This window comes from Bubalus kerabau, chromosome 10, assembly GCF_029407905.1.
Source record: "Bubalus kerabau isolate K-KA32 ecotype Philippines breed swamp buffalo chromosome 10, PCC_UOA_SB_1v2, whole genome shotgun sequence".
Lineage (NCBI taxonomy): Eukaryota > Metazoa > Chordata > Mammalia > Artiodactyla > Bovidae > Bubalus > Bubalus kerabau.
The window spans coordinates 71,980,668-72,250,384 of NC_073633.1; the positions used below are offsets into that span (position 1 = coordinate 71,980,668).

A 269,717-nucleotide genomic window follows, 5' to 3' on the forward strand; every position below is an offset into this window, starting at 1 on the left:
AAAATCACTACAGATGGTGACTGCAGCCATGAAATTAAAAGACGCTTACTCCTTGGAAGGAAAGTTATGACCAACCTAGATAGCATGTTCAAAAGCAGAGACATTACTTTGCCAACAAAGGTTCGTCTAGTCAAGGCTTTTTTTTCCTGTGGTTTTTCCTGTGGTCAGGTATGGATGTGAGAGTTGGACTGTGAAGAAGGCTGAGTGCCGAAGAATTGAGGCTTTTGAACTGTGGTGTTGGAGAAGACTCTTGAGAGTCCCTTGGACTGCAAGGAGATCCAACCAGTCCATTCTGAAGGTGATCAGCCCTGGGATTTCTTTGGAAGGAATGATGCTAAAGCTGAAACTCCAGTACTTTGGCCACCTCATGTGAAGAGTTGACTCATTGGAAAAGACTCTGATGCTGGGAGGGATTGGGGGCAGGAGGAGAAGGGGACGACAGAGGATGAGATGGCTGGATGGCATCACTGACTCGATGGACGTGAGTCTGAGTGAACTCAGTTGGTGATGGACAGGGAGGCCTGGCGTGCTGCGATTCATGGGGTCGCAAAGAGTTGGACACGACTGAGCAACTGATCTGATCTGATCTGATCTGAATGTAAGTTTCCATGTTACTCTTCCATATATTTCACTCTTTCTTCCCCTCTCCCTGTGTCCATAAGTCTGTTCTCAATGTCTGTTTCTCCATTGCTGCCTTACAAATAAATTCATCAACCCGTTATCAGACCCAGCATTTCCCAAACCATATCCCAGGCAACACTGTACTACAAGACCTATGAAGAATGTGTTCTGGGCTCCAGGAACCCGACCTGCCATTACTGTACTCTCCAGAAGAGCACAATGAACGCTAGCATAACAAAGGCTCTGAGAAATTTTGTGATAAAATTTAAATGTGTAACCAGGCAGTTTCTCATAAACTTTCTAACTAGGGACATTTCAAGGATGTGGAAAATGTGGGATTAATCAATATTTAATGTATCCTATGCAACAGTAGTATCTGGTTAAGAGAAGGTTGGTGCCAGCAGTCTTGGAATGTTCTCATGACAGAGAGGTTGCTTTAAAGAATATTGGAGAAGGGGAGTCTGATCTTTGTTTAGATTATAGAAATATGACCTTAGATGTGTACATTACAAAATTTCAGCTATTTAGGGATTGTTAGGGAGTTTGGGATTGATATGTACACTGCTCTGTTTAAAATGGATAACCAACAAGGACTTACTGCATAGCACAGAGAACACTGCTCCATGTTGATGGGAGGGGAGTTTGGTTGAGAATGGATACATGCATATGTATGGCTGACTCCCTTTGCTGTCTACCTGAAACTATCACAACATTGTTAATCAGTTACGTGCGTGTTAAGTAGTGTGTGCCTGTTAGTCGCTTCAGTAGTTTCCGACTCTTTTCGACCCTATAGACCACAGCCTGCCAGGCTCCTCTGTCCGTGGGCACTTCTCCAGGCAAGGGAAACTGGAGTGGGTTACTATGCCCTCCTCCAGGGGATCTTCCCAACCCAAGGAATCAAACCCAAGTCTCATGTCTCCTGTATTGACAAGTGGGTTCTTTACTACTAGCAGCCCTGGGAAGCCCGTTAATCAGCTATGTTGTTGTTCAGTCACCCAGTCGTGTCTGACTCTTTGCCACCCCATGGACTGACTGTAGCACGCAGGCCTCTTGGTCCCTCACCATCTCCCAAAGTTTGCCCAAATTCATATCCATTGCATCAGTGATGCCATTCAGCCATCTCATCATCTGATGCCCTCTTTTCCTTCTGCCCTCAATCTTTCCCAGCATCCAGTGAGTCCACTGTTTTCATCAGATGACCGAAATACTGGAGTTTCAGCTTTAGCATCCATCCTTCCAATGAGTATTGAGGGTTGATTTCCCTTGAGATTGACTAGTTTGGTCTCCTTGCTGTCCAAGGGACTCTCTGGAGTCTTCTCCAGTACCACTGTTCAAAAGCATCAATTCTTCCGCTCTCTGCCTTCTTTATGGTCCAGGTCTCACAACCTTACCTGACCACTGGGAAGATCATAGCCTTGACTGATACAGACCTTTGTCGGCAGAGTGAGTCCCTGCTTTACAACACACCGTCTAGATTTGTCATAGCTTTCCTACCAAGAAGCAAACGTCTTCTGATTTCAAGGCTGCAGTCACCATCCACAGTGATTTTAGAGCCCAAGAAGAGTAAATCTGTCTCTACTTCCACTTTTCCCCCTTCTCTTTGCCATGAAGTAATAGAGCCAGATGCCACGATCTTAGTTTTTTAAAATTTAGTTTTAAGCCAGCTCTTTCATTCTCCTCCTTCATCCTCATCAATCATCTATACTCTCATACAAATAAAAAATGATCAGCTATATTCCAGTACAAAATAAATGTAGAAAAAAATGTCAGCTGTTAGGTTAGTAAAAAAGTAATTGCTGTTTTGCATTGTTGAACGCTGCCATTTGATATTGGAATGCATTCTTAAACAAATGTGGTTATACATCATTTTAATGTCCATTTCTCGCTTTATGTTTTCTTTTGCTAATGACATACCTGCTGTTTATCTTATGTTTATTTTAGACTATAGAAATAATGTTAGACAAAAAGCAGATTTGAGCAATTTTTTTTATTGGAGTTCAAAATGAGTCATAAAGCAGCGGAGAAAACTCGAGACATCTACAATGCATTTGGCCCGGGAACTGCTAATGAGATGAACGTACAGGGCAGTGGTGGTTCAAGAAGTTTTGTAAAGGACACAGACTTGAAGATGAGGAGTGTAGTGGCTGTCCATTGGAAGTTGACAAGGACCAATTGAAAGCAATCATCAAAGCTGACTTTCTTACAGTACACGAGAACTTGCCAAAGAACTCAACATGGACCATTCTATGGTCACTAGGCATTTAAAGAAATTGGAAAGGTGAAAAACCTCGATAAGTGGGTGCCTCATGAGCTGACCACAAATTAAAAATAATAATAATAATTTTAAGTTGTCAAATAAGTTGTCTTCTCTTATTCTACATGACAACAATGAACCATTTCTTGATCAAATTGTGACATGCAATGAAAAGTGGATTCTGTACAATAATCTGCAATGACCAGCTCAGTGGTTGGACCGAGAAAACGCTCCAAAGCTCTTCCCAAAGCCAAACTTGCACCAAAGAAAGGTCATGGTCACTGGTGGTCTGCTGCTGCTCTGATCCACTACAGCTTTCTGAATCCTAGTGAAACCATGACACCTGAGAAGTATGCTCAGCAGATCGATGAGATGCACCAAAAACTGCAATGCCTGTAGCTGTCACTGGTCCAATTCTTCCAAGAAAGGGCCCAATTCTTCTCCACGACAATGCCCGACTTGCACAATCAGTGCTTCGGAACTGGGCTATGAAGTTTTTCTTCATCTGCCATATTCACTTGACTTCTCACCAACTTGACTCCCAGTTCTTAAGGCACGTTTTTGCAGGGAAAATGCTTCCACAACCAGTAGGAGGCAGAAAATGCTTTCCAAGATTTCCTCGAATCCTGAAGCACAGAGTTCTACACTATAGGAGTAAACAAACTTATTTCTCACTGGCAAACTGTGTTGTTCTTATTTTAATTAATAAAATTGTGTCTGAGCCTAGTTATGATGATTTAAAATTCATGGTCTGAAACTGCAATTACTTTTGTGCCAAGCTCATATTTAAAACTGTGGACATGTTTCAAGTGCATTTTCAGTTCAAAAAGATACTGGCAATTCTTAAATCAACAACAAAGATCAGAATTAGGATTTGACTACTTCTGGAACAAATAATTTTTGCTTTCTTTCCTCTCATGATAATCTAGGGCAATTTATCCCTCTAAAAGATCTAAGCTCCTACTTTCGTAATCCTAACCTATACAAAGCCAATAAATAGGAGTAGTTTACAACACTTATATTTAACCTTTTGACTATATTTATTTGCAAATTTACCTATGATGTAAGATATTTTACTGTAAAAAAACTATAGTTTAATATTTCACACATTTGCTTATTTTTAAAAAGTGTGAACCCATCTGCATTTGTGTTTGAAATTGTGGTTCAATTGAATTTGTGTTTTATTTAAGTGCCAGGTAGTAAGTTTGGATTATACTCTTTAGAAATCAGTCAAAAAGACAATTTACCTGACTGTACGCCCTACAAACTAGAGTTCACCTTTCTTATCAAACTCCATTCTAGAGAAAGCTGTCTCAAAAGTTGTCTTCATGCAACATTAATCAGTCTTAAAAAGGAATAACATTCTGATACATGCCATAATATGTTTGAAGCTTGAAAACATTATACTAAGTGAAATAAGCCAGACATAAAAGGACAATATTTTATGAGTCCACTTATGAGGTACCTAGAATAGACAAATTCATAGAAATGGTGGTGCGCAGAGACCGAGGGCAGGAAGGAATGAAGATTTATTGTTTAACAGGTACAGAAATTCAGTTTGGTGAGATGAAAAAGACCTGGAAATGGATACTTTAAGATGGATGTACAAACAATGCGAGTGTACTTCATGTGATGCAATTTTACGCTTAAGACTGGTTAAAAGTGTAAACTTTATGTTATATATATTTTACCAAAAATTTTAAAAAGCTTTTCCTCGTGGATTCAACAAGTCCATCCAATTCATATTCGTATTTGACTCCTGAAGAGTAACTAATCACATCTGTTATGGCTTTTGGGTAAAGTGACGTGAAATGAAAACTGCTCAGTCATATCCGACTCTTTGCAACCCCAGGGACTGTAGCCTGCCAGGCTCCTCTGTCCATGGAATTCTCCAGGCCAGAATACTGGAGTGAGTAGCCTTTTCCTTCTCCCAGGGATCCTCCCAACCTAGGGATCAAACCCAGGTCTCCCACATTGCAGGCGGATTCTTTACAGTATGAGCCACCAGGGAATGGCCTTTGGGTAGTGGCATTCCTTTTTTGTTTTTTAATTCAAGAAAATTTAATTGAAGGATAATTGCTTTACAATACTATGTTGGTTTCTGCTGTACAACAATGCAAATCAGTCATAATTATATACGTATCTCCTCCCTCTTGAGCCTCCCTCTCCCCTCCTATCCCAACTTTATAGGTCATCATGGATAGTTTTCCTACCACTGGGTTTAAGAAGTCTTTTTTTTTTTTTTTTCTGGAAAAAATCCTCTAAATTGAGGGACTGAAGAAAATCTGAATACTATATTGAGAGTGGTAAGAACTTCAGTGAAAAGCAAAAGCAGATTCCTCAAGAGTCTCACTGCTTTACCACTGGCTGGTCTGGCCAGGTTTACTCTGGGCCAGTCAACAGCCCAGGTTGGATGGCATCAGCGACTCGATGGACATGAGTTTGAGCAAGCTTCGGGAGTTGGTGATAGACAAGGAAGACTGGTGTGCTACAGTCCATGTGGTCGAAAAGAATCAGACATGACTGAGCAACTTAACTGAACTGAGTCAGCAGCCATGATCCTGGTGCCGGTATAAAACAGTGTTAGGGATATAGGAAATTGGTGCTGGCCATTAGCTCTCTACCCTGGGCTAACAGAATACTGGCTTTCTCTCTGAATGTGTGCCCCTGCCAACACTGAGATATTTCTGAACTCCTTCTAATGAGATCTGAACTCAAGTTTAGTCTCCCTAAGCCACGGCTCCTGGGCCTCACCCAGTTTGCCTTTCACTGTTGCTATCTTAGCAGACCTGACTCCTGATTTAGCCTTCCCACATTCCATCTGTCACCAGTTCTGCAGTTTCTTCCTCCACATCACTCTCTTCATCCCCTCGAATCCTAATTCAAGCCCTGGCAATCCTCTCCTAGGCCTTATTACAGGGCTTTTGAGAGGACACGTTTTTGAAGAATGAAAAAGCCTGTTTATGAGGCAGACCCAAGATGTAAATTAGCCAAATTAACATACTCTGTGCCTACAAAGAAGGAAAACTATATTATATATAAAAATATATATCAAGTACCTATTATGTACAAAGTAACGTGCCAGTTACTTTCAGACCTCCTAACAAGTTTATGAGAGCAGGTGTTATAATTATTTTTAAATAATATTCTCAATACAGAAACTACTTGACTGGAGCTGTGCTTACTCTTCAGGAAGCACACTAGATCCTAGTGGCAAATATTACAGAGATAGAGTTCTATCTGAGGCAGATGCCAGCTTGGCTCACTTTCAATCAGTCTTCAGATTTCCTCACTCCTGGGTACTTCTGTTCAGTCACCCAAGTCTAATATTTTCATAGTCAAATCCTTCTCTACATCTTGGCCAGCATAGCTTATTCTTGCCTCCATGCTCATCAGTTCTGCACCTTTCTGAGTACAGTGTACAGAGAAGTATCTGGGCTTGTCTCCTGGGCTTCCCTCCCTGCCAGCCATGTTTCTAGTTCATCTATTAATAAAATCCCACTTCTCCTATGTTCCTGCCTAATCATCTATTCTCTGGAAGTTAGAATTTGCACTAAACTCCTTTTCCAAGTCATGTGGGTATTTAGTCATTGTTAGCCACTTCTTAATCTTCCCAGGTGGTGCTAGTGGTAAAGAATCTGCCTGCCAATGCAGGGAATGTAAGAGACACGGGTTTGATCCCTGGGTCAGGAATATCCCCTAAAGGAGGAAATGACAATCCACTCTATTATTCTCACTTGGAAAATCCCATGGACAAAAGAGCCTGGAGGGCTACAGTCCATGAGGTCGGCAAGGAATCGGACTGAGTGTCCAATTCAATGACTGAGTGTCTGAGCACAGCCACTTCTTCAGTAAAGTTCAGTTCAGTCGCTCAGTCGTGTCCGACTCCTTGCGACCCCATGAATTGCAGCACGCTAGGCCTCGCTGTCCATCACAAACTTCCGGAGTTCACTCAGACTCACGTCCATAGAGTCAGTGATGCCATCCAGCCATCTCATCCTCTGTCGTTCCCTTCTCCTCCTGCCCCCAACCCCTCCCAGAATCAGTGTCTTTATCCATAAAAACTGGGTAGAGGTTCGAATAGGAAAAATCTGTATTTAAGACAAAAATATATATTTAACTGAGAGTATTGGTTTCCTTCCTTCAGTGTGACTTCATTCTGTGAGAAAGTGAAGCAGCCTCCCTGGGTTTCATCTCCACTCTGGGTTTCATATCCACTACTAGGGGAAAGGCCCAGAGGCAAGGGAAGGCACAAGTATTGTGAACCCACAAAAACAAGGCAGGTTGGCAACTCATTGACGCTCCTTTTTGTATTTTTCAAAAAATAGCCAAAAAATTAGCTAAATCTTTACTTGGGTCAAAGGCTGCTGTAAGCAGTACACTTTTCCAGTAGGTGGCAGTATTTTCTTTCTTCAGTTTAAATAGACTTCAATTCGCCTCACTATTTGTTTTTTAGTTTTACTATTGAGTTAGTAAACTGCAGGTGACAATAATTAATGAAAGTGACTTTTCCCACTTTCTTTAAAAAAAAAAAAAAACCACTCTCGGAGGCTTCCGGAAGCCCCAGGTGGGTAATTTCTGTTTTGGTTGCAGTTGATAGCAAGGTGTATACTGAGATAGCCTGTGCTGGAAACCTTTTCCCCATTTTCTGATAGCGATTATTACTAAGTACTAGCTAGTGATAATAACATTTTGGAGAAAATACTTCAAGATTTCCTGCTTCTGTAATAATAAGACAAAACAAAATTAAAACATTGACTCTAGAATTCTTGTTTTGGGGGTAAAATATTCATTAAATTATGCAGATACCTTTCCTGGCTGGCTAATAATGAGCTTAAGAAAATTATTCACATACCCTATTTTAATGGTAACACCTAAATTTCTGCAGCTCCACAGACCTTTCAATACCCCAGCAGATGGTTAGGTGCTGTCACGTGTCTCACAGGAACTAAATGGTGCAGAAACTAGGTTTGAGGGAGGAAGAAAGAAATGATTGAAAATCCAAGGACATATGCTGGAGTTAAAGAAGGAAGTATTAAATCCGTGGATAATATCTCAGATACTTTATCTTCAAAACTACTGTATTAGCGAGAGTAAAGAGGCTGGATTTGAAGCATGCGTTTCACAAATGTCTCAGAAGTACTCATAAAGAATGCCACAGGTTGCTGGAGAAATGTTCGAGGGCTCTGTGTTTTCACTTAAAACATGGGGGAATAGTCTGGATTTGGTCACCAAGTCCTCTTGTGCATATTCAATTAATATCAGAAGGCACCGAGATTTTTAGGTTTTAGGGTATTTTTAACCAGTTCTCTACTTTGGCGATCAGCCGAGGCCACTTTCCCAGACCTCCCTGTGCTGCCTGGCCTCAGCGCTGCACCCCCCACCCCACAATTCCACTCCACCCCCTGGCGCGGGCGGCGAGGACCTCTGAAGCCCCCTGCCCGGCCCAGGCCTCGCGCACTCTGCAGGGCCAGGTGAAGGCTGCCCGGCCCTGCGACAACGCAGACGCGCTGACAGGTGGCCTCGCCCGCCTCCTTGCCGCCCGCGGCGGAGCTCCTCTCCGCTCCAGGCCCGCAGCCGGAGCCGCAGCCGCAGCCAGGGCGCCAGGCAGAGTTTCCCGGCGGGCCCCCAAAGTCGGGCAGCTTCCCCAGGGGAGAGCGAGGCCCCAAAGGGGCCGGGGCCGCCCACAAGAGCAAAGGACATCTGAGATCCGACCCGGGCGAGGGGTGAGCAGCCCGGGAACTTCTCGCGCTCACAGGACATGGGCTGCACGGAGCCTCGTGCCCAGGCACTTTCCAGCCCTACCAACGACCCCTCGGCCTCCTCCGCCCTTTGCTTCTGCGACCCCCGGAATCCGTCCACACCCCCAGCGTCCTTGACCCTAGGTCTCTGCCCACCCCCGGGCCCCAGTAGGGCCGAGGGGTCACCGGAGTCCGCGCACCACATTCACAAGGACGACCAGCCGGTGGCAGCACCGCCCCCGCTCAAGCACCCTCCGGGTCCCCTCCCGTCCGCACTCCGGCTGCTCAAGCGCCCTAGCCCCTCCAGAACAGGCAGGCAGCAGAGGGCAGGAATTTACTTGGATCCCTCCCCTTCCCCAAACTTCTTCCCTCTCCGCCCCGCCGTTCCTCCAACCCGACCCCTCTGCGCCATCTGGCTCCTCCCTCCGCTCCCCTCCCCTTTTCTGGTCCCCACTTAGGAATCCACCTCCCCCCACCCCCGCCGCCGGCCGGGTCCGGGGATCCTCCCCCGACTCCCCCCGCGTGCCGCCGCCGCCGCCGCCCGGGTTCCTCTCCCCCCGCTTGGGCGCTCCCTGCCAAGCCCATGATGTAATGGTGTATGTTAATCAGTAGCATGTGGGGAGCTCCGGCTCGGGCGGCTCAGTCCTCCGCGAGCCTACACTGGAGGCAGCAGGAGCGGCGGCGGCCCGATCCCGCAGTGCCACACTCTCTCCGCGCCGCCCGCCCCGACGGCATGGCCCGCAGCCCGCCCTCCGGGCGCCCCCAACCTCGCTGAGAGCCACAGCCGCCCCGGACCCGCGCGTGGGGCCCCGAGCCGCCGGGATGAGCCGCTCCGAGGTGAGCGCACTCTGTCCTAAACCCCAGGCCCGGGGGCCCGCGGTCTCTGGGTCCGCTTCCCGGGGGCTTTCCCCCGCCTCCGCTCGAGAAGTTCTGGGAACCGGGAAACGGGGGTGCTGAGAGCGAGCCGCCCCTCGAGGGCTGGCCGAGTCGCTGGGCTCTCTCTACTTCGCCGCTGGCAGCCACCCGGACAGGGTTAGGACTGGGGGAGCCCTCGAAACCGAACTTTTCTTCTTCGCGGTCGTTCGGGGGCGTGTGCCGGCGGCACTGAGCCGCAGTCCCCACGGAACCGCCCTGCCCGCTGGGGGAGGCAGTGCTGTGGGCGCCGACTGTCTCCGCGCTAGGCGTGCGCCAGTGGCCGTGCCGACTTCGGCCTGGGACGCGCGGGCCAGGCGCTGGGCCGACCGGACCCGCCCGTAGGCGGCGGGAGCTGGGGCAGGATGCCTACAGCACACACTCGAGTACACACGCACGCACACATCTGATCGCTCAGGGCGAAGCGGACCCTCAGAGACCTCCCGGGTGGGCTGGAGTCGAGCGGCGCGCGCGAGCCGAGGCTCCGGCTGCGCCTCTGCCCGCTGGGCGCTGAGCTCTGGGTGGGGAGAGTTTATTTTTGTCTCGAGCTGCTGCCGCGGCTGCTCACGGCCTAAATCCAGAGGGGCGCCTGGCGGTGGAGATGCTGGCTGTTGCTGTAGATGGAGCTGCAGCCGTTCGGCTGCTTCTCTGAGAGGAGGAGGAGGGAGAGGTGGCGGAGGAGGAGGAGGGAGAGGAGGAGGAGGAAGGAACTCGGGCTGCCGCGCCTCCGCCTCTGCTTTGCATTAGCCCCCACCCCCACCCCCGCGCCCCTTCGCAGCCGCAGTGCAAGTTTTCTGCGCGAGGAAGATCTGTTGCTGGTGCGGGCGTTTGCAGGCACAGCCCCCGAGGCCACCCCGGGCGGGGTGTGTGGGGAGCACTAGCCATTCGCAGCGGCAGCAACAGGAAGCCGTGCGGTCTTCCTCACGCACCTGGGAAGGAGGCTTCTTGCCTTTCCCAGAACGAGAATAGCTCCTCTTCGGCATCCGGGTGCGGAGGGGGCGGCCGGAATTTGGGGGACTAAGACCCCGCGGCGCGCCCCCCTCCGCCCCCTCAGATGCACTCGCTTCCCCGGCGCACTCCCTCGCTGGCCGAGGTCTCACTGCAGCCTTTTCTCTCCTTCCAGTGGTGATCGCCACTCGGGAATGCGGGTGTGAAGGGTCCGAGCTGCTGCCCAGCAGGGAAGAGACCCCGGGACGCCGGAAATCACCATCCCGAAGCTGCGAGAAGAGGGGAGGGGGAAAGAGAGCCTTCTTCATTCAGTTTGTGTGCCTTGTGGGGAAATTTTTTTTTAATCTTTATTTTTTTAAAAAAGAAATATTTCCGTGCTACTGTCTGTCATCATCTCTGGGGAAATCAGCCAGAACCACCAGAACGTAACTGAAACCAGACGAGAGAGGCAGGAGCCGAGGCAGTACCTGCAGCGTCCGGGCACCAGAGCCACCTTGGAACGGGAACGCGTCTCCGGCGGCCGCGGGGCTGCGGCTCCGCCAAACTTTGGGGCGGGCGGGGCGGGCTGGGGCGCCCCGGGGGCTTTGTAGACAGAGGGCCGCCCCCTAACCATGATGTTTCGCGACCAGGTCGGGGTGCTGGCGGGCTGGTTTAAGGGCTGGAACGAGTGCGAGCAGACCGTTGCGCTGCTGTCGCTGCTCAAGCGCGTGAGCCAGACCCAGGCCCGCTTCCTCCAGCTTTGCCTGGAGCACTCGCTGGCCGACTGCGCCGAGCTGCACGTCCTCGAAGGCGAGGCCAACAGTCCGGGTAAGTGCTCGGCCGCCGCCGCCGTCCCGCGGTCCCGGTTCCCCTCCCCACCCCCAACCGCCGCTGCCCAGCCTCGGGCCTGGCCCCGCCCCAGATCGCCGGTCCTTGGGGACCGAACCACCGCGGCCCCCGGGTCCTTGGCATCTCCCCCGCAAGCCGCCCGCGCCCCAGGCCGTGCCGCCCACTTACCTCCGCTGGCAGCTTCGGGGGTTTTTTTTGCCCACTGTCAACTCCTTCAGTTCATTCCGTGTGGTAGCTACGGTAGCATGAATGATTGATTTTTCTCTCATGCAGTTTCCTGGGAAATAATTAAGTCAGGTCACGTAGAGTCTGGATTTTCTGGGCTTTTTTTTCTTTCCTCCTTTTGGGCAACGTGGCTCTCTGGATTTCAGCAACACATGAAGAAGCCTGAGACTGCCCTTCAGAAGCTGAGCTTTGATTAGGCTATATGAGGAACATATGAAAACCCAATTTTACATTCATTTTTTTTCCCTCCACCGATATTCCAATTTTAGAGCTCTGTTTTCAGAATAATTTGTAGGTGATGCTACAGACTAATGATATTTGCATTTCATATACTACGTGGTTATACTTAACTATCACGACTTTGTTTATATTGATACGCATCTTATAGAAAGGGTCTTAGAGGGAGCAGGCATGAATCAGTGTCTAACGGTTTTGTCAGGAAACTTTACTGAACATAACAGAATTGTTTCCTGTTACCCTGCTATTGTATTTACAGACACCTCAACTAGTATAGAAAGTGAATATACTGAGATATATTCAGCAGTTTGCTATTTGCTAGCATGGGTGGTGACAGACTGGAATTATATCCGGGGCTGGGGGTAGGGGGTGAGGGTGGGGGTTGGGGAAAGGTCTGTTGGTTGTAATTTGGGATGGGGAAATTCTTTAGTTCGTGCTGCAGCAGGAGGGTGAACAGAGCCCCCAGTGTTTATGCAGAGAAAAGAATGCAGGGTCCTCTTCCAGCTGTTCCATGTTAGAGCCGCCAGCCTGCAAGACTCAGCAGAGGTCTGGGCTGCCATTTGATGACAAGGTCCAGTTCAGGGCAGCAGGGCCTGGGAGACACCAAAGTGAGTGTGCTGGCGGGCCGCAAGAGGGAGGCTGGTCTGCTGCTCACTCCTCCTCCCTGGTGTGGTGCTCACAATGCTGGACGCACTAGGATGGGATGTTTCCATATATAGAATCATAGGCTGGCAGTGACCACTGGAAATCTTCACAGGCCTTTTCCTGACCAGACAGGACTGCACCCAAAGGATCCAGTGCTGCCTAGTATGGTGGGCCATTCCGAGGGAAAGCCCACAAGGCCCCAGGGGATTCAGCCTGACCCTAATAGCCCACCCTGGGTGTTACTCACAAGGGTGGCCATGGCAGGGCCCCCTTCCCCTTCAGTTCTGTCTTTATACATAGCTGGAGGACCAGCCTCCTTCATAAGGGTGTGGAAACATAACTAGGATAACTGATGACCTACTCTCTTTACTCCCATTCTCAATGTGACAGGGTAGCCTGGATCACCTGCTTGGTTTTGCTTTCTCAGGTTTGATGAACAAGGTTATAAAAACTTTAAGTACAATTTAAGTACAGTAATTTATGTTGAATGCTTGACCTCAGTGCTTGTAGGGACTGTTTAAAATAATGATATTAACCTTTAGGTTACTCACACGTTTGAGCAACCATTTTTCCCTTTGAGTAAAAGAGAAGACTTTTCCCTAGTATAGCAGCCATCAGTTTAGTAAGTGAAGTCAATAGATGTGTGAAATTAAAAAGAAATTTCTTAGCCTAGGTATCTAATAATGTAATAAACTGAGAAAAAATTGAACTTCTGTGAGTTTAAAAAAATCATTTGGTAATTTTTCCCCTACATTTTTTTTTTAACCATATTTACTTGTGTTAGCTACCTACCTGTTCATGATGCTAAACGCTGTAAATATATGAAACCGTAACTATTATGTAAGATAGGGAGCATTTTCCAGCTTCTGGATTAATCTTTCAACCTGAATATTTTGCTTCCTTGGAAACTTTGCATTTGTTTTGTTGTTTGGCAAGTACAGAAATTCATTAGTGAGGTCATGTGATAGTTTGGTTGACATCTGCATTAGGAAGGGGGATCATAAAGAGCAATAAGATTTGTCACAGAATGCCTGAGTCTGGAGCACAGCTCTCAAGTATCTGGAACCTAGCCGAGAACCAAGAAAGGGGCAAATATGCCTACTCAGCAACCGAAATAGATGGCATCAAGTCTGGGAGAATACTTCAGATCCTTTTTCGGAACTTACTCTTATTTTAAATAACAGTCCTAACTTTTTTTTTTTCTTATTTGACAAATGATCCATAGCACATACACGGTAGCACAGTTTAGAATGGGGTGAGGGGCTGCTGTAACCAACAGTGAAAACTGACCCCTGACAGTTTGACAACTAGGAAATAGAAAAATTATAACTTTAAATATAAGAACTGGGAGCAAAAGCCCTAAAGGTTTGGGAATATTAGGGTAGGGATTCTCAACTGGCCTTTCAGACATTACTTTGCAATTAGCTAAGTCCATAATTGCTATTTACCATTAATGAGAGTGAAGGACCAAAAAAATGACCAAAAAAGATACATTTTTAAATACATTCTTCGGGAAGGAAGGGAAATCTGCCATAAACACTGGAAATATTAACACTCAAGGTAATTAACCTCCAAAGCTCTTTTGGTATGTAAAGCTATTACCCATTCAGAAAACTAGGCTGTTAGAATGACTCATTCTTTGGCTGGCTGATTTTTCCTATACCAAAATCCTCATATATCACTTACCTTATTTTGTAATTATGAGTTAAACAAACACATATTTCTTCTGGTGTTGAGAGATTTTAAAACGTGGTAAATGAGAATGAAATTCATATCTGGGGCTTGATGTCAGTATAACAGAATTAGTGTACACTTGGCTTTGTTTTCTCCAGGACCAACTTTGAATAGGGAGATAATCCTTCACATTAAACATGGTTTATTTGAAATCTGTGGAATGTATTTTGATACTAACTTTCTGTTCTTTTAAATTTAGTGTTTATTGAGATTCTAGAGGTTCACTGGTTCATCCTTTGCCTCAGGTTCATAGTCATCAGAGATCCAAAAACATCCTTTAGTTAGTCCTTATGGATGTGTGGTTCACTCCGGATTTAGTCAGTGGTTACTGGTCATGATCAGCTCTCTGAGATAGAAGGTTGTTTCTAGAGCCCTCATAACCTCAGATACATGTCCTTCAGCCACCAGCCTAGGTTACATGTTAGCATTGTGATTTCTGCACAGTCTTAGTATGTAGATGACTGTTTCCAATGCTAAAATGTCATTTGATACCTAAAAATGGAACCTGTTGACTTGACTTGCAGTTCTTCAAAGAAAAATAGATTCTGTGGCACTGGTGTATGACTTTTGTCATTTGAACTTGAAATGTATTTTCCAGTGGAAATAGTGTAATAAATGGAGATTCACAAGTGAATCCACAGACTTACTAACTAACAAAGCAGTTCATATTTTCTGGAGAAATTGCATGTTTGTAATAAATAAATGGCAAAAGGATTGTTACTGTATTTATAAATAAATACAAGAGAAAAGATTACCTGAAATGGTAATGTTGGAGATAAAGCTAATTGTGGTGAATGAAAAGGACTTGTGGGTGTATTTATTCTCTTTAGAGGATAAAGATGTTAATTCTATGATTTTTTTATGATTTTTGGTTTCCGTAGTAGAGGTATGCTGCATCTGAGTTGATTTTTTTAAGTCAAAATTGAGTAAAAGGAAGCAAAAGAGTATGGGCTTTCCTGATGATATTTCCTGGATAAGATCTTATTTGTCATTCTTTTGCTTTTTCATTCAACAAACATTTACTGACTGCCTACTACTTTCCTGGCCTTGTGTCATGCAGTGGGAATGCAAAGGTAACTTGCTGTATTCCAGTGCCTGGTCCAAGGATACCCAGTGTTGAGTAAATGACTAATACTGTATCACAGGTGCAGAGGCATAGCAATAAAAAGGGTGGTGGGGTGGGGATTCTGGAAACATTATGAACATACAGGTAATTGCCTGAGGGAATCAGGGAAAACCCCACTGAAGAGGATATAGCTTGAGCTGAATTTAGAAGGGTGAATAGGAGTTGGTTTAATATATAAAGAGGATTGTAGAGAGCAGGCATGAAGCTGTTTTCCAAGCAGAAGAGATACCATTCATAGAAATGTTGTCTTATGAAAGGGCCTGGTTGTGTGCAAGAAATAATGAGTTCTTAGTGATTGGAAGGCTGTACAATGCTGGGCTATAAGAGACAGAAGTTAAAACAGAAGTGATGTTTGTGCAGGACTTTGCAAACTAAGGAATTTGATTTAATCCTGCAGAGATGATAGAGAACCCAAGAAGACTTTTAGGCAGAGGTGTCCTGAGAATGAGGAAAGAGGAAGAGAGTTAAAAGATGAAAGAGGGGTTTGTGTGTGTGTGTGTGTACACTTTTGGGAAAGCTTTCTAAGGTGTGCATGATTTTCTGAAAGGCGAACATGGGAGAAGTGAGGCAGATTTCATTCTGGCTTCATGGTGGTGTCATCAGCTCGAGGCAGCTTCGTTGCCCTCAGCATTGCTGTACTGGGGAGAAGGAAGGGTTGAGATAGTGAGGAAAAGAAGGTATTATCAGGTGGCCATTTATTTATATCCATAGGAGGGAATATGTCTAGAGGATTCCTAGAGTATGAATGTTGAAATCAATCAGACTAGGCTGGTCAATTAATTTCTGAGTCTTTGTTGTAGTTCAGTCACTAAGTCATATCTGACTTTGTGACCCCATGGACTGCAACATGCCAGACTTCCTTGTCCTTCACTATCTCCTGGAGTTTGCTCAAATTCATGTCCGTTGAATTGGTGACACTAACTATCTCATCCTCTGCCACCTGGTTCTCTTTTTGCCTTCAATCTTTCCCAGCATCAGGGTCTTTTCCAGTGAGTCAGTCAGGTGGCCAAAGTAGTAGAGCTTCAGTTTCAGCATCAGTCCTTCCAATGAATTTCAGGATTGATTTCCTTTAGGATTGATTGGTTTGATCTCCTTGCTGCTTAAGGGACTCTCAAGAGTCTTTTCCAGCACCACAGTTCAAAAGCATCAATTCTGCATTGTTCACCCTTCTTATGGTTTGACTCTTACATCCATACATGTCTACTGGAAAAACCATAGCTTGTCTGTAGAAGGGAGCTAACAAAACTTTGTTATTGTCTGGAAGCTACCTGTTAACAATTCAGTGAAGACCTATTCTTTCCCCCAGGTTTAAATTTTCCTGTATTAATATGGAATTTATATAAATAATGTTTTCCTAAATAAGACATCTTTTATTTAAAGGATTATCTGGATGAGATCAAAGATGATTTGGAACCCTGAAAAGATACATCTACTTTGTTCTACTTCCTATATTTTAGATGGCGCTAGTGGTACAGAACCTACCTGCCAGTGTAGGAGATGCAAGAGATGCGGGTTCAATCCCTGGGTTGGGAAGACCCTTTGGAGAAGGGAATGGCTACCCGCTCCAGTATTCCTGCCTGGAGAATCCCATGGACAGAGGAGCCTGGCAGGCTACAGTCCATGGGGTCTCAAAGAGTTGAACACGACTGAAGTGACTTAGCACACAGCACTTTGTTCCACCTCCTATATTTTAGCTGTATTGTTCTATTCTGTATCATTATTGTTGTTCAGTCACGAAGTTGTATCTGACTGTTTGGGACCTGAAGCATGCCAGGCTTCCCTGTCCTTCACTATTTCCACAGTTGTGCTCAAACTCATGTCCATTGATTCAGTGATGCCATCCAACCATCTCATTCTTTGTTGCTCGCTTCTCCTCTGGCTCTCAATCTTTCCCAGCATCAGGTTGGGTCCTAAAAAAGACACCACTGAAATCAATTTTCCCAAATAACTTGTCAACACTTTTCCCTTTTCGTTGGTGAACATGAAAACGAGAAATCATTTTGTGGAATGAAATGTATAGGGACTTTATATCTGAAACACGTTTTACTTTGAGTGTTGTAATTTTCTTTCCATTGGTCTGGGATGACAGGGAGTGGGTCACACACATTTGTGATCTTGTGAATAAGTTGGATTTGGTTGTTTAGCTTGGATGCTCAAAGGCTTCAGCAGATGAGTGTGTGTTATAAACAGGTCCCATCAAAGCAACTAGAAGGCAGAAAAACTTAACAGCAGTCAAATCGGTTTGTTTATGTTTAAATAAACAAATGAGAGTGAAATGAGTGTCAGAAGCTCTGAGAAGTAACTGAAAACTCCCCAGTATATCCTGCAGAAGCTTAATTCTAATATGAATTGACAACACTAGAGAAGAAAAAATACCTCTCTTCCTTGACCTGAGGAGAAATTTGGAGGTTTTCATCCATGAGGGAAGTGCCTTAATGTAGTTCATTTGCTAGGAAAGCTGTCGTGCTCATAAAATCCTTTTTTTCTTTTAAACATATAATTACTTTGAGTTTTTAGCCTTTTCCTTCCTTTCTATCTTTTCTAATCACTCCTTCCAAGTCTGAGTTCATCCGAGTCACATAGATTAAGATGCAGAATCAGACGTCTCCTCTGAGCTATTTTTTGCTTCTGTGGAAGCCGCCTGAGGCAGGAATCTCCTAAGGAAAGCAGAACTTTGAGAAGAGAAGCCAAGCTTTCTCTTGGGTTAACCAGTCAGGGTGTGGGCCTTGCCCTGAAGCCTGCACCCCAAGAGCCAGCTCGGAGCACAGAGGAACCTGCTGCTTTTATGTAGGAGCATTTTACTCCTTGGGCTTCCCTGGTGGCTCAGATGGTAAAGAATCTACCTGCAATGAAGGAGACCTGAGTTCGATCCCAGGGTTGCAAAGATCCCCTGGAGAAAGGAATGGCAACCCATTCCCATAGTCTTGCCTGGAGAATTCCATAGACAGAGGAGCTGGGCAGACTACAGTCCATGGGGTCATAAAGAGTCGACTGAGCAACTAACACTTCACTTTCATTTCACTCCTTAGGACTCCTAAGCTAGTTCTAGGGTTTTGTTCTCACCAAGGTACCATCATTTTAATACAGTTTTCCTTGCCTTGGTTTACCAGGGGGATAAAGGCAATCAAATGATTCAGTGATTTCTTTTATACTATAGATTAAACTGTTAAATGGTACCTGGAGAAGAGTATCTGATAAGAAACTGTGGGACCAAGTTCCTCAGTACACATAATTCACCAAGTCTTGCAGCCAAGTGCTGGGAGCTGTGTCCAGAGGTGAAATAGGTGTGATGGTTCCCCTCAGGGATCTTAAACAATGTATAATATATACAGATGATCCCTGACTTATGGTGGTTTGAATTAGACAGTTTTTTGACTTTATGACGCAAAAAGCGATGTGCATTCTATAGAACTCATTCTTGGAATTTTGTATTTTGATCTTCTCCCAGGCTAGTGATCTTTCTATGTTCCTCTCTGGCGATGCCGGGCAGTGGCAGCCCCCAGTCAGCCACACGATCACCAGAGAAAACAACCAATAGACTTACAACCATTCTGGACCCATTCTGGTTTTCACTTTCAGTACAGTATTCAAGAAATTACATGAGATATTTTCAACATTTTATTGTAAAATAGGCTTTGTGTTGAATGATTTTGCCTAATTGTAGGCTAATGTAAGTGTTTGAGCACATTTAAGTGGGCAAAGCTAAGCTAGGTGGGTTAAGTGTAATGAATGCCTTTTCAGCTCCTGATGGGTGTATCAGGAGGCAGTCCCATTATAAGCTGAGAAAGATCTGTATTTATAATGACTAGACCATAAAGAGTTGCTAAATTCTGTGTTTCCAATGAGAGAACAAAACTGGACTCTAGTGAAGGGGAGGGAACAGGATGGGTTGGGTCATCCAAGAAGTAACGGATAAAAGACGCAAACTTGAATCGGTTATTTGGAACAAGTAGCTTTGGAGCTTATGAGCTTCTTGCCTTTTTAGTACCTTTAATGAGCGTTTCGTTAAGAAAACCACACATATAGGAGGTGTCTGCTGGGCATATAAGGGGCAGGCTTCCTGAGCCTTTGAAGGATGAGTTGGAGTACATTAGAAAGAGGGGAGCCTGGTGCATATTGTCCATCAGGAATATCTTCTTTAATGGAAGAAGGAGCAATGCAAACACTCCTCAGATTTCTAACATATTTAAAGGAAGAAAATAGTACATCAGCTCACCCCAAATATTTATCCCCAAAATTACCCGTAAAATTATAAGACTTAGTTTTGTTGGCTTCTTTCAGTAGAATACTTTAATATGTTACTTTGATCAGAACTAGCATTAAGAAGAAGCATCTTAAACACTTACAGGAAAAGATTAAAAGTGTCTTAAGCCAGTTTTCAAAATGTAATGTGCATACAGATTGCCTGGGGATCTTGTTAAACTGAAAATTCTTATTGAGGAGGTCTGTAAGGGGGCCTGAGCGCCTGCATTTCTAGTAAACTCGCAGGTGATACTGCTGCCGCAGGTCTCTACCACACTTTGAGTAGAAAGATCATTGTCTATTAGAGGTGAAAGATAATTTAGAGGTAATTGGTACATTGGCTTTCAAGTTTTATGGATGAGTATCACGAATTTTTATTTGCACATGAAAATTTATGTGAAACCTTATGGGAAGTCGATGGTTTCTGCCTCCCAAACCCCATCTCCACCCCCAACACTAACTTTTCAAGGAGCAGTTTGACATCTCTGATTTCCCCAAGCTCAGAGACAGTCAGCCTGAATTGAGTCTGAGAGTGAGGAAGGCAGAGCTGGGCTCTGTTGTAGCATTTCCCGAGCTTCTTGGCCATAACCCTGCTGGAATTTCCAGGCATTCTAATGGTCAGTGTCTCATGGAAAATGAGGCATCAGGAAAGATTCATTTTTTGCTGATGCTATGGACTCTAAAGTTGAGCTGGAAAGAGCAGGAGTGTTAATCCCAGAGACCGGATGGGAGAGATCTCTTCCTACTTCCCCAGTATGCTCCTGTGAAGCGCAATCATCGGAATTTCTGAACCAGCTTATCCTGATCTGTCAGTAGAATTCAAGTGTTTGTGTGTGCAGCATAAATACATATAGAATATGGATTTTCATTGTGTACATTTCTATCTGAGTTAGTATGTGCACCAAATATGTGATTTAAATACATGCCTAGAATGGCAATGTAAAAACCATTTTTGGATTTCTGAAGTTGTAAAGGAATAAGAGGGGAATCATCAGAAGCCTCCATAAATAATGATGTCTCTGAGAAGGAGAAATGGAGGAAAAAAGCAAATTCTGTACCTTGTAAGGATACGTGAGGTCAGCGGTGATTTTGTGGGAGATACCAGAAGAATATCTGGAACTTAATGTATGAACATTTGGATGAGGAAATAGGAAGCAGCCTGGTTTTCCTAAGAATAGGAAGACTGGGTCATGGAGAATTCATGTCATTTCCCTTTTGATGGGAGATAGGAAAGGAAGAGAGATAACATTTTTATTTACGGAGAGACTTCTGTATTCTGAGCAGATTACAGGAATTCTGGTAGGTATCCCGTATCTAAGTATCAGCATAGCCTTTGACAAAGCCCCTTACTTCTTGATGAGTAAAATGGAGACCTGGGGGCTAGATAAGAGGCTAATTGTGTGCCCTTAGAGTGATCTCCGATGTTGGCCTTATGGGAGGTCTTTGGTGCTGTGCCCTGGGGCTCACTTGTCCTGCATCATTATTCCTGTTGACTCTGACAGCCTGGAGTCCCCAAGAAAGCAGAGTCCAAGACAGTGGCTGGCATGCAGGTAGTTTATTTTGGGCAGTGATCCTGGGGAACAGGTGTGGGGCTGGGGAGAAGAGAAACAAGGAAGGAGGGGAAGCTGGCACAAGCCTATGTGATCAAGCCAGTCACTGTCGTGAGCTCTGGGGACCTTCTGAGGAGCCAGGCAGTCTGTGCCTCAGAAGGGACAGACACGGTGTGTATTTTATCAATGGGCTCCTCTCTCCTTGGTCAAGAGCTGCCCCAGGGCACTAAGTCCTTGCATTTCCAGATTTGTACATGTGCAAGTGCTGGCCTTCCCCACAGTGTCCCAGCTATGGTGTCGGAGGATCCCCAAGGTGGAGAGCTGGAGAGAAGTGGTTTGACGGAGGTGGCGTGCTGTCAGCTTACAACTGCTGGAAGCTGGTGGCCACAGCAAGGACGGGGATGTAAAAACTGAGCTGAGAAGGTGTAGTTATTATATATGTGGGTGGACCCAGAGGGGTGGCTCAGGCCTTGATGACAGAATCATGATTCAAGGCATTAGGATATAACACGAGGGCTATAACACTTCTAAGTAAGATGGGCTCCTATTTCTTGAGCACCTGCTCTGTGCCAGGCACCTTATTGAATTCTTTGCATACATTATCGCATTTATTCATCCCAGCAACCCTTTGAGATGAGGTGGAAACTGTCATTTTTATGTTCTTCAGGAAGAAACAAACAGTTCGGCTTCAGAACTCCTCCATGTGCTTCTCCTCTGCAGGGACGCAGTATGTATTTCTTTAGAAAGAATGCGTGGCTTCTTAGTGACCTCCAGAGTCGCTTCTAACCTTAATATTCTATGACTTATGTGAATCAGGAATAAAGAAAAGCAAACTTATCTAGAGCTGAGGAGAAACAGAGAGAGAGAGAGAATATGAGTAAATGAATGAAGTAGTGAATGAGCGAGAGTGGTCTTAAAAGTCTTCTTCAAGTGATTTCCAGTGTATTCCTCCTGGGTTACAGATTTGTGGTGCTTTGTTTAGAAAATACAAAGTAGAGGGATTTTCTGTTCTTTTTTATAGTAGGCATTGAGGTGAGGCTAAGTCACTGTGAAGACTAGGGTCACCATAATTAAAAAGAGATGTAATGAACCCAATTCAGTCTCGTTTCTTTTGGGTCACACAGTAACAGTGATAAGTTCTGAGTGTGTCCGTCCTTTATTAGCAAAGTAAATCGTAAATGCAGCCTATGTCTCCAAATCTTTTTTGTTCTCTGTAGTTCTAAAAGTGACTAGAGGGGAGTTTCCTGGTGGCCTAGTGGTTAGGGTTCTAGGCTTTCAGTGCTTTGGCCCTGATTCAATCTGTGGTCAGGGAACTGAGATCCTGCAAGCCACGTGACACTGTCTAAATAAATAAAAAGTGACAATAGGATATTCTTTTTATGGTAAGAATATCGTCCATATCTTTGATGAGATATCTTTTATCTCCCTCCCCCTTTTTTGTATCTGTCAGGCACTGTGCGGATAGCTACATACACACACAGATTATTGAATAGATGAATGATATAAAGATGCAGAACTAATGATTGTGAAAATTAAATGCAATCTATTGTAATAATTAGGTAATGTGCTTATTATTACTGAGAGTCCAGCACATAGTAAGTGCTTAATAACTGGTTTCTTTTGTTTTTATTGGAGTATAATTGTTTACAATGTTGTGTTAGTTTCTGCTGTACAGCAAAGTGAACCAGCTATGTGTGTACACCCCCCATCCCACCCCTCTAGGTCATCACAAAGCACCGACTGAGCTCTGGCTTAATAACTGGTTTCTGAATTATTATTATTTTGTGTATACATATGTATATAAAGCAAGGTAGCATATACTTTGTAGATAATACAAAGTAGCCCGGGGACGGGGGAGCCTGGTGGGCTGCCATCTATGGGATCGCATAGAGTCGGACACGACTGAAGTGACTTAGCAGTAGCAGCAGCATAATACTATGTATATAATACAAAGTAATATAATACTGTGTATCTAATAAAAAGTAGATTTTGTCTCCATTTTACAGGTGAGGAAACTTAAAATATGCTGAGATCACCAAGGTGTTTGTAATCTAAAAGCCCATGTTTAATGCTTGCCACTGTACGAATGCTGCAGATCTTTTCCAGTTCTTGGATAAATAAAATGTTGGTGTTTAAAAGAAAAGTACTTAAGGATATTTAATGGTAGTTCTAGTAACATTTTATAAATTCAGTCTTGGAAGAATTCTTTTCCGCTTGCCCATTTTAATGTTGCTCTTATTTATCACGTTTTAATCCTATGTAGCTTGATATGGCTCAGCTTCTTTTTTCCTCTGGCATTAAAAAAAAAAATTAAGTAAAAGGCATTGATTCAAACATTTCCCTTCCTATTAGGAAGATTCATGGGACGGGAGGCTTTTACTGCCTCTGTCTGAACAGGCAGGACTTGGGGAAGGAAACAGGCTCGGCAAGCTGCAGAGAGGAAAGGATGAGGAATGTGTTATCTAATAGCTCGTGACATTCTTGACTTTGACAAACTAGCAATTGATGAGTTGGGTCAGGATCTCCTTAGGATTTGGAATTGGGTGAAGCACCAACTTGAGGGCTGTAAATTAAAACAAGCTCTCCCGTTATTTGTAAATGGTAGACATTTTCTGAAGATTAGTTTAGGAAAACATATGCTATAGTTGGTCTAAGAGTGAGTTCTACTTATTTCATTTTCTAGCAGCATAAAATTAAGGAGGTGGAAGAGACCTTATCTACTCCAGCCCCTCTGTTGAAGATTTGATAAGACTGAGGTCAGTTAAGGGTACTGCTTTGTAGGGAAGGGCTGTTGTTCCACCCAGTTGCTTCCTAACCATCTATGACCTAGACCTCGGTTTCCCGCAACTTTCCCACAACTGAGTTGGCCACCATGGACACCGCATTGAATGACTGTGCTGGGCACGGGAGATGTTCTGTTTATTTGATTGTCAAAGACATTGGTCATTGGGATGGTCTCCTTCCTCAAAGTTGTTTCCCGACTCCGCTCTTTTTTGTTTCTTTACTCACCATAAAGCACAGATTTGTTTTCATTGGAGAATGATTAGCATTCATATTTTGAAATGGCAGAGAATTATAGTGTAGGAAGGTTTGGCTTTATTTTGGCATGTTTTTATCACAGTTCTGGTAATGTCCTCTTGGTTTATGCAGGATCTGACTCAGCCACTGGCGTTACCCTAAATCCCAGCAGAGAACTGGATGTCATTTCATGACTGCCCCACTACTTGTAGGAGGGATTTCATTCACTGGTTGTTGGAGCAGTTCCTTTGCACGAAGGTGTGGTGGAGCAGCCGAGACTTGTCCTGAGGATGTCTCCTGACCCCTCAGGGCTCACTGGCACCCTGCAGACACCTCTTTTACAGCACTTGTCTCAAGTCTTTGTCATTGTTCACCCTCCAGACTAGTCTGTATCTTAGTAACTTTAGTCCTCCAGCACCAAATATTGGCTTCCCTGTGGCTCAGATGGTAAAGAATCTGCCCGCAATGCAGGAGACCCAGGTTCCATCCCTGGGTCAGGAAGATCCCCTGGAGAAGGAAATGGCAAACCACTCCAGTATTCTGGCCTGGAGAATCCCATGGACGGAGAAGCCTGGCGGACTACAGTCCATAGGGTTGCAAAGAGTCGGACACGACTGAGCAACTTCACTTCACCGAATATTGTGCCCGGACTTAAGTGGTTTTGGTACATTTTTGTTGAAAAAATGGATAAGTAAATACAAAGAAATTTAACTCATAGCCCTTGTCCATATGGGGCTTACATCTTGGATGTGAGAAAAATCTAATTGCATAAAAGTTGAATAGTAAAACAGAGCAAGGTGATAATCCTAGTGCTGTTACCAAGAGATACAGGAAAAAGGCCAGATAAGAGAAATAGATGCAGTTACTTTTCAGTCCCTTAACAGAAGACATAGGGTAGTATCTTGGTATCATCACTTAGAAATGTATCACTGTGTAAAAATGGTTTAAACTCTCTGAGCCTTAGTTTCTTCATCTGTGAAATGGAGTTACCTCTACAAGAGTCACAGGGCTATTACAAGTAAAGTGGGATCGTGTATGTGTAAAGTACTTTGTAAGCTGCATCCTGTTATAGAAATGCCAGGTGATGTTATTCTGAAATGACCAATTGAAGCAATAGGATAAAAAATTCAGAGTGTATAGTACAGGGAGCTCAACTTAGAGCTCTGTTCTGTGACAACTTAGAGGGTTGGAATGGGGTGGGGTTGGAAGGGAGGTTCAGAGGGAGGGGACATATATATACTTATGGCTGATTCACATTGTTGTATGGCAGAAACCAACACAACACTGAAAGCAATTATCCTCCAATTAAAAATAAATTTAAAAATACTATATGTAAAAGAAATTCAGGAAGATAGGAGTTTAAAAGATCCAGGAAAATATAACATTGGGTTCTTTTTCAGAATTTTTGCTTGTTAGCAAGAGCTGAAATAATCACATGGTTCTCTTAATGAATACCAGACACCTCTGGGCCTGGATCAAGGCCTGGATGTGATGGTTCAATTGGGACTTGTAGCTGATGGCCCAGAGTCCCCACAGGTTAGCCTGGCTGTAGCTTGTCAAAGTTCAATTTGTGTCCACTTTCATCCGTTTAATTGATTAGATCATTGAGTGCATTCTCTTCCAGTATGAAGGACTTCAGATGTCAGTGTTCCAAAAGAATTTCTTTTGGAGGAACCTATATATTATGCCGTATGGTGACTGCTATATTTCTGCCTGCAGATATTCTGGTGTGAGTGTTCATGGAGCCACTGAAACATGCCACAAGGGTTTTGTACATTAATTGGCAGGTCTGAATTCTTTAAAAATGTGTGATAATTAACTTTTTGTTTAAGTTTTATTATTAAAGAGATAATTTTGGGGGGAAAAGTTATTATCCAGCTTAAAACTATGCAGGAGGAAACCTTTGAGTCTTTTTGCATATCTCAACCAAACAAGCAAATAATTATGCTCTGCTTTTTATTCTTTAATGTTATCTTCACCTTTACCTTTCATTGAACAAATGTTAGTTGGAAACGAACAGTCTTTTACCATTGTCCTCGTTTGTTGGTTTTTTTTTAAACAAAACTTCCCTATTCTCACATTTTTCTTTCACTGGCAGAATGAGCTGTGTTAGCAAATTTTCCAGATTATTGTGGTATTTGCAGAGTACAGCTAAAATATTGAAATTGTGAGCTGTGAAATCAAAGTTGGACCTTGTGTGTGATTCTGATATCAAGGTGCTGATACATTACACAGAAATCACCATGGTGCAGTAGTTTTGGTAGGAATAATCTGGACAAGAATTGCTGTTGCTACTGGTTTTCTTTAAGATACTCCGGCATTTTCATTGAGAGAGAAAGGTTCCTAGAATTAAAATAGGAAATGCTGGGGTGTTTTGTTGAACTCCACAGGAGGTAAAATGGCTAGTGGTGTTCAGGAGCTGCTCAGTTCTTGGACAGAGCAGACTGTGTGTGTGTGTGTGTAGACAAATCAGGAGATGCCTTCCCATCTCTGGTGCTCCCATACCGTCTCTGCACATGACCATCTCGGCATTTAGCACACTGGCTTACAATTACTATATTAGCTGAGGAGTGGTTCCAGAATAAGGGAAGCTACAGAGATGACAACGAAATGCACATGGAGTTTTGGATTGGATCCTGGATTGGGGAAAAATATTGCCATGAGGGATAGTATTGGGACAATTGATGAAATTTAAATATAGGCTCTAGTTAATTGTGAATGAGTTGAGTAAGTGAAAAATTGCTCAGTCATGTCCGATTCTTTGAGACCTCATGGACTGTAGGCTGCCAGGCTCTTCTGTCCATGGAATTCTCCAGGCAAGAATACTGAAGTGGGTGGGTAGCTATTCCCCTCTCCAGAGGTTCTTCCTGACCCAGAGATTAAACCTGGGTCTTCTGCATTGCAGGCAGATTCTTTACTGTCTGAGCCACCTGGGAAGCCCCTGTTTACTATAGGGGATAATATTATATTACTTTTAGATCTTCTTAATATTATCCTTATGGTTTGATCACATCAGAAAATATCCTTATTATTAAGAGATGCATACTGATGTCTTCAGGGGTGAAGGGACATGATGTCTGCAACTTATTCTCAAGTGATTGTCATGTGTAAGGTGACACAGATTAAGAATTGGTGTATCAGTGAAATGGACCTTCTCTAGTGGCTCAGGTGGTACAGAATCTGCCTGTAATGTGGGAGACCTGGGTTCGATCCCTGGGTTGGGAACATCCCCTGGAGAAGGGAATGGCAACCCACTCCAGTATTCTTTTCTGGAAAATTCCATGGATGGAGGAGCCTGGTGAGCTACAGTCCATGGGGTCACAAAGAGTCGGACACTACTGAGTGACTTCACTTTCTGGTGAAATGTATGCAAGAACGCCTTTCTTAAAATAAAAAGCTCAACACATTTACCTTTTTTGTTCTTGGTATCCTGCAGCACTGAAACACTGGCTCCAGGAAGGCAGGGCCTTTTTTTTTTTTTTTATCACCCTCGTGTAGGTTGCCAGATAAAATACAGGATGCCCAGTTAATTTTGAATTGCAAATGCACTATGAATAATGGGACATACTTATATCACTTATACAAAAACAAACCTGTTTTGATATATCTGCAATTCAGAGTTAAGTGGAGTACCTGTATTTTTATTTGCTGATGTTGGCAACCCTGTCCCAGGAGCAGCAGGGTAGGTGCATCCGGGTGACGACCTACCGTTACAGGGAATGAATGGCGTGGCTTTTTAGAACCCTGATCTGAAGTCTCCTATTAGATAAAATCCATCATGTCTGAGCACAGAACTGGGACTTTGCTGGTTCTTGGACTTGATCTCCTCCTCGTCCTGCTCCTTTGATGGGTCTTTTCTCTTTGAGCTGATGCACAGCTTTCTCCATTTCTCTGTAGTTGGTGGAGTCAGCTGGGTTACATTTTATGTTACCTACATGACACTCCTGACAGCTTTAAGATCTTCTTCTAACATATTTGAGTAGAATGGATACTGGAATCTGTTTTGACAATTGTTGAAAACCTAGGCGGTTGCTATAGCACACTGGTATTATTCAGTGAACCTTTGAAAAAGATGTGCACCCTGTTCAGGCAAATAGTATTTTATAGAATTTAAATGATATTGATGTTCACAGTCAAATTTTCAAATATAATGCTCCTAGGGATTATACATGTAGTAATCCCTAGGAGCATTATATTTCCATATATATATTCCATTAATTTTCCTCACCAATGCAGTGATAGTACATGCAGTGATCTCTATTACCAGTGCCTTTTAAAATGCAGGTGTAGAGTCTTTAAAATACCGTGAGTCTATTGCCAGCTGTCCCATTGATAACCTTCCCTTGAAAAGTGACCTTTGAGCAGTTTCATGAAGAATGAATATTTATAGTATTTTCTTGCTGAGCTGCTAAAAGAGGGGTCTATGCAAGTAACAGGTGGCTTCAGTTGGCCTGCGTTCACTGAAATGTGATTCAAATAAAGCATTGCATTATTTTACCATTGGAATTGTGATTATGTGCTAGAGTGACTTCATTTTTGGCAAATTTCATGTGAGTGTTGAGGTTTGGGTTTAGGGTGGGTGTCTTGCATGTTCAGGAACAGGAGAGCTTTATAGATGAGACACAGCAGCTGAGGGATGAGACATCCAGGATCTTCTTTATGCAGCAGAGGAATTTTTACCAGTGTAGCTGTTGTTCTTCTGGGCTTTAGTTTTAAGGGCAACTGTTCAGATGAACATTTTAGACCTAAGTGTTCTTTCCTCTTCGGAGAGGGTTCTATCAAATAATTATCAGTGAAGTGCTTAGCACATAGTAGGCACTCACAGTAAAATTTGTTCAATAGAATGAATTAGATAATTTTGTTTGGGATTTTATTTTACTTTTAATATGATTTAATTACTTGAAATAGAAGATCTTTCTGTTACTGCCCTTTACCCAATTGCTTGGCAACACAATTGTTAACATGTTTTCTGATTAAAATAAATGTTCCCATCTAAGTTTATACTAGATAAGATTATAATATAAAGAATTAGAGGCATTAAATGGGTGAAATGGAATTTGTCACAAAAGCTATTTCTGAGAAGTCTGTTTTATTAAGCATACTTTCTTCTGTGTCTGAAAAGATTTATCATATTGTGCAAATCAGGTCCTAGCAAACTGAGTAGAAGAGTTTTTTAAAAAGCCAACGTTGTTTTATAAGAAGAATTACATTTCTATGGGAGAAAAATTGAAAAAGAGAGATCACATAAATAACCCCTGTAATCTTATTTCTCATTTTATTGAATATATTTAAGAGTCTTCTTCCCTACCATTAATACACAAGTACATTTTTTTACACACATACACAAAATTAGAACTATATGAACATATTATAGTGGTAGGTATGTGTTTATATACTGTCTGTTTCAACTGTCTTTTAAAACTTAATACATCATTCATATTTTAACGCATCACCATTTATTATTTTTCTTACAAAAGTATTTTTAATGATTATGTTGCCTTTCATGGTATAGCTGTGCCGTGATTTCCATGATTCATTAAATCAAAGCCTTACTCTTGGTCATTTAGGTTATTTCCAGTTTTTTTACAATGTTGTGATAAATAAGCTTTAAAGCATGGTTATTACTTTGGGATCCATGCCCAGAAGTGCAAGTTCTGGGTTACACATCCTTATATCTCCATTTGTAGTATATTAATAATCATATTGTCCTTCTCACAGTTTGGGCAAATGACTGTTTTTGTGAACATTTAAGTATTTAGCTCATCTACATTCTTTCCTTGCTGGGAGAAATATCAGTAACCTCAGATATGCAGATGACACCACCTTTACGGCAGAGAGTGAAGAGGAACTAAAAAGCCTCTTGATGAAAGTGAAAGAGGAGAGTGAAAAAGTTGGCCTAAAGCTCAACATTCAGAAAACGAAGATCATGGCATCTGGTCCCATCACTTCATGGCAAATAGATGGGGAAACAGTGGAAGCAGTGTCAGACTTTATTTTTCTGGGCTCCAAAATTACTGCAGATGGTGATTGCAGCCATGAAATTAAAAGACACTTACTCCTTGGAAGGAAAGTTATGACCAACCTAGATAGCATATTCAAAAGCAGAGACATTACTTTGCCAACAAAGGTCTGTCTAGTCAAGGCTATGGTTTTTCCAGTGGTCATGTATGGATGTGAGAGTTGGACTGTGAAGAAAGCTGAGCACCAAAGAATTGATGCTTTTGAACTGTGGTGTTGGAGAAGACTCTTGAGAGTCCCTTGGACTGCAAGGAGACCCAACCAGTCCATTCTAAAGGAGATCAGTCCTGGGTGTTCTTTGGAAGGAATGATGCTAAAGCTGAAACTCCAGTACTTTGGCCACCTCATGCAAAGAGTTGACTCATTGAAAAAGACTCTGATGCTGGGAGGGATTGGAGGCAGGAGGAGAAGGGGATGACAGAGGATGAGATGGCTGAATGGCATCACCAGCTCGATGGACATGAGTTTGAGTAGACTCCAGGAGTTGGTGATGGACAGGGAGGCCTGGCGTGCTGTGATTCATGGGGTCGCAAAGAGTCGGACACAACTGAGTGACTGAACTGAACTGAACATTCTTTCCTACAATGGTTATTTTTAAAAACAAGGAAAAGAAACCTTTGGTAGGTTCTTACTTTGTAATATATTTCTTTGATGATATTTTCTTTCTATGTTTATGATCCAGCTGTAGTTTTTCTTCTTTTTTTTCTGTCTTTCCATAGGGATATTTGTTTTTGCTTACTAATATATGATCCCTCTTTACCACATATTTTTTCCTTCCCATTTCTGTATAATATGATTTGATGTTCAGAAGTTTTAGATTTTGATCCGTTCAGTCTGTTGGTAGGAAAAGGATTTTTGAGAGTAAGTGATATTTCTGTCAAAAGTATATTTTCTCCCCTGTATGGTATCATTTAGTTTTTCAAAAAGAAGGAACAGGTAACCACTTAGTCTTAGTTTAACCCCTTTAGAAATGTTTTAAGTTATTAAAACATACATAAGTTATGCTATTCTAAGAATCAAGACATGTCTGCATTTGCATTGTTTGAATAGTATACCCAAAACTCAATTAGTGCTTTCATCCTAGAAAGTTCTCATTTTGGAGTTTGGTCTACTTTCTATCAGGACACATTGGAGGTGGGACAAGAGTTAAAGTGGATAAGTGATTCATTGTGTGTGAAATTTTCTGAAGACGGAGTAATTTACGTACTCATCTAGCAGGAATGCCCAGACACGGAGATGGAAACAATGACTGCGATAGGCCTGTCACAGCTGGTGATTTTCTGATTCATAGACACCTACTGGGTCAAAAAGCCTCAGCTTTTCACTCCGGGGATGGAATTTTGTAACCGTATGTGGTATGAATACTTTGTTTTGATTTTTTCATGTTGATATTTTTCTGGTCCATTCTGCATCAGACTTCTGTGACCAATGTAAGTAGCAAGACTCAACTGTATGTGAAATTATTTCAGAAGCCAAGCAGTATTTTTTTTCTTTTCTTATAAATGTATTATTTCCCCAGCTTTATTAAAATAGGCTTGACATATAACATTGTGCAAATTTAAGGTATGCAACATAATGGTTTGATATATGTATGTATTGCAAAATGCTTACCACAGTAAGGTTAGTTATATATATCACTTCACATAGCCAAGCAATAATAACGTCAGAGTCAATGATGCTCAATGTGGGGAGTATGCGTGTCCTTCCAGAAGGTGATAAGGTGACTTGTGGCATTCATTCCTTCACTAATTTTATTTTGTGCCTATTCAAAACTACATTTGGTATGAAGGCATACCTGTGGTGTTGGAAATTGATATTCCACAGTATACATGGCATAGTGTGTGTGTGTGTGTGTGTGTGTGTGTGTGTGTTAGTCACTCAGTTGTGTCCAACTCTTTGCAACACCATGGACTGTAGCTCACCAGGCTCTTCTATCCATGGAATTACCCAGGCAAGAATACTGGAGTGGGTTGCCACTCCCTTCTCCAGGGGATCGTCCCAACCCAGGGATCAAACCCAGGTTTCCCGCACTGGGGGCAAATTCTTTACCATCTGAGCTACCAGGGAAGCCTACATGGCATAGCCTTTTCCTTAATTTGAAAGCAAAGTCCATTGCTTTAATTTGTTTTAATCATGATAGCTTAACTTTAATTTTCAAATAAGTAGAAATTCCCTCTTTGCCTCAATGTCCATGTAGCTCATTTCTTCATGTCCTTCGGGTCTCTGCTCATATGTCTCCTCAGAGAAATTTTCCTAACCACCTTCTCTTTAAGTCCTTTACCCTGGTTTCTTTTATTCACCGTGTTCATCGCTATATGACGTATTACATTATGTATCTGTTTATCATCCAAACACCCCAGTAGAATGTAAAGTCCATGGGAGAAGGATGTTGTCAGTTCTGTTGACTGCTCGTCCCCCACTGTATCAGAAACGGAGCATGGAATATAGCAGGCACACAATAAATATTTGTTGAATGAATTAATTCACTGATGATTTGCATGCCTGTGATGTGCTAGCGCTATAAGTGGTGATAAGTGCTATGAAGAGAAATAAAGCAGGATAAAGAGACAGAGAGATCCTAAAAATGTCTATCTTAAAAGGGTCTCAGTTACAAAAGGTAAGAAGATGCTGATTAGACAGCCTTATCTTCCCTTTTCTTTCTTCCAAGTGTCTTTGAGTCGCCCCTCCCAACTGTGTCATGGCCCCTCTGGCAGTTGTGCTGAGTCTTTCTAAGGCGTGACTTTACATTCTTTTCATGCCTCACTTCAAGTTGACCTTCCCACTTGAGTGAAAATCCAAAAGTGGTCAGCTCTTGAGTTTGTATTTCCCAGACCCCCAGGTAACAGTCTTCCCAGCAGCTTGCTCCTTTCAGAAGTAGCCATAGGCTCCCTTAGGGTTTGAGATAAAGTCAAATGTTAGTAAGTGTTCAAGGGTTCTTTTATTTAGTTTTCATTTTTTTTTTGTTCTAATAATCATGTGATTCTGAACTTGCTATTTGAGAGACATATCATAGAAAGACTTGCAAGTGTTAAAAATGAGAGTTCCTTATCTCAGGCTGGAGAAGGCAATGGCACCCCACTCCAGTACTCTTGCCTGGAAAATCCCATGGGCGGAGGAGCCTGGTAGGCTGCAGTCCATGGGGTTGCTAAGAGTCGGACATGACTGAGTGACTTCACTTTCACTTTTCACTTTCATGCATTGGAGAAGGGAATGGCAACCCACTCCAGTGTTCTTGCCTGGAGAATCCCAGGGACGGCGGAGCCTGGTGGGCTGCCATCTACGGGGTCACACAGAGTGAGACACGACTGAAGTGACTTAGCATAGCATAGCATAGCATAGCATATCTCAGGCCTGTCCTTTTCCCAGTTGCTTCTGTTGCTTGTTATTCGACCTTCCAAGATCTCAGCTAGTATCTCTCAAAGGCAAACTGGTATGGCCCAGAGAGGATGTATGAAGGCTGTTCTTTGGTTATCGCCATGAGTGGATTTTAGCACCCATGATAGGATTACCCAGCATCCTACAAGGCATGAGACAGGAGACAGCTGTGCCCATGGGAAAAATGTCCTGTCCAGGTGACCCCAGCATAAATGCTCATTCTTTTCCAGTCCTTTTCGGCAAGAGTAGTTGTGGCCTCTGGGGGCGGTTTAGAACCCTGTGAAATGTTGTTTTTCAGAGTTAAGGGGTGATTTGCAACTGACATTTTTTTTAAATGCCTATTTTTATTCACTTATTTATTTGGCTGCAGGACATTTAGTTGTGGCATGTGGGATCTCGTTTCCTGACTAGGGAGTGAACCTGGGCCCCCTGCATTGGGAGGACAGTCTTAGCCACTGGACTACCGGGGAAGTCCCTTGCTACTGAGATTTAATGGGCATGGCCAAAGAGGCTAGAAATCCTGCAACGCATGGGGCAAATGACCACCTTGGAGAATTTCCCTTCTTCCTGCTTGACTTTCTAGTGTCCACCAGATAACAGGGAAGTGAAAACCCTATTGATAATGATCAGAGCCTGTGACCAACTTTATAAACAAAAAGTACTCTTTGCACAGCTTGGCTGGAAGTGTGTATTTTGTTTTCTTCTGGACTTTACCAAGAGTCACCTTCCGCATTGGCACCATTTCTTGTGGTTTGTAACTGGCTGTCAGTTGATGTGCATAGCTATTGTTGTATTCATAGAGATAGAGGCGAGGATCTGACTGCTTCATTTTGTCTTCTGGAGATATGGTGTCTGAAAATGTACCTATTGTGATGTATATTATACCATTATAAATTATTTTCCTTTTATTTCTCCTTTATATTGCAGCTAGGTCATAATGCTGATTTATTTGAAGTGCCTGTGGATTAGGTTATATTACCTGTGATTTTCATTACCAGATTGTAAAGGGGGCATGGAGCCTGATGAGGTTGAAAACCTTCACTTAAACCTGACAGCAGTTATATTTCTTACTACTCTTCTACATGAACACTGTTTCAGGCAAATTCGTTTGCTCTGCATCCTGCATTTTCTTTCCCTTCACATGCGCCTCCAACTATACCTTCTCCTCCAGATTCCTTCCATCACCCCCTCTATAAACCCCACTCACCCATCAGAGCACAGTTCCCTAGGCGGCCTCCTGGAGTCATCATTCCTCAACTACCAGAGCTGGATGACTTTCTGTTTTTTTCAACTACTGTAGCCCTTGTAAGAACTCCTCACTCAACACTTGTCTGCAGCCTGGTGACATTAGGTGTCTTTTTATGTTTTAAGTTATCTCCTCGAATAGCTTGCAAGCTGCAGACAGTCCACTTGACTTCGTCTTTTTGTCTCATGCAGTGTCTAAGATGCTTACTGCTTCGACAGCTCTTGATCTCAGGTTGCACTCTCTTGTCCTCTTTCCCTTCCCAAATATGAATTCTTTCCTATCTGTCATTTTGCTAATGACAAAAGTAAAGCATGTTCATTGTTAAGACATTTATGGAAAAGTAGAAGAAGAAGATAACCATCATTACAGATCTCCCACCCAGAACCACTCGCTACCCATCATTTTAGAGCATTTCCTTTCAAGCTGTCTTCTCTGTGTATATCTGTGTTTCTAACAAAATTAGAATCTCGTACTTTGTATGGTGTGTATTGGATCCCCCTGCTTATTTCACTTCGTGTTATATCACGAGCATTTTCCTTTGTCACTGGTCTTAGAAAACATATAAAATAGGTTTTACGGAAAATTTCAGACATACAAAAAATAGAACCGTATAATAAATCTTAGATACCCAACATTCAGCTTCAATCATGATCAACATTCTGCCATTCTGAATACGTGCTTTTAAATGGATGCATACCATTTCATTGTTTGGATGATGCATAATTTATTCAACCATTTCTCTGTTATTGTAAATTTAGATGATTTCTGGTTTTCTGTAATTACAGATGCTTATGTTTTTGTTCTTCTTGTCATAATTATTATTCTTGCTTCCTGCTTAATCTAATTAATTTTTTCATGATTAAGTAACTCTAATTAGTTTTGTATTCTGGGATTTTTATTGTATTTCATGTCTGTGTCTGGTTTCACTGTCATTTTTCTTTTTTCCATCCATCAAGTATTTCTTGTTCTAACCAAAATGAGTCTCAAGTGAGTTACAGTAATAAATTATGTTTCTCTATTCACTTTTTTAGAGAAAAAAACTCCTGAAAACTGGCAATGTTAAAAAATGGAATTTACTTTCTAGATAATTTAAGAGGCAGTCGTAAGAAGGAAGGAGAAAATGGTTTCAGAAGAAACAATAGCCAGAAATTATATTGCTCAATGGAAATTTATTTTACAAATACTTAATTTTGCTTAATTTTGACTGGAAAATGGCCCCCCTCTTATAGGGTGAAATAGTGACCATCTGTCTAAACTAAAGGGCACTTGAACCAGTATGTACAAGTGTTTGTATCCAGCTGATTTAAATTTGTATTTTAACAAGTATATTTGGTATTAATGAAACCCAGCATCTTAATCTTTTTATTAAACCTTTTATTTTGTATTGGAGTATAACCAATTAACAATGTTGTGATAGTTTAGGTTGACAGCAGAGGACTCAGCATACACATACATGTATCCATTCTCACCCAGCATCTTGAAACTGAGGGGATGCACAGGCAGCTTCTCTTTAAAAAGATACTTTCTCAGGCAGTGGAGAGAGATGGTTTTCTTAACTCTGGCCCATTGCGAACTGTGGGAGAATGAGTAAGTGGGAAAGAACTGGATGGGTGGTAGGATTACTAGTTCCCTGAGAAAATGAAGGCAGGATTACTGTTGCCCTATTTCTAATGGATTTTCTTCTGCAATATCTGCTGAAATTTCTAGACCAGATCATAGTCAAGAAGATGATTCATGTGCTCCCCTACTCTAAAAAATGTCTGTTTCTTTCATTACAAAGTAAAATATGGTTGCTATAAAACAAAAAAGTAGATTTTCAGATTTTTATAATAGATATGTATAACATAGCAAACAAAAGTCTCCCATAACCCATACCCTTTGCCACTGGATGGCCCTTGTCAGCAGTGCAGTGCGTGCTTGTCTTGTTCTCCCCATGCCCATATTAGCACATATTATCTGCATTATGTAGGGCTTCCCTGGTGGCTCAGTGGTAGAGAATCCACCTGCCAATGCAGGAGACATGGGTTTGATCCTTGGGTTGGGAAGATCCTCTGGAGAAAGAAATGGCAACCCACTCCAGTTGTCTTGCCTGGAAAATCCCATGGAGCCTTGAGGGCTACAATCCTTGGGGGTCACAAAGAGTCGGACATGACTTAGTGACTAAACAACAACAGCCCCTGCATAATGTACAGAACAAAAATGCTACCTTTTAAAATGCTTGTGCTAATTAGATAACCAGTAACTGTCCAGACCTGTCCAGAAATATAGAGACCGCATATTGTTTTTCCTGGTGAGAAGTAAGATGCTAAGTACAAATAACAGGACAGAACTTGTCAGGTGTGGAAACTATAGCAGAAGGGAAAGCTTAAGAAAAGAAAGGCGTTAAGAGCCCAGTATTATTATTCAGAGGTTAGATTTTTATCACTGAATCAGATTTAATTGGTGGTTGTACTTTTTCCCTTGGGAACACATTAAAACAGTCACTATGACAAGATGACTAAATCATGAATGAATTTAAAATATTAAACTAGTCTCAGTCATACTAGCATATCAGCAACTTGTTGGAGTTTCATTTTTGCATTGCAATTTAAATGATAGGAGTAAACATTGCCAGCATTAGGACTTTCAATTTTGAGAACAATGCAAATAATGCATCTCACAAGGTCTATTTCCAGTTGGGCCAACCATGAATGATTATATCGTAACTCTAACAGGTACTTAAATAATGAAGACGGTAGAATTCTTTGTATGTAAAGTCTTACTTTGTTCATTGCTTTAAAAAAAGGCTGCCCTGTGCTATGAGCTATACTCAGTAGTAGAAACACATAAGACTTGGCCCTCTTGAACTCTCTGGTATCTTGTATATGTATTCCTATCCATCTGGAATGCCTTCCTCCCTTGCATCTGTGAGCATCTCCCTCATCCTTCATGTCCCAACACAAAGGTCACCTCTGATGTCCAGCCTTTCCAGCTCTGCTGACTAACTTCACGGATCCCTCAGTGATGCTCTCATGTTTGGACATGTCTCTACTAAAGCATTATCTCATGGCCTTGTAAACACACAATAACGTTGCTATTGAGTTCTTAGAGGTCAGGTACCTCATATCTCACAGCCTTAGTGGAATGGGTACATAGTTGGTACTAAATGTATTAATACATAGATATCATCTTATGTGGGCATTTCAGGAAAATATTAGAAAAAGATCTTTGCCCCTGTAGAGCATATATGACTTCCAAATTTTATTTTTAGTGGGAGGATATCGTTTTTTGCCTTTCATGTTACCTGTGGCAGAGTGGGACTGCTCATCTAAGGATTTTAGTAATTCAGAACTGTGATTTAGAAATTAGACTTAGTGTAAGGTTAGAGAATTAATATCTTTTCAGACTAGCAACAAATGGAGTCACAGCAGCTTCACCTCTTTTCTCTACAAAACTAGACTTAAAGTCTGGAAGGGAGGAATGTTGGTCTTATCAGTTTAATATCCTAAGTACATCATGGTATGTGATACGGGAAGATGTGCCAGTCAGGTCCTGACAGGAAAGAGATTGGTTCCTTCAAAAGGAGTAACGTAGAAAATAAAGGGATTCCTAACGAAATCTAGGCAGGGATCAGGGACATCAACAAAGCATCCTAGAGTTAAACACAGAGAGCCATACCACTGCATAGTCCTAAGAAGACAAGTAAAGGGAGAATCTCCTGTAACCCTATAAAAGAGATTTAGTTGTAGGAAAAGGCTGCCTAACAGGAGCTGTGGCCTTTCAGGGGAGATTGCACTCACTGTCAATGCAGCCCAGTGGAGCAGGATCTGGGGCAATAAACACCCCAACCTTTCTCTCTTGCCTCCCTTTGGTTTCTGGCTGACCATTCTACTGGATGACCCAAGTGAACCCCAGAGATCAGGGAGCCAAGGGATGCGGTGTGAGGAAGGTAGCCTCCTGGGCCACAGAGGTTAAGAAGAAAGGTAAGAAGCAAAGGTAAGAAGAAGGGAGATGGATTTGGAGGGGCAAATGGAGACAATCCAGACCTTAAAGAGAATGGAGGTCTCAAGTTATGAAAAGTAGCCTTTCCTGTTCATAGCATTCTTGTGTTCATTTGAAGGGTTAACTGGTGTTCCTTATTTCTTAGGATTTTATTGCTTGCAGACTAACCTCTAAATCAGCTGTTGTGAAAGGGAGCCCCACGCAGAAGTGTTTCGTTTGGGTCACAGTATTAAAAAATCTTTATTGACTTTTGGGAGATTCACATCAAAATCTGAGCTTCGAGCTTTTGGCAAGTGGACTATTTGGGCACACTGAAGATGCATTCCTACATGGAACCCATCTGCTAAGCTTTGTAACAGCTGCCCTTTTAGACAGGGAGGAACTCTTCACTTTGCCTTAATTCCCACCACTCCCTATGGTGGTCTTAAACCCACATGGCTTCTGCCTGGTCCCTGTAGACATTTGAGTTCGTGACCCTGGCTTCCACAAAGCAGTGTAGAGGAGGAAGGACAGATAAGTCACACTTAATCTGCAAAGAGAATGAACTCTGTCTTGGAAGACACATTTCTGTACCAAGGAAATAAAGAAACAGGGAGACTAATCTTTTCCCTAGGGACAGTCTGAGTGTTTGTTGGACTAACTGGGGGAAAGTTTTGCAAAGATAAGTCCAATTTTATCCTTTTAGGTCAGTCTCTAAGTTTACTTTTAAACTTTTAGTTCTTTCCCCGAAAACAATGGTCGTTGGAGGGCATGTGTTCCCAGCTCAATCCCTTGTTGCAGGGCAAGGGCATGCTAGGGAAAGAGGAAGGCTAAGGGAAACCCAGGAGACTCCAAATCAGAGGGAAGATGAGGAGACTCTGGAAACAGAGAGAGGAGCCGTTTTGCCCTTTTGGTCCATTCTTTTCTCCAAATTGCTGCTTTGTCCCTTTGTACCTCCTGGGGCCCAAATGAATGGACTCAAGATTTCCCGTCTCCTTAAGCCTAGAGTTTGTCTAAGTTATTGTTTTAAATTGTACTAAAATATAGGTAACCTAGGACTTCCCTGGTGGCTCAGATGGTAAAGAATCTGTCTGCAATGCAGGAGATGGGTTCAATCCCTGGGTCAGGAAGATCCCCTGGAGAAAGGAATGCCCACCCACTCTAGTATTCTTGCCTGGAGAATTGCGTGAACAGAGGAGCCTGGCAGGTTATACTTCATGGGGTCGCAAAGAGTTGGACGTGACTGAGCAACTAACACTTTACTTATACATAACATAAAATTTACCAGTTTAGCCCTTTTTAAGTGTATAGTTCTGTGGAATTAAGTACATTCACATTGTTGTGCAGCCATCACCACCAGCCCTCTTCAGAATTCTTCATCTTTCCCAGAGGGAAACTGTACATTAAACACTAACTCCCTATTCCCTCCTCCCCCAGTCAACCAGCCTCCTAATTTCTGTCTCTATAAATGTGACTACTCTAGGTGCCTTGTGTAAGTGGAATTACAGTATTTGTTCTTTTCTGTCTGGCTTATTTAGCACAATATTTTCAAGATGTATGCGTGTATGGGAATTTCCTTCTTTTTAAAGGCTGAACAACATTCCATGTTGTCCGCGTGCCACAGTTGATTTATCCACCCATCTGCTGATGGACATTTATGTTGTCTCTGCCTTTTGGCTATTATGAATAATGCTGCTATGAACATAGGTGTACAAATATCTGTTCAAATCCATGCTATTGGTCATTTTTAAAAATTACATAAGTAATCCGTGTAAAACCCACACAAACTGTAGAAAGCTTGGAAGATACAGTAAAATATACAAAAGCAGGAGGGACCCTAGCATCAAGGATGATGATGTTGATGACGTCATGTGTGTGACCCTCCCTGTGGGCAAGGCATACTGCTAACTAAGTGCCTTACCTGTTTCTTCCTCATAATAGGCCTCTGAGACAGTCGTGATTGCTCTTCTCATTACAAATGAGAAAAGTGAAGAACAAGGAAGAGTAAAATGCTTAAGATTATAACAGAAAAGGGCACATCCAGGATTCAAACTCAGGCAGTTTGGTTCTGGAATGTGAACATGAAGTCGCTCAGTTGTGTCCGACTCTTTGTGACCCCATGGGCTGTAGCCTACCAGGCTCCTCTGTCCATGGGATTTTCCAGGCAATAGTACTGGAGTGGATTGCCATTTCCTTCTCCAAGGGATCTTCCCAACCCAGGGATCCCAACCCGGGTTTCCTGCATTGTAGACAGAAGCTTTACCGTCTAAGTCACCAGGGAACTCCTTACCTAATGTAACTATTATGTTATCCTGTCCACCAAGGCTCATCCCAATATAGACACAGACTTCAAAAGTTTTCCTCTGCAAATATATACGTATATGCCTGGAAAATCCCACGGGCAGAGGAGCCTGGCGGGCTACAGTCTATGGTGTTGCAAAAAAATTGGACATGATTTAGCGACTAAACAACAATGTGTGTATACACAATGAGGTAATACTGTATACATCCTATTTTATAATTAGCTTTCTGTATTTGGTAATAAAAGCAAACATCAACATCTTTAATAGCTTTGTAATGACCAATCTTATGAAGATATCATGATTGTTAAATATTGTTATGATAGAAAAAAAAATCTTGTTTTTTCCCAGTTTTTCACTATACTGTGCTGTATGTTCTTTACACACATATTTTCAAACACTGATCCTAGTCTTTTCATTTTTTTTCCTAATCTTTTTATTAGGAAAAGTAGGCTTGCTGTGTCAAAAGTCATTTTTTGTCTCACTCTCTTTGTAAAAGTTGCCTTATTATCCTGATTTTAAAAGGAATGCAAGCTCATGGCAAAAAATAAGTAAGTCAAGACAAGAAAATAAACTACTTGTAGTTTAGTAATATATACAACACTGTCAGGAATATATTGTTACACTTTTATGCACTTACCCTGATTTCTTTAGCATAAATTCCTAGAAGAGGAATTGCTGAAGTAATGCACATTTACGTTTTTGATAAAAGTGAAAGGGAAGTGGCTTAGTCGTGTCCGACTCTTAGCGACCCCATGGACTACGGCCCACCAGGCCCTCCGTCCATGGGATTTTCCAGGCAAGAGTACTGCAGTGGGGTGCCATTGCCTTCTCCAGCTGGGCATAACAGCGGCTGGGCATATTTACTTGGAGCTGGTATACTTGGTGACAGCCTTAGTGAAGAAGGACGGCAAGAAGCGCAAGTGCAGCCGCAAGGAGAGCTACTCCGTGTACGTTTTTGATAGACATTCCCAAATAGTACACTTATTAAGACCTTTAATTTCTTTTGTCACCTTGACCTGTATAACTGCAGTGATAGCCACTATTCGAAGAAGTGAAGACTCGGATATGGATGTACATAACCCAACATAAATGTTTGTTACATGTTTATGTTACATGTTTATGACAAGAACACACTACACTTTTATTTTGTTGTTGAGGATTTTAAGTCAAAATTTATATTTAGAAACAAATATTCACAGTAACAAATTTTTTAAATAAAATTGTCACCTAGGAATATACCTTAAGATCCCATTGCACTCTTCATTTATTAGCACCATCATTAATCTCAGCACCATAAATTATCTTTTGTAAACTATAGGTAGGATAACTGGAGCCCATAATTTTTTAAATGTTTAACCTTTACGTTTTACAGATTCTTAGAAGTAAAATTTATATGCAATAAAATTCACCCATTTTTAAGTGTACAATTCAATGATTTTTAGCAGATTTACAGAGTTTTGCAAACATCACCACAATCTAATTTTAGAAGATTTTCATCACCCTGTGGAAGATTCTCTGTGCCCACCCTTAAATCCAGGCAACTACTGATCTACTCTCTCTATTGTCCTATTTTTAATATAAGTAGCTTTTAATATAAATGGAATCCTACAATATGTGGTCTTGCTTGTTTCATGTAGCATGTTTTCAGGGTTCATCCATGTCGTAGCAAGTATCCATTCTTTTTTTTTAATGGCTGAATAATATCTCGTTGTATGGAAATGTCACCTCTTATTTATCCATTCATCAATTGATGTGGAGCCCACAAATTTTGCATAAAAATTTTTTCTTTGGTTTTTATGAGAAGATTAAAAAAAAAAAAACTATAGTGCTTGAGTTGTATCAAGAGAAATGGGCTCCAATTTCTATGAGAAAAGATTTAGCATTAGAAGAACTGAGTTCTAATTCTGGACCAGGTATTTTTCTGTCTATATGATCTTCGACAGGTTACTTGGCTTGTCTTAACCTTCTCATCTATTCAGTGGGAAAATGCCATACCTGAGTCACAGTATTATCGTAAGAATTACAGAAGATCATACCTAGGTAAAAATATAGAGTACTTTTAAACTACAAAACAGTGTACAAATATACTGATAGCATCAGAAGCAACAGTAATACTATTTCTAAATTTTCCAGCTAGAGTTACTTCTGAGTGTGTGTGCACTCGGGTGCCCAGTTGCGTCTGACTCTGTGATCCCACAGAGTGTAGCCTGCCACGCTCCTCTGTCCCTGGAATTTCCCAGGCAAGAATACTGGAGTGGGTTGCCACTTCCTTCTTCAGGAGATCTTCCCTACCCAGGGATCTAACCCACGTTTCTTGGGTCTCCTGCATTGGCAGGTGGATTCTTTACCAATGTGCCATCTGGGAAGCCCAGAGGTACTCCTGATTAGTCCTTATATTACAGATTAATTAGTTGGGTGGACATCCCTTCAAAACTCTGTGCCTCTTTTCTTCTTAAAATACTGGGGTTTCTCCATTCAGAATACAAACTTCAGGAGAATTTATGGATTTGTAGTCTTGGATCTCGGAGAGAAGAGACATGTACTCCCGCGTACTCCCAGATCATTAATCCTACTTTTAATTCTACTCCAAACCTTGTACCGCACCATTTCCTAATGCCAGACTGGAGTGAGTAATAACAACCTTTTGGCAGATCAGATTTCAATTTTAAAATCCAGGAAGCAAGCCATGTCCTGGCCTTTCTTCTTTTTAAATTATAGCTAAATGGCCCTTTTCTGTTTTTTAGGCAAGGGATGCCTGGTTTCTGCTAGACCAAAGGGAAGCCAGACCCCTCCTCTGTACACATGACTGTCATAAACCCAGGTAGTCTGGCTAGGCAGCTGAATCCTTATGAAATAATATTGTAGCATTAAGTGCCCACACCTGAAATCAGGATCTTTGGAAGACATTTTCCTGGATGTTGTTGTTTTTATGGGTTTTGTTTTTCTGTTTGTTCCTAAAAAATATCTTTATTAAGTTCATCCAGTATTTCCTTTGACCCAGCCACATGGAATCTGGTGACCTCTCAATAGGATGTAATTTCTCTCAGAATTTGTTATTCTGCTGCTGCTGTGGTGTTTTGTGATTGAGTTAGCCACCAGAGAACCCCTGCCCTTTACTTTCTAGACTTACATAATTTCTGTCTGTTGCCTGGAACTTTGTACTGGTATCTCTCATGTAACTGGTTTAGCATGTGAAACTTACTAAAAGCATGCTACTGACAAATAATATGGGTCTTGCCTGTAAGAGTTATTGTAGAGTCCCTTCCCTGGCAAGATTTCAAGACAGGGTCCTTCATCTTTCTAACAGAACATCAGCCATCAATACCCACACACTGCACTTGAAATGTTCATCAGCAACCTCAACCAGAGACATTGCTTTGCTGACAAAGGTCCATATAGTCCAAACTATGGTTTTTCAGTAGACATGTACAGATGCAAGAGTTGGATCATAAAGAAAGCTGAGCACCAAAGAATTGATGCTTTGGAATTCTGGTTCTGAAGAAGACTCTTGAGAGTCCTTTGGACAGCAAGGCGATCAAACCAATCAATCCTAAAGTAAATCAACCCTGAATATTCATTGGAAGGACTGATGTGGAAGTTGAATCTCCAATACTTTGGCCACCTGATGCAAAGATCCAACTCATTGGAAAAGACCTTGATGCTGGGAAAGATTGAGGGCTAGAGGAGAAGGGGTTGACAGAGGAGAAGATGGTTGGATGGCATCAGTGATTCAATGACATGAGTTTGAGCAAACTCTGGGAGATAGTGAAGGACAGGCGAGCCTGGCGTGCTGCAGTCCATGGAGTTGTGAAGAGTCAGACACAACTTAGCAACAAACCTTAACCCTTCCTTGAGGAGACGGTCTGTAGGGCAGGCTGGTCATCAGTTCTTCCGATTCTCCAGGAGCTACCATTTTACCATATTAGCACCAGAGTCCAGCTTGCCTAGAGTACACTAGCTGTGCCCAGATCTGGGTTTCAGCATCTGGATTTTGGCTTCTACCAACAGTTCAAGGAGGAAATGGCCACCTGGCTTCAGCTGCAGTCACCCTTCCTTGTTTCTTAGCTCATTTTATGAAGGCACTACACCATAAATTCTTCTTTGAGATCAGCAGTAGAAAATGGACCATCTCTCCTAACAAATCCTTCTGCTTCCCCATTTATGAAATTGAGAATTCCTAACCTATCATGTTTCCTCGTTAGCGGCAGTTTCCTAAGCTGAGAGCCAAAATTAGTGCTTCATTACAATAACTCTCATCTCTCTTTCCTGGTAGTTATCTCCCCTTTCTTCCATGTGGATTAGCTCTTCTTTTCTTTACCTCAGTTATCCTGTCCATGTGTTTCTTTTAAGCCATTTAAAATCCTTCATGGAAGTAGGTAGATTTCAGATTATAAATAAAATGGCATCCCTTGTATTATTGTCATGGTCACAGTATTGATTTGTCTCTGGTGTTAGTCTCCATTAGTCTCCTGCTTCCCTCTGAACTTTTTTATCTCTGTCTATTCATTCACATTTGGATGGCGATGAAAAACAGGCACAGGGCAAAAAAGGAATACAATCCTCAACTGAAGCTGGGTGACATTTTGATAGTCTAGAGTATAAAATTATAAAGACTACTGTGCAAATATTTTTATTTTCATATAAGTCAAACAGCCATCACTTGTCTTAGGTACTGTATAAGGGTTAGAATAATTGATTAGTGGACTTTGTTGAGGTTAACTGGTGGATGTCATGGCCCAGGGCTCCCCTAGAGCCTTCAGTGTTAAAATCTATAAAGCATTTTTTTTTAAGTTGAATCTCATGTCTGGTATAGAGTTGCTGTTTTTTGTTTTTGTTTTTATTTATTTTAATTGGGGGCTAATTACTTTACAATATTGTAGTGGTTTTTGCCATACATTGACATGAATCAGCCATGGGTGTACATGTGTCCCCCATCCTGAACCCCGCCTCCCATTTCTCTCCCCATCCCATCCTTCAGGGTCATCCCAGTGCACCAGCCCTGAGCGCCCTGTCTCATGCATCGAAGCTGGACTGGCGATCTATTCCACATATGATAATGTACATGTTTCAATGCTATTCTCTCAAATCATCCCACCCTCGCCTTCTCCCACAGAGTCCAAAAGTCTGTTCTTTATCTCTGTGTCTCTTTTGCTGTTAGAGTTGCTGTTCTAAGCAGAAACAGGCCAATGACTTGGAGAAAAAACTCAGACATTCTTACCTGACTTTCCGTAGACCTAATATGGGCGCTGGGGTTATAAGGCTACAGTCTGCCTTGAGTAACTTAAAGACTTTAGAGTAAGATGTTGGCTGTAGGTCATCGGAACAAGGAGAGAACTCCAAAGGCATCTGGCAATAACAGTGGAGAGAGTATCAAGGAAAACAATATAGAAACAAATTGCAAAGCAAGACAGATAGCAGGGTCCTGGGATCCAGGTATTACCAGAAACTTCTCTGTCAGTCTTGGCTGGACCCAGGAAGGCATGTGGTTTAGAAGGGGGATGTGGTCATAGCTTAGCTAAGCATGGAATCAGCAACCCCTTTACTTGGAACATCTTTCCAGGTCTGATCCATTCCCTTAGAATTAAGTCGAAAATTGCTGTTCAACGGGGAAGCACATCCCTCTACTGCTGTATTATTTTAAATCTAGGATAATGTATTTGCCTATTGCTAGAAGATGCCCCCCTCACCGTCCCTTTTAAACCAGAATGGCACCAACAGTGGCTTCAGGGATCAAGAAACTTCCCTTTGAGCCTACTCTAGTGAAGTCTCATCTGGTTATATGAAACAGAAATCAGCGTGAGCTGGCTGGAAGAAATGGGGCATTATTGCAAGCATCCAAACAGATTCTCTTTAATACTTCAGTACTCTAATACTTCAATACTTTGGCCGCCTAATGCAAAGAGCTGACTCATTGGGAAAGACCTTGATGCTGGGAAAGATTGAAGGCAAAAGGAGAAGGGGGTGACAGAGGATGAGATGATTAGATAGCATCACCAACTCAATTTGAGCAAACCCCAACAGATAGTGAAGGACAGGGAAGCCTGGTGTGTACAGTCCATGGGGTCGCAAAGTGTCAGACACAACTGAGTGACTCAACAAATAGGTTCTCTTGGAATGACATGAGACTCCCATGAACAGGAACCTTTCCAGCCTCAGAGGAGCTAGAAATGAGATGGTTTGGGCTCTTGAGACAGCTACTTCTGGATTTCTCTCTCAGTTCATCCTGTGAGTCCAAACGCCTAGGTCCTTGTTACTTCAAGTGCAGGCCGGGGACCAACAGTATGGACATCACCTGTGATCTTGACAGAAATGCACCTCTCTCCATATGAACATGCATTTTAACAAGACCCCCAGGTGATTCTTTTGCCCATTAGAGTTTGAGGAACACTTCAGTAGGTCCCTGGCTACTCACAGAGTAGTTTCCTTCCACTGAATGCTCACACTGATGTCGTCATCCCGGATGAGGGGGTGGGCAGGGCCATGTGGCAGGTGTGAACACCACTGGGGCTGTGGGAGAGAGAGGCCAGGCCAGGTGCATCGTATCCAGTGCCCAAGACTCGGGCTTTCCTTTATCTTGTATCATCTCTGTCAGAGCCATGGTGGTTCCCAATTGCTAAAACAAACTTGATAGAGTAATCTTGTGATTTATTTAAAAAGAAATAAAACTGGTTGTAGTGCCATTACTACTTTAAAATGTTATTGTTTTATTTATCTTACGTTCATTAGCCCAAAGATAATTGAACCTGAAAACACTATGGAATTAGTTGCATGAATGTGACTTTCATTAGCCCAAAGATAATTGAACCTGAGAACACTATGGAATGAGTTGTATGAATGTGAGTTTTGAATTCTGACGTAAATGAGCTCTCTGGTAATTTCACAATAGCTACCTTTTGCTTCGAGTTAGTGGAAACCAATCAGTACTGGTGTTTACAAAGCTCATGGTGCCCAGCTCTCTGGAGTTCAGGGTACATAGCTTGGCTCCCATCATACCCATTAGCCTGTTAAATTGATTTTTTTTTTTAATGGTTGTATGGACATTTGCCCTGTGGCCAACTGTATGCTTGAGCACTTGAGTCCTGTTTGAGTATGACTCTATGAGTAAGGAGTGAGACCATTCAAGGACTGGTGTATGTGGATCTGTCATTCCCAGGGACACTTAGGATTCTTTTACAATTTGGTACATAGAAGGCATCTTTTAAAAATGGAGATCTTTTCTACTTCCATTATTTTATTTTAAAGGATTATTTTGTTTTACATCTTAAAGTTTTATTTTAATTTTTTAATGCAAATTTTAAGAGCCTTTTAAGATTTGCAGGAAAATCGAGGGGAAGGTACAAAGATTTCTGTAGGCCCCCTGCCCATGTATACTATTATTATTATTATTGGCCATGCCATGCAGCATGTGAGATCTTAGTTCCCTGACCAGGGACCAAATCCACACTCCTTGTATTGGAAGCATGGAGTTTTAACCACTGGATTGTCAGGGAAGTCTCCACTGCTATTATTTTTTGAGTGCTTTATTCCCTCAGCCTAACCCTTGCTGACCAGTTGTTTAAGATATGATTAGCAGTTTGCTCCTTGCTTGGCTGTCCCAATTTTTGATATTCCAAGTTGCTAATTTATCCCTCTTTTAGTAACTGTTCCAGTAAGAATGGTGGATTTCCATAATGCCTTTTAAATAGAATATGTCTTTTTAAGGCCCATTGTACATTTCTTTCTGAACTTCTTGAAGACACATAAATCTGTATCTTCACTGAGACAATTCAGCTGATGGGACAGAGTCAAGAAGGAAAGGAAGAACCAGGGGTGGTGGCAGGTAGCAACTTTAGGTCACTCTTCTGATTACAAAGTGAGCTTCTAGTGCTAAGAAAACTCCCAGTTCTCTGAAAATATACTAAACTATTAATAAAAGTCATTTTTTCTTAAAAAAGAACCCCCCAGTTCTGAGTATGGAGTTGACAGTGTGTCTGCACATTCCTTTCTTTGGAAGGAACGATGCTAAAGCTGAAACTCCAGTACTTTGCCCACCTCATGTGAAGAGTTGACTCATTGGAAAAGACTCTGATGCTGGGAGGGATTGGGGGCAGGAGGAGAAGGGGACGACAGAGGATGAGATGGCTGGATGGCATCACTGACTTGATAGACGTGAGTCTCAGTGAACTCCGGGAGTTGGTGATGGACAGGGAGGCCTGGCGTGCTGCGATTCATGGGGTCACCAAGAGTCGCACACGCTGAGTGACTGAACTGGACTGAGCGACTGAACTGAACTGAACTGCACAAGGTGGAATTTTATTTTGGGAATGTTGCTGGAAACCCTTTAAATTAGGTGGTCTTCAGTCTCTTGTAGTCTGAAATTTTATGAACTCTCACATTCATAAACATTGTTTATCCATCTGAAATGAAGAGGAAAAGGGCTCCCTGCCTTAAATTTGTATTCTAATGTATATTTTTAAAAGTTTGAGTTTCTGTTGCACTTTCAATCTTGTTTTAAATCATGAAAATCTATCACTCAGACAAAAGAGTATATCATATTTATGTACCATTAAAGATTAGTAGCCCCCGAAATGATTAAATAACCACCCCTACTCCTCAACTGAGGAACAGACTATCACCAGCTTCTTTGGAGCTGTCTCTGCTAATGTGTGTTTCTAGGCCGCTTTACTGTGTCAGACCTGTGCACTGCAGTGTCTCATTTGTGAGCAGTAATGTCTTTTGGTACCAGGTGACAGGGGTTCAGCCATTTTTACTTCATGCCCAGACTTTTCAGGTTTGCAGACTTTTCCTGATTTTGGACTTAAGAACAGTTAAATTTTACCACTTAGAAACTGATCTTTAACAAGCTAAAGTATCCTGCTGAAAAATAATAGCATTGTTGTGATTTTAATTTTCCTGCTCACGTGACCATTACAGCAGTGGGGGCTTCCCTGATCACAGGATGAGTGTCTTTCAGCTTGAGATTCTGCTGCAAAGAAAGCGAGGAGCTGGGGTGCTGAAAATGCACCCAGGCTTTGGAGTCAGTGGAAGACTGGGAGAGGCTATCTAATGGACACTCTCTTTAACTCATCAACATTAAATCCAGATGACGGGCGTTGCTTCATAGATGCGTGCTAGGGGCATTGAAATCTACACTTTTATTTGTGATGTGGTTTTTCTGTTGCCATCTGTAATTCCAAGGAGGCACGATTGGATGCATGCATTTAAAAAATATGTGCTTTGGTGAAAAGCAGAGTTTTGAAAAAAGGAGAGTGAAGGACACTGTATAGCCATTACATTGCATCACTTAAAAGAAGAAGGGAAATCTATTAGTGATATAAATGCCTCATAGCACAATTCTCAGGAGGCCCCATGGAATGCCCAACCTGCTGCAGGTTTGGGCCCCTGGCCAAAGGCGCTGGTTCTTTTTTAGAAATGACCAGAGCTGACACTGAGTGCTTGCTATGTGACAGGCATCGTGTTCAGCACTGTGTTTACATGTATCATTTCACAACAACTCTGTTGAGTAGGTGCCATTATAAATGAGGAAACTGAGGACCAGGGAGGCTGTGGCCCCTGTCAGGGCTGCATTACTTTAATCCGTGTCTGCTGGAGTCTTGAAGAGAGAGTGTTGCACGGAGATTCCAAGGATCAGTTCTGGGCAGACATTCAATGGCATTCAGTCACTTACTATAAATAGCTCTGTGACCTTGGGCAAGTTCACTTAACTGCTGTGTGCCTCAGTTTCCTCTACTGTAAATCAAGGATGATAACCTTTCCTTCCTCCTAGGGTGGTGCATAAGTTTAAGAAATAAAGACGGCAAAGCTCTTGGTCCAGTGTCTGGCATAAAGTTCATGCTTAGGGAAGAACAGCTAATTTGCAGAATGTAGGGAGTTCATGCTGAGCATTTCTGGAAGCCTGAGATTGCTCAGATATTTTAATATTTTAGAAAAGTATTCACTTTTTATTATAAGTAATAATGTTTATAATAGAGTAGTTAGAAACTATGTAGAAATAAAACAGGGAAAAAAACCTTATACCACTATCCAAACAAAATTTCAGTTAATATTATGCTGTTTTCTTCTGTGCTATTTTTAATATCATTGTGATCATAATCATATTCTATAAAGAGTTTTTTACCCTTTTATGCTTATGATAGCATAATGCTGATATGACTATTATCACTGTAATATCTTTAAAAATACAATTTTAATGGGTATATAATTTCTATACTGCTCCATTGCTTGGTATATGACTACTATAATTAATTTTTTCATAAAAATCTTTGTGAATAATCGGTATTTTCCTAAAATAACTATACGTGAATAAAAATGGTTAAAAATAGATTGGGTCATTAAGCACACACACACACATATATATATAACTTTAAAAATCTATTTTTCACAATAATCACTTTCCACTATGACTCTACATGTAGACTTTTAAGAAATTCATGTCTTTAAAACATCCTTATTAAATAGTTAAAAAGAGGTTATCCTCGTTCTTCTGACTCTCTGGTAGAGAAAGACTAGAGCTTAACTAAGAATAAAACAATAATGAACTCATTTTGGTATTCATTAGGTGTCCATTTTTACATTAGGACTGTTCTGAGTGCTAGGAGGGGGAGGAAATGGTAAACCTAAGTTCTGGTGTGTGGTGTTTGTGTGTTCACACATGCTTTTGCAACACTGCTTCCATGCCTCGGGCAGGCTCACATGTAGTTTCCAGTAGTGAGAGCTCAAGATCAGAGAGCACCTTGCAACCCTGGTTGCCCGTCACCGATTCATATGACATTTCTGTTTACAAGCTGTTTGCAGAATGTTGCTTGGTGCTGCTTAATCTGTGGCCTGTGCCCGCTTCTGACATGTCCCTTTGTGGGAGGCAGAGCTGAACCCTGGCAGGGAGCATGCACCCTGCACCAGCATGAGGCTGCTTCTCTGAGGCAGAACAGTAACCTTGGGAAGATGAAGGGCATGGGTCCTGATTGGTCTCCGTGTTCTAGAAATCACCACTAGACCATCAGCATTCATTCAGTGCGTTTCTTGGGGGTCTTCTGTGAAACGCCTTTTCATAATGTCTGTTTGAAAGGCTTAGTTTTCTAAGTCCACAGAGATCAGTGACTCAGAAAGTTCTTAATTCAGCAAGCTGCATGGTACCAGGAACCATGTTTTTGATTCCTCCCCGTTCCCCTGCCCCAACCTTGTAGTCCTTTAGTTTGGTGCCTGAAGAGAATCTATGATTGGGTTTCTTCTTCACTGTGGAAACCCTGCAGAAATAAGGGTGGTCAGCACATCTTCACATATGTGCCAACGCTGTCTTTGGTGCTACCCAAGGAGCGAGAGCACCCGAGTCTACTTTAGGGGGAAGTTCCTCCCTGGGCTGTATATTTCTTCTTTCCTAGTGGGGTGTGGGGGCCAGAGGGTAACCTGGCCATTGGAGATGCCACAGGGTCTGAGGGAGTGACTCTTACCCAAGCTGAGTAACCACTGGAGTCGTAAGAACAAAAGACTTGGACAGAACAAGATATAAAGGAGAAGCAGGAGTTTATTGATATCTTGGTTCTTTACCGTGCTCAGTCATGTCCAACTCTGCAACTCCATGGACTGTAACCCGCCAGACGACTGTCCATGGAATTTTCCAGGCAAGAATACTGGAGTGAGTTGCCATTTCCTTTTCCAGGGGATCTTCACAACCCAGGGATCAAACCTGTGTCTTGTGCAGCTCCTGCGTTGGCAGGCAGCTTCTTTACCACTGTGCCACCTGGGAAGCCCACGGTATCAAGGTTATCAGGTTGGAAAGTGGTGTCAGTGATGCAAATAGGGAATCAACCTAAGATCAAGGAATGGAGCAGAGCCTGGGTTACGTCATCTTGGTAGATAATTCTGATGGGCAGGCGGAGAGAGCTCAGAGAGCTCCATGTCAGAGGGAAGCTCTTCATGGGGATGTGCATTCATGGGAAGTAGAAATTATTTCCATTTAGGAAGAAGGCTGGTTCATTCTTTGAGGAGAGAGTAGAGTACTGAGCAATATCTGTAGTAGGAGATGGCAAGAAGTGTATCAGAAGAAAGAGGGGTCACGAAGTTAGGAGAAGTGGCATGGCATCCTGCAAGCCAGGCAAGGAGAAGGACTCTCTATTCATAGCATCAAAATGACAGATGTGAAGAGAGCAAACAATTTGATGAAGACTTGAATCTGAGTCCTTGACTTTGCCATTTACTGTGTGGCCTTAATCAAGTTACTAAAGCTTTCTGGACTTGAATTTCTCACCAGCTAATTGGGGATGACTCTCTATACCTGACCAAGTTATAGCATGGATCAGGAGAGATAATGTATCAGAAAGAACTTAGTTTACTGAAGTATCACATATGAAACTTAGAAAATCTGCAGTGAGTCTCACTGTTTAAATCCAGATCCTTGTCTGTTATGATAGCTATTAATTTTTGCTTGTTGTTGCTGTTGAGTTGCTCAGTTATGTACAGCTCTTTGAAACCCCATGGACCGCAGCACGCCAGGCTCCCCTGTTCTTCACCATTTCCTAGAGTTTGCTCAAACTCATGTCCATTGAGTTGGTGATGCCATCCAACCATCTCATCCTGTCACCCCCTTTTCCTCTTGCCTTCAATCTTATCCAGCATCAGGGTCTTTTCCAATGAGTTGGCTCTTCGCATCAGATAGCCAAAGTATTGGAGCTTCAGCTTCAGTGTCAGTCTTTCCAGTGAATATTCAGGACTGATTTCCTTTCGGATTGACTGGTTTGATTTCCTTTCAGTCCAAGGGAGTCTCAAGAGTCTTCTCCAACACCACAGCTCGAAAGCATCAATTCTTCGGCACTCAGCCTTTTTCATTGTCCAGCTCTCACATCCACACATGACAACTGGGAAAACCATAGCTTTGACTATACAGACCTTTATATGCAAAGTAATGTCGCTGCTTTATAATACACTGTCTAGGTTTGTCATTGCTTTTCTTCCAAGGAGCAAACGTCTTTTAATTTTATGGCTGCAGTCACCATCCACAGTGATTTTGGAGCCCAAGAAAATTAATTCTCACTGTTTCCATTGTTTTCCCATCTATTTGCCATGAAGTGGCACCAGATGCCATGATCTTAGTTTTTTGAATGTTCAGTTTTAAGTCAGGTTTTTCACTCTCCTCTTTCAGCTTCATCAAGAGGCTCTTTAATTCCTCTTTGCTTTCTGCCGTAAGGGTGGTGTCATCTGCATATCTGAGGTTATTGATAATAATTTTTGTTACACCCTTCCTAATTTTAAAGATTTGCATTGCACATGTCTTTATCATGTGTTATGTGTTCTCAGATATGTATTGAAAAGAACCAGGACATAAATAGTGGAAAATAGCTTTCCTCTGTATCCCACTAGCAAATATTGGAAAACGCTAAACTAAGCCCAATTAGAGCAGAGAGTATATCTCTTTTATTCAGCACTGGACTTGCTGTGCCTGGCATATCATGGGTGTCGAGTGAATACTTGTTGAATGAAAGAACAAATGAATGTCTTGCCAAATTCTTTGAGCTGAATTTTGCTAGCTGGAGGAAGGGCGACCCAACTTTGTCTTTTTAGTGGGAGATGAAGGCTGTGATTTTATTAGGTTAAAACGTGGAAAGAATTGCTAGTCACAGAGTCATTGATTTAAAGGTAGAAAAGACAGCAGGAGAAGCAAGGTCTATTATTACTACTTTTTTAAAGGTGAGGTGCCTGTACCCAAGGATATGGCTGGATAGTCAGGAACAGAAGAGAGGCTGATGAAGGTAAAATTTTCATTTTATTCTTGGTACCTGTGGGAAGCAAAATAATGGCCTCCCAAAGATGTCTACAACCTAATCCCAGGAACTTGTGAAAGTGTTATATTATATGGCAAACATGCAGAGGGATTTGAGGTTCTTAATTTACCCTAAAATTATTTTGGATTATCCAAATGGGCTTCCTGTAATCACAAGGGCCCTTAAGTGAAAGTGAGAGGCAGAACAGTTAAGGCCAGAGAAATGTGAGGGGAGAAAGACTTGATCAGCCATTGGTGATTTTGAGGATGGAAGGGGCCATGAACCAAGGAGTGTGGGCAGCCTCTGAAAGTCGGAAAATGCAAGGACACAGATTCTCCCCGAGAGCCTCCACAAGAAACACAGCCCTGTTGACACCTTGATTTTAGCCCAGTGAGACCTGTTTTGGACTTCTGACCTCCAGGACTATAAGATAATAAATATATGGTTTTCTTAAGCCACTGGGTTCATGGTGATTTGTTATGGCAGCTGACAGGAAACTAACACAGTTCCAGGATGGTCACCAAAGGCAGGCTCTGTCTGCTTTTGTTGGTTTGCCTCTAGAGAATAATTTACTTTTTGGCATCCAAATGGTTTTATGAAAGGCTAATTTATGCATCTGGAGAGGAAAGTGCATTTAATAGGACACAGGTTTGAAAGAAATAGCTATTAATTGACTAGAGTTAATCATCACGGTTTCCTCTTGGCCACATTGGCACTTCTTTTTTCTGCCACATAATTATTCTGAGTGGACCTTTCTCGCTATCAAAGAAAGTGAGGTTTTGTTAAGTCCTTCCTGAGTTAGACTGACAGCAAAAGTTAGACTCATTCAGAATATCTTGTTGGATTGTTTAAATTTGCTTGTGGGATCCTGCATTGTTTAGTCTTTGAAATAAAAGTAAAATCACCATCTCTGTGTGATTTTTATTTTTTCCCTCAGTAAGGAATTTGTTTACTTTCTGAAAAAGGGAGCCTATTGTGGCCTCTGAAAACTTCTCTTGTTGGCACTGCTGATTTTAAGTTGCAGTATCTCAGGTGATTCAACTATGGATGCTGTATTTCTGACTCTCAGCTAGTTAGTGAATTCCTGTTGTTTTTCCACCCTTCTACAACCTGATGTTTATTTTCACTGTAAATATGAAACATCCCTTTCTAGGTCCAGAATACTTTCATTCAGTTCTGAATATTTAATAAAAGTTTCAAAAGGAAGCAGGAGTTTTTGGAGCATTTTCGCTTCCAAACAAGCTCGGGCTTATTTCTTCAAATGAGAATGAAACTGAAATGTGGCCGAATCAGCATCTTCATTTGAAATGATGAGAATGTATTTCTACAAAAATATAAACTGAACTTTAAAATGTAAAGAAGGAACAAAGTCATCTATAGAAAAGCAAGTCCAGGCCTCAGAGCTCACAGAGTACCCATTATAATCATCCCAGAAAAGCGTTTTCTTTACCAGAGAACTTACCGGCTAGCTCAGCCTGGCACTGCAACAGGCTGACGCTAGCTCTTACTATTCTCTCCACTGGGTGTCTGAAACGTATTTATTTATTTTTTTAGCACATTTTTCTGACCTTTGGTTCTCTGCCTCTACAGCTGGATATTGCTTACAGCTAAATATTTTCTGTGGTAAAGTTAATTTCTGAAGCTTTCAAATTTTTTTTTTTTTTGAGCCAAGTTGCATGTAATACTCAGTCTCTGTTGACAAAATGTTACTACTATAAAAGTCCATTCTGGTTTTTTTTTTAAGTCAGACAGTTCAATTCTCCTGTGAAATAGCTGATAATCAATGATATAATTGTTTGGCTCTGACACAATCTCCTGAAAGCTTAGCTCTAGAGCATTTTTTAGGGATGAGTGTGGAAAAAATAAACTATGAAAAGGACTTTTAGGCAGATGGAAAAAGAGGAAGCTTTGATTCTCTCTTTCTCTCTCTGAATGCAGATATGCCCAAATCTTTAGAAATAAATTAAGAAACTGATACAGCCCATGATAGGCTTAAATTTTTTCAGAGGTTTCACCTAATAATAATGATTAAAATCCAGCATGATGATAACTAAAATTTATAGCACATTTAATTTGTATATAATATCATATTAATTGTGATTACTCAAGGTTCTATGTAATAATGGCATGGAAATATAGTAATAGTTTAGGCAAAATGAAGCCTTTACCTTTTGGCTGGAGATATGGATCTTAAAGGAAAAAAATCTAAAGAATTCAAAGAAGTCATGAGGAAAAATTAATAATGTCACTTCCCCTTTTATTCATAAAGCCTCATTTATTAATAGCAATAGCATCAATAATAATGGGCATATTCCTTCTCTGCCCTACAAATGGCCTTCCTAGTTTTCACAGAGCCCTCCATCCTGCTCAGTGAGTGTGCAATGCTCAAAATACTGGTCGCCTTCCAGGGTAGGCAGAAATACCCTGGGTAGCTCCAGGTCCCACTTGATCAACCTTCATGTAGAGATCAGCATCCAGAAGGCATTGGAACAAACTCTTCCTTGTGTTAGGCTTTTCCTCTCTGGTTTTGGCCCCTGGCTTCCTATCAGGTATCCTATCCGATCAAGAAAACCTGACATACTAGATTCCAGCAACATACCCAGTTTGATGGGAAATAAACCAGCGAGAGCTGTTGTTATTGCTAATAATTATAGTGTCAACAGATCTCCTCAGTTTGGCCGGAAACCCCTAGATGGGCTTTCCGCTGATCAACCCCAGATGTGCAGACCCCTTGCTGAGGTCAGCTGGGTAGGTTGTTGTGGGTTCCTTGCACCACTGGAACAGGGCTTCTGTTGGTTTCCAAATTGCACCTCTGCATAGCACAGAATTTGAATTATTACTTAAAAAGTTGGTTACTTATGTTTGGAAAATAACAACTGTAAATTTACATGAAAAAAAAATTTTATTCAAAGAAAAGCCTTTCCACTAGGTTGCATTTAGCTGGCCAGTTTCTTCTAATTTTCCATTTCTTTTAGCTTGTTGCTTACTGTCCATATTTTCGTGATAGGCTAGCATCATTTTTGTATTCACTTGTATATGACAGACTAATCTGCATGTATCCCAGTCTTCTTTGAGTCATTAGAAGCTCTTTCCTGCTCCATGGAATTTGGGCTATTAATTTTACCTCTTATTTAAAAATCTTATCTTTCTTTGAATGTAAATGTCTTCATTTCCCCTAAAGTCTATTCAGGCAGCTCTAATTGCTATTTCTTCAGTCTAGGGTCATCTTCATTAGATTAATTACTGTGGAAGCTTGTTTCCTAAATGCGCTAATAGCATGAAAATGACTTATTTTCATGTACTGTGTCACGCTGTGGTAAGATACAGACAAAACGAAAAATTTGTAGAAGATTGAAAAATATCAGGTTTCTTGAATGGCCCATTTGAGGAAGCTGCATCCACTCAGCTACCTGGTGTCAGGACTTGAATGTGAGGGGCTAAAACCAGTGTGGAGGTTGGAGTGGGCACTGCCTGAGACTGTCGGCAGTGGAAAGAGCCACAGTCCTCCTAAAGAGGAAAAGCCAAGGAAAGCAAATATACCCACCACTTGTAGTTATAACAACAAAAGCAGGATTCACACAGGGGCAGAAGGCTTGACTCGGCAGCTCCGTGGAGATTAGAGGGAGATGGGAGCAGGTTGGGGTGAAATGAAGCAGGTAGCAGACATAGCTATGACCAGGATCAAAACTGGGGTTCCCAGTTTGCCTCTGTTGGTTGTAGGTTGTGGTATGTGCCTACTTGGCTGGTGTAATGTCTGTGGCTGGTTCCGAACAGTCATGATGCAATAAAGAAGTCTTTACAATGTGCCCAAGTGTTCCTACATATTGTTGAGAATGTCACCCTGTCTGAGATGTGTGGGCCATTATAGTACAATGACTATTGCTGGGTTCTAGCTGGGGCTCTAGCCTTCCAGCACCAACTTTGCAGTTTCCACGTCCACATGATGGTGGACCAGGGGGCGACTGATTTGTTTGCACTTGATCTCTCTTCCACACCTTGTTTCTTAAGTTTCATATAGTATCTCCCTCACTTTACCAGTTGTACATCAGAAAAGACGATTTGTATCTTTAAAGCAGAGGTTTTCAAAGTGTGGTCTAGGGAACCCCAACGTGCCTAAAACCTTTTCAGAGAATCTGCAAAGTCAGGCACATTTTCACAATAATACTATGACATTATTTGCCTTATTTGCTCCTCTTATCTCATGACTATTTAGAGTACAAGTTCATCAACAGAGATTCAGATTCCATGTTGCAAGTAACCCTTCAAGACATGACCAGCTGTTAACGTTTTAGTGTTTGTCAAAGAAGAGTATCACAGTTATGCGAAAAGGCTATTAGAATATTCCTTCTTTTTCCAACTGTATTTCTGTGAAGCTAAATATTCTTCATATACTTTAACTGAACACATCCCAGCAGAACGAATGCAGAAGGAGATATGAAAATCGAGCTGACTTCAGTTAAGACAGACATCAAAGAGATTTGCAAAAATGTAAAGACTGGCTTTTCTCACTGAAGTTTTTTCTGTAAATCAGTCCCTTTTTCATTAAAATATTTATTTTAATGTGTAATGGGCTTATTTATTTTAAAATAAATTAATGAATAAATATTTTAAAAGTTTATTCATTTAAATTTGCCATATAGTTAAACTGGATAATCTACATAAACACAAGTTCTGTGTGGTTTTTCTATAATTTTTAAGATCCTAAAATGGATCCTAAGACTAAGAACTTTGAGAACCACAGCTCTAAAGTGTGCATTTTATGGATAATGCAAAAATTTGGTTGTTAAATGACATAAATAAATGTATACAATCATATCAGATATTGCTAACAGAAGTGACTTTTAAAAGGCTCTTGGTCTGGGTCTCTCTTGTCCTCTGTACCAATGATTAGCATTTTTCCCTCTTCATTCTTCCACTTACACACCAATTGAATCCACTTAGCTGTAAAATGTGATGTAAACCTTGTATAAATACGTGGGAAACATTTAGTTACTATTTATTATCTTTTCATAAAAATGTTTCTAGTTGCCAGCAATACTTTAATAAAAGCAAGCAGTTTCTGCCCTTTTTGCCTGAGGGACTCAGAGCTTTACAACAAAATTTCATTGATTTTCAGTTATTTACGCATTACAATAAAAGCCAGAAAACAGCCTCCTAAGAGGAAGACTGGAGAAGCCACTTTATTTGTCTCAAATTAAAAAGAGAGAGAGCTTGTGAAATGGGAAGTGGCTGTGTGATTGTCTCATTAAGTCCTGGAGTCAGAGGTGAGGCCAGGGTTGGGACCTGGTTCTCCTGGGTTCAGCTCAGACATGTCAGAATGTACATTATTACTGTCATCTCTCTTTGGTTTTCTGCCCAGTGTGTGTTCAATAAATTAACTACCAATAAAGTAAGTTAGATGCCACCTCTAGTGCAGAAGGAGATGGACCAGAAGTCAACAGCCCTGACTGTTTCTCTTGGCTTCTCAGGAGGTCACCTTACAACCTCGAACGAGTCAACCCAACCTCCCTTGTGCTCTGGGTCGTCTGTCCAATAAGGATTTAACTGCGTGGAGAGGGTGGAGGTGGCTTTATAATGCAATTTTCTGGTACTCTGTCTCATTGAGTGCTTACAGCAAGCCTCTTAAGTAACCTGGACAGGTATCAATACTTTTCACTTTAGAGTTGAGGAAAAACCTGAGATTATGTGACTAGTAGGTGATGGCACTTAATTCTGTTCTTTTTCCTAACAATACAAAAACATGAACCAGTCTCTTGGCCCTTGAGAAATACCTGTTCAGAGCACGAGAGAGGTATTTGACTTCTCAAGTTGGAACTCTGAATTATTTCATATAGAAATATTATTACCTGTGGTTCTTAAGAATTTCTGGAACATCCTGGAGTATGTAGATTTATGAGTGGACTGAGGACCCTAATCACCTCATTGTTTCTTGAAAAAGGTGCTCCAAGTTCTAAACAACCTGTATATAAATGAGCTTTTAGAATATAAAGCATTCTGTAGCTAGGTACTATCTGTTCTCTATTTTAATATTTATCACTTTTATTTTGTGACTTATTTGAAATCACAATATGGTATTACTAATCAGAATATTTTATATGAAAGTGATAATTTTAAAAGTATACTATTTTAAAAAGCTTTATTATATTACATATAATATATATAATTATATAATATATAACACATAATAATTACAGGAGGCTCTCCTACCTCCATAGAAGGCAGCTTTAATTATATAATAGAAGTAAGTGGGGGAAAAAATTCTCATCAGAAATTTCCTGTGTAAAAATAAAATTTCATTGTACCCCATCCTCTTTCAAATAAAATTTACTTATATTTATAGATGGCTATGGGCTTCCCATGTGACTCAGTGGTAAAAATTCCACCTGCCCACGCAGGAGACACAGGAGATGCAGGTTTGATCTCTGGGCAGGCAAGATCCTCTGGAGGAAGAATTGGCAACCTCTAGTATTCTTGCCTGGATAATCCCATGGACAGAGGAGCCTGGCGGGCTACAGTCCAGAGGGTCACAAAGAGTCAGACATGGCTGAGCCACTGAGCATGCACACACGCCAAAGGTGACTATACAATTTATGGTATATCCCATGAGATTCTGTATAAACCACACATTATTTCTAGAGAAAAGAAGTGCCATTAAATAGCTGCCTCTTTTTAAATGTATCCAGTATAAAGAATGAGAATATAAACCTTCCCTTTTAGGGAAAGATTATAAATTACCTTGCTCCCTCCACTCATATACATTTTATATCTCTCTTAATTGTTCTCTTTAGAACTACTCAGAGTTGTGCCACACTTTTTTACAGTCTGGGGAAATAATTTTTCCATAACTCTATTGACTTATGTGGCAAGGTCTAGTTTTTGTTTTTGAGTCTTAGAACTTAAGTCTTTCATGAAGAGGTACATGTCCTAGAAAGATCGCGTGCTAATATATTGCTCTTCTTGTCCCATTAGAAGACTGTCCACCCAGTTAGAGCTTTGTGTCATTGTGTGAAGCTGCATATGTCTTGGTGATTGTGTCAATATTCCTTAAAGTGTAAGATCTGAGTGTGGGAATGTTCTGGTTGAGGTCTCAAGACTTGTTGGTTGAGGCAAGGTGGTATCTCAAGTCGTCCAGAACAAATTGCTCCATCTTAGATAACCAGATATAGTCAGCATAATCTCTCTCATTGGCTTATTCCAGAATTAAGTAATAGGAAAATTTGACTATTATGAATTCCTTTGGTTCAACTAAAGTTTTACAGAATTAAACTTACTATTGTTAATTTATTATTGCTAAATTGATATAATTATTTTGTTTGACAGATTCAAAACCTTTTAATGCCTGGCTTGTCACAAACCTTGTTTATTTTTCCTGAAGTAGCAATGCACACTTCAAGAATTCTGAGTTTTCAAAAAAAAGTGAAATTTTATTTTATAAGGTAGCAATAAAGAAATAATGCTCTTTAACTGAGAAAGGAGAATTTTAAATGTGAGTCAGTGAAAGCTGAAGCCAAAACTGGAATTTGTTTCCAGTCAATTTACCCTTGAGTAAAATTTGTCTTTGATTTACTTATGTGTCAAACAAGTTATTCAAAACCCTGGTAACAAAATACATATTTACAAACCAAAGAATTTTTAAAGCTACTGAAATGATATAGTTAATAAAGTGGAAGTGTGTAAATATGGTACCATTCTTTGCAATTCTCTGAGGATAAAGGAGGGAAGATGAAAAGGTCATTCATTTCCTTGAGATAATATATTCCATTGGCTATTTCTTTCCATGGATATTTCTTTCTTAACTGTACATGAAAAGATTGTGGTTCCCCAAACACAATCAGCTCTTTCAACCAAAGAGGAATACAACTGCATTAAAATATATAAATAATCATTAAGTTATAAGAACATGCAAGTAGGAATTACTATATCAGTAATTTTATTGAAAGCAATAAAGCATTTCTTCAAAGACATGAGCTCAGGCTTGGTTTGTTAAAATTATTTGAGGAAGAACCTCACAATTCAGAGACAAGTGATGTAGGAAGATAATTTAGGTGTAGCCCGTTCCCTGGTGGCTTCACATTTTGTTCTTTTTTGAAGTTGAGAGAATGAGCAAAACGTCTGGTATCCCATACTGCACGTCATCATCCTGATGAGCCATTAGCTTTCCTGACTAGTGTTAAGACGTCTTCCTACTTCTTTTCCCTTCAGAGCTGTAACTACTACTACTTGCACAGTATCTGTAGAATTAATGTTGTTGTTAAATATTTAGTCTCTAAGTCGTGTCCGACTCTGTGACCCCATGGACTGTAGCCCGCTAGACTCCTCTGTCCACAGGATTCCCAGGTGAGAATGCTGGAGTGGATTGCCATTTTCTTCTCCAGTAGAATTAACAGTCAGGCACGAATAATGATAACTTTAAACTGGACCTGGATCACCATTCAATACGTGTACCCCAAACGATTCTTTTCTCTGTAACTCACAACTATGCGTCACTTAGAAATGTCTTGGAAGTTGGGTTCCTGATTTTAAGCACTATGTAAACTATGTTTTCACAAATTTATTGATGACTACATTGTGTGGGAAAGACTCCAAGCCTTCTTGACATCAAGATAGATGACACCTTTTAGGCCTGGCCCTGAGTTACTAACGGAGATTGGTATACAAGGATTTGTTCTTTCAAGAGTCATTCCATTCGTTATCCTGCTTTTTTTCAAGGGTTTGCAATCGATTATGCTTCCAAAATATTAGTCTTTTGTTGACAAGCATCAGAAGAATAAACAATTTGACGCTTTCAATTTGGATGAAGTGGCTTTTGGTGCAACTCAGAATAAACTTGGCCCAAAGCTGTATGGTATCAATGATGTACTTTATTTCCAATGATGTCCTAGAGCCAGCTCACATCAGCTTCCATGAGATGACTGAGAATATCTCTTCCCAACTGGGTGACATCACCTAGGGAGTCTGAAATCAACCATGTTGGTAGTCTTTGTACCAAGGAAATTACTACATGCTCTATATTTTCACTTTCCGCCCACAGAGAATCAGTTGTTAAAACATCTACTAACATAATACTGCTTCAAGAGATAGTAAAATATCTACCAAGAGTCAGTCACAATGGAAATATCAAATAAGGCCTTTGACATTGAGGAATCGTAGAGTTAGCCAAACCATCTCCACCTAAGCATTTATCAAATTTATCTCCCTTCAAACTTGAAAATGATCAAGAGACTTTAAGCCTATGTTAGGATAGATAAATATGTCTTCAAATATATTTTTAAATGTTAAATTGATTTAATAGATTCTTCTGGGGGCAGGTCTTTGTCCAGTTTGGAGAGAACCAGGTAGTTACTAAGGTATATTTTCTCAGGGCTGCTAATCTTGCCTGGTACTCACAGAAGCTGGCCAGTCACTAAGATGCTTTCATTTCCTTTTTACCCCCTTTGTTTGTTTTATTTTTAACCTAACACTTTCCTTTGGAAAATGACTTACAGATGTCTTGGGCAGAAAAGAAAAATGTTTTGTTTTATTTCACTATTTATTGGCTCTCTATAAAGCAATGTACTTTTTCCTGAGGCTAACTATATAATAGGGTTAGCATTCTATTAAAAAAGTCATGTCTTTTTTAAATGCTGAAAAAATATAGTTTTCATATAGAAAGATAATATATTTTGAGAATAGGTTTGTAGAATCATTTCCAATGTGACTGAATACAACTGCCTTCAAATCTGTTAACCGTGATTTAAAATACCATGAATTATAAATGGAAAAATTGCTAAGAATGATAATCCACTTATTGATATAATTAACGGGTAATTGTTTCAAGTCAAAATATTAATTAGCCAAGATCAGTTTCTGGTATTCAGATATAGTTGTTACCAAGATGTTGAAAATGATAACAGCTTTCTTCCCATTGTACTCTACTTTATATTTAAAATTCTTTAATGACTTGAAGGCAGGAGGGATAATCTTGAGCTCCTGCTTTTGCATTTACATTTTTCTTTTCTGGCTACGTCTGTAAGACGCATCCCAGCACTTACTGCATTTGACATAACAGGTGTTCTTTCCCTATGGAACATATACTTGGAGAAATGATGTGAACAAATTTAATATAGAACTCGTTAGGAAATTGGGAAGGAGATCATACTTGTGGCTCTGTGCTCAGTCGCTCAGACGTGTCTGACTCTTTGTGACCCCATGGACTGTAGCCCTCCAGGCTCCTCTGTCCATGAGATTTTCCTGGCAAGAATACTGGAGTGGGTTGCCATTTCCTACTCCAGGGAATCTTTTCGGCCCAGGGATCTAACCCATGTCTCTTGCATCTCCTGAATTGGTAGACAGATTCTTTACCACTAGCGCCACCTGGACCCTTTTTGTTTTAGGAGAAGACAAAACAAAGGTAGGAAAGTTAATTACTTTTGAAAAAGTCCTGTTCTCCTTTGGACTTCGGAGATAGTTGTCTTTTTTCATTAATCTCAGAAGAACTATCATCTGGATGACCTTAAACTTAGCCACGCTAACCTCCGACAACGTCTCCTTTTTTCAGCCTCAGCCGTGATATGAGGTGATGCATACCAGGAGACTGGGGTGAGCACCTCTTGCTCCAGGCATCCAGCTAATACAGATGACTTGGGTGGGTACCATATATACTCCAGGCCAGTGTGGAGAGCCTCATCTCACGAGGTTTGCATTATTATAATGCTCACTTTTCAGATGTTGAAATGAAGGGTTTGGGAGTTGAACTCATCCTGGGAGTCATAGTTAGCAGCTATAAAACCCAAACTCATGTGCAAAGAGATCTCATATCAGTGCCCATCCCAAAGGGTTGTTCTGAGGATTAAAATAAATGAAAACTGCTGAGAATAGTGCCTGAAACAAGAATAGGCACTGGTTAAATCTTAGCTGCTATCAACTTTCATCATCATCATCATCATCATCATCATCATCAAAACTTTGTCAACCTGATCCCCAAACTGAAGCTAACAGTCCTGCCTAACGTGCCAGGCGAATAGAATAGTAGTGGCATTCTCTCCACTATGGTGGCTGTGGTCTACCCAGGGGATACCCAGATGAGTCAGTGGATGATGTGGTACAGGTTTATATGCTGTTAGCCCTCCCTTCCCAGTTTAGGAACAGCTTTTCTCCCTATAAGGTGGAGTAATTTTGACTGTTTTTATGTCTGAGCCTTTGTATTAAAAAAAAAAAACAAAACTGGAATTAAACCAGATAGGAAAGAAGTCTTAAGGAATATAAGCTAAAGCTCTGGAAATTTTATGAGCAACTTAGGGCTTCTCTGGTGGCTCAGTGGTGAAGAATCCACCTGCAATGCAAGAGACCCAGGTTCGATTCCTGGGTCAGAAAGATTCCCCTGGAGTAGGAAATGGCAACCCATTCCAGTATTCTTGCCTGGAGAATCTCATGAACAGAGGAGACTGGCGGGCTACAGTCCACGGGGTTGCAAAGAGTTGGACACGACTGAGCAACTAAGCACACACACACACACAGACATAATTTAAAAATTGATCCTGGGGGGTGGAATCATTGTTCCATCTCTTTTTCCTTATGTACGACTGAAGTTTCGTATCAGATTAAGTGACAGAAGGAGAAAGGAAGAGCTGAATCTGAGAGCTGTTTTGATGGCGTGACCTCTAGGGGAAGGTTTGGTGCATTTCAACTCCAAGATTTCCTGTTTGAATTTTTTAAATAGCAACTCTGGAATCCAGATGGCACAACCACAGAATAGCCTCCCCCTGCTAACACTCACCAACACAGAGAGTCCAAGAAGGACAAGCAAGACCTTCAGGGTTAAAAGTGCTTGAAGACGGTTCAATTTGTGTTTATTTTCAGACCTCCTGTTTGAGGGACAGAAGCATCTCTAGATTCTGAATCAGATCCTTTCTTTCTAGTTTCCTCTACCCCAAAAAACCCCAGAACAAAAAACCAATCTATTCCCTAAAATGTGCAGAGCATCAATGCTTTCAAATACATTGTCTAAGAGAAAAAAGGGGAAGTCTTGTGATTTTGAAAGTGTCCAAGTACAATCAGACTCATTTTTTATATGCCAGTGAAGCAGAGGAGAACAATTTTTTGGAGGGAATTCTGCAGCAATTAATATTTTAAGAATTGTTTTTGTTCATTCATTTAGTTCTTCTGTGTTACTCATAATATATGAAATTTAGGAATAGAATAATGAGTATTTTCTTCATGCCGGTTTTCCTCTGGAGGAAGGGAAGCATTTCATTGATTTTTCATGTATAAACATGTGCGATCTGTGTACAGTCTTTGTGATTTTTGACTTAGAAAACTGATATTCCTTAATGGGAATAGCTTTATGATAGAGACACTAGGCTACAGCTTGTTAATGGGGGAAAAAGCCCCCTTTTTACATTAATATTCTGTTGTTTTTATTTAAATTAGAAATGAATCATTTAGGGTTTGTTACATCAATTCTGATGTTTTACTGAGAAGGTAATTGTTATAATGTCTCTCTTCCATTTTGCATTCTCATTATCTAGTCCTCAGAGAAAATTTTTCTCAAATAACCAGGCAACTAGTGGAGGCACTGTTCAGGGCCTATCAAGGGAGGCGGGATGTAGGATTATAATGGGCCTCTGATGTACACTTGTGATGTTATCGTCAAATGAGCTTATACATACAGTTGTACTTTGTGCAAAGGCTTTGGCTTGATAAATGTGAATACTTACAATGTGCCACAATTTGAGTGATTCTGCCTTGGCAAAAAGGAACCTCAAAAAGTGGAAGCAGCTCCGGCCTCTGCAGACAGGGCTTTGTTGATTTGCTCCTGAGTGTCAGCAGCTGAGATTCAGGCTGTGGGAAGGCTCCTGACCTCGGACCAACTTCTAGGCCAGTGGGTCTCAGCCTTGGCTGCCCCCAGGATCATTCCAGAGCTTTCGGGATTACCAATTCATGGTCTCAGTCCCCGAGACTCCAATTCCATTGGTCTGTCATGCAGCCTGGGTACTGAGATTTTTTGCTCCTCAAAGTGGGCTTCATAGATAAGCAGTACCTGCATCACCCGGGAGCTTGTTACAAATCAGAATCTCCAGCCCTACCCCAGCACTACTGACTCAGAGCCCGCTTTCCAGGTGTGGACCGCCAAGTCTGAGAAGCATGTTTTTCCGCCTCCCACCCCAGGCTGATGGGCCTGAATGTCACCTGAAAATGAAAGTGATTTGGTTCAGTAGCTGAATCATGAATTGATCCAGAAATGTTAGAACCCGTTGGAATAGTGTCTAGATTTTATTGTTTTGAAAACAGAAATATCACTGCTGCTGATCATCACCATAAAGGCAGAGTACAGTTAGAATCATGGGGAGTGACGTGACTCTACTGAGCCTGAGGACTCTGCCCAGTTAAGTGAAGATATGCCAAGATGTTGCCCTGGGGGAACCACACTCCTAGGTCTAGTCCTTGGTCTGATTTGTCAACATACCTGGAGGAGATCCATCTCTAGGGGCAGCAGACTCAAATCTCCAAACTCATGAGAATAGAGAGTGAAAACCAGCCATAGAGAATTTACAGTGACAAATATGGCTGCCACAGGGCAGTACTTTTCCTCTTTGCAAGCACATAAAAAGGCAGGTCACACCAGACAGTGGCTTGTGAACAGGGGATTGGGTGGAGGATTCCGTTCCAAGTTTGGTTGTTTCCTGTCTCCTCCACTAGACTGACAGCCATGTAAGGACAGACTTGTTCTTTCCCCTGCTCTCCCCTCGGCTCCCAGGAGAGCCCCAGCCTTGTATGGTTTCTGCCAATGCCTCCCCAGTGACTTTCCCTGTGCTCCCATACCATTGCTGGCCAACTTCTTTTCTTTTGAGGTCTTGATGGCCTGGTTGCCCTTTAGTCCCGTTAGGTGTCTTTGCTGGCCTATACACCTGTCCCAAATATCACTTCTATGTTTTGTCTCTCAGAAGCTATCTTACTTCTGTTTCTAGCTTCTCGGCAGGACCTTGAAGTAGTCCTTTGTACTTTACAAATTGTTTTTAATATCATAAAGCCCATTTCCATTTTTAAAGCTCCTGAGCAGGTGGGAGAGCATTTACATTCACAGCTAAGTCCGTATCAGTGAATTTTCAAGCGTGGGCAGGGACCCCACATCTGTGGATGTCACTGATAACTGTGGTGACAATTCTGTTAAGAAATAGCTTGATCATTCGTGAAAAGGGAGGAAATGTGTAAAAGATGATTCCAAATTATTAATCATTCATTGGACACTGGGAAAATGATGGCTGATTTCATGGGTGGAAATAGAGAACTCAAGATAGGGTCTATTTTGGTGGGGGAGAAGGATGAGCTTGTTTCAGACTTGCTGAATTTGAGTTAAGGGAGGCTATCAATGTAGAAATGCCATGAACACAGTTGGAGATGACATATGGGAGGTCCCCGTTATTACTGCCTTGCCTCCTTTAAATCTCTGGGCCTGGAATATTCTCATTCTTTCCACTCTTCCTGAAATGCTGGAAGGAAATGGACTATGGTTATCCAGGGCCCTTCTCCTGTAAGTTTACAACCAGGAAAAATAGGAGGAGGATATTTTTGTTTTCATAAGAATCTAGCTTGAAGAGACAAGTCTAATGGACCTGGTTTGATTTCATCCAGTCCTGTTTCATTTCTGTTATATTTTCTCCAATCACACAATAACTTACACATCATTGTGCAATGTGAGAAGGAAAAAGACATCAAACCTTACTGAATGACCCTGGACTTCTCTTCTAGAACCACTTGCATTGACTCATTACACACACCCTCACTGAGCCAGGGATCCCAGGCATTACCGATTTAAGGCCTGTTGGAGACCACCTGCTTGGACATCTATTTCCATGCTAGCAGGAAGTTTCAGAAACAACCAGTTTAACTGAGTGCAAATGATGTGCTCACTGAGATTTGGTAAAAAGCCTACAGTTGAGACCTAGAAAGTAAATGCTATTTTCCTTCTGAGTCACTTGTGACTTTTAATAGACTGAGAACTGACAGAACTGCCAAGAAAGCAAATAGTTTTATTCATATGACTGTACAATTATCCTCAATTACTAAGTTCAGTTGATGAGCATCACAATTACTTCATAATATCCAGGACAACCTGGGAAAAGAGATTTTGTTTGTGGAGGAATGTGACCAAAAATGACTAAAACTTGAAGGATACAGAAAGATAGGCGGCATTTTTTTCTTTCAAAGCATCAGAAAAATAATTACAACTTTTCAGAGTGCATTCCAAACGTAAGGATTTTGTTGACTAACAGAAGTCTTTGGAACACGTATCTAAAGTTGAGAGCAATCGTCAGTCAGTTTGTTCTCTAGGATGAGATGGGTTTGGGTCCCCATCCTTTGAACACGACAGTACTGCCACAAAAAGGCCAATCATTTCTTTCTTAACACACTGCATTTTTCAGTGGGTGGATTCTTTTGTTCCTCCTTCCCCAGCCATCTATCCCTCGAGGAGGGCAGGGGGGAAAGCTTTAGGCAACCTGAAGAAACTGCCAATGATAGTGTTTTGCTAATCCTATAAATATTTCTGTAAACTTGACTCCAGTGAGACATAATTTCGGCAATTGGAATAATGGGCTTTCCTGCTGTTGCAGCCATCCAGAGTGCAAGCGCTCTGACTTGCTGAACAATTACTCCCACGTTCTTCCTCCCGACACTGCCATTAGTCTTCTCTACTCTAGGTGTGAGGTTGTATGGGAAGTAACGTAAACACTGCCATTCTGTAATTAGCTGCCCCAGAGTTCAGCAATGAAAATAGCAAGAACACGTTTCTTTCCAGCACCTGGAAAAGCCGATGTGATTTGTTTGTGAACCCAGGTGGAGCTTGTTTATTGACAAACTGTTGCTCTTCTGATCACCAGGTGATGTTTACACAATGAGATGGTAAATCCCTTCACACCTCTTTAAAAAAAAATCCATTCCCATATTTGCATGTGTTCTTAGAAAAAGGACCCCATAGTTAAGTGGTTGCCAGTTTGAAATGTAAAGAACTCAAGAAGCACTTAAGGAATAGAGCTTTATAGTAAAATAATTTAAAACATAAATTCTCCGATTTCCCCTGTGCAGCTTTGTTTATTGGGCCAGTTTAGCTCATGACTAATAGTCTCCCTGGCCTTCCTTTCCCTATTTTCTTTACTGATTCATCTCTATATATTGTACTTTTAAATGATCCCACTCCAATTTGATATCTCTTTGACTTCTGCTTAAAAACTTCTAGTTGTTTCTGAAGTATGCTAAGCAAAGTCTGTTTCAAACAATACCAAGGTTTGGTATTGTCATACTGGATAGCAGCTCTACTGATAGGTGTGTGTATACGTGTATGTGTGTGTGTGTTGTGTGTGTGTGTGTGTGTGTGTGTGTGTGTGTGTGTGTGAGTTGCTTTGTCCTTTTAGACCCAAGTTCCGGGAAGTCAGGATAGTAGTAACTCTGCTTTAATTAACATCCTCTTTTAACACCTGATGCAGGGTCATTAACACATTAAATGTTAGAGTTTATCTCCTTTCCATCAGAATTTCAGTTTCCACAGGATACTATATTTCTTTCATGCTAATCTATGTTTTAATGGCCTCTAAATTGTCAATTGAGAGGATAATTAGTTCTAATTTAGCGTTAATGCCATGAACATAGAGTAAGAAGCTAATTGACATGGCAGGCTACCAACTAGAATTTTATGAACTAAAACTTATCTCTTGCACAACAGTGAGTGAACTCATTATGCAAGTGCCATTTAGGAAGAAAAACTACTTTGCCTGCGGGTGTTCTGTACCTTGTGGATGAATCACTAATGGCTTGGCGAGGGCTTTGATGGTCTAAATAGAACAGTTTACCTTTAAACCAACTTTGCAGAAGTTAGTCTAAAAACCTATAGGCATATTTGGTTGGCACATTTTTGCTTTCAGTTGCATTTTTGTACCTACTAGATATAAGGAATTCCTATGGAAGCTGAACTTTGTACCAAGCAGGAGAACATCCAGTAAACCTAGAATCTAGATTCTAGTAGAATTAACAACACATTCACTGAGCAGTGACTATTTTGCAAAACGATTTCATGTATGTGACATCATTAGATCTTCAATTTGAATTATTGAGGTCAAGGCAGGTATTTTTATACCCATTTTATAGTTAAAACAACCAAGGTTCAGGGAGTTGAAATAACTTGTCTGTAATTATGTGGCTGGTTAAGTGATAGAGCCAAACCAAGGACTTGAATCTGTGACTTCTGTTCCAGAGTGTTTTATTCCTGATCACATCCTACTTTTCTCATCAGTTTAACCATACGATCTTCTTGTGTAATTTTAAGCAATTGCCATTTCCTTAAAAATTCACAAAAATTACATAATTACAACCAAGCAAACTCATCATCTTTTTACGTGCTCACTCCCAGACCCCTGAGTTATCAGTACTGACTCTGTCCTCACTCAAAAAAACCCAAAAACTGTCTTAGAAAAGGAGGTAAAAATGATAGAAAGTAAAGAAAATCATGTTGAGGGGTGCTTCTGGCTTTTTTTTTTTTTTATTTAAAGAAAAATTTAACTGCTGCCCAAGATGTCAGTTCTCAGTTTAACCCAGAGTAGTTTTTCAAAGATGAAGCCTTTTAGTTACATTTGCTGCCTTCTGGCTGGTCTTAGCCTGCGCTAGTCTACCAGAATTTTCTTTGGTCGAGTTTAGATTATTTGGCACTTGCCTATCTGGTACACAATCCCTGGTTTGTGTTCAGGTGTTTTTCTTTTGACTGCGATTTACCTTTTCCATGCTTTACTATTCCTTAGAAGCTCCACCAAAATGTAGCCAGGAAAACAAAGACAGGAAAATCTAGCAAGTCAGCTCTGCTGTATGTGAGAGGCTCTGTCATGCTGTGGGCAGCGTAGAAGTCACTGGAAGATGAAGTCTCAGGGTTCCAAGTCTGTTTCTTTCATCTTTCTCTGCCCTCCTCCAGTTGCTCTTAACCGCTGGGAGATGAATTCTATTTGTGTCCTTCTGTTAGTTTATTTGTAAACTGCAGGTCAAAAAGTAATATTATATATAAAATCCAGACTGGACAATTAGTTGTTTCATGCAGAGGGAGAGCTTTAAAGGAAATCAGCTGACTTCCTGACTTGCTGAATGAAGTGTGAGTTTTAGTTTCTATCCTGTTAGGAAATGACATGTGAATAGAATACTTGTATGAACAGGCTTTTATTTTTGTCAATGACTGGAAACTTGTAAAATAAAAAAAGGAAAGAGAAGTCTGTTTATTTTAGCATATCAAGATTTGTTTCTGGGAAACAAAGGCAGAGATGGCAGTTTCTGAATCCTTTGGTGGTCTCCTTTCTGAAATTCCGTTTCTTCTCTCCTTCTGCCCAGGGTTGTTGGGTTGCCATAGCAACATGACTCCTCCCACAACCTGTAAGATTAACTGGATACAGATTTAGCAGCCAAGTGAGCCCAAGATCAAAATCCAAATTTAGGACACTAATCACAGAAAGTGGGAAGTCTGAGGCCAAGGACCACTCTGCATCCCTCCATGAGCAGCACGTGGCATGATGGGTGTTGCTTCCTGATAGCATCCGTGGCACTGCTCAGAGACCCCAGTGGCCATGGTGTGCTCATCTGCCACACTGCAGATGGGATCGCATCCAAGGTGAGAGTTGGATAAGTGTGTGGAGCAGGAGTGTTTAGTGCAGTGGTGTAACCCTATCTCAAACACTAGAACTGTGAAAGTCACGCGTGAGATTCTTGGGCAAGGAATGATGGAGAAAGGCAGTGAGTAGGTGCTGCAAAAATAAAGGCCCTCTATGCCCAGGAATGCTTTCTAAGGGATTCTTAAGTGGTGATAACCGTAACAACAATTGCTCACATTGATGGAGCACTTGTGCTGTGCTTAGTCGCTCAGTCGTGTCCGACCTGTTGCAACCCCATGAACTGCAGCCCGCCAAGCTCCTCTGCCCATGGGGATTCTCCAGGCAAGAATACTGGACTGGGTTGCCATTTCCTTCTCCAGGGGATCTCCCTGACCCAGGAATGGAACTGGGGTCTTCTGCGTTGCAGGTGACTCTTTACCAGTTGAGCTACCAGGGAAGCCCATATTTAAATGATATCATACAGTACTTGTCTGGCTTACTTCACTTAGTATGATAATCTCTATGTCCATCCATGTGGCCACAAACGGCATTATTTCACTGTTTGTTTTTTTTTTTTTTAATGGCTGAGTAGTGTTACATTGTGTGTGTGTGTGTGTGTATTTTGTGTGTGTGTATCTCAATATACACACACTTATATACACACACACCACATCTTCATTATCCATTCATCTGTCGATGAACATTTAGGTTGCTTCCACGTCTTGTTAAAAAATGGGCAGAGGATCTAAACAGACATTTCTCTAAAGAAAACATACAGATGGCAGATAGTTGCATGATGCTCCACATCATTATAATGATTATCAGAGAAATGCAAATCAAAACTACAATGAGATACTACCTCACACTAGTCAGAATAACCATCATCAAAATGTCCGCAAACAATAAATGCTAGAGGGCGTGTGGAGAAAAGGGAACCCTCCTGCAGTGTTGGTGGGAATGTAAATTGATGCAGACACCATGGGAAACAGTATGGAGGTTCCTTAAAAAAATAAAAATAGAGTTGCTGTATGATCTAGCAATCCCACTCCTGGGCATGTATCTGGAGAAAACCCTAAATTAGAAAAGATACATTCACCTCAGTGTTCACAACAGCACTATTTACAATAGCCAAGACATGGAAACAACTAAATGTCCATCGACAGATGAATGGATAAAGATGTGATGTGTGTGTGTATATATATATATACATACTGGGAGTTGAAGTCTTAACTCCCAGTGGCTATGAATGTGACCTTATTTGGAAATGAGGTCTTTGCAAATGTAATCAAGTTAAGATGAGGTCATTAAGGTGGGCTCTATTCCAATATGACTGGTGTCCTTATCAGGAGGGAAAATGCCAAGTGAAGAGAGACACACAGGGTGAATGCCATGTGGACAGAGGTGGAGATTGAAGTAATTGCGGCTGCAAGCCAGAGAACACCAAGGAAGGATTGACTGCTACCATCAGAAACTGGGAAGAAACAGGGAGGCCTCTACCCAGAGTCTCAGAGGGAGTGTGGCCCTGCTGACACACTGATTTCAAACTTCTACCCTCTAGGACTGGAAAAGAGTAAATTTATGTAATTTAAGCCACTCAGTTCGTTACTGCCACCTCGGGAAGCTAATACAAATATGTTCTTACTGTACCAGGTTCAGTCGATACAGAGGCACAGAGTGATGCAGTAATATTCCCATTATGCTTCATCTCCCCGTTCCCATCTTAAGGACAACTGGTAATAACAGTTTGGTGGCTCAAATGGTAAAGAATCTGGCTTCAGTGCAGGAGAGCTGGGTTCGATCCCTGGGTCAGGAAAATCCCCTGGAGAAGGGCATGGCAACCCACTCCAGTATTCTTGCCTGGAGAATTCCATGGACAGAGGAGCCTGGTGAGCTACAGCCCATGGAGTCGCAAAGAGTTAGACAGGACTTAGTGAGTGAGCATGCACACACGCGATGACAATTTGTCTCCTTTCTATGCGTGGATGTGTGCATTCATTTTTATATAACGGGACTGTATTATGTGCATTTTACTGAAACTTTTTCTTTTTAAAGCCTACATGTGTATCTTAGAGATCTCTTTAAGTCTTTAGCTTTTTAAAAAATTGTAAAATACATATAGCATAAAGTTAACCATTTTTGAGTGTGCGGTTCACCGGCGTTGAGTACGTTCACATTGTTGTGGTGTCATCACCAGCCCCCTGCAGCGTTCGTTTCACTGTAAAGCTGAGACTCTGTCTCTATTGAACAAAAAGTCCCCATGTCCCCCCAGTCTCTAGCCCTGGGTAACTACTGCTCTACTTTCTGACTTTATGAATTTGACTACTCTAGGTACCTCAAACAAGTGGAATGATACAGTATTTGTCTTTTTGTGTCTGGCTTACTTCACTTGACATATCCTCAGGTTTCATCCGTGTGTAGCATGCGTCAGAATTTCCTTCCTTTTAAGACTGATTAATATTCCGTTTATATGTTTACATTTCATTTATTCATTCATCTGTCAGTAGACTCTTAGGTTGCTTCTGCCTTTTGGCTGTTGTGAATAATGCTGCGGTGGACATGGGGGTACAAATATCTGAGATCCTGCTTTCAATTCTTTTGGGTATATACCCAGAACTGGAATGGCTAGATCATATGGTAATTCTATTTTTAATTTTTTGAAGACTTGCCATACTGTTTTCCATAGCAGCTGCATCATTTTACATCCCCACCAGCAGTCTACAAGGATTCCAATATCTTCACATCCTTGCCAACACTTGGGTTTTGTTTTTTTTAATAGTAGCTGTCTTAATGGATATGAGATGATATCTCATTGTAGTTTTGATTTGCATTTTCCTAATGATTAGTGATACTGGACTTATTTTCCTGTGCTTATTAGTCATTTGCATATCTTTGAAGAAAAGTCTATTCAAGTCTTTGCCCATTTTTTTTGGTAATTGGGTGGTTTATTTAAGGAGCTCCTGTAGATGGACATTAAGGTTGTTACCAGTGTTTTGTTTTGTTTTTTTAATTAGAAGCAGCACAGAAATATATAATCCTGCAATATATATCACTTCACATGTGTACAAGTTTATATTTAGAATGAATTCTTAGAAGTAGAATTGCTAGGTCAAATAGCTCTGTATATGCCTTGAGGTATTGATTGATTTAGCCAGCTGGCTGTCTGAAGAGGTTTACCACAATCCATAGTCCTAGCTAGAATGTATAAGGGAAAGTGTGGGAGAGAGGGATGGATTACTTCAGACTGAGTGATCAAGGAAGGTGATTCCGTGGATGTGACGTTGAGATTAAGTCCTAGATGCTAAGACAGAGCCAGCCCTGTAAGATCTAGGGTCACAACAGCTGAGGTTAAGCTATAAGGCAGAAGTGAGCTTCGTGTGTTCCAAGGCATGAAATCAGACCACTGTGGCTTAAAGCTGGTGAGTGAAAAAGAGGGTGCTATGCTGTGAGTTGGCCTGGAAGGCAGGGTTCATATAGGCCCTACTCAGGAGCATGCTCTAGATGAATGGAAGCCAGAAGAAGGAATAACTTGTGATGAGATTGCTCTGGGCGTGAGGTTGAAAATAGTTGAGGGCAGATGGAGGGATGCAGGAGATTAATTAGGAGCTACTGCAGTGACCCATGTGAGAAGGAGCATGGTGCCTGCGTGCCTGGGGTGGTGGTAGAGATGGGAGCAGTGGAGCCTGCAGGATTTGCTAATGGATTGGACACAAAGAACTAAGGAGCTGGTTTGTGGGCAGAAGAGAGAAAGACAGAGAGAGAAGCCTCAGGATGATGGTGGCCTCTTGGTTCTGTTACTCACTAGAGGCATGACTTGGGGCAATAATTTCACTTCTCTGTGCTTCATTGTTCTTTATAAAATAAGAGTAATTTCAGCATTCTCACATGATGGTTCTGAATAAATGACTTAATATGTGTAAAATGCTTTTAGTTTGGGACATGTTGAATTTGAGACGTTTATTATATCTCCAAGTCCAATGTTGAATAAGCAGTTGAATGTACAAGTCTAGAATTCAAGAGAGTGATTAGTTGTGGAAGTTTAAATTTGATTAAATTTGGAAGTTGCTTGCCTTAAGTATCAGCTATGGGGCATGAGATTGTATGAGATTTCCGAGGGAGAGGGAGAAGATAGGGGAGAGACAGGGACTAAGAACTGAGTCATTTTAATATCAAGAGTCAAAGAGTAGTGTAGGAACTAGCCAAGGAGAATGAACTGGAGCCAACAGTGAGGTTGGCTGAAAGCTAGGAGAGAATGGAATCCTAGAATTCAAATGAAGAAGGATCATTAAGGAGGAGAGACTGTCCAAAGCTTCTCATGAGTCGAGTGAGTGTTTTACCTCCTCCCACACGGAGAAGAGATCTGACCATCAGTCCTCTGTGTCTGCACAGAGGAGAGTGGAAGGAGGGAGGCTTAGTGGATGCAAAGCTGTCAGTGGCATCCTCAGAAGATAAGGGAAGTCTCTTCCTCCCGCAGTCCTGGCTCAGAAGATAAGGGAAGTCTCTTCCTCCCGCAGTCCTGGCCCCTCAAGAAGAAGAGAAATGAGCAGAGTTGGAAGGTAGCCTTGTTAAGGACATAGGATGACTTCTTGACCCTTTTTTTGACACTGGTTGTCTGAAGTAGGTTCTAAATGGCCTTTAAGGATTTCCAGCAGATGAAATTTCTTTTCCTTTTGTTTGATGTGCCACTGAGGATCTCTTGAATTCTTGAAATTTTTATTAAGAATTCCTCGTATACCAATAAACAATGCCCAGACTCAATAGCCTCTGCTGACACATTGTGATTATGTTTAAGGAAGAAGACCTTCCTTAAACATAATCTTCCTTGGGCAGCAAAACAGCTCAGTTATTGCAGAGTCCCCGTGTTGGTTGCTTTTTGCCAAATGGTCACCATTCATACATCCTTCCTTCCTGGAAGGGATATAAATCCCCAAGCTATTTTTGCTCCAAGGAGATTATGGCACAACATATGGAGTCTTCACTCTCCAGGAGCAGAAGCAGAGTCTTGTCTTTGCTTGAGCAGGCCACTTGGTGAATGCCACAGGTTTAGGGCAACTGTCATCCTCGTGATTCATGGGTGACTGTATCACGGACCGCAGCACGGAGCAGCTGGTCTGAGGAGCATTCTAACCTGATGTTTCCCACAGTGTTGTTCATGGCATTTGCCCCATTTGTCTTACTGAGATGGCTTGATTAATCCTACCCAAATTTCTGTGTACATTAATATTTTACCTCGAACCTATGCAATAGCATTTTAGAATATTGACATTCTGAAGGTGACTATTTGGGGATGGGTATTATAAACTTTTGGGGCTTCCCAGGTGGCTCAGTGGTAAAGAATCTGCCTGCCAATGCAGGAGATACAGGAGACGTGGGTTCAATCCCTGGGTTGGAAAGATTCCCCTGGATTATGAAATGGCAACCCATTCTAGTATTCTTGCCTGGGAAATCCCATGGACAGAAGTGGGCTACAGTCTGTAGGATTGCAAAGAGTTGGACATGACTGGGCATGCTTGCACATTCAGTTATAAGCTTTTATGGATAGTCCCTCTTAACACAAATGTGAATAAATGTGAAAGAAAAAGAGAAGTTATAGTAAATTATCAAAAAGACTGTTAAATTTCCTGATTTAAAAGCAAATTCGTCTATAAGTCAAAAATTTCTACCAACAAGGACCTACTATATAGCATAGGGAACTATCCTTAATATTTTGTAATAACATATAAGGGAAAAGCATCTGAAAAAGAATATATATATGTGTGTGTGTGTGTATATATATAGTGTATATATATATAAAAGCACACACACACTTTGTGCTGTGCTGTACACCTGAAGCTAACACAACATTGTCAGTCAACTATACTTCAATAAAAATCATCAACAACAGAAAAGCTCAGTTTTCCTTACTATTCTTTGAGCAGTCAGAAAGGTTTCTCTAGGAGATTAAGCTGAAGAATTGACACTTTTGAACTGTGGTGGTGGAGAAGATTCTTGAGAGTCACTTGGACCACAAGGAGATCAAACCAGTCAATCCTAAAGGAAATCAACCCTGAATATTCATTGGAAGGACTGATGCTGAAGCTGAATCTCCAATACTTTGGCCACCTGATATGAAGAGCCGACTCATTGGAAAAGACCCAGATGCTGGGAAAATTTGAGGGTAAGAGGAGAAGGGGACAACAGAGGATGAGATGGTTGGATGACATCATTGACTTAATGGATGTGAGTTTGAACAAACTCTGGGAAATAGTGATGGACCAAGAAGCCTGGCATGCTGCAGTCCATGGGGTTGCAAAGAGTTGGACACGACTTAGCAACTGAACAGCAACAAGGAGATTAGGCTAGTCACTTATTGTTTCAGATTAGAGGATACTTTAAGTTATAATAGAATCCTGAAATTAATTTCTATTATCATGAAAACTATTTATAATAATTCCTAGCCAAACTAGAAATTGAAGAGTTAGTTTTATTTTCTGGATCCAGTGTCTACTGATGTTACGGCGGATAGACATGTAGCCAATTCTATTATAAATGCTATTGTTGAAAAAACATCCTTCTCTATATTAGAAGGGTTGCTTTTACCTTTTTGCATTTACTATTTGTTTAAATCTGACCAAGTTGAGGTTTATTAACCTTAGGGCACAGAATCCCATTTCTCTCTAAACGTCTGAGCGAGGCACACACACTAGAGGAAGGGGCATGGCTTAGCAGCTCTGTGGACTGTGCCAGCTGGTACTTATTGACCCCAGCAATGACTTCAATCTGTCTAAGCCTCTGTTTCTTCATCTCTGTTATGGGGGAAATAACCTGCATCACAGAGGTATTGTGAGAATTGGATTAAATATTTCACGAGAAGCTCTTAGCACGTTGCCTGGTGTGTGGGGGCGTGGAATACATGGCAGCTATTATTACTGTTGTCGCTGTGATCTCCTCTACCCTGCAGTCTTGAAGCTGCAAGACAAGAAACACTGTGGTTGAGCCTTGGTGAAATATCTCAGCATCTTTGTTTCTTACGTGCGTCACGTGCTTGTCTAAAGCATCTTGCTGTCCTCTCGCTCTACCTTCTCTTCCAGTGGAGGCATCAGGGTCGGGAGTGAGGGGACAGAGTAGGGAACCAGCCTTGCACGTGCGGGCCAGTCGTCACGGCCGCTGCACTCTGGGTCATGTGAAGCAGCAGCTGCCAAGGTGGCCTGTTGGGGGGGAGGGCGTCAGTGGTTCCCTCCTTCCCGCTCAGATAGCTCCTCTCCCTCTCAGACTCTGTCCGCACTTCTCTGCAGAGCCTGCTTCCCCACGTTCAATCCTGCGGTTTTTAGGTTGTTTCTCCTTTGCTTTGGGATTGCCAAGAGGCCAGCTCATATCACAGTACATCCATTTCCTCAGGATGCCAGTCGTGCCTGCTACTTGCCTGTGTTGATTAAATGTTTTGAATGTCAAGCTGGCGTTGATTAGAACATACACACACACACACACACACGTACATCTTACATGCTACCAGTTTCTAGTTCTAAAACATCTAGATCCTCCTTGATGAGAATCTAACATGAAGAGATCTAACATGCTGCTATTGACAAACTTCCCCTTTAAAAGTGCTGAATCCTTGTGATTGTGTTTATTTTCATAGGATCTGTTTGGCCAAAAAGTCTGCATAAATTAGCTAATTAGAGCAAAGTACTTGTGTTTGATTTAAAAAAATAATCATAAACTTTGCATTTTGTTTTCCGTGTACCTTCAGGTCACCACATGCAGACCTGTTACCCCAAGCAAATCAAGGCAGAGGATGGCTTCTGTTTCCTTCCCCCAACTAAGCAAGACCACGTACCCTTTCCTTAGACATATTTTCTCTTCCCTATTCTTCTTTTCTTCCTTCCTCTCTATCTTTGTCTGCCTCTCTGTGTCTCCTTCTGTCTCTCTTTCTCATAACAATATATGGCAGTTTTTGTGCCATGGATTTCCACCTTTTACTCTGGTTTGTAAATTTGTTTCATGACCATAACGATCTGGAGCTAATCCCCGAAATCTCTTATCTCTGTTTGGGATGTAAGAGGTCCCAATTGACACAGAATCAATTATTTATTGATTTAGAAGGAGAAAAAAATAGAAAACAGCAAAGGCATTGTCAGGATTTGTAGATCTCATTTTGGTTGATGGGCTCTAAGACAAGTCTGTTTGGGGACTCACCACGAGGGAAACTGTTCCCAGCAGAAGGGGCTTCTTTTCTGAATTTAGACTCTTCCAGGGGGTCGTTTGATTGTGAAGAAGCTGGCGGTTTTGTCTGCAGACTTTCTGGTTTCATTAGCAGTCTGGTGGTGACAGCTAGCTCTAGCTGTTTCCTCTTGTCGTTGCTCACAGGAATGGTGCTGAATACTCAGAGGTGGCACAAGGCTTTGGGATGGCAGCAGCTTCATCAGTGTGCCCTCAGTTGTCACAGTGGCAGGTCGTGGCTCCGAGAATAACACTGCTGATTAGTGTGCCTGATGCACTGGGCAGGCTGTGGGGGAAATGCCACGGTCTAATCTCTGTTGATTTCCCAACAATTACATTCTCTTTGCTTCCTACTGGCCTTCGCCTTCCAGGCAGACTACGTTTTGTCTTCCATTATAAAGAATTTCATTTTGGTCTTTCCCACTAGGGTTCTCCCAGGTTGTTTTCAGTGTCCGTAACTTCATTCTACCCCTGCTCTTGAACTTCACCACTCTGTGTTTCAACCTTTCAGTCCTGATGAATAAAAGTCTGCTTTTACTGCCTGATGCCTTTCTCCTTTCATCCAACAGTCTATTGAAAAGAAATGTACATGCTCAGAGGGAATTGCACTGTATGATGAATTAAAATGGGGATAGTAGTTACTTCTTGGGGCTTCCCAAGTGGCGCAGTGATAAAGAATCCGCCTGCCAATGCAGGAGATGCAGAAGACATGGGTTTGTTTGATCCCTGGGTGGCGAGGATCCCCTGAAGTAGGAAATGGCAACCCACTCCAGTATTCTTGCCTGGAAAATTTATGGATCGAGGAACTTGGCAGGCTATATAGTCCATGGAGTCGCGAAGACTTGAACATGTTGAGCATGTGCATATCTGCACACACACACACACACATACACACACACACAGAGTTACTTCCTAGGGTTATTGTTAGATTGAACAAGGTAAAACATAGAAAGTGCTCAGAATAGTTTTAGATACCTGGCCTTCACTCAGTAAGGGCATCATCATTGCCACCTCTTTCTTCATCACCAGCATCACCAATAATTCTGGGTCTATAGGCAGAGACCACTTGTAATTTTGATATTATGATTATGTGTGGCCCTGCATATCACAGCAGGTCTCCTCTGAAACTCATTTCATGTGGTACCAGTTTTCCCTTCTTTTATTTTGGATTTTCAAGGACTAGTCTTCTTATAGGAGAAGGCGATGGCACCCACTCCAGTACTCTTGCCTGGAAAATCCCATGGACGGAGGAGCCTGGTAGGCTACAGTCCATGGGGTCCTGAAGAGTCGGACACAACTGAGCGACTTCACTTTCACTTTTCACTTTCACGCAGTGGAGAAGGAAATGGCAACCCACTCCAGTGTTCTTGCCTGGAGAATCCCAGAGATGGCAGAGCCTGGTGGGCTGCCCTCTATGGGGTCGCACAGAGTCGGACACGACTGAAGCGACTTAGCAGCAGCAGCAGCAGTCTTCTTATTCTTTCTTTTCTGTACTGTTTTACCTCGCTTATTTACTTACTACATCAGATTTGACAAACCATATTATAAATTAAACTGAATTAATCTGTAGAACAACATAGTGTGATGGCACATTCCCCTCTCCATTTTGCATATGATAACATTTCGGATCAGAGAGAGTACATGTGTTGCTTACCATAACTAGCCAATAAAAGGCATCTCCAAGATGCAAACCCAATTCTTCTGACTCCAAGTCCAGTGTAGTTCCCATGAGGAGCCCTTTTTGTGTGTGTGTGGAGGAGCAATAACATTTAATTTTCTAACCTAGACTTTAACTAAGACATCAATAAATTTTGAGTTCTTGGATGGTAGATATTAGTTCTAAATGCATATTAATTTATAAAATAAGATATTAATTTCTAGAATGCATAAATCTAGTCTTTTCCTAGCACTATGGCTTGAGCTACTTACAAGGTTTATTTTCTGATGTCTCACAGCAGGTAGAAGACTAAATGAGGCTTTGTCTAGGCTGTAAGAGTAGTCTTCAGTTCAGTTGCTAAGTCATGTCCGACTCTTTGTGACCCCATGGACATGGACTACAGCATGACAGCCTTCCCTGTCCATCTCCAACTCCCAGAACTTTCTCAAACTCATGTCCATCGAGTCCGTGATGCCATCCAAGTATCTCATCCTCTGTCGTCCCCTTCTCCTCCCGCCTTCAATCTTTCCCAGCATCAGGGTCTTTTCTAATGAGTCAGTTCTTCGCATCAGGTAGACAAAGTATTGAAGTTTCAGCTTCAGCATCAGTCCTTGCAATGAATATTCAGGACTGATTTCCTTTAGGATGGATCTCCTTGCAGTCCAAGGGACTCTCAAGAGTCTTCTCCAACACCACAGTTCAGAAGCATCAATTTAGGGGAGTATGATACATGGGGACACTGTGAGAAGTACTAGGTATTATCTGAGAACTGGAGGTGGGTAAAGGTGGCAGAAACAAGAGCTGGTTCTGCAAACCAGGTATATAACTTCTGCCCTCAAATTGGTCTAGCCTTGGCTGTAGAAGAATCCTTTTGAATTCATCTGGTGATGACCTGGCCCCAAATCCAGGAATGTCTTTGCCCTGCTACCTAGATAGCAATGGAAACCAGGTTCATTCATTCATTTATTCATTCATTGGCAGACTTTCGTTCAATATTAGCTGTGTGTCTGGTGCTTTGTTAGTCACGAAATAACAGGGATGAAAGATCCTATCAAGTGGATGATCCAGCTTCCTGGTGCCTGGGTAGGGAGAGGAAGGAGCAAGGGGAGGAGAAAGAGGAGAAAGGGCAGAAATTCAGATGAAGAGAAAAGCATTCTGAATCAAGGAGGAGGCTGCTGCTGCTGCTGCTGCTGCTAAGTCGCGGAGGAGGCAAGTCTGCTTTAATCAAACCTGCAACTCTTGCCTTTCTGAGCGTGGTGTCATAAGCTGGTGAGCACTAATAAATACTAGGAGATGTATCACACAGTGTCACTGGCCTGCCAGAACCTCTAAGTGATGGAGAGCCCAGCAGTGAATCCAGCAAGCAGTTGGAAAGCCCTGGACTGTGAAGGAAAACAACCCCCTTTCCTCAAAATCTCAATGCAATGTACTGATTCAACTGTATCTTTAGTTCCTCTAATATCTGAATAGGAAAGCATGTGTTCAGGAAGAATAAAGCATTGAGTCAGCAGCAACTGGGTAAAAATCACATAAAAAACAGGCAAGAGCAGGGGTGTCAGAACCTTGATCCAAGAACTCTATTCCTTATAGAAGATATATATATATTAAAATGAAGTGTTATTCAGCCATAAAAAATGAAATCCTGCCATTTTTGACAACATGGATGGATTTAAGGGCATTATGCTGTGGGATAAATGAGAGAGAGACAAATATCATCTCACTTATGATTTCACTTATATGTGGAATCCAAAAACAAACAAAACAAACTCAGAAAACAAGATCAGATTTGTGGTTACAGAGATAAGGGTGAAGTGGGAGGAGTGGGTGAAATGGATGAAGGTGGTCAAGAGTTACTAACTTCCAGTTATAAGATAAACAAGTCTTTACTATGGCCATAATGGGGGAGTAGTGTACAGCGTGATTACTATAGTTAATGTTGTTGTTTAGCCACAAAGTCATGTCCAACTCTTTTGCGACTCCAGGGACTGTAGTCTGCCAGGCTCCTCTGTCCATGGAATTTTCTAGACAGGAATATTGGAGTGGGTTGCCATTTCCTCCTCCAGGGGTTCTTCCCAACCCAGGGATCGAACCCAGATCTCCTTTATTGCAGGCAGATTCTTTACTGCTAAGCCCAGGGAAGCTGTACTTAAACAATACTGGAAACACACTAAGAGAGTGGATTTAAAAGTTCTCAGAAAAAAAGTTTGTAACTATGTGTGATGATGAATGTTAACTAAACTTACTGTTGTTCATTTCCCTGAGTGTGTGTGTGTGTGTATCATATCATTATGTAGTATAAGTGAAATGAATAAAATGTTATATGTCCATTATATCTTAAAATTTTTTTTGATGTGAACCATTTTTAAAGTCCTTTTATTAAATTTGTTACAATACTGCTTCTGTTGTTTATGTTCGATCTTTTGGCTGTGAGTCACGTGGAATCTTAGCTCCCTGACCAGGGACTGAACCTGCACCTCCTGCATTGGAAGGCAAAGTCTTAACCACTGGACCGCCAGGGAGGTCCCTCCATTATATCTTAATTTTAAACAACTCCGTTCCCTGCTCTGTTGACTTTACTTCTGCTCTTCAAGAAATCTAATTTTGAAAAAGAAGAACTATAGGAAAGGGGAAAAAAGAAATACACTCTTCAGAATTGTTTGCCATAATTGTGAAACTCACTGCGTAAGCTCATTATTGGTCTAACTCCATGCCAACGGATCGACTATGAACCTTCTTCTCTATCTAGTAGTTGGTCACAGCCAGTGCATGCCTCACACCCATGACCGTTTGGCTTCAAAATCCAAAGCTGCTCCTTTGGCTTTGTTCCTAAACCAGACTTCTGCAAATGTCTGCCCTTTGATGGAAGTACCAGCCTGGAGCTAGGAGGTCTCCTAGATCGGAAGATCTACAGCCTGAGCTTTCAATAGATTGTTGTTATCATATCCAGAAAGCATTTTAAAACACCATCGAAATGCCTTGACAATGGGCTTAGATAGTTTAATTTCCATTTAAGCCGGTAGGCAGGGGTTGGTATGCTGTTTGAAGTTTCGTGGTGTTATAAGACACTCAGAGAAGTATGCGTGGCAAAGTATTCCAGGTATGTTTAAATTGTCAGTTATTGCTTACTCTGTTGTGCTTTCAAAGGGTGTTTGTATTACAGAGGTCACAGAGATTTTACACATTTCTTCTTTACTGAAGAGAATAGTGGAAAACTACCTTCTCTAGAATTGAAACGAAATTAGTTACAGGTTTGTTTTTCTTTTTCACTTTTGGCTTAGAGAAGAGAGGCCTCTCCACTAGGGGGAAGGAGAAGAGAGGGTCTCTAATGGAGGTGGGGGCCCAGGGAAGGGGCTTCACACACGGTGGGAAGGCAGGCAGGCCCACCAGGGACCCATTAGGACAAGCTCTCATTTCGGCAATGAGCTGGCGACACAGTCAGAAGTCACTTGGGTGATCTGGAGATTTGAGAGCAAACCATGCTGACCAGCCATGATGCAGGGGAGGATAAAAAATGAAGTCTATTTTCTGTATAGGAAACTTTGCCATTCCATAGGGTTTTCACAAATATTTCCTAAATTCAAGCTTCTTTGTCCTACTGCTGGGAGAATGAGATGGAGAGGTGTGCCTTTTCTAAGGTTACTGCTGCTGCTGCTAAGTCGCTTCAGTCGTGTCCGACTCTGTGCGACCCCATAGACAGCAGCCCACCAGGCTCCCCCCGTCCCTGGGATTCCCCAGGCAGGAACACTGGAGAGGGTTGCCATTTCCTTCTCCAATGCATGAAAGTGAAAAGTGAAAGGGAAGTCACTCAGTCGTGTTCGACTCTTAGTGACCCCATAGACTGCAGCCCACCAGGCTCCTCCGTCCATGGGATTTTCCAGGCAAGAGTACTGGAGTGGGTTGCCATCGCCTTCTCCGTCTAAGGTTACTAACTTGTGGTAAATACAGATTTTCTCAAAGGTGAGCCCTTGTTATTAAATTTCCGGGAGGATGCTATGGTTGTAATAGATTGAAAATAGCCAGGAATTAGTGTGGAAGGTTCTAAATTATACTGAGTTTATGAATTTAAATTTGACTTGATGATAGCTAGCTTAATACGTATTGAGTGCCAATTATGTGCCAGGCATTTGGCTAGATACTTGACATAAATGATTTCATTTAATCCTTACAGTTCCATTGAGTAGGTAGATATTGTTTTTAATTACAATATTACAGATGAGAAAAACAAAGCATAAGAGGTTATAATGCAGGGACTTCCTTGGGGGTCCAGTGGTTAAGACACTGTGCTTCCTCTGTAGGAGGCACAGGTTTGATCCCCGTTCTGGAAACTAAGATCCTACATGATCCATGGCACGGCTGATAAATAAATAAATGAACAATAGAACCATTCATTTTTAAAAAAGAGGTTATATGCAGTTAGTGACATAGTTAGGAAGTGGAGGAGTCAAATTTAGGCAGAAAACTGCTGAATCCCTGATTCAGCCTCTGTACAGGTGCTCTGGACAGACCATCATTCAAGCTCAGGGTTTAATTACAGTGTTCACCTTTAGTTATAAAGGAGTTATGTTTTTGTAACACTGTAGTAACTTCGTGATTATGATTCAGACCTTGGATTAACTCATGAGTGGTATTGTAGAATCTATGATGGACGACACGATATGATAAAAAAAGGAGCATAAACCAAGACACCCAAGAAATGAGGATGAGCCTGGTTTCCAATATCAGGAAGTCTGAAGCAACAGGCAAATCCTTTAACCTCTCAGGATCTCAGCTTCTTCATTTACAGCTGGACTCAGTTGTACCAGTTGAGAACCTTTGTTTTCTGGTGGTCACATGCTCAAATGGTAGGCAAAGTTAGCTGAAAATGGTACCTAGAGTTATTAAGTAACATTCAATGAAAGGATATGAAAGGTTAGTGTCCAATAATATGAAGTATTTTTAAGTTAACTTATTTGATTTCTTTTTTTTTTAATTTTATTTTATTTTTAAACTTTACAACATTGTATTCGTTTCGCCAAACATCGAAATGAATCCGCCACAGGTATACATGTGTTCCCCATCCTGAACCCTCCTCCCTCCTCCCTCCCCATACCATCCCTCTGGGTCGTCCCAGTGCACCAGCCCCAAGCAACCAGTATCGTGCATCGAACCTGGACTGGTGACTCGTTTCATACATGATATTATACATGTTTCAATGCCATTCTCCCAAATCTCCCCACCCTCTTCCTCTCCCACAGAGTCCATAAGACTGATCTATACATCAGTGTCTCTTTTGCTGTCTCGTACATAGGGTTATTGTTACCATCTTTCTAAATACCATATATATGTGTTAGTATACTGTATTGGTGTTTTTCTTTCTGGCTTACTTCACTCTGTATAATAGGCTCCAGTTTCATCCACCTCATTAGAACTGATTCAAATGTATTCTTTTTAATGGCTGAGTAATACTCCATTGTGTATATGTACCACAGCTTTCTTATCCATTCATCTGCTGATGGGCATCTAGGTTGCTTCCATGTCCTGGCTATTATAAACAGTGCTGTGATGAACACTGGGGTACACGTGTCTCTTTCCCTTCTGGTTTCCTCAGTGTGTATGCCCAGCAGTGGGATTGCTGGATCATAAGGCAGTTCTATTTCCAGTTTTTTAAGGAATCTCCACACTGTTCTCCATAGTGGCTGTACTAGTTTGCATTCCCACCAACAGTGTAAGAGGGTTCCCTTTTCTCCACACCCTCTCCAGCATTTACTGCTTGTAGACTTTTGGATCGCAGCCATTCTGACTGGCGTGAAATGGTACCTAATAGTGGTTTTGATTTGCATTTCTCTGATAATGAGTGATGTTGAGCATCTTTTCATGTGTTTGTTAGCCATCTGTATGTCTTCTTTGGAGAAATGTCTATTTAGTTCTTTGGCCCATTTTTAGATTGGGTCATTTATTTTTCTGAAGTTGAGCTGCAGGAGTTGCTTGTATATTTTTGAGATTAGTTGTTTGTCAGTTGCTTCATTTGCTATTATTTTCTCCTATTCTGAAGGCTGCCTTTTCACCTTGCTAATAGTTTCCTTTGTTGTGCAGAAGCTTTTAAGTTTAATTAGGTCCCATTTGTTTATTTTTGCTTTTATTTCCAATATTCTGGGAGGTGGGTCATAGAGGATCCTGCTGTGATGTATGTCGGAGAGTGTTTTGCCTATGTTCTCCTCTAGGAGTTTTATAGTTTCTGGTCTTACGTTGAGATCTTTAATCCATTTTGAGTTTATTTTTGTGTACGGTGTTAGAAAGTGTTCTAGTTTCATTCTTTTACAAGTGGTTGACCAGTTTTCCCAGCACCACTTGTTAAAGAGATTGTCTTTAATCCATTGCATATTCTTGCCTCCTTTGTCAAAGATAAGGTGTCGATATGTGCGTGGATTTATCTCTGGGCTTTCTATTTTGATTTCTATCTAGTACAGTTAAAAGAGAGTTATACAAAATATCTACAATAATAAATTTGAATAGACCTCAAGGATTCAAAGGGAAAAAGTAATAGTCTTATTTCTCTGCTCCCAGCCCCCAGTCCCACTACCCAGATGTAACTAGTGTTGGAAATTAGCTCTGAATATACAGCTATGCAACACATCTTTTGTGTGAATTTATAAAAGACTCTGCTAGTTTCTTTAAATTATCTTAATTACAAAAACAGTATGTGACTATATACACTTGGTAAAAAAAACCTTTGAACAAAACCTGTTTGTAAAAAAAGCACAAGACTTTATGCATACTGAATTTTATTTTCTTCCACCCAAAACTGAATCAGGTGCTCTGCTGGAGAATATATTTGAATTGTGAAAATATAACTGTCAACATTATGGAGGCATCAAAGTATTAAAGTAAGCTTTCCTTTTGTTTTAGATCTTTTAAAAAATGACAACAAAAGTCATTTAAGGCTTTCTTGCTTAAAAAAACTTTCACATGATGATTCAAGTTTTGAGAATCCAGAATACTTCTCCATTTCCCTCTAAATGAGTTTTGACTGTTAGGTATTATGTTTTGAAAAACCTCTGGAGAGGATTTCCTGTATCTCTCTTTTTTGTTTTTCATATAGCTGGTAGGATTTTGTTATATAATTCTGTGCTTCTTTTGTTTTCCACAACAATCAGAAGTAAAAATGTATTGGGGGCTTTCCTAAATTAGCTGCAACATGCTATCCTTTGTATTGTTACTCTGTGTCTCATCATAAATCAGTAACTCTTCCTGTAAAGTCCAAGTAAATTGAACCGTGTGATCTGGGGCTGTATGATATTGACTCTGTTCTATATGTAGATAGAATGTGTGATTCCAGCGTTAGCTCCTCTAAATGACCTTCTGTGGCTTAGAGCCACAGAGGTGCCCCCTTCGTGGGTTCTGCTTACATCATTAACAGCTCCACTAATTTTCACATCAGAGAGTCAAGTCTTAGTGAGGGAGGCTGAATCCATATCATGCAATTATACAGGTGAGAGCCAGTTGAAGATAATATCAATACTCCCTGTCCAAGAGGAGGCCTAATGAATGGCTTCTCTGCTTGAGCTATCCCAGATTCAGGGCCCACCTCTGAATTCCAGCTACTGAGGATAAAAGGACAGAGATCTTAGGGATCTGAAAGTGTGGAATGTGTATACCCACTTTATTTGTTCACTGGGATGATGAACCTTTAAGCACTCAATGTAAAATAATACCCACATGTGCTTTCCATTATAAGTCTTTCTTCTCTATCTATTATTGTTTTGTTTTTCAGATTTTTGAAAAGACTAGTATGATTAGTTATATCCTGCCCATTTAACCACTTTCCACATTTCACTTTTAAAATGAAATCATCTTTCTTGCATTTAACTAATGGAAAGTTATTCAACTTGCCAAGCGAGGTTCCACTGTCCCTGAAATAAATTTTCCAAAGAACTGGAAACTCTATGCAGCTTTTATACAAGAAGCAGAATGGAAATGTTCAAATTTATGTTACACTGATACATATTTTCCACAGTTTGATATTTAAGTAATATCCATCACATTGTATCTGAAGATACTCATTTGACTCTGTAAGAAGAGCAGTTGCATTCAGAATTTCTCTTTCATCTCACTTCCAACTTCCTCAAGGATTGAAATTTATTCTGTTTACAACTATTTAAAATAACTGATATCAGCAGCAGGAGCAGCAACTGACATTAGTGAGTGATTGTCATGTATCAACCATTGCTAAAGGATGTACAGGTCTGTTCTCATTTGATTATCACAACCACCCTATGAGGAAGACAGTTATTATTTTCTGTATTTTACAGATGCTTAAACTGAGAATGATGAGGGATTAAATAACTTGCCCAAGGTCCTTGGCAAGTAAGTGGCAGAACCAGAAGTCAGATGCAGGGTAATTCCAAAGCCTAAGTGGTTTCCCACTATGTTACCACCCTTATTAAAACATACTCTTTAAAGAGTTCTTTATGCTTGGCATCATTAAGTATTGACCCCACTCCCAAAAGCTTTCGATCTAAAATACTAAACCTTATTGAGCAGATAGTAAGGACGTAACAGCTGAGCAAGCACTGAAAGAGATATAAACTGAATTAGTATTCAATTCATGGAGTAGCTCTGCTGTTCAACATAGTGCCCACCAGTCACATGTGGCCACTGAGCCCTTGAAATGTGACTAGCGCAGCTGAGGAATTGTATTTTTAGTTTTATTAAACTTTAATTAATTGAAATGTAAAGAGCCACATGTGGCTAGTGGCTGTCATACTGGGCAGCATAGGGATGGAAGAAGGCCGTGGAAGGATTAAGTATTAGGAGGAGGAATGGAGCTGACATGCATGGACCCAAACTTGAGTGTAGAAAGAAGCCCTCTGGAAGGACACTTGTTACAGCAATATGAGGAAGCTAAGGGGCAACTGGAGGAGGTGTGGGATTTCATACATGAGATGAGTAGGGCAGACAGACACAAGGCTGAATAGAGGGAACGAGAGCGAAGGGCAAACCGGGACTTCTGTGGTGGGGAACGTGGCAGGATTTGGCAGCTGACTGACTGTGGGTTGAAGTACAGTGGAGGTTGGCAGCTACTTCAAGGCTTCCAGCCTAGTGATGGAAAAACAGCTCCTTTCTGCAGTGTCTAATTTATGTTGGCAGAGGGACATCTAGCTTGAGATGCCTTATAGACAGAGTGTGTATCCTAAGGCTGTATGTGAGAAGCAGGTTGGTAGATAGATGAATAGATTTAATGTTTACATAGAGATAATATTTAATCCATGTACACAGAAAACATTCAGAGTTATTTAAAAAATAGTAGGATTTTAAATAGTAGGATTTAAAACAGCATTTAAAAAATAGTAGGAAAGTCAGTGACTGGAGTGGGGTGACTAAGGCAAGGGTGTAAGGAAATGCATTTAGAGTGGTAGTTTTTACAGGCTGTGGGGCTATCAGGAGCTGCCCAGTCCATGTAAAACTTTGGACTATATTCTAAGTGTGATGGGAAACCTTTGGACAGTTTGAGAAGGCGAATAGGTTTCATTTTACTTTGTGAATGACCATTCTGAATGTAAGAACAGACTTAAGTGAAAGTATAAGGATGGAACTACGGAGCTTAGGTAGGTTACTCTAGTATTCTAGGTAAGGGATGCTGATAACTTGGACCAGCAATAACAATGGTGGACGTGGAGACAAGTGGGTGGGTTCCGGAGATATATTTTCAAGGCAGAATGATTCTGTTGATTGTCGGAGGAAATATGTGGTGTGAGTGATAGAAAGGAGTTGGGAGTGATTCTAAGCTTTTGCCATGAGTGTTACCATTTATTGAGTTGGGGAATATGGAAGGAATACTGGGAGGTTTACAACCAAAATCAAGAATTCAGTTTTGGACATACTAAGCTAGAAATGCCCATGAGACATCTTAGTGGGACTGTCTGTCAAGTGGGCAGTTGAACATGTGATCCTGGAGTTGTCCCATGACTTGATGAGTTGTGGTTTATTAGGTTTTTAGGGGAAAGAAGGAGTTAGAAGAGGAAGAGAATATGGACAAGAGTATTCACTAGTGGGACAGAGGTTTCAGGAATTGGGAAGTGGCAGGATCCTGTTTTGGGATGGACCCAGGAGAGGAATATGCCATTCTGATTGTGATGTTGTTGAAACAGAGAAGGTGTTTTTGAAGAGACAGGCGTAGTGTGGTGGTGATCACTGGGAGAGCCCACCCTGGGAAGCTTTGGTGTGGTTCTCAAAGGGTGGAGAGGGGAGGGGGAGAGAGCAGGCAGGCAGAACTCAAGATTAGCTCTGCGCCAGCACCACAACGGGGTAGAAGTCGGGCTGTCACTTGACTTTGTCACAGTGCAAGGCAGTTTTTGCCTGTTCCTTGTGCATGAGAGCATTTTTAGGCTATTTAATCAAATTTTTATGCCTCAGGGCGGAATAACAGAGTGGGAAGTGTTGATTTAAATTGTTTTTTCAAGCAAGCATAAATGTCAGAATTTAGGAGAATTGTATGCTGGAAAAAGATTAGTTTATTTTAGAAGGGGGAACTTTTTTCCTACTTTTTCTCATTTGCCTGAAGTATTTGTCACACATAATCATCTTGCCTGCTTTTATAATGTAGGATTTCCATTTACATGAAAATATATATTTCATATTTTTCCCATTTAAATGGCCAGTGTTGATATATCTGGTACTCATTCCTAGTCTGTTCAGACTTTTAGCCATTGGAAAGAACAGCTATTAAAAGGAACAAGGTTTTGTATTATGATAACTGACTTCTAATGTACAAATAGGGTGATGGAGGGGTCATCGAGAACTCTAAGGAGATGATTGTTACAGAGAGAGCTTTCTTGCCTTCCCATTTACCTCCTGTCTAGTAGTTCACGACAGGTTGACAGAAGAGAAGTGAAGGAAAGTGAGTTAAATCGGTCAGACTCACAACTTTTATCATATGAAACGGGGGTCCCCAGCCTTCTTGGCACCAGGGACCAGTTTTGTGGAAGACAGTTTTTTCATGGACTGGGGTTGGGTATGGGAGTGAGATGGTTTGGGGATGATTCAAGCACATTACATTTATTGGGCACTTTATTTCTATTATTATTACATTGTGATATATAATGAGATAATTATACAACTCACCATAATGTAGAATCAGTAGGGCACCACTGATCTGACAGGAGGCGGAGCTCAGGCAGTATGTGAGCGATGGGTTGTTGTAAACAGAGATGTAAATACAGATGAAGCTTCTCTAGCTTGCCCACCACTCACTTCCTGTTGTGTGGCCCAGTTCCTAAAAGGCCTTAGACCAGTACCAATCTGTGGTCTGGGAGTTAGGGACCCCTGAGATAAAAGACTTGGAACAGAGGGTTTACATCTTGTTTATAGAGAAACCCTGACATCACTTATGGACTCTCCAGTCCATCCCGTTCCTGAACCTGTGTAAGTAATTAATAGTTGCCTAAATAGATAAAATTAGAATTCCTTCCCTAAGTCCTGTTTATAGGCAAGGATCCCTCTGTTATTGGCTGGTGTTTTCCCTTCTTGCACTTGTTGGAATGGTCCCATTGTTGAAGCTCGTGGGACACTGATCGGCAGTGACTAAATCTTGTCCCCCTTTGTCTCATTATAGTAGCTTCTGTGACTGGGCTACAATTCTGTCTTGTGGGTTGGCAGTAGGGAAGAGGACTTCCTTCCGATGTTCATGCTCAAGCAGCTGTTTCTCCCTAAACACCAGTTTCCCCAACCCCCAGCTGGTCCCTCCCTGCTGAGAAGCCCAAATATACCCAAGTCACTGCTAGACTAAGTTCATCCCATGAAAGTGCAAATGACGGTGATGCCTTTTCCCAGCATCAGCTTTTATCCTCTTTATCAAGAGCTTATTTTGTCATCCGCCTTCCCTTCCCCTATAAATAATCCATTTCCCCCCATCAGACTTGCAGAACAGAGGCATGCCCGTGTCGTAGGCTTGCACTGAGCGTTCTTTCAGTGGTTTTTGACTCGCTTGGCCTTTTAGTTTTTTTTTTTTTTTTTTTTTTCATCCCTACCAGAATCTCCAGACTGAGGTCATGGAAGGTCAGAGTTAAAACTGATACTGCCTGAGTGCTTTTCATCTGAAAACGGATCTCTGTGCTTTCTGGAGATTGCAGACGTTTTCCCCGGTCTGCGGTGACCCTTGGCACACTTTTGCTTCACTGTTTCCATTTCAAGATTTAGAGGCTCTGGTGATAGGAAGGAACTATAAATAAGAACAATCCCCAGAGCGATAGGAGGAGCTCAGATGGTCCTTAACTTTCTGGCCTTTCTCTCGGTTTAGAATTCCTCAAGACCTATTATAGTGACTTATTTCATTTGACTCAGAATACCAGGCCTTTAGAGCTTATGTCACTTACAGAAAGGACTCATGGCTGTGGGATCTGTCAACTCAGTGCTTATTGAAATGTCTTTTATTATAAAGTAAAGAGGGGGTGAAGTGGATACTAACTTAATGATATTTTACACACACACTTAATTGCCCTGAGGGAGTTCAGTTACATGAACCGTAACATAAAATGCTTGAATTCTCTGCTCTTCTTTTTTTTGACAAGTTCAGTTGTCATTTAACAGATTTTCCTCACGGGAGGTAAGCTTGTGCTTTCTAAGGATGAATGAAAGCCTTGCGACTAAATTGGTAGGTTAGAATTTAAACGTATTAAAAGAGTTAATTCTTTAAAACACGTACTAGTAGATATGCACTTCCCACAAAGAGATTTTGAAAATAATCTCCTCTGGATAATTAATATGTATATGTAGTCATGCTGGTAGCTTAGTTGAGATATCTGTGATGTAAATATTGATGCAATCTCCTTAAATAAGGAATACTATACATATGTGTGTATACATATATATTCTAAGGTAGAAATATGTTCATCTTAACCTTTCTTTGATCTCCGAGGGCATCCAAATTTGGAAGGGCCTTTGATATCCAAATAGAATCCTAGGCCTGGGCTTCTATATAGACATCTGAGGCAATGCCCAAGCACTTTCGTGTGCCAGCTTTAGTAATTGTCTTCACTGTCCAGAACATTGTCGCTTCCAGCTAATTCATCTTGCTCCTCTTTGCCTCCTTCTTCCTTGTGAGGGTTTAAAAGATCCATTATACTTAGGAGTGAAAGTCTCCGCAAGTTCACACCACTGATTGTAGAAAGAAAACCACAAGTTTGCACTTCTACCCTTTCTCTTCATTCCTAGCCTGTGCTAAACCTCTGAGGATCTATAACCACCTCCTAGGATGGTCTGGAATTCTTCTGGTTTCAGTGGACCAGAGAGAACTGTGGCAGTCAGACCCCCACGGCCTGTTTCCTGGCCATACAGTCAAAATGGTAAAAGAATGAAACGGTCAGATCCCTAACCTTTCCCTGTCTTTGCTTTATATGAATCACAGTGATCTTTGAGTGAAAGAATGTAGCTCACCAGTGTCATTTGGGATCTTCTAAAGTAGTAGGAAACTCTGCATTCTTCACACCAACTTGTGGCATACCAGCACATTCCTCTGCGATGAGGTGGAGAGTGCTGGTGGCCGGCCTGGGATTTGTAGGGCTGGGGCGGGGAGCTGCTGTTTAAAAATACATTTAATTATATTCCTTCTCTGCAGTAATATTGATACCATTTTTAGCCCATTACAAATACCGTGATTTTCATTTAAATCATGTCCATTATCTTATTGACCTAGTTTTTATTTTGTAATCAAAATGTTCTATTTCTGGATAGCTTAGCCCAGAATTTTTTTTTTTTTAAGGCTATGGACCCTTCCTGGAGATTTTTCTTCCATATCTGTCTATAGATGGGCTGTCTCTGCATTCACTGAATTAGAGAAAACGATACTCTCTTATTCTCTTTCAGGGTGCAGCTTTTCTCTGTTTAATTTGGCAGAATTCCACAGGACCTCACATCTGCTGACTTTTTTTTGGTGAATGGATGGTGGGAGAGTTGAGAAATTTTACTCATGTTCAAAATGAAAGGCAGAGGTCTCGATCTTTTTTCTTATTTCCTTGCTCTCTGTCTACTCTTCTGTCCCTTCTGTCTCTCCAGCTTTCTCTTCTTTCTCTTCACTCCTCCCTGTATGCTGTCTTGCAAAGTTGACCTCACTTCGGCTGTCTCTTCACATGCTTTTGATACTCATAGGGTCCCACTTCTTTCAGGTCTTGGCCTTCTCTATGTTTCTTTCCCTCCTATTTTCTTCCTGGTCTCCTCCTAACCTTCTCTCTCTTGCTGTCAGCAGTACAAGCCCCTCTTCTTCATTTCTCTTCTCTGACTGGAAGCTCATTCTGGGCAGAACCCCTCTGGAGGTGTTCTGGCGGCTCTGTGCCTGGGGCTCATCTTTCATCAGTGTCTACTAGGGACTTGAGACCCCTGAAGAACTCTCCACTTGACCCTCAGAGTTTTCTTCAGTATTATTTTTCACAATTCCTTGACACAGGAAGGTAGTTTGTTCTTTTCTCCAGACAAGGAACAGAATCATGGAATTTTGGGATTCAGAGTGGCCAGCAGTCTCATTTTGCCAATCAGGAAGTAGACCTGAGGATGGTTTCTACCAAGATTCTAAGGCAATCTAATGGCAGAACCATGGCAACTGTCCCATTTCCTGACTCCTTTCTGGTGGTGCTGTGGGTCGGGGGGAGTCTCTTCTTATCACCCTCCTCCTTAGCCAGGAAGTCGTGAAGATATTTCATCTGGTTCCTGTTAGCACTCATTTCTCTCAGTTATCGTTAACCTTCTCAAATATTGTTCATCTTGAATGACATTTTAGAGTAATTGAGTTTTAAATGTGTCACTTTCTTGGCAAAAGAATACACGAAAAATGAAGTGCAGTGACAAGAGTCTCTCACTGAGTTGCTGGGGATTTTCTCAGGAATGCTTTTTTGCTCCAGGTCACTTCTGTTGATGTATTCATTCCTAAGAACTGGTAGATGGCTATGACATACAATATTCAAGCTTGAACTCCTTCCTGCCTAACTGGAGTCTCTCTGCTAATCAGGAAACCACATTTAAAGCTGTGTCCTGAACTCTGCCCAGCACGTCAGCTTGGCCAGGAAGGACAGGGAATTCCTACTGGTAGTAGCCACTGGGGACCAAAGGGGTAACTGGAGGTCAGAAGGAGCTTAGCAGGGAAGACATCGGCACAGGGGACATTCCACCAACCACTGATCTCTTTTCTAAATTTTCTCTGTGGTTGAGATCAGGCAAAACTCAGCATGTCAGCCCCCAAGCTAGTGACCCTATAATACATGTCGTATTTTATGATCTAACAACAAATTTTTTTTTTTTTTTTAATTCAGGAGGCTCAACATAGGGTTGTTAGCTTTTGTCTTGGGAAGTGAGGGTATTAAAAATAACAATAGTAGAATTGTCATATAATATTATAATCTTTTCATAAAAGAAAAGATATTTCAATACTAGAAGTAGAAAGAATATAATCTTACAATAAAGGGGAGTCCTGTATACTACACACATAGAGCTTCCAGAAAAACTCATATTGGGTTGTCCAGGTTTTTCTTATTAATGTGTGCATAGTCGCTCAAATCAGGTTCAGCTCTTTGTGACCCCAGGGACTGTAGCCCTCTAGGCTCCTCTGTCCATGGGATTCTCCAGGCAGGAATACTGGAGCAGGGAGCCATTCCCTTCGCCAGGGGGTCTTCCCAACCCAGGGATCAAACCCAGGTCTCCTGCATCGCAGGCGGTTTCTTTACTGGCTGAGCCACCAGAGAAGCCCAGGCTAATGTAAATTTTGTCCTAGAAGTGCTAAGCTGTGATATTTGGGAGCTGCCAGCCTTCATTCCATGGCTAGTAAACTCCTGTTCTGTCCCCAGGGAGAACACAGAAGAATGCCTAAGGAAGATGGCCTGTGAAACAGCTCCTCAGTAATAGGAAGTATTCAGTAAATGGTGTTTATTTTTATTCTCTCTTAGAAGTGAGATGATTCATTAGAATTGGGCTGATCATTAGAATGACTATTTCGGGTTGGGCTCGAAGGGACAGTGCTTTTCTTTGGCTTCTTGTCTTTGTAGGCTGGGGTCTGACGTACAGCTTTGCAGAACTGAAGGCTGATTTGATTAGTTACCTCATGGATGGTTTGGGAAGACTCACACTTCCCAAGTTGGAAGCTAATGGAGGCTAATCCATGAGCAAAAATCCCAGCTCATTACTTTACATGAAGAAGATATACTTTTTCAGAGACCGTATCAATGGGTCAGTCTGCCCAAGTTCCATGGCCTCTCCGCTGTGGAGGGGAGATGGGATGGGTGCTGGTGGAGGCGGGGGCAATCCTAGTGTCTACTTTCCTTGGGGAAGACAGACTCAAAGTGATAGGAACTGGCTGACTGAATTTATTCCAGCAAGCTGTAGATAGAGCCCGTTTTATTCACTACCATTGTTTTCTTTATCTCACTTGGACATTCCTCCTCCTTGAGGGGCAGTGAAGCAGAGTGGTTAAGTGCAGAAGCTCTGGAGCCAAATTTCTGGGTGCAAATCCAGGCTTTACCTCTTCCGATGTGTGTGACACTGGGTAAGTTACTTGACCTCTCTGTGCTTTCATATTATCATCTGTAAAATGGAGATGTTAATAGAATTTGCTTCGTAGGTTTGCCTTGAAGAGGAGAGAAATTGATACATGTAAAATGCCTAAAATGTGTTTGACATATAATAAGTGATCAATACCTATTTATTATTATAATGAATACTATTGAGGATGCTAGCTTTGTGGTGGACACTGGAGAAATGAATGCAAATCATATGGGCAGAATTGGTTAGATTCTTACACTATAAATGTCTTTATTGTAGAATTCAGCCCTCCCATAACCTTGGGTTTTGGTTTTTACCCTTCACCTCTTCAGTAGATTTTGATATCATGTCACTCTAAGCTGTTTCTCACTGCTTACATCATGGTGTACTAGTCCCTGCCGACATGGAGACATACCTTTGATTTGAAGCTGTCAAGTCTTCTTTCCCCAGCGTGTGCCTTTGGAGAGACTTCTGTTCTTGGTGTGGTGGACTCCTGTCTGGGTCCCTTCCATAGGTCACTGTTCCCTGGACTTTCCCCCTTGAGTGTGAACCTGACGTATCTGGTGTTGGTAGCTCTTGATAAATGAGACAGACCTGTCTGCTAAGATAGTAAGAGGTACTGAGATGCTTGTAAAGATGTGCTTTAAAATAAGTAGCAAAAATAGTAGTAAAGCTGATTCCATAACTAGCTTTTTATGTGCTTTCTCATATTTTGCCAAGCCCACAGGGCAAGGTAACAAATAACCTGATTATTTTCCATTTCTCCGTCCCCTAGAGAAGCTTAACAACTATTTTCCAGGGGGAGCCAGTGCCAAATTGACTGGTATTCAGGATGCCTTTTATAGGAATGCATGCATTCAATCTAATCTATAGATGTGTCTAACACCTGTAGTGTGATCATTTTTCAATTTCATCACTAAACTTACAGTGATAAATTACAGTTAATATTAGCCATGAAAATATTTTACTATAAAATATTCCAGGTACACTGGCCACTGAAGTAAATTAATCTACCGACCATGTATCTGTGATGTAATGAGAAACTAAAACTAATAACCAGCTAATCATTCTCTCTTTCTTTTGAAGTATAGTTGATTTACAATATTGTGTTAATTTCAGGTGTACAGCACAGTGATTCAACTATATATATTCTTTTTCAAATTATTTTCCCTTATGTATGTGTGTGCATGTGTGCTCAGTCATGTCCGACTCTTTGCAGTTGCATGGACTCACCAGGCTCCTCTGTCCATGGAATTTTCCAAGCAAGAATACTGGAGTTGGTTGCCATATCCTACTCCAGGGGATCTTCCCAACCCAGGGATTGAACCTGTGTCTCCTGCATTGGCATGCAGATATTTTACCACTGAGCTACCTGGGAAGCCCTTCTTTCATAGGTTATTACAAAATATTGAATATAGTTCCCTGTGCTATCCAGTGGAGAAGGCAATGGCAACCCACTCCAGTACTTTTGCCTGGAAAATCCCATGGATGGAGGAGCCTGGTAGGCTGCAGTCCATGGGGTCACTAAGAGTCTGGCAGGACTGAGAGACTTTACTTTCACTTTTCACTTTCATGCATTGGAGAAGGAAATGGCAACGCACTCCAGTGTTCTTGCCTGGAGAATCCCAGGGACAGAGGAGCCTAGTGGGCTGCTGTCTATGGGGTCGCACAGAGTCGGACACGACTGAAGTGACTTAGCAGCAGCAGCAGCAGCAGCAGTACTATCCAGCAGGTTCTTGATGGTTATCTTTATTTATTTATTCATTTTGGCTGTGCCAATCTTAATTGCAGCATTTGGGCTCTTAGTTGTGACAGGTGGGATCTAGTTCCCTGACCAGGGATCAAACCCAGGACCCCTCCATTGGGAGTGTGGAATCTTAACCACTGGACCAACTGGGAGGTATCAGTTCACAGAGATACTTTTCCTCACTGCTGTATTGTGTTCCCATCCCTGTAAGCACAGAATTTCCTCCCTGACTCCTTTTTTGTTTTCCAAGGTGGCTAGAATTAGCAATGTGATTGGGCTGTTGGTCTTGCTTGTTCACTACCAGTAGAGAAGTCAGATGCTGGATTTTTGGAGGGGAAGAGTTGAGATCAGCTGGAAGTACTATTTCTAGTTTTGTGGTCAAGCTTTTTTTTCAGAGTGTTGCAATCTTGCTGTCAAAGTTGTGCTGGTTTCTCTACTAAGGCATGGGCACCAGTCTGTCCTTTGTAGTGGTATAGTGATATGAAATGACCACCAGCTCCTTCCTAGGGAGCAGCTGCACCTGTAGGCCGGGTCAAACATGTGCAGTAAGTGACAGTGTCAAGAAATTTCATATGAGGATTGTTGAAATCGGTCAATGAAGAGCCAGCCTTTTTGCCACCTATCCTTTGGGGGTGAGAATGTCCCCTTTGGGTTCTATTTTGCAGTTCTGTAGATGTGGATAGTCTGAAGATTGTTCTGTTCAGCCCAGAAGCCAAGGCTCTGTGGGGTGAAGATACCATTAACATCCCAGCTCAGCTTTACGTTCTAGTATCTTGAGGTCAAGAATATTCTTAAACTGAATCTCAAGAAGTAGATGTGAAAGGAGCTTAAAGGGAAGGTGTAACGATCAGGCTTTCCAATTCATTAGAAATTTTAGCCTGGAGCTGCTGAGTCTCAGACCTCTCACAGAGACTTCGAGAACCTCCCTCATGGTCCAGATCTGGTCTGTATTTTCCTGCCAGACTTCAACCAGCCCCAGAGTTTCAGCCTTCTTTCCTGAGCAAATGTTGGCCAAGTCCCATCATAGATAGAGCGTATTGTGAGCCTCAGACTCACATATCCAGAAGCTTGTTTGACATCCTGCTCAAGTAGCCATGACTCTCTCACAATCAGCCTGCCCAACAAGAAAAGTCTCTTATACAGCCGTGTCTGCCCTCTCCACCATTCACGATGCTCCAAATGAGGGTTATTCCATCTTCACAGAGCTTGTCCAAGGAACTCTTTTCCCAGAATAATGTCCGTCCTTTTCACTTTTGAGTCCCACTCGCACATCTTTTGAGATTATTTGTTAGAAGAGAAGTCAGACGGGAATTGGACACACCTGTACACTGTGCAGGAGGTCAAGGATGAGCAGAATTGGGGCCAGTCTGGTGCTTTGAAAAAGATAGCGCTGAGTAAGTTGCTTGGCTTTTCTGAGGCTCAGTTTGTGCCTGTAAATTGGGGATGCCTCACTCCCAGGGTTCTTGTGAGGGCCTGATATCGTGAGTGAGGAATCAGGCAAGGAAGTATTAATGGGAACCTAGCTGCCATCTTATTTCCAGCTCTCGTACTGTAGACAGGAGATGTTTAGGATTGCAGTTCCGTGTGGCTGTGACTGATTCTCAATCCTTTATGTGCCTGGGCACGTGAGAAAGTGCTAATATTTGTTCAGCACACTGGGGTTACTCAGCTACCCTGGGCCATCCCTGACTGCTCAGAGGCTGAGGGGATCAGGATCTCCATAGCCTGTGATGTGTGACATCATGGTTGAGGACTGTCTCATGGTTCACAGGAGACCTGCCACCTTCCTTGGTGGTATCCATTTTTATCAGGGCTATTTTAAACATTTTCTCTGGGGGTTTGCTCCATTTAGTCAGAGACGTGACGGAGTGGAGGATCCCTAGGAGCCTAGGTCAAGGCTTTACCCATTCTCTTGCTTCACATGAAAGGGTATGTGATCATTGAACATATTGGTGGAGACCTCTACTAGTTGGGGTGCTTACTGATGCCCCACATTCTCACCAGGCAGGGTCCTGAGACTATTCTTCTGCTCGCTTGGCACAGGATGTGGAGCTGCCTGTGGGTCTCCACACTCCATGCATCCCCCAGAGAGGTTGGGCCACCAAAGGGGATGCCCTGGGAAGTTCGGCCTGGATTTCCTGTGCTGCTGGGATGGCTGCCTGCGCTGCTGGGGTGGCTCCCTGCACTGGGCAGCAAACCAAAGGTCACAGACTGCAAATGCGCCACTGTTGTTGCCCAGTGGAAGGCCCGGACCACAGGGGTCCGAGTTAATTGATCACACTGGGAAAACGACTCATTGAAGTTGGACGTAGCAGGATGACGGAGAAGTGACTGAGCTGATTTAGAATGGACTTAATTGAAGAGCCACGCTGCCTCAAATCCTTTGTGGAAGTAGGCAGGATGTAAATAATAAATCATAAATAAATAAAACTCAAGAGCTAAATAAAGCCCCTTTAAATATACCATCCCTCACAGCTGCACGTGTTGCAAAGTGGAACTAGCCAGGATGGACCATTAGGGGCTTTTACTCCCTGACACTGAGACTGGATTCAGCCTCAGATACATTTCATCCAAAATACTTTTTTCCAAACTCTGTACAGTAGCAATGATGAGTAAAATGATGGACTGAGGTCTGAAGTACTGAACCAAGGCAATTAACCCAATCAATCCAGCTGGAATTTTAGGGACTAAAGTTTTTTATCAAAGGATCTTAAAATACAGTGTGAAGCTCCATACCTTGTAACATACCATCAGATAAGTATATGCACTCATATATTTGAGCAAACTCTGGGAGATGGTGAAGGACAGAGGAGCTTGGCATGCTGTATGTAGTTCGTGGGGTCGCAAAGAGTTGGACATGACTTAGCAACTGAACAATATACATCTGTATATACACATATATTTATAATATAACACCAGTTCAGTCACTCAGTCGTGTCCAACTCCTTGCGACCCCATGAATCGCAGCACGCCAGGCCTCCCTGTCCATCACCAACTCCCGGAGTTCACTCACACTCACGTCCATCGAGTCAGTGATGCCATCCAGCCATCTCATCCTCTGTTGTCCCCTTCTCCTCCTGCCCCCAATCCCTCCCAGCATCAGAGTCTTTTCCAATGAGTCAATTTTTCGCATGAGGTGGCCAAAGTACTGGAGTTTGAGCTTCAGCATCATTCCTTCCAAAGAAATCCCAGGGCTGATCTCCTTCAGAATGGACTGGTTGGATCTCCTTGCAGTCCAAGGGACTCTCAAGAGTCTTCTCCAACACCACAGTTCAAAAGCATCAATTCTTCGGCGCTCAGCCTTCTTCACAGTCCAACTCTCACATCCATACATGACCACAGGAAAAACCATAGACTTGACTAGACAGACCTTTGTTGGCAAAGTAATGTCTCTGCTTTTGAATATGCTATCTAGGTTGGTCATAACTTTCCTTTCAAGGAGGAAGCGTCTTTTAATTTCATGGCTACAGTCACCATCTGCAGTGATTTTGGAGCCCCCAAAAATAAAGTCTGACACTGTTTCCACTGTTTGTCCATCTATTTGCCATGAAGTGATGGGACCAGATGCCATGATCTTTGTTTTCTGAATGTTGAGTTTTAAGCCAACTTTTTCACTCTCCTCTTTCACCTTCATCAAGAGGAATTTTAGTTCCTCTTCACTTTCTGCCATAAGGGTGGTGTCATCTGCATATCTGAGATTATTGATATTTCTCCCGGCAATCTTGATTCCAGCTGTGCTTCTTTGAGCCCAGCATTTCTCATGAGGTACTCTGCATAGAAGTTAAATAAGCAGGGTGACAATATACAGCCTTGACATACTCCTTTTCCTATAGCCTTATCTAGACGTACTCCTTTTCCTATAGCCTTGACTTGACTAACACATTTGTAACTAAAAGGCAGAATATTATTCATAATGTATATAGAATACATATACTTTAAAATATATAGCGTATGTACTTTTATATATAATATACTAGATATTTTTAAGTGTATATATATATATATATATATCTTTCGTTTTTGTTTTTGTCTGTACCACATGGCTTGTGGGGGTTCCCAGGTGGCGCTAGTGGTAAAGAACTCACCTGCATTGCAGGAGACATAATGATACATGGGTTCAATCCCTGGATTAGGAAGATCCCCTGGAGGAGGGCCTGGCAAGCCACTCTGAGTGTTCTTGCCTGGAGAATCCCACGGACAGAGGAGTCTGGCAGGCTACAGTTCACTGGGTCACAAAGAGTGGGATACAACTGCAGTGATTTATCATCCATGCACATGGCTTGTGGGATCTTAGTTCCCTGACCAGGGATCTAACCTGGTGCCCCAGCAGTGAAAGCACTGAGTGTTAACCACTGGACCACCAGGGAATTCCCAAAGTATATGTATTTTTATATAATATATACTTTATATTTAACATGTATAACACATATACTTTTATATATAATATGCTAGTTTTTTTCAGTAGATGTTAAAAGAAATATATATATATACTTTAAAATATTTGTATAGTATATGTTGTTGTTGTTCAGTCACTAAGTCATGTCTGACTCTTTGTGACCTCATGGACTGTAGCCCTCCAGGCTCCTCTGTCTATGGGATTTCCCAGGTAAGAATACTGAACCAGATTGCCATTTCCTTCTCCAGGGGATCTTCCCTACCCAGGGGTTGAACCCATGTCTCTGCATTGGCAGGTAAATTCTTTACCACTGAGCTACCAGGGAAGTCCATATAGTGTATGTACTTTTATATATTATATACTATATATTTAAAAGTATCCACGTATCTGAATAATACAAACATGTATACTTATATAGTTACATAATATACATTCTGTCTTTTCATACTTCTCTCTGTTTATCCAAAAGCACAGTTACTTTTTCTTTTTTTCCTGTTTACAGCAGTATTACTTACTGTATCTTATGAGAAGTTACATCCAATAGTCCAAAAGGTAAAAATTAAGCAGACAAAGTTACCCTTCAAAGATTTAGAAAGGCATCAGGTTAGAGGCCAACCTACAGTTCCTCTATAGGTCCAACCTGGTCATTTCCCCCCTCCATTATGGGAATAAATCATGAGCTGTTTCTTTGGTTGAGCCTCAGATGAGGTACAGAGACGCTCGTTACAAGCACTCAGCCATCAGGTTGCACTCTCTTCCTCTGGCAAGTGCCAGGTGTCTGTGGCGGACTGGAGTCACCAGCTGCTCTCTTGTGGCCCTCCTCCTTCTTCAGTCAGTTCAGTTGGAAGCCGGTTGAGAGTTGTTTGTTGCCAAACCTGTTTATGCCAGTTGTACTTTTTCCATTGAGGACATGTAGCTAAATATTATGTAAACAGATGATATATGAGTGTGAAAAGGAAAAGTGTTTTTATGAAAACTATACTGTTGTCTTGGAAAGACTTGTCAATGATGAATTTGCTTAAAAAAACAAAAATTGTGGCCAAATTAAGTATAAACAAGATAATTTTAAAAGATTAGGGGGAAATTCATAGAAATCTAGGCAGCTTCCCCAGTCAGATTGCTTTTCAGCTGTTTGGAGTTTTTTTCCTCCTTTAAAGACATTAAATTTGAAAATCATAGCAGATTTCTGGTTTATCCAGAAAAGACAATTGGGAATTCCAAACAGTCGGACCCATCATCAAATACAAGGCGTTGCTCCTGTACCAAATTTGTAAATGAGTGTATGCTCATATATTTAAATATCTATGAATAAATGTCTCTATATATATATAAATAATGAGAGTATCATTTTTATAATTCCATGCTTTAACCAGTTTTTTTTTAAGATTGTCAACCCAATCCAAGCTACTATATGTGTACCCAGTCCAAGCTACTATATGTCAACCCAATCCAAGCTACTATATACTATACATGTCAGTCCAAGCTACTATATGTGCTGGATTAGAGAACATTTTTTTTAGCTACTGCATGTTGTGTAAAATATACATGCTTACTGAGCATGTCAAGATGCTTATACTATGTGATTTACAAGACAGCTGAGCCAGGCTGAGGAGAGAGCAGACACACACCTCCTTTAGTGTTCTCATCCAAGGACACATGCTAATTGAGGAGAATTGTGGGCTGAACCCTTTGCGCCTGCTCTGAAACACATTCGCTTTCTCTCTCCCACCCTCTCTTCCCCTCTTTCTCTCCTGTCTCCCACCTTCTCTTCTTCTTTCTACCTCTCTCTCCTCTCTCCCTTCACAAATGTAGTTTAGGTCAAAGAACTCCAAAAGAAGGAAGGGAGAAAATATTTGGAGTTGAACAACAACATATTTCAAGCCACTTGTTCCAAGAAAAATAAGCTCTTTGACTTACAAAAGTTTGAATATATGTTTATTTATGTGAACCGAACAGAAAGAGAGAAGAAGGAGAATTCCTTTAAATAAAGAACTTTCATTTAATAAGTGTGGCTTACATTAGATGGTTTAGGAATACACCTGTTTCTCAGGAAGTGAGAGCAGGATATAGCAAAACTTACTTGAAGTCTCCTAAAATTCAGTGTTTCAAGTCATATTCTACCTTCTTTGGTCTCAAAACGGTGTGGAAAGACCTCCCTCTATTTCTGTGCTGTGCCTAGACTCTGTATCAGAGCACAAACAACTGCAGAAAAAACGTGAGGATGCCTGTGGATTCAGACATGTTAACAGAAGTATTGGAGGACCTCAGGAAGAATAATATTTTACAGTGAGATGGTTGTCATCTTGAACAATAAAAGCCATATGATTGTGCTCTAGTTTATGCTGATGTAGAAGGCTTAAAATCATAAAGCAGGTGTGATGATTGGGTTCCTGTTCACCCAGAGAATGCGGCTGGCAAAGATAAGTACACCAGAACATGCACTTCATGGGAAAGCATGAATCCATCCAGCTCCAACAAATAAGAGGCTGTCTTTCCTTTCAGTACTCACTCTCAGGGGTTTGATGTTGATAGATTCTGAAGTATCTTATTCTAGAGCATAAACCAGGTGCGCTCAAGGTAATGAACAACTGATAGCTGCCAGGTTAACTAGAAAAGAAATGTTTCTCTCTGTGGTTCTGGACAATAATGCAATTTCATGGCATTTCACCTGAGTGGACTTTTAAGATGGATGGATTTGTCTTTTGCTGCTCGGGGCCTAGGTCCAAATTTGGAGCAGATGGCAGAAAAGATGGATGGCCCCAGAGATTTCCAGGTAAAATTGGTTGGATTTCCTCAATCCTCATTAATTCCTGCTTGATGATCATCCATCTCCATCTCTCCAACCCTGCATAATGGGTCCTGGTTTCTGAGGATTTTCTGAGTCTAGAATAGCCAAAATGTGCTGACTAAACTCTGAACAGATTGAGAGAACTCCTCACTGATGTCACAGGCTTTTGGGAAAAAAAGGACTGTCTCTACCTGAAATCTTGTTTTCCTTCTTTGAGTCGGGGTAGATTTTCTTTCCTTGTAATAAGAAGACAAAACTGAGCAGGATGTGAACGCTAAAGCTCAGGGAGTGAATTTAAGAGGCAAATTGCTTCCACTGTTGTTCAGGTAAACCATAACAAAAGAGAGACTTTGGGATTCTTAGATTAAGTCTGGTGAGAGACTCGAAGCCATCCATGACTAAGCAAGACTGACAGTTAAAGGATGCCCCAGGGATGAGATAAGGCTTAAGAAGCAGTGGATGATTGTGAAAAACCCCAGAAGTGTTCTTGGCCACTGAGGTCAAAAGGAGACCCTCAAGATCCATGGAAGGAGGGACTCAGAGGAGGTACTAGAGGCAGCCATGCTTTGTGGGTTTAATTTAAAAACATCTGTGTGAGGTCCTTGATCAATGGCCTGATATTCTCGTTCACTTCCATGTTAAGGTAGGCTTATTGACATAATTGCTTTTGTTCATACTGGAAACTCTTCTGCTGACCAGTTTATATTATTATTATTTTTTTATTGTGGTTGTATTTAGCCCCCATTCAGAGCCAGATGCTTTTGATTTACAAATGGCATATATTGTCAGAGACTGCTAACTAAGCAGACAAAAGATTCCACTTGAGAATTTCTGTGTGATTGACAGAGTGAGCATTAGCCCTTTGGTTGCACATGCATAGGTACCCCCCCACCCCCCCATGTTGGAGGACTAAAATATACCAGCATACTAAAAACTAGCAAATCGCAGGTGCTTAAGACCCTGGAAGAAAGTGCCTGGGAGGTGCACACTGAGTTTTAAGAAAAGCTAAACAAGTGTGGCATTTTCAATAGGCCTTTCCTTCACCTGAGCAAAATGACAATATTTTACTAGTCAACCAAGAGATAAATCAAGATTTGAAGTAACATCTCACCTTTCACACAAAGCCTAACCTCAGTAGTTATTAAAAATAAATGGGATTTAAACAGATGCATTTTATTTCCAATTTCACGGTCTTGTATTTTACACTGTGGTTTTAGATCTGTTTGTGAAGACTGGGGTAAAAACAGCCTGAGAGACAGCTGGGAGAGGAACAGGCTTTCAAGTCCAAGACAAAGGCCAGGCTCTGGGTTCAGCTGTTACCAGCTCACCAAGTGATCTCAGCCCAATTTTTACACCTTCAACAGTGAAACAATAATGCTTAATACTGTCTTTTTACGGGATGCAATGATATCTGTGATTGGCCCTGTTGATGACTTTGGACTGAGATTTGAGAGTAGAATCCCCGTGTCTTCCTCAGGGACCATGTATGGAGGGTAGGGCTCCAGGGCCAGGAAGGCCATTGGCTTTAATCTCTCCCTAGTCTCCACGGCAACTGTAGTGTCGCTGCCTGGGGGCATTCTGATTGAAGAGTCAAGGAGAGGTGCGCGCCATGTCTCCACATCTCCTGGGTGACCCCCTTTCTTTGTCATCTTCTCCCAGAGCACTGTGCTGACAACGTGGAGGAATTCTCCATGGCCACCTTCTTTCTTGCTGTTGTTTGTTTCACCAATAATTGGGACTTTCAAGTGAATGGGCTTCCATGGTAGCTCAGACAGTAAAGAATCTGCCTGAAATGCAGGAGACCCAGGTTCGATCCCTGGGTCAGGAAAATCCTCTGGAGAAAGAAATGGCAACCCACTCCAGTATTCTTGCCTGGAGAATCCCATGGACAGAGGAGTCTGGCAGGCTACAGTCCATGGGGTCGCAAAGAGTTGGACACGACTGAGCTTTTCCTTTCTAGGTGAATAGTAATTCTCCACTGACGATTTTTCTCACATCCATCACTTTATTTTCTAGGTAACGTTTACTAAGTTCTTACAGGTGCAGGCACTGTGCTGACACTTCACCGTGTTATCATTTTGTTAACAGGAGAAAGCTGTGGATAAGAGCGGCTAAGAGAGCACCCCGACAGCTGCTCTATGGGCTCCGCCTCCCACCCAGGGGCTGCAGACCCCGCCTCCCCATGCCTTCTCCTGCCTCCCTTCCCGGTGCAGTTGGCCTCCAACTGTTCTCTCTCCACCTGGCTCCCTCCTTCGGCCATCACCAGATGTACCTGCCCATACTTCAGACAGTATTTCCTCTTCAAAAACTACCACTTGTCTTCTCACGCAGCAGCCCTCCCAAAGCTGACCTCGTATGTTGTCTCTCCTGCTCTTCCCAAACCTGTTCTCAGCTGCAGCCGATGTGTTCTGTTTCCTAGTTCCCAAAGACTCTTGTGCTTCTGCACAGGATCCTTCCTCCACAGGAAGCAGCCTTCCCACATCTCTGTCTCCCATCCTTCAGGGCCGAGCACACACTGGCAGCCTGTGCTGCCTCCTGAGACTGACCCAAAGCACCATTTATCAGCCAGAGTGTTGGCCAGGCTGCTGATCTGTAGCTATGACCTGGATCAGTGTTGTAAGTTAATTACTGTGAAACGCTCCAAACACAGCTCCATACCTTTTTCCTTATAGTCGATTCATTATAGGAGACTTAGTCCAGGGACTGTTAAGGAGTACAGCAAAGTGAAAAACTGAAAGTGATAGTTGCTCAGTCGTGTCTGACTCTTTGTGACCCCATGGACTGCAGCCCACCAGGCTCCTCTGTCCATGGGATTTCCCAGGCAAGAATACTGGAGTGGGTTGCCATTTCCTTCTCTAGGGGATTTTCCTGACCCAGGGATCAAACCCAGGTCTCCTGCATTGCAGGCGGATTCTTTACCATCTGAGCCACCAGGGAAGCCCATTAAGGAGTATACCTTCCCCCAACGCAGAGTTGGTTAGAGAGGGAAAGGTTACCACTTTCTCCCTGAGGCTCCCTCCACAAGTGTTTTCCATAGGTTGGTCCCTTAAAGGAAAAAGTCATAGACTCAAAATCACCACAACTGCAAATGAGGAGTTTATCTGTCAAGTTTGGCTAAAAACCAGCTGATGAAGATTATTTAATGGAGGCTTTTATCCTGAGAAGCAACTCTTCTATTTAGTCCACTATTAATGTGGTTGGTTTTTAACTTGGCCCTCAGTGGCTGTGAGTTTTTCTGCTTGTGACAGCAGCACTTTTCTCTTATACACAGAAAAGTCGAACTGAAACGCGCTGTGAGCTTTAGAGCACTTTAGAGGAAGTGGCCTATCGCGTAACGCTCATGGAAGCATGAATTTGTGAGCATTTACAGAACGCTTTGCACCAGGAATCCTGAAGTGAACAGAATACTGTTGCAGATTTGAGGAATCAGAGTAGAATCATGTTTCAGTGTCTGCTGCATTTTGAAGAATTCCCTTCTGACCCCGCCCCTGCAGGGTGAAAAGCCTTGCTCTTCCTATACAAAGAAAAATAGTTGTTTACACCCCAGACCACTAACATGTTTTTGTGGTGATGTTCTGAATGCATTGAGTGTTTGTTGTGGCCCAACTAAGACAACTTTATAGTTCAATGAAAAGTGACTTATTCCTTCTTCTAAACAAAACATTTAGTTCTCTCTCTGACTCTTTGACTCCAAACAAGTCTGCCTGGCCCCATCCCTTGCCCCCTACTCCCATCACACTCCCTCTTGTAGATGTCATAGACATTTCTGTGACCATGATCCCGTCTGTTCCTAGTAATTAAGGGCTCTCTGAGTAATGTGAAAGTAGGTTACTGTTAATCTGGTTTCTTGCAAAAACTGTGCATGTGGGAGGGTAGCTTTTCACCTAGAAGACTAAACCACAGAGAGAGTCCGGGAAGTAAGGAAGGAATGGGCCAGGTGACTTGCTTTTCTTTGCTTCTACAGGACTCCATGGAGCCCAGATTGACCCTCAGGGAAGCAGAACTGGGTTCACAACTCTATGCTGTATGTTTTTACAGCTCATGACCTTGGCAGAAAGAGTTAGCTTTTCTGAATCTCAGTTCCCATTTATGAAATAAGGATGATAAGGCCTGGATGCAAGGTTAATGAAAGGATTGCAAATACTGGATAGAAAGTGCCTAGCACAGGCATGCGATAATTGATAGTAGTTTTTGATGTTGTTTTGCTGGTCTTGTCATCATTATCATTACCACTGCTTCTATAAGTAGCTGGGTGTATGGGAAGAACAAAGGGGAATTTGACGGCTGATGCCACCAATGCCTATAGCACACACATTTAATCTTCAAAACTACCTGCCTTCCCTACCACAGCAGCTAAGATTGCTCCAAAAACAAAGTAAACATAAAAATCCCAGCCACATAGGGATGAAAACAAAGAACGAGGTGTTTCCTTACTCTAGCAGCGGATCCCTTAGCTGAGTGGGTTCCTTCTTCCTTCCTTGTCTGCTTTCTTCTATCTACAAACAAATGTTGACTGACACCTGCAGAGCACATGCCTGGCTCAGGGCTGAGCGCAGAGGCCAGTGTTGAATCAGATGTGGTTTCAGTCCTCAAGGATCCTACCTGCTACCAGGAAGGGGGAAATGCCCATAAACATCTTGAAAGTTAGGAAGAAAATGGTAGGATCGTAAGAGAGATACCACTAATGCATGCTAAGTCACTTCGGGGCCCAACTCCTTCCGACCCTATGGATGGCAGCCCACCAAGCTCCTCTGTCCATGGGATTTTCCAGGCAAGAATACTGGAGTGGATTGCCATGCCCTCCTCCAGGGGAATTTCCTGACACAGGGATCAAACCCACATCTTCTATGTCTCCCACGTTGGCAGGTGGGTTCTTCACCACAAGCACACCTGGGAAGCCCACTAAAGGGCTATGGAATTTAGGAGGAGAGCAGTTTTGGCTGGAGTTGGAACACGCAGGTTTTATGAAAGAGGCTGCCTAGCATAGTCATTCAGAGTGTAGATTCTGTACTTGGACCACCAGCTTTGAACTCTGGCCTTTTGCTGCTTGGTTGTGGCTCCTTGGGCCAGGAGCCAGGTCATGTCTCTGTGCCTCTACTTCCTCATCTTTAAAATGGGGATAATGATAGTACCTACCTCTCAGAGGTGTTGCGCGAGGATGAAGTGAGACATGCAATGCTCAGTACTGTGCCTGGCACACAGTGAATGCTCTGTCAGTGTTTGTTAAATAAATTTGCTGAAGGACAGGTATAGATTCACCCTTCAAGCGAAGGTGGGTAATGTTTTTCCACACATGGAGGGTTGCATGAGCCAGTGTGGAGTCCACACTGAGACAGAGGGTCGGGGAAGATGGGAGAGGCGGGGAAGGCAGCTTGGGAAGTGACTTGGGCCAGGCAGGGGAGTCTTGAATCTCAGGCCAGGAACCTTGGACTTTACGAAAATGTGAAATGTACTCAGTCTTCTAGAATTGCATGTGTGTAAAGCCAGAATCTGAACCTGTCTGAGGGAAGGTCTCCACATCTCAGTTCCAGTGAACATGGCAATGAACCTGATGCCAGCAGGCATGAAATTGAAACCTGGATTATCAGGGCTCAACACATAGGCTTGAATTGACACCTCAGCTAAGATGTGCAGCGGAGCCCCAGCAGGAAGCTAAATTTGGGGACAAAGAGATGGGAGGTGCAGAGGCATGGATGGGGGGACAGGACATGTCACACATTGCCCCCATCTACTGCTTCCTTTTCAGGTTACAGATTTTTCTTTCTTTAGGGTTTAGCCAGCTGTTTTGTTGTTGTCTTCATTTGTTCTTTTATTTCTTTTAAGCCTCAGGATGTATGCAGTCATCTTTGCTTTCTGTGCTAGGGTGGCGGGGAGGTGGAGATGATCAAAACCCATCACAGCGGACTTTGTTTTCAGACATCTGTGGGTGTTACACTTTGTGCGGGTGTGGAAGCTATCGCAGTCTGCCCGCTCCTCTCCGCACTCACAGCTGCATCAGTAAGACTTCAGAAAGGGCTGTGGAAAGTCGTAGGGCCCCCAAGAGGATGCCTGTCATCTTGGGATTTGTTTTTAAGTGAAAAATTGGAGGGTTGAAATGCCTTAGGTTTGATTTCCTTTCAACTTCAGCTGTGTAAAGGCTGCATTCAATTTTTAAGAAATCAGCCAAGTCACCAGAGGATAAAACAGTCAGTCCTCGTGTCCTCGGGTTCCCCAGCCACTGATTCCAGTCTGAGGATGCAGAACCGTGCATGGGAGGACCAATTTATTAAGTGTTACAGGGATGTGCAAGCAGTTCCTAAGACTACATGCAAGTCATTTAAAATTATTTTTGGAACAGAGTAGCACACGATACATCTCTATACGTACCAAATCAAGATCAATTACCATAGTCTGTCTGTAACATGGGAACAATCAAATGATGGAGTGCGACTATAAAATCATTTGTGGCTCTGAAACCCGCTATGCATCTTCCCACAGTGACTAAGAGTGGAATAGCACCTATTTAACAGTTGGAAGAGAGATCTTCTGGCTCAGGCTGCATTCTGCCTGTAGCCCAGGGCCACCTGAGGAGACTGAGAGTGATCTCCAGGGTGCTGCCTGGGGCCCTGGCTCAAAGGTTCCCTTCCAAGCTAGGAAGGTAGACTCAGAGGGCACATTCTAGAATGACTGGGAGTGTTTGTTGATGTGGGCTTTAAAGGCATTTTTTCTACCCTGCGTCAATGGCTCTTTATCAGATCATTGCATTCTGGTCTTAGAAACCACTACTTATCCATCACATCCTTGCACAAGAGTGACATCTGCCCCTAGCTGTCTGACAGCCAAGTCACATCAACTTCAGTGGGAGCAACGCATGTCCAGAGGCAGAATTTGAGTCTTTAAAACTTAGGCCTAAATGGCCAAACTAATACATTATGTCAGAAACGGTGAGGTCCTATAAACATTCAGGCCCCTACCTTGAACCCAAGGTCATCCTTATGTGGTGCTCCAAAGTTAGAAAACAATAAAGGCAAGAGACGCTCGCTCAGGATCCATGAAGAGATAATGGCTGCCTTGTTCTTGACCGAGTGTTTTGTGCTGGTGTCAGCAGAGCAGGCTGCCTGTTGCTCTTAGCACTTGAAAGGCTGCCTGTTGCTTTTAGCACTTGAAGTTTGGACTGGTTTCATTTACCCTCTCAGCCCGCTTAGAAGGAACGTTCTGAAAGTCCCCTGAGTCCTCACCTGCTGTCAGGATGCCAAGGTATCCCCGGGGGAAGCTCTACAGTGGGGCCCAGGGCCCCCGGGCGAGGGTGGGTGGCTCTGTGGCCCTTAGGAGGAAGCAGTGGCCCCCCCACCCAGCAGCCCTACTGCTCTGCTCTGCAGGGCCCTTTGGCAGCTGAGTCTAAGAAGAAATAGTATATAACACTTCTCTCCGATCATCATTTTGGCTGAGCTGAAGGTAGATCAGATTTCACCCTTAAATAACTGTCTTCTGTCTGTGTAAACAGTCCCAGCCATTACTCTTCACCTTCAAACCTCAGCCCATGGACCTGGATTGGTTCTTCTTCAGACCTTAACTCTGGGGGCCACTCTTCTCTGCCTTCTGAAGCCTCCATTGCCTCTATCTGAGCGTGCAGCCTAATCTCCAAGTCTTAAAACACCATGCTTGGAGCACATACAGTCAAGTGGGGGAGGTGTGTGAGAAATCCATTTACTTCTCCCCACTGTGACCTCAATCCATTTTAACATCCCACTTGCATCCAAAAAGAAATACCGAAATATTAAAGCATGATGTTTGCGTTCTTTTCAAGGGGAAGAAGAGGTTATGCAGAGGCAGCCTGTGTCCCTGCAGAATATGGGTGAGAACCTGGCAAGGGGTTTGTCTTGTTTAAGAAGCTAATATACTCAGTGGCAGCAAAGCTGCCACCAAGTCAATCCATTCCACGTTGACGGAGAGAAGGGCAGGAGTTTTGCTGCTCTTCCTGGTTACTTTTTGGATATACATTTTCTAAGAAAGTAAGAATGCGACAGCAGCTTGCTTAAAACGTGACCTCTTCAGCTTGCCCAAGAATTTAGAGAAACAAAAGAGAAGGCAGTGGGTAATTGATTCTGTTCTCCAAAGGCCCATTCTGATACTGAGCAGATCCTGGCTTGGTTTCTACCGTACAGGTGTTTAGTCTCTACCAGCAGGAGGGCACAGATGGAGTCTCCCTTTCTGCAGCAATCTTTAAATGTCAAAACCATGAGAAGGAAACCCACTGACACATTGTCACTGTGACTGTGCAGTGTATCCCTAAGAGTCCATGTAGCCATGCCCCAAGCCAATGACACCCAAATCAATGGGACAGGGAGAGATTTTCAAAGAAGGCCCAGAACCCCCTACCATGGAGAGCAGCTTATACACAGGAAGCCACGAGATCTTCCTGAAGTGTTTGCTTGAGGCCTAACCTTTAAACATATTCCTTAGCCACGCATAGGTCTGATTAAGCAATAGGGTAAGAACATGAGAATTCATGTTTCAGTGGTGGAGAGCTTCGGAATCTTGAGTTTGTTACCAAATATAAAATTTAGGAACTCGGTGATTTAATCAAAATGCTTGCTTCTGGTAGCAAATCAATCAAGCCATCATATCCAATTAAGTTTGATCAAGTTTAATCTGGCAGGGATATTTACCAGCCACGATTCCCCCAACTCGGTATATGCTCACTGAATTTATAAAGTGAGGCTTGAGTCACCCTGTAATATGAACGAGGCCACCTTAATTAGCCTGTTTTAAGACTGTGGCTATGGGGCCATCAGAGCCCAGGAAACCAGCGAGTAGCCTGTTAGGAAGATCTCATAAGAGAGATTCCTCCCTTGCCTGGTTTAGAAAATTCAGTCCTTCAGTGAGTGTCTTGCTCAGGCACAAACCTTAACCTAAATATAGAGGGCTAAAAAAGAATCCTTCCATGGTAGGGCTCCCTTAAATTAGCTCAGCTAATCTATTCATCTGTGTGTACTGACTCGTGCCTCAGCATTGGAGGCCAAATCCAAAAAAAGAAAAAGCAAGCCTGTGGCTCAATCCTAGGAAAGATGCAGAGCAATTGAGTCTAATCCTGGACAAAGGAGCCCCTGAATACCACAGCAGGTTCTTGTTAGAAAAGAGATCCACTGACTCCTCCTCATCACCCTTGTTCATTAACTGCACATTTTGGCTTTTCAGGTGCTTTTGCCATAGTCACAATTCTCTGTTTCTTGTGATTCTTCTCAGTTTCCAAACCATCTTACAGTCCAGGTTCAAAACTTAAGATCAGAAGTTCTGGAAAGATGTTAGTCACGGATGCTTTTTGTACTTTCAATATTTCTGCCTTGCTGGGCTTCCCAAAGTATACTCAAAGAAAATTTTTCTTAATAGATAGCCAGGATAACGATGTTCTAGGTCTTTATCTCTTATACCTAGGAAGATATTTTCAAGAAAGAAGATGGCTAAAGAGATCTGAACTCCAATTTCCTTACCTAGAATGGCAAGAGGGAGCATGCCGGGATGCACAAGAGGTCCCCATGGTCTAGAGCCTTGCGTTCTGCATTTTGCTTCCCACTGAGCCAGGGGTCTGCGTGTACCTGCTGAAGGACTGCACGTGTCCTGCTGGAATTCTGGCCATTTTGTTACCTGACTTGTTCCATTTTTCTGTGAAAGTCAGCTAGTGGAAGACACTTGAAGAAGAAAGTCAGGACAAGAGAAGGTGTTTGGAAGAGGTCAAAAGGCGTGTGTCAAAGGGGCCGTGGAATTGTTCCTGAGAAGCTCTCGCTGGTCATAGTGGTTTTTACCACACTGTAGTGTTTGGGTAGCCACTGGGGTCATGGTGTTAGAATTTTGATAATTGGATGGATCTATGCTTTCGGCAGTCTTCGGAGAAATGCATTTTATGCATGTTTCTATTTAAAGAGAACAAACCAATAACTGAAAAAAATGCCATTCCTGTTACCCTCCCTCCCCCACGCACATAGTATTCTGATGTGGTTTATTCCTTAGCCTGACTCATTCAGCTCTTCTCCTGGAAGTTGTCAGTATGTATGCCTGGTTAATGGAGAAAATCAGTGCGATGCCCAGGCACCACGCCATGACTCATTCCTGGCATTTCAGGAGCTTTGTGATGGAAATCATTGTTCCAAGCTACAGTTCTTACCAAGTGGATGAGTATTAATGGAACAAAGCAAGGTCTCTGCTACTCCTGCGTTACTCTCTTGCCACAGATTCAGTGTCTGCTTATGAAGTGGAGGTTCCTCTTCATAACCCACGCATGGTTGAATACCACAATATTGTTTTAATTAGTCTTTTAAAGCACAGTCAAATATTTGGCTTTGGTGAAAGGAGGAAATTCTCTCATATGTTGGAACTGTTTGGTTGAAAGGACATTTTTGTCTACTGAATTCATCTCCTGGGGTTTACACTAGTTTCTGAATTCTTTTTGTAATGACTTGCAGCCAAGTCTCATTCATTCATTATTCTGTCTATCCCTTTGACTCTGTTTACCTATCTATCTGTAATAGGTGTGTGTGCATGCAGCACATATGTGTGTATATATATATTTATACATATTTATTTACATATATATATAGCTTACAGCCTACTGGGAGAGCATGTATAATTGAAATCCTGGATAATCCCAATCTTTTATTTTATGTTCTGCTTGACTCAAACTTTTCCCTCAGATTTTTTGAGTGCCATTCCCCTTTCTTTGTACTATGTAACATGTAGAAGTAGTTAAAAATACAGGAGAGAGGCAGCAGAAAGAAGTGGGGGAAACAAGGAAGAGAGATATTCAAATGCTTATTTTTTTACTGACTCGGGTTTGAATTTTGTGTCTGACAGCTGGTAGGACATTGTGGAAACTCACCGATAAGCCAGTGTCCCATCATTCTGGGAGACAGGGACTGAAGGTCAAATATCTAAAGGTGGCATTTGGTGATTCTTATGTGTCTATAGTCCATTGGACCAGGAATCTTTGGGAGCTGCCAATTGGAAAGCAGATATTTAGAAGATATTTTCAGCCACAGAAGAGAATGAGCAATGTACCTTATAACTCAGCCATTTTATGCTAATCTTGTCTTCTCTAACAATAATAGCTCCCTGCTGCATGCTCTTAAAACACAAGTGCTAATATTATGAGAAATGAATTACATGAGAAACAATTTCATCTTTTCTAGGAGTGCTAAAAATAAAAATGTGCAACCAAGAACATTTCAACTTTCTTCCCTTTCCAGACAATGCAGGGTCCTAGGCAAAGACTGGATTGCAGAGGATGCCTCAAGGTCTGAGCATGAGTTAAGCTTGTAGGAGTGAAGAACTTTAGACAAGGCCGTTCAAAGTGAATGCCTTATTATTACACTTTGTGCTGAGTCTGTAGATGCACAAATCATGTTTGCCATGTCATTCTTTTTTTTTTGTCTTAAAAAAATTTTTTTTTAATATTTATTTTTATTTATTTGGGTGCACTGGGTCTTAGTTGCAACATGTGGAATCTTCTGTCTTTCTTATGGTACTCAAGATGTTGAGTTGTAGCAGGATTTCTAGTTGTGGCCGGATTTCTAGTTGTGGCCTGTGGGATCTAGTTCCCTGACCAGGGGTCAAATTTTCAAAAGTGGCTGATGATGGAAGAGTATTGATGTTATGAGGAAACTGAGGCACAAGAGATTACATCCCTGGACTTAGAACCTAGGACTATGTCCCTGAGGTCCTGTCTGCAGTTGTAAACAACTCTGAACTAAACCATTCCGTGTCACAGGTTTCCACACGGTTATGCTTCCATCTGCTTCCCCTTCCCAGATCCATCCATCTCTCAGAAGGTACAAAGGGAAATACATCTTTCTGTTTGACAACCTTTAGGATTCGATGAGAGGATCTTGTCTGGGACCTGCGGTAGAGGAGACAGGATATGACCTGGAAGATATGGAGGCAGAGGTGATGGGACCCGTGTGTGTGTCCAGAGAAGTTGCAGTGTGTGTGTTCAGAGTCTCGCTGGCGCCACGTTCCGTGTGTGTGTATTGTTCCACGGGCCTTCACCATCATTCATTCCCATGCTGCTTGGTGGGAAATCTCACCAGCATGTCTGACATCATTGTGTATTTCTTTATACAGAAATCTTTTCTTAGGCTTCATGGAGCTATAGAATAAGAACTATGCAAGTGAAAAAGTAACAGTCTTAAAACAACTGCCAGATTTGCTGTCTGAAAAAAAATTACTTCTCAGAAAATAAAACTTAATAAGACAGTGCAAGGCAAATTGGGCCTTAATAACTACCACTCTCTTTTAAATGCATCTGCCGTGGGTGCATCTTGCCAAGGCAGGACAATTTTCAGGTCTGTGGCTGAGAGACTTGGATTGTATTTGTCTTTGGACTGTGAGCAGAGGTGAGGTTTAGGGTTGTAATGTGAGTGTTGAGGCCTTTTTAGTGTATGATTACTTTTTGATAGGGTTATTTTAAGGGCTCAGACAGCAAAGAATCTGCCTGCAATGCAGGAGACCCAGGTTAGATCCCTGGATTGGAAAGATCCCTTGGAGAAAGGCATGGAAACCCACTCTAGTATTCTTGCTGGGAGAATTACATGGACAGAGGAGCCTGGTGAGCTATGTAGTCCATGGGGTCACAAAGAGTTGGACATAACTGAATGACTAACACACTAACTAAATTAAGTTACTTAAATTTAGCCACATTTACTAAATATCCTTTTCTGGAAAATTGAAAAGTGACTTAGTTGAAACAAGATCCAGAAATTTCTGTTCCAACACATTTTTCAGTTCATCATGTTGAAGTTTTAAGAAATTTCAAAGTAGCCAGCATTGTGTGTGTGTGAGAAGTCATTTTAGTCGTGTCTGATTCTTTGTGACCCCATGGACTGTAGCCCGCTGGGCTCCTCTGTCTATAGGATTCTCCAAGCAAGAATACTGGAGTGGGTTGCCATGCCATCCTTCAGGGGATCTTCCCGACCCAGAGATTGAACCTGCAGCTCCTATCACTTCTGCATTGGCAGGAGGATTCGTTACCACTAGCAACACCTGGAAAGCCCACCCAGCATCAGTGAAACCTAATATAGCACTTTATATTTTTACTTTTTTTTTCTTACTTCAAAAACTTATTGCCATGTAGAGTAAAAGAAATCTCATGCTCTTAGTGGCTAAGTAATATTCCATCGTATGTATGTACCACATCTTCTTTATACATTCCTCCATGGATATCTAGGTTGCTTCCTTATCTTGGCTATTGTAAATAGTGCTGCAATGAACATCGAGGGGTATGTATCCTTTCAGACCATGTTTTTCTCAGGAGGTTGCAGGATCATATGGTAGCTCTATTTTTAGTTTTTTTCGGGAGCTTCCATACTGTTCTCCAAATTTACATTCCCACTAACTGTGTAGGAGAGTACCCTTCTCTTCACAACCTCTTATTTACAAAACAGACTTATAGACTGAGAGAATGAACTTATGGTTACCTAGGGGGAAGGATGGAGGGGAGGTATAGTTAGGGAATTTGAGATTGACTTGTACATGGTGCTATATTTAAAATAGATAACCAACAAGAATCTACTGTATAGCACAGGGAACTGTGTTCAATATTATGTAACAACCTACATGGGCTAAGAATTTGAAAAAAATAGACACATGTATATGCATAACTGAATCACTTTGCTGAAGACCTGAAACCGACACAACATTGTTAATCAACTATGCTCCAATATAAAATAAAAAATTAAAAAAAAGAAATCTCAGGCTTTTAATCTCAGTGGACGCTGCCAGCAAGGATTGTTATTGTTAGATAATCATAATGGTATGTTCTGGAGGCTCTTCTCCCCTTACCGACACACCCAACTCACTCACACCCTGCCAGCAGAGCCAGAAAAGAGACTAAAGCAGTGTCTTATTTGCTTTTATAATCCGACTCTTCGATTGCGTTGGAGACATGCTGGGAGACATACTATTAAATTTCTAATGTCCATCCAGGACATGTAGGTGCGTCCGTAAGAAGAACTAAGAAAACAGAGAATGGGTCAGGCCTAGCAGACCTACATCCAGTGAGCCCGAGCGGAGGCTCACGGTGAGAGGGCAAAGGACCGCGGTGCTGGGCTGGGCGGCCGGGTCTAGGGTGCTCAGGGGGCCTGGGTGAGGTGGGTCATTTCACCTCCACCAGCCTCAACTTCCTCACCACCTGCCCAGTCACACTTGTTTTGAGAATCAGATGTGATAATGTTCAGAAAGAGATTTTGCAAACTTTTTTAAAAAGTCCTCAACAGATGTTAGATAGTAATAACCAGAGGTTGAGTAGGTTATTGTGTGTGTGTACTGATCATTATGTGTGGGGGACACTGCTGACTTGAAAAGTTTTTAGGCCCTTTTTGATGAGGCTCCAAGTGAAAAATATTTGGGGAGATCATTTCAGCAGTTTTCTTACATTTAAACAAAGTAGGAAGTGGATATCTCCCCAAAGACAAGTAGTAGAAGTAAGTTGTGACAGGCCATAGATACTGGAAAGATTTATGCTTGATGCAATACCCCACTTTAAGAAGAAATGCGGAAATAAAAATTTAAAAATAAGAATAAAGGATAATAAATAAAGAAGAAATGCAGAGCTCCTGAAGAAAGTTACTATGGTGTACAGCGTTTGGTCATATGACTGACCCTCCTGGGAGTGCAGGGGTGAATACTGTGAACACATCTGAAGTGGGCATTCCATTAAAGGTCTGTGTGTGGTTCAGGAATCCTTAGGTGAAGAAGGATCCCTGTTCTCAGCCCATAATACAGGCTTTCTAATGTTTGAGGTCATGGGGTGTCTGCTGCATGCATGGAAGAGTCTTGAGGTATGAGTTTATAGGGGGAGATGTCTGTAAGGTATCCTTATTCCCAGGACTCAGGGAGCAGCAGAAACACCTGAGGCTTGTTCGGTTCCCTGTCGGTCTCCTGTTTCTAATGTTTCATCACATTTGCTGTCCTCTGTGACCACTCCATCTCCCCAGGCCAGATCTGTACTGGAGAGAATCATAGAAAATATTGGGCTGGCCAAAAAGTTCGTTCGAGTTTGTCCATAAGAGGGTACAGAAAAACCCAAACAAACTTTTTGGCCAACCCAGGAGCATAAGGTGGTTTCCTGGGGGCTGTTGAGCACTGGTACCAGTGGTAACCAGGGAACACACACCCTAAGGCTCAACAAGAGCCCCTCCCAGCACACATCCCCGCCAAAGACTCAGCTTGAAAATCTCTCTGACATTTCCCAACTCCCAGTGACCCTGTTGATTAATATTTACTGGCCATCACTTGTATTTTAAGCATTTACTTTTGTCCCCAGAAGTCTTGAAGACGGAGTTTCTCAGCACATGGTCAATCAGCCATTATGCCCGGCTCCAGATCGGTACTCTGACTGTGGCCGCATTCTTCAAAAGATAAATAGAAAAGATAACGTGATGGAGAATACACATGTGCCAAATTAAAGCATAAAAGGAAATAAACTAAGAGCAAATCCCTACTCTACTAACAGGACAGCCCAGTCCTATTTTTCAGGCATTCAGTGACTTCTGTTTAAGCAATGCTGCCTCATACATTGGAGAAGGCAATGGCACCCCACTCCAGTACTCTTGCCTGGAAAATCCCATGGACGGAGGAGCCTGGTAGTCTGCAGTCCATGGGTCACTAGGAGTCGGGCACGACCAAGCGACTTCAGTTTCTCTTTTCACTTCCATGTATTGGAGAAAGAAATGGCAACCCACTCCAGTGTTCTTGCCTGGAGAATCCCAGGGACGGGGGAGCCTGGTGGGCTGCGTTCTCTGGGGTCGCACAGAGTCGGACAGGAGTGAAGCGACTTAACAGCAGCAGCAGCAGCCTCATACATAGGCCTGGCCCGTTGGAAAGGAAGGAAATGAATGAACAAGGGAAAACGTTTTCAGCATTGCTGGCTACCCGGATTGCCAAGCCTGTGTTCCTGGCACCCAGTATATTGTTTTCTTCTGTGGTCAGCCACCAGGCAGTGCTGTTAGAGGTGGGCTTTGCCTGGGGCAGCTGTGTACCCAAGTGATCACACTGTGCTTGGTTCTGCAGAACACTGAGAGAGAGACATCATCTCTTGGAGCCACAGTTATATCCTTCCTGGGGTACCCCTGATGGGAATGGAACAGCAGGTAGATGGCATCTGATTCTAGGATACTATAGGTTTGCCCTAAAACCTAGGCACCAGTGGCTGTCACGCAGAACAAAGTCCGTGCTAGGACCATGCCAGAGTCAGGGAAACCCCCATTTCTGTCTAGGAAGACCCCAGTGGGTAGTGGTGATGCCTGAGCCCAACACAGTCACATACAAACTTTCCCAGATTCTCTATTGAAAGGGCTCATTCTGTGAGAGGCTGAAGAGTGCCAACAGGAGGCTGAGCATGAGATGGGGAATCCAGAATAACCTCTCCTCTATCAGCTTCATAAACTTCTGTGATTGTTCCACTGAGAATCGCTTCTCAGCTTGATTTATTCCTACATCAGAGGCTGCCGCACATGCAACTCCTCCTCTTCCCAGCAGAGCTCCAAAAACAGTCCTCTGTCTGCACAGTTTTAATCAGAAACTTTAGATGCCTTCCTGCAGACTGCCTGTTTCGTGAAGCGGGAAACACAGGAGTCGTTTTGAATGGATTGTTTAAGTGATCATTTGAGCCCCAGAGAAATAACTTTTTTTTCTTTAACGCAAAAGGTTTTCTCCAGCCACCTGGTTGGAGTCTAAATTGTTCCACACGGGAGAACGGGAGACACGTCTCCAGGTATACCCAGATGTGCACAGCTCTGAGTAAGAGGGGATAGAGGAGATCTTCTCTATGGAAGCCCCAAGGCCACTAGACTCACAGAGAGGGGATTTTTCAAATCCTGTCATTTGAAACTCCAGGCAAATGATTGGCATAGAAAAGAGAGTTTTCCAAAGTCAACCCATCATTGGCTCTGATTTTAATAGAAGATCAGGAGTCAAGAAAAGTTAGAAGTTAGAGATTTTAAAGTCAGACCTGGTTTTAATTTCTATGTGGTTATTCTAAGCAGTCAGAGGAGCTCCCTTCCCCTCAATAACCCCGTCCCAGGCATAAAACCGCTCACCCGGTACAAAAGACAAATTGACTTTTTTTAAAGGTGCCACCTTAAGGGTCATTAATTTCGTAAATTAACTGACATTCCTAGAAAAGCTCCATGGCTTGTGCCAGTAAATATTTACCCAGCTAGTGACATTTCAAATGGCACCCCAAAATCCCTGGTCCACTTCCAAAGGGTGAGCAGTTTACTTTCAGGAAATGGATTACTCACTTGTGGAATCAGACCAACACCCGGGCTGCTTGGTTTCAACATACTTTAAAATCCAAAAGGGAACTTTCCTGCTTCAAACTTTCAAACCTTTTCCAGATGGTCCGAGAGGGGCTGGTCTAGCTGGGGTGCCTGAGCCCCACGATGCTGGCCACAGGCTGCTGGTGGGTTCTGGTGGGAGCTGATGAGAGGCATCCCTGAGTGCCTGGAGAGAGATGCCTCCCATGCCTGCCCCGTATCCATTTGCTGAACACCTACAAGAAATGAGGCAAATATGTGGAAAGGCCAGAGTGTGCTCAGCTGAGATGCGGCCCCCCACCCCCACCCACCCCTCCGCCAATTGCCTCTGCTGGTTTCACTTCTCAGCTGCAGCTGCCCACAGCTGTCTGGGAAATGGATCTGGGCTGGGGAAGCAGCCGCAGGGGGGTGGGGGTGGAATAGGGCATGTTTTTTGAAGCTGGACCTTTCTGCCCTGGCAGCCAAAACAGGCAGTCAGTAGGCTCCTCCTGTGCACTTTTGCAGTGGGGATTAAATGGAGTGCCTCTGAGGGAGACCTGGGGAGACCGCGAGTGGCCTCAGAGAAGGGGAGCCTGGAGGCCGTGGGGTCTAGAAATCATATTATCTCAAGATTATTAGAAGGAACTGGGGGTTTTAAGGCTGAAAAAGAAAATGTAGGGGGATGGCTATCTTGTGAAAGGGGAAGTTGATTTAATTTTTCCCGTATTTTTCCATAATAAAATAGACATGCCATTTTAAAAGTTTCTGTGTGTGCAGTTCGATTACATTAATTATATTTACAGTGTTGTACTACCATCACCACTCTTCATTTCCAGAACCTTTTCATCATCCCAACAGAAACTCTACACACACACAAAAATTTTTTTTATTGTAGTTGATCTACAGTGTTGTGTTAGTTTTAGGTGTACAGCACAATGAATCAGTTACACATATGCATATGTCCACTCTTTTCTTTAAAGATTCTTTTCCCATGTAGGCCATTACAGAGCCCTGAGCAGAGTTCCCTGTGCTATACAACAGGTTCTTATTAGTTCTCTGTTTTATATATAGTAATGTGTGTATGTCAATCCCAATCTCCCAGTTTATCCCTCCTCCACTATCCCAGTGGTGACCATAAGTTTGTTTTTTACATTTGTGACTCTACTTCTGTTTTGTAAATAAGTTCATTTGTACCCTCTTTTATTCCACATATAAATGATATCATATGATATTTGTCTTTCTATGTCTGATTTACTTCACTCAGTATAACCATCTCTAGGTCCATCTAACAATCTGTAATGCCAAAAAAAAATGGCATTATTTTGTTCTTTTTTATAGCTAAGTGATATTCCATCATGTATATACACCACTTTAAACAATAGCACCTCCCCTCCCCTGAATCCCTGGGAGCCACTATTCTGCTTTCTGTCTCTATGATTTTGCCTTTTCTAGGTACCTCATGAAAGTGAATCATAGAATATTTGTCTTTTATATGGGGCTTCTTTCATTTAGCATAATGTTTTCAAGGTTCATGCATGTTGTAGCACGTGTCAGAATTTTCTTCCTTCTAGAAGCTGAATGATATCCCATTATATTTATGACCCACGTTTTGTTTATCCATTCTCTATTCTCTGTCAATGGATTTGGGGGTTCCTTTTGGTTATGGTGAAAAATGCTTCTATGAACGTGAATGTACGAGTATCTATAGATTTATTCTTTGTAGTTTCAGAAGAACTGACCTTTGTTGGAGGAAAAGAAGTTGCAGAGAGGTGGATTAGGGTTTCAGTAATTCTAACTCTCTTTGATGGCAAAAGTGGGCTCCCCGCAGCTAGGGAGTTGCTCAGACCAGGTGACCATCAGGGAGGAACAAAGGTGGAAGCCCCACAACTAGTAAAGGAAGGACTAGAGAATCTCTGACAGCCCTTCCATCTTCAGAATTCTGTGATTCTCAGGCAGATGGAGTGTGCCTTCTAAGGGAAGCATGTGGAGAAAAAGAAAGTGGTGTCCGACCACCTCTGCCCTGGAGAAAGAGGGGAAGTGGAATGGTAAATTATCTGTCAATCAGGGGAGGTGTGACGTGCTGAACTGTCTCTGGCTGAACTTGAGATCAGAGGATGCTGATGCTGCGAAGCTTCAACCAAGGCTCTGTTTAGTCTTGGGGAGAGCTCCCCGGAGTGACTAAGAAAGCTCCCATGCATCCGGGGGTGGGTGTGGGTGTGAGGGCCAGGGTTCTCAGCACAATTCCCCTGATGTCTTCCCAGAAAGGAGGGCTGCCCCTGAGAGACCGGAGCCTCATCTCCCTGTAGGCTCTGCTCGTCCAGGTCAGAGCTGAGGGCAGGTGGGGAAAGCTGCACCGGGGAGTGTCCAGCAGTGAATGTCAGCTGAGATGGGGATGCCCTGGGATCCAACACAATTAGCTCCATTCCGTTACAGTGGGGGGTTTTCTTATCATTAATTGGGGAGGCCTAGCCAGAGAATTCCAGTATTCCAGGGTGAGTTTAATTGTGGGTGATTTCATTCTGCCCTTTTTATGTCGAAGCCAGGGGCTTGCGTCATATAACAGTGAATTCAGGGAGATTTTTATTTGCATGTGAATCATCGCTTTTCCAGCTGAATGTCACTTACTTGGAATTTTCATCTGATTTTGTTTTTGTTTTTGTCTCTTGGTGTTTTTCCATCAGGCTCTTTGGCTAACCAGAAAAAAAAAAAAAATAGAGGAAGGGCTCAATCTGACTGGAGCAGGGTTTGAGTTGGCAACTCCAAAAGGAGAGTATTATGAATGTGAAAAAGAGAAAACGGATGCTTTATTTTGCTTTAAGGGAGGGACCGAGGCCAAGTCAAATTGAGAGCTCTAATTTGGGAATGGTGTTATTACAGGTCATTGGGAGTTGGTTACGCTCTAAATTGGGAGACCGGTCACATGAGGCAGCAGCAGAGGTGGATCACATGGGGGACACTGGGGTTCGTGTACAATGAAGTTTTATTTTATTTACTACACGGTTGAAATGCACTTCTGTAGTATTGAGAAACCAAGTTACCTTATTGGCTGGTGAGAGCTCCCTGTCTTAGCCCATCAGTTGTTTTATACATGAGCTGGTTCTGCCCATATGTGTGCTTTCTGAGGCTTTATTTAGGCGCTGGAATCTGTTAGTGAGTAGTGGAGCAAGCCATGTGCTGAAGGTTATATATCTGTTATTCACCTTCACAAGTAGATCTTATTCTAAGGATCTTGCTTCCTTTTCTTCCAAAGACTACCCATTTTAGATCTCAAGGTCAAGACATTCTGATAACTTTAAAATACATATATGTATGTGTGCACATGTATATATCTGTGTATTTATTTATAGATTATCTTTCATTGTCTCAGTTCTGTTAGTTAGCTTGAAAAATGAAAACAAAAAAGTTGTGTCTTGCCTCTCCATGGTCTGTTAGGAACAACATATTCTTCCTAACCCCAAACTGCAGACTCTTGACATTCTTGGCATCTTGGGGATGACCAAGAACAATCGTGTGTGGTAAGCTGCTGATTTTTCTTGGAGAATCAAGTCAGCTTTCTTGATATATAAAGGCCTGAGTAGTTAGCTGTGTTTGAAATAAAAACAAAAAAAAAGCAGCCCAAGAAGAATATCAGGAATTCAGGGTCCTGTGCAAACAAGCTGTGCTCATGGTCCTAAATGAGGTGTGTTACTAAGGCTCTGACACAGAGTCGGCTGGTGCTTCGGAGGCACGCAGACCGGCGATGCTTGTAATCGGGGTTAGGAATAGAAGGTGTGTGGAAACTTTCTATAAAAGGCAGCCGGGTTCCCTGGACTGGTGTGGACAGGCGGTCAGGAAGCTTTGGCAATGTTCATGGTCATACCAGAGTGTGGCTGCCTGACCTTGAAGAGTTTCTCTGTGCCTCGGTTTCCCTGAAGCACCATACTGATTTGGGGAGGGGAGGATAAGGACTTCTGGAGATGTGAAGATGTGAGATGTAGTCGGGTAGAGGGAGGAAGTGTGGTGTCACGTGGTGTCATGGGAGCTCAAATCAGGACCGTGTGTTCCCAGACATGGCTGGGCAGCTAGTCTCCCTGGCATGTCCACTGTGGGCAATGCCTCTGACATCACAATACCCAGCTGGACACTCAATAATGCTGATCTGTGCCCAGTGGACACCAGAGGAGGGAAGAAAAGGAGGAGGATCAAGTGTAGAGGGAGGAGATGGAGCAATCCCTTATGTGATCATTCCAGCAACTCACAGCTTTTTCACCTAACATCTGCTTCAACTGTAATGTGTTCAGCTCCATATAACCTATTCAGCGTCTGTGCCCTCCCCCCAAACTCAGCAAAATATTATGGTCCTCTAATCAAGTGAATTTTGCTCCTGTTGCTGTATCTGTTACGTGATTCATCGTCAGACCTTTGAGTTGATAACTTCTTCACCAAACAGCTCTCCGGAGCAACTGTTTAGAGGTAATGCCCTGGTTTTGCAGTCCAGGCTCCTCTGGGTCTCCTGCAGAACCCTTTTCACCCTCTTCCTTGGAGCCACCCATAACTCTGGGAAACTAGCTGTGGGGTTGGTTTGTGGGCATGTGACTCTATGGGAACGATGCTTTATGACGGGAATTTTCACCTTCTTTGTCTTCACAAGCCATCCCAGGCCTGCTCAGTCTTTGTTTCTTGTTTTGAAAACACTCTTAAAACCCACGTGGGCCAAATCCTGACCCATCTGTGTAGCCTTGGAAGGTGCTCTCACTCCTTTTACCTGGCTAGATGACTGAATGGAAAACTTAAGAAATCAGCCCTGTCCCGGAAATATTACGGCGTTTTGCTCGCTTATTTGTTAGTTAATTGTTTAATCAAGCAATTTCCTCTTAAAAATAGGTTCCTGCTGCCCTTCGAATCAATCTCTCTCAGCCCGTCTCCTGGTAAGAAATTGGTTTTCCCACTCAGTTTCACACCAGCCTTATGCTGTGATCATCCCAAGCGCTGGAAATTGGAGGTGCCTTCATCATGAAGGCCATGATTTTCCCTTAGCTTTTTTGACCAGTGGGTCTCAATACATAAGCCTGGATCTGAATCACCTGAAGGGGTTTTTAATGACACAGTTTCTGATTCCAGTAGATTTAGGGAGGGGCCCTGAATTTGCATTTCTAACAAGTTCCGAGGTGTGCAGCTCCCTGCATTTGGAGAACCTCCCTTTCTTCCCTTCCCCATCCTGTAAGGGAGGGTCCCAGGGAGCCACATCCTCATCCCTCAGATAATAGGGACTGTTGCTAACAATTCGAGAGCATTCACGATGGGCCAGATGGTGGTCTCCGTGCTTTACACAGATTAAATAATTCACACAGTGCTACAGTCCAATGGCGCATCCCATCTTCCGGATGAGGCCCTGACATGTACCCATGTGCCCAAGGTCACACAGCTAACTAAAGGGAAGGTTGAGATCCAGACCCAGACAATACAGCTGGAATCTGCTCGAAGTCACTCAGCTTTATCTTCTTTCTTTTCCTTTCCCTCAAGTTACTTAGAGTTCTTGGAAGTGAATACCTCAGAAAGGAGCCCCAGGACAACTGAGCCTATCTTAGGTACTTATAACCTGTGTCCAGGGATCCAAGTCTCCAGGCTGTTCAGCTTCTCTACTTGTGTGTGTGTGTGTTTGTAGAGGTGGGTGGGTAGGAAGAGCTCGCAGAGTGGATAGACCTTTGGGAGGGCGCTGATATGAAAATGGCGTCCACTTATGAAGAAAGGCCAGCCCTCCCCTTCTGCTGGGACTCAGTGTCCCATCACCATTCTGCTCTGGTCCAGAGAGCTCTGCTGTTGACCCTTAGCATGCTAACCAGAGACCAGCGAAGCCGAGAAGGAACAGATCTGTGTCATTAGCTGTGATAGAAAAGCATGGGTGTCTTTGTCCAGTTTGGTCTAGCAAGCATGTGTGATCAGCAATGACCTCGGCAAACAAATAGACATGTAAGCAGGAGATGCTGGCCCTGGCCTCAAGGAGCCAACAGTCTAATGGAAGAGAAAAAGTATTGTTTGTCATTGAGCCAGGCAATGTGGTAGAGAGAAGCAGTGAGGGCCAAAGTAAATCAATAGGATTCAAGGAAGGAGGTTGCTTTCTAAACCATGTCATGGATGATGGCAGGGAGGAGGGAATGAGTTTGGACCTAAACAGGGCGTGTCTACAGCAAAGAATACTTAATAAATAATAATCTCTTAGGATTTAAACAGCCAACGTTTAAGTCTCCATTGCTATAATCATAATTGATTAAGCTCTTCTTCATGTTTTTCTGGTAAATCATGTTTTTGATGCTGGCTGGAGGTCTCCTGGAGGCTCTGGGGTTATTTTATTATTTTTTTTCCAAACTTTAAACTTTTTATTTTGTATTGGGGTATAGCCCCACTCCAGCACTCTTGCCTGGAAAATCCCATGGACGGAGGAGCCTGGTAGGCCGCAGTCCATGGGGTCACGAAGAGTCGGACAAGACTCAGCGACTTCACTTTCACTTTTCACTTTCATGCATTGGAGAAGGAAATGGCAACCCACTCCAGTGTTCTTGCCTGGAGAATCCCAGGGACGGGGGAGCCTGGTGGGCCGCCGTCTATGGGGTCGCCCAGGGTCAGACACGACTGAAGCGACGCAGCAGCAGCAGCAGCAGAGCGGGTTAACAATGTTGTAATAGTTTCAGGTGAGCGTCTAAGGGACTCAGCCACACATATGAATGTATCTGTTCTTTGGGGTTATTTTTAGAAAATGGATTCTGCTCCTTACAGAGTTGCCTATTCTATCAATGGAGATATTTAAAAAATATTTCTCTACCCTTCTAGTCTAACTCTTTTCCAAATTCTTTGTATTACAGATATTTCTATGGGGTAAGAAAGTTTCCTCTGACCCTGTACCCCATTGAAAAAGTGGGATCATAGAACCAGGGCACATACATGGACAGGGACAAAAGATAAATATCCAGTGGATTAATAAATACATGCACCTCCAAAGGTGGTGGTGTAAAGCCAGATTAAAAGCAAACAGGCGGCTTCTGTCACTCCCTGCTCTGAACTAGTGTGGCCTAAGTCCACTCACTGTTTTCATGTCTTCCTTTAGTTTAGAATTCTAGATGGTGCATTTTGAGACTCAGGAAGCAGGATCAAGAGGCCCGTGTCCACAGACATTGTAACTAAGGGCTCTGAGCTCTTGACTCCTCTGGCAACATCCCCACAAAGTCTCCTAAAGCAGAGTGTCCTCATCTGGTCAGTCTTCCTGATTGCAGTACAGCCACTGGCCTTTGACTCTGTTTAATTTCACAGTGAGGTGCCCAGAAGGAGGGAAATGGCCTCGGCCGTTCTCATTTCTGATTAGAGAATTTCATCCTTTACCACTGTTCTTCATATCTTTTTTCCTTCAGACCCCACTGACCGAGAGGACTACAGAAATTAAAAAGTAACTCTCCTCAAAAAATCTAAAACGTCTCATTCTGTCTGGTTGCCTCAACAGACCTACTAACCTGAAAATGAATTCAGTGCACAAGTAAGAGGTGAAAATAACCTGCCTTTTCTGCTTGCCTTTGCATAAATTCCTGGAGGTGGCTAATAGCTCCAGAGATCCCAAAAGGGCGGTGTGCCTCTAACTCCCTCTGCAGGGCTGTGGGTAATGAGGACTCCAGGGTGGGATTGGCTCTGTCCTAGGGTTGGTCACCCAACTCTGTCCTCAGGCAGTTAACCAAGCCCCCTTTTCAAGTACATTAACAGTTAATTTGTGATCATGGATTTAGATATCTTACCTTCACATATTTGTCCATTCTATCCTCCGTTGAATAACTTGTACATATATTTAAGATTTCCTACCTAACTAGTGATGCATACATTTTACTGTCAACTTTTCCATCATGGGTATGTTAGGCATATGTGTGTGCTGTTCCCTGGTGATAACATTTACACACATCCCAGGGCACTCACATTCACTCTCACACTTTGGATTCTCATCTCTTAAAATGGGAAATTTTGTCAAGCAACTTCCTCATTATTTTAGAAAGCATGGGACCTAGTGAGTCGATAGTCCAGGCTCTCACTTCAAGACATTGTAAAGCTCCATGTGCTCAGAGATGTTCACTCTGGCCCTTGACAGATTTGTATTGTTGTTTACCTGCTCAGTTGTATCTGACTCTTTGCGACCCCCTGGCCTGCAGCATGCCAGGCTTCCCTGTCCTTCACTGTCTCCGGAGTTTTGTTCAAACTCATGTCCACTGAGTCGATGATGCCATCCAACCATTTTATCCTCTGTCACCCCCTTCTCCTCCTGCCCTCAATCTTGCCCAGTGTTTGGAGTCAGCTGTTTGCATCATGTGGCCAAAGTATTGGAGATTCAGCTTCAGCATCAGTCCTTCCAATGGATATTCAGAGTTAATTTCCTTTAGGATTGAATGGTTTGAATATTGTGTGAAACGGCTGTTGTTCAGTTGGGTCTGCTGGATCAAGCACAGATTACTGCTTTGTGATTTGGCCTGTTTACATTCCTCCTGACACTCCCTTGGTGATTTTATCTGGACATTGCCAAGGATTTTGGTCTTGGAGTTCTTCGGTAACAAAGCTCATTGCAAGTGGCTCCCTGGACCACGGTGTGCTTCTTTTCAGGCTCTTATTTCCATTGCTTCTTATAGAGCAAGGCCTCCCTCTAAGTGCAGGAGTGTGGAGCCTGTTTTGTTCCTCTGTAAGGTCAGCGTGAGGATTGCTAATTTATTATTCTGAAATATGATTGGAGAGTCATTTTGTGGTATGTGGGGTTTGTCAGTGGTGGTCTGGAGGGAGAGAGTGGCACTGAAGATTAGTGAGTGGGAAAACCTCTTGCTTTTGGAACATTTATAGCCTGTCCTTGGAGGGGTTTTGAGTAAAAAAAAAAAACACTAGCCGAATGTGGTTTGCAGGGATTTGCCTTGCATTTGTCAAGAGTAAGGTAACATTTCCTTCATCTCTAATTTATTAATATATGACTCTTTGGAGACCCATTCCTATGAGCTTTTATTTTAATATGATCACTTATGGCTAAAAAAACTGGGACGTGTAACAGTCTTAACACGACCCTGTTGGCACTGGTTTTGTCTCTTTCTTCAACAGATGTTTGCCAAAGAGTTGCATTAAATGCGTTTAATTCTGCTGTCTCAGCCTAACAAATCTTTATCATGAAGATTACTTTAATTGGTGTCAGTTACCAGCAGAAAAAGCACCCATTACGCTTTTGTTTTCTAGCAGTTGGGGAAATTTTCCATCCTAAGTAGAATATTGAAATGGGGGATGGAGTAAAGGTCTTGAAAACTGAGCTAATCATTTTATTTTCCGTTTTTACATATTCCTAATTTATTTGACGTTAAAGCTAATATTAATCAGAATTCCTCAAGAATCAAACAAGAAAGATGTGACAGAACAGTTTTGGGGTGACAGTTGGTACCTTCTGTTCCTTTTTTTAAAGGAAATTTTTAAATTTCTAGGAAGTACCTCAGATTTTGAGTAAGAAACCCCAAAGTCTAATAAAACCACTCTCAAACAAAAGGCCTGGAGACAATTTTATATAGCCATTTTAAAATGTGATTAATAAGGAGATGGTAATGCAAGGGAACATGGAGAAAGTCACTACTCTTGTGAGGTTTTGTTCTAGTAGAGAAGGATGGAAGCAGTGTGGTACACAGCAAGTCATGTGATGAATGTTGTGGAGAACAACATAGTAAAGCAGGGCAGGGAGATAAGGAGGTGTGGGGTGAGGGGGTCATGTGGGCAGTTTTACAGTGTGGGCAGAGAAAGTCTCACTAAGAAAGTAGCATTTGAGCAAAGACAGAGCTGAGGGAGGGTGAATGTGGATCTGAGGGAAGAACATTCCAGGCTGAAAAACAGCCAGTGCAAAGGTTGGGGATTAGGGCGAGGTCTGCCATGTACAGAACAGCAAGGGAGCCAGGATGGACTGACATGAATGTGGGACTGTAGAAGGAAGTGAAGCTAGATCACAGAGGGGCTAGTAAGCCTCTCTGTGGCTTTCAGGGCTTCCCAGGTGGCACAGTGGTAAAGAGCCCGCCTGTCGATGCAGAAGACTCAGGAGATGCAGGTTCGATCCCTGGGTCAGGAAGATCCCCTGGAGAAGGACATGGCAACCCACTTCAGTATTTTTGCCTGGAAAATCCCACAGACAGAGGAGCCTGGCGAGCTACAGTCCATGAGATCACAAAGAGTCGGGCATGACTTAGCAACTGAACACCGCCCACCCATATGGCTTTTACTCTCTGCCTTCTACTATTGGAATGTTTGATCAGAGAAGTGACACGACTTATCTTCTTGTATAAAAAGATCATCCTGCTTGTTATGTTGATAACAGACTGTTTGCGGGGTGTGGAGGTGGAATGCAGAAGCATGGTAAAGAATAGATTCTGGATATATATATTGAAGACCCAGCACATAGGATTTGCTAACAGATAAAGTATAAGTTGTGAAAAAGAGCAGTCAAGGATGCTCCAGGGTTTCCACCTAAGCTCCTGTGAAGATGGAAAAGCCATGTGCTGAGATAGATAAGAAGACCAAAGGTGCAGATCTAGTGACAGTGAAAGCAAGAGTTCAGTTTTACACGTTTTAACCTGGGCTGGAGATACAGCTGTGGGAGATACCTGCACTCTTCAGGCCAGAGTCAGAACTGAGGCAAGTGGCTGGGGGAGCTGGCCCGTCTTATGTGCCCTTAGGGAAGGGACAGCCTCAGACCTAGGAGAGCTAGTCATTGCCAGAAGGAGGTCAGAAGCCCGAAGGAGAATTCCAACCCTAACTTGACCTGTGCTGAGATCCACTGCTGGCCTGGATCGCTCAGGAGCAAAGAAGACCTCCTAGAATGGCCAGCTATGCCCATACCTGGGAGAAAAGGACTCAGATGGAAACTCCTCATTGAAGAGATGACAAGATGGCTTGGGAGCAGAGGGGGGGTCATTGTAGGTATCTGCTGGGGTCAGAGGGACCTGGTTCTTGCCCGTTGAGGACAGTCAGGTGCCTGTGAATGACTAGCACCTAACCATTGTCCTGTTCTTAGAGGAATTGCTGGTGGTTATAATGGGCTGTAGAGTCTACCACACAGGTCCCTGACTTTTCTAGTAAGTTGAAACGGCAGAAGCATTCTCGAGTGATTCTTTTTTACCAAGTAACATGAAGGTAATCAGATCAGTCGCTCAGTCATGTCCGACTCTTTGCAACCCCATGAATCGCAGCATGCCAGGCCTCCCTGTCCATCACCAACTCCCAGAGTTCACTGAGGTAAATAGTACTAGTTAACTATCGCCGTATGACAAATTGCCCCCAAACTTAATGGCTTCACAAAACAACATTTATCTCACAGTTTTCTGAGGGTCAGAAATTTGGGATTGTCTCTCTGGGTAGTTCTGGCTTAAGATTTCTTGCAAGGTTGTAATCCAGATATTGACTAGAGCTGGAGAATTCACTTCTAAGGTGGTTCACTCACATTGCTGGCAAGTTGGTGCTGGCTGTTAGCAGGAGGCCTGGGTTCCTCCCCATACAGGCCTCTCTTGGGGCTGCCTGAGTGTCTTCATAGGTTGGTATGACCATCACTTCCACCAGAGCAAGTGAACCAAGAAAGTGAGGTGGAAGCTGCGATGCTTTTTGTAACTTAATCTCAGAATTTCTCCATCATTCTCTATTGGTCACGTGCTGCTGTTCAGATTCAGTTTTAAGAGAGAGTACACAAGGGCCTGACCACCAACAGGCAGGGATCCACGGGGCCCACCAGCCAGCAATTACCCTCCTTAAAAATAGGACGAGGTTTCTATCTTCTCAATCCTTTGTGTCTGCTCAAAGCACCACTTGCAGTTCTAGGAGCTCAGGAACCCCATGTTATCTGGGTCCCCCGTCACAGCTGGGCTAATCCACATATTTTGCTGGGCTCCCCCACATGATGGGGATGTTTCTTTAGCCATCTCTAGCTCAAGAGGATCGCTTGAGAGACAGTAGGCAAATGCAGGTGCCGACACAGGAATCTCATCCTTTGCCATGTTGGTATTTGCCATTTTCCCCCAAAATTTTTAGGTGCCCTCTCAGCTCCCCTCCCTGCCACATTCATGATGTGTCGTGTTCCTGCTGCCCTGTCCCTGATCTGTGCAGAGATGTACTGCATTTAGAAGCCCTTATTACATGATATTCTAGGATTGAGTTTGTAATACAAATTCTTCCAGAGAGCATTTGACCATTTAAAACCCACTGGTATTTCTGCCTTTAGCACATTTATTTAACCTGTAGTTCTTGAATGTGTGCATTTAATTTCCAGCCATTTCTCGCATCAGCAAATTGCCTAAATACACTTGTGAGAAACCCTTTTATGGTAAATGTTATTAAACTGAAAACAAGGGTATAATAAAATAGCAATTTAAGGGTAATTTACTAACAACTGGAGCCCTTAAACATTGACATACCATTGTGTAGTAATAATACCAGACTTGGTATTTAAACACATTCTTTGTCACTCCAAGAATCACTGGGACAGTTTCCTAATCCTCATGGTCTTTAATTATAGCTCTTTCAGGATTTTTTTTTTTTTTTTACTACTCATATGTCACCAGTTTATACATTATAAATCATTAGCTTTTGCTCACCTAAGACATCCAGCAAACTCTTATCTCTGCTCCTTATCCAGAGGAATAATAGAGGAAATATTTAGAGGAAGTAATAGAGGAGAGTTGAGAAGAGACTGAACCTTGTTCTTGGACTTCTGTTTTCTAGACTGTCTGACTGACTAGGGTGATACTGGCGTGAATAATAATAGAAACTGCATCATGGAAGTGATTGAACATTTTGAGGATTCCTGGGTCTTCTCAATAAGGAGAATCCCTTGAATACACATCTCAGTAAAGGCCCCTTCTCCCTGGAAAGTGGTGTGTATGCTACAAAGAAAGCCAGTGGGCAACTGGGCAGGAACTGCCATTCCTGTCCCAAGTCCCTGTGTGCCTGCTTGGCTTCTATTTGAAGGTGGAGATTCTCTCTCTTGTTAGCCCCTGGGAATACTCCCCTGAGAGGTTGATTCAGTACTACCTAGAAAGCAGGGAACTAGACCCTGCGCCATGAGGAGGGACCTCATGTACTCAGAGGGACAAGATGTACTCACCGTCCATATAATCAGCACAGGAAGGGCTCCACAGGAAGATACATCATAATCAGAAACCACTTATTAAGTGGCCCTGAAAAACCATCATCATCACAGAATCTAGAAATCCCTCATCTGTATGGTCAGCTCATCCTCTCCCTGAAGGTACCTGGAGTGCTATCATAGTCAAGAGGCTGTGTGGTGAGCAGATAACCAGGATGAGGGACAGTAAGTGAGGGGAGCATTTAGTGGCAACCGGTGAGCTTCATGAGTCCAGCTCAGAATGATGATGACTTTACTCAGAGGACAGAACTACTCAAAGCCAAAGGGCTAAGACTTCCATTTTCCTAGAGGGGCACTTGGATAGGTGTATTGGTTATCTTTACCCCAACTTAGAAGCTTAATATTAATACAACCATAAATGTGTTATCACACACAGTTTGTCTAGATCAGGAATATGACTCAGGGTCCTTCAAGATGTTCTCTGGTGTATAATCACCTGAAGGCTTCACTGGGGCCAGGAATTCAGTTTCCAAGTTGGTCCTGCTGTTGGTAGCAGGACTTAGTTCCTTACCATCAGACCTCCCTCCCTATTGAGTTGCTTGAGTATCCTCCCAACATGGCCGCTGGCTCCCCCCAGAATGAGTAACCCAAGAGAGAGCAAAGGAAAAGCTGCAATGCTGCTTATAACCCAGTCTGTCAAGTCACACCCTATTGCTTCCGCTATTAACACATTCCATTTGATAGAAGTGATTCATTAACTACAGCCTGCATCTAGAAGGAGTTGATTGGCTCCACCTTTTGGAGAGGACTGTCAAAGACATAATGGACGTATTTGAAAACCACAAAAAGTACACTGTTCTCTGTAACTTCTTTTTTTCTACTCTTCCACAGCTGACCCAACTCTTCTGCCGATCCATGTATTCTTTTAATATTTCTACATTATTATATTTGTAAATATAATTCAAGCATAAACAATTCGCATGTAATTACATGCTATATAATTATATTTTAATGTGTTATATAATTACATATGTATTATATATGCAGTATATAATTATATATATAGTATATAATTAGTTATGTATTGTAAATATTAATGTATTTAGCTTACAGCCAAGCTCCTCTAGCATGATAGTCATTATGTATCTTTATGCTAATTTGCATCCCTCATTCTGCCTCCTCACTAACTGGGGAACCGGAGGCAGGTTACTTGACCTCTCTGTGCCTCTGGTGTCCCCATCCATAAAGTAAGACTGTAATAGGACCTGTCTCATAAGCTTCATCTGAGGATTAAATGAGGAATTACATGCACAGAGCTTAGAAGAGTGCCTAGCACATAGAAAACATTGAGTACTGTTAGCTGTCAGCATGGCAGCTGGAGCAGTGGCAGAAACAGTTTGATCCAGTTGGCCGTCAGAAGGCCATCGTATTTCCATGTTCCCAGAGGCAGTAAGTCATAGTTGTCTTCTTGGCCACACCATAGCCCCACAGCATCCAAGCACCCCTGTCCCAAAGGTAGAGAAAGAAGCATTTCAGGCCTGAAAGGGACCAGGGTCAGCAGCTTTTGGTTTTCTTTTCCTCTTTGCTGTGCTTATTCCTTCCCTGGATCCCAGGCTAATCCCTGGCAGAGCGGGCTTACATGGAGATCAGATGTTCAGTTTGTACTCTGAGTCCTATTTCCATTTTGTTTTTGTTTCTGATTTTTTTAGGCTGACCTTTTGTGGAAGGGTAGACTACCCAAACAGGGAAGTGACCTCACAAAAAGCTAGGGAGTTCCTTAGCCTCATGGATTTGTATTAAAGCTTGTTCCCAAATTTCATTTTTAAACATCCTTTTTCCAGGGTATGCACTGGCTACATGTGATCAACGTTGGCATCAGGCATAGATTCACCTCTTCTCAGGCCCTTTTGCTTGCCAGTGACTCTTTAGTTCCTTGGGCTTAATGAAAAGACTTTATCTTCATCCTAAGCATATCCATAATGTAAAACATGCCAGGTGTTTGCTGGAAATGTATCGATGAGAAAATTAGAATTGGTGATTTCTTCATCTCTTAAAGCAACTTTGAAAGAAAGCCTGTATACTTACTGGAATGCACAAGAGTTGTCTTGTGTCAGGTGGCAATTTGCTAAATATAGAGTCAGGAACCTTGGAGGGACCTGCTGAGGTCATCTGCGCCCTCCCACCCCCCTTCCCCATCTGAATGTCTCTAGCCCTGTGCTAGCCGGTTCAGTAGCCACCAGCCACACATGGCCTCTGGGCATTCAGCTGTGGCTAACCCAAGCTGAGATGTGGCAGAGTGCACCTTGGATTAAAAAAAAATTAGTTGATGTACAATATTGTGTAAGTTATAGGTGTACAATAGAGTGATTCACAATTCTTAAAGTTCAGACACCACTTATAGTTATTATAAAATATTGGCTATATTCCCTGTGTTGTACAAGATATTCTTGTAGTTTATTTTACACATAATAGTTTGCACCTTTTAATCTCCTACCCCTGTACTCCCCCTTCCCCTTCCTTCTCCCCATTGGTAACCACAAGTTTGTTCTCCATATCTGAGTCTGCTTCCTTTTTCTAATATTCACTAGTTTGTCCTGTTAAAGATTCCACATATAAGTAATAGCACACAGTATTCGTCTTTCTCTGTCTGACTTATTTCACTTAGATAATACCCTCCAAGTCCACCCATGTTCATTCTTTTTTATGGCTGAGTAGTATTCCATTGTGTATACACCACATCCTTATCCATTTATCTGTTGATGAACAGTTAGATTGCTTGCACACCTTGAAAACTGTAAATAATGCTTCTGTGCACATTGTGCATGTATCTTTTACAATTCGTGTTTTGTTTTGTTTTGTTTTTCAAATATATACCCAAGAGTAGAATTTCTGGATCATATAGTAGTTCTATTTTTAGTTTTTTGAGAAAGCGCCATGCTGTTGTCCACAGTGACTGCACCAGTTTATATTCCCACCAACAGTGTACAAGGATTCCCTTTTCTCCACACCCTCACCAACTTTTGTTATTTGTAGTCTTTTTGATGATAGCCATTCTGACAGGTGTGAGGTAATATCTCATAGTGGTTTTTTTTTTACATTTCCCCAATGATTAGTGGTATTGAGCATCTTTTCTTGTGCTTGTTGACCATTTGTATTTCTTCTATGGGACAATGTCTATTCAGTTCTTCTGTCCATTTTTTAACTTCTTTTGATGTTGAGATGTATGAACTGTGTATATACATATATATATATGTTGGAAATTAACCCCTTATTGGTCACATCATTTGCAGATATTTTCTCCCATTCAGTGGGTTGTCTTTTCATTTTGTCAGTGGTTTCCTTTGCTCTGCAAAAGTTTAATTAGGTCCTGTGTATTTTATTTTCACTTTTATTTCCTCTGCTATAGGATGGATCCAGAAAAAATAGTGCTGTGATTTATGTCAAAGAGTGTTCTGCCTAGGTTTTCTTCTAAAGAGTTTAATCATTTCTGGTCTTACATTTTTGGTTTTTAATCCATTTTGGGTTTATTTTTGTATATGATGTTAAAGAATGTTCTGATTTCATTTTTTTTATATGTAGCTGTCCAGTTTTTCCAATACCACTTATTAAAGAGAGTGTCTTTTCTCCATTGTATATTATTGCTTGCTTTGTTGTAAATTAATTGACCATATGTGCATGGGTTTATTTCTGGACTCTATCCTGTTCCATTGATCTATGTGTCTATTTTTGTGCTGGTATCATACTTTTTTGATTACTATATCTTTGTAGTATAGTCTGAAGCTAGGGTGGAGAAGGGCATTGCAATCCACTTCAGTATTCTTGCCTGGAGAATCCCATGGACAGAGAAGCCAGCTAGGCTACAAGTCCATAAGGTTGCACAGAGTCGAACACGACTGAAGTGACGTAGCACGCCTGCCCACCCTGAAGTCAGGAAGTGTGATTCCTCTGACTCTGTTCTTTCTTAAGATTGTTTTGTCTATTCAGGGTCTTTTGTGTTCCCATACAAATTTTAAAATTATTTGCTCTAGTTCTGTGAAGATGTCATTGGTATTTTGATAAAGATTGCACTGAATCTGTAGATTGCCTTTGGTAATACGAAGTGTACCCAGGATTTTGAACACTTAGTACAAAGAAAAGAATGCAAAATGTTTCATCAATAATTTTATATTGATTGCAAGTTAAAATAATAATATAGTGATACATATAATTGTATAATGGTTAAATAAAATATATCATTAAAATTAATTTCACCTCCTCTTTTTACTATTCTTTTAATGCTGTTGTTGTTGTTATTTAGTTGCTAAGTCATGTCTGATTCTTTTGTGACCCCACAGACTATAGCCTCCCAGGCTCCTCTGTCCATGGGATTTCCCAGGCAAGGATACTGGGGTGAGTTGCCATTTCCTTCTCCAGGGGACCTTCCTGCCCCAGAGATCAAACCTGCATCTTCTGCACTGGCAGGAGGATTCTTTACCATTGAGCCACCAGGAAAGCCCCCTTTTAATACTAGAAAATTTTCAATTACACATGTGGCTTGCATTATATTTTTATCTGACTGCTTAGCTGGGTCATCTATCTCGATTCTTCAAGTCCCTAGGATGGAAGTTGTAGAACCTTCCTTGGTGACTCTTCTGAGTCTTTTGTCATTCTGGCACTTCCCTTATTCTCCACATCCAATCTTTTTCTCTCATGCTTGTTTGAAGACTTCTGTTTCAAGTAGTTGACTGTCTATCTCCTTATGAAATCCCTACTTGAAAAAAGTAAAGCATCTCTTCATATTCAGTTATAAGCTCTTTCACCTTTTCACTTTCTACCTCTTCCAACTCTGATAATTTTTTAAAATTTTGTTTTATTGAAGGGTAGTTGATTTACAATGGTGTGTTAATTTCTACTGTACAACAAGGTGGTTCAGTTTTACCTACATGTACATTCTTTTTTCATATTCTTTTCCATATGGGTTATCACAGGGTATTGAGTATAGTGCTATACAGTAGGATCTTGTTGTTTATCCATTCCATATATAAAAGTTGTATCTGCTAATCCCAAACTCTCAATCCACCCTTCTCCTCCTCACCCTTGGCAACTTGAAGTCTGTTCTCTGAGTCTGTTTCTGTTTTGTCTGTAAGTTCATTTGTGTCATATTTTAGATTCCATGTATAAGTGATATCATATGGTATTTATCTTTCACTTAGTATCACAATCTCTAAGTCTATCTGTGTTACTGCAAATGGCGTTATTTCATTCTTTTTTATGGCTGAGTAGTATTCCATTGTATATATGTACCACATCTTTATCCATTCATCATTCAGTGGACATTTGGGTTGTCTCCATGTCTTGGCCGTTGTGAATAGTGCTGCTATGCATAGGGGTACATGTATTTTTTTTTAATTATAGTTTTGTACAAACATATATCCCAGGAGTAGGATTGCTCGGTCATATGGCAACTCTATTTTCAGTTTTTTGAGAAATCCCCATACTCTTTTCCAGAGAGGCTGCACCAACTTACATTCCTACCAATAGTATAGGAAGGTTCCCTTTTCTCCATACCTTCTCCAGCATTTGTTATTTGTAGACTTTTTTAATGATGGCAATTCTCCTGGGGGAGGTGGTACCTCACTGTAGTTTTGATTTGCGTTTCTCTCATAATTAGTGATGTTGAGCATCTTTTCACGTGCCCGTTGTTCTGCTGTGTGTCTTCTTTGAAGAAATGTCTATTTAGGTCTTCTGGCCGTTTTTAATTGGGTGGTTTGTTTTTTTGTTGTTGAGTTGTATGAGCTGCTTGCGTATTTTGGAAATTAAGCCCTTGTCAGTCACATCATTTGCAAATACTTCTCCCAGTCCGTTGGTTGTCTTTTTGTTTTGTTTATGGTTTCCTTTGCTGTACAAAAGCTTGTAAGTTTGATTAGGTCCCATTTATCTATTTTTGCTTTTATTCTATTGCCTTGGGGGACTAACCTAATAAAACACTGGATGATTTATGTCAGAGAATGTTTAGCCTGTATACTCTTCTAGGAGTTTTATGTTATCATGCCTTATATTTAAGTCTTTAAGCCATTTTGAGTTTATTTTTGTGTGTGGCAAGAAGACATGTTCTAACTTCCTTGATTTACATGCAGCTGTCCAACTTTACCAACACCTCTTGCTGAAGAGACTGTCTTTTCTGCATTGTATATTCTTGCCTCCTTCATTGAAGGTTAATTGACCATAGGTGTGTGGGTTTCTTTCTGAGGTCTCTATTCTGTTCTACTGATCCATATGTCTGTTTTTGTGCCAGTACCATGCTGTCTTGATTACTGTAGCTTTGTATCAACTCTGATAATGGTTAATGGCCTTTCCTGGATCATCTCTGGCCTCTATTATTTTTAAAACTTGGTATCGGAAACCACCCAACATGACTCTAACGTGGGCCTGACTAAGGCAGAGACAAATAGAAGGAATTATTTCTATCATCAAGTACTTGACTGGTCTTTTTGTTGCCTCACCCCCTTTAGTCCTGTAACACAGGGAGGGGCAGGTGCTGTTGGTGGCACTCTTGACTGATGAGGGAGCTGAGGCTCAGAGAGGTTGCGGAACTTACCCAAGTTCCATTGCCGATTAAGTGGCAGAGCTGGGATTTGTGTGCCTGACTCTGAAGCCCACATTCTTTTATGACATACCATGCCTTCCTCCCTTGATATTGTTCTTTGAATATACTCCTTCCTCTTGAGAGGCCTTATCATACGCAGCTGGTGCATTTGTAGCTCATGATCAACACTGACTCTTGAGCTTGGTCTGAAGTGTTTGTGCCTCACTAGAATTAAGAAGCCCTTCTGCTAAATTCCAGAAATGCCTTTTCAACCTTGCAGATACTTTGTGAAAGCTTTATCCCTTATACAGTCGTCAGTGGACCAGAGTTCAGGTCTTTAGGTATTAGGAATGACTTTTCTGGCAGGGAGCTTTCTTTCCTATCATCCCAGGTCCCATGGATAGCTATCAGTCTGCAGAACAAACTACTTCTTAAAGGCCAGTTAAGGCAAAATGTACTGTTAACCCATGTTTGTGTGTGTGTATGTGTTCAGTTGTGTCCGACTCTTTGCAACCCCATGGACTATAGCCCGCCAGGCTTCTCTGTCCATGGGATTTTTTCCAGGCAAGAATCCTGGAGTGGTTTGCCATTTCCTTCCCCAGGGGATCTTCCTGACCCAGGGATCTAACCCATGTCTCTTGCATCTCCTGCATTGGCTGGCGGATTCTTACCACTGGTACCACCTGGGAAGCCCCTGTTTAGTTACTCCATGTTACTAACTAACATTACCATTAGGTAATCCATGTTTACCCAAAGGCAAGAAGTTTATGTTTTGAGTAGTCGGGAATAAGAGGAATTCCTTGTAAGAGTGTTGAAAACATTCTCATGGATGAACCTTGAAGAGATTATGCTAAGTGCAATATTCTTGTCATAAAGGGGAAAAAACTGTTGGGTTGGTCAAAAAGTTCATTTGGGTTTTTCCATAAGATCTTAAGAAATATTTGAATGAACTTTTTGGCCAACCCAATTTACAATTCCACTTATATGAGATAAGTAGAGTAGTCAAATATATAGAGACAGAAAGTAGAATAATGGTCATCAGGGGTTGTGGGTATGGAGAATGAGGAGTTAGTGGTTCATGGATATGGAGTTTCAGTTTGGAAAGATAAAAAAGATCTGGAGATGGATAGTGGTGATGGCTGTACCATAATGTAAATGTACTTAATGCCACAAAATTGTACACTTAAAATGGTTAAAATGGTAAACATTAAGTATATTTAAAAAGTATATTTTACCATAATAAAAATAACCAAAGAGATCTTCTGTACTTAAAGAAAAATAGCTTGATTAGCATGTGTGATCAGAGATGCCACTGGACCCATCTTGGGTCCATTGTTGATTCTAGCTTTGAGATCACAGTCAATTTCTGAGTCAGCTTCTCATGAGGAAGGTGCAGGCTTCACCCAGATGAGGGGCATCTTTTTTTCCTGATAGATTTCTCCATCTAGGAGATTTTACCCACTTCACACAAATGCACTTGCCAGGGCTCCAGCCAGTTTCCAGGGATGTCTAGGGAAGGGAAAGCAGCCTTGCCTTTGAGGATGCTACAATATGGACCCTTAATTATACTCATTTTTCCATGGAGATTTTCTTATTCCTTATTCCCCTATCTGAGGGTATGCCTAGACTTTCCTAAGAAATAAAATAGCTGTAAATTGTATTCATTTGTACCAAAATGGTCGTAGCCTCTTTGGAGACCTGCATCAGAGTTAGATTGAGCACCCAAACCTCTCAGAGTGTTAGTGTTTCACTGAAGTCAGTACCCCTTGACAACCTCAGGTCAGATCTCCACTCGAGGCAGAAGCTGCTTTGAGAAAATTTACCAGGATGCCTAGACTGAGACTCCAGGCCCCAGGAATTCTCTTTATACAGCGTGCTGCTTGGTGCCATAGTGTGGTGCTTGGTGCCATGGTGGTGTATTTGCTTATTTGCCCTGCCTGTTTTCCTTTTCAGGAATCATTAACCAATGGCAACAGGAATCCAAGGATAAAGTGATTTCCCTCCTGTTAACTCACCTGCCTTTGCTGAAGCCAGGAAACCTCGACGCAAAAGTAGAGTATATGAAACTGCTGCCCAAAATCCTGGCACACTCCATTGAACACAACCAGCATATCGAGGAGAGCAGGCAGCTGCTGTCCTATGCTTTGATCCATCCGGCCACTTCATTGGAAGACCGCAGTGCTTTGGCCATGTGGCTGAACCACTTGGAGGACCGTACGTCGACCAGCTTTGGCGGCCAGAACCGAGGCCGCTCGGACTCTGTGGATTATGGGCAGACACACTACTATCACCAAAGACAGAACTCCGATGACAAGCTTAATGGATGGCAGAACTCTCGGGATTCTGGGATTTGCATCAATGCCTCCAACTGGCAGGACAAAAGTCTGGGGTGTGAGAACGGCCACGTGCCCCTCTACCCATCTTCATCCGTCCCCACCACAATCAATACGATTGGAACCAGCGCAAGCACAAGTAAGTCCCCCGGAAGCCCTTTAGTGCAGTCTGGTTTGGTGACTTGCTGTGTGTGGCATGTCCCGCTGGGAATGTCTGCTCTGGGCACCCCGTAACCCTGGGAGAGAAGGGCTGATTGGAATTGGCTGCGGGAAAGGGCTCTTTGGACCCCGTGTTTGTTGTTCTTTGGACTCCTGAAAGAGAAAAATCCTGGGCAGGTAAAAATGATTGATGGTTTAAATTTGGGTTACAAATAGATTAAAAAAAAGAAAAAATTAAATATGAGATTAAGTGGTGAAAGAAGGAAACTTCCGCTTTCCACAAACAGAAATGCCTTCACCCAGTACCCTTTACCTGGGGTTTTTGGATTTGCCAAGACATTGAGTTCCCGTGTGATTCTCTATACCTGATTCTAACCCATGTTTAACCAGACAGCCTCATGGGCTTTGTGCATTTTCTTTTCTTTTTCCACTTCTTTTTTTTTTCTTTCTTTCTCTCTTTTTTTCCCCCTTCCTTTCTTTCTCTTTTTTTTTTTTTTTTTAAATTTCACCCTGGAATGTTCCCTCCCTTGCATCTCCTTGTCTTAATCCCTGGTTGCCAGGGTCACCTTTCCTCCTGACCGGGGGAGCAGGTTTGCTAACTGAGAATGCTGCTCTGTCTGTGGCCTGGTGTGAATGCTGTGGCCTTCTCTCGCTCAGTCTAACCCCTTAGGAGAGGTGGGGCAGGAACGGCTTTGCCGGAGGGGAGAGCAGAGGGCAGCCCTCTGCTCTTTGGACACAAAAGCAAAGTACTCTGCCCGCAGATGGGGCTGGGCCTGGGTCTGGTGGCTCTCTGTGGCTCCCCACTTAGGCTGAGCAAAGTGGAATACATGCTGCTGGCACCTCTGTATGTGCGTGGGAGAGTGGCCCGCCATTGAAGAGAATCCTTGATGCTCGTTTGCATGTGTCTCTGAAGACGGTGTCAGGCCCTAGATAACTTTCTTGGGGAAAAGCTTTCGCAGTTAGACTGTGTGTGCCTGTCAACAGGCAGGAACCCCCAATGAAAAGATCTGAGAGTATGAAGAATTGGCAGTGACAGCTTCTTGGCCTCTGCCTCCACATGGATCTTGGGGCTAATGGGCCTTTTTAAATGGCTTTCTTAAATACGTAAGTGTGTGGAATTTTCACTACATTGATTGAAACAGTACTTCAGTGAAATAATCAAAGAAATACTTCAGATACTGCTTTGATAATGCCACAATACAAGGTTTTAAAATTCTTTTCTCCGTTTTCACATTTAGATATTGATAACTTGCATATTTGGGGAATTAGGTGATTATTGCATCATTAATTTATTGTGTTAGAGGTTCTGTGACAGTTTTTTTTTCACAGACTAGTAATCCAGGAAACAGTTTCACTAACCTCTGTGTGATGGAAAATGATGGCTTGAACTATTCAAACAGACACATGCAGGCTGAGACTACAGAGCTTCTTGGCCCGAGTTTCCTGGGTTAATGACAGAATCTACTAATTGTTTCAAAATTCTTTGATAGTTAGGCGAGATGCAAGCTCTGGGCTGCCTGCCCTCTCAAAACTTGGTCTTTTGTATTTTAAGGGGTTGAGTTTTATGTCCTCCATCTTGAAATTAGTCTGGGTCATCACATTTCCATCTTTGCTGATGTAACACATTTTTGTCAGGTCTTGATAAGATTAGTACATTTGAGATGGTTATCAGATTGTCACTTTTATATTTCACTGTGGCTACCAAGCCCAGCAGATGGGAAGGAAGTGCTTAGATGCTTGTCATCATCTCCTAGGCCTTTGAGTCTAGTATAGTACTTGAGCTGAAAAAGGAGGTTTAAGAAGATTACATATTAGAAAAAGATTATATATTACAAAAGGAATTAGAGCCCTTTTTCAGAGCATCAGTAAAGAAGATAAGAGCTCAGATCTTTCCTCCAGAAAGTTTTATTCAAACACTTGGGTCATATCAACACTTGTATTTTAAGAACATCTCTTTAACAAAACCTTAATGTCATTGCTTTACTCCTCTGCTTTGTCGATAATAGCTAAATTGTGCTTATCCAAACTGCAGTCCTTTGGGTCATTCATTCACTCAATGCTTTTATCAAATCTCTCCTGAGCACCTGGGAGGCAACTTGACAAAGTGAACAGAAAAAAGACTTTGGTGTCACTGCTTCCTGGGTCCATCCAAACCTCAGACCTGCAATTAGCTACCTACAATTCGGCCAAGTTATTTCACCTCTCTGAGTAAGGTCACCACTTGAAAAGTGGAAACATTCATGATATCTACCTGTGAGGGTTGTGGTGAGGGTAAATAAGATGATGTATGTGAATGCCCTGGCCAGGGCTGGCAACAGTAAGCACTCAGTAAGTGTCTGCTAAATGAATGAGAGGGACTGGGTAAGACATTGAATAGCAAAGCCCTAGCATTAACTGCCCTCCCCAGACTCTTGTGCTCATTTGCACGGTACTTTTCCTGAGCCCAGGCCATGCAGAGTGGTCTAGGGGGGCTTGAATATGCTATGACCATTTCACTGCAATAGAAAATGGTTTGGCCTTAAGGGTTCAGATCACAAGATAGAAAAGTGCCAGCTTTTTTGGGAAAAAGCAAACAAGATTGTTGGCTAAAAATGAGTGAGTGAGGTAGACAACCATGGTAGAGGTTGCAGAGGTAATGGGGAGGGACAGATCGTGCTGGGTATTGTGGGTTGTTGCAAGGACTTTGACTTTTGCTCTAAGCAACCCCCTCGGAGGGTTTTTGGCAAATGAGCGATGTGATCTGGCTCGTGTTTTAAGGGGGATTGTTTTGGCCGCTGTGTTAAGAATAGATTATACCAGGGCAAGGACAGAAACATAAAGCCTAGTTAAGAGACTGTTGCAGTAATCCAGGCAAGCTATTGATTAATTGGACCAGGATGGCCACAGTAGGAGGGGGAGAGAAGTGGTCAAGTCTAGATGTATTTTCAAAGTACAGCCAACAGGATTTCCTGACAGAATAAATGAGTTGTCAGGGGGAAGAATTCAAGAGGGACTCCAGGGTTTTTTGCTTACAAAAATGTTGGAAGTTCAGTGTCCTATATGGTGACTTTATACATCTGTTAGACCATCAGAGATGTCCAGTAAGCAGGTGGACATATGAGCATGCAGTTTGGGAGAGAAGACTGACCTAAGATAGACCTTTGGGAGTTACCAGCACATGGGTGGTATTTAAAATTATGAAACTATGAGATAAGATCACCATGGTAGAGATGCAGATAGAGAAGACTGAGGACTGAGCCTGAGCACATCATCATGAAGGCTGGGGAAAGGGGGAAGAAGCAGCAAATCAAGGAGAAACCATTGAAGTTGGAGAAAAGTCAAGTGTGTGTGTGTGGCAAGGCAATGAAGAAAAGGTTTCAAGTAGGAAAAAGTGGTCAACTGACTCAAATGCTACTGATAGGTCCAATAAGATGAGAACCAAGAAGTGATCATTGGATTTATTAAGAGAGAGATCTTAGGAGACTGGACCCTTCATTGATCTCTTGGGGTAGTCCTTGCTGCTAAAAGAAACAAACCCACAAAAAAGTTTGTTTTTGACTAATGTAAAGTCCAGAACAGGTGTCCCTGATTGACATGTGACATTCTTCTAAGCAGTTATTCATTAACCCAGGCTCTCTCTGTCTCATGTCTCTGCCATCTTCACCACATGTAGCCCAAAGTGACCAGACTTGTCAAACCACAGGAAGGAGAAAGAGATGGGGGAGGTCTTCTTGGGAAGATTTCATGGACAGATAACCTTCACTCACATCCCATTGGCTAGAACTCTGTCACATGGCCACTTTTAATAGCAAGGGAATGTGGTAGATGTAGTCTCACTGTGTGCCCAGGAAGAAGAGGAAACAGAGGCAGAGGGGACACAGGCAGAAAGCACCTTGCCAACTACCACTGAATAAAATAACTACCACTGGAGAAAAAAGAGAGATCTTAGAGATCAATTGGAAGTGCTTCACACATGATAGGCCTTTAAGGGATGAATACAGTTGAGTTAGTGATTACAGTGAGATAAGAGGCAAGAAACTAGCTTATAAGCTTGATTTTGAATGTCTATTGACTTTGAGAAGGTGCTTGCACATTGAGATGAAGAAAATGATGCATTAAAAAATAAAATCATGCAGGTTGTTAAAGGAAGGAAGGGATTAAGATGAGGATAAGGTTAGGAGGCAAAAACTATGCCCTAATTTAATAAGGATCAACCTATTTTTATCCATTTAGACAGAGGAGAGAGTGCCTTTTAGTGACTGCAGAAGTTAAAGGAGATCTCATAGGATGTTTGAACTGGGCCTTTTCCTCCATGAGATAGGAGAGGAATGGGTTGGGACTGTTGAGAGTCTGAGGCACCATTTTGGATAGCATCGAGGTGTTTCAGACGAGAGGGAAGAATCTGCTTTCAGTACCTAGCTTTCTTTTTAAGTCTACTCAGGGGCCTGATGACTGAGAGCAAGAATATGCAGGTTCTTCATCATGAGTCTGTGGGACCAAGGTATTGGCTATCACGAATTATACACAAGTCTTAGTCAACTTTGTTTTGGCCATCACAAGCAACTCCACATGCAGTGTGCCTAGAGCCTGGCTTAGCACTTCTAGGTTTTCTTTCTGTCTCAAGTCTTCTATAGAAAAAGTAAATCTTCCAGGAAAAGAACCATCCAGGTTTTCTTAAGAGCCCACAGAATTCTGCTGTGTAGAGGTCAGAACCACCTCCATTGCCCCAGACTGACTTTCTAACCGTTTTCTACTCTTCGCTGGTGGACTTTGACCTGGGGAAAAAACTATATGCTGCAGTTACAAATGAAAGGAGCCTGTTTTCATTCAAACTGTTGATAATACTTGATTTTTCTTAGCATGCTTTACATTTGGGTTTGAAAACATGCCAACCTTTGCTAACCTCATCTGAGGTAAGAACTCAGAAACTTTGGGTTGCAAAAATTATTCCAGAATGCTCCATCTGAGCTGTCTACTTCATCTAGAGTCTCATGGTACAGCTTGAGACTATAGATGAAGAATACAAGAAAGTATTCTTGGAATCTCAGTATTTCTTTTATTAACCTCAGTTGACTTTTATGCTAGTAAAAGCTATATATTAAAAAATTTGGTACCATGGGTTACGAAAAGTAAATTAACACTAATCACTGCATAGTGTTTACTGCATGCTGGGTACTCTTCAAAACCCTTTACATAAATATTAACTCATTGAACTTTTGTAGCTCCATGATGTGGCTAATATTGTTATCCCCATTTGACAGATGAGGAAACTAAGGCACAGAGAGGCTGAGGAACTTGACCAATGTCACAGACCATTAAGTCATATGCCCCAAGTATGCTCACTTTGCACTAACCCATGTAGCAAGCATTCTGTGCTCCAGTTCTTGGTTGACATCTTTGCCTCCCCTTCCTGATTATGAACCCCTCGGAAACAGGGGTTTTTGTCCTCTTTATCCCTCTTTCCTCACACCTAGAACACCCTCAAAAAGTCACAGAAATATTGGAGATGGCAAATTCCTGGCACGTATTCAGCTGCCATTCTCTCATGGTAGAGCATCTCTTAGATAATGGTTGTGTCCTGCTAAGCCCAGATGTGGCCTCCACATCCTCCTCAATATGACCCTCAAGGCAGCCACTATAATTCAATAAGAGATGGCATGTGAGCTGAAGCCTGTCTGCCTGCCCTGCCAGAAACATTTGCTCAGCAGTAGGGGACTTAATAAATTCCTGGGCTCACTACACAGTTGTTCATGAAATTATCAAATTTCCAAAATATAGGAGAAAGTATTCTTGAAAATTTACTAAATATTTGGTGATAATATTGATCATTTAGCATTCTGTCATCATCCTCACAGTGACATTTATCATTACTCTTCCTTTCTTTGTGACATGTTACCAACTTGATCTCAGTACTAATAGACCTTTAGTAACATATTGTGATCTTGATTATGGAGGTGGGCATATGAATTTATACAGGTAATAAGATGCACAAATTCATACCAAAGAAACTAGTGTGTACAAAATCTGCTGAGATCTGAGTAAGGTCTGTAGTCTCATTAACAGTATTATGTTTGTGTCAGTTTCCTAGTTTGGTTAACACACTATAGTTGTGTCACCTTGGACGATGCTGGGGGAATGAGTACAGGGGACCTCTCCCTGTAGTATTTTTGCAGTTTCTTATAGATCTGTAATTATTTCAAAATTGAAAGTTAGAAACTAAAAAATACTGGGGCATACTGGATATTTCTTGGGCTTTGATCCTGTTTCTCGACCTTCTTGTGGAGTCTAGGGTCCATCCCTTAATGAAAAGGTGGCCCTTGGGCCTCAGAGAGCCAATACCTAAAACAAAACTACTTCCTCAGGCAAGGTGAAAAGTAGAGGTGATGTAGATCTCAGGAAAATTGGCTCCTTTGGGAACCCTGAATCTGCAACTGGGAAAAAAAAAAAATCTTCCAATTCCACCAGCCCCTTAGGCAGCCCAGGCCAGCTGTTTCAAAAATACTCATTTGGCTCAAGTCCTTCCTTTTCCCTCTGCTCTTCTCATTTTCTTACAAGGCCACCATCTACTTCAAGCTCATTCCAACTAGCCAGTAAAAAACCATCAGGACACATATTCAAAGGGAGGAGGGAGACCACTCAGGTTTCAGAAGGTCTAATAAGAAGAGGTCTTGGCAAGTGGACTCCTGGAAACTGAAAAGAGGGGCAAGGCTTGGAGATCTCACTTCTATCTTGCTGGCTGTAGGTCATCTCCATCCTAAGCCTTCAGAGCCACTGATGTTACTGGAGTTCCTTTTTAAATTTTCATGGAATTATTTTGTCTTTTTAACAACAGATTTTTCTTTCTCAGTGGAAAATTTCTTCTTCCCCAAAATGTAGCCAACCTGGCATGCAACTGAAAAATTCCATTATTTCCTTAACCCCTCATTTGCTCTTCAAAGAGGTAACTCTAGTTGCTTTGCTTCCTTTGAGAAGCATTTATAACAGCTGGCATGATATATTTTTAGCTTCAGCTTCCTTCCCTTTGGGAGAACCTTTTTTTAAATATGGCCCTGGCCTTCCTGATACTACATTGTGAAGATGGCTCAGTGATATCTCAGAGGACCCAATATTGCCACTGGCTGATCCTTTGCCCGTTTCCAAGAGTCCAAAGGTTTTACAGGACCTTGCTTTTCCTCACCATGTCTAGTGTTTGTTTCCTGGGACTTAGGAAAGAAAAAAATCAGAAAAAACACTGTAGTAAGCAAGAAGCCTGCTTGTTTTATTGCGCATCAGAGATCCCACAGCTTGGGAAAAGTCAAAGACCTCCTTGGTACACATGCCTTGGGTCATAAGGATGTGTCATCCAGCCCCTGTTTGCAAGGATTTTTTTAGACTCTAATGACAGTGAGAGTTATTAAACACTAGATGAGCTACAGAGGAAGGCAGTAGTGTTTCTAATTCCCCACCATACTTCAAAAATAGGATGGATTCTGGCTGGAATAAATGACTTAAACTGGACTAGCCTGGAAGAGGGGAGGAAGAAGGAGATGAACAAGCTGGCTTCTTTTAGACTTTTTTTTTTTTTTTGAGCCCTATAGTCTTGGGATTTCTATTATTTCACAAGATTTATAGTTATAAGCTCTACAGTTAGAGTTAGAGTTAGAGTTACAGGCTTAATCCATGAATAATGGGACCAAAAAAATCTTTTAATCTTGCCTTTTTTTTTTTTTTTTTCTTTTTTCACCTTTAAGATTTCTGGGGATAAACTTAGGTTACACTGAGGAAAGATATATCATGAATGTACCTTCTCTTTTTAAAAATTATATTTACTTATTTTTAATTAATTGATGATTGCTTTACATTTTGAATAAGTTGTGCTGTGTGCTTCGTTGCTTCAGTCGTGTCCCACTCTTTGCCACCCTATGGACTGTAGCCCTCCAGGCTCCTCTGTCCATGGGATTCTTCAGCAAGAATAATAAAGTGGGTTGCCACATCCTCCTCCAGGGGATTTTCCCAACCCAGGATCTAACTCACCTGTCTTATGTCTCCTGCATGGGAGGTGGGTTCTTTACCACTAGCACTACCTGGGAAGCCCCTTTGATATTATTAATATTAAGCAAATGAGACTCTTGAATTCCATGGTGACAGAGGAGGATAAATTTCAGTAGAAGCAATTATTATTAATTTGGGGTATGTGTTTAAACACTGTCAGTATCATTCCTGCCCTCCCCCTACCTACACCCTGGTCCTCAATATTCTTTTAGGTAAAATACAGTCTCAGGAAATCTCTGGTGTAAGTCAAGTAAGAGAAGGGTATCGAGATGGGGAAGGGGACTTCCAAAATCTGGGAAATGCTATAAGGATTTTTGTGGATTGGAAAAAGGCTAACATTCCTAACATGCCCTGAGGTAGTCATTCTTGGCCAAAATTCTGGACCATTCCCATAGACAGTTAGAGTCAGTGAGAGAACAAGGTTTGCTTTAGAAATTGGTTTCACAGCCAACCTTCCTGAGATGCATCCTTTTGGAAGAGCCCAGCAAAACCTATATGGAACTAAAAAAGCTATAATAGATTATTTTATACTTTAGCCTTCTCCTTTGCACAGTAAGACATTACAATGCAAACAGAATTATAAGGCTATAAGTGGCATTGTAGATATTCAAGTTTAGAGTATAAATGATGAGGCAGCCTTGATCAAAATCAAGAATATGGCTTTGAAGTCAGATGACTTGGTTTTAAATTCCAGCTGCACCAATAAGTAGGTATGTGCTAAGTCACTTCAGTCGTGTCTGACTCTGTGCGACCCCATAGACGGCAGCCCACCAGGCTCCCCCGTCCCTGGGATTCTCCAGGCAAGAACATCGGAGTGGCTTGCCATTTCCTTCTCCAATGTGTGAAAGTGAAAAGTGAAAGTGAAGTCGCTCAGTCGTGTCCGACTCTTCTCTAAACCTCCTTTCCTCATCTATAAAATGGGAATACATTTCAGTAGGCAAATAGGTGGGGAAACAAAGGAAATAGTGACAGACTTTATTTTCTTGGGCTCCAAAATCACTGCAGATGGTGACTGCAGCCATGAGATTAAAAGACACTTGCTCCTTGGACAGCATATTAAAAAGCAGAGACATTACTTTGTTGACAAAGGTCTGTCTTGCCAAAGCTATGGTTTTTCCAGTAGTCATGTATGGATGTAAGAGTTGGAGTATAAGGAAAGCTGAGCACTGAAGAATTGATGCTTTTGAACTGTGGTATTGGAGAAGACTCGTGAGAGTCCCTTGAACTGCAAGGAGATCCAACCAGTCCGTCCTAAAGGAAATCAGTCCTGAATATTCATTGGAAGGACTGATGCTGAAGCTGAAGCTCCAATACTTTGTCCACCTGATGAAAAGAACTGACTCACTGGAAAAGACCCTGATGCTGGGAAAGATTGAAGGCAGGAGGAGAAGGGGATGACAGAGGATGAGATGCTTGGTTGGCATCACTGACTCGATGGACATGAGTTTGAGCAAGCTCCAGGAGTTGGTGATGGACAGGGAAGCCTGATGTGCTGCAGTCCATGGGGTCACAAAGAGTCAGACACAACTGAGCAACTGAACTGAACTGAGGCAACCTCTTAATTGGCTTGATCAGGGTAGGTAATGTGTTAATCGTAATAGCCGTTTAAAGCAGGGCATCATAGAAAAGGCTTAAGAGTTTAAACATATTATTTTAACTTAATGTGTAAATACATTCTCGTGCCGTCTTTTGTATAGTGAGATGGTCCTTTCTTTGAGAACAGCATTCCTGACTGAGGCTGCTCTTTTGTGCATAAATCACACCCTTGATGCATTATTGTCTGTGATTTCCTTAAAATGGAACTGGAATTTGATGACATTTCCAGAAACAGACCATAGAATCTTTCTAGATTCTGGCTTTCCTCTTTTTATAATTTACCTTATAGTTTTCTCACTAACACTGAATTCAACAGTAGATTTTTAAAAGTAAAACAAGGAGTATTTCTAAGGCTTGTAACAAAGTTTTTGAGCAGTTAGCTTTTTTTGTAATTCATATGTCATCATTTCTGTTATACTTTTTTAAAGTGATACATTCACAACAGCAAGTACAACTAGGATAAATAGATTTTGGGAAAAAATTCAACTGTCTCTTGGTACACGTGCAGGTGAGCTGATGGGAGCAGAAGTACACAAGTAAATTCTAGTCACTGAAGAGCCATGGGCATACATGAGTAGTTGGAAGGGAAGGGAGAGTACTGAGTGGTCCAGCAAATTGGGCAAGTGAAGATGAGATGAGAGCTTCTTAGGGTTGTGAGGATTAAATGAAAAATGTATATAAAGCACTTGCCAATAGGAGATGCTCAACAAATAATAGGCCTCATTATTGTTATTTCTGCACTGGTTGTTAAGCTGATACAAGTAAGCGGTATTCATCCACCAACCCAGGCTCTGCAGTAAACTCAGGTGAAACAGCCCTCCTAGGGCAGTTCTATGACACGGCTCTTCCAATAGACGCAATTGAAATCAAGATGCTTTGCCAGCTCTGTAGAGAGCTGCCCTCCACAAATCCATATAATCACCCCTAAGGATTGTTGCTGTGGTCTGTCTTCCTAAATAGCTTAAAATGGACCAGAAGAAAAAGAAAGAGGAAGAACAAGGTAAAATTTTGTTTTTGTTTCTTCAGGATCCATTGCTAACAGAAATAATTTTTTTAATTGGCAATAAGTGTAAAGATATTATTCACATTTATTTAAATGATCCTTAAGTAACAGAAAAAGATTTGTTTATTTGCTTGTTTATTTTTGGCTGTGCTGGGTCTTCATTGCTGTGCGCAGGCTTTCTCCAGTTGCAGCAAGTGGGGCCTATTCCCTAATTGCAGTACGCAGGCTTCTCGTTGCCGTGGCTTCTCTTGTTGCAGAGCGCCGGCTCTAGGCACTCGGGCTTCCATAGTTGTAGTGCGTGGGCTCAGCAGTTGTGGCTCAAGGGCTCTGGAGCACTGGCTCAGGAGTTGCAGAGCATGGGCTTAGTTGCCTCATGGCATGCGGGATCTTTCCGGAGCAGGGATCAAACCCACGTCCCCTGCATTAGCGGGTGGATTCTTAACCACTGGGCCACCAGGGCAGCCCCAGAATAAGATTTAACAGAGACAGATACAGGCTAGGGAAATGTGGCCAGTTCCAAGAGTGCAGAGTGTTTGGAAGAAAAGATAAGTTGCCTAGGCAAGTCACTCCACCTCCAACTCAGTGTGGACTCTTGCACTCTTAGGAACTCGTGCTTCTTTATCAAGGCATGAGGTTGGATGACCCGGAAGGAGCCTTGATAGTGCTTTCACTCTCTGCTTCTGGGGTAGAAACTGATTCATAGAGCACTGATGTTTGAGTGTACAGTGCTGTTACTTTGGGGTGAGCCAGAGGAGGAAAATGAAATGCCAGCTAATGTGCTGGGCTAGTCTAAGAGAACTGGCACCTGTCAAAGCCAGGAAGAGATCCTCCTGCTATGTTCAGCATTAAATACACAGTCAGTGAGAACCTGATTGATTTTGGTCCCCCTCATTTTTAAAAGAATGTGAACACCCGTGATTTGCTACCTGGACCCTGGAACTGGGAAGTCTGACGGATGGGGGTGGGGAAGATTAGTTTTTCACTCTCCCTTTTGAAGTGAGTACTGTGTTAGTGCCATGTACTACCTGTTAAAAATAAAACATACATACCTATAAAATGAAAATGATACAATGTCAGTGAAGAGAGAAAAAGATATCCTGAAAGAAAAGACAGGATAATTTAGCCTGGAGCAATAATACTAAAAAGGAGTGATTTGGTAATTTTGAAACATATTAGAGTTTATTAATATGAAAGGTACTGTCTTGAGTTCCTTGGTCTATGTCATACAGAAAGAAAAGAAAATTTGCAAAAATTGTGGGTAAAGATCTTGGTGATGATAAAACTCTATGGCATGTAGAATCCAAGTGTAGATTTTCTATTCTTTCTGAGCTTAAAGAAAGAAAAAGAAAACCAGAGGATCAGCAGGTGCATTTGCCTGGTGCCTGCATCTCAAGCCACCTGTAATCCACTCTTGCTCTACGCTTGTAGTGTCATCAGAATGGGATTTTGGGGGGAAGAAAGTGGACTGCTTGAAGGTCCTTTGTTTTAAGAGATCTGATAAATATTTGGCATGGTGCTGGTCTTCTTCCTGTGCCAGTAAGTCAAACATCTCCACAGTGGGAGCGAAATAGCCGTAGGATGCACTCTCAAAAGCTACTGCCCATTTTGGATTTAAACATGCACACACACACACACACACACATACACACACACACACACACACCCACTTCTGCTATACCCAAGTCAAAATAAATTAGGTGTATATTCCTCAGACCCAGTTTCCCAAGGGGCATTTGTGAGTAGCATCAATTGATAACTATAGCACCGAAACTCCTACAGAGCCTGGAAACTCAATTCCTGTGGAAAAAGAATGACAGTGGCAAGTATTAAGAAACTTAGTATACTCTCCTAACCTATCATTAGTATCAAGGTGAAGCATGTGGAAGAGAACATATTCTATGCACAAGTATCATTTACACAGTGGGGATATTCTTTCAGAGTTGCCTGAAATGATCTTTTTAAATCAAATCATTTTTCCATGGACTAAAACTATGATTTGGAATGTCAGTTGTCTTGGCTTCTAGTCTTCATGAGCAGGAGGTCTTAGAATCAGGTTAAGATCCCCAGTTCCTGAGATTCTCAATCAAAGTTAATAATCTATAAAAGGATTTTAAAATAAATACTGAAAGAATTTCATCACATAATTTTTTTTTTCAATGGTTGCAATAGTCCTCTTCTCTGATTGGTAATTCGGAATGATTTAGGTGACTTATTTGGTTTGGGTTGCTGTTTTTAACAGGTCACACTTAGGTGGCTTTGGATGGACAGGGCCGGCGGTTCTAATTCCAGCCTCAAGCTGTGTTTTAAACAGAGAGAATGTGGCCTCCCACATACTTTCAGGAGCTAGAGAGAGAACTTGCTGAGAAAAGATGTGGACGTGAGGGCTCAGCTAGATGCTGCCTGGTCTGCATCCACTGGGTGTGTTGGGAAGAAGCTCAGGACTGCAGCGTGTCTGGAAATTTGGAAGGATTTTACAGTAGTCATTAGGCCTCAGGGAGATAGGTTGTGAGAAAGAGGATTATTCACACATATTCATCATTATCCAAGAAATTATTTGGTACCTGTAATATTGTTATTAACTCTAGTAGGCTTCAGTTCAGTTCAGTTCAGTCGCTCAGTCGTGTCCGACTCTGCGACACCATGAATCACAGGACGCCAGGCCTCCCTGTCCATCACCAACACCCGGAGTTCTCTCAAACTCATGTCCATCGAGTCAGTGATGCCATCCAGCCATCTCATCCTCTGTCGTCCCCTTCTCCTCCTGCCCCCAATCCCTCCCAGCATCAGAGTCTTTTCCAATGAGTCAACTCTTAGCAGGATAATTTCAATATCCCCACTGAATATTATATATAAATATTATTCTAAAAGTCAGCACTCACTACATGTACAATAATGGCGTCCTTGTGTTTGTTTAATTTTGGCAAGGTAGGTCCAAACTGACCTGGAATCTCACAGCACTGTGGACTCCCCTACAAAGCCTGGGAGTTTCTGATTCCCAAGAATGTCTCTAATTTGGGTATGAGGGTGACAATGTGACTGAGGCCAGCCTGTCCCTAAGTTGGGACCTGAGCTGCAGACCCTAAATTTAAGATAACCCTTGTCCCCTAGCTCACCGCGGCTCAGGAATGAGTTTTGTCAATACTCAGAGAAGGTAGATGTCTTATAAGCGAAGAAGTGTTGCTTGAAGGCTTTGTTTTTAATCTGTGAGATTTGTGAGAATATAAAGCTATGTATGGTCACAGTTCTTTCCCAAATTTTCTGTTGGTGATGATCTCTCTTTCTGTCACTAGAGACAGCTGCATAATTTTTATTTGCTTCTAGAATTATTCTCTTGCTCCTCTTCCCCAGCCACTCCATCTGTATGCAGGTCAGAGAGCAGGCTAATTATGGGGTACTGGAGAAGCAGTTGCTCAGAGAAAAGCGCTCGACTCGGGGAGCTCAGCACCAGGGTCAAGCTCGTGACGATCTCCGTGTTCACATCCGCATGTTTGCCTGTGCACTGCCTTCCATCCTTTTGCAGTTGCAGAAACCAACTTTTCGGATTCTTTACCAACTGAGCTATGAGGGAAGCCCTTAGAAAGGTCAACACAAGAAATAAGTGCTTGTTCTTAGGACAAAGCAAGTAAAGGATTTCACTTTTATTTTTTGGGTCTTCACACTAGAAAAACAGCCACCAAGTGACGAGAAGAAAGATATGTTCCTATACTTAACCAAGGTTTTGTATTTTTGCCTGCCCCTGCACTGGTTTCAGAGCAAGAAACTTTATACACTTAGGGGGTCAAACTCTCAAACTGGTGGGCTGCTGAAATTCCTTGACCTAGGAGACTGCTTTTGCCAGCAGGCCAGTTTTTTCAACTCCTTCACTTTGGGTATTGATTTACTTTCATAGGTGTTGACCCTATGAAACCTCTCTGGCACCCTAAATGGCACAGGCTGAGAAAGACAAGATGTTTTCTGGGGATATTTCACTTAAGAATCCTGACTTTGGGAACAGGATATGGAAAAATACCTTTACCCTCTGCCCCTCCCTCTTTTAGATCAATCAGCTTAGATTCAGCCCCTTGGAATTATCTAGACTGGCAAAGATTTGTTGCCCTTGGCTGAGCTGTTGGAACTCTAGAAGAAGCTTGCTTGCAACACAGATTTATATTCATCATAAAGAATCTATAAACTCCCATTACCATGTCTTTCAAATGGGAACTTTGATGAAATTTCTACCTCAAATGAGTCCATGACAGTCATAAGGATCCCAGTGGGAACCCCATCCCTAAGCCCATCACCAGCAGAGTTGGGTCTTCTTTGGTGCTGGGAGAAGTTTGCTTTCCCTCAAGTCTCATCGTTCCAAGATGAGTCACAGAGCCACAGAGGTGACCTAGTTTTTATGGTTACAGGGAGAGTTGGGGCAAATGACCCCATATTTCTCAACAGTCCCGCCTCCGTTATACTTTGGCTAGTTCAAGAACGCATGCTGGTAGCATGGATCTGGCAGTGTTGCCAATTACACCGATGGCAGAATCAGAGTCCAGAAAGGTCTCAGGCACTATCGACTTGTAGTTCAGAGCATGTGCTTTGAAGTCAGACCAACCTGGGTCTGACTGATTCCACTGATACCAGTTCTACTGATGATTAGCTGTGTGACCTTGGAGAGATGCCTTAATCTCTCTTGGCTTTGCTTTCCTCATATTAAAAGAGCGGGTAATAATCACCACCCATGGGTGATTGTGAAAGTCCTCTCTGGGTCTAAGTGCAATCCTCTTTGTTTCTGGAGAGATTTTACACTAACCCTCCTGATCGAAAAACTTGTGCTCCTTCAGTTCTAGGAAAATTTCTCAAATTTAAAAAATTATTCTCCCATTTTAATGAAGTAATAGCTCTTCTCTTTTGATTCTCTAATTTCCTTAACTTTCCTTTTCCTATTTTTAATCTTTTTGCTCTACTTTTTTCAGTCTTTTTGTTCTACTTTCCAGATGATTTCTATAACTTTATCTTCTAAACCTACTACATAATTTTTAATTTTTGCTGTTTTTGAATTGCAAGTGTTCTTATTCTTTGAGTGTTCCTTTCATATTGCATTCTGTTCTTGTTTCATGAATGCAAGCCTTTCCAATGTCTCTACAGATGTTTCAGCTGTGTTTTGGAGTCTTTTTCAGCTCCTGACATGTCTGTACTGGCTTGAGTTAATTGTTTTGTTTGTTTTGGACTCTTTATCTCAAGCAAGGATCCTTTCATTTAAGAGGAAGGCCCTAGAATTTATGTATATGAATTTTACCACTGAGAGACCTGGTTGGCCCTGGCCAGATTGTTTCTTGGGGAGTCACAGGTATAATTCTTATCTCATGAACTAGTCCATTTTCTCTAGAGAAATCATTTTTTCCTTCTGGAAGATATAGGTCTGGCTGTCTGGGTCCTGGGAACTGTTAGGAGAAAAGTGCTAAGATGATAGGATAGTTGCCTGGTTTTGTTGGACGTAAGAGGAGAATATCTAAGGTGGTCCTTGTACCTTACACATGCTCCCTACCAGCAACTCCCAGCACCCCGCCTTCTGAGGTACCTGATCTTGGAGGCCTAAACTTCTTGGGAGTTCTGCAGCGTGAACTGTCATGCTCCCTATCACTGCGGGCATATGTGTCACCTTTCTTTGGTCTACTGAGTCAGTTACCCTCATGTCCTCCTGTTTCCCAGCTTCCAAAATTTTGTTGACCTCAGCGATATACTGATGCCCAGAGTCATCTCCTGTCAACTCTGTCATCTTCTCTCTGCATCCTTGTCCTTTGCATTTATGCCTTTGATGCCTTTTTAGTGAGTTTCCAGAAGAAACAGTAACATCTACATAAGTTGGAGATTTACTTTAACTCATTTATTTGTCTATTATCTATCTCCCCCACTTGATTATTAATTCCAAGAGGCCAGAGACCTAGCCTTGTCAACTACAGTATTCCTACTGTCTCAAACCCTCCCTGGAGTATCATGGGTGTTGAATAAATACTTACTGAGTGAATGTATGACATGTAATATAGATCTATTTGTACAATGCTTGCTGCTGATGCTGCTGCTAAGTCGCTTCAGTCGTGTCCGACTCTGTGCGACCCCATAGACGGCAGCCCACCAGGCTCCCCCATCCCTGGGATTCTCCAGGCAAGAACACTGGAGTGGGTTGCCATTTCCTTCTCCAATGCATAAAAGTGAAAAGTGAAAGTGAAGTCGCTCAGTTGTGTCTGACTCTCAGCGAGCCCATGCAGTCGCCTCTCAGCGACTGCAGCCCAATAAATGATAAACTGTCTTAAGCATAATTATTTCAGTACTGAGGATTAAGTATTGAAACCAGACTTTATGCTACTCATAGCCATTGATTTTAAATGGGAATGAATCTGTCTCTTAAATTAAAATCTCTCATGAGAAGCATCCGAAATATCTTACCTCCCCTAGCAAAGCTCAAACTTTTCCTGATTGTGATCTTTCCACCATGACTGTCTTTACTAATAGGACATCACCTGTTTCTGTTAAAGCACAATGTCTGTTAAAGTAAGGTCTCTTGAAAGGTAAGAGACTACCTTGAAGATCCCATTGCCAGGTGGAAGCGTTCCTGGAACTAGAGCATAGCTTTTCTCATTCACAATGTGACCTTCTGCCTGTGATCCGCCATCCCTCAGTTTCCATTGTCTTCTCTGGAAAGTCAGCTGGGGAGAACAGAAAGATTGATTAAATGATCCCTGAAGCTTTTTCAGGCTCTAAAATGACAGACTCTGCAATTCTGCTAATTATAAAGTGGCAGTAAACAATTAATGACTGTCTTTAGGGCCCAGGTCTTATGATAATGATATCCCTGTGAAATTGCCCAGTCTTTTCAAATGACAAATTGGTCAGTTCACTAGATAACTAGGTATTTAAGTGGTGGCTTCTAGATACCTATATAGATATCCCAGTTGTAAACCTCTGCATAAATGTCACGATAAAAACCACGGAATTAAATAAGTACAAACAAACTAATTAATAGGATTCACTGTAGTGGAGAAACCAATCTTCCACTTGTGAAGATTCTGGCTGAGGAAGGTGTTGCTTTTTCCAGTCTTCAAACAATACTTGGCTTCCCATCAGTGCTGGCAATCTCTCTGAGCATTTAGGCCAAAACAAGAGGGTCTTGTGGTAGGTCTTGAGTGGCAGATGGATGAACAGTGGTGGGCAGCCGGTATGAGAAGGACCGGTGCACCGAGTGCCCAGAATTGGGAAAAGCCAATCCTCTGTGAAGACACAACAGCTCTGGTTCTGGAAAAACCCAGTGGCATACAGTTGTTTTGCAGGCCCTAGGCCCTGCTGTGTTTGGGACACGTTGTTTATGACATTGTACAAAGGCCTCAACATTTGTGTCCTGCAGTGTGTTATTTTGGTGTTAAGCGAGGGATTATCTGTTTTAAATCACAGATCTATTAAGCTACCCCTGTGTATCAATGACATTGATATAAAGACTAATGGTTGTTGATATAATTTGAATGATAAAGACCAAAAACATAGGGGCTCTAGTATTAGCTTCAATATCAACTTTGTTGAGTGACCTTGGCCATTGCTGTATCTCTTTTGGCCCCTGGTTCCTTAAGTGATAAAGTGGCAAGGGGGACAGATTGGATGATATCTAAATCATATTCTTAAAGTCCCTTCCTGGTTCAATGTTCTGGAATTCTGAGATAGTTGGGTAGTAAATAAATGAGGAAAACAAATTTCTGTGCTCCTGATAGCTTCCAGTCGTCTGAAAATAATATTCTTGGAGAAGGGCCTAAGAAATGGCAGCACCATCTTTAAAACTCCATCAGAACCAGCTCCACTGGGTATCTAAACAACAGCAACATCTGCTTTTCAATAAAACATTGGCATTGCCCTCTACCAATTCTCTTGAGGGCTTGACTCAGGAATGAGAAGCTCTATACCCACCCTACGGGGCACCTGGTGAGACTGTTCATTTTATGGGGACCCTTCTTGAAGCACAGCTGTCTGTTTAGGGAAAATTAATGCTTATCTTATGTCTTTGAAGGAGGAAAAAAAACTAGGTTGTTTCTCAAGTCTGCAGCTCCTGTAGCATTTAATTTTTTGTTTGTTTGTTCTGGCCAAATAGCTTGTGGGATCTTAGTTCCCTGCAGGATTTTCACTGCAGTTTTCCTGCAGTGGAAAACTCAGAGTCCTAACCATTGGACTGCTACGGAATTCCCTCTAGCATTTAATTTAAAATGAAGAGATCTTGGTTTTGGCTTTTTATACAAATTCTCACCTGACTCGGCCCTCCGAACATCCATACAAAACAAAGCCACCAGTTCTGTGAGCCAGCTGGGGAAAGCCCAAGTGAAGAGATGCTTTTCAGGCAGCTGAGCAGGTGATGTCTACTTCAGTTATGGAGAATCTTCATGCTGCTCAGAGCAGTGACTTCATGGAATAGCCACAGGAACAACATGCACATTTACTGTAGAAGCAGGAGAGAAGAGAAGAGCTTTTGGACTTGCATGCATTTCTCCTGACCCTGTTGTTCTAAAAAGGAGAGCCAGAATTCAGAGAGGCTTTGTGGTCCTGGTGTATTACCACCTCCTCCCAAACTCTCATTAGTCCTTGAGATATGTAGCAAATTAATTGAAATTGAAGTCACCTAAAATTTTTACTTCCTTCAGCAATTCTTCACCTTCATGCAAAGTGTTACTTAAAATATTAACACTGCCTTATGGCTCCTAGCTGCTGTGCACATCTAAATGATAGAGGTGATGGCTTAATAAATGATAGAGGCACTGTTTGCATCTGTGCTGCCCTGTCTTTTATTATTTTCTTTTTGGCATCTGTAGCCCTGGTTACAAGCATAGTGCCCTGTGCGCAGAGATGCTCACTGTTTGTTGGATGAGTGAATGAATAAGGAGGTTAGCTTAAATTTTTTTCCAGGAAGGTAAAAAATTTATTTCAAAAGCATCTGGCATACATCATCTTAGTGGGCATTCATCATTCTTCCCAGTACCCAGCATAGAACAGATGCTCAGAAAGTATTAGATGGATGGATGGAGGGGTGAAAGTGAAAAGTGAAAGTGAAAGTCGCTCAGTTGTGTCCGACTCTTTGCAACCCCATGGGCTATACAGTCCATGGAATTTTCCAGGCCACAATACTGGAGTGGATAGCCTTTCCCTTCTCCAGGGATCTTCCCAACCCAGGGATCAAACCCAGGTCTCCCTCATTGCCGGCGGATTCTTTACCAGCTGAGCCACAAGGGGATGGGTGGATGGATAATATGGACAGCATATGATCCCATAGCAACCCTGGGAGATGGGTAGGAGAGGTATTATTATTATTGCTAGAACTATTTTCCAGATGAGTACTATGAGACCCTGGGCTTCCCTGGTAGCTCAGCTGGTAAAGAATCCACCTACAATGCATGAGACCCTGGTTCAATTCCTGGGTTGGGAAGATCCCTGGAGAAGGGATAGGCTACCCACTCTAGTATTCAGGGGCTTCTCTGGGGGCTCAGATGTAAAGAATCCGCCTGCAAGGTGGGAGACCTGGGTTTGATCCCTAGGTTGTGAAGATCCCCTGGAGGAGGGCATGGCAATCCACTCCAGTATTCTTGCCTGGAGAATTCCTTGAACAGAGGAGTCTGGCAGGCTACAGTCCATGGGGTTACGGAGTCACACATGATTGAGCGACTAAGTATAAGCACAGCAGCACAATGAGACCCTGAATGAGAAGCCAGTGGACTTTCTCAGGGGGGTGGATATTGTGTGTTTAGTGTCAGGGACAGAATTCTTTCTGCCATGAGAAAGAGTGTGGAGTTGGGCTGAAGAACATGAGTCAAGCTTGCATGTCAGAGAACCTTTGGTTTTGAACCCTGGCTCTTGCCCTTTCCTAGCTGTCTCATCTTTGTCAAGCCCCTTACACTCTGTACCTCTGCTTCCTCTCTGTGAAATACGTGTCTGTACTTGCAGAGAAGAGTAATGATAGACCCACAGCATAAGGCATTACATGAGGATTGAACAAAACAGTGTGTGTGTATCTTCGGCAGTGTACTTGACACGCAGTCGGCCTCGGTGGTGGTCGCTGGTGTTGCTGTTGTGCTCACTCTTGTATGGGCGCCTCTTCGGGGACGAAGGTCCAGGAAAGGTAGTCCTAAGGATGTGCTTTTGGGTTGCATTTGGGGAAAGTGTTGACAGTGCAGTATCCCTAGCCCAGGACCGTAAGAAAGAAACAGACTAAGGAAACCAAGCCTTCATTTGTTCAGTCACCCTTCCATGCAAGTCTAAATCGTGTGGGAGAAAGGAGAGCATTGGCATGAGCCAGGACGGGGAAGGGATGAGATTAGTTGGCCCCTTCCGTGTGCAGAATCTAGTCTGCACGGAGCAATGGGCAGATCCTCTACCCTCACACCCTCGCTGACTGTTCTCTCAGTGTTACAAGGCAGCTGTTGCACACGCTTTGTTGTTGTTGTTTAGTCATTCAATCATGTCCAACTCTTTGCAACTCCATGGACTGTGGCTGGCCAGGCTCCTTTGTCCATGGGATTCTCCAGGCAAGAATCCTGGAGTGAGTTGCCATTTCCTTTGCCAGGGGATCTTCCTGACCCAAGGATCCTCCTGCATTGGCAGGCAGATTCTTTACTACTACTGAGCCACCAGGGAAGCCCCATCACAAGGCAGCCTTTTGTTAAAATATGGAGAAATAAACAATGTGAGGAAAATATCTTGTCCAAATGAGAAAGGCCCTCCTTAAATAAGCTAATAGCATCATAGGAGACTGGCTTAGGGGGAGGGGCTTGAGGGATCAGCCTCTGGGCTGTAATGGCTTGTTCAATGTTGCACCCTCAGCTTTTAGAGCTTTTCACATATGGTGAGCACCCAACAAATGTCTGATGAAGGAAGGAATTCATCTAGTCCAACCTCTGTGTCCCTCATGTAAAGAATCCAGTGTCACATAGCTGGTAATAGGTTCTTAGCTTGAAATACAATGGAAGTACTTAGAATCTTCCATAAGGACTCCAGTATTGCTCCAGTGGTAATCATTATTGCTTACCACTGTCAGGACAAAGAGATGGTCTCATGTGGGGTTCTGGGCACTGAAATTTAATGAAAAAGAAGGTGATTCACCTGCCCTGACCCTCCAAAATGGAAAGGAAATGTGAACACTTAAAATGAATGCCAGGAAAGGGATGACCAAGTTGAGTCTGAACCAAAGGAAGATTATTCTGATTGGGACAAAGAAGACTTTGTCCATGTAGATAATAATTCTGAAAGAGCAAGGAAGATACGAGTCAGACGCGACTGAGCGACTTCACTTTCACTTTTCACTTTCATGCATTGGAGAAGGAAATGGCAACCCACTCCAGTGTTCTTGCCTGGAGAATCCCAGAGACGGCAGAGCCTGGTGGGCTGCCGTCTGTGGGGTCGCACAGAGTCAGACATGAGTGAAGCGACTTAGCAGCAGCAGCCTAAGACAAAAATGTGGCAGATAGGACAAAAATGTCCCAGGATGGAAGACGGAATGAAGAATTTTTATCTATGTCTATATAGCTGGAGAGTCACTTCTCATTATTTGCAATACTGATGTTCTTTGAAGCCCCTATGGAAGCTGAACTAGCAAACACTGAACCCCTGCTGCTATGGGGGATACTAGGTTAGGTTCCTGCAAACCTCATGACATTTTCATCAACCTATCAATACATAACTCTTTTGTGCTGTGCCAGTGTTTAGTCATTCAGTCGGGTCCGACTCTTTGTGACCCCATGGACTGTAGCCCACCAGGCTCCTCTGTTCTTGGAATTCTCCAGGCTAGAGTACTGGAATAGGTTGCCATACCCTCCTCCAGGGGATCTTCCTGACCCAGGGATCAAACCCACGTCTCTTATGTCTCCTCCTTTGGCGGGAGGGTTCTTTACCACTAGCACCACCAGGGAAGCCCTGTATTTAAAGACGTCTTATTTAATATATATTGTTGATTCATTAACATCTGCATTCAAAGACCACAGCACTCTTTAACTCATGCCTGTGGGAAGCTCATGCCTGTGGAAGTAATGCATGTGTTTTCTCCCTACGTCGCAGCACAGCCTCCTGCGCTGAGGGACACTAGCCCTGCCCTAGCCTGGGGGCCATTTTGAACAGTAAATCACCAGCGAAAAACACCGAAGTTAGAAACACATGGCACTGAACAACCTTGAAAAGGACCCTGGTTTACAGTATGAGAGCTGACACGGGAAGGCTGGGCCTGTTCGACCCCAGCCGGAACACGTGTACCAGGGACTTATTTTTTGCCACTCTGCGCATGTCCGTGAATGATGACGATGAAAATGTCGAGTGTTGATTTTTGGTTATAAGAAATTTTTAGCAAATAGGTGAAGTCACAAATATAGAATCTGCCAATACAGAGGATCAATGGTATATAAGACATACTAGAGGAACACACACTGGATAGTTTGTATGTGGTGAAGGGGGACCTAGAAGTAGACAAGCAAAGGGACCTGTGGATCTGAGGGGGCTGTCCGAGGTCAGCCCAGCTACCCTTGATCTCCCTGCAGCTTGTTCTCTTCGCTGCCCGGATCTTAAAAGGCTCCAGACAGCCCTTCGCATCTCATATCCAATAAGAAATGAATGCTGTTCAATTCCTGTCCTTAAACTAGAACAGTCCTGGACCTGAATTATGCCAGGAACCTCGTGCTTGCAGTGTCTTTGGAAGTCTTTTATTGCAGGACTGATTTATAATACCCAAGTAGATGAGTTGAGGGCAATTACGTAAATGCTGTTTCTCTGGGGTAGAGAAGAACGGTCTGGTTTAAATGAAAAATGCAGTGCCAAGTCAAAAATTCAAATCGTTATGTGTAATTACAGACCACAGTAAATCAATTTTACAAACACAGTACCAATCTCACTGTGTTCCAATACCCACAGGGTCCAGTTGTGACAGTTTAGAATCAGAGAAGAGGCTGAAGATGAAGAGAAAGTGGGAACTGGGACGTGTGAAGCCTCAGTAGCTTGTCTTGAATCACATGGTGATTCAATCAAATATAATTAAGAAACCAGGAGAGCCTTAAACCATCTAATTTCTCTTAATTAACCCCCTCCCCAAATAATCTAATTAGCAGTGTAAACTAAAATTGTGGGTTTTTTTTTTTAAATGGTCGTTTATGTGTATTGTTACACTTGACATTTGGATTGAATGCTTTAATGAAAACAAGGACCAATTCCTTTATCAGTAAATTGCCCTGCTGGCCAAAATGCTAAGAATCTCCAGTTCTCATTCTTCTATCAAGAAACTAAGTTAAGAATTAGTCAGGACTGCATAATACATTTCTAATTATTTATAACCCTTCTCCTAATACTAGAAAGAAAAGAAAAAAGATTGCTGCTTTAATCAAGGCCAAGTTCAGAGTTTCATGCTCTGAAGTCCTGACACCCGTCCTGCGTTTGGCTGGTGCTGAGGTGAGACCCTGATGGGAGGAGGATTTGGGCATTTTCTAATGCTGCCGGTCCTTGCCTGGTCAGTGTTGTTGCATTTAAGAGCCATCTTGCCCTCTTATCTGGGAGACTTTTGAGCTCCAGTTGCAGTGAAGGCTTTGCCTGTAGTTCAAGACAGGAACTAGTAGACAAGGTATCTTTTGTAAGCCCCCTTTAAGCAACTCACCTCCTTCTCCTCTGGACAAGAGCTGTGGTGTCCAGATAGAAAAGGATACCCCGGTGATTTGTTCAGTGACTCTGGTGGTGGTCTTGGGATTGATGCTCTGAGAGGGGCATAATTGCTTTGTCATGAAACTCTGGCTATTTGCAGTTCCAAACTTGGATGGCTTTGCTGGTAGCCACACCCTGTCAACAGCCAGGGAGTGTTAAACACAGGATTGATGGTGCTTTCAGTAAACCTAAGAGGCACTTCCTGGATAGACATGTGAGTTGAGGTAACAGTGATTATAATTTGAGAGTTATCTTTTAAGAAAGGGGTAGGAGGGAAGTTTTGTCAAAAATCTATCTATCTGAGTTTCTTCACTCTCTTTCTTAAACACAGTGATTGGAGCATTTTTATGGACACACTGAAAAGTGAAAAAGATGTATCTGCTTCAATCCACCTCTGGCCACTTGCTTGACTCAATTATTTTCTTTACTTGGTGTCATAATGAAAATGATTCAAATTCTGCAGCTCTGTCTTAAACTCTTCGCTCTCCACAAGGGTAGAAATTCCACAGACAAACTTAAGGGCCAAGAAACCTAAAGGTTAAGTACATATAGATATAACTATGGATATGAAAAAGAGCATAATTCAGGAAAGTAGAAGTGAGCCCCCATATATAGGAACCTTAGAAATGGCTGGATTGATCCCACAGTCCCTTGAATTGGCTGAAACATCTGCTTCAGTGGTGTGAGGTTACTTCCATAGTTGATGTCACTGGTTCTGATAGGTGGAATGAGAGGATTGGGGCAGTTTCCTTTCAGGACAGCTTGATCTGATGTTCAACTTGTAACATTCTACTGATTTCTATAAAATGTATATATTGGCTTGTCTGACTTTTATCATAAATAATGACAGTGTAAAGACAAACAGCAGTTATCTAAAATAGATTTTCCCCTGGATGACACCCAGTTTTGCCATTATAGAAACTGACAAAAGAGGACAAATGAAATGTACCCAAGATTAATGCACCAATAAAAGTCTGCCAGAAACATTCTAATTTACTTCCTAAAAGCCCAAATGTTTAAGTGATAACGTGAAGGCAGAAGCATACTTCTTTGCTCTGCTCCCAGACCGGTCATCTGTGGAGTAATAAGGGCTGACACCAGTGGCAACTCACATCATGGAAAAAGCTCTCCCTGCATCAGAATGTATTCACTTCCATACGATCTGAAAAGGAGACTGAATGGGCAAAAAGAGATTCAGCAGTGCGTATTTGTCAACCTTGTTGGTATGTTCTTTGCGGCTTTGTCTTCTTCTGGAATCTCCATTTGTTTGGTTTTATTGCATAGGCTAGTATTTACCTTCTCTTCGGAGAGTGTGTGGCTTCCTCCTTGGCTGGTGGGAAGCACCCGGTCCACCCAGCACATCTTTGCTTTGTAGCAGGCTCTTTCTTCTCCCAGAATGAGGTGGAGTCTGAAGCGGTTTGCGGGAATCATCTTCTGGTGTCCAGATGTTGTGAGCACTGGTTTTCCAAACTTTTAGACAAGAAGCAGAGTGCAAGCATGCAGAGTTGAGACATATAACCTTTCAGATTTGCTTTTAATCTATTCCCTGAAGCAATGAGGCAGAGCATGTTAATTTTAACCTTAGTAATTAATACCCCCCTCCCCCTGCCCCCAACACAAACCTGTTCTTGGCCATAAACGTGACTGGTGTTGTCTTTTTTGCATGATGTCACTGATTAAATACTCTAGTTTGTTTTTTTTTTTTTTTAATGTATTCTTGCAGTACTATTAATCTCTTTTTCCCCAAAGATTCCCACCACAGGGCCTCAGATTACTGGTTGTGGCACCACAAAACCAACTAAAGAAGAGGAACCCAGGGTCTAATGTTTCGCCACTGAGCTTTGCTAAAATGTTTGCCTTAAAAAAAAAAAATCAGATGCCTAGAATTATGCATACAAGTGGTGTTAACAGAACTCCACTCTTTGAAAATGCAAACTCTTTAGTAACAGTTCCTTAGATACTCTGAAATCAGTGTTCTCAGGAAAAACTCGGGATGGTGCCCAAAAGATGCCTGTTAAGCAAACCTAAACTAAGGGAATAAACAGAAACATTCCCTGCCAATAACTTTGAAACAATAGTGATAGCTATTTTATAACTGGCAATGGCTTGAACTTTTTCTCTTCTAAACTTAACAAGTATCAGACCGTCTCCTGCAGCAAAACTCTCAAATTGGTGTATTCAACCAAAGTTCTGATACTTCTGAATTTCTTTTGGGAGTAGATCTAGACAATGTGGTTAAAATACACCATTAGCAATGCGTAAGTAGAATTTTCCGCATGTATTTTCATCCTGTTGACACACACAATATGTATCCCCAGAGTAAGGAAATGGCTTGGATCTCTTAATTCAGGAAAGAAATTCTTAAGTTAAATATTTTAAAATAATATGCAAATATTTGATTTCCTCATTCCGCTTTTTGAAATCCCTAAATAAGAATGAGCTGCTTTTTGTAAAGTTTAGTAGTAATTGGATTGAGTTCTATCACGTGAGCATCTAGAATTTGAAATATTAACAAAGCATTAAATTTTCCTGTAAGAAGCCAGCTTGAATTAGAAATGGAGACTGAGACTTCCCTGGTGGTCCAGTGGTTAAGACTTTGCCTTCCAGTGCAAGGGGTGTGGGTTCAATCCCTGGCCGGGGACCTAAGATCCCACATGCCTCGCAGCCAAAAAACCAAAACAAAATAAAAACAATATTGTAACAAATTCAATAAAGACTTTAAAAATGGTCCATATTAAAAAATAATCTTAAAGAAATGGAAAGACTGGCTTAGGAACAAGAGTGAAATTGCAAATTATGTCCACGTGGCTGAACTCATAAGGGCCTGATGAGGCTGCAGAGTCCAACCTTGGATTGAGAAAACAGGTTTCTGGGTTTGATGAGAAAGAATGACATTAGAAGTATGGGTGTACTTAATGGCTCTATTCAAAGGGAAGTCAGTTTCAGCAGCAGTCTTGATTCTAGACTCCAGGATAAAATGCTGAGCCTGGAAATAGGTGGAAGCGCACAGTGGGAACAGTGATAAGTGGTGGTGGACTGAATTTGAGGAGTAGTGTGTTAACTGTGAAAGCAATCAGAGGACTTAAAGCACACGAGTTCCTGAGGCCAATTAGGTGCCCGTGGAACTCAGCAAACACAGCAGAGAACAGCAGTCGTCTCTATCATTGAGTTCAGTCCTCAGTTTTTAACAGAAAACTGGGATCCCCATAAAATAACTGTACTTCAAACAGATGATGAAAAAAATGACAAAAAGAGCTGTAAATTCAGCAAATATAAAATAATTTGTATTTGATTAATGTTAATGCCTTCTGCATATGTATCAAAACCATTTGTCACACAGCGTTTCATCTACTAACCAGGCTTGGTGCACATAGGAATTCCCAGGTCCTTCCACCACCCAGGGGCCCACAGCTCATAACGTAGGGATTATTGAATTATATTGCCTTTTGGGGCCTTCCAGCTCTGAAATGTTATTAACCTATGCTCATAATAATTTTAAAGCATTACTTGCATTCAGTGTATAAATTTAAGGAGAACAGAGAAGAATACAATGTATCTTTGAACGATCTCCATTACCGTTTATTAGGATAAAGTTTCAGTGTTAAAAATTAAGCTTCAGTCGTCTGGACTGTTTGTTTATGGGGATCACTGCTCTCCTTGACAGTGAGGTGCAGTTCGTAACCTGGCAGTGAACTGAGGAGAGAGCTGGACCCATACCCCAAACCTTCCTCTTTGCACAGCCCCATTACTTGTCACATAAGAAGGCAAAGGAGGTAGTTATACCTGTTTTTTAAGAGTCTAACTATCCTGAAAAGTCTTTTCCTGCCTCTTGTTTCAATAACTAAAAATCAAGGCAAAGTCAATTTTGGTCAAAGGAAAGGGGGAAGAAATCTGATTTCCAGGCTTTCAGGAAAATACTTAAAAAGAACAGAACGCAGCACCAGGTATCGTATTTTCCCCTCAAAAAGTGTTGAAAGGAGTCTCATGAAAGATGCTTAGAGATGAAAAAGACATCATAAGGTTAGAGGAGGTCGCAGACGGCAGCTGGCCACGAATGGTATGACAGAGTTTATTACCAGATTATAAGACCCTCTGTACTCACATCATGCTGCTGCACTGCTGGAACAAGATTATTTTTAGCTACTTTTCCCATATTTCAACTAGACTTGCTCAGTATTTGTTATTTATTTGTAGTTCACTTGAATTTATAAATGTTACAAATACTACAGTACCCTATTATCATATGTACTCATACATATGTACGTACATATATAAGTGTGCTGTGCTGTGCTTAGTCGCTCAGTTGTGTCCGAGCCTTTGTGACCCCATGAACTGTAGCCTGCCAGGCTCCTCTGTCCATGAGGAGTCTCCAGGCAAGAATACTGGAGTGGGTTGCCATGCCCTCCTCCAGGGGAATCCTCCCAACCCAGGGATTGAACCCAGGTCTCCCGCATTGCAGGCAGATATCTGCGCCACCAGGGAAGCCCATGAAAGCTGGACTGGGTAACCTATCCCAGCCTATCCCTCCTCCAGGGGATCTTCCCCACCTAGAAATCGAACCGGGGTCTCCTGCATTGCAGGTGGATTCTTTACCAGATGAGCTACCAGGGAAGCCCCACATATAAGTGTACATACCTGAAATTTCTTGTAGCGATTCCTAAAAATATAAGGGATATAGACACTATACTCTACATACTATTAAGGCTTAGCTTCAGTTTTTTCAAGAGCAAGGGTTACAGTGTTGCCCCCCTGGGCAATTATCAGAATGAATCCCTTCCCCCTGAAATATGCTGTCCCCCCAACCTTCATTATTATGAAGTTACAAATTCAGGACCTCAATTCTGCTGGAACTTGCCAACTTCTAATCTGCAGTGAGGTTTTTTTTCAAGTTGTGCTTATTTCGGCAGCATTTGAATATTACTCTGGGGCAGCTTAAGTCTGAATGGAGCGTGTGCTGTTGTCTGCCACGCAGCGGTCAGCTGCTGAGAACATTCAGAAGGCACGCCTCTAGCCAGTTATTCTGGGGAGACTAACACAGTGTGAAAAGCTTCTCAGAAGCCTGGCTTCCCTGCTCTCCCCTCTCTACTTGTAGGAAAAGGACTTTTATTCATTTATTTTCACCTGAATATCCATTCTTCCTCTATGTAACACCACTTCAGATGAATATTTTTGGTCAAAAAGAAAATGGAGCGACGGGACAGCCATGCACCATCTGCCCTTGACCGCCTCATTCATCCACCGCTGTGCAGTCTGTGGTCTTACACTCTCTCTGTCCACTGCATTTATTCTTTCCTCTGCTAATTTATGGCAAACAAAGGCCCCCAGCACATGAAGTAACACCAAATTTGGCTTTATGGTCACTATTTGCTCCACCAAAAGATCTGTCTTCACCCCAAAGTGCCCCCATGGTTAGGTCACCTGTCACCTGCTCCAGCCTCCTTCCCAAAGGCCTCAGTCCCCTTTGGAGAAATGAGGCATTTGCCATGCACAACTTGGCTTTCATGTCAGTGTGTGTCACCCCTGACTCTAAATCCTTGTCCCTCTCTGCAAAGCAGAAGCTTAGTGGGAGACATTTTGCTTGTTGCTACGGCAGGTTCACTCCTAAGGGGACATTTCTGACTTTGGTGCCAGCTATCGGAGTCTTTCTGATACAGACCCAGTGAGGCCTTAGGTAGAGAGTCCCTGGGGAAAAGCCCTGGTACCTCAGTTATAACTGATTTTTGTTAGAGTGTAAGTCACTCAGTCGTGTCTGACTCTTTGCGAACCCATGAACTATGCAGTCCATGAAATTCTTCAGGCCAGAATACTGGAGAATTCCTTCTCCAGGGCATCTTCCCAACTGAGGGATCGAACCCAGGTCTCCCGCATTGTGGGCAGATTCTTTACCAGCTGAGCCACAAGGGAAGCCCAAGAGGCAGAGACCAAATTCATGCCATATCCCCTATGACCTCAGTCAAGCCAGGGGCATATGAGGATATGGGTCTAGGTTTTTATGAATGAATCCCTATAAGTCCCAGCAAGTTAGGTAAACATCTAGTGAATTCCCTGGAATTCACTGACAGCCTCCACAAGGATGCTCATCAGTGAGGAGCTAACATGAATTTTAAGAAAACTTTTGGTGGAAAGAAGCAAATTGGCTTCATCTAACTGCTACCTGTGTGTGGTATTGTTCGCTGCATCCAAGGATGTGGACTCTCTTAGCAGTGTTATCACACTCATGGTGATGGATTTGTTATTGCCTGTAACCAAGTAGGGTGCTAAGGGTTCCATCAGTTTTGGGTGTGTGTCTCTTTGGGAAAGCCCTGCTTTTATGGTTTGGGGCTCACTCTAATCCTGGCTGTGAAGAGGAGCCCCCCCTTCCACTCTGGGCCCACCTGGCTAGCGCCATTCAGAGCACCCACCAGATATTCTGAAATGGTTGCAGAGGTACCAGGAAGCAAAGACGTCTAAGCTGGAAAGTCCCATCACTTGGGGCAGCCCTGAACAAGTCTGCTCAATTTTGTATAAATACTTAGACAGGCATGAAATGAATTTTCTGGATGTCTGGCTTTTCTTCCTATTGGCTTCTCTCTTCATTTTTGCTGCTGCTTCCTTTTTATTTTTTTTTTCTTATTCTGCTTTTTTTATTATTTTTTTTCTTTTTCTCTTGCTAATTCGGATCCAACCAGGTAGCAATGCATTTTGCAGGGAGCCTTTTTAAAGAGTTTCTTCCTTAGTCTATTCAGTGGAAATGCAAGCTGTTTTAGCCTGTTAGAATCCAAAAAATAAAAAATGTTCCCTTTGCATATTTTTAAGTTAGATGATAATCCCTTGCCTTTGATAGAATCTACCCAGTTTCTCAGGTTACAGATAGTAAAATTGGCAGCTCCCTTTTTTCCCTCCCTTTTTTTGTTAATAAAGAAGTTTCTGGCCCTTCTTTCACACACAAGGCTGCGCTTCGGGCAACATGAAGCCAAACAGAAATATGGACAGCAGGGGTGTGAACTCCATTGCTCTCCGGCCTGGTTAATGCCAACTGACCATGAGCGGCCTCCCCACACCACTACTGACTCAAACACACTTGTTGCAAACGCTCGGCCTTTGGCTCTGGTCTTTATGTTTTTAAGTGGGGGCAAGAAAGCCTGCTGTTCACGACTTTATGTGGATTCTGCCCCACCAGAAATGCAATTTAACAGAAAGCAGAACTTCTCACACTGGGATGTCAAGTCTGCTGGCTAAAAAACAGAGAAGGATTAATGCCAGCAAAGCAGTGCTAGTCCGGACTTGGGAGAGTAAATATCATACCTCATTGGAGGGGATAGAGCCCTACATGGAACTTAATGGCTTCCCTGAAAAATGTTTAAAAATGCATGTGGCTCGATTCCATGTTAGCACTGCAGCAGTCAAAATAAACTGGACCTGTCAGGGGCCAGCACAGAGAGAAAGTTATGAATAGACTTATTTTGTAAAGCTGTCACTTTACACACCCAGAAAAACCAACCAAGGGTAACGTCGGCTCCCTCAGCGTTGATTTTGGTTAAATCCCTCCCTTGAATGACCTCAATTTAATTTGGCTAGTTATATGTGAGTTTTGTTGCTTTTTCCTGGTTTTCTGGAAAAGAAATTAAAAATGGGGGCTACACAGATGTTGCCCGCTGTGCGGAAGGGCTGCACATGCTGGAGAAAACTGTTCCCGGCTTACGGAGAGCGCCCCACTGGCTTCTGAATGAAAGCCTTGTTACCTGGAAGTGTTCTCATGTAAAGTCTGGCATTAACCTGCGAAGCCAAGGGAGAGAATTGGCCCTTTCACACACGGCTGCCGTGTCCCATACCCTGAGGTCCCTGTTAGTCTCAGGGCCCTTGTTGTGCCTGCACCCCTTTCAGAGGTGACAGCTCCCCTGATTCCTGGTTGGAAGGACTGACTAGTCCACTTCTGCTAGTTCAGCCCAGCCAAGATTGCCAACGATGAGTGGTCTGCCCTCCCCTTCCAGCAAGTCCACCGTAATGACATGGGTCATGTCCAGTTTTGTGTGGTCCCCCCCTCCCTGCCCCACCAAAAAAAACTGGCCAGGACATGTTCTTTTCCATCTTGGCAGATCGCTACTTTGCCAGGCTGTCAATCCTTACCTGATTTTTGGGTCTACTGCTCCGAATCCTGATTTCTACAGTTAGAACTGAAAACAGATCCCGACCTATAGAGGTGAAGGTCACAAGTGTGGGCCTTATGGTGTAGCCTCCTTAGAGAGCCCAACTCACCCAAAGGTACAGACAGCATCCTTTTTAACCACCCCAAAGGGAGAGCCACCCCATGACCCCGGGTGCAGCGATCAGACAGCGCCATCTCTCAGGGTTAAGAGGTACTGTGGGTTCTTCTGTGGCCCAGGCTAAAGGTGGGGGAATAACCTATTTCATTTTATTTTTGTTTTTTTCCAGTTCTCTCAGGCCAGGCACACCACAGCCCTTTGAAACGATCTGTGTCCCTTACCCCACCCATGAATGTGCCAAACCAGCCTCTAGGACATGGATGGATGTCTCATGAGGACTTACGAGCTAGAGGACCCCAGTGCCTCCCATCCGATCATGCCCCCCTGTCTCCACAAAGCAGTGTAGCCTCTTCAGGAAGTGGTGGGAGTGAACACTTAGAAGATCAGACCACTGCTCGTAACACATTCCAAGAAGAAGGTAGTGGTATGAAAGGTGAGTGACAAAACGAGAAACCACCGGCAACAGAGCCCCTCCCTTGATTTGGAGTCAGAAGGGTGAGGAGAGAGGTAGTCAGCCAGGAGGAAGGAGCCCGCCCCTCCCCGGGCTGATGGGAGGCCCCTCCCTTGCCGAGCTCTGGGGTTGACCGTGGCGGAAAGGGCTCGGATTCCCCTTCCAGGGCTGCTTGCCAAAACCTGGGAAGAGCAGGAGAGGTCAACGCCTTCCTTTTTCCTTTTTATTTTTTTTTCTGAATGCAGTGACTTGCAGACAATTAAATGAGTCACAGCTGGCGGCGATAGCATCTACTGTTTGCACATCCGTTCCTTGGTCTGCCCTGTCTGTACAGACGTTGATCTGCTCCAGCCTTCTACCTCTCTGCTCTGGCCAGGGAATCGTCAATAATTTAGCAAAACAAACCACAGGATCTTTTTTTAAAATCTCTCTTAGTGTAGAATCGTACTGGTGCCTCCTTTCCTCTCTCCCTTTCCCTTTGATATCCAGAGAAACCTGCAAACCCTTTTCTCTGCATCTGTTGAAGGAATGTGAAAAAAATAACACTGAGACTTGCTGACAGTGTTTTAAGGCTGATAACGCATTTGCATACAGGTGATAAAGGCCTTTTGTGCAGCATCAATAAATGTTCCTACATTGCCCTGTAAATCTCTCCTCTTCTAAAGATATTCATCGAGAGATAGAGATTTCCAAATTATCCATGGTAGGTTCAAAGAGGATACACACATTCTGTATTTTTAGATGCAAGTTTTTCAAGGGCTGGAAAGGCCTCAGGGAAAGATGCTCATCAGAGACACACTAATAACAATTTTAGATCGAGAAACAAGAGCTAGTCGTGCCCCTGGGACTACGATGCTGACAGGAGGCTCTGAGAGCGCCCTCATTTTTGGTGTACACAATCCTGAGGTTGTGCTGTTTCTGATCTTTCCCTTGAGAAGGATTAGTGTTGACACAGGAGGCTGGGGACTGAGCCCCCTCCCCACCACAGAAGTGTGGCACAGAGAGATGCCCACTACTCGCCGGGTGCTGGTTGTAAGTGAGCCTGAGGCTGAAAATGGAGCCTGTCAACCAGGGGAAATGAACCTGGTGTGAAGCCACTTTCCTGGAGCATCCGTCCCTCCCAGCCGCTCAGGCCAGCATCCTCTCATCCTAGCGCCATCCGTGATGGATGCTGTGCTGAGTGTCCAGAGTGGTTGGGACTCGTCTTGTTATTTTCCTCTCTCAGGTGATACAAATGGGTCATTCAAAGGTGTTTAACAGGCCTCAGAAGCAATGGCCCCTTTTGGCAGGGAGGGGATGTGTGTCCTCTTTTATATCTCTTTCATAGTTTTCAGGGGACTGTGTCATAATTTTGGAGACCTCCCAAAACCTATTTTTGAGTTCTGTGCTCCAGCTGCTGGGCCCCAGGGCATGGGGAGCAGGGATGGCTCAGCCATGCTTGGACCAAGAAGGGTGGAGCCAGTGTTTCTCTGGACTTGCTTCTTTCCAAGTGAAGTTGAGTGTCTGGACAAGTGGGGTGTCTGGACGAATGGTTTCCAAGACAGTGGATGTGAGGTTCTAACTGGTAACCATGGGAAGGAGGCCTGGCCTTCCTGTTGAAGGGCTTAGAGGGTCTTGTGGGAAGTCCTTGTTCCCCAGGACACTGGGTTCACCGTCTGCTTACAGGAGCTTCATTATCTTTTCTTTCTTTTTTCCTTTGCCTGTCTTTTCTCTGTTATCTTTCATTATTTGTGTTTTATTCTGAAGCCCTCTGTATACTTTAGACATTCTCTCAGAGCAGGTGAAGGTTTGCCCATTGCATGCTGACTTTTGGAGATGAGAAAGTCACTATTCACATGAAGGAGAGAAAGATGGAATCGATGTCCTATCCCTGTTTAAGAGTGAGAGCCAAAATATTCCAAAGTTCAAGGAACTTCCCACGTATCAGCTTCTTCGATTCCTGCCTTTAAAACTGGTGCAAATTGTCCCTTCAGAGCTTCTTTGATCAGAAGGTGATGCAGACAAGACTTTACATCCAAGATTTTCTTCATAGGCTCAAGACGTGTGGTCAGAAACGTGCTATTTGGTGATGGGACTAAACAGAGGACGCTCTTCTGTGTATATCCACCTTCTGCTGACTTACTGAACTGTCCTTGTCCCAAAAAATTGCGTGGGATTCACAGGATAAAGTTCTTAGCAAATTAAATATAAACACCTATTTGAAGGAACATGATAAAAGATGAAACGTTCTATGTATGGAAAAAGTGTATTTGCAGTTCCACTGATAAGTCAAGCTGTAGAAACGTCCACACCTGAAAACAGCATCATCCCAGAGGGTTGGGGCCAGTGTTTGTGCCCCACGAATGCCCCTCCCCACCACACCTGGTGCCATCTTCCCTCGAAGGCCACCCCCCTGGGGACTCCTGCCACCAGATGCTGCTCAGAATGGCCTCCCAGGAGAGCACAGAAGCAGCCCTTACAGCCTACCCTAAGAGTATGTCATTCAATTCCCCTGTCCCAGAGCAGACGTCGGGTTCAATTTCCAAATTAATTTGTATTTTTCTGAGAAATGAAATCTGAAATCAAATGAAGTGCCTTTAAAGAGAGCCAGCTCTTCCTCTTGGATCCTCGTCTCTTCCTTTCTGTGACCGGGCCCTTTGGCAGGAGTGCCGGCATTTTAAAGCCCCATTCTGGTCCATCTCAGGATGCCATCATCTGATTGCTATTTTCCTACTCTTTAAACGCCCAGCTTACGAGAACAACATGGAATCTGTAGTAGAATCTGGAGGAGTTCCAAATCTCTAGGGGATGCATGTCAGCCCTCACCCCACACCTTGGGAAAAGAACAAAAATTCCTGTAATTGAGCTTAATTTAGTGTGAATTCATCTTTCTTGCCAGCAGCTGTGCATACCTTGCTGAAACGCTGTGTTCATCTTAGCCTTCCTTTCCATCCAGACAGATGAGCCAGGTTTGGCTACACACTGTCCCTTAGGAATGTGCCTCTTGGGTCAGGAGTGGGAAATACAGCTCAGGGCCCAGCATTCCTTCTCTTTTTATTTTTTCAGAAACATCCATCCCTCTTTTTGTCTTGGTGTCAGCGTTCCCTGCCAGGGTTTGTCACTAAGTTCTCTCACAAGTAGATCAGCTCCTGCTCTCAGAGGATTAACATCATCTGCCCGCTTTGCTTTGTTTTTCCTTTTATAGTGAACAGCCTTCCTGAAGGTTTAAGTCAGCTCCAAGGCACAGAGTGGATGTCCCTGGCAGTAGGGATCTCAGACTAATATCTCAGGCTCAGGGAACCATGGGATCAGCTACTCAACTAGAAATTAATGAACAGAAGTGGAACTCTGAATGGGAATATAAAAGTTTCCCCTTTAACATGCCTCACAGAGGCTGCTGGTTATACATGTTTGGACTGAATACGCTGATTGTGGTTTCTAAATTCAGTTCTCCTTATCCTTTGTGAAAACTTGATTGTGACTTACTTATCTCAGGGGAAAGATTCTTGATTCTAGGTTGATACTCAATTATGTTCTTCTCTTCCTGTGTATCACATGAATCTAACGTGCTCTCTACCCTTCCCTCACACAAAGCCTTCAGGTGGCCAAGAAGGGGGAAAAAACCACACCCTTCCAAGAAAATGAAATGGAGAATTTCACTGATGGAAGAAGCACATGTGCCCCTCCTGTTAGCATCATATCTTTAGAAATTTTGTGTAAACCCAACACCTAGAGACTTTGAAGTCCAGGGCTGTTGCTGAGCGATGTGACTGTTCAATGGAAAAAGAGACAAGGAAGAAAGGCTGGTTAACAGGTTTCATTTTTGTCCTCATCAAGTCAGCTGCCTTTCTTGAGCACTTGCTGAGAGAGGCTTTGGACTATTATTGGAGAGACAGAGGCGAAGAAGGTGGTTCCTGCCTCAAGGGACTCACTATAATGTGAGGGGTCCAATGCATGTGCACAGCTGTGCAAATATTTTGTCTCGGAGGCTCGCCGTGGATTGAGGCAGGCAGCAAGGAGGGCCCTGATTCAGGTGGAGGGGAGTCAAGGAAAGTTCCTGGAGGGGGAGAGGCCTGGAGCCTCAGCTGGGAGCAGGATTACAGATTAGCCAAATACATAAGGTGAGGGAAGGGCATTCTGTGCAGAGGGAACAGTATGCCTGAAAGTGTGGTTATGAGACAGCTTGACCAAGTGCATCATCTGATGGCTTGAGGGCACATGGGAACACAATCTTGGGAGAGGGAAAAGCCAGATGCTAGGCTTTGCAAAAGCTTGGAGCTTTTATCCTGACATTGAAGGAATGTAGCAGCAGAAATGACCTGTTCAGATATACATGTTAGAAATAGGACCTGAAAGGAAGAGTGGGAGTTGTATCAAGGTAGAGGATGGGGAGGGAAGTCTGGATTTGGAGGCCAACTGAAAGGTGGGGGGGTTTTCGATAACCAAGGAGAAAAATGAATTTGGACCAAGCCGAGCAGAGGAGACAAAAGGAGTGTGTTCGTGGGGTCTTCAATAAGATATAGAGAGAGGTCTGAATTGAATGGCGCTGATTGAACGTAGACAGGGATGGATAGAGCGGGAGGAATTGAGGACGATGCCCAGCTTTTTGCCTGGGACATCTGGTTAGCCCATGGTATCATCAATAGCAAATAGTTAATAGGAAAAAGAAACAGGCTGAGGGGATGGAGTGGAGCAGCCTGAGTTGGGCACCTGTGGAAGAGTCCAGTGGAGGCGTGCCAACCAGGGCCACGCTGCATCATGCTGTCCCCTGGCCCAGTCTCTCCAAGAGCCCCAGCTCCTCTCCTCCCCTGCACAGTTTAAGCATTCTGCCTCCCTGTGTGTAGTTCACGTGGGGGATTCACTAGGCTTCTGGCTAGCGAAGTAGATTTAGACTAGTGAAGTAGATTTAGGACTTCTGGCTAAGTCCCATAGATTTAGGCTTCTAATGGACTTCCCTGGTGGTCCAGTGGTTAAGACTCTGCACTTCCAGTCCTGTGGGGTGCAGATTTGATCCACAGTCAGGGAACTAAGGTCCCATATGCCATTTGGTACAGCCAAAAAGAAAGATTTAGGCTCCCTAGAAGCTCCAAGATTCTCTCATTGCCGTTGTCAATGTGTGAGAGGGGTAGAGGTGGGGGATGGGGTCTGCTTCTCTTGATGTGAGCTTCAGCCTCACCATTACAAATTAACACTGGCTGGTGTACTTAGGAGGCATGGCATTTTGTTAGTATAAAAATATAGGGGTAATTGAAACTTACATTGTTTGTATATGGACATGATAAAGGTAAAGTGGAAAGCTTTGGTTCCAGTAACCTTGATAGAAACATAGCAGTTAAGAGTGGAGGGGGCCAGTGACTCTGAAAATAGGCTCCGTTTTTCTTTTCTAAAGAATCTTTCTTCAATGAAACTTATATTTTTTCTCCATAGCAAAGGAAATATATTGCCTATTCTGAAATAGCTCCTTTGGGGTTTTGAGTTATTTTTGAAATGTAGAACTTTGAACTTCTGCCTGTCTTAGAATGAGATTAGACAAAAATATATATTGAGAAGTGTGATTTTTGTAAGACAAAGGAACCCGTCAGGAACCTTTATAAGAAAGGTTGTGAATCCAGTTTCTGAGGGTCATAAGGGTGTGAGTGACAGAGAGGGAGTGACATAGCCCCGTGTGTGGCTGGGACACTTTTCAGCACTGCTGTCATGGGAACAAGTTACTATTTTCTGAAAGCTGACTTTCTAGACGCTGTCTTGAATTCATCTAACTTAAAGGCCAGGATTTAGTAAATTTACTTCACTTTATTTCCAAATGCCAGCATACGACCTTTGTGGTTAGGTCCTAATGGGCTCAGACTTGTGCTCCCTCTTCTCAGATATGCTGGGAAGCCCTGATGTCTTTGAAAAGCAAATCCCCAGGATTCCCCCAAATTCTAACAGTCATGAGAATACCACTATTCCTTACCAAATGTGTGTCTTCTGCTGAAGTACTTCAAGCATAGCTTTCAAGGTGGAACGCAACCGCAACTGATGCAAAGCAGGCTGAGAGTAGAACACCACTTATGAATGTCATAGCCAATGGAAACTGCGAAAAAGTGAGACCCTCTCTTTGTACCTAACCCTTCAAAGTGGTTATTCTACCCAAACTCAGCCATCTCTTTGCCTTCCAAGACCCACACGTGCTCCCCACCAGCATGGAAGCCAGAAGCCACCATGAACATGTCCAGGATGGTGTAGCCCCCTCTCAGCTTCACAGGGACCAGAGACCAAGGAGCCTTCTTTTTTTTGCTCAGAGCCTGGAACAGAATATGGCTTCCCTCGTAACCCAAACAGTAAAGAATCTGCATGCAATGCAAGAGACCTGGGTTCAATCCCTGGGTCAGAAAGATTTGTGGAGCAAGGGATGGCTACCCACTCCAGTATTCTTGCTTGGAGATTTCCATGGACAGAGGAGCCTGGTTAGCTACAGTCCATGGGGTCACAAAGAGTCAGGCACGACTAAGCGACTAACCTCCTACTACTGGAACAGAGTAGGATTATTCATTCTGCTCTAGTCAAAAATACATGCGGGCTCTAATTATCTTGCCAGTGCTGCTAGACTTCTGTTCTTCATTTTTGAAAGATGTGTTTTCCTTCTGACTTCAACACTGAAGAATTATCTCCCTCAAAGACCAAGGATGCAGTCAGGTCTTGGAGAGAAGGAGGGAGTTTGCAATTAGCCTGGCTTTCTGTGGCCAATGGGAGCTGCTCTTCCATTGCAGTTTCCAGGACCACAGTGAAGCTTCTTATGGAAAATGAGGGTGTGATGGTTCATGGTTCTCTTTTCCAGGGATGCCTTACTCCCTGCCTTTTATATTGCTCCCCATAGTGGGTTCTTCTGCAGTATCACTTCCATCTTTCTCTCTTGCTGGGTCTCCTTGTTTGTTGGATACGTACTGCACCAGCCTGTTGACTTGAATAGTATTCCAGCAGGAGGTATTTGAGCAAAGCAGCCCAGATTCTGTATAAGCTGTTGTGTGCACCACAAAGCCTCTCTGTGGCTGATTTATACAAACTCTAAAAGGTAAACAGAAATCAGTGTAATTGGAAACTTGATCCCACTGGTGAAGACCAAGAGGTAGAGAGAGCGTATGAAAGATAGGTGAAGTACTATTATCAAAAATGGCCCAGAGAAGATAAACCACTATGGACGGCAGCAACATCTAGAGGAGCTTCATAAAGGTGGACCCTGTGGCACGGTGGTCTGCAAATGGATGGTGCCATTTTCTCCCAGAATTCTCCTTCCCTTTGCCCTTCTCTTGTCAGTTTCCTTCACGGGCTTTTCTTCCCACACCTTCCTCTAAGGGCCCAGTGCTTCCCGGGCTTCCCCTGGGCTCTCTCTTCTTCCCTGAGGGTCTCACCCACGTCTGTGGCTGAAGCAACTGCCATGTGCTACTGATGAGGGAAGTGGCTCCCAGCACAGCCTCCTCTTCAGATACCTTGATCAGTTGTCGTCTCCATCTGGATGGCTCGAAGGATGACCCTCTGCTGACCTAGCGTGGCATTCCCCATCTCTCTCCTCTCACCCCAGACCAGCTGCTCCCCTGTACTTTCCCACCAAACCTGACTCAGGAACTGTCTTAGGCTCCTTTCTCTCCCTCACTCCCTGTTCTTCCTTGATATTCAAGGGCTGTGGATTTACACTTTTCCTTCTCCACTGCCCTCCCCAGCCGTCTCAGAGGGCTTGGATTTATCCCCTGATGTCCACTCCCACATTCTCCAGCCCTGCCTTGACATCAACAGCCTTCCCAGATCTCACATACGCATCTTATTGTGCCTCTATTGCTCGGATTTCAGCAGTTCCTCCATCACCCAAGCATAGGTCAACTTTCATAGTTTTGGCGTTACAAATCCGAGTCATCTGGCCCCTGCCTGTCTGTCCTGCCTGGTGTCTAAGCTCTTTTCTAGCATTCACCTAAGCTTTGCTTGGCCTGGAATGCTCTCTCGGATCTCAGCTTCACTTATGCACTGCTCCTGCTTCCTGAGACGGCTTCCTCGTTATGGTCTGCCCAGTGAGTCCAGGACTAATGCTTCTGTGAAGCTACCCCTCACTCCCCAAGGCCAGCCCAAACGCCCGTCATTCTGTGCCCATCCCCCAGAACTTTGAGTAGAGTTAGCACTTGTCTTGCAATTTTCATACTTTTTTTTTTGTAAGTTAGCCTTTCTTTTTGGATTAAAAACTCCTTGATGGCAGGGACATGCCTGGCCCCTATAACAGGCATTTAGTAAACGTTGAATGAGCAGATATCAGGATGTCCAGACTTGGCAAGGAAGTCAGCATATAGTAAAAGCATCTTTATCTTTCTCACACTGCATAAGAGAATTGGCTTGTCCATTGGCTTGTCCATCAGAAACAGCCCAGATGAAGCTAAACGACTGTGTGCCAGCCAGAGGCAGGAGCCCAGAGGCATGCATGCTTTCAATCACGTATCCACCATTCCAGGAAACACCCCTATTTGTACATGTCCTCCAGCCATAGCCACAGCTTTGCAGAATAAGAAAAGAAGGTCTGGGATTAAGTTAGCTGGTTCTCAGCTTTGCATCCAACCGTGTAGCATCTGGACCGTGGGACAGGACCTGAGCTTTTAGAGTTTGTCCCTGGCCGACATCTTACGGAATCTAGCCTCCCAAGTCATTGGAATTCCTGGCTTCAGAGGAGTGAAATAGTCAAGGCACTCAGTTCTCTGGTTTGTTTCTCTCTTAATGGAGTTTTGTTTTAATCCCTGGAAAAGGAAGGTGCCTCACCACCAACCAGAGTCGGGGGGTGGGGTGGGGAGCAGAGGTTAGTAGGCTACGTTCTTAAGAGCTGGAATTTCCTCTTCTTTGTTCATCAGTTCACGCTGTAGGAGGAGAGGGCACACAGCACTGAACTAGGAACTGACCCTCTAGAAGAAGGTTAGCATGCCTGCCCAAAGGACATATGGCCAAGAAGAGCTTGCATTTCCTTGGAACAAATCCAGGAATAACTCTTCAGGAAGGTCTAACTCACCATGTTCTGAATCATTTTCTAGGAAAATGATTCCCAGTGACCTATATTTTGATTAAATGAGTGAGGCAGGCTCTTCATCCCTCTAACCAGGAAAATTCTAGTTGTCAAAATAGTTTTCTAGAAAGAAATGAGCACTGATTGGACTGAGATTTGCCACACCTAGATTTGTACCCCACTCTTCCCAACTCTTAAAACACCATATTGTCGTCTTGGCTTATATAGCAACCAGTTTGCAACATGACTTAGTAGCTCAGGATTCTATTTGTCTTATCATCAGTGGATTTTGCATAATTAAGTTGTAGGGCATCCAGTGACAATGTAGCCCATGAAGTTGCTCCATACTCTTTTGTGACAGATTGTACCCAAGTGTGGCATTGGGTTACCCAGACTTCTTTGAATCGTGATCACTGAGTTTTCTGAACAGCTGCTTGGGGCCTTTCAAAGATGTAAACAGCAAACGTGAAACCCGATGACCAAACAGTAACATGTTGGTGGCCTAAAGCTGAAGCTCAATCTATTTGTTGCCCACTCCCTGGAAGTATTAGCATTGTTTTACAGCAGCAACAAAAACATGGCGGAGAATCAAGTCTAGTCAAAGAGCTCCAGGATATCACATGAGGGAAGCGAATGCCCTGCACTCTTGATCCAGCCACAGTTTGAGTTGAGGAGGATATAAGGGGTTGGTACTGTGTATCTCGGGAAGCCCTGTTTCTTTATGGTTAGTGATGGTCCCAGTGGGACTCTCTACTTGTCATAGTAGAATGAAGGGCCTCGAAGCACAGAATCAGTGATTTTTTGCCTGAACTGACTGAGTCTTTTCTTAAAATGCCATTGGATATCCAATTTTGTTTCTCCAGAAATTCCTCTTCTTTGGCCTTCGTATTACTGCAAATCAAAAAGTAACCTCACCAGGCCACCCACTTTGTCCCACTTTATCTTTTGAGTTTCAGGTGGTAATCCCATACCTACATTCCCTAAATCTAGATTCAGTTCACCCAGGAGGCAGGGTCTGATTTCAGAGTAGGCCAGGCCTCTTCAATTAATCCCAGTTGACTACTTTAAACATTAAAAAATTAGAAGGTTCCTACTAATTTTGTAGTGTTTATGGTCTCTGTCAGTACCTCAGAATAAAGCACTTAGCAATAGACAGTATCTTGAAATCAACATGGTTAGTAATGGGTAATAATTCACAGAAAGCTTGAATTCCCCAGTGCTTCAGCATTTCAGAGGACTTTAAGTTACTGTTTATTCAGCCTTCCCATTGATGGGTTATTGGTCCTCATTCTACAAAAGATGATACAGTATAGGAAAAACCTGGGAATCTGGCAACCTGGCTCTAGTCCCCATTTCACCACATACTTGCCCTGTGATCTAGGTGTAATGACTTAATTTTGTCATCTGTAGAGTAAGTCAGGGATGGGGGAAGATGATTCTAGAGACTTCTCAAAGATCCTATTGCTCAAAAACCCTGGCTTAAAAAAATATGGGCAAGTGCTTTGTTTTGGTTGTACTTAGAAAGGTAATAATTCTCCTGTGGATTTTCAATACAGTTATTATTTAATTTTCCTAATTGTAGAATCCCAAACATGAGACTTATTTCAGATATGCTTTGGAATTCCCATTATTCCATAGTCTAGGCAATCTTTGGACCTTCAAGTCCTGATATTGGGTTGACATTCAAGGAGAAGGTCAAGGACAATTTCAGATATATGCCTTAGCTTGAAGAAATGGTCAGCAAAGCTCCCCCCTCCCCAACACCCACACTGTGTGGTAGTTTAGAGTCCTAGATGTCCTGATTCCCGCTAGGGTCTAGGAAGGCAGAAGAATGATCAGGCTAATGACAGGGACTCCACCCATGGTCACCCCTGCCTGGTTTGCTTGTTTTATTTTCCCTATCACTGTAAAAGCAGTGGAAACAGCATATGGGGATCTGCATTAAACCTGGAAAGAAATTATCTCGAGGGTAAAGATCATCGTATGTAGTTTAACATTCTAAGTCAGTTCTTTCTAAACCAACAATGAAGTAGTCTGACTAAAGCAGTGAATCCTTGCCATCTGGGGGGTTATGAAGCCCTTTGAGAATCCTATAGAAGCTGTGGATGACCCTCCTCCCAGAAAACCACCTATATACTCACAAATTGAAATGTAATTTTAAAGAATTTCTGTGTGCTCTGAAGCCCAGGGGCCCCCCCGGGTATAAAACAAAGTAAGAGAGCCCAACAGTGGGAATATCAGAACTAGACCAAACCTTCTAAGTTGGTAATTTAGCTGCCAAAATGAAACAATGAGTAACGTACAGATGATTTTTTTTTTTCCCTTTTCTTTTCTCTGACCACCATCTTCTTTCCTTTTCTCTCTTCGCACATCTCTGGTCATCTCCTCTCTTTCCCTCTCAATTTCTCTCCTCATGTCCTGCACATCGTGCACCACAGATGTTCCAGCCTGGTTAAAAAGCCTCCGCCTGCACAAGTACGCCGCACTCTTCTCCCAGATGACCTACGAGGAGATGATGGCCCTCACTGAGTGCCAGCTGGAGGCTCAGGTACGTACACGGAAAGGTGCCCCAGGTGGAACCTTGCACTCAAGTCTAAGGCAGACCTTGTCTGGCCCCATACCTGTACCCACCTAGTAGCTTGCCTTGTTCTAGGAACTGCCAGGTGCGGGCCAGCATCACATGGTAAGGCTGGGTTCTTGCCTTCAGGGTCTAGTACAAGATGGAAGACAAATGGGTAACCACAGGACAAGTGAGGCTGAGTAAGAGTGTTATGGAAAAAAAAAAAATAACCTGGTGTACACTGCTAGGGTGCCAGGGAGGAATCAGAAGAAACAGCATTGCCCAAGACCTCCAAGAGTCTGTGTCCCTGCTTTTGTTTTCATTGCCCTCCCACTCTGTCTGCTTGGCCAGTGCTGGGTTGGAGGATGACAGATTGGTTGTGAATTTTTCAATCTTAGTCACAAATCAGCTAACTTCCAGTAGTTAGGAAACAAAAGCACCAGGTCCTGAGTCAGAGCTTCCCCAGAAGTTGCTCAAAAACACATTCAGACTGATCTTAATTCGAACGGAGAAAGTTATACAAAATATTTTGTAACCACACTGAATAACATTACCCCAGGTCTCAGATGGCAGTCCCCTGCTGTGTGCCATAAAAGGGCAAGTTCCTCCTTCCTTCTGTGGATGCAGAAGGCCAGGCCAGTCAACAGAACCCCTGAAACTAAGCATGTTTCCTACCCTGCTGTGCTTGAGCAAATAGATCTGACCAATGTCTTTGTTTCCCTTGTTTAAAATGCTATTTGCATTTTCAACTTGACCTCAGTTTCCTTTGAGCGGTGATTTGAGAGAATTAATGGTCTGAACGGGCTAATAGTATTTCCCCTGCAGGAAGAAGAGATTGTACCGGTTGGGGCATGGCTGGTCTGGACTCAGACCTCCCAGCAGATCCTGAATTCCCATTGCATATTCAGTACCCGCAGTTAACCTTTGCAGGCCTGGCTGAATACCAGTATTGAGATGTAAGACAAAGCCCAAAGTCACTGCACATTCTCAGAGAATGAAAAGCCCTAATTTCAACTTCCTAAGGCTTCTCCCGCTGCTTTTTATCTCGATCGCTCCTTGAGATCCTCAGGATTGATGAGAACTGCTTCTAAGAGCATTCTTGTGTTTGGGTCAAAGTTGAAAAAAAAAAATTTTCAGTCATCACTTGGTCAACTTGAGGAAAAAACAAGAAATAATTGACATAGAGGGCAAAGCCCGAGGCCGGCACAAACTTTTCAGAGTAAAAATTCACGTGAACTGAAAGTCAAGGCTAAATAGTAATATGCTCCCAGTGTTTCATCTTAAAGATGGATTTAGATGTCACTAGAGTCTTAATTTTCCTCAGTAAAGGCAACACCTCTGGTGTTTTCATCTTTTCCACCTTTAAGGGAAATTTTATGAATCTTTGCAGAAAATCATCAGAAGTTTATATTACAGATCTGATTTGAGAAAGAACCTTCTATTTGGAAATCTTCAGTCTCTCTAGTCAACATATGTTTAACTGAATCTTAGGGCTCTTCGCCACTACACAGTTTATTAAGATACAATCCATAATCCTAACTGTGAATCCCAATCTTCTACCTGAAGTGAGAACTGCATTATTACAGATTTAAGTTCTTCTCTATTCTGATTTTCCTTGTGGAGACTCAGGAGGGCCTACAGACTGATAAAAACCAGCCTGTATTGTCTGACACCGGATGAGAATTGAACTGGATTTCATATCTCCTCGAGATGGGTAAACATAGAAAAGCTTTGAGAAAGCAACGCATATCTCTATATGGGATTGGAACCTTCGGGGAAACTGGAAGGGACTGAAACGATAAAACCTGGACACAAGAAAAGAGTGTATGACTTAAAAATGATGTTTGAAGACTATGAAGAAATTTCATGCTGGGTGGGATGATTGGCTGTTTCTTGCTCTCCCAAAGGTCACAGGGAAAAGACACAAGCACATGTGTGGTCAGCTGGAGTTAAAATATTTAGTAAGAAGAGCTTGATGATAATGGATATTGAGGAGTTACAACATTTAGTAAGAGGTTGATGACAGTGGATGTTGAAGAGAGAGACGAATGTCTATTTACTAACCTGTACGCACACGGGAACCAAGAAGACAGTAATGTACTATATAGCTTCCAAGAATCTCTAAGCTGATGCCTAAAAATATGTTTTTAAATCTAACTTTTACTTCATTACAGAATGTTACCAAAGGCGCAAGACACAAAATTGTCATCAGTATTCAGAAGCTCAAAGAGAGACAAAATCTCCTGAAGTCTTTGGAAAGGGTAAGTTATCACCAGGTGATGGGCCATTTCTACCTTCATGGTGGGAAAATGGGTCAAGGGAAATTATATTCTCAGTTGAAAGTGTCGTCAGCAGGCCTTACAGAGAGCAACAGGTTGTTTCCTTACCAAAGTCAGAAAAAATGAAATGATTTTGAAGTTCATCTCCTGGTTATACACGCTTCTACCGAGCCTGACTGCTTAAGTGTATCTAAGCCTTGGGTCCAGGCATCTGGAGACTGGCCCTCCCGTAGCTCTCAGGAAATGTTTTACATACATTCATTTCTGCCTTTTATACATCTGTAGTGATTAAGGAGGTGTTCAGCCCACAATCAGAGGCTGAAATTTTGACACATCAGTATAGGAAATAAACAGATGAGCCTCAGTCCCGCTGTCCACCCAGGGAAGGATCTGACTTTGAGAAAAGCTGCCCACAGCATGGCAGACACCCACAGGTTAACCCCCGGCTTCCACGGAGAGATCGCAATCTTTTGGTGGATGGACGTACTAGACTCTCCAGAGAATAATTTCGGACATTAACTTACCAGAATGGGTCCCTGTGACTCTGAAAGGAGCTGTCTCAAAAATGCAAAATGCTGAAAAAGCGTTTATTCCATCGTTAAAAGCAATTCATCTGTTGTTCATCTGCTCTTTTTGTTTGCTGCCCAAGTGTGTTTTCTTCTTGCCTTTGTATCTGGATGTCAACCTAGTGTGAATGTCATTTTTAGGACATGGTGGCTCTATGACTTCATCTGAGGTCCAAAAGCTACCCACTGCAGTATTCTTGTCTGAAGAATTCCATGGACAGAGGAGCCTGGCAGGCTACAGTCCATGGGGTCACAGAGAGTCGGACACAACTGAGCGACTTATTTTTTTTTAAGGTCCAAAAAAGAACAGACCTTGTAAGCTGGTGCTGCCACAGCCCTGGTGGGGAGATCCTTGTGCATTGCTGTTGGGAGTGGTGGGTGGGAAGGTATTTGCTGTTTGCAGAGCTTGAGTTGTAACCCTTTTAGAAATCCCAGGGTGCCTTTGAAAGGGATCAAAGAACTAAGGCAGGTGAGGCTAAAGCAAATTTTGGAGCAGATAAACATAACAGTGTAGTGGAAATTTTTTAACTTATTCACAAAGATCTGTGTGTGTATATGTTTACATACAACATATAAAATTATGCTTAATGAATATTAATGAATAATTAGTCGCTCAGTCATGTCCAACTCTTTGAGACTCCATGGACTGTAGCCCACCAGGCTCCTCTGTCCATGGGATTCTCCAGGCAAAAATACTGGAGTTGGTTGCTATTCTCTTCTTCAGGGGATCTTCCCAACCCTGGGATTGATCCCGGGTCTCCTGCACTGCGGGCAGATTCTTTACTGTCTGGGCCACCAGGGAAGCCCAATGAATATCATATAAAATACAAAGTAATATATAGTTATAGAATATGCATCTGTAACTTTGTAAGGAAGGTGGCTTTTAAAACCTCTGCATGGATAGACAGAGGCTACTTACGGGTACTTCCATGATGAAAGACCTGTTCTTAATTATAGTGAATCACAAATGACAAGTGACCTGCCCAGCTGAACCTGAAGTTACTGTTGTTGTTCTTAATTTTACACCAACTCCTTTACCAAGGCATTCATCTAACAGTGTTTATTGCCATTTCTATATAACTTCTCTTTGGGGAAATATTCAATAGGCCAATTTTCTCATCTGTTAAAAAGCACAGAAAACATTTTGCAGGAGGATTCGATTGCTAAGATTATGGTTAAAGAGTGGTGTTTTCTGCTCTTATTTCTGGAGCTTCCTTCAAGAACTCATTCATATCCTCTGTCACTGAGGGTCATGCACCCACCTGGGAGACAGAGATGGCTGCTGTTGGCTCCACCTCTTGTAGTGCTGGGCCGAACCAGACAACACAAGGGCAGCAAGGTGGTTCGGGTGGCCCTCATATGCCACTGACTTTCTGTCTAGCCTTTGATAGTTCGGTGACACTATGTCCTATATTTCACACCTAGAATAATATTGACTCCACCCAAAAAAAGAAAGCTTTCTCCCTGGACCACTGGATTGGGCATGTTAAAACAGATGACAAATGTAGCACAGAATCTGAAAGAAACTACTGGCCAAGAGGAAAGCATGATGAGTTTATTTGGTGTGACTTCTTTGAGGAGGAAGGTGGTGGACCACCATTTCAGGCTTGCCTGAGAACACCTGAGTTTAGACACCTGCGAGCTTGTCCCGTTAGGAGCTGATGGCCTGGGGGTGGGAGTGAACCGCAGTGTCCACTGAGGACTCAGCCTCAGCTCTGTTGTTCCCTCTTGTCTGGAACCCGCACCTCTTCTGCGTTGCAGGGAGAGGGCTGTCAGTAACCTGTTCCCACATAGGCCACCAGCGACAGCCTCCCACTAGCCATTTCTCTGGCATTCCCAGACATCCTCCACTGACTATGCTGTTGGAAGCACTGTCCTCATGTTCTTGCTTCCAGTGGCATTCTTACGTCACACAGAACCCTGAGATTTCTAAGGAGATGGCTGGGGCCCCGCCCGTGGCTAGTTCATAATCAGCAGCTGCTGCAGATAAGCTCTATGTCCAGAGCACTTCCACTCAGTTACTGAACACTTACTAAGCAGCTGCCTTGGACTCGATTTCCCCCGTCCTCACTGGAGGCAAACCGTGAGGAATTCGAAGTCCCCACCCCCGGAGAGCTGTGGACACGAGGTGCCACAGACAGACGCATGGTGGTGCTGTCGCAGCCCAGCGTGATCAGCACCATCACTGGGGCCGGTGGAGGTGTCTTCCTGGGATGAAACAGAGGACTCCACGGCGGTGAGGACAGAGAGCAGATGGGCATCGGTGCTGGTGGGGTGTTGGGGGACAGCGGGCCCCGAGCCAGGGTGGGGGCCACGACCGTGGAGAAGAATAAGAGAGTCACTTAGCAGGAGTCTGGGCATTGGCAGGAGGTGCAGGCTTGGGTGTCATTCCATTTGGGAACCAAAAATAAAGGAGTTACTAGTGTGAAAGGACTTCCCTCGTGGCTCAGATGGTAAATCGTCTGCCTACAATGCGGGAGACCTGGGTTCGATCCCTGGGTCGGGAAGGTCCCCTGGAGAAGGAAATGACAACCCACTCCAGCACTCCCGCCTGGAAAATCCCATAGACAGAGGAGCCTGGTAGGCCACAGTCCATAGGGTCTCAAAGAGTCAGACACAACTGAGCGACTTCACTTCACTTCACTAATGTGAAAGAAATGGAGTTGAGTTTGATGGGTGGCATCTGTAATACCTTGGGACACCCCTCTGGAAGTAGCAAGTCAGTGGCCCAGAGAACAAGTCTAGAGCCCACAAGGGTTTGAAAGACTCCGTTGTGGGTCGTTTATGTGTAAATGGCCAGAATTGTGTGATGAGTGATAAGAGCTGAGGATGGACCCTAGATGGGGAGCACCAGAGGACATGGAGGGACCAGTGACAGACCCCAGAGGGTGGGAGGGTTAAAGAGGGACTGTCCCATCAGGAGCCATGGACGTGTCACACCTGATGAGGACTGAACACTGCTCCCTGGAACTGGCCACCAGCAGCTCCCTGATAGCCCTGATGCAAAAGAGTCTCAGGGAGATGGGAGGGGAAGCAGAAACCCAAGAACGGGAGCATATGAATGGTACTGAGGCCTTGGGGTGAGGCAGTGCAGACTTCTCAATATGTTTGGTGGGAAAGGTAAGATTAGAACCGTCACTGGGGCAGATTTTCCAGCATTTATCTTTAATAGTGAAAATGTTTCCATGTGCGTTTCAGTTCAGTTCAGTTCAGCCGCTCAGTCATGTCCGACTATTTGTGACCCCATGGACTCTAGCATGCCAGGCCTCCCTGTCCATCACCAACTCCCGGAGTTTACTCAAACTCATGTCCATTGAGTTGGTGATGCCATCCAACCATCTCATCCTCTGTTGTCCCCTTCTCTTCTTGCCTTCAATCTTTCCCAGCATCGGGGTCTTTTCAAATGAGTCAGCTCTTTGCATCAGGTATCCAAAGTATTGGAGCTTCAGCTTCAGCATCAGTCCTTCCAATGAATATTCAGGACTGATTTCCTTTAGGATGGACTGGTTTAATCTCCTTGCTGTCCAAGGGACTCTCAAGAGTCTTCTCCAACACCACAGTTCAAAAGCATCAGTTCTTCAGCACTCAGCTTTCTTTATACTCCAACTCTCACATCCATGTGCTTTTATTTACTGTCTTTTTTCAGTTGACTCCCAAACTGTGAAACTGACCATTCTCTGAGCTTGGGAACCTGGCTTGGAGAAAGGAGACACACACACACCTCTGTGTTCCCACCACCCCCGCCGCCCCCATCCTAGCAGCATCCTCACAATGTATGGGTCCATCCCGGGAGCCATAAGCATCTTAGGGTGAGAATTCTGTTGTCCTTTTTAGACCCCCAGTGTCTGACAGCGCCCAGCCCATAGAGAGGATGGAGTTAAGTAGACGCAGGAGTGCTGTCTGCTGGGTGAAGGGTCCAGTCCGTCTCACAGAGAGAAGGATGGGGCAATGGGATGCTGCATAAATGCTGGGGATGCCACCAGCTGCCATTTTCCAGATGATTTGCACCCTGTGGCTGTTACAAGCCCTGAGAGAGGCTCTGAACCAGTCCTCCTCCAAGACCTAAGAAAGCCAGGCCAGGAAGCCTGGGACAGTCAGGATGGAGCACCTTCCTCCTTGTCGGCCCCAAGCTGCATCTGCCTGACCGACTGCATTGTAGGAGGGTCCAGCCTTCCCACTCTGCTCTCACCTCTCTTCTGCACAGTAGTTAAAGGGCAGCTGTGCTGCTTTGTGCTCATGTTTGCCTCTTTGAGTTCCTAACGCAGGGTTATACTTATGATACAAAGGATCCATAGAGACTTGGGTTGATCTCCTGTTTTTGTCAACATGGGAGTTCGGTCCCTCAGCCAGTCGAGGGCACTGGATTGAGCTAGATTCCTTCTCTGCCTGGGCCCTCAAGTTCCCGAATTCACTCTTAAGAGTCAGAAATGCAACCTGATGGTCATAGTGCGCCCCCCGGAGGCTGGCATCAACAGAGCTACTGCCTACTGGTCATAAGCCAGGGGTTGTCTCTGAGACAGTGGCTTTAGGTCAAAGCAAAAGACCAAGCTAAGCATGATTCCTGATTGTGATATTTTCAGAAAGTATCCGACATTATTCACTATGTTTATGGGTTTCCTTTTCGGTGTGGGTGTCCCCAGTAGCATCACATAAGATTTGAACTTGGAACAAGTATACATGCCCGGTTTGAAGGAGTTCAGCTCTTAGCAGAACCCAGATCTCCGCCCCCATCACTGAGTAACTGCAGAAGCCTTCACACCACGTGTCGAGAGCAGGCGAGGTTGGTAGCAGTTGAGTCACAGGCACACATTTGCTCTTCTCAGTGGTACTGCCACATGGGATGGCACAACAGGGGTGCATGTGATCACCCAGAGGAGCCTGCCAGCTCTGTCTGCCCAGCCCCCTCCCAAGGGGCAGCCTTACCCCCTCCCTCTCATTTCCCTTCCCCTCCTCAGTCAGGGCTAGACAAGGAGGTCAGAACCCCCCACCCCCCAGGTGCTGGCAGGAACTGGAGAACCTTGAGGCAGGGCTTGTCTGGTTGGCATGTAGTTTGATCAGAAAAGGCAGCAGGGGCTCTCTTGGCCTAGGTTGGCTAGCTTGCCTCTATGGGTCCTGCCCTGATACCATGTCAGAAGTCAAGGGACCAGTCATGTGACAGCATCAGACTCTGCAAAGGGCCAGTCCAGCCCAGCGTCAGGAAAACTGGGACTGACCAGGAGCATCCTGACTCAGGCATTGAGCTTGCGGGCACAGGCTGCAGGCAGGTCTTACCATGCCCCTTTCTGCCAGGTTGAGAAGGAAGGGTGTAGGCTCTGCAAAGTCCACTTCTTTAAAAGGAAAATGGATTCTCTCCCCTAAAATAGACTGGAGAGTGGCCCTGGACAGGTTTGAGACAATTCTGGTGGCTACTTAGCATTTCAGTTCCCTCGGAATCCTGGGGTGCCAACTAGGCCGAGGCACAATTCAGGCTCTGCTTCCAACCCCCCCACACAAAGCAAGTTCCCGCCAGCAACCGGGCGGGCTGTCGGTGTTTTGGTGCCCAGAATTGAAACAGGCCTGCGTCCTCAGATTTCCTCTTTCTAACTGATTGATGGGAGATCTGGGTGCAGAAATGATCGTGTCCCATCAGCTTGTGTTGCTTGACATCATCGAGCAATTTTTCTTGATAAGAGAGGATCCCAGGAACGGGCTGGTACTCATGCTTCAGGCTTTTAAAATTATGTTCTTGCTATTCTGGGCTCTCAGAAGATTAAATACTTCATTAGTAATCAGGGCCCTGATTGTCAAGGTCCTTCCTGGGTCCTAGGGAGAGGTTTGCTGCATAATCACTGGGCAGCACTGTGGCAGAGAGCAGGGCACACCCCCTACACCAGGGAGACCCCCAGCCCCTGACCACCATCCCCAAGCATCTGAGCCTGTTCTGCGCCTCTGTGAGCATCTGACAGATAGATGTCCATCAGAATCAACTTTCACTGCTTTTTCTAATAAATAACACCCAGGATATCAAACTGTATGTGTAGAAGGATTCAATTTCATTATATAAAGTCATGGATATATTACATACAATTATATACATTATAGGCATACCTCATTTTATTACACTTCACACATACTGCCTTTTTTTTTTTTTTAACAAATCAAAGGTTTGTGGCAGCCCTGAGTTTAACAAGCCTTTTGGCCCCATTTTGCAAACAGCGTTTGCTCACTTCATGTGTCTTTGTCACGTTTTGGTAATTCTCATCATATTTCAAACATTCTCATTATTATGATATTTGGTATAGTGATCTGTGATTAGTGATATTTGATGTTACTATTGTGAAAAGATTATAACTCGTTGAAGACTCAGATCATGGCTAGCACTATTTAGCAATGAAACATTTTTTAATTAAGGTATGGACATTGGTTCTTTTAGACATAACGCTGTGACACACTTAATAGACTATATGTGCTGTGTGCTAAGTTGCTTCAGTCGTGTCCGACTCTTTGCGACACTATGGACTGTAGCCTGTCAGGCTCCTCTGTCCATGGGATTCTCCAGGCAAGAATACTGGAGTGGATTGCCATGCCCTGCTCCAGGGGATCTTCCTGACCCAGGGGTTGAACCTGGGACTCTTAAGTCTCCTGCATTGTCAGGTGGGTTCTTTATCACTAGCACCACCTGGGAAGCCTAATAGACTGTATAGTGTAGTGTAAACATAACTTTTATAGGCACCGGGAAACCAAAAAAAATGAGTGATACTCTATGTAGTGATCTGGAACCAAACTTGCAATATCTCCAAGGTCTGCCTCTATAGTATATATATATATGTTTGTGTAAAATACTTATTTTTCTCTAGAATGATCCTTCTGAAACACATCACTCCCCTGCTCAGAACCTTCCCTGACTTCTCATCTCATGTAGAAGACATTCTTGCATCCCTGCCCCAGCCTGCTGACTTGACTCCTCTCCACTCAGGCCCTGTGGCTCCTTGGACTTCACGTCCCACCCCACCCCTCCTCCTCTCTGCTCCAGCTCAGGCCTCCGTGCTGTTTCTCACATGCTCCAGGCTCCCACCTCAGTGCCTTTGCCCCCGCTGTGCCCTCTGCCTGGAGCACTCTTTCCCAGGAACCCCTGCCCTGCTTCTCAGTCTCCAGCATGATGAATATTCATGTCCTGGTAGGATGTAAACTCCCCGAGGGAACCTTAACAGCTTTCCCACCATATCCCCATCCCCCACACCATCTAGCTCAGTGCACAGCAGGTCAGAGCACCCAAAACATGTATATTATCATATGTGAAATGAATCGCTAGTCCAGGTTCGATGCATGATACAGGATGCTCAGGGCTGGTGCACTGGGATGACCCAGAGGGATGGTATGGGGAGGGAGGTGGGAGGGGGGTTCAGGATGGGGAACACATGTATACCCGTGGCGGATTTATGTCAATGTATGGCAAAACCAATACAACATTGTAAAGTAATTCAGTTCAATTCAGTTCAGTTCAGTCACTCAGTCGTGTCCAACTCTTCGCAACCCCATGAATCACAGCATGCCAGGCCTCCCTGTCCATCACCAACTCCCGGAGTTCACTCAGAGTTATGTCCATCGAGTCAGTGATGCCATCCAGCCATCTCATCCTCTGTCGTCCCCTTCTCCTCCTGCCCCCAATCCCTCCCAGCGTCAGGGTCTTTTCCAGTGAGTCAACTCTTTGCATGAGGTGGCCAAAGTATTGGAGTTTCCGCTTCAGCATCAGTCCTTCCAATGAACACCCAGGACTAATCTCCTTTAGGATGGACTGGTTGGATCTCCTTGCAGTCCAAGGGACTCTCAAGAGTCTTCTCCAACACCACAGTTCAAAAGCATCAATTCTTCGGCACTCAGCTTTCTTCAGCTTTTCTTCTTCTTCCAACTCTCACATCCATACATGACCACAGGAAAAACCATAGCCTTGACTAGACAGACCTTTGTTGGCCAAGTAATGTCTCTGCTTTTCAATATGCTGTCTAGGTTGGTCATAACTTTCCTTCCAAGGAGTAAGCATCTTTTAATTTCATGGCTGCAATCACCATCTGCAGCGATTTTATTAGCCTCCAATTAAAATTTAAAAATTTATATTAAAAAATAATAATAATAAAATAAATTTAACAAAGAATCACATAACATAGGAACCTGTAGCTTTACAAATATTAACCTCATCGCAACCACCAATGAGGCAGGTACTATAGTAATCTTCATCTTATACACAGGGAAACTGAGGCACAGAGAAGTCATTTACCCAAGGGCACACAGCTGTATCAGACCCAAGCATCTGTCTTAGCATTGGTGCTTCTAACCACGCCTGTGTTGCCTCTGTCATGGGCTGGATGAAAGTGTGAATGAGCAGGTTCCTTCATCTAAAACAAATCATACGACAGGAAACATGTGGCCCTGTATAACTTTGTTGTGTAGCTTCTAAAGTGTGTGACGTAAACTATATCAAATGCACTTTAAGGAAAGGCACAGAGGATGCCAGGGAAGGAAATACACCGAAATCATTTTAGTCAGCATCTTAGTGGGATTTTAAAGTGATTCTATTCCCTCATTATACATGTATGTATTTTTAAAGTTTTCTACCTGGGCTAATATTGATGATTTAATTTTTAACATTTATTTATTTGGCTGCATCAGGTCTTAGTTGCGATGCTTGGGATCTTTGTTGCGTTATGCAGGGTCTTTCATTTTGGCACATGTACTCTGTAGCTGTGGCTCGCAGGCTCAGTAGTTGTGCCAAATGAGCTTAGTTGCTCTGTGGCACGTGGAATCTTAGCTCTGGACCAGGGATCAAACCCATGTCCCCCGCATTGCAAGGCAGATTCTTAACCACTGGACCACCGAGGAAGTCCCCAGAATGATTACATTGTAAACTGTCCCATCTTCCAAAGAATGTTCTAATGAAAGTGTCAGCAGACATGAGCCCCATCTGGGAATAGCTCCAGGCAGAGGCAGGGGAGGCATGGAGGTGGATCATCCCAGTTCCTGACCCTAACAGAGGTCTTCTCCCTTTGACCCTCTAGGACATCATTGAGGGGGGCAACCTGCGCCTCCCGCTCCAGGAGCTGCACCAGATGATCCTGACCCCCATCAAGGCGTACAGCTCACCGAGCACCACCCCAGAGGCTTGCCGCCGGGAGCCCCAGGCCCCGCACCCGCCTTCGCTGATGGGCCCCGACAGCCAGAGCCCGGACTGCAAAGACAGTGCCACGGCCGCGGGAGCCACGGCCACCACTTCGGCTGGGGCAAGTGGCGGGCTCCAGCCACACCAGCTGAGCAGCTGTGACGGGGAGCTGGCTGTCACCCCCCTGCCGGAGGGGGATCTCCCCGGGCAGTTCACACGTGTCATGGGGAAAGGTAAGCCCAATTTTCCCACCTGCCCTTTTCTCTTCTCAACACCCCTGACCAGAGCTACCCATTCCCATGGGCTTCCCCTGGGTGTGGGGTGAACTGCCAGAATCCATGTTATTAGCCCATTCTACAGATGCAGAAAGTGCAGCCTAGAGGGGAAAGGTATTTGGATCTGGATTCCAAGCTCTCGGACAAACCACCCCGTCAAGGCCTCTTCCTTCACCCTAGCTCCCATCTTTCCCCTTCCCTCAGACCAGGGCCCACAGGGCCCTCCTGGTGGACCATTCACTGGGCCTTTGGACTCTCAAGCTAAAGGCAGGCTTCCTACAGGCCACCCAAGGTACCATGGCCACGCTGCCTGTGTCTGTAGGGCAGCACAGAATTCACACATGGTCCCTGGCTGACAGCACCCCTTCTACCCGTGACTGCCCTGAGCCAGACCCTTATGCACGTATCCTTTACCATGTCCAACACTAATCTGTGCTTGATCAGGTGTTTCTCAAGAGCTCTTGATTATTTTAAAAATGTAGTGAATGCCAGTACTTTTCCTCTGGGAAGGGGGACCAGTGTGTTTTCTATTGTCCAATATTTCAGACCATTTCAAAGAACTGAGTTCTAACCAAAAGAAAGGGAACACCTGAGTCTTACATAGGTACAGTGAGAGATTCCTGGTGATTCGTGTTCTTAGAAAGACTGAGATCTGTAGAATTCTGGTTCAGAGGAGGTGACTTGTAGCATCCTTTGGAGCTGAAATGCCACCTGCTTCATGGTCAGCATGGGTCCCCCCCACCCCATTCACTTTCTCAGTCTCCCCTAACCCCAAGGGGCTCCTTGCTGTGTGGATTAGAGTAGATGACCCCCTGCTGGAGGTACAGGTGGGCTGGTTACCTGAGAATGTTGTACTTCACCCCCTTACCCATGACACGATCCATGTGGGCTCTGCATTCCTGTGGCATGGCTGCTTTTTAAAATTTAACTACTTTCAAATAAATTATGAATTCAAGTCACACTCAACATAAAAATCAGAGCTAAATGAAAAATGATGAAAGGTGAAAATAGCCCCCACCTCTACCCTTGGCCCTACCATATTCCTCCCCAGAGGTAACTGCTATAAACATTTCAGAATATCCCTTCAGAAACACTGTAATTATATAAAAGCACATGAGCATCCTTTTTACACACAAACAGGTCTTGTTTATATATTTCTCTACAGCTTTTTTTTTTACATTATATGCTTTCAATATTCCTATCAATACAAAAGTACCATCTCATTCTTTTTTAAAGGCTGCATACTGTTCCCCCATATGCATAAACCATAATTTGACAGGGCCCCAATTAGTGGATATAGAGGTAGTTTCCATGTTTTGTTATTACCCACAGTGTTATACTGAAAAACCTATGTGCCAAGACATGGTATAAATGGGATTCTGTGGCAGATCAGGTATGTGGGATGAGGGAGAGAAAGAATCATGGTGCCCAGGTTTTAAGCTTGATCTTGAGAGCAAGGCATTTTTACTCCTAACTGATGTCTTTGTCCAACCACCTCCACCTGTCCTTCTAAACATTCCCATCAAAAGCAGAACAGCAGGCTCTTTCGGATGGGAATAGAGTGAATTGCACTAGCGTGGCCGTGAGCTGCCCAGTGGGTGTGTGTTGTGCTCTGTCTCTGAACTTGGGTGTGTAGGTGGACCTGTGTATATATAAATGTGTGGGTATCACTTTGAGAAAATCACCCTCCCGTGAATGAGTAGCAGGCTCCTTACTCATGTGCATGCCCACACACCTCACATCCTACAAGGTGCGCCAGCCTCACTCCTCCAAATGAGATGTGCGGCTCATTCATAAAATGATGGTGCCTGCTCTGAGGAGGGCTGATGGTCTTTAGGGGCTTTGAACTCCCTCTCAAAGGACGCTCTTTCAAAGACAGGGCTTGGGACGCTGCTGCGTTCTTCTTCTTCCAGAGTGTCTGTCTCGGGCCGGGTTGCAGAAGGCTTAATATAGAATGGTATGTGTGGAATTAACCAAAGGGGCTTCTGGAGGCAAGGGCTCCTGTGGTGACCAAGCCTTTGACTTCAGTGGAACGAGGAGCCTCCTGGCCTTTTTTGTGAAGCTGACGTAAAGCCACAGTCACACATACCTCTCAAAATATTGGTCCTGAAAGGAAATCGGAGGCAGACCTCAGGGGTTAGAATGGATGTGCATTTTTCTAATTCATCCTTTTTTTTTTTTTTAATTCCCAGTGTGCACACAACTCTTGGTCTCCAGACCCGATGAGGAAAATATAAGTTCCTATTTACAGCTCATAGACAAATGTCTAATCCATGAGGTAAGTAGTGACAGGTTTCATGAAACAGCTTTTTCTCCTTCCTTTGAAGTAGTTCTCAGAGATTCTGTGAGGTGATCATTTGGGTCTCTGACATCTCATCTTTGAGGAGTAGACAGTCATTAATAATAGCTCGAGCAGAACTCAGCTGTGGTGACTTCAAACCTAAACGCAGCTTGTGTGTTCCTCTGGTGTCCAGAGATCCACCTAGACTGAGCTCTGACGTGGAGGCAAGTGCCTGAGAGAAGCTTCTGACTCCGGAGGCCTCCCTGAGGGACAGAGCCTGGGGTGGACCAAGCAGGGAGAAAGGGGAGAGTGTTCAGAACAAATAATGTGTGTCTGTGTGTGTGTTGGGTATGGTTTGAGGGCTTTCTGCTGTGTTTTGATTTCTGATTCTTATAGGAATTTTTTTTTTAATTGTATTGGGTTGTAGTTGATTTACAATGTAGTTTTAGTTTCTGCTATCCAGCAAAGTGAATCAGTTCTACATATACATCTATCCTCTCTTTTTCAGATTCTTTTCCCATATAGGCCATTACAGAGTATTGAGTAGAGTTCCCTGTGCTGTACAGTAGGTCTTTATTAGTTATCTATTTTACTTATAGTAGTGTGTGTATGTCAGTCCCACTGACATATATATTCCTCACCTTTTCCCCTTGGTAACCGTAAGTTTGTTTATTACATCTGTGACTCTATTTCTCTTTTGTAAAAATAAGTTGCTTTGTACTATTTTTTAAGATTCTACATATAAACGATATCATATGATGATTGTCTTTCTCTGTCGGACTTACTTCACTCAGTATGACAATCTCTGTCCTTTTCACAAAGGTCAGGCTGGTGCTATGCCTCCCAGGCTCTCGGGACAATGATGGAGCAACTCTGATGGAGCGAGGCAGGTCCTGGCCAGGGCTGTCCCGAGGGACATGGGGGGACAGGCAGTTGTGCCTCAGACCCAGGATCCCAGTGGCTTCTTGGGTGCCCCTCCCCTGAGAGAATTACACAGACAGGGTCATGGTTTTAGGAAACTTAGGACTGGATAAACCTAGGCCACTGAGATCCTTTTGTGGGACTTTGATGTGAAAATAAGATGGTAAAGGCCTCCAAGTCCCCTGGGCTTTGCCACGCTGGTAGCTGGAACCCCAGGAGTCCAGTGGGCCCCGGGGAAGGGAGACACACTTCCCACATTCCAGCTGCCCACAGGCCATCTGCTGCTGGCGGCTTGTTTGGTTTTCTGCACCCTCGGCCCTTCTGTGCTGTGACTCCACCTGCCCCTCACACGCAGGTGTGCGGTCTCCCACTGGATTTCCATCCCAGGCCCTCCTCCCCATCCCTGAAACCCACATTTTTGCGATTTCCTCTCATGGCACTGTGAACTCCCACTCACCCTTTTTAGTGTCCAGTCCTGACACAGCTCTCATCTGGGCCAGCAAAAAGCAATAGAAAGACGGAAGGCCAGAACAGGAGATGGATTTTAGAGTTCATTCATTCTGTAGGTATTCATAAAGCACCTAGGTCTTGCCCCTGGCTGGTGGGCTTCTAGTAGGAGGAGAGTGGGTGAGACAAAAGGAAAACAGGTCATCACAAGTGTGACCATAAGGCCACCGGTGTGGGGCTGGAGCCCAGGAGGTGTGGTGGGCACCTATCTAGAGGCCAGAGGGACTGCCTCCAAACTAGACCTGAAAGACAAACAGAGCCTTAGTGGGAGAGACTTGTTCCGCGAGGAGGCAGAACAGAGAGGGGTCCAGGTGGATGGAGCAGCACCTGGAGGGGAGGAGGGCACTTGGGGTGGGCTTAGGGGGCTACCAATCACCAGGCGTTTAAGCTTCTGAAAAAGCAGACCGGAACCCTGCTTCCGCTCCCACACCCATGCTCAGCATTGAGCCTGCGAGAAAGTGAAGGACAAGTTACCTTCCACCTCATCTCCAGTCTGCTGAGCACAGGAGACAAAATAACGAGTCATCCAGCTGCCTCTGCTGGGCGGTGCGCAGGGGTCCTCGTTGGTCCGCATTGCCCATGTTGTGGTCTGGCGCTGCTCACTTTCCTGCCATTGTGCATGCTCCCTCTGCACCCTGGCTCTCCTTTCCGTGGCACTGTGTGGGCTCCTGTCTCCTGACTGCCGCGGAGGGGCCTCGCTGACGGGAATCACGGGACAGAAAGAACTCATGCCCACTCTGCTCGCCTGCATTCGTGTCAGAATGAAGGCGCCTGCGCACTGTTTTGGGAGGGGAAAATGTCCGAGGCTTTTTATTAGTTGAGTTTGAGGAAGAGGAAAGGCGTTTGAATAATTTTCCACAGCCTGGGGGTATTCTGTGTGTACAGAGCACACCCCACCCCGGGAGGCCCTGTCCAGGCCCAGCCTCCATTCTCGCTGAAGACTCCCTTGGGCTCCGGGAGACAGGGCTCCTTTCACAGCCTGATCGAGCTGTTCTTCAGCTGCTGGAAGGGAGGGTGCTGACCAAGCCAAGACACCTTCCTTCCTCCCCAAGGACAAAGGAGCCACTCCTTAGAACAGTAAAAGGAAGGCCAAGAAAGTTCTGAATCTTATTTCTGAAGTCCATCACTTCATCTCCTGCATTACAAGCCTAGGCTTCTTGGCTCCTCACCGTCTTAGACCGACGGTTCCCTGAAGATGAGCCCTTGTCCCCTTCATGAGCCTTGTTATCCAGCCACGGGAGCTGTAGGACTCATCTGCCTCCACACAGACGTCTGAGTCACGGCCTGACAGGGGCAGAGGACTCAGAAGTGGCTGACTGGCTGTGTGTGGGCATTCGGGAGAGTGGAATCTTTCTTCCCTTCCAGCCCCAAAGAAGCTCTGCCAGCCTGGAGCGGGCTGGGGTGAGGTATTGGCCTCCCAGCCGATAGCAGAGCTGCCACAGTGGAGTGCTATTTGCAGGTACGCACAGGAACCAGCTTTCAGAAATCACTCCTTGCCAGCCATAGTCTAGCTCCACTTCGAGCCTCCCAGCAGTGTCTTCCAGGACTGAGAACAGCCATACACTCAGCACTGCTAAGGGGCCCACTCCTATCTGCAGTCCCAATTACTATGAGTCTGATATCCTGGTGCTGAGTGGATGACCTGACCTCTTTGAGGAGGCGTAAACATTTCCATCTTCTTGGGTGTTCTTTGTCACCGTGGGAAATGTCACGTATGAACCAGTGTCCCTGGCAGCACTTTGAATGCACATCTGTAAAGGGACCCCTTTACTCCTTTGTCACTTAGAAGCTCAGGCTGGCTCCAGACCCGCTCAATATTGTGGTTTGGAGACCTTGAAGTCTTTTGTTGGTGTTAAAAGTGATGGTTGAATACCAAATGAGATAGACCTTCATGTGCCACCACCAAAGGGCTAGTCCATGCAGCCGAGAAACCTGGGGAGGGCGTCTGTGGGCAGTGCCACGTGCGCCACAAGGAAGAGCTAGGTGTGGTGTGAGTATTCTAAGTGCCCTCCGTGTGTGAATTAATTTGAATCCTTACAGCATCCCTTTGATAAGGTATCACTGTCCTGAGTTAAAGTAGCTGAGTCTCAGGTGGAGGAACCTGCATAAAGATGTGCAGAGATTTGAGCCCTGTCCATTTGCATCCAGAGCCTTCCACTGACCACTGAGCTGGACTCTGCTCCCCAGGTCATCTTGACCTGCGTGCCGGCATCTTGTGTCGTTGCTCAACACTTGGCTGACTAAGCTAGTCAAAAGCAGAATCTACCCATCCCTTTATCAGTCTAGCAGAAATGCTTGCCTTTTGCAGTTTTTGGAGATACTCATGTATAGCTGGACATTCACCTAGTATCATCAGCAAATGAGAGGGACCATAGAGGAGAACCACAGCCTCACCTTTTAGCCCTGAGACCATTCACCATGCACCTTAAGGGATATCAGCACCTTCTTCTCTAATGGGGCACTGAACGTCTGGTGGGGAAGCCCTCCTTGATGACTGTCCTCAATGGCATCTGGCCACGGTCACCTGGGAGGAAGGGGTTTGCAAGTCGTCAGTACTTTTTCCATAATATGATTAACGTCTTTTTGCTTTTGTTCACATAGCTCTCTTGTGTTCGGGTCCTTAAAGATTAAATGTCGGTAGAAGAACATTAAGCTGTCATTCTTTTCTCTCTGTTTAAGGAATCTGCTTCCTTTATGGGAAACAGGCATGTAGTTTATTATTACTTTGAGTAATCATTTACTGCTACTTCAAAAGTATTTATTTCATGCTTTATTGACAAAACTACTTGGGTATGGTATCTCCATCACTGTTATTGCTCATTAGTCAGATCTGGTGGACTTATGACAGCACATGGCCCACAGTTCTATACACGTAACAGGGAGTTCCTATATCGTGTGTGTGATCCTCACCAATCTAGAATATTACATGGCCATGACCTACCTGCAGCAGAATTCCCCGGGCACTTGCTGCATACACAAACCCCCTAGACTCCTCTCGAGATCTATGAAACCAGGCTCTGGTGTGTGGGAGTTGGTCCAAAATCTAGATTTTAACAGTCTCCTTGGGGGGATCCTAATACATCCTGAATTTGAGAGTCCCTGCCTTGAGGACTTAACAGCCCCGTGAAGTCCTTCCCTGGGCTGCGCTGAGTACACAGCTGTACACAGAAGGACACATGATATTGATGGGAGAGTGTTATGTATGGGGCAGTAGACGAAACCTCCCCAAACCAGAAAAGACTTGAGAAGACATCAGATCTATCCATTTTCCTAAGCCTTAGACAAAATTTAGGTTATCATTGGTGCACTGGGGTTGTGTAGCATATGGGGCTCATAACTGGAGATTTCTCAGCAGAGTCCTAACACGTACAGTGTATACTCTGTGTTCTGAAGCCCTGAAGACCACTCCAGGGTGAGCACAGACCATCAAAAAGATTGATTTTTGGAGTGGTTTAGCATTTCCATTGATTATGAAAATGCAGGGGGCCTGCAAAAGCCAGAGTAGTCAACAATCAATTTTGCAATTCATTCTTGGTTAATAAATAGAGTCCAGAGTGGAGTCAGGGGAAAGAGGAAGGAGGGTAGGGATCTGCCAGAAATGCAACCAAAATCAAGGATTGCCAAAAACTTAATGCATGTACCTTACCAGGCACCTCCAATGTCAAATAACTTGAATTTTCAGTACAGGAGGCTCAAATGAAATTTGGACCAGGTTGGAAACAAGGTGAAGAAAAGGCAACCCTAGGACTCCAATATTTCCCCTATTAATTGCATGTTTCTCCCTCTAATGCCAGGTTGCGTCACCCATTAAAAAGTCCTGTTTGTTTTTGCAGGCATTTACAGAGACACAGAAAAAAAGATTGTTGTCATGGAAACAGCAGGTGCAGAAGCTCTTTCGGTCTTTCCCTCGGAAAACCCTTCTAGACATATCAGGATATCGACAGCAAAGAAAGTATGTTGGGATTTCAGTCTTTGTAATGCATGGTGGTTCCAGGTCCTAACTGTCTGCATGGGTTCCAGGGTCAAGACTACACAGGGCATCATTCCTTATTTCTTAGAGTGTCCTCTGACAAGTTCAGACCACATTCTTTAAACAGGTGGGGTGGGGAAAAGGCTGTAGAGGGAAAGACTTCCCAGAGGAAGAGCTGAATGTGATCTTTGGCAATTCAATTTACATGGTCAAAATGATGTTATTAGTACAGATGGGCATGGAGTGGGGAGTGGGTACGATTTAATGAGTGCCAGCAAAACACTCGCTGGTTTATCCACAACAGGGGTCTCTGAAAGGACAAAAACAGGTGGTTCTCTCTGCACCTTTAAGTGGTGGTGTAATTTTTTCTCCCTTCTTGCTGCAGACAAGCTAATTATAGTTGGTGGCAGGGTGAAGAGCCCAGTGCTAGTCTATTTTGGTCTGAGTTGCAATCTAAGAGTAGAGCAGTACCATTCTTGATTTTTCATAGTACTTCAGCATCTTGGATGCAGTTAAAAAAAGCCTCGTTGTACTTTACAACCCATTACTTTAATCTGGTTTTAAATTGAAGAATCCAGTTGCATATTAAAGGTGAATTATAGTGCCAATCTAGGAGAGGAATCATGGGGAGGGGTGGAGTGAACCGTTGAACAATAACAGGGCGTCTTGGGGAGACAAGAGAATGATGGTGCCGACGTGCTGAAAAATCAACATCCTTTTTTACTCTTTTCAACATGAGCATATAAATAATCATTTTTCCATTCGCACCTAGAAAGTTCTGAATTCATTTCTCAGTGCATATGTAGAAGTGTTGAGTGTGTTGTTGACTGTGTTGTTCAAATGTTTGGCATTTATTTGCATAAGTGTGCCTTGAAACATCACTGTTTCATAGTACTTCAGGGAGATAAGGCCAGTTGGAATTTGAGAAAAGTCTTCATTAAAAATTAATGTAAAAATTGAAGTGTTATCATATTTCAGCATATATAACACAGTTATTTATTAAACAAACATTTAGCATTTGCTCTGTGCCAAGTTAGGTATCCAAGCACTTAAGAATATTATTACATTTAATCCTTGCAACAATCATATAAGGTAGAAGGGGTTATTGTTAACCCCAATTTACAGGGGAGTTGGGAGGCATCCAGGATTTGGACTAGACAGGCCAATGCCAGCTCCAGAGTCGGTATTCTTAAGCACTATGGGTGCTGGGCCACTTTCCTGGTCTCCAGATGATGTGCAGAAAAGCCAGATAAAACAACACTCTAGCCAGCTCCTTGGTCCCAAGCCTCCCTGGAGGGTGGGCGGGACCACCAGTGCACCTTGAGGGTTCCTGGGGCCCAAATGAAAGGCCAGGCCTGCTCCTTAGCCTTCTCCCCTGGGGCTACCCCTGCCCTAGACTCTCCCTCTTCTTGTAAGGGCAGCAATACCCCCTAAGAAAGAGGAAGATCCACACCCCTCTTGCAAACCAGGTCCTTGGGAGACAACTTCCAAGAGAAAGAAAGAATTCAGAAGTTGAAGATAAAGATAGAGCTTTCAAGCTCTTTGCTCCTCCTCCCCAAAGTGCCATCTGCTCGTCTGTCTGCCCTGTTTTGTCCTTGGTCCACATCTGAGTGCCTGTTAACCTTGATTTCTCTAGAGTGTTATTAACTGATGCCTGAATTGGGTTAACTCAAGATTTGCCAGATTAGACCTCCTTATATTGATTAGAGTGAATTCAGTCATCGATTATGGATGGTCAATTGGAAGTTGCTAAAGTTCGAATTGTGGTGCTAGAGAAGATTCTTGAGAGTCCCTTGGACAGCAAAGAGCTCAAACCAAGGAAATCAACCCTGAATATTCACTGGAAGAACTGTTGCTGATGCTGACGCTCCAATACTTTGGTCAGCTGATGTGAAGAGCTGACTCATTGAAAAAGACCCTAATGCTGGGAAAGATTGAGGGCAGGAGGAGAAGGAGTCAACAGAGGATGAGATGGTTAGATGGCATAACTCAATGGACATGAGTTTGAGCAGGCTCTGGGATTTAGTGAAGGACAGGGAAGCCTCCCATGCTGCAGTTCATGGTTGCAAAGAGTCAGACATGACTGAGCAACTCAACAACAACAAAAGTTCTAGGAAATAATTTGTTTTCATAAATATTACCTCTGGGATCTTGTTATGCTATTAATTTTCTTCAAAGACCTGTTTTTTCCCATAATACAGAGGTAACTGCAGCCCAGCCCTTCCTTGAACTATCACAAGTCCCAAATTAATTGGTTCTTATCAATGTTATTTTATCAGTCTTGTCATGCACTTCAAGGTAATGAAATCAGTTGGTTAGATTTAAGAAAGCAGAGAAAGATGCAGATGAGCAGAGTAAGAGAATGAGAAATGAAAACTTTTGTCACTTTGTTCTCTCCAAAGAAAATGATTATTTCATTAAGCCTAGTGATCTTAAGTGACTTAAGCTTTCACTCTGGTTACCAGCAGTGGCAACCCTCAAAAAGTCTGACTTTATAGTAATCAGCTTAGGACCCCACAGTGAGACCCACTGTCATTAGAAAGACACCCTAACCAAATTCTCATCTCCACCCAGTGTATCCTCAAAATGTTAGCTCTACCAGCTCCATGAGTCCTAACTTTAAGAGTCCACGTTTTCTCCTGTGACTAAGTGTCCCATTACAGAAGCTTCTGCCTACATTATATTGCTTAAGAATATAGTCTTGCCTTCCTGGAAGCACAAATTATTTTAGCATCACTTGCTGACTGCTCTGTTTTGCATATGAAATAACTTTTTAAAAATCCAACCAAAAAGGAAAATGAGCAAAAAAGCTATCTGCACTAAATAAGGAAAAGTCTTAGCAGAATACTAAATCATCTACCAGGTGGCCAAAATTCTGACTCCAAAAACCAAAGGACTGGTTTTCGTAGTTAAAAAACAAACAAAAAAAAAACAAGAAAACAGCCACTTGATCTTTGTCCCCACCTGCCACCTGTCCATTCTTCAAAGGAGGTCTCTCCCATTGCATGAAATTATTTCTCCTCCTCCTGGCCCAAATTTCCTCTTTCAAACCAAACATTTTAAACCTTAGTAAAAGAAGGAAGGAAGCTGAGAAATCTGAGAAAGAACGAGATAAAGAGACTTAGAACCCATGAGTATCCTCCTCATCTCATAGGGATGAGCCTGGACTGGAATCTGGTCAGAAAAGCCTAGAAGTGGTAAAACACAGCCCAAAAGTCAGTGCTTATCAGCTCACTGTGGAATTCTCTTCCCCCTCCCCGCTCACCAGGAAATTTAGGAATTCTGAGGAAGAAACCCTTTCTGAGATGAGCCATGCTGATGATTTAGTTGCTCCACCCCACCACACACATAACACTCTCTTTCTCAGGAAATAACAGATTTGCAGTGCCCCCCTCCCGCCTCATAGGGTTAAACTACGTCAGCCCTCTCTTCCTGGAGTCTCCTCACAGGCTTGGTAGGAACCTCCCCTGTGTGGCTGCGAAAGCAAGTCTGTTCCATCTTGTGGCTGTTGGAGGTAAAGCATTTCGACTGAGACATCAGTGAATGACTAAAGCTGACTCTTCTTGGAAAGAATGTGCTGGTTCCTGAAGCCCTGCTGGCGGCTGTGCACCCTCCCAGAACTTGAGGCCTGCCGGAGAGGACGAGTTCTTCGGCGCTGAGGTCACCGGACCAATGGGAGCGCGGTGTCTGAGCATGAGGCCACGGGTCCCCAGCGTCCTCTCTGCGTGGACCCTAGAGAAACATGGAACCTCCAGGTCTTTCTACAGGGAGGGCCCGAGGAGCAGGGAACAGTCAGTGTCCTAGGTCCAGGGAGCTGGCAACCATCATCCTCTTCGTTCTCATATCCCTCCCATGAATCTGGGAGTCAGAGCCCCAGACTTGGGGTCCGCTCTGCCATTTGGAGATCATGAGGGCAGAGACTGAGCCATTCTCTTGTTCACCCTGCCTTTACTGCCAGGAGCTGTGCCATCCAGGCCTGGGACCTGCGGGATTGATGAGGACAGATGCCATCTCTTGTCCCAGGGAGCTTCTGTCCTAGTGGGGCCCAGAGGCCACTCCTCCCAAGTCTGCTGCTCAGACCGACAGCAGACAGACCAGTTGGTGTGCTGGAAGGGCCTGGATCTTGGTGCTGCCACTTTCTTGCCGTGTGGCTTCTGGATGGGCACATGAGTTCTCAGAGCCTGTGACACAGTGCAAAGAAGGCTGAAGCCCACACTGGTTAACTTTCTGGGCTCGTATTCCAGCACTGCCCCCTAATGGCTGTGTGACCTTTGAGACATTATTAAGCTCTGTATTTTACTTCTCCAACTGTGAAAGGAGTGCCTACTTCTTAGGGTTGTCACGAGGATTGAAGAATCAATGTGAAAGTCCCAGGGCACTTGATATTAGCTCTCAGTTCTTAGCTACAATTTTAATCATAAAGCCTTGATCCCCCCCACCCCCGTAGGCCTCATAATGGTCAAAGTGTGAACAGACCCCAGGAAGGGATCCCGGGGGCTGGGAAGGGCCGGGGGTGACTGATGACCTCTCTTCTTCTCTATTGACTCTCACAGCCGTGGCTTTGGGCAATCCAACTCCCTCCCGACAACCAGCTCAGTGGGTGGTGGCATGGGCAGACGGAATCCACGCCAGTACCAGATCCCCTCCCGGAATGTCCCTTCCGCCCGCCTTGGCCTCTTGGGCACCAGCGGATTCGTCAGCTCTACCCAGCGCAATACCGCAGCCAACCCCACCATCATGAAGCAAGGAAGACAGGTCTGCCCCACCCCCGGGAGGAGGGTGGGCCAGCCAGGCTCAGGGCCTGAGGCTCAGGACATCCTCCCAAATGACCCGAAGGTGAAGGGAGAAGCCCAAAGGGACTAGGTTGAAGACGGTTGCCCCTGGGCTTCGGAGGTTTGTTTGCAGTTTCTGTGGGAGATAAAGCAAGGCCATGGTGGCACCTGGCATCACGGGGATTTGTTCCAAGACCACTGTAAACTTCGGGGCTCCGCACACAGGGGCCGTTAGGAAGAAATGCGAGACCTATTTCTTCTTTGCCTTGATCCTCCACCTGCCCTAGCAGATCCCAATGCCTTCCAGATTTGGCTTCCAGAGGAGCCTGAGCATCTAAGGAGCTTTCTTAGCATTTGTATCTGAGGCAGATAACTCCTTTGACATGGTCCCAGCTGTGGTGGAAAACCCTATAGGGAAGGAAGGAGCCTGAGAGAGGCTGTCAGTCAGTCAAGACCACGCTGCCCAGAGGTTCTCGCTGTGTGATTTAGAGCCAGCGTCAGTCCCCTGGCTCGTCGTCTCAGGAGTCCCTCCCCCGCACTTGCACCCTCTGCCTCCCACGTGTAGCCCCTGCGTTGTGGGCCTCTGCAGGTGGGGGCTGGGATTAGAGGGACGCCAAGTGAGTCTGAGGTTCTGGGTTTGTCATGAGAAACTAAAGGATGACAGCTTGGTTTTAAAAAACAGGAAACTGTTCCTGGCAAGACAGGCAGGATTCACTCCCCCGGGGAAGCAGCCCAGGGTAGGAGAAAACCCCAGTCTTGACCATTGTGGGAAGCCACCAGATGGATCCAGGAGGAAACCACCGCTAGGACACCCGCGTAATAACAAACACACAAGCTGAGTTGTGCCAGCTCGTTGCCAGCTGAGAGGTTCTTTTTTCCTCCTTCTCCCTTTGTAGTAAATTGTAAGAACCTCAAAGAGAAAATCAAATGAGAGCCCTGAAATAGTTTGTGCTCTTCGTTGCAGACATTTATAGAACTCCCCCCATTTCCTAGAAAAGTGATAGGAAAAGCAGAGACAACAGAAGGGATAAAGAGAGTTTTAGAGCCAGCGAGGGAGATTGGTGTCCAGATTAAGCTGAGGCTTAGAGAAGAGCCTGGGGCTGAGGGGTAGTGTTGAATAAAATGAATGGAATCTAAAGCCCCTCTCTCTAAATAAGCAGACAGATCGCGCTGGCCTAGGAGCCCTTTCCCAGAAGTTAGCAGAGAGTTCTCCCAGGGTATCTGCCTCCTGGATTCTGGCTGGTGGCCCTGCTCTCATCCCCACCCCCAGGTGTCTGGACTAATAGGTTCTGCTTCTGTGTTTTTCCCTAGAACCTCTGGTTCGCCAACCCCGGGGGCAGCAACAGCATGCCAAGCCGCACCCACAGCTCTGTCCAAAGGACCCGCTCACTGCCTGTGCACACTTCGCCACAGAATATGCTGATGTTCCAGCAGCCAGGTAGGGCCAAGCCCTCCATCCCTCATTGTCCTGTCGGGGAGGCCAGGTCACCAAAATAGATGCCCCAGTGAACTCAAGCGGAAAGTGCTTAGCCTCGACTACCACCTTGCATTCTTTTGAGCTTATAGAAGCCTTTCCTTTTTTAAACCATGCCTTGCCAGCATGAATAGTGGCCTATTGGCTGGGAGCCAGCACACGGAGCCCCAGAGTTGGTTGTGATCTGACACGGGGGTATTTTGGATCCTAGTCATATTTCTAGATTGATTAACCCAGCGACATCACTGGAGGGCTTCCAGGGGAAGTTGGGAGGGGTTCCATGTATAGTGTGTGTGTGTGTGTGTGTGTGGTTGGTGTGTATGTACATAGGGGGATGTGTAGATAGACAGAGAAAGAGAAAACTCCATGGTGTTGCTGAGAGACCCACCCCTGGTTTGGGAGTGCTTTGCACACGTGATTGCTGGTCCATCCATCTTCCCTTTACTTGGTTAAAGAGCAGCCTGGTGCGCCTCTTGTCAATTTCACCTTTGACCCTGCCTCCTCAAACAGAGTTGCCAGAATTACATTCAGTTGCCTGCACCTTTCTCTGTGCAGATTGTTGACCTCTTACACTCCATGAGTAATACAAAGCCCCACAAGCGATTATTGCATGATTAGCGCCTGGAAGAAGATCCTCACCCTTTCTGGTAGATGTGCTGTGTACAATGTCTTACAGGAGTTTGAGGGGAAATGTCACTGTGACCTGAGTGGGCATGAAAGCTTCTTGGAGGTGAACTTCAGGGAGCAGGGGGTGAAGAGATGGAGAGAGGAGGATGGAGTTGCAAGTAGAGGGAGCTAAGAGAGCCAAACTGCAAGGATACCAAGTCCCACAACGAGTTCTGCAGTGGCTTGGTGGTGGGCTCAGGCTGAATGAAGTAGCAGTGTGTAGCCCAAGGGAGCTGGAAAGGCTGCAGCTGATGGTGGGACCCTGAACCCAAGGCCAAGAAGCTTGGATTCCAGCTGCTCTCGGTGGGGAATTGATAAGAGCTTTTGAGCAGGGGGACAGGCTGGGGTGAGCATAGAGGAGTGAAGAGTGGGCAGGCTGGAGGGGAGGAGGTGAGGCCACCAAGGGGTGGGGAGGTGCCAATGGCAGGAAGCCACCAAGGCTCAAGATAATGTCAGGAAAGAGAAGGACGTCAGCATGCTCCAGATGCTGATTTAAAGTTGCTTCTTGACTTCTAGAACTCTACCTATTTGCACACCTTTGTTTTAAAGCTCCTTTTCTTCCTTTTGATACTTGATATTTTTCTGCCCAGGAAGAAAATACTTGATAGAATTTGGGGGCTGTGAAGGCCTGATCCCAGGTCATTTAGTCCCAGCCTCTGCTTTCATGTAGAGTTATGTATAATTTACTCCCAGTAAAAGAGACTTTGGAGACAAAGTGAGACTTTGGAGACTCTGGTCCCACCATCAGCTGCAGCCTTTCCAGCTCCCTTGGGCTACACACTGCTACTTCATTCAGCCTGAGCCCACCACCAAGCCACTGCAGAACTCGTTGTGGGACTTGGTATCCTTGCAGTTTGGCTCTCTTAGCTCCCTCTACTTGCAACTCCACTCTCCTCTTTCCATCTCTTCACCCTGTGCTTCCTGAAGTTCACCTCCAAGAAGCTTCCATGCCCACCCAGGTCACAAAATCTGAAGACATCTTAGGCACAAGATCTTTCACCTTGAATGAATAGCTCACCCTGGCCTCACCCCCAGGACTGCAGCCCAGCTACCCTGGCATAGCCAACCACTCTCCTCTAATCCTAACACATTTGTAGCCTTTTCCATTCTTTCCTACCTCTTTTTCCCTCTTTGTGGCTCTCTTCCAAGTCCTCCATCATCCTGTTTGTCCCTCATCTTAATTGGGCAGACCAAGCCCACTGGGAAGAGATGGCCCATCTCCGGGAGAAGAACCATTTGGGTCTGTTGATACGAATCTTTCATTTGCACTTTGCTTCCCCTCTCTGTTACACAGCAATGCTGAACAGTTGGCTTATGCTCAGGTCAGCTATGACCCTAAGATTGTTTCCACCCTCTTCCCATGAAGCCTCTTGTTCCCTTAATTAAAGAAGCAAACGCTACCGAACAGCTTCTAAGAGAAAGTGACTGTCCCCCTTACCTCCCTTCCCAGCCCATAGTCCCATCTCCAAGAGGCAGCACTTAACAACTGATTTCAGTTTTCCTGGTAGTTCCCTGCACGTCTCTCAATAATGGTGTTTACATGCTGCTGGACTCAGAGCTCTGGAACCCTTGGGTTATTGTTGTTGTTGTTTTTATCAGCCTCTCCCCAAAGCATGACAAACCCACTTCCAGCAAGGCCCTGATGAACCACAGCATTTCTAGTAACCATGACATGAGGACAGGGCTGCTGCATATTTCCTGATTGTAAATAAAAGTGGTGCAGCAATAAAGAACCTGCCTGCCAGTGCAAGAGACGCAGGAGACACGGCTTCAATTCCTGGGTCAGGAAGATCCCTTGAAGCAGGAAATGGCAACCCCGCCCCAGTATTCTTGCCTGGAAAATCCCATGGACAGAGGAGCCTGGTGAGCTACAGTTCATGGATTCAACTGAGCACAGCAACAGCAGCAGCAGCAGGAGCCACTCCTAAGTCCTGCCCAGCACCCTTGGCCCATGTGAGGTGGCTCTTCCTGAGACATGACAGCGAAGGGTGAGGCAGGGCACTGCCGTGAAAGGAAAGGAGGCTGCAGAAAGTTCCCTCCTCCGTGGGCACAGAATGTTCCTCCTCAGCCTTTGCATCTAGGACCTGGCGGTCAGGGGCTGGGACTAGACCACAGGCATCATATCAGGAAGGCAGAAAGCTTCCATCTGTACACAAGCAGTACTAATAATGAATGCATAATGGACCAGAGATGTGTGACCAGCCCAAAATTACTGAGAAAACTGTGCTGCCTTCCAACATACTAATTTCATCCTGGCCATTGGATGTCTTCACAGCACTCATTTTGAACCATCTGGGCAAATCTTAAAGACTACAGTGCATTCCAAGGAAGTTTTGATTCTGTGAACTTATTCCCATCAAGATGATGGAATGTCTCCAAAGAATAAAAAAAGGCTGGGGTCTAGAACCAGCCTCAATATTGTATGTCAACTCATGAGTCACCTTGCTTAAATCTTCAGGACGCTTCCTTCTTTCCTGGATCTACGGAATCTGTGGACCCCTTGGAGGCCAGAGTAGAGGTGATTCTTCACTTCACTCTGCTCCAGACAGATTTGAAATATTTCCCAGGACAGGCCAGGAGAGCCATCAATAATCATGGCCCCTTGCTGGCCTCTGGGATGAGTAAGAAAGATGAAGCTGGTCCCCCTCAGAGGGAGGGCTGATACCATCACTAGAAGGGTGACGAGCTCACAACCAACGTGGTGCCTGGCCAAGAGGGGTCATGTTCTTCCCAGAGGCAGGGTGTTTTCCCAACTGGAAAAATAGTTTGGAAACTGCTCACAGAAATGACATCATATCTTGGGAGCAGATCCTGCTGACCAGGGCTCCACCCCTCTTGGGATCAGAAAGTATCTCCGAGGAACCTGGGTGTGACGCTAGGAGGCTATGGAGGCTCTTCACCGCCTGGAGAGCCTGACAGGATGGGGCAGGGGGGCCAGAAGCTGAGGAGAAGCACCAGAAGGGTAGACTGAGCGGCCTCACCGAGCACCTCGTCCTTCACCCTGCACAAAGCCACGTGCAGACTACCTTTGGCACTAGACCGCCCAGATGTGAGGCAGTGCCTTACATGGTGGCATTGCGCGATGTGAGGTTACCTGCTCTCCATCACAAGCCTCCCTTGTGCAGCAGCTCACGACTGAAATCCTGCCATTAGAACACCTGGGAGCACAGTGCACAGAGCTGTCATTATCCCTTTCCTTGTTAGTGTGAATGAGCTCCAGGTTCCTTCCAGAGAACTGCCTTTAGTGAGACCCAGGAAAGACAGAGATTCATCGGTATACTAGCTCCACAGAGGACAGAAGGCGCTGCCCCGCAGAGACAGCGGCCCGAACAGGGACCTGCTTGAAGTACGTGATCCACGCTGGCTCCTCCCCTTCCGGTCAGCCCTGCTCAGGGCGGGCAGATGATGGGCGGGGAGGCTGCCAAGTGCATCACTGTCACCGCCCAGACCCCAGCGGGGTCCGTGCCCCCACGTCTGACAGCCACATTCAGAAAGGCCAATCAGGGTGAGATGATGCAATAACATCTGGCACCATGTTCTCCTCGTCAGTTTTCATGAAAGCATGGGTCCTGGAGGATTTCCCCTGTGCTTAGTTCCACAGGTCTCTGAGTGAAGCCCCCAGAGAAGCGCTGCATTCTCCACAGCAGACTCGGGATGCGGCTGGTACCCGTGTTTCTCCACCACCCGAGCAGGCGTGGGGTTCTCTTTTCCTTTCAGCATCTCTCTCCCCCTTTCTTCTTGGTTCCCACCTTGCCTTCATCTTCCTTGCTCCTTTCATCACAGTCAGCCAGCTCCCACTTCTGCATTCTCTGCCCCTTCCTCGACAAACTGACTTTCTTGACTTCTCGACTTCCAGCAGTGCCGCTCCTCGCTTAACCAGACTCGCAGCCCTCCTGGTTACTCGGCAGAGTGGCTCCAGCTGTAGTTGGCAAAGTGAGATTCTCAAGGTTTCTCCAAGAGTGCCCCGACCTGTTTCTTAAAGTCCTGAAGACACTGGCCTCTTTACCTCAGCCTCAGGGACTCAGAGAGCGCAGCAGAAGGGCATGTCGGGTGCCACAGTCGTGAACCTCAGCTGCCAAGGCTGCTTCTGTCGAGGAGGAGCCATGGGGAGGTCCCCGGGGGACCTGCAGCGGTGCCTTGCTCAGGTTGGGCGCTGCTTCCAGAGTCCTCTTGACCCTGGGCCTGAGCAGCCGTCCATGTTTTTGTAGGACTTCTAAAAAGGCAAAGTTAAAAGTCCCCCTTCAGCCTCGACTCTGGGCATCCTAGAACTGGGGGTCCTCAAATACACACCCTAATGTGTACACAAATACACGTCCTGGAATGGTCTGTTGGAGAGGGGAAGAATCCCTCATTCTCAGAGATGCCATCTGAGCTAAGGAAGCAGGCCTGCTAGGGCAATGACACAGAGGGCTCCGAGTCTGTTTGTCCTCCTGAAGACTCAAAACTACATCTGTCTGGTACCTTACTGCTGTGGAGGCCGGGATAAACATGATGAGCCCCTAGGGTGAGCAGGAACCAGGACAAGAGTTGGCCTGTAGTTCATGTGGATCTGTGAGCAGGAGTTGCCCAGATACTTAGCCAGGGCTTTGAGAGTGCTGCCCACTGAGCCAATCATGGCTGAGGGCTTCCAGCCTGAGTAGAAGCTGCTTTTCATCTGGCTGGTCTCCCTCTGTCTCATATATGCGGGGAGATGCCTCGGATCTGTTTTTATCAAGTACACAATTAAAAAGTCACACTTAGGAAACTCTGTTGTGCGAACATACAGGCTTCTCCCAAGACTTAGAATTTTTCAGAGCCACTTCAAGATTGGTGTGGGTCATGACTCTGCCCATGTCCCCGAGGGAAGATCTGGAGGATTAAAAGCAAGCATGCCAACTTTCAACCTAAAAGAGCAGCCACGAAGGTTTGGAGATTCTGGAGCAGAGAGCCCCACATTTCTCAGCCCCTTGTTTTTGGAACACGCAATCCAAGGCTTGGAAAATGGCATTTTGCTGCGTGTTGGCAAGAAATCCTGCAGCTGAAACACTTCTCTCCAAATGTCGAGCATCTTTATTTATCCAAATCTCTCCACAGTGTTTGTTTAAAGGGGAGTGCTAGAGAGTAAACTAAATTTTACAATGAGCATATGGATGGCTATAATTGCTAAGGGTTTTTTTTTTTAATCTATTTGCTAACTGGCTATATATATAATTGTGTTTCTATTTTATAGATTTCACACCCTGAAGGCTGCTAATTTTTGCATGCATATGATTTTCACATGAATGGATGAAAATACTAAAATACTCTTCCCTGGATTGTCTAATTGCCCCAACCCTACTCTGAGAGCAGGGGTGGGTGGGGCCAGGGAGACCCGTTCTCCATGGCTCCCAGCTTCCCTGGAAGCCCAGCCGTCCTCTGTCTGCTCATGAATTGGCAGAGTTGTCTTTCAAACCCATGGATGCTGGAACTCGTGTCAGAAAGAACTCTATCTGCGCTCCAGTGTTCCTCATAGTGATCCATTTTGCCAACCTTCTCGTTGAGAATTTTAAATAACAGAAACAACATCTGCCTCTGAATTAGCTGGTAATGGGGAACATAGATCGCAGAGGAGACCTAAATGTATAGCTCATCCAGGAAAACAAATACTTTGGTTTAGCCATTGGTTTCAACTTCCTCTCCCACCAAACCACCAACCTCATTTTTCATTCCTTCTCCCGCTCTGGCCCCAAGCGCCGCCTAGTGGAGACTCTTAGAAGCCAGGAAGAGGCCTGCAGTCGGGGCCTCAGGATTCTTTCCCCACTTTACAGGCAGAAGAGCCTAGGCCCAAAGGAAGGGAAGAACTTCTCAGGGTCACACGGGAAGGCGGCAGCAGTGCTGACGCTTCCCAGGTACTCAGAACACATCCCACGGCGGGGGTTTTTCTGCCCTTCCCCATGGAATTTCACAATTTTGTCTGAGTTTCACAATAGCTGTCAGTTTCCTTCTATTTCTTGCTCCATCTTTTTCATCACTCAATAGACATGTATGAGGTGTGCAGAAGGCCATGGCTGGGTATCGTGGGAGAGTCAGAGAAATCTGTGAGCATAATAATGACAATGGTGGAAGTGTCTGCAAGGTGCTTCCAAACTAGTCAAGGATGTTCAAGACCTCCGCAAGGTGGGGACGATGGGGGCAGTGCTGGTGATGAGCCCCAGCAGGACAGAGGAGGTACCCGGGCTGCCCCTCCCTCGGAGCAGGAGGGCCCAGAGCCTGGAGGGGTGAAGAGGGTCCAGACGATAGAGCTGGCTCTGTGGCTAGGATGCACAATATTGTCCTGGGCAGCGGAAACGCTTGCTTCAAAGTGCTTGGAGACCAAGAGCATTGACAGGCACTGGCAGATGTGTGGTGTGTGGGAGAACACTGGCTCTGGAGTCAGACCCCTGTGGGTTCCTGTCCCAGCCAGTGTCAGCCGGCTAGCCTTGATATGTCACTTAGCCTCTGGGAGGCCTACTTGAGAACAGAGTGTTGGACTCAGAAGAGGTTCCCACCAGGCTATGGTTTTCCTTTCCTGTGCTTCATAATGAAGCAGAAATGCACCAGGCCCAGTTCTGGGCACAGGGAGCTGAGCCAGGTCCCGCTCCAGTGAAGCAAACACTCAGCTGGGAGGAGGCCACAAATACACACATAATATGTCAGGTGTCGGTGACGGTGACGGTGACAAAGAAAAAATGGAGCAAAAGGATGGGGTGGAAAAATTCTGTTCACTGCAATGAACAGAAAGTCCTTTCCAAGGAGACAGTAGAGCCAGAGACGTGACAACAGACAGAGAGTGAGCTATGGGATCTTCTAGGAACCAGCATTCTGAGCAGAGGAAATAGCAGTGCAAAGGCCCTGGGGTAGAAGAGGGTCTGGGAGGAGGGAGTGAAGGAAGGGGATGCTTACGAGGGCAGGGAGGTGACAAGGGCCAGGTCTGCAGGGCCTTGCAGGCTGTAGGAAGGGCTTGGCTTTTACCCCAGTGAGAAGCTGCTGGAGGGGTCTGAGCAGAGGCTGGCAGACTGTGACTCTGACAGCTATATTTAGCCACCGGTTTTCATCCAGCCGCAGTGGACTCAGGGTGTCTAACAGACTGAGAGGTCAGTTGAACCCAAGTGCAACACACTCTCCATGGCAATCTTGGCAATCCCCCCAAGTCCATGCAGGGAGGCAGCCCTGGCGGTCCCCCCAAGTCCTTGCAGGGAGTCTCACCAAACCCTCACCCTGAAGGTGGAGCCAGCGGCACTGGCACACTTTCTCCTTGTCAGAGCCCGTCACCAGTGTAACCCTTCGTCCCCTGCAGAATTCCAGCTTCCGGTGACTGAACCTGACATCAACAACAGGCTGGAGTCCTTGTGCCTCAGTATGACCGAGCATGCCCTGGGAGGTGAGTGCATCCTCCTGGCATGGCATGGCACACCTGGGAGAACCACTGGGCAGGAGGGTACAGGGTGGGGGAGGCAGGGGACAGGGGGAGAGAGGCCATGGGGGGCTGTTGGACCCTTGTCAAGCCACACCATCCACAGCACATGACGCCACACGCAGCGAGCCCCAGCACCCTGCTCCTGCTCCTCCTCTGGGGGTGACTCAGGGCCCCGGAGAGCACGCTGTTCCTCTTTCCCCAGAGGCCCCACCCCCCCAGGGCACACTGGAGTCCCAGCCCCGTGGTTGTCCCAGCCAAATGCGGGCACTGGAGGAGTCAGGAACACAAGACGTGGCTTTTAGTGGAAACATCCCCCCACAGCATTGGATTCTTTCCTTCTCGGCACTAGATCCCCCAGTCTGGTCCAAGCATATCCCAACGTGCTCTAAAAATAGAATTTCTGAAACCAAAATCCCTGCCTGTTTTTATACCTCCCTGTTCCAAATGGCTTCCACGACGCCCGGGGCCCCGAGGCGTCCTTCTCGGTCTGACAGGGACAGTCTAGTTGGATGCGTCCGTGCTATGCGGGGCTGCAGCCCCAGAGGAGCTCCCAGAGGCGGCTGGGCCATCCCACCGTGAGCTTGGCCTGCAGCCTGCTTCATCACAGCAGCCCTGGGAGGCCTTCAGTGCCCTCCTGGTGCTAAACGGGTGCCTTTCTCTGGCTGGACTTGCTGCCAGCCCCGGGGCTGTTTGGCAGGCAGAGGAGAGATGTCCGCCCCTTCCTGCCAACCTCCGGGGAGGCTGTGAGTCACGGCAATCCAGAGAGGCCTCCTGTGACCCTTCCCGACAGCCCTCTCCAGGCTGGACTGCTCACCCACCCCCGAGATGGGCACACGTAGAGCCATGCCGTGTGCCAGCCGGCGGCGGTGCAGAGAAAGGCTGTCATCGGCCACTGCTCCAGAGAACTTTGTCCTCCTGACCAGGGGTGTTTAGACTTTTAGTCTCTGCAAACACAGTCTTATCCTGAGACCAAATATGAGGCAGATAAATGCTCTGTGTGGAGCAGAGTACAGACCGGGACTGCACCCTCCTGATCTCACCTGTGCAAGACTCTCTGAAGCCCAGAGAGAGCCTCTGCTCAGAACCAGAAGGGAGCCAGCTGAAGGCCTCCCAGGGCTTCTGACCAGATGGATGGTGGGGTACACGGCTCCCTCTGTGACCCCTCCCTCCGGGGGTTCCAGGGAACCCCATTGGCAAGTACCACACTCTCCCTTGGCCATTCAGTTCAGATCCTAGAAGCTCTGCCGCCTCACTGGTTCACTCCTGGTACCTCTGGGGGAGGTGCCACCAGCTCCTGTTCTCCAGGTAACCAGGGAGACTGGCCAACATTCTGACAGCCCCTGAGGCGTGATGGGACACAACCCAGAGGTCCATCCACAGATGAACATGGATGGACAAGATTCACCGTAGCCACACACAGGACTGTCATTCAGCCTTGACGCATGAAGTGCTGTTCCATGGCTGAACCTGCACAGCGTTATGCTAATCAGTGAAAAAGCCAGACACAAAGGCCACACAGTGTATGATTCGTTTTATGCAAAGTGTTCAGAGTAGGCAAACCTACAGAGACCGAAAGTAGATCAGTGGCTGCCAGGGTTTGGAGGGAGGTGGGAATGGAGAATGGCCGCTAACAGGTACCAGATTTCTTTAGGGGGGTGACAAAAATATTCTGGAATTAGATGGTGGTGATGGTCGCACAGCTCTTGCTCAAAACCACTGAACTGTATGCTTGCAAAGGGTGAAATGTGTGGTAAGAAAATTATATCTCAATTTTGTCCTAAAGGGAAGTCCTCCAGACCTGAGACTTCAGGCCAGACTCAGCCCCGTTGCAGGCACCCAGGTGCCCTCCCACCTGACACCTGACTGGGGCTGGCGCTGGGGGGACTCTGCTCAGTCCTACGTTGCCTGTGGGAGTCAGCAAGAACTGGCCACTCCCCCAGGGCTTGATAGAGCTCAAATAATTGGCACCTGAGAAGCTCTTATCAATCTGCTAAGTACTAACATTGTCATCATTATGTATGTAGCAAGAATGCCAAATACTCCTTCTTAAAAGGAGGTTTTCATTGAAAAGACTTAATTTTTTAGCCTGTTCTTTTATTTTTACAGGGAACCTCTGTGAACTGATTTTTGTTTTGTTTTTGCTAATGTTTAATCTCCTAAGCCTTTTTATTGCTGTGTTTTTCCCTCAATAATCCTTTCTGGGGGGAGCCCTATAAGCAGTTTCCTGAGCAGTGGGTGCAAATTAGGTTCAGGATGGCCTGGTTAGCTGCAGCGGCAGCGTGCCTCCCCTCTGACAGCACCTTCCTGCCGACCGACCCCTGCCAGGCGCCAGGGGAGATGACCTTGCTGGGGACAGAATTTCTGCCAGTGAATGAAGTCATCTTACAGGAGGACAGATGACTAGGGAGAGGAAAGCAGAGTAGTAAAATATGCTCCTCTGCGTGCATCTCATGGAAAGAGCAGAGAGGTATCCAAGTTTCTGGGACACCACATCCCAGGATGGCTATTCTAAGGCTGTTGGGCCCATCCTTTCATGATGACGTCTCTGCTCCCTGTCTCCTCCAATAACTGCTGCCCTCTCAGTGTGGGTCTAAACTACTTTTCTTTGGCCTTCTCTACCCATCTCTTCTTTTCCCTTCCATGCTCCTCCGATAGAAGCTATGAGGAAGCCCGGGGTGGGAGGGGGTTGCCTCTGCCATCTTGATATGTCAGTCTTTAAGGCTTTCACCTGGCGCTATATGGCTTTCTTCCGACTGGTAGCCCCAGGTATTCAGGAGGACTCAGTGCCAGACCTGGCCATTCTCCTCCTCCCGCAGAGGGGTCATATGGGCAGGAATGTCCACGGCCTCAAAAACGAGGCTCCATCCAGCAGAATGCAGTCCATAGTGAATCAAACCATTAGGAGGAACACCTGGTCCACCCTCTGATGTTCTGCGGTTCATGCATCACCTGATCACCTTGTCATTCCTTCTCACCTTCTCTCCTCATTTCTTCTTAGGACTTAAAACCCCACTTACAGTGGGGGATATGGAGACATTGTGCAAATCGGAAAAAGGCTCCACTTTCTCAAGACACTGTTCCATCTTTTGTTTGAAGTTCACCATAATAATTATAAAACCAATGATGACTGCATGTGAATGGTGCCCCTTTGAGTTGTGCAGTGTGTGACTTGCACCACTGTGAATGTTGAGTCTGCACTTAACCGATTGGTTGTTTCCCTGCAGTTGAATACCAACCATCACCCTTGGAGGGTGAGGTACAGGGATAGAACTCCATGAAAATGCAACTTGAGGCTGGGTTAGTTGAGATTTCCTTGTTTCCAGATCCTTACCTTGACAACCATGAAAGGCTGGCATTAATGAGTGGATGAGTGAGGCCCAGCAAGATTGTGCACTGTACTTCTACAGATGAGGGAGTGGCCTCTACACCCTTACCTCACCCACACACGTGTGTGCACACATACACACACTCACTGTTCTCCCACTACTAGTTACCACTGCAGAGCCAGCACTCAAGAGGCTAAGAACTGATATGCACAGAAGGTGGGAGAGCTGATTAGTGCACACCTGGGGACCTCTAGGATCGATCATCTGAAAGTACAGATGCTCACAGGGCCATCTGCTTCCCTTCTTTAAAATCTCTCAAAAAATTATATAGAACTTAATACACACACACACAAAGTACAAGTAAAACTGGGGAAATCTGTAAGATGGGTAGATTACATCAACATCAGTATCTTGGTGGTAATATAATTTTGAAAAATGTTACCTTAAAAAAAAAGAAAAAAGAAAACAGAAAAATGTTACCTTAGGGGCAAACCCAGAAACAGGGTGCTGTTTCTTGTGTGGACCTACAGTCATCTCATTAAAAATATGAATTAAAGAAACATTTCTCCTCCCAAGTCCCTGATAGCAAGATGCAATTCTGGCACCACCCACGAGGAGGTCAAGAAGACCCTGCAGTGAGCTCAGGGCTCCTCCATATCACTTAGGTCCTGCAGTTTTCCCTGAACACTCAGCCGCACCCTCTCTCCCTGAGCTCTGCCTGTTGCATATAGATGCACCTCTGCTAGACGGGGCTTATGATGCAGAGGTTTAGACCAGGACACATCTACTGACATGTGGACATCAGCAAAACCAGGGAGGCGTACTGCATCCCATCCTAGCTTTCAGTTAGTGGTCAACTGAACCTAATCATTTCTACCTGCTATGACTAATCCATGCCTCTTTCTGCTCACTGGAGAAACTCTAGCGTGGACCATTGTAGGGACCTCTTAACTGGTCCTCCCGCCACCAGCCATGCCAGAGAAGCCATTCTGAAGTCAAATCTGGTTACTACTCTACCATTTATAAATCCCCAGCTGCCTATGTCCAAGCTCCTGTTCACAATACATCAGACCCTTATGGTCTGATTCTGAGGACCCTCCCATAGTCCCATGTGAAAAGGAGTTGGGTAGCCATTGGCTCCCTCTGTGGCCTTGCTCACTCGTGGCCTCTCCTCTCTTCCAGGCATGCTCCCCACTTTATCCGTTCCACTGATTCTCTATAACCAGACATGACATATACTGGGTGGCCTCAGCACTCTCATATGTCCATTGGATCTTTCAGTTCCGGGTGCAAAAAAAATCTCACCAGTGTCTCTACCTTAGATTAGATTATTGAGACAGAGAACCTGGATCGATCTGGATCAGTTTGGGTCAGACAGATCCCCCTGGTCTGCTCAGTTGTGATGGGTCAGAATTACCACCACCTCAGGCCAAATCTTTCTCTGTGAAGCCACTCTTGACCTCCAAGGGCCACTTAAACACTCCTTCCTCCGTGTTCCTGCTGTGTCTGGTACATACTCCATCAGAGCCCCTAGCCCTCATATGTCTCTGTCGATTTACATGTCTGGGTCCCATCCAGGATATATATACTTGGACTAAAGGGTGAAGATTAGGTCTTTCCAGCTTGGTTCCCAGGCTCTGTATTGCTCCTGGCAAAAATAGCTATTTTGAGTGGGTGGGTGTGTGAAGAATGAGCTAATGGACAGGTGGATGAATTTAACCCTTATCTGTCCTCAGAGACTGGGAGGTCCAACATGCATGATGCTGGAGTTGGTGGGCGTGAACGGAATTGCTTTGCTCACCTGTGGCCATTGTGTCCTCCTTTCTCTCCCAGACGGGGTTGACCGGACCTCCACAATCTAGAAGCTGAAGATGAGAGTGACCGCGCTGGCCGTGAAATCGACTGCTGCGGGTCCAGTGTTAGCCATCTTCAGGGTTGCACAGAATCCTCCAAGATCCTTTGCAGCCTTTTTTTTTCCCCTGGTCCCTCTCCCATTTTGATTTTGTGAGAGCGTAGGTCGTCCTTGTAAACATATCAGTAGACCTGGGATTGGTTATTTTGTCATTTGTTTCTGTCATGGGATGGCGTGGTGTGGGGCATGGGGAGGGGTCTCTAAGGGAAACATAGGACTGGGAGGAGGTGGAGGGAATGCAAGTGGCTTCCTGGATAGAAATGGGGGTTTCAGGGGGAGGGCACCGCTCAGAAGGAGATGAGAGATGCGGGAGGGAGGAAGACGCCCCTGCCTTGGGAGCCTTCTCAGAAGCCTACCTTCGAAGCCAGACCCCAGGAGGAAGGCATGGATGCCCGCGACCAAAACGCGAGTGACGGCGGCTCGCTCTTTTATGTCTCCTCTGATTGGATTCCCTGAGGCCCCTGCTTGAAATCCAGCCGCAAGAAGTCCACATGGTAACTGGGGCAGTAAGGGAGAAATCCGCTCCAACAAAATTTCAGATAAACTTTGATTTGTGTATTGTTTACATAACAATTTTAAAGGGTACATAATGTGTAAAGAGTTGGGATAGAACTTTTCTTCATACTATGGTTTTTGTAAAGGATTTGTTGATAGGGATTCATTTTTTTCCTCTATTTTTATAATAGCAGCAGGGTTGTCTTTTTAAATGGCTGCCAAGCTCTGCTTCTCGGGAAGAAGGATGCGGTCACGTAGGCCTGAGTGGTGTCTCCCACCTGTGGGTGGGAGGAGCGTGTAGGTGGAGTTGAGGATGTGGTTGGAGGGAGCGGAGCGCCGGGGGAGGGCGCCACCATGTGATCGGTTACGGGATTGCGCGCAGTCACCTGGAGAGTCGAAAAGAAAATCTTGCTGCCCTTTCTGTGATGAATTTGCTTCTCACCCAGAGACACCTCTTTCTCCCCACCCTACCAGAGGGTTTCATCCTATCGCTCCTGGCCACACACACACACACACACAGAGAGAGGTGGGTACAAGTTCCACTGGAGGAGAAAAGGCAAGGATGGATATTTTTTCCTGGCAGGAGGCCTTAATATCCAGATGATAAGCTCAAAATACCACTTACGGGGGATTGCTCGCAGGAAGCCGAGCCTAGCCCCCCAAGGTTCGATCACCCACCGCTGAGGAAAAGGAGGAGAGGAGCAAGGTTCAGCAACAGTGTATAAATGGTCAGTCAGCAAGTGGCAGAGAGAGCCGCGGGGAGACGTTGCAGGTGAGCCGGGGAAGGTGATGTGGGAAAGGTTGACTTCATGATGGACATGAAGGTTCTATTACAGACATCAGGGAGTTGCTGTGTTGTGGGCTGATTCATCTACCTACACGGAAGGGAGACAGAACTACTCCTTACATGGTGAGAGATTAACAAACTATGCTACCACAAAGTAATAGCTCTATTTCTTAAGGGCAAGAAAGACTATGTTTCAGAATTTGATGCAATGGAGGGTATTAGAGAAAATCCATGAGGAGCTGTGCTCTGCGCTGGAAAATTGGGTTGTGTAAATGATGGTGTGCCAGCTCGGCCAGAGGCGAGATCAGGGAAATGGTAGGAGGCCTGTTTACTGAATGGGTGAGTCTGGTACCATTTTTTTGTTTGTTTGTTTTAGCAAAGTCAGAGTTGAAATTTAAGAGATCAGACCATGAAAATCACTGCATTTGCTTAGAGTTATTTTTTTAAAAAATAAGTTAATAAAGTAAATACACATTTACAAGGCCTTAATGAAATCCAAACAGCTTTCTTCTACCTTCCAGATTAAAAATGTACACCCAACCCAACCTTGGATGTTGTGAGGCTTGTGAAATCCTTTTAAGGTCTAAAATGTGGGAACATCTTAGCCACAGAGAGCCTTTAGTGAGCAAAGAAGGCTTGAATCCACAACGTCCTGCATTGCATTAGGAAAAAAAGAGTTCTCCTTGGGTGACGACTATGTTCTAAAGATACAAAATTCATGTGCAGAAAGAGGCGGCATTTTGTAGTTGATTTTTTTTTTTTTAACCAAGTGCCATTAACATTCATCCTCCACATCCCTTTTCTAAGCAAGCTTAGGGTTACTTGGGGAATGTGTTGGGATGGACGATCACGTGTGAGCCGGGAAGAACAGGTCAAAGATGTTGAAGGCCAAAGGCAAGACCAGACGGTTTGCGAAGGTGATTTTGGATGCTGAGAACGTTAATAGAAGAAGAAGCAGGGGTATTAACACATCTCGTGGAGAAGTGAGAAAGCATTCAAATCTGCTGCAAAACACATGTATCCATAAAGACTTGGGTTGTTCAGAAAACAGATTGTGAACACAATCACATTAGCATGAATCCTTTAAAAGGAAGAAGACCTTAAAGCATTTGCAAATCTGAATTTCTATTTATTCCTTCACTGAATATAGAAACAATGGTTATCTGATTATTAGAGATATTATTTTGGATATGTTACTTATTAACTTGCTATGGCTGGTAACCATGATAAAGTCTGTTATTAATAACAACATAATTCTTTTTTTAAAAGAAAAGCTTATTTTTCATTGACTGTGTATAGATTTATCTACTTAGTTGTGTTTTGCTCTTAGTGTTTTAATTTTTTTAAGTTGGGCGTTCTGATAAATTTTAGGAGCCTGTCCCCACCTTGTTTTGAGTCCTGTGTTGACTGCAGGTATACAGCTCAATCTAAAAATCCTAAAGCAAAAGAACTTTATTTATAAAAAAAAAAAAATCAAATGGTTGCATGCATAAGGCTGTGAAGTCGGATATTTAGTAATAAAGCGGCAGTGCCTTTTTTTGTATTTACCCATTGACCCCCAAATGCAACTGTTTTATATTAAGTAAATAGTAAACATTAAAAATCTCAGAGTAAAATCTATTTCACTACATGGGTTTTTTTCTCCCCTCGTTCTGATTTAAGCAGTGTGTATTTGACATCTCTACACTGTCCCAGGGACAGTGGTATTCTGCGATATTGTTATCATGTATGATGTTTTATTGGTGCTTTTTATTCATAGTGGTTTCTTACCAGAAACAGTAGGAAGACACACATGAGTTGTGTACAAGAAATGAAACATTGCTGCTGATATGTTTTGTTTTGTTTTCCACATGCTTTTTGAGTTTCACTTTGTTAAACCAAGGGCCAGCAAGCAAAATAGATGCTGCTGGGTCTGCCTGCAGAGGGCGGCTGTCTGCACCAAGCTCTCCAATCCTGTGTACTAACAGTCTGTTTCTGGTACTCAGGAGTAGAGCTACAGCTGGGCCCCCTCTCCCATTCCTTTGAAGAGACACTGAGGGAAACAAGGTTTTCTTTTGAGGTGTCGTCGGCTGCCTTTTGCGGAATGGGAGCTTCTCTGGGTCTTCTGTTCTTCTGCCCCTCTCTCAGCTTACTGCCAGTGTAGATGTTCACTCCCCCCCGGAACTGGGAGCTTCCCAAGAGCCTGGGCTGGGGGCTGAGCCGGGTTGAAGATGTAGGTGCACAACCAGAAGGGCAGTGAGAGGGGGAGAGGCAGCCCCCATCACATTGGTCCTCTGGAAATGTCTTGGGCAGGCGGCCCCAACCCTGGTGCAGGAAAGCAGCCTAACCAAGGCATTCGGGTGTGCCTGATACAAGAAGGCCCTGTGGAGGGAAAATTTGCACATAGGGCTGTGATAACACTAATGTTGATTTTTTTGTTTGTTTTACAAGTCATCAGAGATGTTTGCAAAGTGAGTTTTATTATTATGTTTTTTTTTTTTTGTAATTCCTTTATCTTTACTTAAAGGTGAATGTGTATTCCTCTGGGAGGAATAGGAAGAAAACAGGAATGTTAATAATGTCAAACAGAAGACTTCCTCCCTTATTAATATATAACCCTCATGTATTTATGCCTAATGTAAGCTGACTTTTAAAAAGCTTTCTTTTGTTGCATGCCCCGTGCAGGCATCCCCATTGTACATGCATGCCTTTCGTCCTGTTTTCCTGTATAAAGTTAGTGAACAAAGAACTATTTTTGCCTAGTTGATGTTGCCAAGCAATGCATATTTTTTAAATTTGTCATATATGGAAATAGCATGTTTGTTACATGTAAAAGCTTTACTGATATACAGATATACTAATGTTTGAAGATGCTGTTCTTTGCAAGTGTACAGTTTTCAAATGTTGTTACCAGTGAAACACCCTTGTGGTTTAAACTTGCTACAATGTATTTATTACTCATTTCCTCCCATGTAACTAAGAATCATGGCTATATTTCATATCAACGTTATATTGAAAGTGAAGGGAAATGATTAATACAAGGTTTTGTAACACTGGTGTGTGTCTTTTTTTCCTTTTTGTCAATACAATTGATTATAAAATAAGAACTGAATAAGCCAACCAGGAAGAATAAGCCTGAAATCCTGTAAACTGTTCCCACCTGACCATTCTGTGAAAGCTGTATCTTCCAACTATGAGCTACGTTTTGTTTTTTTTTTTAACAAAAAGATAGGGAAAGAGGTGTTAAACATTTATGCAGCTTAATCTGTGCCCAGAGTAACCAAAAAATGTATCACCTGTCTTAGGGGTGTGTTTCTAAATAAAAACTCAAACCTTGCAGGTGGTATTCTTTATAGCTTGCTCTCCACCCTCAATGCCTTTGAAATCACATTTTACCCCTTAACCACAGCATAAATAATAGCTTCCTTGGAGACCTGAGGTTTTTAACTACACGTGGCTTGAATCTCATTTTAATCCTTCCAGTATGATGTATATTAATATAAGTTCTAAATAATGAGTCAGTTAAGCATATGGTTGGAGAGACAAACCTGGGTTTGAATTCTGGCTTCAGCAAAGTGAGTTTTATTTTTTTCTAATTCCTCTCAGTTCAATTCAGTCAGTCAGTCGTGTCCAACTCTGCAACCCCATGGATTGCAGCACCCTAGGCTTCCCTGTCCATCACCAACTCCTGGAGCTTGCTCAAACTCATGTCCATTGAGTTGGTGATGCCATCCAACCATCTCATCCTCTGTCATCCCCTTCTCCTTCTGCCTTCAATCTTTGCCAGCATCAGGGTCCTCTATCTTTACTTAAAAGTGAACATGTATGGGAACTTCCCCGGTGGTCCAGTGGTTAAGACTAAGCTTCCAATGCACGGGGCCCAGTTTTGATCCCTGCTCAGGGAACTAGATCCCACATGCTGCAACTAAGAGCTTGCACAGCCAAATAAATAAGTAAATTTTTTTTAAAAAGTGAATGTGTATTCCTCTGGGAGGAATAGGAAGAAAACAGGAATGTTAATAATGTCAAACAGAAGACTTCCTCCCTTACTAATATATAACCCATATGTATTTTTATATATTCTCTGGCTGTGTGATCTTGAGCAAGCTGCTTAACCTCTCTGAGCCTTGGGTTTGGAACCACGATACTCAAGGTTTATGTAGTTAGAAACCTAGTCCCAAAGAAAAAGGTAAAGACAAAAGAAAACATAGGATTACAGACGTTATTACCACCAAAACCTAAGCAACCACAGCTTCACATTATGACAATGACCACCCGGTGACTCCCTTTTCACCAGGCTCAAGCTGCTCAAGAGAGTGGAAAAATCCAAAATGATCCCTGGAAATGTGAGAAATGCCTTGTAGCTGAGATGTTAAATGAAATTCCTCCCAAAGTTAAATTCCCATAACCCAAATGAGCTGTATCTCAGGGTGTGACTCAGGGTACTCTGAAGGGGAAAGGATAGTGTACAAGAGAAAAGCTGAGCCTCGCTTGTGAAATACGTGGAATGCAGGGAGATATGAGAGTTGTGAGACTGGAGGAACCATAAAGGGCTCAACACAGTATGCGAAACGGGTGGGTTAGCAGTTTTTATCGGTAAAGCTGTAGCTCTTTGTTAGTGATCTTTGTAAGGGAATCCTGGAGAAAAGGTTACTTAAATAGTAAAGTTTTCAGGGCTCCCCTAACAGCCCCTCCCAAGAAGAGATTTAATTGCATTTATTAAAGGGGTATTTATTAAATAGGTGTTCCTATTTAGGGGGCTGGCTTGGAAGGGGCTGCAGTGTGTTTGAGCCAGGAATCCAGAAGGAGCACAGATAGGTACAGTCCGCTCACACTCCCCATGCTAATGAGAGCTCAGCAAGGGGAGTGCAAGAAGGATCCAGGCTTCTGTCAAAGAACCTTGGTCTGGTCCCTTGAACAGACACTGCATCTATCTGTGGTCCTGACTCCTGATCAGCCCAAGAACCTCTTGTCCCCAGAGGCTGAGGGGAGGGCCTGGGGGTATGGAGAAGCACATCTGTAACCAGAACCTAACCCTTCTCTGGAAAGCTGAGCGGTCAGCATGACCCGCCCCTCCCCACCCCGCCGGCAGCACAGTGCGGCACCCCACCTCTGTCCAGGCCCCCTTCCCAGCTGCCACGTGGAAGCTGGGCACCCATCCCACAGACACCCTTCCACTCACATTTTCTATCTTCTACTCACACAGCTCACAAAATTTGAAAACAATCCTTCACCTGGGTATCTCTGCCTCTGGATCCTCGCTTTACTGATGGCCTCGCTCAGTGTTTCTCAAACCACCTGTGAATTTTAGTTGTCAGAGGTGGCTGTTTATTTCCAACCCAGAGTCCAATTCTTTTTCAAAATTTGAGAAAAATAAAAGAAAAAAATTACAATCCCCCTCGCTCCATCTCACACTAGATTCAAAGGACAAAATTATTCTGTCAATTTGCTAAAAAGTAGTCCTGTTCCTCTCCCTAAGTTCTGGGGCCAGCCTGCAAAATCAATCTGGGAGATTGCCCTCAAGATGAGGTGGTAGAATTGCTGAGGTCAACACCCATCTCCCCCGTGCTGACTCTGCCTGCGGCATGGCAGAGGAGTGACCATAGGTCTGCCCGATGCCCGGATGTTGACTGAGAATGGCAAGTGCTTTTGTTCATTGGGCATTTCTAAGAGCCTAAAACAATTGTTGAGAAAGGAGACATGTTGGAAGAGGAGGAGCCAGAAGGTAATGGGACCAGTGGTGGCAGGTTAGAACCCGCTGAAACTGTTTGGAAATGGGTCACCTGAAAGAGCACTGTTTCTATGGTAACCCTGAGTGTGGTCTTCATGTTTCCCACTCCCGGCTTCTGGCCCAGATGGATAGAGAATGGAGGGTGGCTTCTCTGAGTGTGGTGGGTGGAGGGATCTGTCTACCCATTAGGATCACAGGTACATGAAGTAGGAAATGTGGGTGCCTGGGAAGTTGGAAAGTTTGACAAATGTCAGCACAACATCATCATGACCGAGGGGCTCCGCTGGAGCGCGAGATCTTTCCATGTCCTCCCAGGTGTCAGCCCACCAGCCTTGCCCAAGGAGCCCTTGGGCATAGACAGTGACTTCTTTGTGATATAAACCTGGCCGTTTGATGTCTGAGAATTTCTTCCGTGGAATATTTTTCACTCTTCAGTGGTTTCTACTTCAATTTTTAAAACCGACAGAGAAACATTTTGGCACAGTTATAAAGCTCAGACTTTATAAAAAGACAGCTTTGTGTTTACGTTTGACTCAGAGTGCATGTTTTTAAATAGTGTGTTCCACAGCTTTTTGAGGTTTTATGTTTTTAAGACCAATCCAGGAGAAACAAAATCGGAGTTTTGGTGAGTGAAACGATCCCACCAGAACTATTGGAACTTAAGACAGTCGAGAGGTTCCAGTTAAACCTCCCTGTGGGGACCACGGCCAGAACTGAGTGTCCCTGTTTGCGCCAGCATCCTTGGGAGATAGTTGCAGTTTTCCATGCCATAAAATTCTAACAGGCTCAGGCGTGAAGTCAGATGAACCTCCAAACCCCAAGATCAAACCTGTCCAGTTGAACCTCTCAACTTTGCTTTCTGTTAAGTTTATCCCAGATCTGCTCACTGGGAAAAAGCTGAACATGGATTTCCAGTAGCTATACCTGACTGAGTCCCTTTGGACATGGACCTATGACCCTATTACTCATCCAAGATGGAATATGTCCAAAGACAGCAAATTGTGTCTTTGAGAAATTATTGAGAGATGAAATGCATATGTTGACATCATTTCCTTCCCTCCATTACCAAATGCATGTATCCAAACTGGGCAGAGAAAACACACCCTGCGTGCTTTCTCCTGTTCTGTGCTGTGGGGTCCAGATGACTTCATCTCCACTTTGCTCTCCTGAGACACCGTCCGAGCCCTTGTTCGCTTTCAGTCACTGCATTTATCCAGAGGCACTTCTAAAGTGTTCATATCCAACCCCTCCTCCAGAAAAGACTTCAGGGGACAGGCCCCAGGTTTGCTGTCTTCCTCGTACAACAGGATTTCCTGCTGACCGGGTGCTGACCTCGTGCGTGTCTATAAACAGCAGATACCATGCAGGGGACTAGCACCCAGCCTCTTGTGGATCTGGTAGGAAAGTCCTCTAACAGTGAGCCATCTATCCCAGGCCAACCAGAGAAAACCTGAGATGCCCACGGGCCCCCTGGTTGGAGGAGGGCGAGGGGGGTCTTTTCAGTCTCTTAGCCTGAATGAATGATATGAGCCCAGAGGTCAAGGTGTCCACGAGAGGGCAGTGTAGGAGTAAAGCCTGCAGCTCTCCTCCCAGCGAAGGAAGTCAAACACCAGCCAGCTTCTTCTGAAGAGAGGAAGCAACCCCGAGGAAAAGCGGTTCTTAGAGAGAGCCTGGGGGCATTCCTGACTTGGGGGCAAGAGAGAGTGGTGTGAGTCAGAGGAACTAAGGGAACAGACAACTGGAATGCAGAACAGGGAGTGGTGGGTTTAGGGGCTGGAAACAGGTTTGGAACCAGAGGATCACAGCCTTGTCAACTACTGTAAAAGGCGTGGGCTCCACCTTCCCTGTCGTTGCCCTTGCCTGCAAGCAACAGGATCATATATGAGGGGTTATGTTTTGTAGAACAAAGAACATAAGTGAAAAGTCTTCTCCTGCCCCAGGCACTCATCACCCACCGCCGGAGGCATTCAGAGTTAGTTTCTTACGTAGCCACCAAGAGATACTTTATACATTTACAAACACTAATCTAGTTTCTCGATTTTTCTGAAGAAAAGCACACAAACACACACTGTCATTGTGTGCTATTTTTCTTTTTTCACTTAAATCGGTTTTGGAAACTACTCTGCCATGGCCTCACACATGGTGGCTTACCTAGGGCTCCACTCTGTGGGCTAACAGGACTTGTCCACCAGCGCCGCGCTGATGGGCCCTCAGCCTGCCTTCATTCCTCCTGTTACAGACGCTGCTGTGATGAAATGCATTGTTCTCAGGTCGTTTGATGTATGTGCAAGGTTCCCACAAACAGAAAAGTGGAATTGCTAGATCATATCAGTGTTCTCCAGAGAAACACCAAGAAGTCAGACAGACAGATAGACAGATACTAAATGGATATATAGTAAGGGGGTTGTTTTAAGGAATTATTCATTCTCAGGGGCTGGTAAGTCTGAAATTGGTAGTGAAGGCCAGCAGGCTGGAACCTCAGGCAGAAACTGGTGCTTCAGTCTTGAGGCAGAATTTCTCCTTCTCCTAGAAACTTCAGGTTTTGCTCTTAACACCTTCAACTGATTGGATGAGGCCCACCTACATCATCAAGGGCTCTCTCCTTCACTTGATGTCACCTGACTGTAGATGTTAACCATGTCTACCAAATGCCTTCACAGCAACACCTAGATTAGTGTTTGATTAAATAACTGGTACTAGAGCCTTGCCAAGTTGATCACCATCACAGTTATTAATATTTGTCATTTGGCTACTTTCCCAGCTTCCCTTCCGTTGATTTATGTGTCTGGCAACGATGGATGACCGTGCTTGATTTCTTACCGTCTCATCACTTCCTCTGGAGGAGGACATGGCAACCCACTCCAGTATTCTTGCCTGGGAAATCCCACGGACAGAGGAGCCTGGCAGGCAACCCTCCATAGGGTCACAAACAGTCAGACACGACTAAGCAATCTAGTACATACACACACACAGCAATTCCTATGTCACCAATTTTTAAAATGTTTTCCAATCTAATAGGCGAAAAATAACATATGTCCTTTTCATTTGCATTTCACTTATTTGAGTGAGGTTGACCATAGTTTTATATGCTTAATTTTGCTGTTCAGTTGCTAACTTGTGTCCAACTCTTTGCCACCCCATGGACTGCAGGACACCAGGCTCCCCATCCTCCACTGTCTCCCAGAGTTTGCTCAAATTCATGCCCAGTGAGTTAGTGATGCTACCTATCTCATCCTCTGCCACCCCTTCTCCTTTTGTTATCAAGCTTTCCCAGCATCAGGATCTTTTCCAGTGAATTGGCTGTTTGCATTACGTGGCCAAAATATTGGAGCTTCCACTTCAGCAACAGTTCCTCAATAAATATTCAGGGCTGATTTCCTTTAGGATTTACTGGTTTGATCTTGCAGTCCAAGGGACTCTCAAGAGTCTTCTCTAGCACAATTCAAAAGCATCAGTTCTCTGGCACTCAGCCTTCTTAATGGTCCAACTCTCACATCCGTACATGACTACTGGAAAAACTATATGCTTAATAGTCATTCGTAATTTCCTTTGAAATGTTTGTCCATATATCTGTCCATTTTATTATCAAGTTGTTGGGCTTTTTCTAATCATTGGTAGAAGCTCATTGTATATTGTGAAATTTACCTTTGATTTGTGATATGAGTTAAAATCTTTTACCCAGACTTATGATTTTGCCTATGGTGATTATTTCCATAGAGAGCTTTTTAAATGTAGTTGAACTTTTGATCTTTTCTTTTTTGGCTTCTGGAATTTGAATCCTACTTTAAAAGGCCCTTTCTGCTTTGAGTTATACTGTGTTTTCCTCTAGGACTTTTATGGATTTACCTTTTTATGTTTATACCTGTGAACCATTCCTTGTGTAAAGTATGACGTATGGAGCCAATTGTATTTCTATGCAAACATGGCTACCCAGTTGTGCCTATGCTGTTTATTGAATAATCTGTCTTTTCCCCACTGATTTGAAATGCCACTTTTGTAATACCAACTTCCTCTATGTATGTAGATCTATTTCTGGACTTCTTATTTTTCTCTCCATTGATGTGTTGTCTATTCATTCACCAGCACCCCCACTGTTTTAATTATTACAACTGAAAATTTTGCTTTAATATCTAATAAGGAGATTTATAGCTTAGAAAGTTCACTCTGACTACATTTTGGGAAAGGGATTTGAGGAGAGGCACTGGGGAGACCCACCAGGGGCTCCTGCATAATTCAGATAATGCTCAAACCCAAGGAAGTTGCAGGATGGATGGGGAGAACAGGATGGATCTGTGAGGTCCTTAGCAGGCAGGATACCATGGTTAGTGATGAATTGGATGTGGACTGAAGAGTCCAGAATGCCTCCCCTGTTTATGGCTGGGGCCACTGGAGAGTTGAGGTTCCATTCACCACTGAAGGAGTGTTGCAGGTAAGGGCAGCAGATGGAACTTGTACAACTGGAACTTCCTCATCATTCAAGACAAGTCACCTGGTAGAAATAATAATTTAGCTAGTAGTTATGCAGAGACTATTGTGCTAAGCCAATAAGGCTGGCATTAGATTATTCCCACACTGCAGATGAGGAAACTGAGGCTCAGAGATGTCAAGCAACTTGTCCAAAGTCACAGAACTGTTATGGGGCCGGTGTGGGGGGGGGGGGGGCGTGGGGAGTTCAGGTCCATCTTAGCTCAGATCCTCCTAGGAGAGGACTGTTAGGCTCCAGGATCTCCCCATATGAGTACTTACCCTTCGGAGACTGAATCTCCAGGTGTTTTCTTTGCAGCATCTGCGGCAGCCTGAGACACACAGCTATGGGAAAGCAGGAGAATTCTACAAAATGACTGCCTCAAACATTGGTTAAAATACGGCCCCCATTGGAGGAAAAGGAGATGTTATGGCTGTGGAGCTCGGCCGGGCACACAGATTACCTGGGGAGCTTCACAAGCTTCTGCTGCCGAGCCCACCCTCAGAGACTGACTTTTCTGGGGAACAGCCTGGGTGTGGGGATGTTAAGCTTCCAGGTGATTCTAATGTGCAGCCAGGAGTGAGATCCACACATTAAAGGGACCAGCTTCTCCTCTTGTACCAAAGTGGTCTGTGACTATGCTTCTGTTTCTTTGATCAGATCAGATCAGATCAGTCACTCAGTCGTGTCCAACTCTTTGCGACCCAATGAATCGCAGCACACCAGGCCTCCCTGTCCATCACCAACTCCCAGAGTTCACTCAGACTCACGTCCATCAAGTCAGTAATGCCATCCAGCCATCTCATCCTCTGTCGTCCCCTTCTCCTCTTGCCCCCAATCCCTCCCAGCATCAGAGTCTTTTCCAGTGAGTCAACTCTTCGCATGAGGTGGCCAAAGTACTGGAGTTTCAGCTTTAGCATCATTCCTTCCAAAGAAATCCCAGGCCTGATCTCCTTCAGAATGGACTGGTTGGATCTCCTTGCAGTCCAAGGGACTCTCAAGAGTCTTCTCCAACACCATAGTTCAAAAGCATCAATTCTTCAGCGCTCAGCCTTCTTCACAGTCCAACTCTCACATCCATACATGACCACTGGAAAAACCATAGCCTTGACTAGATGAACCTTTGTTGGCAAAGTAATGTCTCTGCTTTTGAATATGCTATCTAGGTTGGTCATAACTTTCCTTCCAGGGAGTAAGCGTCTTTTAATTTCATGGCTGCACTCACCATCTGCAGTGATTTTGGAGCCCAGAAAAATAAAGTCTGACACTGTTTCCACTGTTTCCCCATCTATTTCCCATGAAGTGATGGGACCAGATGCCATGATTTTCGTTTTCTGAATGTTGAGCTTTAAGCCAACTTTTTCACTCTCCACTTTCACTTTCATCAAGAGGCTTTTGAGTTCCTCTTCACTTTCTGCCATAAGGGTGGTGTCATCTGCATATCTGAGGTTATTGATATTTCTCCTGGCAATCTTGATTCCAGCTTGTGTTTCTTCCAGTCCAGCGTTTCTCATGATATACTCTGCATATAAGTTAAATAAGCAGGGTGACAATATACAGCCTTGATGAACTCCTTTTCTTATTTGGAACCAGTCTGTTGTTCCATGTCCAGTTCTAACTGTTGCTTCCTGACCTGCATACAGATTTCTCAAGAGGCAGATCAGGTGGTCTGGTATTCCCATCTCTTTCAGAATTTTCCACAGTTTATTGTGATCCACACAGTCAAAGGCTTTGGCATAGTCAATAAAGCAGAAATAGATGTTTTTCTGGAACTCTCTTGCTTTTTCCATATCCAGCGGATGTTGGCAATTTGATCTCTGGTTCCTCTGCCTTTTCTAAAACCAGCTTGAACATCTGGAAGTTCACGGTTCACATATTGCTGAAGCCTGGCTTGGAGAATCCTGAGCATTACTTTCCTAGCGTGTGAGATGAGTGCAATTGTGCGGTAGTTTGAGCATTCTTTGGCATTGCCTTTCTTTGGGATTGGAATGAAAACTGACCTTTTCCAGTCCTGTGGCCACTGCTGAGTTTTCCAAATTTGCTGGCATATTGAGTGCAGCACTTTCACAGCATCATCTTTCAGGCTTGGAATAGCTCAAAACTGGAATTCCATCACCTCCACTAGCTTTGTTTGTAGTGATGCTTTCTAAGGCCCACTTGACTTCACATTCCAGGATGTCTGGCTCTAGGTCAGTGATCACACCATCGTGATTATCTGGGTCATGAAGATCTTTTTTGTACAGTTCTGTGTATTCTTGCCATCTCTTCTTAATATCTTCTTCTTCTGTTAGGTCCATACCATTTCTGTCCTTTATCGAGCTCATCTTTGCATGCAATGTTCCTTTGGTATCTCTGATTTTCTTGAAGAGATTCCTAGTCTTTCCCATTCTGTTGTTTTCCTCTATTTCTTTGCATTGATCGCTAAGGAAGGCTTTCTTATCTCTTCTTGCTATTCTTTGGAACTCTGCATTCAGATGTTTATATCTTTCCTTTTCTCCTTTGCTTTTCGCTTCTCTTCTTTTCACAGCTATTTGTAAGGCCTCCCCAGACAGCCATTTTGCTTTTTTGCATTTCTTTTCCATGGGAATGGTCTTGATCCCTGTTTTCTGTACAATGTCATGAACCTCATTCCATAGTTCATCAGGCACTCTATCTATCAGATCTAGGCCCTTAAATCTATTTCTCACTTGCACTGTATAATCATAAGGGATTTTATTTAGGTCATACCTGAATGGTGTAGTGGTTTTCCCTACTTTCTTCAATTTAAGTCTGAATTTGGCAATAAGGAGTTCATGGTCTGAGCCACAGTCAGCTCCTGGTCTTGTTTTTGCTGACTGTATAGAGCTTCTCCATCTTTGGCTGCAAAGAATATAATCAATTTGATTTCAGTGTTGACCATCTGGTGATGTCCATGTATAGAGTCTTCTCTTGTGTTGTTGGAAGAGGGTGTTTGTTATGACCAGTGCATTTTCTTGGCAAAACTCTATTAGTCTTTGCCCTGCTTCATTCCGTATTCCAAGGCCAAATTTGCCTGTTACTCCAGGTGTTTCTTGACTTCCTACTTTTGCATTCCAGTCCCCTATAATGAAAAAGACATCTTTTTTGGCTGTTAGTTCTAAAAGGTCTTGTAGGTCTTCATAGAACCGTTCAACTTCAGCTTCTTCAGTGTTACTGGTTGGGGCATAGACTTGGATCATCATGATATTGAATGGTTTGCCTTGGAAACGAACAGAGATCATTCTGTCATTTTTGAGATTGCATCCAAGTACTGCATTTCGGACTCTTTTGTTGACCATGATGGCCACTCCATTTCTTCTGAGGGATTCCTGCCCGCAGTAGTAGATATAATGGTCATCTGAGTTAAATTCACCCATTCCAGTCCATTTTAGTTCACTGATTCCTAGAATGTTGACATTCACTCTTGCCATCTCTTGTTTGACCACTTCCAATTTGCCTTGATTCATGGACCTGACATTCTAGTTCCTATGCAATATTGCTCTTTACAGCATCGGACCTTGCTTCTATCACCAGTCACATCCACAGCTGGGTATTGTTTTTGCTTTGGCTCTATCCCTTCATTCTTTCTGGAGTTATTTCTCCACTGATCTCCAGTAGCATATTGGGTGCCTACTGACCTGGGGAGTTTCTCTTTCAGTATCCTATCATTTTGCCTTTTCATACTGTTCATGGGGTTCTCAGGGCAAGAATACTGAAGTGGTTTGCCATTCCCTTCTCCAGTGGACCACATTCTGTCAAATCTCTCCACCGTGACCTGCCCGTCTTGGGTTGCCCCACAGGCATGGCTTAGTTTCATTGAGTTAGACAAGGCTGTGGTCCCAGTGTGATTAGATTGACTAGTTTTCTGTGAGTATGGTTTCAGTGTGTCTGCCCTCTGATGCCCTCTTGTAACACCTACCATCTTACTTGGGTTTCTCTTACCTTGGGCGTGGGGTATCTCTACATGGCTGCTCCAGCAAAGCACAGCCATTGCTCCTTACCTTGGACGAGGGGTATCTCCTCACCGCCGCCCTTCCTGGCCTTCAATGTGGGATAGCTCCTCTAGGCCCTCCTACGCCCACGCAGCCATGGCTCCTTGGACGTGGGGTTGCTCCTCCCCGCCGCTGCCCTTGGCCTCGGGCTTAGGGGCGTGGGGTATCCCCTCCAGATGATGGTAAAAGGCAGGGTTCCACTGACACATTAGAGAACTAAGCGCCTGACTCGTTAGTCCTTGGGACCCACCTACAGGAATCCTCTAAGCCGGGCAGAACAAGCAGTGGCATTTAAGCAGACTCATAGCCACTTGCCAAATTTCTCCCCCCACTAACCTGCAACAGTGCTAGCAATGCCTACCCCAAAGACTCAATTTTGGAAATTATATGTATTTTAATTAGGTTAACGAATGTTGTTGCCTGGATACATAACATATTAGCTGAGGGATCCATCAGCCAGGATTCAGCAATCTGATTATCCACATACCTGTCAGCATAAGTTAGATTATGCTGCATTAACAGGCACCCCCAAAATTTCAGTGGCTTAAAACCACAAAGACTTATTTCTCACTGTGCTGTACATCCATCCCAGCTCAGCTGGGGCCTCCAATCCACAAGCTCTCTCTGGAGCTGAGGCTGGCATAACGGCCACCACCTGGAGTGCCGATGATTGTCATGACAGCGGAAAAGAAGGATGGAGCTTCCACCAGAAGTATCACTGCAGTTCATACTTCATCCACAGAAGCGAGTCTCGTGGCCACATCTGACTGCAAGGCAGCTGGGCAGCACCATCCTACCCTGCACCTAGGTGGGTAAGGTCCTGGGGTCCCTGTCTGGCCAATTCCCAACTGTTGGAGAATTTTATTTTTTTTACTGAAGTATAAATGATGTACAATATTATATAATTTTGTACAATGTTATATAATTTTATATATTATATAAATTATGTAATATTGGGCAAATATATATTATATAAATATTATATATTTTGTACAATATTATATAATTATATAATTTGGGCTTCCCTGGTAGCTCAGATGGTAAAGAATCCACCTGCAATGTGGGAGACCTGGGTTTGATCTCCGGTTGGGAAGATCCCCTGGAGAAGGGCATGGCAACCCACTCCAGTATTCTTGCCTGGAGAGTCCCCATGAACAGAGGAGCCTGATGGGCTACAGTCCATGGAGTCACAAAGAGTCAAACACAAGCGAGCGACTAAGCACATTATATCATTAAAGGTGTACCACCACGGGGGGACCACAACATAGTAACTCAAATTTTTTAAAGATTATGCTCCATTTATTAAACATTGGCTAGGAGAAGGCAATGGCACCCCACTCCAATACTTTTGCCTAGAAAATCCCATGGATGGAGGAGCCTGGTAGGCTGCAGTCCATGGGGTCGCTAGAGTCCGACATGACTGAGTGACTTCACTTTCACTTTTCACTTTCACACATTGGAGAAGGAAATGAAAACCCACTCCAGTGTTCTTGCCTGGAGAATCCCAGGGACGGGGAAGCCTGGTGGGCTGCCGTCTATGGGGTCGCACAGAGTCGGACATGACTGAAGCGACTTAGCAGCAGCAGCAGCAGGGCTTCCCTGGTAGCTAAGTGGTAAAGAATCCTCCTGCCAATGCAGGAGACATGGCTTTGATCGCTGATTTGAGAAGATCCCACATGCTACGGAGCAACTAATCACACATCCCACATGCCGTGGGCCACAGCTCCTGAGCTTGTGCTCTAGAGCCCTGGAGCCGCAGCTACTGAAGCCCGCATGCTCTAGAGCGGGTGCTCGGTAACAAGAGAAACCACTGCAATGAGAAGCCCGCACACCGCAATTAGAGAGTAGCCCCCACTCGCCACAACTAGAGAAAAGCCAGCAATGAAGATCCAGCACAGCCAAAATAAATAAATAAATAAAATTATATATATAAAGAAAAATTGGTGCACCCAGAGCCAGTGCTCTGGGACAACCCAGGGGCACAGGGTGGGGAGGAGGTGGGAGGGGGGTTCAGGGTCGGGGGGACACATGCATACCTGTGGCAGATTCACGCTGATGTATGGCAAAAACCATCACAATACTGTAAAGTAATTATCTTCCAATTAAAATAAATAAATAAATTTTTTTAATTGGCTAAATTTCCTGTGTTGTACAATATACCCTTCCCTCTCCCCACTGGTAACCACTAGTTTTTTTCTATATCTGTAAGTTTGTTTCTGTTTTGTTATATTCACTAGTTGGTTGTATTTTTTTTTACCTGGGTTCACTGTCTCTCAGAGTCCGGAGTTAGAAGTGGCGTCCTGGGACCAGCAAATGTCCCGGGCAGCCAGATGACCTCCTGCCCTACCTGTGGCCCATCATGGAGCCACCAGGCCCCGCCAGGCCCAGCCTCCCCTTTGTTAAACTCTCTCCCTCTGTCAGCTCCCACTGGACTCCGAGCAGACCAGTTTCTTTTATCATACATCTCCAGCTGGGCTGCAACCTGTGGATCACTCCAGGTTCAAAGAGTCTGAAGCAGAGGAATTTAGTGCTATGAAGAGTGCTTTTATGAGCTGCGGTTCTCACCTTCCAGGCACGTTTGAGGCACCTCTGACTCAGTCTCCCATTCAAAGGCTGTGTTCAATGGGGAACCAGCAGGGAGCTAGCAAACCTGAGCGTCTGAGGACTGACTCAAAAAATAAAATAAAAGTGAACAGGTGCGAGAGAGCAGAAGTGCCTGCAGCAGCCTCTTACCAGCTTCACTGGATGTGCCGGGAATGAAGAGGCTTCAGCCCCGCCCTTCCCTGCAACCCAGAGGGACTGGCTTCCTCCTTCCCCTCCTAGCCTACAGTGCCCAGAGGTGCGGGAGGTGGCTGCTGCTACTGCGAGCTGGATGCCCCGCAGGACCCCGGCTCCTGAGCAGGAAAGGGCCACCAGTCACCCTGGTGTGCCCCAAACTCCAACTTGGGCACATTTTCAAGATGCTTTCCTTTTCATATTTATTCTGAAGGGGCTGTTCCTTGACTGGGACTCTGAGAAGCTTTGTGCCCATTTCAGAATCTAGCTTCTCCCACCTGGACAATGGGATTTCTCCCTTCCTGGGTACCTTGAAGAAAGTGCTACAAAACTGAACAGGCTGGCTTCAAACCCCTGGGTGTTTATATCCCAATTTTGAGTTCAGTTCCCAGTTATGCCTCTTACCAGCTCTGTGCATATGTGCTAAGTCACTCAGTCGTGTGCAACTCTTTGTGACGCTATGGATGGTAACCTACCAGACTATCTCTGTCCATGGGATTCTCAAGGCAAAAATACTGGGGTGGGTTGCCATGCCCTCCTCCAGGGGATCTTCCCGATCCAGGGATCAAACCTGTGTCTCTTATATCTCCTGCATCGCCATGCAGCTCTTTATCACCCGTGCCACCTTGGGTGTGTCCTTGGGTAAATTACTCTTCCTCTCTGCTTTAGTTTCTCCACCTGTAAAATAGGAGTGATATCCAGTGGGATACTAAGTGCCCTATGAGATAGTAGTCCTCTATTCAGAGGATCAGCTGAGTTGATGTGTGCAAAGCACCTAGCACAGTGCCTATCACCTAGGTTGCACCCTTGAGAGTCAGTGGTTAACATCATCATTACAAACCCCAAGTACAGTCTAGTCCACACCTCGCCAGTCAGTGGCAAGAGTCATAATCTATAAAGTAAGGACCCAGAGCCATTCCCAGCACTCTCCCCAGGCTAGAAGCACCCACAAACCCCAGCATCCTATGGACTGACCATCTCTTCTTTCCCTTTGGAATCCACAAACCATGGTTGTAGGCTTGCTGCTGCTGCTGCTCCTATGGACTGACCATCTCTTCTTTCCCTTTGGAATCTACAAACCATGGTTGTAGGCTTAGACACGATCTAAACTCAGGAGCGGTAAGTTCCCATAATGTTGCCACCTAGGGGCTGCTGAGAGTAAATGTCCTGTAGCCGTTGTGTCTGCGGTGAGCAAGCAGGTGGAGTCAGAGGGTGCTGATACAGCCTGTTAAGTGCCCCCGGCCTGCAAAGGCTGGGGGACATCATCCTGCAAAGAGAAGAGCATTTGGAGCATGACGAAGTGGGACGTAGGATTCTCTTGGGGCTTCCTTCCTTCTCCTGCCTAGGCATAGGTTGTTGACAAAGCCATACGAAGATGAGAAGTGAGGGAGACCGCGGTCCAGGTTAGGATGGTGAGATTTGGGATGTAAGGCATTCTGACTATTCAGGTCATAGAGCCTGAGCAGGCTCAGTCATTTCAGGGCAGAGTCACCCTCCAGGCAGATGCTAAATGACCTGGAGCTCACAGCCCAGGGTTCTGCACACATATGCACATACACACACACCTTGCTAGCCCATGCGTGCGCGCACACACACACATCCCCAGGGATGTTATTCCTAGCTGCACGTTGGTGACTAGCATTCCCCAGGCCTAACTGAAACCAATAAGCCGTGTATTCGGTGGACGTAACAAGGAAGAAAAGGCCACCTTAAACCTTTTCCCTGGCAAACCTCCCATCACATCCTGGCGGCTGAAGTGGCTCCAGAAACGAGGAGGCAGCGCGGCAGCTGACGCCCTCTGGTGGACAGTCTGGGCTCAGCTGCCCGCACGTGTGCTCCAGGGAGGCGGCTGGGGAACAGCACAGAGCAAATAAGCACACGTTTCCGGGCTGGGTGGAAGCGCTGCGAAGAAATGAGAAAGAGGTCATGCTGCCTCTGAGATGCTCACAGTCTTCCCCAGTACGTCTCGCCTAGCCTGGCTTGCTCCTCCTGCCCTGGCATCTGGATGGTAACAGCTTAAACATAACCAATAAACAACCCCAGAAGCTCCTCTCACTGAATACCCGATACTCTACACCCTGCACAGGCTTTTCTCATCCATCAGTTCTGTAACTCTATTTTATTGAATATTTTATTTTTGGCCACACTTGTAGGATCCTAGGTCCCTGACCAAGGATCAAAACTGGGCCTTCCTCAGTGAAAACTCAGAGTCCCAACAACAACAGGGAATTTCCTCTCAGTGTGACTTTTATCTGATTTTACAGATAGGGCTCAGAGCAGGTAAGTGACTTGCCCAGAGCCACACAGCCAACCCATAGATGCCAGAGAAATGCCAAAGATGTTAAGTATGTGTATTTATTTAAATAGCATACACATTGTACAAAACTCAAATCTTATAAAGGAGTTCACAGTAAAAACCAATCTCCCCACCACCACTGTCCCCCAGGTCACCACCACAGGGACAACCTCACTTTCTAGTTTCTTGCAACTTGTCCACAAATATTCTATAAATCTAAAAAGAATTATTTTTTAAAAACACAAAAGGTAGCATGCTATACAGGGCTTCCCTGGTAGCTCAGCTGGTAAAGAATCCGCCTGCAATGCAGAAGACCCTGATTCGTTTCCTGGGTTGGAAAGATCCCCTGCAGAAAGGTTAGGCTACCCACTCCAGTATTCATGGGCTTCCCTGGTGGTTCAGATGATAAAGAATACACCTGCAATGTGGGAGACCTGGGTTCGATCTCTGGGTTGTGAAGATCCCCTGGAGGAGGGCATGGCAAACCCACTCCAGTATTCTGGCCTGGAGAGTCCCCACAGACAGAAGGGCCTGGTGGGTAAACAGTCAGACACGACCGAGCAGCTCCACTCAGCACAGCATGCTATACACTCAGCTCAACCTTGTCTTTCTCACCAACAATGTCACTGAAGGCAGTTCTGTAGCACCAAATGCATACAGCTGCTTTGTTCTTTTTGAAAGTCTATTGAATGGAGTAACCACAGGTCATTTAACTTGCCCAAGGTTGGGGGTTTCCGTGTCTCCGGTCTCCTGCTAACACAAATGCACCACAATGAACCTTCTTCCACGTATGTCCCTTTTGCACAAGAGGAATTGCTGGGTCAAAGGATATGTATATCTGTGATTTTGAGAGATGTCGCCGAACTTCCCTCCAATATGGCTGTACCACCTGACCCCAGGCCCCACCACTGGCAGGAAATGGAATCTGGGGTCTCCTGACTCCACAACCAAGGCTCCCACCCCTGCCCCACACCCCACTTCGACAAACCCTCAAAGTTACAACTCAGACCCACCAGACAGGCAGGGCCAGAGCTGGGCCAGCAGGCTCTCACCAACCACCTCAGAAGCCCAGGGTTCATGGACGAGGGGAGTCTTCCCAGCTGTAGGGGTAGAATGTCCGTGCAGCCATGAAGCTGTAGCTCCTGAACACACAAGACCCTCTGGGGACACATCTTGGTCTCCCCAGGCATCTAAAAGGAGTCAGAGAAGTGACCTCTATCCCTAGCCTTCAAGTCACCAGCGCCTCCCGTGGCCACCCTCCAAGGATCTGCACCCTTGCTGAGGGTTCACCCTGCTCTGGCCCCTGCTGAGGGGAGGAGGCTCTGTTAGCTGGGAGCCCCTGAGACTTTGGCCCCACTGCACTGGCCGCCACATGGACGAGCCCGTCTTGCTGGGCGCCTCCACCACAAAGCAGCATTCACCTCTGAGGAGAGATGGCGAGAGAAGCCCCTGGTGACTCGCTGCCCCCTCGTGCAGCCTTCTTCACCAGCAGAGCACCCTCTCCTCTTTCCCTGTCCCCCACTGGAATCCAGGGACATCTGGTGAGCCGAGGCCAAAGCAGTCTTACTCCGGAGGGGACTGGGGGTCTGAGCAAGGACACTTTGATCAGCTCAGAAGATAGTCAGCCAGGGAGATCCACGCCACCCACTGTAGAGAGTTCCAGGAAAGGGGTGGGGGGACGTGAAGCAAGGGTCTGTTCCGCCCACCAGCCCTGGGGGCTGTGGGGGTCAGGGAAGCCCAGCTGACTCCCACTCAGCACCTGGAAGAAGCCATGACCAGAGACCTGGGAAAGGAGGTGGGGCCTGGAAAGCCGCCTGGACGGCTGCAGGGTGGGTGGCGAGCACTGGCAGATGGGGAGCACTCCCAGCCCGCCCACCGGCGCAGCAGCTACTGTCATCACTTCCCAACACCCGTGCCAGCTGGTCGGGCATCGCTGCCATCCTTACAACCCACACAAGGAAACCGCACAGCCCTTTAAATGGCAGGGTCACAAACAAAATCTCAGCCTTCTGACTGGACGCTTGAAACCTAGGGTAGTATCAGGGAGCCTGCAGAGTGACATGACGTCAGACCAGAAGCCCCCAAGAGACTATTCTCTAGGGAGCCCAACAGCAGCTGCCCTTTATGTTAAGATACAAAATTTGTCTGAAAAATAACTAGAAAGCTTCAACTACAAGATGGCAAGATTCCTGAACCTAATAGTTAGGGATCCTTGAGCAAGGCAAGTTGTCAGCCTGACTTTGTGCTATTTCCTCTTCTGAGTGTGCAGTTTTAGAAGTTAAGCTTCCGCCAACTTTCTCCAAAAAATGCCAAGCTTCCTCCAACACGTCAGACCTGCCTCCTGCCACCAGAGGAAGTGATTTCCCATTTGAACTGTGGTCCTCACACTTGACTCTCATTAGAAACACTCAGAAACCATTGCTCATTTTTAGGCATAATAATGATACTATGAAAGTCAAGCAAAACTGTTGGTCGCTTCAGGTGAGTCCAACTCTTGGAGACCCCATGGACTGTAGCCCACCAGGCTCCTCTATCCATGGGTTTTCCCAGGCAAGAATCCTGGAGTGGGTAGCCACTCCCTTCTCCAAGGGACCTTCCTGACCCAAGGACTGAACCTGGGTCTCCTGCATTCCAGGCAGATTCTTTACCACTGAGCCACCAGCTCCTCAGAAAAATTAAAGTTATCTCAGCCATATGTACTAAACTTTCTGTAGATGAGACAATAGGACATCTGAGATTTGGTTCAAAATAACTTGGAGGGGTATGAGTGAGGGTGGAGATGAAACAAGGTTGGCGTATTGGTAACTGTTGAAGCTGGACTGTGGGTACATAAGGGTTCTTATGATATGATTCTATCTACTATTGTACATGTTTAAAGGTCCCCATAATAAAAAGTAAAAAGAGGAGGAGGAGGGAACTTGCGGAAGCATGGTGAGACGCAGATCCTCGGCCTGGCCGAGAATCCTCAGACTGAAGCCCTGAGCCAGGCGAGCTGGGAGGCTGTGTGCCCCTGGAGACCCATCTGTCTTGTCAGCTGCCACTCGGGCTACATGGGGTGTCAGTGCCAGGAGTGTGAGCCGCCTGGGGATCAGCCTTTGCCTGCTCGCCCCGCATCACTGACAGGATCACAATAAGGAGAGTGGCAGAATCTACGCACGGAGCCGGTTTAATCTTGATTAAAATCTTTTTTGTGCACGATGTTCCCAATTTGTTTCTTTGCTCCTGGTATCTGGAGTCGCACAGCTTCTGATGTGCGTCTTGGAGACGGAGCGAGTTTAAGTAACACACCATGGTGGTGGAAAGACTGATGCCAGCCAGCAGGAATCACCAGCCCCACTGCTGCGCTGCTGCGCCTGGTCGGCCTCTGGGGGCCTCAGCCTGTGCCGGCTTGGGGGGGCCCCACGGAGAACTCTGGGTGTGGCGGGCAGAGAGATTTGGGCAGCCCAGGCCTGGCCAGTATCACTCTTACTGTGGCTGACTCAGAACTCAACTGAAAGTTTGATCTGATGAAAGCTGACTCAAGCTTGTGCCTAGAGCAGGGTCATCACTCTGGGCTCCCCTGAGCCCCTGAGCCAAGAGAAAGCTTCCAGCTCCAAGAACCTCCCTGACTCTTCAGCCAAAGCTTCTATCTCCTTATCTGCTTTATTTATTGAGGGGTATAGGTATGACCTTTTCCACTTTTTAAGTTCTGCTTCATATATATATATTTAAAGTTTGAATATATATATATATATTTTCTGAGTTTGAAAAGAACTGACTTTGATATATGGGGAAGACTAGAAAATGTGGCCCATGTGTCTGTACAACCAGAACATGTGGGGACACTGAATGGGATGACCTGGTTGGAGAAGAGTTGGCGGTTTCTTACAAAGTTAAGCACACATCTACCACGTATTCCTGCCATTCTACTCCTATGTATTTTCCCAGCAGAAGGAGCCAGTGATGAGGAAGATCTGAGTTTGATCAACCCTGAAATCCTCAGAAGCCCATATCATCCAACAAGAGCCATTAGCCATACCCCACTTCTGACCCAAGCAGAGACGAGATGACTTTGACCCAGCCTTCATACAACCAGGTGGGGAGACTGCCTTCTCCCCATCTTCACATGGACCACCACCAAGCTCATAGAGTCAGGACCAGTAAGGGTAGGGGAACTCCCCTGAGTGTTGACATCTTTCAGGGTGAGAAGGAGGACCATCACTAGACAAACCCTGAAAGTAACTCTGAAAGTAACCAGTTCCCAAGTTGTCAATTGTAAGCTAAGTAGCTTATAATAATAAGTATTTATAATAAACATTACAACCGGCATGAAAACTGACTTTTATTGAGCCCTCACCAGGTTCCAAGAACTCTACAGATATAATCTGATTCAGTAATTCCAACAACCCTATAATGTATTATTCCTATTTTATGAATGAGGAAATTGAATCTCAAAGAGGTTAAGCAACCAGCCCAAGGTCACACAGCTGATAAGTAGCAGAGCCAAGACTTAGAGGACAGCATCTGCTTTTTTAATTCTTGGGGGCCCATGTGAGAAGTCACTTCTCGGCTGCCCTCAATGCAGTTGAAGAGATTAACGAAATTCTCAAGATCAGGTTTCCCATTTTGACCTTTTATTTCCTGAATTCACAGGCCTGGTTATTTTTCCATTAGCGCCTTCCAGAGGAAGATAGAATAGCCCTTTCCCCTTAGGCTCTTCACCATGTCCCTGGCAAGCCCATGAAGGTATAACATGAGTATTTGTTGGAACCTTGCTTGGAGACCAGGACTGTGAGATCCTAGACCTAAGGAGATCCTTAGACTGTCTAAGAATCCCAGGCTGCCTCTGTCTGTGAAATCCAGTATTCATGGTTGTCATCATTGCCATCATAATAGTTAATAAGCATTGAGTGCAAACTCCCTGAGCTAAGTGGTCTTTTTTTTTTTTTTTAAGGTATTAACCCAGTTAATCGTCACACAATTCCTTAAGATGGATACTATTATTATCTCATTTTATAAATGAAAATTAAGACTTGGAGAGCTTAAATAACCTTCTCAAAAAATCATGCAGCAAAGACAGCAGCTCTCAGGTGAAAGGAGCTCCCTTCTCGTTACACAGACATCCTGGGGCAGAAAACGAGGCCTCAGTGTCTCTGAAGTGGAGAGGAAGCTGAGCCTCCAGTGGCATCTACTGTGGTCTGACTCTGATCTTCGCTCTGCTGTGTACACGGCCCCCATCAGGACTGGGGCGTCCATGCCCGACTCCTCGAACATGCACTGCCATGGCTTGGAAAACACTCGTACCTTTGTCTACACACGTGTTAAAAAAACTGACCCTCCCACGAGGGGCTGAGCAGGTGGGCAAATACTGACTGAAAAATTGAAATTTAAAACACCTGTGGAAAATATTTTATATTCAGCAGATCAAATCAGATCTATAAGAAAGTCCTATGAAAAACGCAAAGCAGTTTCACGGTGTTTAGTAATAAATGCTGGCACAGCGCTAAGTTCGACCAAATGCCTTCCGCGAGGCAATTCTCCTCTCCACGGGGAGCCAACCGTGTGTGCCACTCACCCTCTCAAATTCTTTCGTCTGTGCACGCAGCACCAAAGACCCCAAGTCTCTTCCCAGCAAGGAGGGCGGACCTTCATCCCTGGCACGATGCTCTGATACTCTTGCCGCTAACTCTCAGAGAACTGCGGGCAGTCCAGGATTAGCGCTTCAGGAGAGTTCCGAGCTCGCCTATGCCAAACCTGTTTTTTCTACTGTGAAAAGTCTCCTGGCATTATGTCATCTTGCAGGGTCTTTTATGTCAGCCGACTACAGTTAGCTTTGGCCAAGTTATTGATACTTTAGACGCATAAGCCAACGTGAAAAATGCAATTTGAATTCCTCTCAGTTTCCAGCGCCTCCGAAAAGAGAGGCATTCATGTTCAGTTCTCCTACCGGTTGCCTCTCCGAGCTTATTTATGACTATATTGGATTCCAAGGACAGGAAATTACACATACAACCTCCATCCTCCTTCCCATATTCTGGGTAATGATGCAGTTTCTCTTACACCTCGGCAGCTCTTCTGGGAGCACATGCCAGTTTGGGATGATGGAGGGGCCATTCTAGCCCAGCCATCACCACAGCAGCTCACACCACCTGCTTGGGCTGGAGGGACCCAGTTGCCCCTCAGATTTCCCTGCCTCCCAGGCCTGTGCCAGAGCCATGGCTTTTCTCCTCATAAACTCAGTTATCGGAACCAGGGGCAAAACACCTCGAGATTTTGTCATCCAGATTCATCCCTGGAATGAGCTGCACTAAAGTCATTTTTGTATCCTGAAAGGAGCACAGAGCATCTGCTTTTCCCCCGAGCCCAGCCACACCACCCCAGGACTCCTGATTCTCCCTGCACATTGCATGTTACATGTTCCAGATTATAGATCTGATTCAGAGCACATCTCATACCCACAATGTTGTTGTTATTTAATTGCTCAGTCGTGTCCAACTCTTTGTGACCCCATGGACTGCAGCACCCTAGGCTTCCCTGTCCTTCACCACTTCCAGGAGTCTGCTCAAACTCATGTCCATTGAGTCAGTGATGCCATCCAACCATCTTATCCTCTGTCATCCCCTTTTTCTCCTGCCTTTAATCTGACCTCTCCTCTCACTTGGGCCTGCAGACCTGCATACCTAGAAATACTAGAACCCTGATATCCATACACAGCTGTCCTAAACTACCTATTAAATACTTGACAGAGTAACCACCAACCTCAGATTCAAAATATGAACCCTGACTGCAAACGCTCTAGTTACCACATCATCAAAGGAACAGACACCTCAAAACACAATGAAAGGTTTTTGACGTATGATTTTCTGCCTGAATGAGGAGAATAAGAAGGGAAAAGACTGGGGGTGTAGAAAACCAATCTATTGGTTAGCCAGGCACCCTGCCTGCATCCCAAGACCACTCCAAGCCCCTTGCATCCCACATCATGCTCCATCCAGTTCTGCCCTCAGATTAGGAGACCCACTCAGGGATGATTGAAAACAGACACTTAGGAAGATTGGTTTTAGGCTCTGAAGGCTAATAGCAACTACTTTAAGTGCCCTCAGCTCCCTGGCAGCACGCCCCAATTTCATCTTGCTAAGTGATAACTAATGACACTTAAATTCCATCTTCTGGGAGCAAGGGAGCACAAGATTTCTCTGCCAGCCAATTAACCACAAGGAGAATGTTTAACCTCATGGAATCCAAGATATTAAAATTAACAAGGAGATGCTCATTTTTCACCTATAAAATTGACAAGTACATTTTAAATGGCAGTAAAAAGCATCTATACACAGCTGGTTGGGAATATGTACTTTCAGGAACATAATTTAGGAATATCAATCAAAGTCTTATAAAATGTGCTAAACCTTACATAAAGAGGAAACCTCAAGGATGTTCATTACAGCAATGATTATAATGGCAAATACATATATATAGGAATCAACCTAAAGTTCAAGTAATGGGAAACTGGTTAAATAAATCAGAATGTGTTCATATCATGAATGAATGATGATGACGTAAAGTAATTTGATGACATCTGAAAATGTTTATATTACAATATTTAATGGGAAAAGCAGGTACAAGATAGTATGATCCCATTGTTTAAAATTATATATATATATGTATGTATGTATGTATATATATAAATGAGAGCTAATGAGTCAATCCTAAAGGAAATCAATCCTGAATATTCATTGGAAGGACTAATGCTGAAGCTAAAGCTCCAGTACTTTGGCCACCTGATGCAAAGAGCTGACTCATTAGAAAAGACCTGATGCTGGAAAAGATTGAAGGCAGGAGGAGAAGGGGACGACAGAGGATGAGATGGTTGGATGGCATCACAGACTCTATGAACATGAGTTTGAGCAAGCTCTGGGAGATGGTGAAGGACAGGGAAGCCTAGTATGCTACAGTCCATGGGGTCACAAAGAGTTGGACATGACTGAGCAACTGAACAACAATAACAACTATATATATATATACACACACACACACATATATACCTACGTGTGAGTATATATATGTATGTGTGTATATATATATATATACATATATATCTACATGAGTATATATATGTATGTGTATATATATATACACATATATACCTACGTGTGAATACATATATGTATGTGTATATATATACATATATACCTATGTGTGAGTATATATATGTATGTGAATATATATATATATATATATTCTGATTCTGAGCTAGATGTTTGAAAAAGTTATTATTGGTTACCTAATGGGTTAACATTGGGTTATGGGGCTTCCCAGGCGGCGTTAGTGGTAAAGAACCTGCCTGCCATTGCAGGAGACCTATGAGACATAGGTTCAATCCCTGGGTCGGGAAGATCCCCTAGAGGAGGGCATGGCAACCGTTTCCAATATTCTTGCCTGGAGAATCCTATGGAGTCCTCTGACTCTAGTGTCACAAAGAATAGGACATGATGAAGCACACATGCATGGGTAATTTTTACATTTTTGTAGTACTTCTCTATTTTTTCAGTATTTTCCACCATGAATATGCAATAATTTATAATCTGAATTTTGTAAAAGGTTTTCACTGTTATGATGAAGGTGATGTTAGGTACATCACCATATTTAGGACTCTTGCTGTCTTCTCTTTGAAGGAAAGGGAGAAGGGTGGGTACCCTAGACCTGGCCAGGATATTCCAACAGAGATAGTGATAGAAACAGTTCTAGATGAGGTGGGACTATCTCGAGAATGCAAGGCTGCTCCACCAGCATGCTGCTATCCACAGATGAGAGTAGTGACTTGAAGGCCCTGGGAAAATTGAGATGACCAGAAGCTGTTCTTGTCCTGTCCAGGGACCCTGCCAGATGGGGCAGTGGCCTCCAGTCCCTTCCCCTTGTCCTTATACCAGTCCAGGAAATTCAGGTGCAGTTGAAGATCTCAGAAATGGGCAAGTACATAGACAGGCAGATGTATGTGCTTAACAAGTCACCGATCATCCAGAAGGTCAGCAGAGCCATAGAGACACTTAGCTTGGAGCTAAATCACACTTTGGAAGTCTTTCCAGCATCAGGAACAACATAAAGCATAAAGCACTTATTCAACACAGCAAATGTTCACTCTCCAGAGAAATAAAATGGGTGCTGTTTAAATACGATCAGAATTTTCTTCCCTAGGAATAGTGAAAAAGGAGATAGAAATCAAGTACCTCTTGATTTAACTTATTAAGTAGCCATTTAGTAGTGAAAACAATTGGCAAAATAGTTACATGAGAACTAACCAATGAAACACAAGCACCACAATACATTCCTATGAAACAAATCACAGTTCACAGCCACACCAGGTTTGCAAAGCACTACAAAATGGGATGTACTGGTGGTTAACAATTGAAAGTCAATATCTAACCTCAACTATTTGATAAAAAGCTGACCTGAAATCAGACCTGTTTGGTGAAGTGCTTCTTGGTGTGATATGTGAGGGTGGGATGGGGGTGTCAGAAACATCATCAGACCAATGACCAGCCCAGGTAGTCCCCAAGGGCCATCTGGTTCTAGAGGAACACAGCTCTTCCCCAGGGAGATGGCCTGGGGCTGCAGCCAAGCCTGCAGCCGGCCCCAAAGGTGGAAAGAATGCATCCTTATGGAAAGTTTGAGTGATTCCAAATCTGAAAGTCTTTGTCCCCTCTGGGCACAGCCAAGTCTCATATCACACAACAAATGCCAGAAGGAATTTGGCATTCTGCTTGCCTCTGTTTGGTAAAGACAGGACAGGCTAGGGCAGATTATCAACAGTGAGGGCAGGATGGAGCTCAGATCTGGCTGCATCCTCTGAGAGGCGGGCATCTCTCTCCAGGGGGCCTATGAACCCCACCCGCTTCTCAGCAACCAGAAGTCCTGTGAGGCCCAGGCTATCTGAATGAATCTTCAAAAGGCATTGTGGAGTTCAAGAGGAATTGTGGAATGTTCATTGGAAAGACTGATGCTGAAGCTGAAGCTCCAATACTTTGACCATCTGATGCAAAGAACTGACTCATTGGAAAAGACCCTGATGCTGGGAAAGATTGAAGGCAGGAGGAGAAGGGGACGACAGAGGATGAGATGGTTGGATGGCTTCACTGACTCAATGGACATGAGTCTGAGCAAGCTCTGGGAGTTGGTGATAGATAGGGAAGCCTGGTGTGCTGCAGTCCATGGGGTCGCAAAGAGCTGGACACGACAGAGCGACTAAACTGACCGACTGACCCCGTCCTATGAGTCTAGATCAGAGCAGATGAAGGGAGTCCTCCCAGAAATCGGAGCTGGGGAGGGTCCAAGGGTTCCAGGTGCCCCAGCCCCCTGACCACATGGCCCAGATGTGTTGGACAGCTTTCCTGCCCCCAGGAAACTATGGGGTCTCAGAAGAGCTGCACGGGGGTGAAGATACTCACCCTAAGTCCCTACCTGGTAAACTAAGGCAGCCATGGAGCTTTGGCCTTGCTCTGAAGCTGTGTCCTCAAGCTCTAAACCTGGTGAGTCCACAAGAAGACAAACCCGGAACCGGACACAGATGTTTTAACTGGAGAGTAGTGGAGAAAGGAAGCCCTGGTCCGGCTCAGCTGCCCAGGTACCCCAAGGGCCAGGATTCCAGTCTGGGCTCGAGGGCCCCGTTGCAGAAAGAGAAAAGCCCCCTAAAGAAGAAAGTGCCCTGAGGGAGAAATCACCCGGAATGTTCTCATCATCCACTGAGAAGTATTCCCAGGCAGAGGGAAGCCAACAGCCACTCTGAAAACACTTCCGGGGGTCCAGGTGCCAGACACAGAGGTGGATTTGACCAGGCTCCCTTGGCTCAGGTGGCACTAGTGGTAAAGGACTCACCTACCAGTTCAGGAGACAGAAGAGACACGGGTTCAACCCCTGGGTCAGGAAGATCCCCTGGAGAAGGGCATGGCAATCCATTCTAGTTTTCTTGCCTGGAGAATCTGATGGACAGAGGGTCACAAAGAATCGGGCATGGCTGAAGCGACTTAGCCCACAGCACACTCATGGTCCAGAGCAGAGGGGTCCTGAGGACAAGATGGCTGTCTCTGATATCCCCCCACCCTCTGCCTCAATCAGCCACAAGACTGGTATCTTGAACACTACACACACACACACACACACACACACACACACACACCCCTAGCATCTAGGAAGGGAAATTCTATCTCTTGCTTATAACCAAGTTACCCCATTTCCTGACCTTAAAAAAGAACAGCAGGTTTCCTTTGAAGGTTTCAAACCTTATTAACCACAGTGGGAAATGATGCTTTAATGGGGTTGTGACGGTCTGAGCCTCGGGTGTCTGTGTACGCAGCCATATTACTTAGCAACACCATAGCCGTTTAGGTTTAATTTCCTAGCTTGCCTGATAAGCGGGCTGCAAATGTAATTTGTGATGCCGCAAGCTGGGCAAACGCACGAGGCTGTTAGATGAGTCACCGGGTGATCGAGGCCACAGTGCCGAGCTCTGCGGAAGAAGAGTAATGAACCCTGATCTGTGGGGCCGATAGCACCTGGGCAGACACCGTTTCCTCTGTGTCTGGGAGCCTGTGTTGCCTCCCATCCTGCTTTGGGGTTTGCTAGTGTCATTTATGAGAGGAAGCTTCACTCACCCCTCAGCTCCTGTCAGAATTCCCTTCCAGCTTTCTGAAAACTCAAAGCCCTGTAAGACCAGACAGCTAATAATAATAACAATGATAGTAATAACAGTAATAATAGCAAGTGTTTTTTGAATATTTAACAGATACTATGCTAGTGTTTCACAGGAATTATCTCAGTCAATTTTCCTAATGACCCCAGGAGGTAGGTACTGCTGTTATTCCTACTTTCAGATGAGGAGACTGGGCACAGGACGGGTAGCCTCAATGGTTAGATAATAGGGAGGAGAGGGCACGACTGTCCACTGAACAGGGCACGCCCTGCCAGAGGCACCAGCTGTCATTCGAGGCCAATCAGCTGTTACCTGGGTTGCCAGAACTGCCACTTTTCTAAAAGAGCAGGAAATCCAGATTTTTATATAAAATGCCGTGAGTTTTAAACCTCAGCAGCGAATTCAGTTATTGATTCAGTTATTTAATAAATACTATGAGAACCAAACCAGTCAAGTCTGCCTACCAGTTGCAACCTCCTCCTCATTAGAGCAAGCAAGGAAATTCATCAACAATTGCACTCATTTTTCTTGCTTCCGTGCCCTCAGCCCTTGGCTCAGCCTCACTTAGCTGTATCCCTTCTAGAGCCTCAGCTGGAACTCCATTCTCCCAGGAGCTCAGGATAACAATCTTAAAGTCATCCTTGGTATCTTCTCTTTTCTCACATCTCGCAGGCAGCTTGTCAACAGGTGTTCTGGGCTTCCCCCTTAAAATTATCCATAATCTTCCCCTTTTCACACCCTACTAAAACCACCCTGGTGCAAACCACCATCAGAAACCAGCAGCCAATGAGCCACCAGCTACACCCAGCTTTCCCCTTCCCTCCATTCTCCCCAGAACAGCCCTGCCCCCTGGACCTGGTCACTTCACTGCTCAACCCTCTCCAAGGGCTCCCATCTCACTTGGTGAAAGTCCTAAATGGCCCTCAGACCGACCCCACCTCCCACCTCTCTCTCCCTGGACTGCAGACACACTGCTTCATCCTTGGTGGTGGTGTTCAGTCACTCAGTTGTGTCCGACTCATTGTGACCCCATGGACTGCAGCACGCCAGGCTTCCCTGTCCTTCACCATCTCCCGGGGTTTGCCCAAGTTCATGTCCATTGAATCCATGAAGCCATCCAACCATCTCATTCTTTGTCTCATCCTCTGCTGCTCAAATACACCAAAAGCAAATGTACCCCCACCGCAGGCCCTGGCACTCCAGTTCCCTCCAAGTCTCTCCCCACCGGGATCCTCTTGCCTGTCACTCTCCCTTCACTCTGTTCGGTTGCCACGGATTTGGAAGGATCTCCCTGGACACTTACCCCAAACAGCAATCTTCTCATCATTCTCCCTCCCCTGCCCTTCTCATTCAGCCTTAAGATGTACCCTGAGTCAGCTATTTGCGTTCTCTCTCTTCCCACTGGAAGACATCCTCCACAAAAGGTGGGAATTTGCTTTCTTTTCTGCTCTACCCCTGGAGTCTAGACCCATGCCTGGGGTATAGGTCATAAACAAACATTTAACTTGATTAAAGGTTTGTTGAATGGATGAAGAAATGAACATAGTGTGCCCTTACGAGACATGTTCCTTCCTCAGATTGCTACACGTGCCTTGAACCCATCTTCTCTTCTTTCCGCGTGCGCCTGGGGGACTGTTGCCTCCACAAGGCCAGCCATTTAACAACCTCAGTTCAGTAGGGTGTCAGACTGACTGACCAGGAGACAGTCCTCAGTCTTACACATCTGCCACATGGTGATCCGTGAGCCTCTCTCCCTGGATGGAAGGAGCCTTGGCTCAGCCATGATGGTGATGACTTTTATGATTAGTCCGGATGAGACATGCAGGTTTTGTGTGAGGGTAGAACATTTTAATCCTTAATTACAAGACTAGATAAAAGCTCTTTACTCATTTATCTGCAGAATGTGTGCATTTGCTTGTTGGCTTTCATTTCATTTGAAAACTCATATATTCTGGGAAGGGTAGATGTGATTCAGTCCTTCATATTTCTTTCATATAGACAGAAACAGAGAAATATAGACTGTATGATTCCAACTCCATCCAAATCCTCCAGAAAGTCTGGACAGTAATTCAACGGTAATTCGAGCTGCAGTAATTCAACACATATTCCCTCCATAGACCTCCGTGGACCCAGCACAGCATGGTCAGCACCCCACAGGATCACTGGAGAGCAGGACCCACCCTGATTAGCCACAGGTGGTGTCCTGGATATTCATCCCTCCTTGGCCACTAAGTGCTCCAGCTCAACAAGACTGGATGACCACTCAAAAAGCCAGGATGACCAGATCCAAATCTCAGGTTTACTTGGGAAAGAAGCAGAAATGATAGACCCAGTAAGACATACTCATGTATGGCAGGGAAAGGCTTCATCTAGCAGTGCCAACTCAAAAGCTGATGGGAGAGAACTTGGGAGGGTGTACAGAAGTGTAGCCCAGTCCTAAGCTATGGGTGGGGGAGGTACTGGACCTTTTGTCATTTGCTGAGGGACCCAGCCTGTGAAACACGTATCTCTCTTTGACCACCTTCTCTGTACCCTACAGTCTTACTTTCTCAACATCTTTTCATCATTGTCTCACAACTTGCAAGTCAATGTTTTTTCCTTGAGTGTTTAATGGAAAAGTCCCACTCTGGGCATATATGGCCCACCCGTCATCACTCCCTCTCGCCCCCAGCTACCTTTCTAAGGATGTGATAGGGTCTTATCATGAAAGTGTCCACAGCATTGGTTCCTCTGCCAACCTGCCAAAACCAAACCTGCAAATGGCAAAAGACTTCCCCTCTGCCTCCCTCTCCCAAACAAGGAGGATCTTTTCTCCTGGAGGAGTGAGTGAGAAGAGGGAGAAACAAGTAATACTTGTGGAGAGCTTGAATGATAGGGAGGGGTGTTTTGGGGCAGTTGGAAGTACTGTGGATGTGGTAGATGAAGGCAAGAGATTTTATTATTGTTTACAGGCTTCCCTTGTGGCTCAGCTGGTAAAGAATCCACCTGCAATGCAGGAGACCTGGGTTCGATCCCCAGGTTGGGAAGATCCCCTGGAGAAGGGAATGGCTACCCACTCCAGTGTTCTTGCCTGGAGAATCCCAGGGATGGGGGAGCCTGGTGGGCTGCCATCTATGGGGCCGCACAGAGTCAGACACGACTGAAGCGACTTAGCAGCAGCAGCAGCAATGCGGGAGACCTGGGTTTGATCCCCGGGTTAAGAAGATCCCCTGGAGAAGGGAATAGCTACCCACTCCAGTATCCTGGCCTGGAGAATTCCATGGACTATACAGTCCATGGGGTCACAAAGAGTCGAACATGACTGAGCAACTTTCACTTTTCATATGATTTATTATGTGATTTATGCTATCCTCTGGAGAGTTTTATTTTTTAATTTATTATACTGCAATAAAAATTTTATTGCAGTATAATTGATTTACAATGTTGTGTTAGTTTCTACTGTACAGCAAAGTGACTCAGTTTTATTTATATATATATATATATACACATATACACACATACATACACACACACATACATACATATACAGGCTTTCCAGGAAGCGCAATGGTAAAGAATCTGCCTGCCAGTGCAGGAAACACAAGAAACGCAGGTTCAGCCTCTGAGTCAGGAAGATCCCCTGGAGAAGGAAATGGCAACCCACTCCAGTATTCTTGCCTGGAGAATTCCATGGACAGAGGAGCCCGGCGGGCTACAATCCATGGGGTCTCAAAGAGTTGGACATGACTGAGCATGCAGATGCATGCACACCCACATACACAACAATATATATATATATTGTTTTCCACCATGGTTTATTACAGGATAATATAGTTCCCTGTGCTATACAGTAGGACCTTGCTGTTTATCCATTATACATATATATAATAGTCAATAACTAATTCCAAACTCCCAATTGATCCATCTCCCAGCTTCCCTCCCCTTTGGCAACAACAAGTCTGTTTTTTACATCTGTGAGTCTGTTTTTGCTTCATAGATAAGTTCACTTGTGTCATATTTTAGATTCCATGTATAAGTGATATCATATGGTATTTGTTGTTCCTTTTTGACTTATTTCACTTGGTATGATAATCTCTAGATCCATCCATGTTGTTGCAAATGGCATTATTTCGTTCTTTTTAATGGCTGAGTAGTATTCCACTGTGCAGATATACACATCTTCTTCACTCATCTGTCGATGGATATTTAGGCTGCTTCCATGTCTTGGCTATTGTAAACAGTGCTGCTATCAACATAGTGGTGCATGTATCCTATTGAATTAGAGTTTCATCCAGATACATACCCAGGAATGGGATTGCTGGATCATATGGCAACTCTGTTTTTAGTCTTTTGAGGAACCTCCATACTATTTTCCATAGTGGCTGCGCCAGTTTACATTCCCATCAACAGCGTGGGAGAGTTCCTTTTTCTCCACACCCTCTCCAGCATTTGTTATTTGTAGACTTTTTAAAGATGGCCATTCTGACTGGTGTGAGGTGGTACCTCACTGTCATTTTGATTTGTATTTCTCTAATATTAGCAGTGATGAACATCTTTTCATATGCTTGTTGGCCTTCTTTGGAGAAATGTCTATTTAAGTCTTCAGCCCATTTTTCTATTGGGCTATATTTTGTTATTGAGTTCTATGAGCTGTTTGAATATCCTAGAAACGAAATCTCTTTTGTAAATATTTTCTCCCATTTCATAGGTTGTCTTTTCATTTTGTTTATGGTTTCCTTTGCTGTGGAAAAACTTATAAATTTGATTAGGTCCCATTTGTTTACTTTTGCTTTTATCTCTATTGCCTTAAGCGACCAACCTAAGAAAACATTGGTATGATTTATGTCAAAGAATGTTTTGCCTGTGTTCTCTTCTAGGAGTTGTATGGAGTCACCTTATAAGTCTTTAAACCATTTTGAGTTTGTTTTCTGCATACAAGGTGAGGGTGGGTTCTAACTTTGTTGATTTACTTGCCTCTATCTAGCTTTCTCAACACCACTCACTGAAGAGACTCTTTTCCCCATTGTATATTCTTGCCTCCTTTGTTGAAGCTTGATTGACCATAGGTGTGAGTACTTATTTCCAGGATCTCTGTTGTTTTTTGTGCCAATACCATGCCATTTTGATTACCTTAGCTTTGTAGTTTTGCTCTTGACAGTTTCAGAGAAGGCTAAGTGCCGGGAACCAGCGTGAGGAACTCCGCCAACGTGAGGAACTCCACCCGTGGCAAAGGTCATGAGGAAGGAGGCTCGGCATACGCAAAGGCGGGATCGAGCCTCAGGAGTCCCCCTGGAAATTCTCGAGCATCTACCCCCAAAACCAGAGTCTGCCTACTTTCTGCTTTGTGCTCTCACCTACACCTCTGACTTTACGGGGGGCTGTCCCCCACTACCTCTCTCTGAAAAAAGAGTTAACTTACAGCTCCAGTTAATAAAGTTCCTGGGTGTGACAGTGTTTCAACCTACAAACTCCTTTGGAAGTCCTCTAGCCTGCCTGAATAGGTTTTTCCGGCCAC

General features: G+C 43.9%; 1 protein-coding gene and 1 long non-coding RNA gene across 5 annotated transcripts; both read left to right on the forward strand.

The window, feature by feature from the left end:
- Nucleotides 1-9,124: 9,124 nt before the first annotated feature.
- Nucleotides 9,125-236,361, forward strand: SAMD4A (sterile alpha motif domain containing 4A). 4 transcript variants are annotated; one of them, XM_055538109.1, is made up of 13 exons: nucleotides 9,125-9,453; nucleotides 10,652-11,283; nucleotides 147,487-148,005; nucleotides 180,715-180,978; nucleotides 192,427-192,536; nucleotides 194,723-194,809; nucleotides 204,426-204,759; nucleotides 206,994-207,079; nucleotides 212,344-212,462; nucleotides 217,034-217,235; nucleotides 218,564-218,690; nucleotides 226,687-226,770; nucleotides 231,966-236,361. In XM_055538109.1, the coding sequence occupies exons 2-13, from the start codon at nucleotides 11,088-11,090 to the stop codon at nucleotides 231,992-231,994; spliced, it is 2,157 nt and encodes a 718-aa protein (XP_055394084.1). In that variant the 5' UTR covers nucleotides 9,125-9,453; nucleotides 10,652-11,087; the 3' UTR covers nucleotides 231,995-236,361. The 4 variants fall into 4 exon arrangements, with proteins under 4 accessions (XP_055394084.1, XP_055394086.1, XP_055394087.1 ...); XM_055538111.1 differs by lacking the exon at nucleotides 180,715-180,978 and having other exon boundaries at nucleotides 9,126-9,453; XM_055538112.1 differs by lacking the exons at nucleotides 9,125-9,453; nucleotides 10,652-11,283 and adding an exon at nucleotides 12,144-38,695.
- LOC129621551 (uncharacterized) lies at nucleotides 109,316-123,147 on the forward strand. Its single transcript, XR_008699438.1, has 2 exons — nucleotides 109,316-110,214; nucleotides 110,703-123,147. It is a non-coding gene; the product is annotated as an uncharacterized LOC129621551 (long non-coding RNA).
- Nucleotides 236,362-269,717: the final 33,356 nt, after the last annotated feature.

Bases quoted from the DNA above. Each gene is read 5' to 3' on its own strand.
- SAMD4A (XM_055538109.1), top strand. From the start codon at position 11,088: ATGATGTTTCGCGACCAGGTCGGGGTGCTGGCGGGCTGGTTTAAGGGC. The intron at 180,979-192,426 runs GTGAGTGACAAA...CGTGCACCACAG, and splicing joins AGAAGGTAGTGGTATGAAAG to ATGTTCCAGCCTGGTTAAAA. The intron at 192,537-194,722 runs GTACGTACACGG...ACTTCATTACAG, and splicing joins AGTGCCAGCTGGAGGCTCAG to AATGTTACCAAAGGCGCAAG.